The sequence below is a fragment of the Periplaneta americana genome, chromosome 4 (genome assembly GCF_040183065.1).
Source record: "Periplaneta americana isolate PAMFEO1 chromosome 4, P.americana_PAMFEO1_priV1, whole genome shotgun sequence".
Lineage (NCBI taxonomy): Eukaryota > Metazoa > Arthropoda > Insecta > Blattodea > Blattidae > Periplaneta > Periplaneta americana.
Window position 1 is genome coordinate 200,841,481 of NC_091120.1, and position 216,605 is coordinate 201,058,085.

The following is a 216,605-nucleotide window of genomic DNA, read 5'->3' on the forward strand; positions in this document are numbered from 1 at the left end:
ACCCTTATTCCGGGGGGTATTACCATTGTTCTCTATGGTTGTGAAACTTGCACTCTCACTTTGAGAGAGGAACGAATGTTAAGGGTATTTGAGAATAAGGTGCTTAGAAAAATATTTGGGGCTAATAGAGATGAAGTTACAGGAGAATGGAGAAAGTTACACAATGCAGAACTGCACGCATTATATTCTTCACCTGACATAATTAGAAACATCAAATCCGGACGTTTGAGATTGGCAGGGCATATAGCATGTACGGGCGAATCCAGAAATGCATATAGAATGTTAGTTGGGAGGTCGGAGGGAAAAAGACCTTTGGGGAGGTCGAGACGTAGATGGGAGGATAATATTAAAATGAATTTGAGGGAGGTGGGTTATGATACGAGACTGGATTAATCTTGCTCAGGATAGGGACCGATGACGGGCTTATGTGAGGGCGACAATGAACCTCCAGGTTCTCTAAAAGCCAAAAATAAGTATAATTCGCATAACTGCGGCTTCCTGGAACTTTGTTATGTTTCCTTGGCATCCTAATGTAGAAAAAAAATAGTTTTGCAAATTAACGTACCTAAGACTTATCTAAAATTAATAATACTTCCATATTACAACATGCACTATTAAGGCAAAACTCTGACTGAAAACTGTTTTTGTTACTTTTTAAATGCAAAGAAAGTGACCTGGCAGAATTGCAATTTACCCCATCAGAAACAGTAATCCATAAAATTCTAATAGAAAATGGTAATACGATATTATTCAACACAACTATAGGATAAATACCTTTGCATTCTATTTAAACCATAATTACCTTAGAAAAGCTTTCCAGGTATATTCTCAAGTATAGGATACAACAGCAGAAGTTTATTGGATTTTGATTTTTAACACTTCACAACAAACATTTTAACAAATTTCATTAAAACCAGAATTGCCGCCTAAAACAACATGCTCGAGCTAGAACACTCTGTGCTAAACAAATAACAAACAAAAAAGTTGGAGGTTGAAAATAATTAATCGAAGACGTTCTAGCCCAAATATCACATATTATGTGATCAGGGGTTGTAGTTATATAAAATTATAAAATGTTGACAAACACAAGAAATTAAAAATATATCTTCACGTTGTTGCAAGTGTCCCAGTTTTTGAAACTATATAAAACTCTTTTAATTTAATCGTGAAACTTGATGAAAAATATCGATTACAATTTGGTACAGCTAGTGTACAGCAAATAATACAGTAAGTTTTTTTTTTTTTTTTTTCTGCAGCTACATACGTATACATGCCAAGAGCATGAATAATATAAGTGAAACATAATATATTAGATAACGAATTGTGATTGACTTCTGACATACATATTTTGACCTATCAGCTAGTCCGGAAGAAAACCAAATAGCAAACTCTCTTTGAACCCAAGCGCGCTGCCGCGATAATAAGGCCGTTTCCGAAGATGGCCGAATAAAAACGAAATGATCCGAATGTTGGAAACTCTTCACAGAATGAGGTCTGTAATATTACAGATTCTTCTAGAAAAGAAAGTTGATTTTGTAGAAAAATGACAGGATGTTTATTATTCAGGAATACGTCATGTAAATGTCATAATAATTATGAAATATTTTTACAACTTAAAAAAAAAAAAGCATTTATTACTTTCGTACCACAATACAATACTGCATTGTGCTGCCATCACACAGCTGTGCCGGAAATTGTAATTTATTCAATGTTTGCCAACGTCTCTAGCTCATTGGTGTTGGCAAGTTGCAAGTTTATATATATACCCCATACTGCATTATATAATAATAATAATAATAATAATAATAATAATAATAATAATAATAATACACCAACTGGGGGAAAGGCACAAAAAATGTTAATGTTCATATTTCAGTTGCTAATAAATACATTTAATTTGTTTTCTTTCACAGATATTTCCCACCCCTCACAAGATCGCAGATATATTTTTTACTCTTGTACGGAGGAGCTATCCCCTCAGCGGAGGAGGGATTTGAAGGCTTGCATTGCAACCTGAAGCTTATTGTGCTTACCACTCCTATTCTGTGAACGATCGGGTAGCCAAACGGCCATGCTCTTGTACAAGTACAGCACACTGTACCATGAACTTAACTAGGGTTATGTATGGTGTGGCTGATAATATGTGAATTAATGATGGCGAAATGAGTCCGAGGTCCAACGTCGAAAGTTACCCGGCAATTGAAGTGCTCATAGCCATAGCGGGCCAAGCGCCATTTATTAAAAACGGAGAAAGCAAGGGTTAAAGTTGAGTAAATACCATACTTAATTTAATTAAGATTAACATATCATTTAATTTTAATGTGCATACTTTATCTTACTTGCTATATGTTTCGTTAAATTATGGTAATCACTTAATTTTAGATCTTGTTTTCTCTGTTTTTAATAAATGGCGCTTGGCCCACTATGGCTCTGAACCCTTCAATTGATAGCGGAAAACCCCTGAAAAACCGCAACCAGTAAACTTGTCCCCACCATGATTCAAACTTGATGCGCTATTACTCCACAGTGGTGAACATGGCAGCTATTTAACTTCTTGTATCATTTCAGTCTATGCGTGAGGAGGCAAACTTTTTTGGAGAAAACCCTACAGGGTGTATATTTCCTCCGAAATTAACTGTTTTCCATACCATAAATTGGGATAAAATTAGCCATAGAACAGATAAAAAAATTTAATCATGATATATCACGGCATGGCGCGTACTCAGGTTGCGGATCGAAGAGACGGCCTCCAGATATGGAGGGTAGCTGCGAATATATTGAATAAGCAGTCGCGGACAGCTGATGAGGGGTGGTCCTCCAGCTTGGGGGTTGGGCGAAGGGCTAACAACCCATCACCGTAAAAAACAGCTTGTTTCGAATCCTTCAAATAAGCCTCGGAATGGGACTGATTCTCTGGCACAACTGCAGCAACTTTTATCATCCAGTCTGCTGTCGAAAAATCTGAAAGTTAGAATTTATAAAACAGTTATATTATCGGTAGTTCTGTATGATTGTGAAACTTGAACTCTCACTTTGAGAGAGGTACAGAGATTAAGGATGTTTGAGAATAAGGTGCTTAGGAAAATATTTGGGGCTAAGAGGGATGAAGTTACAGGAGAATGGAGTTACACAACACAGAACTGCACGCATTGTATTCTTCACCTGACATAATTAGGAACATAAAATCCAGATGTTTGAGATGGGCAGGGCATGTAGCACGTATGGGCGAATCCAGAAATGCATATAGAGTGTTAGTTGGGAGGCCAGAGGGAAAAAGACTTTTAGGGAGGCCGAAGACGTAGATGGGAAGATATTAAAATGGATTTGAGGGAGGTGGGATATGATGTTAGAGAATGGATTAATCTTGCTCAGGATAGGGACCAATGGCAGGCTTATGTGAGGGCGGCAATGAACTTCTGGGTTCCTTAAAAGCCATTTGTAAGCAATACTTTCATTTTGTTGTGTGCCGATAAGCTGCTATAAGCACGGGTGGCCCAACAAAATTGTTTAGTTCATTTGTAAGTAAGTTTAATTGGTCAAGATGTATATGAGGTGTCAATATGAGACATATGGCTGGGCCACATATGCAGAAAGTATGACAATGAGCCACGTGAAAGATTAATTACTGTTACTGGAACAGTGGGGTAAGCTCCATTAAGGTAGTTGGACGAAGTGAAGAAGAATATCAGAAAGGTAGCCGGCAGGGTCACAGGATAGGAAATCAAGGCAATAGAGCGACATGGAAAAGCATTACTTGGGTGGTCAAGATTGGTATTAGGCTGTAAAACCAAAAGAATACTCCACGGTATTTGACAGGATTTCCAGCTTTCATTCAACCGTAGTTCTCTGCCCAAGGGTGTGCGCGCTCACACACGCGCGAATTGTCATGGATTGAGGAGAACAAGGTGTCGAAAGAAACACAGCGCTGTTGTATTTTACTATATTTACCATATTTTACATTGTATTATAATTACAAGAAGCATAGCATTGCTGTTGCAAATTTTTTCACTACTCTGTTCCTCCAGGCAATCAGCACACACATATCCACATGCATACACTTGACATAATTATTCAATTCAGTGTCCTGTTGTCATGAAATCCCTTTGGAGTTAAATGAAAATCACTGGCAAATTTATATAATGAACAAAATTTAAACATTTTATATACTGAAACATGGGCTCAAAAATTAAACATGTTATCTAATTTTCGAGAGAAAAAAATGCATACCAACAACTTTAATGTTTAATGTTTTAAGACATTCCTTGTTAATTGTAAATAACCATCTGTACAGTTCTATATATGAAAAATAAATTATTCATGTCGAGGATAGCTGCCCCCCAAAAATAAATTAAAATAAAATTTAAATTTAAACTAGAATATTGTTGATCTACAATTAATTTAAGTGCTGTTACCGCTCGGTACCCCTTTTTCAAGGGCAGCTAACCTTTTTGGAATCTTCTCTCGCTTTCTCTCTCACTGTGTAAGGAAGTCTTGTTTTAACTGTCTCCAAAATAAACATCATTATAGGAAAATTAATTTCTTTTTGTGGCAATAAATTTGTATTTTTGGGGTTGTGACAGAAACAGACACAAGCTGGAGACCTATTCCACTGTACTCATGTATCCATTGATTTGACATTTGTTAAGGACTTTTCACTGCAGTTAACATTTTTGGGTATCTATACTGAGCCAAGGAGGGAACTGTCTTCGATGTTTCCTAACGCCTTGCTGGTTCCATCTTCAGGGAAAGAAAGATGGCCGAACCGTCTCACACACACACTGTAATCGTCTCTTAACGATTGCAATATATTTGTGAGACAACTGTCTTTCTGTCCCTGAGAATGGAACCAGCCAGGCATTTTGAAACGTCGGAGACAGTTCCCTCCTTGACATTGTACAGATACTCAAAAAATAATAACTGACGACATGAAAATTTAAAAATTCAACGGAGATGTCACATAAAATCACATATGGAAAGGCTATGTTATACAATTAAAAACTATTATCTATGACGGAAAAATAACTAAACGGTATTCGGAGAATGCCTGTATCTCGTACATTTACATGTACGTAACAGGATTGGATATAAATGAGGTGCAGAAAATGCTATTGATGTATCAAATAAAAAAAAAAAAAGATGTCATAGTTCTCCTCTGGGAATCGTGAAACCCATTCTGTCCAGTGTCTGTCACATTGGACTTCATAGGCTATACCAGAAATTATCATGGCAATGTAATAGACACCTACTGCAAAAGTGAAAGAATGAAGTTCATAGCTTTAATCAACTCGAAGCTCCCTCCAATGTAAAAAGACAAATGCCCACTGTAATACGACGATCTATCTCAAGATCTCTACCGAGTGTCCCAAAAATAAGTGGCATACCTTCTGGAATGGGTTCCTCATATTATGTAAACACAGTAAGGCAAGGGAATAATAGTGAAAAAGGACAAGATACAAGTAATAACCAGAGAGTGATAATAAGTAAGTAGTGATACGAATATAATAACGAAAGTGGGAATGGAAAGGTAATGAAACTGTAGAAACTACTTCGTCTGAAAATATACAGACAAGATTAATGGGAATAAGTGGTTAGTGAATGTTAGTGATTCAAGTGAATAAATAAGTTGACAACAATGGAAGAGTTCAACAAATATAAACAATGTTCGGAACAATAAATAAGAGATTGAAAGAAGTCATTGTTTAGTTAAATGAGATTAAGTAAGAATAAGATAGATAACGAGGAAAGGGAAGGGTAAATATAAGAAGAAGGGAGGGAAACAGAGGTGAGGGACATGATAGAAAAGTGATCAGGGTCATTTATATGTAATAGCCGGAGGTTTAGTAAAACCGTAAGCAGAATATTATGTATCTAAGGGAGTGATGGCACTGCATACAGAAATGTGGAGGGCCATCACGACCGATGTAAGCTGGTGGAATAAATATATCATATCATATTATGTAAACAATGAAAATAATTTATATGTACAGACCCAGAAATAAAATTTGAGCCACCTGACTTTTCCAAGTTTCAGTGCTTACTGAGCATACACTGTATGTTATAACTGGAACTTGGAAAATTCAGGTGGCCCAAATTTTGTTTCTGGGTGTGTACAAAGGTCTAGAAATGCTTGGTTTCAAAGTTATGGAATTCACAACACGAGCTAAAGGATTCATCTCCCACAGGTGGGTTCCTGCAACACAATCTGGTAGTTGTCTGGTTCATGCTGAGACCATGTAAACAAATAGGAGTAAGCAGATAGTTTGGTAGATGACAATGCTGTAGACTCTAGAGGCTCATCACTTTTACCAAGAAAGGTTCCCACAATGTCCAGATAGGAAAACATTTGTGAGTATCCAGTGCCGCCTGTGAAAGTATGAGAATTTTGCACCTTGTACCATCAAAAGAAGATCAAGATCTACAACATATACGCAAAAGGAGCTTCTGAATATTATGAATGCAATTCCTGAAATCAACACACAAAGGTTAGCAATGCATGTGAATAATCCTTGTTTGACTTTCTGCAGTTGTTTATTAATAACGGAGAAAAATTCGACCTGGCGTCGGGGATCGAACCCAGGACCCCCAGTTCTACACGTTGTGTGCTCTACCACTGACTATGCCGAAGCTCAATCCACGGCATCGGATCAAACTTCTTTTCTGATTTTTCCCCCCCTTTTTTGGCCTACTCAATGTTCGACATATATTGTCATTGTGCACTCAATTGAGTGACTTGGGTGGCCGGGATCCAACAGTTATGTACTGTTAAACGGATGATGTATGTGATATTATTAATTTTTGTTCCTATAAAATTCTCTGTTGTGGTTATGGTGGTTCTGTAGGAATAATAATATCACATACATTTCTGCAGTTTTTTCAGAGAACAACTGTATCCCTAGCATCTGCAATGTGTACAGGCATTCTCACCAATAGATTACCCTGTGCAAGTAGTGTTCTGCCAATAGTTCTTGCTATAACTCCTAGCTTTTCTGCCTTAGTGATAGTCACAGATGAAGCACAGTTCACATGTGATAGAATTGTGAACTTCCACAATCAACATATATGGTCTCAACAACATGTAACACTAACCAGACAACTATTAGATTGTCTTAAACAGTATCTTGTATTGCAGAAAACCACCAGTGAGAGATGAAGGCATTAGAATATGTTGTTAAAGCCAATAACTCGGAAACTAAGCATTTCTGGATCTATGTACATATAAACTATTTTCATTATTTACATATGAGGAACACATTCCTGAAGTTATGTCATGTACTTTTGAGACATCTGTATACTGTATTCATTTATTGTACAGAGTACTAATGGTAAACACAATTTAGTAACCGAAAATAATTATTTGTCGCAGATCTAGTGTACTGGTAGCAATTATGCATTTCAAAATTTCTGAAGATTTGCATATATTAAAACTGTGTTGGCACAAAAAAAAATATATGTATATTGTTTCCAAACTTCCTATAACAGTGACACAAATTCACAATGGACCAAATACTGAACAACAATGGTTACAACCATAACTCATAGTTTACGTATAAAAAAAATTATCTCCCACACCAAACTATACTCACGCACAATCTCCATTTAGAAATACGAGTATATACTATACAGGGAGTTTCAAAAGTGATGGGTCCGCAAATCAACTGTTTATGAGATAATGCCATTTTATGCTGGTTGGAGTACTAAGTACTAATTCTAAAAAAAACATGGGTGACTATTAAATTTGTCAATTACGAGACAGTAAAATTAATAATTTTGGCTTCAACAACACAGAAATGTGATTGAACACACACACACACAAGATACTTTTTTCGTTTTAACAACAGTGAAGTTTGCGGCTAAACAAGGTACAGTACAGTACAGTATGGACATACTAACTGAATTTTACAGCAGGTGTTTAAAATGCTGACCATGCACTTGAATGCATCTGTCTAGTCCTCTCTGCAAAGAAATGCGAATGCGCTTGAGCTATCCTGGGAATTCATTTTCTGGAAGACATCTACAACACGATGCTGCAATTCTTCATGTGTAGTGATAGCCTATCTGTTTTGTAAACTATTTCTTCACAATCCCGTACACAATAATCCAAATGATTTAAATTCGATGATCTAGATGCAGGCCCTCCTCTACCTATTCACCGTTCACCATATCGTCTGTTTAGACTTCATTGCATCTCTCACTTAGAAGGAAAAGGGATGGAGGAGATACGATATATTAACAAGCATGAATGTAGCCGCTTTACCCTATCCAGGTGCTCAGTTCACCAGCAAAAAATAACATTATTTCATAAACAGTTAATTTGCGAACCCATGTTTACTGGAACTTTTGTTGCTTCTTTTTGTTTTTACTTCTCATCCCTAAATTGTTGACCATCACTTTTGAAATATCCTGTATACGTAATACCACACGTTTTCTTTTTAATTTATGTACAGTTTGCTTGTATTGTACAAGTGGCTCAGGTTAAATTACGGAACCAGTGGAACTTTAGTATTCTGAAGAAATGAAAACCTGATCAAGGACCCTATGAAAGTATATCAATATAAAAAAAATGTTTATGAGACAGATCTGAGAAAAATAGTTCCATATCATATGACAGCATAACTGCATTTTCCATACAACTTTAATATTAGCATGGAATTATCACACAGTTCACTGCAGTGTAAATACTAAATGAAGGGAAATTCAAAGACCACTAAAATATCTACATCTACACGATGTTTAGTAGCTACTTTGTCACAGATTTAAGATAGTGGTAAAGATAGTTTTTATTTCTATTGGATGTTCATATGTTAAGGTGCACTATACAATAATAGTACCAAAAGTATTATTCTTATTGTGTATTTATTCCAGACTTATTAATTTCGGTTGCTTATAATCACGAATTACTTTGTAATTGTCAATAAAAAGAAAGTCCTTGGAAAGTGAAAACAATTATTTAACATTTAAGATCTTCAAATCAGTTGGTAATGAAGTTTCCGTTATTTACGTGTTGTAAAGAAACCTGCTTTCATTATCTTGCAACTACTTATTGATTCCACCTTTAGAAAATTACAAATAATTAAGTTGTTTCACATGCTTTGCATTAGTCACCTAGGACTGCTACTTGGCTGGGACTAGTTCTCAGAACTAGCTCGATCTTCCTCAGTGACTACTGTACTCTCATCAACTAGCAGATGGAGAGAATGGAAGGGATGGTGGAAACAATGAGTGAACATTTCAATGTAGCCAAGAAAATCTCTTACTTCACAAACTTTGAAGGTAAGTACCTTTGAGATACAGTACTGTGTTAGGTTTCAGAATAGTTTCCTTTAGTTCCATTTGAGTCTTTGAGAACAAGGTACAGTGGTGAATTTATTCATGTTATACACACTTGTTTCGCACCTTTTGGTAAATTTAAACTTAAGTAATGAATAAATATGTGATGAACTCTATCAGGATTTTCGTAACGATAATACTGTTAAGGGATTATACAATATTGAAGACACTTCCTTCAAGATATTGTTCAAACAACCAAGAACTATAACACATCGATAACAATCGTCATTAAACATGTCTTTCTATGTTGATAAATGATTCACATTAAGACATATCAGTATTAAATAATAAAATATAGTATTCATTATTATACAGTCATTCTTACAAAACAAAACCCAATAAATAGTTAAAAATGCAACATATAACATGGATTCAAACCACTTATAAAATCAAGATTGCCTGATGTCACCACAGGTACAGTCTTGGACAAAAAAAATGACTGGCTGCCATATGCTAAGTCCCCTTCGGAAGACTTTAAGACTTCGGTTGATTTCCGTGAGAGCTTATGTTTACATGTGAAGGAATTTTTTATGCACGACTCCGCTCTGTTTTAACTTTGTTTTGTTTGTTTGTTGTTTTTTCTGTCTGTTTATAGGTCAACTGTTATGAATAATCTATAACGAAGGTATATTCAAGGGATAAATTGGGTGTAAAATAAACATCCTTTCCCTAGTTGTGTGAACCAGGCACTGCCTTAAGTGGACTTAGACAAATTCACACTACAGGAGAGCTGTCATTTTTTGTGTCTAAGCTGTACATCATCAGCAGATGCTTGAAACCTAACCACAGTTCAGAACGAAGTTTTGAGGATGGCAATATGAAATAAACGAATCCCAATTACATCCAGTGAAAGTGGAAGTATGGTATCTGGTTTAAGGATTATTGCATCTTTTTATTTTTTGGGGGGGGGGGGAATATAGTTAACACTAATGCATACAAGAAGATATTCAGAGTTTATGGAGCAACTTGATGATGTGGAATGCAAGATTATTTTCAGCAAGATAGGGAAACTTGCCATAAATCTAAAGAGTCAATGAGAACAATATTTTGGTAACCAAATCATTTCTGCTAGTCTGTGGCCACCATGTTCACCCGATCTCACCAGCCCTGATTTCTTCTGGGGGAGCTATCTTAAAGATAGGGTTTTCCATGACAGGCCTCAAACCTGGAAGGCAAGAGTAAATGAAAAAATGAAGTGCATCAACCTGTGCCTTGCAGAGAATAGCAGTCACTTTCAGCATCTGATGTGAAGTGCACATGTTTTACATGATACAAGGCAAGTCTCTTGCGAATTTTGCCTTCATTTGTTTGTGAATTGTAGGCACAACATTGGGTCCAGTTCTGTAAGAATCACTCTATATTTTCAATTGTGAGAAACGTCACTTAATGGTATTTTTATCATTGTTACCGTTTTTGATCCCAACTTAAATAATAGTTCCAATCTGAAACCTGTAAGCCTGCTATATAACTTGTTCACATTGCACAAAAATTAACAGCAACACTTGCTTCCTGCTATCTACATTATATCCATACCTTATTTCACTAAGGGCAGATGTCCATTCTTTGTATTTTCGAATTCTTAATAAGAAATGGCTCCTCTATCAGATCACAAAAGCTGGTAGTATAACTTTGCCAAAACCTGTGTGTACAAGGTCGGAAGACAATGTCATTCTTGGAGCGCTAAGGACGAATGTGGACTTCCAACTTCAGAATTTACAATAATGTTATTTTCACAGACAGCCACCTAGTTAACATGGGTAACCACCTTTACAGACAATAGTTTTCTTCATGTTCAAAAGGCGACAGTAGACAATTTCATTTCTTTTTTTTTTTTTCGTCTCTTCTGAAAACTTCGTAATTGAGTTTACCCTGAATGCACTTAAATCATTTTATTTTTTAGAAATGTCACTTACACTCCTTTGCTTCTAACCGCCTCAATTGTGACAACCATCCTTAGTGAAATAAGGTATGGTATTTCTTCACTTAAAAATTACAATTTAAGAACATATAATTATCTTCACAGCAGAATCCAATTTCAATCTAAAGGTGTCTTTTCTTTACGAAAAAGACAATACCAAAAAGCCAATGAAGTTACAAAAACGTAGAACTTAAAACATATCCTGGAAACAAATATTTTAGAAAGGAGAAGTTCCATTTTCTTTTTATTTGTTGATAATTTGCAGTAAGAGGTCTAAGTTGGAATTATATTAACTTAAAATCACAGCTAATGTCAGAATAAGGAAAAGAAGACTATTGCTTTACATTGTACCTCATATTAATAGCCAAAATTAACAAATATTCAAATAAGAAAAGTGTTAACACAATATATGATGCAATATAGCTTCCGTGGCCCACTTTTTCCCCACACTAATTTCGAAAGCGATAAACATTCATTATTTTTTCTTTGGGAATGCGGTGTATCACGAGTTAAAGAATTAAATTACAGGAACAAAATCAGTTCAACCTTGGTGCTGCAAAGTTCCTACGAGATAAAAAAAAAAAAAAAAAAGACTTCTAAAATTATACACAAAACTTCTTTCCTTTACATGAATTAGTTTATATTTACATATATCAGTTAAGTTTACATTCATTAAGAGTAAAATCTTCATAATTTTGTTCTGCTGTGAAATTATAATAAATGCACGAATACTATTTATCATTCCTAATGTCTTGCAGCAAAAAAAGATTAGTAGGAAAAAAGTGTGAAAAGCTTTAACTATACTTGAATATTAAATATTGAAGTTTTGCTGTGTTTTCAGGTTGTCTGGATGTTGAAAAATTTTGTCAACATCTAGACGGCCTGAAAACACAGCAAAACTCCTATAGCACATTAAAATAACTTCGGATTTTTTCTACAACAAAAATAGAGAGTACGAATAGCAGTAGGCAACAGTCAACTCTCAATAAGGAAATAAGACTAATCTGCTTCCAATAAAAAGCTTTCCTTCTTTCCCGACAAGGAAGCATTGTCCTCAAATTGAATGTGCCATCAGACTCCCAAGTAAGACTTCATGCCCAACTCTTATTTCATAAGGCGAACTAGTAATAAAGAGGTAGATCTAACTCCTCGGTTTAAGCACTATTTGAGAATGATATGTTAATCAAGTGGGCTATTTTCTATGTGCAGACTTGCATAGGAAGCAGAAGTATATGAAAGCACTCTGGAACACTTTAAGTATGTGATGTGCAATATATAGTTCCGAATTCTGAGACTCCAGAGGACTATATTTCTGTGTGGAATAAGTGATACTATGATTCTGTCAAGTTCAAATATACGCTGCCAAACAACTGCATTAGTTTACCTGGAGAAAAAAGAAGAGGAAGATAACAAATGTACTAAATAAAATATCTAATGCCATGGAAGAGTAAGATCTTCAAAATGGACAATGTCTGAGTGGAAAATCAGATACAAAGATAGTTGAGGATGTGGTATCATAAAACTAAGTATGATATATTGCTACTGGCAAAAGTAGAGCACTTTTCACGCCACAGATAACAGAATTAACTGATTTTCTAGTTCTTGTAAGAAAACACTGCAGAGAGAATATTGCAAACACGCGAAATGCTAGAAAAGAATAGGAAATTGTCATTAGCAGGCTAGGTTTCAATTAATTTTTGCAGTATTTACGTATTTATGACGAACTGAGTCTCTAAGGGTATACTTGTTACAGCATAATTGTACTTTTTTGCGATTTTTTTGTGTAATTGGTCTTATTTGTTAATTTAAGACACTTGTAACTTTAATGTATATTTATTTTTTCCCCCTTTTCAGTAAGATAAGCTTTTTTTATGTTTAGCAATTTTTTCTTAATATGAGTAACAATATACTGCTACGAACTAAATCCAAGAGACTTTCTTTTTAAATTTAGATCACTTTGATTTGAAAATTTCCGCAAGGTTTTCATTGTTCATTACATTCGGGCATACTGTTTTGACGATTGTGTAATATTCTGGTAATATTGTGGAGATTAGTAGCATTTTTGATTTGCTAATATCTCTTAGGGCTCAATTTCACGGGATATGTCTGTAAATTTCAGAATATATGCACCCATTTTAAACAGCCTTCAACATATTATGGTTTCTGAGAATTTAAAGATAACTGAACTAGTAGACTTATGCAAGTTCAAACTATACTTCTGAGCAACTTGTTTAATTCGTATGGGCGAAATCTAAATGTTTCTACGTGAAGTCACAAATATACCGGAGACACAGAACTCGAAATTGCACAGTGTTCCATTGAGTTCGAAGACATATAATTTTAGTACTGCATGACATTAGGAAGACTATCTAAATGTGTATAATTTCTAATTATATAAATGAATAAACATTCAAATAAAAATGAATTGCAATTTCTTTTAATTACAAAATAAAAGTGTTTAAATGAATTTTTACAATGATGGTGCATTGAATTCAATATAATCACAGAAATGTGGGTGCAGTCTACCTCGTAGTCTCTCAAACTCTCTGATACGACTTTGTAACTAGAGATTCTGGAATGTTACTCTCTTCAGGGAGTCAAGATTATGTTCATGAAACTTGGTAGCTTTCATGTTCACCCAGCCGTGACAGAGAATCTGAGCGCACTACAATTTGTACTTCCATCCACTCGATGCAACAACAGCAGTGCATATTAATGAACACGTGTGGAGACAGCACACACACACAAACAAACAGACTGTCTCAAAACTGGAGACATGTGTGGCAAGAAAACCACACTCCATCGCAGTTACACTTTCTATAAAAATTCCAATACAAAACATACAGGCTGATCTCCTACATATTAAATATGCACATCACGAAAACGTGCAATGTTGCCAACACTTATGAAACAGCTTCTGCCCGAAGATTTGCTGATTTTAAAGAGCTGGCGAAGTGATGTTGGTCCTGAAAGATTTATATTCAGCAATGTCCCAAGTCATGTTGGCAACACTGCAGTTTTCAGCACCACTTCAAAAAATCTATGTGCACTGCTGTTGCAAGTATTCATGAAAGAAATGCGCGAACGGTGCCTGTGAATGGTTGTCTGCATACTGCACAAATCGACAGAGAAGGCGCGCATTTCACGCAAGCTACAAGATGACCGCAAGGTAAGAACAACACTCCACGCTCCTCGGTAAAACATATCTGGCAGAGCCGTGCATCGTCTATCACTTTCTCATCAGATACATCGGACTTCTCTTTCTGCGATGATGCAACTTCCTCTTCTGTATTTGAACTGCAACACAAGATCATGTTACAATGAATTAGATTTGGAATAAAGACAATGAAATGAAAAGAGGGGGAAGTTGGGAGGAATAAATTTCTAATACTAGGCTCAATCTCACAAAGAGTCTCAGGACTGAGATCCAAGGCCACTGGCTCTATACTGTTTTCACTGTAAGAAAAATCCTAATGTAAACATAAGCACGTTCCTGTTATACCCGTGATTGGCCCCCAGGCAAAATACTCACATGATGCAGGAACATATAGTTCGTTTTTGGAAACCATAATCTTATATTATTTGAAAATAAAAAATTGAATTTTAGTTCTTAAATACAATGAAACATATAATTTCGCTCATATGTAAAACGCTATGTAAAAGAAAAGCTACTTTTATATTTTGTTATGTGCTATGAACGCGGATGAATACCAACAGTAATACCGATGTAATCGGTTCTTGTAACAAGCTGACGTCACTTGAGCTCGTAGTTGTTCACGTAAGCACGTGGTACTGAAGTATGGCTTCTGCATCCTCGGTGTGTGTGGCTATTAAACATAAGAGTGGAAACCCTCTCAAAAGCGGAGAAAAACAAATAGTCTTAAATGTATATAATAAGTTAAGTGAGTTGAATCCAACGTTCTAGCTGAAAGGGTTTATTGACACTGTTGTGGATCATCTCGTCATAAATCCTGCCCACGATAGTTCTGACAACTTGGATTGGAAGGAATAACTCCTTTGTCTGGCACGATTAACCTTACACCTAACTTTAAAATAATTTAATGACAGTAATTATAAAGCAAACGAAATTCTGACCTAAGCAAACGAATGCATAGTAGTGAGGTTAGGTCTACTTGACGAGTAACGGGAAATGTTTAACATGAAACAGAATGTACAACAGTAGGCGGGAACACGTACTGAGAATCAATGGCGCCAAACAGCGGCCAATAAAGCCTCACTTCAGTCACGTGCTACTGTTTACATTAGGATTTTTCTTACAGCGAAAAGATTATACCTCGTGTGGGCTCAACTATGTCCCAAGTAAATGAGCTTCTGCCGAAAAGAAGGCTTCATCCTCTCCCCTGTTATATTAGAGTCCCTCATCAAGTGATGTATCCAAAGTAATGCTAGATCTTCTTAAGAAATGTGACGCAGCAATGATGAGACACTAAGGGCTAATAGCATGATTTGTGCTATTAAATGCAAGGGGTTCAGATAGTTGCAGTTCCTTGTCGTCCAAAGTGATACCTATGTCCTTCACATCATGAGGGAAGGAAGAAACTTCACATTCTTATAGTGTCGTGGGGAGAGGGGACCTTTCACAATTACATCAGTTCGCAAGTTTCATAGTATAACTATGCTGGACATCAAATCCAGTCCTCTTGTGACGAACCATAATTTAATTGTGCTACATGCAGCTGGGTCTTCGAAGATTTTAAAGGATAACCTACGAAGATAACTATGACTGTTACAGATTATAAAAATACAATTCTCTCTCGTGTAAACTGAGTAATCAGTTGATACACTAACTTATATTGCACCTCTTTCCTACCAGTTACACAAAATAAAGACTTACCTTGACGACGATGATGAAGCTTTCGACTTCTGTCCTTCCTCCAGCAAATCTATGTATTCCTGCAACAAACAACACATTACAATCAGTCTAGGTTTCTTTAGGATATCAAAGAGTAGCTAAGTCAACTTCACAAATGAAGCAACAGTAACTTTTAAAAAGAGTTTTATGCAAGATTATTTGCGTTGCCATGGATACTGAAGGAAAGTGATGGCTATAATTGTCTCAAAAACCAAAGACATTTTAAAGGAGGTGTTACTCATTACTTGAGGAACGGGGCCTATTCCAAGAGCAGGTCTGCCTACTTCAATAATATTCCAAAATAAATCCTTACCACATAAAAACTTCATTCTTTAGGTTTATAACTTCGAAAAAAATTACATATTACAAGAAGTATTAACCAGTAACACAACATTATCACATTAATTCAATCCGATAATTTTTAATTGGTTATTTTACGGCATTTTTTTCAAATGCTATGTTTATATAGCGTCTGAATGAGATGACAGTGATAATGCCAGTGAAATGAGTCCAAGTCCAATGCCGAAAGTTACTTAGCATTTGTTCTTATTAGATTCAGGGAAAACCCCCGGCTAACTTGTCCGAATCAGGATTTTAAACTGGGCCTATTTGTTTCACAGTCAGGTGTGCTAACCATTACTCTACATCGGCAGACTCAATTCCATAAAAAATTATACCAATTACATGTAACTATCGTATTTGCCGACATCTAAGACGCAACCCCCCCTTTTTTTGTACATATTTTTCAAGAAAAAAAATATTTGTCACTGAATATATAAAAATAAGGAGAATATCATCGAAATGATGAATTTATAGTACTTCAAATGTAAAGTAATACATAGGTCTACCTAATCTAACTAGGAAAGAATACTTTTAATCTTCATCGTTGAAACCCAGAAAGCCATTTCCAGAGATAAATGAAGAGTCGTTTGAAACCTCTTCTAAATCAGAATCTGAGTCCTCTTACAACAAATTGTCCTCTGTACCATCCAGTGCATTACTAATACTACACATTGTAAATGGTTTAACCATCTCTCAGTTTTGACAGCATCCCATGAAGCTTTGGCCCATTCACAACCTCAGTATCGGCATATGCACCGTTTTTCAGACCCATTTTCGAAGCTTCATAAATGCTATTACATTAAAGAAACATTGAATCACATATTCTGATGGAATGTCATATCGTTATTGATATCGATAGATAAAACTGATTTGCTTATGTTATGACAGTGGATCTGCAGAATGCTGCAGATTGTCGTGATCTCACAGGAAAAAAAAAAAAAATTTATAATCAAACAAGAAGTGTTACATAATGGGGCCTGCATGCAATAATATTAATCCCCAAAGTCTAGACTTGACTCAATATTTCGAACTACCCTTGCACTGAGTGGATGCCCAAAATTGTGCGCAAATGTTAGTCATCCTGGAGATATGTACTAGTATGTGACTGTCAAGAATTACAATTTTAGAATTTCAACGATAATTTAATTTACTGGTATTAAACAGCAAATACTATAGCCTAAGGTGACGATAATCAAGATCCATCAAATTTCCGTCACCGCAACAATATTTGATTATTGACAAAAGTAGAAAGTAGTACTTTAACGACACTTTCAAGGTTATTCAGTACAGAAATTCAATGTGGACGAGAAATGGCGACAAATTGTGCCTGAAGCCCTCTATCAGGGACAGAGTTCTTTTATATGCCGTAAAACTACAGAGGCTCCCAACAATGCTAAGAATTTTGTCGCTCTTGGTCAAGTATCCACTAATCTCTGGTAGACCAATGAGAATGACTTGATGAAAGGATGTGGGTCTGTTTCATCACTATGCCCATTGACTGCACTTCCTGTAATGTGACCTACAAACAACTCTGAATGGAAATCTATACCCAAAATCAGTTCCCATTGATTAAAGAAAAGAAATATTTCTATTCGTAGTTGATCAAAGCACTGAAGCTAGTTAACATAATAATAGAAGATGACTTAATATTTCAAAAATTAAAACTTCACCATTTCATTACAGTTCAAAAAATGATATTCTCACTGTATAATGCATTAAGGTTTCAAAACATGTTCTCACCTGCACAGGAATTTTCTTTTCCTTGAGACTTTGCACTTTTTCTATGAATTCACGTCCCTTTATGAGCACTAAGTGGATGCACTTGGGGAACCACGCTGCATGCTCAACCCATGGATCATCAGTCTCCTCCCAATCTTTGAGACCTCCACCGCAGTGGAAACACACTGTCTGATCGCCTTTGCCTGCAAGAGAACAATACATTACATCACTGCATGCAGTTTACTTTAATTTTTCGAACTAAACACAAACAGGAAATAGTTCATGTCATCCACTCATGCGTCAACAGTATCTATTCAAGACAAATTAGCAGTTACTGGCAATCTTACCGAACCACGAGGTTGCAAGTTTCAAGAATGTATTTTAATTTCAGAGGCTACGCAACAGTGTATTAAACAATTTAATAATTAATAACTAGTATTAAATAAGTGACGAGAAACAGGTTCCATTCTCGATAAGAAGTATAAACACAACTCATGAATTCTTCTTCAGTAGATAAGTTTCACTGAGGAAAATACGTTACTGTACTGTATATATCTAACCATGATTGAAAATACATCTTTCTTAATACAGTTCAGACAACAATTATTTAAGATGTGCCTAATTTTCGTTCTTTCAGTCGATAATTAGGTATGCCTTACTTTTCTGGGGAAATGGTAGCAAAATTGGGAGTGTCTTGATTTTGCAAAAGAAAGCCATTAGAATTCTATGTCAATCAAACTATCTTGAACATTGTCGACCTTTTTTCAAACAATCACAGATATTAACTGTCATACATATATACATATATATATATATATATATAATATATATATATATATATATATGACCTAGTCCTTTACACTCGACAAAATATAGACAATTACTCATTAATAGCCAATATGCATGATCATGAAATTAGAAATAGTGAACAAATTAATATTCCATAAGTACTGTAGATTACATAAAACTAGTACAAATTTTTCTGTCATGGGGATGAAATTATATAATAAGCTTCCTAGTCGATGTTATAAGTTACCAACCAATAGTTTCAAAACTAGATTTTATAATTGGCTTTTAATTAATCCTTTCTACTCTGTAGATGAGTTTCTTAACATAAATTCAGACGAAATTGTTTTTTAATAAATAAAGTTATTCACATTTAGTTACAATTATTACATTATGAGTGAAGTTTTTCATTAATTTTAGTGTTTCAAAATGTTTTGTGTTTTCATTCTAATTAAACTTTACTGTTTTCAATTATATGTGTATTTTCAAATGTATGTTTTTTCCCTCCCTTCTGTATTGTGACGAAGCCTATCACTGTATGTTTAATGGCTTAATAAATTGAATTGAACTCAATAACGCATATTGACAAAGTGAAGTTTCTTAGCCCTACATGAAACCATATTGACACGCTAGGTACGAATGTGCATGATGCCAACTTACCTGTGTAATAGAAACCAGCATCACTCAGAATTTCAGGCTTCTGTTTCAGTGAACGAGGCCAACTTTCATAGGACTTCAATCGAGCCTCTTTGGTATTGTACGTCGGATGCATTGGTCCTCTAGTTTGATTAATACCATGTTTCTGCATTTCTTCAGCAGTCATCATCAGTCCATGGTGCACGCCATTGCTCATGCCTGCAACACAAGAACAACAGCATACAGACAAATGCACATTACAGACGTCCATTTTTTTTTAAATATTTCGCAAATGAACCATCTTGATGGCAACCTATTTCCCTCACCAGTTGCAATCAGCTTCTGTTATTACTAGCAAGAGTACTTCACACTTACAGATTAAATTATAGCTATTTATTTAGTAAAGTATTATTTTTACTACTTTTGCATTTATTAGCCACCCAGCACTTCGAACAGTTGCGAGGCATACAATAGTAATCCAGTCATATTTGTTATAGTGTCGTGGTTATCATCATGCAACCGTCATCAAACGTATGGGAACTTGTGTACCTTCCAACAATATTGCTCTGTACACTTCAGTGTGTTTGTATGCGCTGTGATATACTGATAATTTTATTTTGCATTAGTTTTGAGCGGACTACAATTGTATGCCACGCGACTATTCATGTGAACTTTCTTTATCAGGTAGAACTGAATTTTTTTTAACTATGTTATCTCAGGAGTGATAATGACCCGTGATACATCCACGGGTACAAATCCTGGTTGGGCCAAGTTACCTGGTTGAGGTTTTTCTGAACCAATTTAAGCAGAATTATCGGAACTTTCTGTGCTGGACCTGAGAATCATTTGACTATCATAATTACACTTCTCCCCTATCATCATCATCATCATCATCATCATCATCATCATCATCATAGTTTCTTTCCCATATTTCAGGCTTGCTTCAATGTGGGTCACCGCCGAAATTGAACCCTGTGGTATGTGGTCATTAGTTGCTGGTGGTAGTGCTATGTACCGTGGGCTCTTCCCTGAGTTCACTGAACTGGAGTTAAAAGGACCCTGGTGATGTCTACACAGAAAGGTAAATGGATTCTGTAGGCTGTAGAGAAATGTGGAGACAGTACACAGGGGAATTTGTAGTGCAATGGACCTTAGGTCATATACACCATTTCATTCCACATAGTAAGTCTACTATGGACCTACCCAAGCGGCCCATGTGCCAAGGCAGTCCCAATCCTGTGCCCTTCCCCTTAAGGGGGACTAATAGAATAAAACTGTAATATAGGTTAGCTGTCTGCTAACGTGAAATTTGGCTTTTATCATAGTAACAATAAGTCACTTCCAATTAATCAGAATTAGAGTTTTTTATTTATTTGTAATTTTATCTAAACTACGATTAATTTACTGTCCTGTATTTGTACTTCTAATTACTAATCAGAATTATAAAGTTTTATTTATTTTAAATTCTGTCTAGACTATGATTACATTATTGTCCTAAATTTCTGTGATTGCAGTTTCTTTTTCGAAATAGATACTGCTAGCAAACTAAGTAAAGAATGGCTTGATGAACACTACACTATAATACAGAAGTAGTGAAAGCGAAAATAAAAACTAAACTGATTATTAAAGTGATCAAAAATTAGTGAACATGAGTCATCGCAATCCAGACACTGAATCGAGCTGTGAAGAAACTGACAATAGAGAAGTTTCGTCATCAAAACATATCCTACGAAAAGATAACACTAAATGATAGAAGGAATCAGGGGTGCCAAATGTTAGAACACCGTCTCAAAAACATTGTGCTTCAGGTGCCGGGTATCACAATTAGTGTCCAAGTCGCAAAAACACACGATTGTTTTCATTTGTTTATATATACCGGTAAATCAACAATTTTCAACATTATTATGAGCAGCACAAATGTACATATTGAAAAAATGAAACAAAAGTATGATCCAGATAGTAGTGCCAAACTTACACAAAAAAAAAAAAGCTAGAGATCAGGGCTCTTTTTAGAATACTTTATCTTGCTGGCATTTGGAAGTTCATTACTGTAACTTGAATATAGGGAACTTATGGGATACAAAAGACACAGGAATTTAGTCTTTGAATTGAATTTCTGGAAGGTGACACTACGACCCAGCACTGCGACATTTCAGGATTTATTGTGCTAACCCTCGAACTAGGCACATTCTCAAACCCACACTGGCTGACTACACCACAGTTCACTGTGTACCCTGGTTTCAAGCAGGCAAGTACTGGTACACTCCTTCCTAGGCCAGCCCCTCCAAGCAGCGCCAGCCGACATTCGAGGAATTCTATAAAATGGTGACGGAATGGAAAGATATTGATAATGATATGTGTGCCTATCATGATAAATAAGGAGAACCCTGAGAATAACCGCAGCTGCGACCTTGTCCGTGACAAGTTTCAATGAAATATTCCAGGTGTGATCGGGACTCGAATCTGGACCACTTATAAGACACGCTTAAGTCTGACCACTCAGTCACTGTAGAGGAAGCTATACGAGGTGTGATTGAAAAGTTTTAAGACTGGGCTTGTAATTTCATAATGGCAGTACTTACAGGCTATTGTGATGGATCTCCTTCAAAGTAGTCCCTTTCTCACTGAACACACCAATGCCAACGGAGTTTCCAATTTTGGAAGCTTTCGTGAAAATTTTCTTTCTTAAGGGTGTTAAGAACCCTCTCCATATTTGTCTGAATGTTTTCAATTGAGTCAAATCGGTTCCCTTTCAGCGAAAATTTCAATTTAGGAAACAGGCAGAAGTCGGCAGGGGTTATATCAAGGGAATAGGGAGGTTGCAGAATGGACAGGGCATGTAGCATGTATGGACGGATCCAGAAATGCATGTAGTATTAGTTGGAAGATCGGTGGGAAAAAGACCTTTGGGGATGGCCGAGACGTAGATGGGAGGATAATATTAAAATGGATTTGAGGGAGTGGGATATGATGGTGGAGACTGGATTAATCTTGCTCAGGATAGGGACTGATGGCGGGCTTATGTGAGGGAGGCAATGAACCTCCGGGTTTCTTAAAAGTCGTAGGTAAGTAAGGGAGGTTGCAGAAGCACAGTAATTTGTAATTTAGCCAAAAATCCCTGATTGAGAATTTACAATGAGCCCGTGCATTGTCATGGAGGAGGACCGAATTCTTGTCTCGCCAGAGTGCAGTCCTTTTCTTCCGCAAATTTTCGCGCAAAGACTCAAGGACACTTTTATAGTAGTCCTGGTTGACTGTCTGCCCACTAGGGACATATTCGTAATGCACGATACTCTGAGAATAGAAAAATCCAGCAACAATGTCTTCACATTCGACCGACTTAGTCGCGCTATTTTCGGTTGCAGCAAACCTGGACTCTTCCAAAGAGATGACTGTGCCTTTGTTTCTGGTTCATACTCATAAACCCATGATTCGTCGCTTGTAATTACCCTATTTAACAAGTCTGGGTCATTTTTGACCCGAACAATCAGTTCTTGGGACACGCATGCTCAAATCTTCAGTTAAAATTGACTGAACCGCGTAGAAACTTAAATTCAGTTCATCAGCCATTTCCCTGATTGTCAGTCGACGGTCAGAGCGCACTAAATCGCGAACTTTCGCAATGTTTTCGTTGGTTTTTGAAGTGGAAGGCCGGTCATCTTCGACTGATTCGCGGCCTTCTTTGAATCTGTTGAACCAGACAAAAACATTTGATCGGCTCAGACATTTATCCCCGACAGCTGTTTTTAAGAGTGCATAAGTCTCCGAAGCTGATTTCCCGGTTTTAAAACAAAATTTGACACAAACTCGGTGTTCCATTTTTACATCCATTTGCGAAATCATTAAATCCGCAGATAACCAAAACACGCCTTCGCTCACCAGACTGCCACTCTCTACTGAACAAAGATCGCGGTGATATTTTCAAGACGTTTCAAGGACAAAACAAGCCTTCTCTTTCACATCTGCGGGAAAACCTACCCCCTCCCTCCATAGAACAGTGGCGGCTCTTGTCTTAAAACTTTCCAATCACATCTCATATACCATGTCATATAGCAGACTTAAAATTTTATTTTCCGTTGTTTGTTCTTAGAAAACTTTCGTAACAGGTCTGAACAGAAAGAGATTGACAAATTGGCAGCAATTCACGATGTAATTGGAATATTTGTACAAAATTTATAACGAGCATATTATTATTCAGTACTCTTTGATTTGTCTTGGGGAATACATGCAAACTACTACATGTGAGCGGAAAACAATGATAAACGACTCTAACCTTGTCAAAGTCCTCTGTCCCGTCTTTTATCTATCCCATCATCTAACCCACTCTAACCTTGTGACCATCCTCTGCCTCCTGCCACTTACCTATCCTCTCATTTAACCCATTCTAAACCTGTCACAATCCTCTGCCTCCTGTCACTTAGCTATCCTGTCATATAGCCCACTCTAAACCTCTGCCTCCCGTCACTTAGCTATCCCCTCACCGAACCTATTCCATCTTGTGACAGTCTTCGATCTGCTGTCACTTATCTATCCCCTCATATAACCAACTTTAAATTTGTCACAGTCCTTATTAAATATCCCCTCATTTGACGCACTCTAATCTCGTGACAGTTCTCGGCCTCCTGTCACTTAGCTATTCTCTCATCTAATCCACTCTAATCTTGTCACAGTCCTCCGTATCCTCCACTCTAATCTTGTCACAGTCCTCCGTATCCTATCATTTAGCTATTCCCTCACGTAACCCACTCCAACCTTGTCACATTCCTCGGCCTCGCGTGACTTAGCTACCACCTCATCTATCATAATCTAACCTTTAAGTCGTAATATTTTACGGAAATAGGCTATACGCCGGCGGAGGGTAATACATAGTGCAACACGATCCCCACGATCAGACACCGACACTAATGTACTGCCTCAATTGCAGCACAAGACAAAATGACACAACTCATTAAACGCCTCTAAAAAGGAATATCAAAAACATACAAACCTCAGTTGGTCACAGTCAACTATACCGTACAGTGCACACACAAGTCTTCCCAAACCTTCAAGTCGTACGTAGCTACTAACTGAATAAACGCTCGAGAGCGGGTTCGATCCCCGTTTGGGCAGATTACCTGGTTGAGTTTTTCCGAGGTTTTCCCCAACCGTATGTCGAATGTCATGTAATCTATGCCGAATCCTCGGCCTCATCTCGCTATCACCAAACCCACTGACACTAAATAACCTAATAACAAAGTAAAAAAAACTGTACTATAAAGAAAATTATTGCTTTCCACTCTTTTTTTTAGTAGATTCTATGTATTCTCAAATCAAATCAAATCAAAGACTTCTGAATAAGTTTTGTTGAGAAAACGAGACGGTAGCTTAAGTATAGGCCTATAATTATCCTGTTACTCAATCTGTTCACTCCAGTAAGGCATAAACCTCCCCATGTCAATTGACATGGTCTATAAAAGACGATTAAATAACTGAAAGGTTAAATTAGTTAAGTTTAGAATGGATTAGTCTATCCTTTAACTGTATAGTTATTGTAGGTCCTAGTATATACGGTAATATTCGCCAAAGCGGTAAATTATGATCATCAGAATCTTACCTCGCTCAGGGCCAGAGTTTGGTCTGAGCTCCAAATAAGGGCCACAGACGTCATAGCTACGACGTACTTCTCCTGGAGATGGCTCAGGTTGTCCCCCTTCTGCATTGATAGGTATGTTTCCAACAGGCAAGCCTCTGACAAATCCACATGACGGCGACCATCGCTGGTGGTCCCTGAAGGGATCGTCCCCTTGTTCCCAACGTCCCACCTCCACTCCACAAAAAGCACAACGCACTATATCTTCTAAGTTCTTGTAATAGAAACCAGCTGCTGACAGTCGATTAGGGTCCATAAACGCAACTGGCCATTTTTCGTAAGTTTTCCGACGGTCCATTTCTCGTTTCAAATTGAAGGTAATCTGTGGATGTGCGGAGGGCCCCACATCAGAAGTTGACGGTATGGGAGATGGTGACGTGACAGGTGTGCGTTCTTGAGGAGGACTGTCTACTGTATCCATTGACATTTGTTTGTGTAAATTGTCTGCATTCATCGTAGCCAAATGAGTCGAAGGGTTTGGTTTTATTCCATCAGGGGCCATTTCAGACGAAAATAAAATGCTACCAACTAATTTAAGTTCACTACCTTCTTTTTTCAAATTTCTTGTTATTTTACCGTCTTCTGGATCTGAAATCAAAAGAAAAAATATTATTTAACCAGGTCAGAGCATTTCGCACTAGCCTATCGTACTACCTATGTGGCAACACAGCGTCTGCTACTCATGACGCTATTGAACATATAAAAAGACAAAGAAACAAAGACGTTGTCCTTTTATTATATTACTGAAAAACACGATATTCATAACCTCATTCCATGTAACACCACATCACAACATTCATTATGGTAAATAAGTTATATATTTCTTCAACTAATTACTGCTGTTGTGACCACCATAATGAACTCCGTTATTTCACTTAAATCAGTAACACAACAAATACTGTGTAAGAAACATTCATACCACACCGAGTTTCGTGAATTCAAAACACATTAAAACAAATTATTCTTCATCCAAACGGTTTACTTTTGAATATTCCCCTACGAAGCGTACTAGAAACTCTACACGTAGGCAGCCAAGTCGGACGTTGGAGGCAGCGCTCGGCAGCACTCGTGGAGTCGTGGGAATTTGGCCGAGGCTGGTATTCGATTCAAACAGCTAGCTATGTACAGTGATGCCACGTTGCCCGACAAGCTACGAAAGTAAATCGATACCCGTAGCAGCTAGCTAACAAGGGATACCGATTTCCTCCGTAACTGGTTTCATGAAAATTAACGAGACATTTCTTTCCAGCCGATGTAAAAATAAATATAATTCATTGAATTTATTTTCACTTTAAATGCTCTGGTCATCTGTTAAAACTGTAATCAGCTCTATGTGGCAACAATGAACTACAAAATATGTCCATGTTGTCATATTGTAGGTGTGGTTCCAGAGGCAAATCCTGCAATTTTGTTTCTTTGAAAACACTTAATATTACAATAATTCTGAAGTACCTATATATTTTACTATATTTCCAGACAAAAAAAAATGATTATTTTGGTGAATATATAAAATGTATTAAATTCCAAGTACGAATAATAAATTTATATGATATTTTACTTCATTCATTCATTCATTCATTCTGTGCTATGATCACATGGATTCTTGCAATGAGAAATTTTGCAACTGTGTTCAGAGCTATTTTGTGAAGTTTAATCTACATCTACTGTATTGTAATCATTATTTACCAATTTATATTAGCCTGTAGCCTATGTGCCAATCCATTTTCATTATCCAACAACTGGCAACGAAGTCATTAATTAATTTTCATTCATTCATTCAGACAGCGATATAGGGATAGAGTTGGGCTGAACGCTGGATAACAACTCAATAATTGTTATTGTTGTAGTAAACATAAGTAATAACGAGCTGAATTGCTTTACATTATTCTACTCTACTCGTTCTGGATAAGAAACAAATTTTGTTTTGTGAACTTTATTTCGATCTGCAAAGAATTATGCCAGGAAACGGTTAGATATCATCTAAGAAAGAAGAGAATAAAGACTTACACTGCGGGGGAGAAGCTTTTTTATATCTTATGTACTGTAGATTATAATGTCGTGTTTACTACTATTCGTATTTTGCATGTGCGTTGATATCGTTGCAATATCGGAGGAAAGATAATCAGTACAGGTTGGTAAAACAAAATGTAATAGTTCGAGTTTGGGAATAAGGGGTAACAGCTGGAAAAGTGAAGCCTTTAAAATAAGAATCTAAATGTCATGTTACCCTTAAAAATTAATACCATAGGTTTTGCCTCTATAGAGATGAATAAACCCGTAGGCGCTCCTAAGGTGAACGTACATTGCTGACAAAATTCGCTATATCCTATACTGAAAACACGGCAGTTCTTTTATCGGTAAGCGTTCTAAGAAAACAGTACACATCACCAAAAAAATTTATCTCTCGACTTGTTACACATTTTAAAGGTTCAGTGCTAATGTAAGATCTATGGAATACAATAAATGAAACTAAACAACTGCACGTGATCTTTGCTAACTACACACACTACTGGCATGAGTCTTTGTTGTAACAGCAACTATCTTTACAATAGCGCTAGTCAACACCAGAGCGATGCTGCATGATGGTAGTGCGAAGTTTGCCCATGCTGCTCATAGAAATCTGTAGGTTCATCTCAAATGTATTTAAAATGTTGAAACATTTAACAACAACAACAACAATAAAAGTTTTAATCTTGGATGGTTAATAAACCATTGGGTACCCCGAAAAGAAATGACTGGTAATTACAGCATACATTTTGAACTACCTTTTCGCTATACCTGGAAAGAAGTTTAGTTCATTTTTAACATGTAATAATTGGATCAGCTACTAAAGAACAGGCATAAGTCATGATTTAATTAAAACAGTTCCGAGAGAGCATTAATTTGAGACAGTCCTTAAGTATTTTTTAGTAGGTTATTTTACGACGCTTTATCAACAGCTCAGCTTATTTAGCTGAGATGAAGGTGATAATGCCGGTGAAATGAGTCCGGAGTCCAGCACCGAAAGTTACCCAGCATTTGCTCAAATTGGGTTGAGGGAAAACCCTGGAAAAAACCTCAACCAGGTAACTTGCCCCGACCGGGAATCGAACCCGGGCCACCTAGATTCGCGGCCAGACGCGCTAGCCGTTACTCCACAGGTGTGGACCAGTCCTTAAGTAGTAGTTGTTGTTAGTCAAATGTCCGAAGACAGGTCTGAACCTCACAAGTGACACCAACAAGGCACCACTAATGAGGAAATTAGGCCAGGAAATAATGGGGTACGGTGGCCAGTTTCTTTCTCCTCCATATATCGCCGAAGTCCTTAAGAGAAAATATATATATTACTGGTGGATTCAAATAGATTTATGGTACGTAGTTAAGACAGTGTCGAAGCAAATTTTATCGGCGTACTCCCGTCTCCTCTGTCTCGCAGTGAGTTGAAATATATCTGCACAATCCACGAACTTTATCGCAAACCACATATCAATCATCATCCTCTGATTGACGTTCTGGCTGATATGTACATCTATTATCAGGCAGTACATCTCACTTGACGATATGTCAGAGGAAGGAACAATTGTATAATCTGAAGTCTGACTAGTATAATATATAACTAGTCGGCGATGTATGCAATGGAGGCGGCAAGGAACTGGCCACCCTACCCCATTATCTCCTGGCCTAGTTCTAGTTGCCTCATAAGTGGTGCCTTCTTAGTATTGCATGTGAGGTTCAGACCTGTCTTCGGACAACTGATTAAACAACAACAACAACATAGCAATCAAGTGGGACAGTAAAAGGAAGAGTTACTCACTAGAGGCCGTATTCATAGACATTCTTAGCGCGGGCTTTCGGTGGATGATCAGCGAACTAACGTTTTTCGTATTCATAAACCAGTGTCAGCGATATGATATGATATGATATGATATGATATGATATGATATGATATGATATGATATGATATGAATCCTGTTTAGCACGCTCGTAGCCCGGGCTAGCGAAATGTCTATGAATAGCACCCTAGAAGACAAAATTAGAGTTATAAAAGAAATTGAGGCAAATCCTAACAAAACAAACACTGAAACTGCAACAGATTTGTAACAAACATGTATAATGTCAAATAAATCATAATTAAGGTATCATAAAGTTTGACTTCATGATTGAAGAAAAAATTTCGTAGTAAATATATGTAATAGTGCATTTATACTGAACATCAACATTTTTTAATAGTAACTTTCTGTTGAATAAAACACATTTAGACAACTTAAAAGAATCCTTATGTAGACCTACTTCCAGCCTTCTATGCTCTGTTCAATTGGTTCCTACTTATTCGAAAATTATCTTATATTCAAGATACAACTCAGAAATCTCGTCTGTATATATTTTATCTAGACTGTGACTATAAAGTAAGATTTTATAATAAATAGTATTAAGTTTTTTGACTTCTTCCATATTCTAGCTGTAAGCAATGTATGAATACCATGGAATGTTAATAAATACAATACAATACAATACAATACAAAACATCTCGCCAAAAAATCGTAAAAAAAATGTAAAAATTGTACAAAAATTGTAAAATTGTAATTGTAATCTTGTAAAATTTTGACTTGTTCCACATCTTAAAGCTTCATTGCTAATGTAAGATTTATGAAATATAATAAATGAAATGAAATGAAAAAAAAAACGTATTTATATATAGTTCTGAGTTGTACAGTATGTACCGCAATTTAAACGATTGCCCTCTAGTTGCGTACAACCTAGGTTTTACCACAGTCTAGTATATACAGTCGCGAAGCTCAATATGTAGTAAATATGCAAATATTAGATAGTTGCTCACCACTAGGATCGCTAATATCGCATCATTACAGGCAATGCAAAATAGTAGCGTCACAGTCTATTGTTTCTAGCACCCTCAAAACTCAAGCTTCGTGACTGTATACAGTAGACTGTGGTTTTACTGTAATCATATTTCTCTACATCATTTTCAATGCAGTGCTTTCTCCGGTCCGCGCCGCACGAATCGATTCCTTGAAAATGCGGCTAGCATTCTCGGGACAGCATTCGGTGCGTGCGGCTCTAGCGACGAGTGTGCGAATCACGGGAATCAGAAGCCAATACAGTCCAGTGCACAGTCTGACATTAACATTAGGCAAGTGCAATGGTCGCAATGGAGGACGGCACACTTATTGCTCTTGTGCAGGACTATGAAGAACTGTACAATATCAAACACCCGGATTATAGCAACCACAAACGCAGAGACAATATCTGGGAAGAGATAGGGGAAATAATGAAACAACCATGTAAGTGCTTCTACATTGTTTCTTTATAGACTCCATCGAACAGGCTCTTACAACTATATAGGAGCAGTGCATAATAATTCCTTATATACTGTATGCAGTCGACCTGGTTGGCAAGTTGGTATAGCGCTGGCCTTCTATGCCCAAGGTTGCGGGTTCGATCCCGGGCCAGGTCGATGGCATTTAAGTGTGCTTAATTGCGACAGGCTTATGTCAGTAGATTTACTGGCATGTAAAAGAACTCCTGCGGGATAAAATTCCGGCGCATCCGGCGACGCTGATATAACCTCTGCAGTTGCGAGCGTCGTTAAATAAACCATAACATTTATACTGTATGCAGACATGAACAACACATTAAATGCAATATTATTATTATTATTATTATTATTATTATTATTATTATTATTATTACTCAGTGGAATCATTTAGGAAGGCAGGGTAGGGCAACTGCCCTTCTCCCGAGCTTAAGTTAAAAAAAAATAATTAAGTATACTGTTTTCGCTGTAAGAAAATCCTAATGTAAAACATAAGCACGTTGCTGTCATAGCCGTGATTGGCTCCCAGTCGAAACACTCACATGACGCAGGAAAATATAGTTCGTATTTGGGAACCACAATCTTATATTATTTGAAAATAAAACATTGGATTCTAGTTGTTAAATACGATGAAACATTTAACTTTACTCATGTAAAACGCTATGTAAAAGAAAAGCTACTTTTATATTTTGTTATGTACTATGAACGCGGATGAATACCAACAGTAATACCAAGGTAGTCTGTTCTTGTAACAAGCTGGCGTCACTTGAGCTTGTAGTTGTTCACGTAAGCACGTGGTACTGAAGTATGGCTTTTGCATCCTCAACTGTCCATTGTGAAGACATAGGACTTAAAAATAATTTAATTACAGTAATTATAAAATAAATGTTTCCTAAGCAAACGAATGCATAGTAGTGAGGTTAGACCTAATTGACGAGTAACGGGAAATTTTTAACATGAAACAGAATGTACAACAATAGGCGGGAACACGTACTGAAAATCTATGGCGCCAAACAGCAGCCAATGAAGTCTCACTTCAGTCACGTGCTATTGTTTGCATTTGGATTTTTCTTACAGCGAAATGATTATAGTATACTACTTAAGAAAAAATGTGAGAACTACTCCAATATTAAAATATTCCACTTGTATAAACATCTAAGAAATAAAAGACAAGATTTGCAAATCTGGCTATCAGGTATAGCTCCCTGTGAAGCTGACTTGAATAATTTAAAGACAAAAATTGTTCCGGGGCGGGTATCAAATCCGGGACCTTTGGCTGAGCGCGCCAACGCTCTACCGACTGAACCTGAAAACCAATATACGTCACTGTTAGCTAACAGAAAACCACAATTTAAGTCGCACAGAGTTTGTGTGCACTCAATGTTGGTTCTTTGACGTCTTATCAGCCCACCTGACATGTGTGGATATAAAGGAAAAAATTGAGCCGGTGTCTGGTACAGTTCCTCGGTAGCTCAGTCGGTAGAGCGTTGAAACGCTCAGCCAAAGATCCCCGGTTCGATACCCGACCCCGGAACAATTTTTCCCTTGTAATTCTTCAAAGAGATTTGTTGGGGATAATTTAGAAAATTGTTTATGGCGATCTCGTATCATCCGGCAACATTTTATCCCATTAGGAATGCATCAGAAAATATTTCAACCCACTGCATGATTAAATGTTAATATTTTCAGCGTATTATAAGATAAATTTATGAAGACTATAGTCACAGACGTGAATTGACTGTTTTCTTATTATTATTATTATTATTATTATTATTTGGAGTACACTATGTTCAGCCAAACCCATTCTTTCGGAATTTGTGATATTATTACTTTACTGCTTACAGATGTTAGGGTGTGTGTTCAGCTAGGCAGTGTCATCAGGCTTTCTTAATAACCGACGACCTGTTTAAAGATTCTGGAGACAGAATGTCTGAGCTATTACTGCAAACCATTTAAAAGACACGCACAGGTGCAATAAAACGTGCTGAATTACACTTAGAAGTGGATTTTACAGGTAGTGTTTCTGCATTAATTTCTAAAATTAAAATTTCGCTACTCGGCGGCGTCACCCGTGAGAAAGAAAATATTTAAGCTCCGCCTGCAATATAATTTTGGCAACTGAAATATAAAATTTTAGACAGACTCATTTTTTACAATTTAGCTGCATAATCAATCACAAGGAACAAATCTCTTGTCTTAAAGCAACAATGTCATTCGGTTTAGTTTTTTATGGTCAAGTTTACCCCAGTTTACGGTAAGGAAAATAGTTCATTTCAGAGGAAATAGGAAAAAGTACGTCACTCGATATTATTATTATTATTATTATTATTATTATTATTATTATTATTATTATTATTATTATTATTGCCATCATAGTCGTCGTTTTCGTCGTTTATTACAAGTTACTGTAGATTAGGTCCAAGTTTTACTGTGTCCGCAATGCATTAATCTCTTTTCAACTCTAATAACTCTACCAAACTGCCAATCCACTGAGTCCAGAAATAAATAAATTATTAATAATTATCACGCTGAATTCTCTAAGTGTCAAAGCATCATACGATGAATTTCGCATTCCCCCCCATTCGTAGAAAATTTTGTAAGCTTCTCACGTCAGGAATTGATACCCTTAAGTCATTTTCTATGCAATATCAATCATCGTCTCAGAAAATAATGCAGGCAGCAAGTATGACAACATTTACATGTTCATACGAAACGGATACTTTGTTAAAAAAAATTCTCAATTTTCTTATTACAATTCCAAATGTATTCTCTGAAATATTTCGAGCTCAGTTCAATCGGTAATTTTACTGAATGCTTTTTCCCCTTCATAGCTTTGGGCTTGTTCACAAGAATTTGGCTCCAATAAACAAATTCTTAAAGGAAATGGCTCATCTCGAACAACAACGATTACATGTAGCAAAACAATGTCACTTCCTATATGGTTCGGGAATGTTTAATGTAGTACAGTGTAAAGACTAATTCACAATGAAAATTAAACATAACGTAAGCGTTAACTTAAGAATATAAACGTTACCGTAAAATCAAGAAGTCATACCATCATCCACGATGGGAACATAAACATAACAGCAAACATACTTGGTAACCATGGAAACATAACAACGACGCCATTTTCTCATATTCTGTCGTATACTTCAGCGCTTCACGATTGTGTTCTGTTTGCAAATCACGTAAGGATAAGTATGAAAGTTTGGAGTTTGCAAACTTTCATGTTAACGTCTTACGGTAATGTTTATGTCAATGCTTGTGTGAATAATTTGAATGATCCCATTTGGTAGCCTGGGCGCAAACTTCTGTGTTTATGTTACGGTTATGTTTAATTTTCATTGTGAATGGGCCTTAAGACTACTCAAACTTGAATTATTGTTGAAAACACTTCCGCAAGAATTTTTATCATAACCGTCTACATCCACTGCAAAACGTTTATAATTACTATCTATGAAATAGAACAAAACTGTATAAAACATTTTACAACAAAAAGGTTGTGAACCACTATGGGGGTACTTCAATTTGGAGATGTATACCGTCAATGGCTCCAATTAGGTAAATTCCACGTATTGTAAAATTCCTTTTCAATCTACTGTATATTCTGTATCCACATTGTCAGCCCCGTATTTAGGTAGTGCTAGGCCCATGGACTCGAAAAAGAATTGCTCCCACCACCAACTAACTTTAACTTCTGCAAATTTTAAGACATTTAGCAGTCAAACTGTAAAGAAAGTGGTATGTAGCAAAAATTCAACCTAGAACAGACATTTTAAAGTAGCAAAATGTAAAAAAATTATTTTCAGCTCGATTTTTTTCTATTCTTAAAATTTTGCCGCCCTGAGCCCGGGCTCATGTGGCCCGTGCGTCAATACGAGTCTGCATATTGCATGCGTGCAGGTTGTAGTTTTCTCCAAATAGCATTACAGATAGATTACATGTACAACAGTACGGACAGCGCAGCGCAGATGATATCTGGAGACTGTAAATAAGCCGCAGGCTATTTCCTCCCTCTACGGGCCAGCCACAACGGGAGAGTATATGACCTTGCGTTACTATTTACATTTTCCAGATATCCACTGCGCCGAGTGTATACCTTATTTTATTTCATGGAGTGCAGTTTCATAGAAAAGACTTTGCCGACAGACCTTCTACTGCCCACTACTAACTGGTTGTCATAAATAAATGTCTTCCTTACTGTGACGGAAATCTTGTCTTCTCCTGTTAGTAACCAATCACAACCTTCGTTCAGAAGAACTGACAGGCTCCCGTCAAATCCACGTGGAGGCAGAGTTGTCGCATCTTTTCCGAATTCCAAGAATCCCGTCAGTTTCACTGCATAATTTCGAGGGTCACCAGGATTGTGGCAACTGTGCAATGTTGGGACGAGGGGACAGGATGGAATTGTCAGAGGTGTTTGTGTAGGAAGTCTTAAATCTGTAAGTGGGTGTTCAAAGGAGCCACCGAACTGCAATCCTTGAAATAAAATAAAGTATATGTCTGCCGTTATCCCATGCGATAGTTAAATGACAGAGACCGAAAGGAGTTCCAGGTTACAAAAATATTACATTAGGGGGTCTGATACAAGTTTGGAATTAAGTAAAATCACAAAAACTAAATACCTTGATCTGAATTTCAGATAAGCAGTGTCGACAGCGATGGGCAAGAATAAGAGAAAATTACCGTAAAGCACTGAATCTTCGAAAAACGAAAAGTGGACAGGCAGCTACAAAAATTAAGGCCCCGAAGTTCGAAAAGGAACTGAAGTTTTTAATTCCTTATTTAGCTGATGAGGACACACATCATTCAAACATTCCATCTCCCTCAACTTCTATAGTCATACAAGAAAATTCTGAATTGTTGGGGCCGTTGGAAGAAACCTATAACGATCAGGATGACGCGGCTCTTAGCAATATTTCTACACCCTCCAGTTGTAACACTTCAGGGGATGGGAACCGCCTAATCACGAGAAAAAGAGGTGCTGAACAACCGCCTGCAGCTGCTGTTCTTCGAGAATATTCGGAAACAAAGAAGTGTACCACGGAAAAAGCAGCCGAGAATCAACTTACTAACTTCTTTATTATTATGGCACACACAGTTAAGACATTCCCTTTACGGGATCAAATCGAGATAAAAAGGAAACTATTTGAAATGGTAAATTCTGTGGAAATGAGAATTGCCACTGAATTACCAGAATCAAATTCTTAATGGAACTGATACAAACAGCAACAGGAACCTCTTCTTGACTGCAGTGCCTGTTACAACAACGTCTTTGTTGCCTTTTATAACGTGTATTTACCTCCAAATTAAAGACAGTTATTTTAATTTAATTTTGTAACAATCTGTTTCCTTCCTCTTAATTCATTTTCCACGCCAATATAAAATGTACTGGACAACTAAAAATAATACATGCATTATTTTAAACAAACAGAGTGTTTTCTTTGGTCGACCTGCCTTCCTGAATGATATTTTCTCGGTTAGATCAGGCACCGGCAAATTGTGGAGAGACGTAAACTTGTTATAGGTTATTCAATACACTAATACTGGAAAAATTAAAATCATAATCATTTAAATCCGGACATAAAGTATGAAAACTTCCATAGCCAAATCTTCTGTTGTAAATATTATGCAAATGTGCCAACCTTTCAAGTGGGTTATCAGTAATCCCATAGTCCATATACACATGCGCATGCCTCTCCCAGTTCTGGAAAAGTTAAATTTAAAATCTATTATAATTATAGCGCAATTACACGTTACCTGTCACTTCTGCGAAAAAAGAAATGCTGCAGTTGCATCTGTTCTAGATCGATTTAAAATGTACGAGTATTTAGGAAGAGTATCGCATTGATAAGCTGCAAATTCCTGTTCAAGTCTGTCAAGATCCATTCAGGCGCTACATAGCCTGAGATGTTGATACAGCGTCGTAAAATAACTCACTAAAAAATAAAATGCAACTTGCACTTTAATCACACGCTACGAAGACATTAACGGAATGATCTACTTGAAAAGGATTACTTTCCGAGAACAATCATTTTTTTTTAGAAAACTGGAAAGGATTACTTTTCGAGAACGATAATTTTTTAAAGAAAACTGGAAAGGATTACTTTCCGAGAACGATCATTTTTTAAAGAAAACTGGAAAGGACTGATTACTTTCCGGGAACGATCATTTTTTAAAGAAAACTGGAAAGGATTACTTTCCGAGAACGATCATTTTTTAAAGAAAACTGGAAAGGATTACTTTCCGAGAACGATCATTTTTTAAAGAAAACTGGAAAGGATTACTTTCCGAGAACGATAATTTTTTAAAGAAAACTGGAAAGGATTACTTTCCGAGAACGATCATTTTTTAAAGAAATCTGGAAAGGATTACTTTCCGTGAACGATCATATTTTTAACAAAACTGGAAAGGATTACTTTCCGAGAACGATCACATTTTTAACAAAACTGGAAAGTTAGAAATTTAATTTTTTCAGTCGTTGACTTTACTACATTATGTAAAGTCAACGACTGAAAAAATTAAATTTCTAACATATTCACAGACTTTTCTGAAAATTATGCAAAATGAATTGCAAAAAACTGGAAAGGATTACTTTCTGAGAACGATCATATTTTAAACAAAACTGGAAATGATTACTTTCTGAGAACGATCATATTTTAAACAAAACTGGAAAGGATTACTTTCTGAGAACGATCATATTTTAAACAAGCAATTCTAGTAACAATAGTCTTAGCAGAAACATTTTATACAGTGCGCCTAGAGACAGAGTGAACAGTATCTGGCAGTAGGTGCGGCAACTCTCGCCGCGGTCCATTCTACCTCTAGACGCACTGTATAACATATGCAGGTGTTATTCAGCGTCGAAATTCAACGTGGGCGAGTAATTAACGACGAAACTGCCTAAACATACGACATGCCCCCCCCCCCAGCATTATTTCCTTCTGGAAGGAAACCATGATCACCCCTTAAAATCGATCGCTCTCAGCCGGATATGAACTCGTAGATTTTCTCCAGTAGCCTATTTCTGTTTCCCCTGCCATCATCACATTCTTTCTTAACTCACTGTAAGCCATAAAATAAAAATATGAGCAAAATGTGAGTAGCATAACACCATTCACAACACACAGCATATTCAAATTCAAGCCACACGCAATCAGCTGTAAGTATTTCACCACACACCGAGCAATGGTAATGCTCTGCAACACTTGTTTTCACTTTAATATCCTCCCTCAATCACAGTAGTTGGTAACACTGCACGGTATAAACTTACGTTCACAATCGAGAATCGTAGATCTTGTTAGATAAGATCCGTGTCTGTGGCCACCAAGAGCTTGGCAACGAACTTCACCAAGACACTTGGTAACAAACTCTGAGCACTCGTACACAACCTTTATATAGTTTAAACTAGCATTATCTGCCTATTGTTTGCGGAGTGCGAAGTACACACAATATCTTACTGCATAGCTCACATGCTAGGACATCACTTAAATGCTGATTATCTTGTCAGCTTTATCTCTGGCGCCATTATTCCTAGAAGTTGAATGTCTTGCATATACGGTATTCTAAAGAACTGAATTAGTCAACCAAAAATTCATGAAACACTGCAACTTGTTACATATTTAGAATATCTGTAACACATCATAGGGGCGTTCCAAAAAGTACATTGATAATTAATGAAGGATATACGGATTCAGCGGAAAATTGACAAAATATTACTGATGAAATCCGTATTGCAGTAACTTTTTTCTAACAAAACCTTACAATATCTGCAGGGATAATTTTCTACACCCACATATCTACTGTATATTTCGTGATACTTTTTTGTTGGAAAGTATTATACGTGGGCTCCAGAGCCTTTCTAGAAAATACTGCGAAGATAAAAGCCACTTATACTTCAATTGTATATACGCATGAAGTAATTTTTGGTGCACATGGACGCGACTTCAAAAATTATGCAGTCATTTTCCATTTTGAGTAAATCATCACCGTCAACCAGCAAGTTTGCTAGTAATCTATGGTGGACAAAGCAGTTTTCTTCGGGTACTTTGGTTTCTCCTGACAATTTGTCCCATCACTTTTAACCATCATTCAAACGTCACCGACCTAAGGGTGTGCGACAGCCTGAAAAGCCTGCACAGACATTCCCATCAGTCCATAAAAAGGACTTCACACCTCATCGGCTTCTAGTGCCGAAGACAGAACCAGCTGGCCTGCTTATCAATATTGAAACTTGACCAGACACGTGACAGCCAAGATAAGCGCGCCAACTGATTGGTCTACGTATTTTTAAAGGTCTAGAGCTAGACGAGCAAAGCAGTGTTACCAACTTCAGTGACACGTCGCTTTTTTCAAGTTGGTTATTTAACGACGCTGTATCAACTACTAGGTTATTTAGCGTCGATGAATTGGTGATAGCGAAATGGTATTTGGCGAGGATTCGCCATACATAACCTGGTATTCACCTTACGGTTGGGAAAAACCTCGGAAAAAACCCAACCAGGTAATCAGCCCGAGCGTAACTTCAGACCGGTAGGCAAGCGCCTTAACCGACTGAGCCACGCCGGTGGCTTAACATGTCGCTAGATATAGCGGTTTTGAGAGGGTGTCTAACAACAAAAATTACGAAATAGCAACCAACGACTTTCCTAGAGGTTCCTCATTGACGGATCTCGCCGAAAAAATATCCACTTAAAACAGCTTGAATCTTAAAAATGTGCCACCCATTTTTCAACAAATGCACAACATACATTATAAACCGCTACGGTTTGTTTTTGAAAGAGTTTACTTCACAGTCTGACACATTATCTAAAACATTTTTTTTTCCTTAATATCGTGTTTGTCTCTATATTAACTGTGAACTCTTAAATTGGGATTATTTTTATAGATTTCTGGCGGTACACTTTTCTTGACACACAAAATCGGAACAAACCAGATTTTTCGGGACGTATGGCAACCCTAGTCATGACCATCTGATATTCTTAGCGATACGCCAAGAGTGACGTTGGTGATTAAGTGTAAGACAAAGCAGAATCATCATGATTAGGGGATAAAGAATATTACAGCCACACTTCCCTGATAAATTAATCTTAAAGATTAGTGTTCTTAGAATACAGTAGGTGGCGGCGTCTCTACACCTACATTCAGTGTCAAAATTCAAGATGAGTACGGCTATAATAACCTACAGAATGTTTTTTCTTCCGTAGCTGAGTGGCATAAGCAAACCTTCAGCTCATCACGAAGGCGATCTGGGTTCGATCCCGGTCAGGTCTATATTTTTCATTAAAAAATCCACAGTGAAATTTGTGGACACTAGACAAGGTCACAGTTCAGGTTTTCATCGCGTTCCCTGATCTCCAGCTGGCGACGCTCGGAGGGGGCTGGTAAAGCCTTGTTTTTTTCTAAACCGATGCATGCGACGTGCGAGATGCGAAGCGCGCCCAGCACCCCGCACTTCGCATGCGTCGGTTCAAAAAAATCAGAGCTTCATAGGACGAGTAGGGTTGTCTGCTTCGAAATCTGGTTGGCTTGGCTTTACGTGGGCTAAACCCTGGACGGGTACGCACACTTAGGCACGGTTTGGCCCAATGTTCGTCCTTATATACGATCATTGTCCAAGTCCGATAGGTGGCCTGGGTGGCATTCGTGAATCCGATGCTGATAGGACGACCATCCTGTCTCAGATCCTGATACAGCCAGGTCCTGTTTCGCGGACATATAGTCTGACAACCCCAGGGGCCGGAAGCCTCAAGCCCTTTTTGATCAGCCGACGCTGACAGGTGGGTCATCCTACCTCAGCCCTGACAGAGCCAGATCCCATACCCAGGGCACAGAACCCCAAGCCCTTCCTACTGGAAACCTGTACTACCCCGAAGAATTCAACCCAGCCCATTTCTAACTATTTTAGATGATATGATGAAAAGGGGGGGAGAGTTGGAAAGTGGTGGTGCAATAACGACTGATCGGGGATCAAATCCCGTCCGCCTAAATGAAAGGTCAGATCGCTAGTGCTGAATCCATAGACGCAGCAAAAATCCGTTCTACTATCATTGAGTAATCTTTCTGTGGCTAACGATGGCACACCTTGCGCTGTAAAGAGGACATATATAACGCAAGGTTTTTAAAATAGAAATTGAGTTTTGGAATTATAAAATCTTCTCGTTTCTAGCATGCCTGTATTTATTTTAAAAGTGAAATGTAATTAAATTGTTTCATCTTTATAAAGTTTTTAATGCTCATAAGGAAGAATGTTGTTAATATTCTTCGTATAATTCAGCGAAAAAGAGGCAGGAGTGTTTACGTTTACAATATCAACCAAATATCTCATAGGCCCTACGTTTAAGCAATATTTCGTCCTATACCATGTATAATATTCCAATGAAAAGTGAAAATCGTATCTGTGGTTATTCTCAGATTTCTTCTTGCTTTCCACTTTGTATATTAACACTGCTAACACATACTACTAATATAGTCCATTTAAAATATCATACGATGAAGTAATACACGGTTTTGAAAATCGTCCAAATAATTTAACACGTTTTGCGTTATTTTCCAGGAGAGATAAATACAGGTATACCACCTATTTGAATTGTATCTTTGCCCTTTTCGAGAATACGAGATAACGTATGTACTTGTAAACTACACGCCTCCTCTGCAGTCAAACTCTTTTTTTTTTCTGAAAAAAAAAAACTGACACGCACTGCATCATAAGCTAGTCCTCTAGAAAAATTATATACAGAAAATACAATTTTTCCTTTTGGGTACAGATGAAACACCAGAGCCACTTGCAAGTTACACATCACACAAGAGAAAACAGTCCACGTCTGAATTTGAAAATAAACAGAATATATCTTCGTTTACAGAGAGGGACTTCAGAGCAAAATATGCTGTATATTGTAGGTTCGATATCTTAGTCTTAAAGCGATAACACGAGAGCCAGTTGACATATAATTGCCATTCTTGTACAGTTGAATTCAGAATTCATAGCTCTATCGAATGGCACAGCTTAAAATTCATTCCTACCCATAAATATTGTGCGTGCAAGAAAGAAACTAATAAACGACGCTTCAGCGAGACTTTGCGACGATTTAACTAGGCAACACCGCTCCACTGTTACTGGCTAGTCGAGATAGATCTGCCTGAACTAGCTCCGCCTTATATGCCTTCTTATTCTGAAAGCGCTCTAGATCAGTGCCTATAGGAAACTGCGTGTTGCTCTCGTTGAACACCTGTGAGGATTTTCTACAGACCTAACTGATGAAAGTTGACGGACCACAGAGAGCGTTTTTGGTTTCTCTAAATCAGACTAGAAGATCCCTATATTAACTATCTTCTTAAGGTCTTCGTGTCTCATCGTCCATATTTCGACCGTATGATTCTGGAAGATTTTCCTTGTAAGCAACTTTCGTGGCGGAATTAGAGTGTACCTACTCTGGTTTCCTCTGCCATTCGCTCACCACCGAGAAAACAGATGGGCCAAGTTATATCCAAGATTGCACAATAGAAGGAAGCTGCAACAATAACCCTCTCGTGATAAAGCTCATGGAGTATGTATCACAACGCTTGTGGAGTTGAGAAGTTGGCCCCTAGTGGAGCCTCCGGGCCGATTTGGTCATGCCCCGCTGCGTCATCCGTTTCCCAATTGAGCAGGCGCAAGGCCAACTCGTCAAACAAGGCGGTGTGGGTTTGAATCCCACGGGTGGGGGGAGGCCCACATCGCTATGGCAGGGTGCGCGGCTGCTCCTCGATAAGTACCAGTGGCGTAGCGTCAATGTAAGCTAAAAAGCTTAGCTTCCCCAGTTAATAATAATTTCATAATAAACCTACAGTTTATGGAGAAAATTATTTATTAATTTTAATAGAGTTTATATTTACGCGTTAAATATTGTGATGCGGCAGCTCAGAATGATTTGTGATGCAGCAGTAAACAAGAAGCCTGCACACACCAGCTTCCAAGCAGACTGGTTTCTTCTGTGTAATCCACCCCGCAGATTTTCCATCCCTTTCTAACTAAACTACCCTAGTCGCAAGACTCGCAAGAAGCTAGCTTTAACATTTAAAATAAGTAGTTTCCGAGTTATCCCTTTTCGTCAGTTGTGTTCAGTTGAAGTGTTAGTGTGCATTGTGGCTGATATAATAAATAATGAGCGAAATAACAGTTCCTGACACTAATTTACTTGACTTTTTTAGGACAATTGTATTATCAAGACTGACTTACGAACAAAAGTGTGATTTAAAAAGAAATGACCGACCCCCTTGCTGTCAATGAAGGACACAACTAAAAGACAGACGCATACTTACGTAATGATACTAATATTGTGATTTCTCTAAGTATGACAGGGAGTGAGCCAATGTTATACGTATACGTGTCTATTTGTTAAGAGATATGTGTAAACCGTGAAATCATATTTTGCTATGTATCATTTGAGGTCATGCCTTATTGGTGTTACTTACGATGTTCCAACCAATCTTCGACTGCTGACTTGACATTGACTACTATTTATTTTAAGACTGTATTTTTGTTATACGTTTTCTCATATTGCATGAAAGACAACTTGAGTTAGCTTCCCCTGCTCAAAATTTCATGCTACGCCACTGATAAGTACACCTCTAACTATACACACTCTTCTGGTAAAGGTAGGTAGCTTTTCTGAAAGTTGATCGTTCTACCCAATGGCTTTGCTGACCACAGTCTTGAGTTCCAATTGAACCCCTTATACCAGTGGCGGTTATTCAAGTGAAGTACATGAAGGCCACCTTCACCCCTTTGTTCGTGCTTTAATAAAATATATTTTATCAATAAATTAAAATAAAATGAATCCTTCACTAAACCATATTTTGCTCTATTTTTTTATATCTTGTTCGGCTTAATCCGCTCAGTTAACATTCACTGCAGCACTTCACATGAACCCCTCACCAGCCAGGCCACGTGGCTAGCAGACCAGCTGAAGGTCCGAATGAGACTTTCCTTTTGGCCTTCAGTAAACACACCCGGTTGCCATGACAACGAGTTGCTTACTATGAATTACCGGTCCCTTTTGCGAGCTATTATGAGGGTCTGTGGAGCAGGCATTCATCTCCTTTCTCTATTCTTGAAAGACAGAATCTCTCTCTCGTCCAAACATTGGATCAGGGTGGCAAACTGTAATATTTTGCAACTAAATAAGAAAACATAAAATATTCTGTAAAGAAGTTAAATATTGTTTAAATTTAGCATATAACGTATATATTTTGGTATTTTTTAACGTTAGCATCTCTTGAATATTATGTTTTGTATGGATTTTGAAATAATTTGAGTATCCTGTAATAAAGAAAGTTGGCATAACATTTGAAACTACGTTGTACAATAGACCCGCGCTGACCAACGATTTCGCTTTACGTATTCTTTGTTGTGATAAGTGCAGCGAAGTGTGAAGGTGTTACTACGTGTATTAATGCGATGAAAAAATGAATCCGTTAAACGATTAAGTGTGTAATCTTTTGGAGACACCGTTCTCTCCTTGGTGTGCAGAAGATAAGCAAGATATTTTAAAATACCGCAGAACAACAAGTCACATTAATATAACTATGAAAAAAGTGAAAAGTGGTGGTCGGTCATACAATATTCAGTCTGAAGATTCGTGGTATGCCGATTTCAACTGGTTATGTGGGAGTCACTAAAACGAGAAGTTATATTGTTGGTCTTGTCTTCTTCTGGGGAACGAGAAACCCGCTTGGAATTCAACTGGATTTTGCGATTTCAGAAATGTCAATCGCGGTCTTCACAGCCATGCAGATTCAGCTGAACACATTAAATGTATTTTGCAATTAAAGGCACTGCAGAAGAACGTGAACACCATTGCGGATGCACTAAAGGAAAGTTATAGGTTATACGTAAGTCAATTTAATGAAAACGTATGTTTAAATAGACTGGTAATGCACACCGCAATCGATACGGTATTGTTTCTAAGCAAGCAGGAGTTGGCTTTTCGCGGTCATGATGAGAGTATTTCGTCACAGAACAGGGGGAATTTCAAAGAATTATTGGCTCTCATTTCATTGGCCCTATGAAAATTAGAAATCACTATGAAAAAATTAGGCCTGTTCTTTCTGGGAAATCTAAAACGATTCAAAATGAAATAATTGATTGTATTTCTGAATGCATCAATGAACTTGTAAGAGATGAAATTACTAGTGCCCCTTTCTTTTCCATTCAAGTGTAAGTTTTCTGTTCAACAGAATACTGCTTTGATTTAATCGTAGCTACTGATTTTACTGGATAGGTAAGCTTATATCGGAAGTTGCATGTTCCGAAGTTGATTTAAAATATGAATACAGTTTACGATTATGATTGTGATTTTGAATTTTGTTATGGGTCCTATTTCTTGTGTACTCTTTTAATTTGATGTGTTGTATAAAATGTGTTAGATTTTGTCTTTTTTATGTCATGTGGACTTGTGGTTGTTTTATTATGTTGTGGTATGTATTGTGCGGAAGTTTTGCTGGGACAGTGAATTCTTCGGGATTAAGGGGACGTAGCTTCCGAAAATGTTGAAAATTTGTTTATTTTATATGATATGCTTTTCATAAAACTTAAGAAAATGGTGAATATATTACATTAATTCAATATGACCATCGTATAGGTTACAAAAGCATTCGCGACGTCACGGCTATATAACGATTCTAGGAAATTACCTAGAATTCTATTGACCTTCACCTAATTTATCCGGCACGAGCCGCCACTGCCTTATACAGAAGTCGACAGAACGTCAACGTAGGTGACGTCATATGAAATACCAGGGGTGGTAGACGAGGGTGGTAGAAAGCAATAGGCTGGGAGAAGGAGAGGACTGAACCTCACCCGTATAGTCTAGAACAGCGTTTCTCAAACTTTTCTGAAGTGGGGACCACTTTTTTAAGTCAGAACAGTTTCGCGGACCACCTTACTCTTGTTCCCTTCGAAAGCAAATTTATAATTTATGTAGCATATTTTAATATCAATATATTTATATTTTAATTTGGAAATAATTAATTAAAATTAATTTAATTCAATTAATTTTAGACTAGTATTAACTAATTAAGTTAATGTTAATAGAAGAAAATTTCTTATATCGTCATCTGCAAAAAGAGAAATAAAAAACAATTAATGCAGAAACATGAGCGATTTTGAACAAGTAAAGATGCAATTTTGCATGTTCTATTATTGGTGTACGACGTACAGTACGTGACCATTCAATGTGCAAAATATTAAGAAAGTCATAAATACATGAAAAGGTTCGGTACTTTGGTCCTGTTATAAATTCGGGTAGTCCCTAGCTGGGTTAGAGGCATGGCGCCAGAAGTGCAGGGAAAAGATAGCGAGAAACACCACGTTCATAGTGCTTTAAATCCCTCTTTCTTTGCTGAGAGTAGAGTGGGAAGCCGATAGAACGGGTAGGGTAAATAAATTTCATAAAATGTCAGTACTGGGAGAAAAAGTGAAAGGCGATTACCATGTGTCATTTACAAACTCTGAGATTTTCAGCTATAGTGTAATACGCACTTCGTTTGAATTTTATTTTTTCTTCTGTCCTTTTTGAAGGACCACAAGGGCAGACCTCGAGGACCACAGGTGGTCCGCGGAGCATAGTTTGAGAAACGCTGGTCTAGAAATAAGTAACCGAACTATATGATGTCTTGGCATCCTTCTGACGGATTTGAAATTACTCATCAGCCTATCCCGATGTTTTAATTAGTGAAGTGAAATCTGGTTCTCCATCATAAGTTGCGATTTGTAATTGCTCAAATGAATGTTGGGAGCGCGCCTTAGGCAACATTAAGTTTAATTTTTTAAAGAAATTGCTCACATACATATGTCGAGCGGAACATTGAAATAAATCTAATAAAAATTACCTAAGGAGTGGATATCTTGAATTGTAGGGAATTTTCGGGAAATTTTTAAATCTGAGAAATTTTCCCTTATTTAGGCTTATTTGCAAAGTTTAAACATTTTATAATATCAAAAAATGATACTCGGCAATGCTTTTTCCTTAATCAGTATTAATATTTTGTCAATGGAGTTTTGTATAATGTCTCTTTATGGTGGTAATATGAAACTCTTTAAGTAGTTTAGAACATAACAAACATATTACATTTTCTTCCTATGCACAACAAAAGAATTTCTCTTACCATTCTTCTACAAATATTCGTTTTGCTGCACTCTTTACGGAATGTTTCCGGACATAGGTTCCTATATGAAAGTTGTTCATACTGATGACCTCCATCATCTCTAAAATTTTGTAACATTGTCACTGAATCACCCTGTATTTATGTAAAAATTAAATTTTACATGCTGGAATTAAATATAAATTACTATTAAGAACATTCAATAATCATTTTCTTGCTTACGAGTAATTTTATAGAAGAGATAAACAGATTGGTGTTGGAGGAGAGAAACTTAGAAAAATTTTCTAAAAGCGAGAGAAATCTATAGATGTTTTCTGATAAATTCTCGTATTTGAGTTGTTTCCAAAAAATGCATAGTTTAACAGCTTTACTTTTATTTTGTTTTAAATTCTCACAGAGTTACTCGGTTTTCCACGCTTTCATTTTTTTAATTTATTGATTTTCATTTTATTACTCCTCCTCGCCCCGTTCCGTGATCACTTGATCAAATCTCAGTCCCCCTCGCGTATGTGGTACCTAAGAGGTTACGTCCAATTTCGGATTCCCCTTCAAAATTTTCTAGAGCTCCTTCAGAGGAGCAGCGTAACCCGGAGTGAGACTAGTGGCCAACAGGCTTGGAGCTCACATATTTAGTTTTGTACAGCCCCCAACCCCTTGCAAGGACGCGTTTTGCGTACCTTTTAAATTTTCCTCCCAATTCTCCTTCGATTTTTCGATTTTCGATTTTATTACTTCCAGTTATACTGACAAAAAATAGTCCACACTTGTGGAGTGCCGGTCAGCGAGTCTGGCCGCGAAACCAGGTGGCCCGGGTTCGAATCCCAGTCGGGGCAAGTTATCTGGTTGAGGTTTTTTCCGGGGTTTTCCCTCAACGCAATACGAGCAAATGCTGGGTAACTTTCGATGTTGGACCCAGGACTCATTTCACCGGCATTATCACCTTCATATCATTCAGACGCTAAATAACCTAGATGTTGATACAGCGTCGTAAAATAACCCAATAAGACAAAAAATATATTTGTTTGTTTTGTGTTCAGCTATCACAATTTTGTTTTTTTTTTTTATATTTTTCAGCCACATTTTCATGAAAACTTGTGCTCGAATTTCTTAAGCAATTGGGTCATAATATTGTTCAGATGCTCTAAAAATCTTTTCACAAGGTTAAATTAGTGAACATTTTTTTCCCCCGGGGAAGCCTCACACCACTCTGGTAGCTGAGAACTTTATCTACGAGTAGTTCTGGAAACAAGATTACCCCGATAACGACCGGGAATAATATAGCCTACACACAACAACAACCGAGATCGCTAATCGCGATTAGAAATTGTAACCTGTCACTAGCAGACGTTACCACAGAGCCAGTAGCCTAACTTAAACTTCCTTTTATATTAACAAGTAATCTGTTTTATAAAAGATAACGTGCAATTTTTTTTTTTTTTTGTGCAAAACAATAAAGAGGAGATGGTTCCGCACCCCACTATTCCGTAAATTACAAAAGAACTGAACAACCTCATTGACTCGCATCGACGAGCTAAGGGAGAGAAAGTCTCGAAGTGAGGTTTGTAGGTTGTGTGCTACATATCGATCACGCCATGTACCATGCAGCCTACTTTCCCTTAAGCACGTGAACTGAATAGTGAATACTATGCTCCCAATATTCCCAGCTTTGTTTAATGAGCATATCCTTACAGAAGTTTTCTCCAAGTCGAATTTGTATTATACAGACAATATATTATACAGTACGTAATGATTCTGGATGCCTACAGCATAGCGAGACTTCCTAACATGGAGTCAGTGCCTAAGTGTTGAAGAAGAAGAAGAAGAAGAAGAAAAGAAGAAGAAGATGATGATGGAGTCAACACGACACCAGCTTATATATAAATAGATAAGCGGCCATTGGGGGGGGGCTATGCCCTCTTCCTGTCTCTACAATATTTACTTTTTATGTCGATTTATTTAGGTAAAAAACTAAATAATGTTGAACTGCCTATAAATTACTACTAGGGACATTCAATCACTTACAATTAGTAGTTATTTTGTAGAAGAGATGAAAACAAGCATGAAAACTTAAATGCTTAAGTGTGAAAGTTCTCACGCCTTGGCCTGAGATCATTCCAGAAAATTGAACAGCACTCTGACCGTGCTCTAGAAGTTCCTCGTCAGCAGCGTTGCGAACCGAGTTTGGAAAAAAAAAATTCGTAAACAACACACCGGCGACGCTGATATAACTTCTGTAGTTGCGAGCGTCGTTAAATAAACCATAATTTAAATGTTTAATTTATATAAAATGTCTCTCTTAACCGAGTCATATGCCTTTTTAAATCTGATGTACTGTACTCTTATACTCCCATTTTTCTCCAATATCTGTCGAATAGAAAAAATCTGATCAATAGTCGATCTATTTCTTTATCTACTAGAGATGTTATTTAAAGACATATCTCAAGCAATTTGCCCGAAATTTATGTCTATCAAATTTGACGTTCATCATCTGATAACGTGAAATATCGCCACACATGCAGTATAGAAGCTCAGTCATTCCTAGGAACCATGTCATCCATCATTACTCTACGTGTTTCCTGAAATATCTCATTACCGACTGTTGAGAAATAGGGCAGGATATACTGCAGCCTACTAGTTTAATGTGCACGCCCTCACATTTTATGCATACGAACTCTTTCATAACATGTAGGATCTTCGTCAGAGGCGGATTCAGCACTTCAACTTATACTAAAATCACAGAGTAGACCGCTGGTTATTAATGTGTGCTCAGCAACATTATACTCATAGACTTCCTCACCCATTTCAAAGTTCCTAGCGTCTGTGGAATTCGTAAGTAAATTTGTTCAAAAACTTGACGGAGCATTTGAAGTATGTTCCCAGTTGGTGTTGAGTACACAGTGAATTTAAGTAAATATTAACTGCATTCAGGTTTCGAAACCAGGGTACAGCGTGGAAAGCCGACGCTCTAGCTGTGCAGAATTGGACTTCTACATAATATTATACAACTGTTAAAAATAATTTAAAGAAAAGGGCTCCGTAAAGTAACTTCACGAGAGTTGCTGTTTCGACGACCCTGCGACATAAGCACTCAAACCTAGAGTTGACATCCATCCAATGGTAAAGCAATGACTGTATGAAAATTACAGTTCAAACCGAAGTGCGTGGAGAAAACCTGACACACAAAACTCTCTCAGGATCTACCCGGGAAAGAAACCCGATCCCCTCTGGTGAAAAGCTGCTAGCCGACAGGGTAATGGCACAGTCTGTACTAAAAAAATCGAGTTAAAGCGATCGGAGCTGTAATTTTCCGCCTCCATGTCATCATAGCCTTGATGTATTGAGGATAGAATGTTGCACATACACAACATGGGCGTTGGAACGTTCGATTCCAGGAAGAGGTAAGGCAAGTTTCAGTTTATCACTTGCACAGTAATACATTCTAGGTGTGGGAATTCTTTGCATAAGCAGTAGGCTACGACAGAAAATGAATCATTCCACTTAGGCGTGTTTCCTTGTTATAACTTATTTCTTCCTCTTTACATAGGCCTACGTCTTCCACTCCTTATATTTTTATTTCTTCTCTTCTACTCCTCACGCTCATCTATTCTTTTCTTCTTCTACTATTTCTCATACTCTTCTTCTTTTTCTCTACTTCTACAGTATATGTTACGTTGAGGATGTGGAGATACCATAGGGATATAGACGAAAGTTTATAAATATAGCCTACATTGAACGACTGCATTTAGGCAGACCTGCAGAACTGTAGCTCTTGAGAGCGACTGCTATACTCCCCTTTCTTACCCCACCCACCTTTTCTACCAGTGCGGTCATACGTTCTAGTTACGCTTGGCTGCATTAACATTCATTCGCGGCGGCAGGTATACAATACGCTATCAAGAATTACAAATGAACAGATAATAAAATTTTTAGGAACATACCTTTATAAAATAAGAGCAAAATGAATGAGGGAAGTAAATCAATTAAAAGTCATGTAAAATAAATTTTAAAATGTATGTGTGCAAATAATGTAAAAAGGTCTACCTATGTATATATCGTCCTATTACTAGTAAAGCCGATTAAATCCACTTTTTGTGTAAAATAAGTTAAGTACAGTCCCCGACATGTCTTTCCGTGCTCTGTATTTTACTAAAATGACATAAGTCCGAAATGTTGCTTGCAGGTAACAAACCAATTACTTTATTTGAAGAATTTATTATGATTTTTCGTGCATTAATAAAGGTTTAATTCCTGTTTTTACAAAACTTGTATTACTGGTCTTAACTGGTTTTACTAGTAATAGGACGATAAATAAATTGTAGGTACGTTGATAAGTGAGTGATAGCTATATGACCGGATGCCAATGCTGTCATTCAACATTGTAACGCACTCCAGCCAAATGAATGAATGAATGAATGAATGAATGAATGAATGAATGAATGAATGAATGAATGAATGAATGAATAAGTAAAAAAGTACATAAGTAAGTAAATAAGTAAGTAAATAAGTAAACAAACAAACAAACGCGTACTGCAGTTTAAAGAGAACTGGAATATGGCAAAATCTAAACCCGTGAAGGAATACTACTTCCAAAGGAAATGGGAATATGATTATTTTGTTGTTGAAGACGAAAGAATTGCTTGTTTACTGTGTCCCATCCAATTTATTTTCACTCGTCATTTCAATATTAAACCACATTTCAACAACATCCATATTAAGAATTATGGAATGCACAAACTTTCGGGTAAGTTCATTATTACGAACTGTATATTCATTATTTATTTATATACTGCTGAGTTAAGGACGTCACTCGTTGTGTTCATATTCAATTGAAATTAATAGTGACTTTCAAGGTTCATTACTTAAATGCTATAAATTTAGGTTTCCGTCGGTGATGATAGGAGGAGAGTTTTCGAAAATCTAAAGGTGCAAAGAAATCTCAAAGACACTACCGACAGGAAATCTAGCATAATTGTAAACCTTGAAACGAGATAACGCATTATAAAAACAATGAATTTATTACAATCCTTTTTGAAAATTACATGCCGCCACTGATAGACCTTTGACGACAAGAGAAGGTAAATAACCCTACGCGGAAGTCGATCATCCCCAATAGAAGTGGAGTGAGGCTGACGTCATATTTCCCCTCCTTACGAGTTCTGCAGGCCTGCATTTAGGGAAGACACATGAAGGCAAAACTTACGATATCATATCGAAGCCAGCCCCCTTCTCTAACACCATGGAAATGCACTTCTGAAGATCTGTAATGAGTGGAACATTAAAATATAGCATTAGATATCGGATGCTACGAAAAATATTTAACTAATCGTCGTGCGGATCTTACAACTCTCTCACAGTAATATCTGGAATTTTTCGAAATTATATTTTCACACTATTGAAAAATCGCGTAATATATTACGTTTCACAAGTGATTGAGTATTCCAACTCGTCGCATTTGCAGTTTTTTTTTTTTTTGTAAGTCTTGTCAAAGCGGGTTTCTTTCTATGCAACCAACAGCTGTATTTCTTCGTCCCACTAAAAGCGTACTTGCGATTATCCTCTCAAACTCCATCGTGCCGACTCGGATCCAATCAGCGATGCTTGAGTGAATAGATCGCCAACCTCAGAGGACCCTCTACATTACAAAATATAATGGAAGTGTTCCAGCTTACAATGGAGACGTCCATACAGGCATACTTACGTGGACTTAAATAGAGACGTCCAACCCGGTTCGGGCTATCGCCTCGTTGTAAACCAATAACTATAATAAGTCTGAGAGATATCTCCACCTCATATATGGCATTCCTCCATGCTGCCAAGCAGAGAGATTCCAAGAAGTCCGTAACAGCTCTCCTTGAAATGAACCTTCCCTGACGTTAGCCGGATGAATGAATTCACTGGTTATTTCACCTTCTGAATGCTTTCCTTATGAATCACGCACAAGTCTGCCTTGTTCTTGCCCTCAACGCTGCAGCGATGTTGCCAGCTGACTAGAAGGAACGTCGTCGTCAATCTATCTACACGGCAGAACTTCTAACCATATGAAATTGTATTTGTATGGGACATTTCTCGTAGAAGCATTTCTGATAAAATCTATCAAATATGGGTATGGACTGGAAGTCTCCTTCACAACTGGCATTATCGTCCTATCACCATCAGTAACGCCTTCCTCCTCCTGATCCCATTTAACACCTACTTCTACACCCTCAACAATATAATGAATACAATCAATATAATGAATGGATCCCAATGGTCAGTTTTATCTTCGTTTTTGTAAGGATTTCCAACCAAAACCGGACATTCGGAAGTAGAGGGACTTCTCGGTCATGAGGCCGACATGATGCAAATCACCGCTTAAAAACAACATGAGACACAGATTTATATATATTAGAATGCTTGAATGGATGTAGTGTCAGTAGGCGGGTTTTAAAGTCTGGTTCATAAGACTCAGAAATTTAACAATAGAACTTCGTCACAAGGACTAGACAATGCATCTTCTAAACCACGCACTCATTTATAAGAGGCGTAGGAGCGTTAACACTGGCATTGATTGTGTGAATATAGACCATACTGAATAAATTAAATATGTTTTACTTAAGCACACTTAAATGCCATCGACCTGGGCTGGGATAGAACCCGCAACCTCGGGCACAGAAGACCAGCACTATACTGACTGCGTCCCCAGGGTGACCCATACTGAGTAAAAATATTAACTTTTAGTACATATAAATCAGGACTTAACGATAATGGAGCAATGGCAGAATGACAAGGGCAGATGAAATCAAAATACTAGAAGGGTAACTACAAACGTTTTTCGCAAAACAAATCTCTTTCCATTGGTTCCTTATTATCATGCCCCATGGTGTCCAGTTTTCAATTTTGTAAGGATTGACAAAGCTTATGGCTGGATCAGACTCTCTCCGTTTTGCAGCGGTCGGTTCTTACACCGCCTTGGGGTAACACATCCACATATGGCCAGTACGTCTCCACTTGGAGGAGACAGGAACGCAAACGAGAACATGACCTCACCAGTTGATACGTCACTGCGATGACATGGCCGGAACATGATATATCCTTCATATGGCTATCACTGAACTCTGTAAGACTCTATTTCAATCTAATGTTTTAAACGACTGGCTCATCACCATCTGCCATGTGTAAGCAAGTTCTCGACTAGTTAACCTTAAAATACTTAGACCAACTTTTTCTAGCAGCTCCCAAATTCGCAATCTTCCAGGCACTCCAAAATTTTGGCGAAGTGATTTTTAAATTCGTCATCTTCGACATTTTTATGTATTGTCTCTTTCCTGTGGCTCCTGAATTCAATGTCGACATTCTACCATCTCTTTTCAAGACAACTAAACTTGTCATGTCGCTCCTCCGACATCTCTTTCCAATGGTTTCCAGTTCGTCACCTTCTGTGTACTATACCGTGCCTTTCCAGAGACTCTTTCATTCGTCACCCGAGAGACATTTCATATCTTTCCACAACTTGAAAATTTGTCACCAGAAATCTGAACACTTAATTTCCTGCGGCTCCAACATTCTCCACCATTGAGGCAGTTTACCCTCTTTTCACTGCCAACCATATTCATAAACCTCGATTTTCTCATAAACCAGATTTTCCTTTATTTCAACACTAGTTTCTAAATTCATCATCCTCCAGATTTTTCCACCTCATTTCCAATAGCTTCTAAATTCGTCACCATCGAGGCACTAAAGCACCTCTTTTCAGTCCACACCTGTGGAGTAACGGTTAGCGCGTCTGGCCGCGAAACCAGGTGACCCGGGTTCGAATCCCGGTCGGGGCAAGTTGCCTGGTTGAGGTTTTTTCCGGGGTTTTCCCTCAACCCAATACGAGCAAATGCTGGGTAACTTTCGGTGCTGGACCCCGGATTCATTTCACCGGCATTATCACCTCCATACCATTCAGACGCTAAATAACCTAGATGTTGATACAGCGTCGTAAAATAACCCAATAAAACAAAAAATAAAAAACCTCTTTTCAGGGACTCCCAAATTCATGACATCTTTCACCTCTTTCTACTCGCTCAAAAATTAGCCACCGTCCAGATACTTAAACACTTCTTTATAGTGACTCTCACAGTGGCTAAACTTAAGTCACTTTATTACAAGTTTCGAATGGTTTGAAAATCTCTCATTCTTCACAATTCCCCTTCAGTGTAATATAATGTAACCCATTCAGGTTTCTTGAAATGGTTTCTTGTTTTTAAATTATTCTGTATATAATTTCTCTTTCATATGACATCTATACAATTTCACGTATTTCGATTGCAGGTATTCTAAGAATTTGGTGCATAATTTTTAACTTTATTTATTACTAGCCGTACCCGTGCGCTCCGCTGCACCCGTTAGAAATAAATATAAAGTAATTACATAATTAAAATAGGACATTTGATCCAGGGAACATTCGTGTTTGATAGAAGGATAAATCGTTTAATATGTTACTTAATTTAAATTGCATCCAAATAATTAAAATGCGATCATTTTGGTCCAGAGACACTCATTTGGTGCAATGACAATTCCTTTAACATGTTTCTTAATTTTTATTACATGCAACCATAGTTTAATGAAGATTGACATCATTTAGATTTAATGTGTATATTTTATTTTACTTGCTATAGGTTTCCATTGAATTATGGTAATAGTTCAATTTTAACCCTTGTTTTCTATGTATTCAGTAAATGGCGCTTGGCCCACTATGGTTCTGAACCCTTCAAGTAACTTAAATTATATTATATAATATTACATATTATATTATATTATATTATATTATATTATATTATATTATATTATATTATATTATATTATATCATATTATATTATATTATATCATATCAGAAGTTACTGTAATAACATTATAGCATTACTGTATGTCCATCTAGAGAAAGTACACTTTCTCATGGTGAAATAATAATTAATTATACAAATCGGTTAATTTAGCTTCCGATATTACTTCATACAAACACAGAAACATTCTCTGTAGGCTATCTTTCATAGCTTTCGATTGTTGCTGTCCAAGGCCCCTTATAGACGAAGTCATTTTTTTTTTTAAATTCATTACACGGTCTTAAATGGAAGTTATTTTAATTTTAAAACTCATTCATCTCATTAAATATCAGTCCTATCAAAATTTTTCAAGGAATAAAACTTATCGCAAATTATTTTTAAAGAAACTATTGTTATGTAAAATGTTTCACAAACATCAATAATAAGCGAGATATTTCGATTTATTTAATTCAGACCCCCTTATAACCCCCCTTTTAAATAATGTATTTTGAATGCCATATAGCCTAAAATCTAAGTTACAACGAACTTAATTTATATTCAAATTTTCATCGAAATCCGTTCAGCCATTATCGCATGAAAAGGTAACAAACATACAGACAGACAGACATACAAACAAAAATTTAAAAAAAGCGATTTTCGGTTTCAGGGTGGTTAATTATACATGTTAGGATCAATTATTTTTGTAAAATCGAAAATTACCAGAAAAATTTCGGCTACAGATTTATTATTAGTATAGATTTTAAAGGTTATTTATTGTCCACCCCGAGTTATACCATTTGTTCGAATGTACTTCCATAGTTAAACCGTTATCTTCCACACTAACCTAAAGACCGAATAAGCTTTATAAAAATATAGACCTACCAATGCATTCTGCAACATCAATAATTCGTTTACCTTATTGCAGTGACACCCACTAAGTGAAAATTCATTTTGACAAACGCTCCTGAATACAATTCGCTTATACTTTTGTTCTTTGCCCACTGCTGGACTATGTCATAATTATCGAGAACAATAGAATTCTCCGGTACTTTGTGCTCTAATTTACACGTATATATACAATAAGTGAAGTGCTTACAGAACCCAGATGCCAGAGATATAAACAAATAATCGTTATCATAAGTACAATATTATCACAATGCATTGTTTACAAGAGCTTTAACGGAAATTCCATAAATTCTTTTCAGAGACGTCCCCCACCCCTCGACTTTAATGATAATAATACAGTAACACTATTATTTGTTCGTACCTACGACATATTAATAGCAAGTAGTTCTACTCGTAAATTACGTATCGTTAAGAAACTAAAATAGGCCTGTGTGTTAAAATTATAAATGCACTGTAAAGTGGGGTAAACTTGACCTAAAAACAAAAAAACAAACATGGTAACAGATCTATTCGTGACTCACATAAAATAGTAAAATGTAGGCGTACTTAAGAAATATAGAAAGAAATAATGAACTTCAAAAATATGTTCATTGCATCCGATGTCATAGTTCAAATAATTGGTCCCTATCCTGAGCAAGATTAATCCATTCTCTATAATCATATCCAACCTCCCTCAAATTCATTTTAATATTATCTTCCCATCGACGTCTCGGCCTCCCTAAAGGTCTTTTTCCCTCCGGCCTCCCAACTAACACTCTATATGCATTTCTGGATTCGCCCATACGTGCTACATGCCCTGCCCATCTCAAACGTCTGGATTTAATGTTCTTAATTACAGTATGTCAGGTGAAGAATACAATGCGTGCAGTTCTGTGTTGTGTAACTTTCTCCATTCTCCTGTAACTTCATTCCTCTTACCCCAAATATTTTCCTAAGCACCTTATTCTCAAACACCTTTAACCTATGTTCCTCTCTCAAAGTGAGAGTCCAAGTTTCACAACCATACAGAACAACCGGTAATATAACTGTTTTATAAATTATAACTTTCAGATTTTTTGACAGTAGACTAGATGACAAAAGCTTCTCAACCGAATAATAACAGGCATTTCCCATATTTATTCTGCGTTTAATTTCCTCCAGAGTGCCATTTATATTTGTTACTGTTACTCCAAGATATTCGAATTTTTCCACCTCTTCGAAGGACAAATCTCCAATTTTTATATTTCCATTTCGTACAATATTCTGGTCACGAGAATACATTAAAATAAATAAATAAAAATAAATAAATAAAAACCTATGAGTTTTGTAATTAAGTGCATGGTTAATTAGAAAATTAGGCTGAAAGTTTGCGTAGTTTGGCAACAACGCGTCGCCGTCTCACGTACGAAAGCACACGTACCCAATCTGAACAGCAGTTTCCCTCCCTTAGTCACTCCAGTACCTAGAGTTGTCATAATGGCAGGAAATAACGGTACGTGTCAATCGTTTTATTAAATTTGCAAGAAAACCATTTTATTGAAAAACTGCAAGGGGGTAAATCATTCCTTATCAGTTTCTCTAATGATAAGAGTAAAAATCAAAATCGTACGGGCAGTGCTTATGGAATAAAACAGTGTTAATTAATTTAGGAGATTTTTTTTCTGAGAAAAATCTTCATTTGGGATTAATATGATATTAGAATTTTTGTTGTACGCTATCCAAGGAATAAAGCTGTTAAAATCTGCACAGTTATATCACTTCCACCCTGTATAGAGCAAACCCATATAGAGGGCTAACATAATTAAGGTTTTCCACCTAAAGATAACAGAATATTCAGCACCAACGGATTCAAATCTGTGCAACTTAACCGGCTTCTTAATATATTCGTATTTCAAAGATGTTTTTGCCTAAAATTGCTGTAAGATTTCACTACAGGTACGTGATAAAATACATACCACGTTTTACGTTCTAGATATAATTACCGAAAAGTCTGCTCCTTGACACTTCAGAGGTGGGTTCACCGCCGGTCCACCGCGACATGAAGCAATCCGTCGATCCGTCAAGATCACTTCCCAATGTGCGTGCGATGCGAGGAAGTGCTCGGAAGATAATGCCGGCCTGCTTATCATTCACTTTCCTTTCACAGCGACCAAATAAAATTCCCCTTCTATATTGCAAAATATGCCACAACTCTTCAATACATTCAAAATTACACACAGTTCCTTTGTGATTACAAGAATCTACTTTTATAGGTCTATGTTGCAATATTATTGATGACGACACGGCGAGAATTGTCGGATCTTAAAGCAACATCCTTAAATAATACTGAAACGGTTGTTATGGCAACAGGCCTACTGAATGTTCGCAATACTGCAATGCCTAATTTCGTATTGGGTACACAATTGCATCTTCTTTAATTAATCATGATATAAGACGGCCTCCAGATATGGAGGGTAGCTGCGAATATATTGAACAAGCAGTCGTGGACAACCGATAAGGGGTGGTCCTCCAGCTTGGGGGTTGGCAGAAAGGCTAACAACCCATCACCGTAAAAAACCGCTTGTTGCGAATCCATACAATAAATGGGCAGGGCATGTAGCACGCATGGGCGAATCCAGAAATGCATATAGAGTGTTAGTTGGGAGACCGGAGGGAAAAAGACCTTTGGGGAGGCCGAGACGTAGATGGGAGGATAATATTAAAATGGATTTGAGGGAGGTGGGATATGATGGTAGAGACTGGATTAATCTTGCAAAGGATAGGGACCGATGGCGGGCTTGTGTTAGGGCGGCAATGAACCTGCGCGTTCCTTAAAAGCCATTTGTAAATAATAATAATAATAATAATAATAATAATAATAATAATAATAATAATAATAATATAATCATGTTATTATTGTTATTATTATTATTATTATTATTATTATTATTATTATATATTATAATGTATAATTATTTATTACTTATTATTATTATTATTATTATTATATATTATAATGTATAATTATTTATTACTTATTATTATTATTATTATTATTATTATTATTATTATTATTATTATTATTATTATTATTATTATTATTATTCCTTTTGCAATAAATTTAAAAAGGAACTTAAAAGGCGTACAGTAGCAGCAGTAGTAGTAGTAGTACAGTGACATCTGTTTGTGAACCAATTTTCACTCTACTAATCATTAATCGCAACTACACTGCCGTCTGCCATCAATAAAATAATTAATTTCTAAGAAATCAATGCAATAACGTGCAACAATCAACAATATACAGCCAGACAGGGTGCAGTATTACTTTACAAGTTTTGCCTGTGGCACGCGAAGCCGGTTATAAGAGTGACTTATCCATGCATATCAACGTTTCAATTTAAGAAATCTTATTTTGTTAACCGCAGATGTTGATAATCATCTCCTCCAGCACGCACACACCCATTGTATTCAATTGATCGCAAAATTCATCGACAAAAATTTAATCTACCGCCTTTATCTCTAGAAGTACATACATAAGCTGGTGTACTGAGGTTTTCATGTGGTTTTAATTTACGCAATTTCGTGGCTTTTCGTGCTGACTCCAGTCTCTTGGACAAGACGTTTAAGTGATTCCATTCATGTTCCATTGATGATGGAGTGACGGTTAGCAGTCTGACCGTGTGACGAGCGGGCCCGGGTTCAAATCCTGGTTGGGGCAAATTACCTAGTTGAGGTTTTTTCCGAGGTTTTCCCTCAACCTATCGAAGCAGAATTGCTGGTTAACTTTCGGCATTGGACCTCGGACTCGTTTCGCCATCATAATTACACTTCCCCTCTTTCATCATCTCCGTTTCTTTCCTAGGTTTCGGGCATGCTCCGATCAGTGTTGCCAACTGGACGGAAATTCCGTCAAAACTGGCGGAATTTCAACGTAGCGGACGGGAAAAGAATGGCTTTGACGGTTGACGGATTTTCTGGCGGAATTTACTTTTGACTTTTTTAGCTGCTGTCATTTTAATTGTTTAATTTTTGGGGAATTTTACTTTTTCTTTGAACCCTTGTTGTGCCGTAGGCTACCATATTTAAAATCCCCTGTTTCAGATTTCCTCGTAATCCAGTCAAAGGTTTACGAATTACTATTTTAATCGAAATTAGTTACGTTGTGTTAAAATATAGTCTCTATTTGTTTATAGATATTTTGAGTGCATCTTTTTCTTTCTTTCTTCTTCTTCTTCTTCTTTTTTTTTTTGTTTTGACGGATTCTGACGGATTTCCAGGTGTTAAACTGACGGGGATACAATTTATGTGTTGGCAACACTGGCTCCGATGTAGAGACGGCTGCGGACTGCCGCCGGACTTGGACCCCGTGGATATGTGGTCACAGTTGTTGGTGGTAGCGCTACGCAACGTGGGCTCTCTACCGGGCTCATGGTAACGTGGAACCGCGGTGATGCCTATGCGGAATGGTAAACGTGATCAATGATCATGTAGACCAGTGATCGTCAGCACTCGCTGAAATGGGTAACGGGTAAGCAGAGCATCGTACTTAAAATGTTATGTTATATTTAACGACGCTCGCAACTGCAGAGGTTATATCAGCGTCGCCGGATGTGCCGGAATTTTGTCCCGCAGTTATTTTACATGCCAGTAAATCTACTGACATGACCCTGTCGCATTTAAATGCCATCGACCTGGCCCGGGATCGAACCCGCAACCTTGGGCATAGAAAGCCAGCGCTATACCAACTTGCCAACCAGGTCGACTCCGTACTTAATATGCCCCGTCGTGCAGCAGTAAGAGGGAGAGAACATACCAGCCAGCAGCCACGGATGCACCATAATGCAGTCTTTTATCCGCGGGTAAGGGACGCTAGACCGAGGGTACACTGTGCTGATGACCGCTGATGTAGACTGTAGTGGAGTTTGAAGGCGGCGCTCAGCGGGACATGCGCGCAGGGGGGCTTTAGAGCATGCACACCATTCCATCCCAGATAGTACAATGGGCCCACTCCAGCGGCCTGAGTGCGAGGACAGTTCCAGTCCGTGCCCTCCCCTAAAGGGTGAGTGTGTTCTATTCGTTCACCTATCTCGTTTCTGCTCTGTTAATGTCCTGAACCCATAACTTACTTGGTGGATCCCACATCTTATGAAATATCCTGTATGGGTATAGAATCCATTGAATTCATACAGCAAAATTCTTTTACGTCATACAGAATGTTATCAATAGGAAAGCCTGGAATTGATGACCCTGGCGGGAACACGTAATAGAAAGATGTGTCAATTGCCAGTGCAGTATATGCGAGAGGATGACTGTGACGTGAAATCGTTACTGGAACGATTTTAACCTCCGTGTTGCATAATAAAACGGGGAAAGCAGCGTTGTAACACAGAAGGTGGTGTCTACAGTATGTAGAGCACATTTCCACAGGATACTTACTTATTTACTGGCTTTTAAGGAACCCGGAGGTTCATTGCCGCCCTCACATAAGTCCGCCATTGGTCCCTATCCTGAGCAACATTAATCCATTCTGTATCATCATATCCCACCTCCTTCAAATCCATTTTAATATTATCTTCCCATCTACGTCTCGGCTTCCCTAAAGGTCTTTTTCCCTCCGGCCACCCAACTAACACTCTATATGCATTTCTGGATTCGCCCATATGTGCTACATGCCCTGCCCATCTCAAACGTCTGGATTTAATGTTCCTAATTATGTCAGGTGAAGAATACAATGCGTGCAGTTCTGTGTTGTATAACTTTCTCCATTCTCCTGTAACTTCATCCCTCTTAGCCCCAAATATTTTCCTAAGCACCTCATTCTCAAACACCCTTAACCTATGTTCCTCTCTCAAAGTGAGAGTCCAAGTTTCACAACCATACAGAACAACCGGTAATATAACTGTTTTATAAATTCTAACTTTCAGATTTTTTGACAGCAGACTGGATGATAAAAGCTTCTCAACCGAATAATAACAGGCATTTCCCATATTTATTCTGTTTTTTAATTTCCTCCCGAGTATCATTTATATTTGTTACTGTTGCTCCAAGATATTTGAACTTCCCCACCTCTTCAAAAGATAAATTTCCAATTTTTATATTTCCATTTCGTACAATATCCCCGTCACGAGTCATAATCACATAGGCCTACTTTGTCTTTTCTGGATTTACTTCCAAACCTATCTCTTTACTTGCTTCCAGTAAAATTCCTGTGTTTTCCCTAATCGTTTGTGCATTTTCTCCTAACATATTCACGTCATCCTTATAGACAAGCTGCTGATGTAACCCGTTCAATTCCAAACCCTCTCTGTTATCCTGGACTTTCCTAGAGCAAAGTTAAAAAGTGAAGGTGATAGTGCATTTCCACAGGATAAAGAATTAATAATTATATTTTGCGTAAGTGTGGAAATACTCAACCGTTCAATGCAATTTCCCAAAACACGAGATTCGAAACAACTTCAATCAACTGTTTGTAATCCATTCATTCAGAGCTCACTGTCTCTTTTACGTGACAGCGAAATCACTGAAACAGCTGGATTACGTAAAATTTCATTGCAACTGTATTTTAGTGTTATCTATTTTAGTTTCTATAATCACTGTAGCATACACAGAATGGGAGCAAAAAAAATGCCCAAAATATTAATACAGTACACTAACGTTAAGTGGAGTTCAAGAAACAGCACAGTGACTCGAAGGGTTACAATAGAATTGAGATCGCGAAGAGGCTGATGCACTGGGAGTGAAGACTTCCGCATTCCCGGCCTGGCTCAATGGAGCGGCCCGAGTTCACTCACTGCTGCCAACACAACAAAAGCAGCTCGTGCTAAGCTGAACGGTCATACTCATCTCCCACACCTGAGGTCAGATCTCTACATTGAAGTGTTGCAGCCTTATCCACGTCTGAATGCTATCAGTTATTCCCATATTCATAATATATGCATGCTGCGTGTTCTTGTGCCATCGCCTTTGCTTACCTGTTCTAAAAGTACATCACTAGGGAGCGGATTTTTATGTGCTAAAAATTTAAATATATTTATTTTTATGTGCTAAAAAGTACGCAAATATTTGCTAAAAATAAAAAATATATTTTTTTAATATGATAAAAATACCTTACTTAGCTTGGGGGAAAAAAAATGGGTAATTTCCTAGAAGACGGGCAAAATCCAACATGGCTGACGAAAACTACCAAAACGTTCTGCCAACTATGAAGTTCAAATGTCACCAAACATTACAAAATCAAAGATGGAAAATTAAACATATATTCATATTTTTAAGAAAGAAAAAGCCTTTCAAAAAATGAAAATATGTTTAATTTTTCATCTTTGATTTTTATGGTGTTTGGTGGCATTTGAACTTCATAGTTGGTAGTACTTTTCTGGCAGTTTTCGCCCGCACTTTACCCCCACAAATCACTAAAACACGAAACAAAACAATATTTTATCACCTAATCAAACAAAATTCAATCCTCATTGACGTCTTCAAAGACAACCACTTCACTTGCATTATGACACAGGCTTCAAGGCAATCTGAACTTAAAGCATGCAGCCAACAAAGAACTAAACCACCACTTTGTCGTACAGTTAAGTTCACATAACTAAACCATGTATTTACACAAAATGAAATTCTCTTTGAACTCTTATTACACCTTAACTTGTATGGAGAATTCAATGAACAATTCCTTGGAATCACAGGAACAGTTTTCTCGTCAACAATCGATACAATTTTTATTCACCAGCGAAAGAACTGAACCAAAATCGACATAAAATGTAATACTCTGTTCTATGTTCACACATCTTTCACAAATATCATAAAATGACAAACTTTCAATAGGTTTACCCATCAGACACAATTTAACACCACTCACGTCAAACAACCAAGAACAACTTACTGACGTCATTATCCATTCAAAATTAACGAAAATTCTAGAACACATGATGACAACTATAACCACTGAAATCGAAGGAAAATCATAAAATGACAAACTTCCAATAGCTTTAGCCAGCAAAACAGCATAACACCACTCACTTCAAACAACCAAGAACAATTAACAACGTCATTACCCATTCAAAATTAACGAAAATTCTAGAACAAATGACAACTATAACCAATCAAATTGAAACATCATCAATGCGACACCTCGTATAAAAACCTAGAACTAACATATAAAAGTCACTAAAAATCACTAACATTTAACTCTAAAGTAAAAAAGTTGGTAATACTTAGTACATCCAACCAGGTGCCCGTCTTCTATGAAATTACCAAAAAATGTTACTAGGTACTCACCAACCACACTTGAGTGCTAGTAGTTGGCCGAGAATTGCGGTGAACAACAAAGGTCATCTCCAAATGCATGCCGATTATCTCTGAACAACGACTTATACTGTGAAAACGATCTTTCCACATCACAGGACGTCAGACGTGCATATTTAAAGAGAGGGATGTCACAAACACCTACACCGTCAATTTCATCTACAGGCACATCCTCCAATATTTAAGCAACTTTACACATTTTTTTATATTCACTGTTTTTCCCAAACACATTCCGGAATTTGTCCCTAGTACTTGTACTTCTGAACCTGGTGAGTTTTTTTATGGTGTCACACAAAAAGCTTGCATTTGCTGATAGGAAATACAAATCGTTTTTTAAATAACCATCTTTCAGTATATCTTGATGGATATCGATTGACGAAGCCCGATAACAGGAAATCACAACAAGATATATTGCATTACTTGATAGACATGAGCGAGAGGCGAGAAATTTGTTTAAATTAAATAATGTTCATACCCGAGCTCTTATCTGTTGTGTTTCACAAACAAAGCGTGGAATGAAATCATCTTCAGCAACAATAAACATTCCTAATTATGTGTTGCAAGATCTCTCCTCCTTGTCCATGTTAATTTATTCTTTAATAATAACACTGATATGCTGCCTAGCAGTTCTCAGAACTTGAGGCGATACTATTACAAAAATGGATGACGGATACACCACACAGCGCTTAGAAACACGAAGCAACCAAGAATTCTTAAAAAGATAACGTACTTCTGAGTGATATAGTTGATTTAGTTTTAAAATATTTAACAGTTCTTGTAAAAAAATATTTCAGTAAAAAACTCCAAGATTCATGTGTTTATAATATATTTCCTGAAAAAAAGTATTACATATTTTTTTTGTGAAAATATGTTTTTTTATGTGAAATAAAATTCGGGTTTTAAACTTGAAACTTCATGTTCGGAATTTTTAACTTTGTTAATTGTGTTTTATCACATACAAAAAGAATATTTAATTACATAGGAATCCGCTCCTTATAGGCTATGTCACTATATCACTTCGATGTAAGATATTTTTCATCCGTATTTTACTATTTTTGTAGAATAAAAATACATATCTTGTTTATATTACTAGTATCATATTTAAGGTGAGTTTTTTCTTAATAATGTTTCAACTTCTATAGTTTTAAAATTATCATTACTACATGATTATTCATTTATCAGTAGGTACATGCAGGGTGCGAATTGAATATTTTTTCCAAGGGAGGGACATTAAAATGTTAGTTGTCCATAAAAATTTGCAATATTTTCCGGAATGTCGCCCTGAACTTAAATTAAAGAAGAAATGAAAATTGTTGTTGCGTACTGCATTAATAACGTATAAAATACGGAAACTCTAAATTAAGCAGCTGAAGGGGATAAATGTTGTCTCTGTCAGGGACAAATTAATACCATTTTAGCAGAGGTCTGAGGGTACATCATATTCTCCAGGGAGAGGGAGGGGGACGATCCCGACTTCCCCACCATTTTGTACCAAATTTCGATTATACCGTCTAATTACTATTCGATATTAAAAGGAGTCACTTGCGTAATAGTTTTAATCTGATTGACCTGAAATTTTACAGAAATACGCTTCACATGACGTGTGTAAAAAAACTGCTGTAGTTTTTAATTTCATGTGTATATTTTACTACACACTAAATTTATTATTATTATTATTATTATTATTATTATTATTATTATTATTATTATTATTACTACTATCATCATCAGCACCCAGTCTGCTTAAAAATTAGAATTTACAAAACAGTTATATTACCGGTTGTTCTGTATGGTTGTGAAACTTGGACTCACACTTTGAGAGAGGAACAGAGGTTAAGGGTGTGTGAGAATAATGTGCTTAGAAAAAATATTTGGGGCTAAGAGGGATGTAAGGTGCTTAGAAAAATATTTGTGGCTAAGAGGGATGAAGTTACAGGAGAATGGAGAAAGTTACACAATGCAGAACTACATGTATTGTATTCCTCATCGAACATAATTAGAAACATTAAATCCAGACGTTTGACATGGACAGGGCACGTAGTACCTATGGGTGAATCCAGAAATACATATAGAGTGTTAGTTGGAAGATGTGAGAGAGAAAAGACGTTTTAGAGAGACCGAGACGTAGATGGGAGGAACATATTAAAACGGATTTGAGGGAGATGGGATATGGTGCTAGGGACTGGATTGATCTTACTCAGGATAGGGACCGATGGCAGGCTTATGTGAGGGCGACAATGAACCTCCGGGTTCTCTAAAATCCATTTGTAAGTAAGGAAGTATTATTATTATTATTATTATTATTATTATTATTATTATTATTATTATTATTATTATTATTATTAAAGTTATAATTTATAATAAAATTCAATAGAAATAAGAACACAGAGCAAATTTTAAATTTTAAAAGGAAATTAAGAGGTAGATCTTAAATTGGGAGGATTCAATCCGGCATCGGAACTGGAATCCGGCGTGGCTTAGTGGATAAAGCGTCAGCACGTAGAGCTGAAAACACGGGTTCGGGTCCCGCTACCGGAGAGAATTTTTCTCCGCTCCACCCATCCTTCATCATATGATAATGTAGAATTCCTGCACGGAAATATCATACGTACTTCGGTGCATCACAATAATAAAACAAAATAAAATTTTGTAAGTAAAATTTTGTGCATATTTCCGCACAAACTCCAGGACTCAGCGCCTATCAATAACGCCTCTTTTAATCTTCTGACACAGTGACACAATGAAACCGTGCAATTCGCTGGAAATGTCTTATACTGTGTTCATCTCTCAGGATGTGGTAGGGACTCCTCAGATGAGGATGTGGCGATAATGGAGTACTTGTAGAACTAGGAAAAAGCAGAGAAAATAATCGCCTTGTTTTTCACAAACCTCACAGGACCTGTCCGACATCTGAACACGAGCATTCGGCGTGGAAAGACAACGCAAGAGCACTGTTCGGGTAAGACCAGTACAGTCTGAATGACTGTTGTCAATGGTCCCCAAGTTTATTTATATTCATGGGGATGGCAACCCCGCACTCCTCTGAGAGAAGCCTCCAGAAATAGTCTGCACCCCTTCTGATACAGCACAGGCTTCCTGCGGAGATGCAGATGAATGGATATCATCGAGTGAATGCACAGCTACAAACCGGCAGAGCAGGGGTGCACATATCACATTATAAGGGACATACATACCTATATTTTATGCGGAATCCAATGGAGTAATGTTAAGCAGAAATGAAGATAATACAAACTAAAGCCAAGTGAATTGCACGCAGAATCGAAGTGATGTACAGTATGAATGAGCAGCAGTGCGGGCGCCGGAGTAAGGACCCGGTCTCCTGATCTGAGGCTGAGCTCGGGCGTATGTTCGAGTCCCGACTGGACTGATTTGCTAATTATTGGGTTTTCTCCGAAGTTTTCCCAACTGTAAAGCAAATGTCAAGCAAACCATGGCAGATCCTAGATCTCACATCGCAAATATACCATCACAAATTCTACCAATGTTTTTTTTAGTAGGTTATTTTACGACGCTTTATCAACATCTTCGGTTATTTAGCGTCTGAATGAGGTGAAGGTGATAATGCCGGTGAAATGAATCAGGGGTCCAGCATCGAAAGTTACCCTGCATTTGCTCATATTGGGTTGAGGGAACACCCCGGAAAAAACCTCAACCAGGTAACTTGTCCCGACCAGGAGTCGAACCCGGGCCACCTGGTTTCGCGGCCAGACGCGCTGACCGTTACTCCACAGGTGTGGACTCTACCAATGTTAAATAACTTTGCAGTTGTTAGAGCGTTGTTAAATAACCCATTAAAAATAAAAAGTGATAGGATCTTCATTGAATCCCAATAATATAAATATTTACACTGTTCGTGTTTGTTATTGTAAGGATGGTTGGGATTGTAAGGATATTTGAGATTTGAAATAAAATTTTGATATTTCTTCCCACTTCTGTCTTTATTTAAATTTAACAAGGTCAAGACTCGCTCCAAATTTTAATTCCGTATATGTACATATCAAAGGTAAAACCCCTGTTTATGTATCTACTAATAATACATTTTGATTAAATTGAAATTAAGTTGAATATTTCGTTAAGCTTTCACATTTACTATACTTATGCGGCTCTTACCGCTTGTGTGCTATAGCGCGCTTGGACTACGTCACCGTATTAACAGAAATTGTGACCAGATTTCCCGAATGTCAAACACAAAGTGTAGTGTAACGTAGTTGAAGTCATATAACCACGAGCGAAGAGATGTGTGAGAGAAGTGGAAGTGAAACTGCAGTATTGCATAGTGCAGTGTAGTACAGGCTATAACTATAGTTTCAATGATATAGAGTACTACTACTAACACTAGCAGCAGTAGTAGACCATAGTTACTTACTTATTTACTTACTGGCTTTTAAGGAACCCGGAGGTTCGTTGCCTACCTCACATAAGCCCGCCATTGGTCCCTATCCTGAGCAAGATTAATCCATTCTCTATCATCATATCCCACCTCCCTCTAATCCATTTTAATATTATCTTCCCATCTACGTCTCGGCCTCCCCAAAGGTCTTTTTCCCTCCGGCCTCCCAACTAACACTCTATATGCATTTCTGGATTCGCTCATACGTGCTACATGCCCTGCCCAATGTTCCTAATTTATGCCAGGTGAAGAATAGTAGACCATAGTAGTAATATTTATTTAACGACACTTTCAAATTCAGAGTTATTCAGCGTCGAAATTCTATGTGGGAGAAAAATGGCCGACAATTTTTACCTGGACTCTCAACCAGAAACAGAATTATTTCACATGGCGTAAGCCCCTTGGCCTCTCAGCTTTCTTTCCTTCTGGGAGGAAGCCATGTTAAGGATTTTATCACCCTGTAACCGAATTTAATCTCGCGAACATTGGATACAATGTTTAGCATGATAACTTCCATACCACCGAGGACTACAGGAGCTGAAGTGATATAAATAGTAATAAAATGATCTGTGAATTATGTGAAAGTGAACAGCAATGGAGCAGTGTAAAGCACTTAGTCTAAAATTATGTCGTGCAGTGTGTAGATGAAGTGATGTAAACATAAGTGAAATGGTACGTGAATGAAATAGAAGTGAAGTATATGCCTCAGGTAGGAAATACAATGCAGGAAAATGGTATAAAGCTATGAAACAATATTGTTTTTTACAATGCAGAAGAACATGGAAGGAATGAAAGCAACTAGAAAATAGCCTATCTAAAAATCAGAAGTCTATTATGAATCCCTATTAACATAAAATATGAATGCGATCCTACTCTGACCCCTGCAGCTGTAGCTGATCGCAGTCCTAATGTCATCCGTCCCTAACGCTTTGATTAATAATAATAATAATAATAATAATAATAATAATAATAATAATAATAATAATCCGTGGCGCTACAGCCCGTGAAGGGTCTAGACCGACCAGCCGGCTGCTGGCCTCACGCTCACATGCCGAAGCAGAGGTGGACGATCATCCAACAAGAATGAGGTACCGTGTGGTTAGCACGGTGATCCGCCCAGCCGTTATAGCTGACATTCGTAACCGGATTTCGCTACTTATCATAGCTCCACAAGTGCAACGCTTTGATTAGAGGATGCAATTTCCTCTAAAACTTTCAGCCACTGATTTCGAAAGTGTTCAGTATGTGTGTGTGGGGGGGGGGGGGGGGGAACAACACCAGAATGTTAAGCAAGACTGAATCGTGGGCCCCGAATTGATTTAACTCCATACCAGAGGAAAACATACGGCCAAGTTAACAACCATTGAATCTTTCTGAATAAAAGTTTAACTGAAGTCGAGAAGAAAATGTTGGGCGCTTCGCTCCAAATAACATTAGTGTTCAACAACAAGTATGGCGAACTCTGCAGAGAAAAAAGTCTCTCACTTGCGAATCTAATAAAAAAACTTGGAGAAATTCAATTTTACTTACTCTCGAGGCGATGCACAGGGCGCTGAGGAAAAGGAGGAGGAAGAACAGAAAGCTCTTGCATGCTCGGAATTTATAAAAGAGCGCCACGTCCTCTCGGAATAATTCATTATTACTGTTAATCTCAAATCATCGTCACAGAGCTACATATCGGCTTTATCTTCAAGGAAGCAGTCAATATATAGGGTAAACTAGGTAGTTATTGACCAGTATATGGTGATTGACCGGTTCCTTTTTTCAAGTATATTGTGAATAAACCGCGATCGTGATTTCACTTTTTGCTGCATATACCTCTAGTAACAACCCCTATTTGTGGTTAGTTGTCGCTGTTTATCCCACTGAGTTAGTGTCTGTTGTCTGAGAGGACTGAAATCGATTGGAAATGCAACTGAACTTAAACAAGTGTAAGTAACTAGAGAAATTGCTAAGAATAATGCACGCAATAATTTATTTATTCTGCAAAGGATACACAAATTCTGGTGCTCGTTTTTACACTCACAGTGTGAGAAAAGGTATAAGGTTTCCGTCCACAGAATATTATTTTGTAAAAGTTTTTATATGACATAAAAATGCCCCGTGGTCAATCACTATAAAGTGTATGTCCGCAAACTACAGTGATTGGTCGTTCATAAATTATTTGTTAGAATAATGACCAATGTGCTTCAATTCTATATATGTTATCGGTTAAATGATGGGAATTTTTACAGGACTGATACTATATTATAATGCCTAAGCCAGGTAAAGTGCATTATACAGGGGAAGCTTTACGAAACGCTACAGAACCTGTCCGCAGTGGATTTGATTTAAATGAAGCTGCCAAGAAGTTTGGTGTCCTAAAAGCAACCTTAGCGTCCAGAAACAAATATCCCGTTGAAGGAAAAGTGTTCTTTGGTCCTCGTCCAGTGCTGGGTGAAGCCATTTGTAATAATATCAGAGAAATGACACACACTTGCTTCTGATAAGGCACAAAAGAGAAAAATGGAAGAAGAGGCAAGAGAAGAAAGGAAGCGAATAAGAAATGAAAGAAAAGGCAGCGAGAAGAGTTCTTTTCTTATTTTTTTTAACTTGGTTATTTAACGACACTGTATCAACTACGAGGTTATTTAGCGTCGATGGGATTGATGATAGCGAGATGGTATTTGGCGAGATGAGGCCGAGGATTCGTCATAGATTACCTGAAATTTGTCTTACGGTTGGGCAAAACCTCGGAAAAACCCAACCATGTAATCAGCCTAAGCGGGAATTGAACCCGCGCCCGAACGAAACTTCGGATCGGCAGGCAAACACCTTTGCCGACAGAGCTACGCCAGTGGCGAATAGTTCTTAATGAAAAAGATCAGAAGAAGAGAAACGAAACAGACAAGAAAAAAGTGAAAATTGTGAAAATGTGTTGTTCAATCACTAATAAATGAGTATTCAATAACTGTGCAGTAGACGGTCAATCACTAATAAGCGTGTGGTCAATAACTGTGCAGTAGACGGTCAATCACTAATAAGCGTGTGGTCAATAACTGTGCAGTAGACGGTCAATAACTGTAAAAGTGGACGTGTTGTGTTTATTTAATTTATCTTTGCATTAAAATTTTATTTTTTCTTTTGTTTATTGATTTTGATTTGTTTCTGAATCTTCACTTGACCCAATGCCTTTAAAATTCTCTCAATAAGTTACCACTGTTTTCCGCTATTTCATTGTTTTATTATTCATTAGCTTAAGTGGTCAATCACTATACAGTTTACCCTACATAGGCCCTACAGCTACATCTTCATGGCGCCTAAGAGAGATACGGATACCTGTAACTTTACAGTCTTACTAATAAACCGTGTATAATTTTTATACTAGACTTATGCAGAGTTGAGACAGAAAACGTTACTAATAAACCGTGAATAAGCTGTGGACGTATAAACAGGCTGTAACTATACAATGGGAATTGCTTTGCAGTAGTTATATACACGAAACCCCTTGTTTAAGCGTTGTGTATAGAGAAAAATGGCCGCCCCTCTAACAGCTGTTCGTATCGACTGTCATTTTATGATGATGGTTGCCTAGTAACCAAAGAAGAACAAACCAAAGAGCACAGAATAATTAGAATAACATTACTGTAGCTTGTACTCTTTGACCAAAATATAGTATGGTAATCGATTAGAGCCAGTTGTACTATCGATACTTTACACGCCACACTACACCGCTCTACCGGATGCAATAGAGAACCTCAGATATTCTATTATCTTTCGTAACGAAATAATGACGAAACTATGACGTAGCTGTGTAACAGTTATACTGTTATACACGACGTGTGTAGTGATTATTAGTAAGGAATTTACATGCAACGTATAAATGAGCTACTCATTGTATAAGTATAAGACAGTTAAACGTCTGTATATAGAGTTTTTATTAGTAAGACCGTTACTTAATAATGCACAAGAGATGTCATCATTCATATTGAAAACTAGTGGATCTATATTTTAGTACTCTGGTGGGCGGGCAAAAGGCTTAAGTCACTTTATGAAAAATTTACAGAAGAAGTTTTCAAAGGTATAAACAACTGCTGTAAATCCGAAAGGTGACATGTTTCGGATACCTACTTATTTCATTATTTTCTTTATTTGTTGATGTCACTGGTTTTAGGATCTCTTTTACGAAACGGGTTTAATGAAGGAAATCTTATAGGGTCTGGGCGAGAAAGAAAATAACAAAATCCATAGTGGCTCAGTCGGTTAAGGCGTTTGCCTGCCGGTCTGAAGTTGCGCTCGGGCGCGGGTTCGAGCTCCGCTTGGGCTGATTACCTGGTTGGGGTTTTTTCCGAGGTTTTCCCCAACCGTAAGGTGAATGCCAGGTAATCTATGGCGAATCCTCGGCCTCATCTCGCCAAATACCATCTCGCTATCACCAATCTCATCGACGCTAAATAACCTCGTAGTTGATACAGCGTCGTTAAACAACCAACTTAAAAAAAAAAGAAAATAGTTTGATACAAAGTTGAAATAATGTTGTGGTTGGAAAATATGAACAATTATGAGCTTAAATATTTCAATTTTCTTTAATATACAATGCATAGAAATAATAGTCTATTGGTATACAAGAAAATAAAACTCCCTTTTTCTGTTTCTCAATATGTGGGGAAAATAATAAGTGTGGGGAAAACGAAAACATTGCTTTTCCTGCTTATATATGACAATAATAGTTTCATAGGTCATAAATTTAAACACAAATAATGTTTCACTCTTGCTAGCAATCCTTAAAACACTCTTTCTTTGTTTCTCAATATGTGGGGGGGGGGGGGAACAATAAGAATGTTTTTCTTTGAAAATATGTAATCTTATTTGAAAATGTATACTGATGAAACAAATTAAATTATAAATGTATAGACATCTGTATAATCATGTAATCAATGAAACAGCCAAGAACTAACAGTTCATTGAACACAATACATATTATTTTTTCCCAACTTTCTGTGAGTTATTTTCTTACCCACCAAGACCCTAACAGAAAAAGTAATGATATACGTCCTTCTGCCCTCCCATCGGAGAATAAATAACACAAAATGGCGATGTATTTGAACTGGTTGTAAATTATTATGAATTTTTTCTTACATAAAGTAAAGTGATAAATGGAAAAGTAGGTCTGTAAAATGGAGGACATGACAGCTCAGCGGCAGGAGCATTTTCCAAGTCAAAGAATTGCACACTGCGCATGGTCCAATACGATGACGAGATATTCGTAATTGATTAACTACTGGACTTACTCGTGTTAATTTTGTAAGTTTGTGCGGCTTACAGCTGTTTCGGTGTTTCATCACACCATTCTCAGAGCCTACTAGATCTCGGCGTCATCTCGAACTTCTCTGCTTGTTATGTGGGTGCGTTTGATTGTTGAAAGGTGTTGAAAAGTGGAGTCAAATAGTGTGTGTACTGAAATCGATCTGTGTGTTGAGAATTTGATCGGGGTGTGTTTTAGTGTGTTTGTATATTTCGTAATGTTCTAGTGTGTTGAGTTTTTGGTTCTTGGGTTGTATGTGTAGGATTTCCATGTCCGCATTTGTGTTATTGAATGTATGGTTAGCATTGGTTATGTGATCGGCGTATGTAGATGTATTGTGTCCTGTGGTTATTGCTTTAATGTGTTCTTTGTAGCGTGTTTGGAATGATCTGCCTGTCTGTCCTATGTAGAACTTGTCGCAACTATTGCATGTGAGTTTCTATACACCTGTGTGGTTGTATTTATTTGTTTGTGTTTTTTGTGTGTTGAGATGTCTTTGCAGTGTGTTTTCTGTTCTGTTATTCACGAGATATTCACTTAGCTTTTCTGTTTTTATTGGTTATTTTACGACGCTTTATCAACTGCTAAGTTCTGAATGAGACGAAAGTGATGATGCCAGCGAAATAAGTCCGGCGGAGTCCAGCGCTTAAAGTTATTCGGCATTTGCTCTTAATGGGTTGAGGGAAAAAACCTCAACCCACAACAAAGCAAAGACTGAAATAACGCCCTTAGTCTCGATCAATCAAGATTTCTGCGTTAACTGAAGAACAAAGATCCATAGCAAAATAAGAAGATGAAAATATCCAGTATACTCTCGTGACCAGAATACTGTACGAAATGGAACTATAGAAATTGGAGATTTATCTTTCGATGAGGTGGAAAAATTCAAATATCTTGGAGCGACAGTAACAAACATAAATGACACTCGGGAAGAAATTAAAAACAGAAGAAATATGGGAAATGCCTGTTATTATTCGGTTGAAAAGCTTTTGTCATCTAGTCTTCTGTCAAAAAATCTGAAAGTTAGAATTTATAAAACAGTTATATTACCGGTTGTTCTTTATGGTTGTGAAACTTGGACTCTCACTTTGAGAGAGGAACAGAGATTAAGGGTGTTTGAGAATAAGGTTCTTAGGAAAATATTTGGGGCTAAGAGGGATGAAGTTACAGGAGAATGGAGAAAGTTACACAACGCAGAGCTGCACGCATTGTATTCTTCACCTGACATAATTAGGAACATAAAATCCAGACGTTTGAGATGGGCTGGACATGTAGCACGTATGGGCGAATCCAGAAATGCATATAGAGTGTTAATTGGGAGGCCGGAGGGAAAAAGACCTTTGGGGAGGCCGAGACGTAGGTGGGAAGATAATATTAAAATGGATTTGAGGAAGGTAGGATATGATGATAGAGACTGGATTAATCTTACTCAGGATAGGGACCGACGGCGGGCTTATGTGAGGGCGGCAATGAACCTCCGGGTTCCTTAAAAGCCAGTAAGTAAGTAAGTAAGACTCGAAATAATCTCCGTTAATAAATATACATACAATGGTAATGAATCACATCCAGCAGTCACCCGTTCTCTAGGCACAAAGAAGACGTTAACGCGATGCAGTAGACGCTCCAATTTGCATGTCTTTGTGCGGTGGCCGACCTGAGGAACAAAAGCCCGTGCCACAAAGGCCGGAACCGGAAATTAGTAAGTAGTGCGCAGTTGCAGCATATGGCTGGCCATGTGCGAAGAGAATTTCGGCGCAGTAGACAGCTAGAGAGGCTCAAGGCTGCGAGACTGCGAGCAGCACCGGGCTATGGCGTTCGGCGCCTGCCCAGGTGTTCCAGCGGTGCCTTCCTACGTTCTATTTCTGTACACTACCAATTAAAACACGAGTTCCTGGAAGCATCTAGCAGACACGTCATCTATATTCAGCCATAAAGACAACACGAATAGGATTACCGAAAATAGGAATACAGTACCTGTGTTGCTGCATTCCCAGCGCTCCAACCAAGTTAATACTGTTAGGGTGTCTGTAGTTACTGTCGATGTACTTCCACTTACTGCACATCCCACTCTTAAATTGTAAAAACTGTATATCGGTTCTATATGCTAACTACAGTATATCTATTGTACTACTGTACATCGGTTCTATACGCTATAATTATGTAGGCCTACTGTATCCGTCTGTCATACTTTCCCGTACTACCTCGCTCTGGTGTCTGGTCATCAAGCTATATAGTATTTCCTCTAACTTTACCGCGTTCCCACCTACAAGCAGCTGTCAACCTACAGTATATTACAAAACGATCAAAATACGACCGACAGAAGAAATGTAAATCTCTTACCATTGGTACTGTACTTCCCCTTACACCAAGCTATCAACATACTGTAGAATAACTAACATATGATAGAGCCTGGTCCCGTTTCGAGGACGAGTAAAGGCTCATTCACAATGAAAATTAAACATAACGTAAGCGTTAACTTAAGAATATAAATGTTACCGTAAAATCAAGAAGTCATACCATCATTCACGATGGGAACATAAACATAACAGCAAACATACTTGGTAACCATGGAAACATAACAACGACGCCATTTCCTCATATTTTTTCGTATACTTCTGCGCTCCACGATTGTGTTCTGTTTGCAAATCACGTAAGCATAAGCATGAAAGTTTGGAGTTCGCAAACTTTCATGTTAACGTCTTACGGTAATGTTAATGTCAATGCTTATGTGAATCATTGTGAATGATCCCATTTGGTAGCCTGGGCGCAAACTTCTGTGTTTATGTTACGGTTATGTTTAATTTTCATTGTGAATGGGCCTTAAGCCTGATAAGCCGCAGGAGCCCGGAGCCCCAAGCTCTTCCTGTCATCGTTTGCCTCAGCTCCTCATAGAACCAGGTCCAGTGAGCATGCAAGTAGCTTGATAAGCAGTGTTGCCAACACATAAATCCCATCAGTATAACACCTGGAAATCCGTCAGAATCCGTCAAAATTTAAAAAAATAATAATAGTCTACGCAATATATATACAAGCAATTTTAACACAACTTACTTACTAATTCTGATTAAAATAATTATTATTCGTCAACATTGACTTGATTACGAGCAAATTTTAAACAAGACATTCTTAAACATAGTACTGAACAGGCAGGGATGTTCAAATAAAAAGTAAAATCTCCCAAAAATGAAACAATTAAAAATGACAGCAGCTAAAAATGTCAAAAAACAATGTAAATCGTAATTCCCGCCAGAAAATCCGTCATCCGTCACCCGTCAAAGCCATTTTTTTCCCGTCCGCTACGTTGAAATTCCGTCAATTTCGACGGAATTACCGTCCAGTTGGCAACACTGTTGATAAGTCCCAGGGGCCCGGAACCCTAAGCCCTTCCTATATCAGCATCTCCTACTCCTGACACTTCAACGCAGCCTATTTTACTATTGCAGATGAAATATGAAACGAGGGTGAGGTGGAGAGTGCTTGTGGAATGATAGAGGGAAGCGGGAGTACACAGAGAAAAAAAAACCCTCTGTAACGTCTGCATTGTTGTTGTTATTGTTTAGTCAACTGTCCAAAGACAGGTCTGAACCTCACAACTGATACCAAGAAGATACCATTTATGAGGCAACTAGGCCAAGAGATAATGGGGTTGGGTGGCCAGTTCCTTCCCCCCTCCATTGCATACATTGCAGACTAGCTATATATTACACAAATCAGACTTCAGATGCATACAAACAATTGTTCTTCCTCTGATACATATTGTCAAGTGAGATGTACTGCCTGATAATAGATGTATTGTATACCACAAATTCCATCACGATCTGGCAAGGAATCGAACCCTGGATGGAATACGGACGTGGCTACTTCTATAACCTAGTACAAAAGTCAAATCTATTCAACTTAAAAATAAAACCGCTTGGGTGAATCACGCAGAGTCCAAATATAATTGAATCCTCCAATGTTAAAAGGAACTAAGTCAAAATAATGCATTTTTTCACTTTTCTCCTGGTTTTAAATTGTTATATAAGTTCGGAAACATTGGGGTGTTTAACAGTTAGGGTAGTCAAAAAATGTGTTTAATAGGTCCCTAATAATATAACAAAACAATAGTTTGTTTTACCAAATAAACTCAAAATGGCAATGTTTTTTCTCTCTCCTAAAAAGTTGTATTTTTTACTTAGTTCCTTTTAACATTGAAGAATTCAATTCAAACCAACTTATCAGTGGGGAAAAATCGTTGGGGCTCACGGAACGTTTACAGTCGATGAGCAGAGCTGGGCAATTTATTCATTTTCGGTCAAAGTGGCGCTTACAATACTTTGCCTTGCAGGGGACGGTATGCCTGTAAGTTGTTATAACCTACGGAAAAACTACCCAATAACTAGAAATGATTTCATAATAAAAAACGCCTTTTCCTTTCGCGACCTTCCTTTGTGAATATAGGGAAACTCTTGGTTTGTTAGGTAAGAAGGAAAACCCCGCATTACGTGGACTAATTTCAGGTCAAGAAAAAGTCCAGACATGGACTCCGACTAGACGAATACCTGGCCGCAGAGCTGACAAGCAAGAAAAGGAAGACTGTCTTCATTCACTTCAGTACAATTACTGCCGCTCGGAGCTCAGAACTACGAGTTTGCACGCATGAGACTTGAGTAATTGTTGCGCTGTCATGGGAGGTCTTCAAATTTAGGCTCAAAACTCGAGGTAACAGCAGCTGCAAACGCGGAGGTTCCTGTTTGCATGAAAAAACGATTGCCCTTCTCTCATCTACTGTAGACAACTACAGTATTCACCGTTGCTTAAGGGGGAAGAAATTACAATTTTACCGGTAATCTTCTTCCTCGCGCATGCCTGTTCTGGAGCACAAGCAAAAGGAAGGACCACTTTAAAACAATTGCATTTTATTTGCTTTACATATTATACAGAATGTAAGGTGTATAACATTTTGATATTTAAGAATAATGTATATAAAACAACGGCCATTTACCGTTTCCGCTGCGCGAATAGTTTTTCAATTAATGTGTCATATTTAACGGCCTTATGTTTTACAAATTATTGTCTAACGCCTGTCAGTTTAGACTATACGCACATCTTTCGATCACATATTCGCATGGGTTGGCTAGGCTTGCTTTGGTCCTACAGGCCTATGCGCCTTGTATACAGGCCGCCCGGGTGACATTCGTGAATCCGCTGCTGAGCCCCAAGCCCTTCCTATTTCATCATCGGAAACCGGTACCATCCCCACGACTTCACCCCAGCTTATTTTTTTAACTATTGCAGACAAGAGATAAAATGAGAGAGAGATAGAGAATTTTTTATTAGGTTATTTTACGACGCTGTATCAACATCTCAGGTTATTTAGCATCTGAATGAGATGAAGGTGATAATGCTGGTGAAATGAGTCCGGGGTCCAGCACCGAAAGTTACCCAGCATTTACTCATATTGGGTTGACGGAAAACCCCGGAAAAAACCTCAACCAGGTAGCTTGCCCCGACCAGGAATCGAACCCGGGCCACCTGGTTTCGCGGCCAGACGCGCTAGCCGTTACTTCACAGGTGTGGAGGAGATAGAGAATGTTGGTGGAATGATAGAAGGAAATGAGAGAAGTACCTCTGCAACAACTGCTTTGTACACCACAATTTCTATTACGGCCTGGCTGGTCATCGAACCCAAGCAACCTGGATGAAAAATCAAGGCGCTAGCACTTGAGCGATAGACGCGGCTTTCGATCACATATACTCCGAGATAAACATTCTGTCAGTTAAGAATTCTTAATCTTGCAGGAAGCACAATCGCGAATATTGGACATAATGGATGGAATTAACGCTGACTTTGCCTATGTTCCTTTAATGTACGGCCACAGGAGATTCTGGAAACGTGGCAAGGGAGCTTTATCACCAAATATTTCTAAATCGTCGGATTCCAAACAAACGAATGTTCGTTGCTGTGCACCAAAGACTCTGGGATACAGGATCTCTTCGTCCTGGAAGTATTAACGAAAGGTGTTTTTATGTCCAAAATTACCTCCGAGATTGAGGAATTATTTACATGATGCGGTTCAGTATATTATCTCCGATTATCTCTAAGATATTTATACAAAGCTATATTCCTTACACCCTGTACAGCTGTCAAAAGAAAAAGTGGCCGCTCTCTACAAACCAAGTTTCCTTCGGGTATCTCCGCTACAATTCCGAGACACGCGATGTTACATGTTGTTGGACCACGTTGCCTGATATCTACAGTTATAATTAAAGTGTTCTCCGTGTTACTGTGATAGCGTAATGGTAGCATTTCGGGCTTGTATTCGTGAGGTCGTGCGTTCAAACACAACCAAGTGCTTGTCATGTTTTTTTTTTTTAACAGAGAGAGAAAATATAATTCCTCCTGTCTCTTTTATAACCGTTTTAGTAATTAAGATCAGGTTCATGAATGTATTATGCCAGAACTTAAAACTGAGGGGATTCGATCCGGCATCGGGACTGGAATCCGGTGTGGCTTAGTGGATAAAGAGTCGGCACGTAGACCTGAAAGGCCGGGTTCGAATCCCGGTGCCGGAGAGAATTTTTCTCTGTTCTATCCATCCTTCATCATCAGCTTTTGCAGCCAAAAACCCTGAAAAGTTTGAGCATTAGGCTATATAATTTATCTCCACCATACTTCGTTTTGCATAATCAACTTTCATACGAAACCAAACTATCAAAATCGATGATCCCAAAAGCGTGTCCTCCCTCCATTATACGCAGTAAGGTGATAGTTGGGAATAGTGGATTAGTGGTGCAGTAAAATTGACGGAGAAAATCGAAATTCATAAAGAAAAGCTGTACCACAACATTATTTCTTTCTTTACACATCTACTAACGACAACTCGTTTTTATCAGACAATTTCAGCTACTTGGTTGATCAAAGGCTTACGAAGAGCAATGTTGTTCAGGAAGGATGAAACATTTTAGAACACATGGCCTTCATGCAATTCCATTGTGAGTCACATTCAACAGATAATTTTAACAACCTATTGCAAAGTTGGGTAATGACTTCGCTTCCTGTGGTGCAATATCTATTCACGAGACATCGCGAAGTACCAAAGCATGTATAACATGAAACAGAGAATTATTATACGGCAATACTGATTGTGGCATTTCTTATTAGGGAATAACGTCACGTAAACTATTTCATATTTTGGAGACCAACTTGTGACATTACAATATTTCACATAAACATACATATCTTGTAACTTGCAATGTAGTCTGTAACAAATTTTAAACACAAAACCTCTCCTATGTGGAAAGACCGCTTGAATAATGTGGAACAGAGTTTCATCTTTACCGAAAAGTAGTAGCAGTATTTTATTTAACGGCACTTTCAACCAGAGAGGTTATTCAGGGTCGAAATTCTCCATATGAGAGAAATGGCCAACAAATTCTGTCCGGCGTTTTCTATCAGGGACAGGGTTATTTTACATGCCGTAATATTTTGCTTTTCAAATTTTGCTTTCCTTCCGGAGGAAAACATAGTAAGGATTTTATTGCCTTTGCCGGGTCTGAACCCGCGAACTTTAGATCCAGTGGCTAACACGATTACCGCTAGACCACTGGAGAAAGACTCTTTACGATATACTGCACTCAAACCGTCGCCACAATCCCTCGAATATCTCCGGGAGGGGGGGATCCTCTTTCTCGCGACGTTTAAGCGGTTGGAGCGCGATGCTGATCACATACGGGCTATTCCATATGAAATCGATCAGTAAAAAACATCGCATTTTTTAATACTCTAATTTTTCCCTATTTATACAAGGTGCTGAGGAGAGTGCATTTGCAAAAATATACTATCGAAAGTCAAACGGTTTTCGTACTGTTGAGCGACAAATTTAGCGTATTTTATAAAAACAAGCCTCTTTCAGTGCTCAGAACTCTAGAACCATTTACTGCAGAACATTGAACGGGAGCTCATTTTGAAGCTGAATTTTGGTAGGTTACGATAAGAAGTAATCCTTATTTTTATTGTATACAGAGGGACAGATAATCTGATTTTACTTACTTTTAGGCTTTCTGCCAATTTGTAAAAATGTAAAAAATATTGAGAAAAAACCTTGCATTATTAAGAGGTATTCGGCATTATTTGCTTAGTGGCTCGGCAATAAGTTTCGAGGTATTAAATAAATTATTTTCATACGCCTAGACTTGAACGGCGCAGTACCGCACGCACTGGCCGAGAGGTCAAGATAAGCGAGCGTTGGGCGTCATTTTACTCCTGTGTTTATGAAACTTGTGATAAAGCTAGCCCAGCTATGCGCTACTAGACGAAACATCACGTGTTTGTCTCCTGGCCTTGCTTGCCTCGGCTAGCTCCCGCCTCACAGTCAGCTGGTTACTTCACGCGCGTACTATTTATTTTCTTTATTTTATATTTTAAATACTTTCTTATCAACGGTGCCCCAGTAAAAATATGTGCTTATTTATACTTTCAATGCGGAATCTAATCATATATTTTAAAAATATTTTTTCGTGGTCAAAGGCTTCTTAATGAAGAAAAATCTAAATTTTTCCATTTCCATAAAAAGTAAGAAAAACCGTTTACATGTCAATATAAACTTTAATTTCTCAGCATCAAAATAAATCATGATTTTGATCATTGGGTGAAAGGGTTTCAGAGCCACAACAGTTTAAAGTTGCTAATTTTATGAAAGTACGATAAATTTAAATATTTTTAATTTAACCACTACGAAGTTCTGATGCCTCAAACTTTGCACAAAGCATTGTATCACAGTTGTCAATGGACAGAAAAAGTTTCATTGTATTTAAAAATTGCAAGGTCAATTTTCTCTATATTTCGGTCGATTTGAGATGGAATAGCCCGTACAGTACATTTTACTTCCTTTATTATGCAGTAGTCGGCATTTCTTGACTCGCGAGTCAACACAAGCAGGGTGAAGGGGCAAGGCATAATCTCCCTCCCCTTAGCTATCACTTGTTCCTTCATTCAAAGTTACGCAGTGTTAAAGTAAACGCGACAGGATCAGTTGTAAAATAAAAAAGAAAATAGCGTACGGCAGATTAATATTTCGTTGTTAAGTTAAAATTCGCTACATGCAGCTTGACTCTTAATTTTAATGAGTTAATTAAACACTGTCGTAATGTTTAAATTATGTACAGAAAAATAAATCAAAATATACAAAAAATGAAAAAGAAATGAACAAATACACAGAGTGATTCACGAGGATTTACCGTCCCTTACAAAGCTTATTTCCGAAGATATTCTGAGCAAAACATGTCATATAAATAATTGTCCTAATCTCGATATTTTCGCGCTTTCTCACAATCTGCGTTATTGTAGGTTTCAGTCTCGGTCCACACATACTTCCGTGTATCAGGGATTCTACTGCGTTAAGTCCCAGTCTACGTTATGTAGGATGTGCCTGTCTGCCTGTATTTAGAAATCAGCGGCAATTCTCATACCTATCGAATTCTGCGTATCTTGCAATGTTTCGCAAGAAGACGCGTTATCAACTGGACATTCTGGCGCCGTTGTTTATGCCAAGCCCCCTCTATCACGGTTTTATCTTCTTATCAAGATCTTGAGGATATCAAATACTACTTGCTTGCGCTACAGCTGACCTCGTGTGTGTGGCTATGACGTTAAGAGTTATGTAAGTCATCCCTGTAAATAATAAGCGCATATCGAATTCGTAGGCTTGACCTACATTCGCGGCAATTTCGAGGCACATGACAGCCTTGAAATTAAGTTGGATTCTTTAATTCTGATTAACAAAAATATTATTTGCATTAACTTGAAAACGTACATAAAACTGAAAAAAAGGGTATTCCTGTGAGGAAACAGCTAAGTAAAATCTATCTACTTGCACATAGATGAAATGGTGGATCTGCCCCAGTGCAATGGATTCCACGTACCAATAATTTAAATTTAGCATTATATATGCCGTTGCTAGCGTCTTCATGGAGTTAAGAAAATCATGTTTGTCAGTCAAGTGAAGCGTCGCATCATAATCTACGAACGAAGCAGCCAAGGAGGCCTTCGCTGCATACATGGGCTGTAAAAAAATGTTTTGGAGTAAAAGTGGTCTCGTTAAAATGTAATGAGAAAATATGACACCTAGCATATATCACAGACGTTAAATCACTTTAGTTCCTTCAGCAGAATGGATAGACACTTTTGGACCACTCTATAGACCTATTAGATCCCTTTTAGAATGTAAATTTCCCCTCAATTTTATATTCGTCAAGAACAACAAGCTAGCTACCGGCGTGGCTCAGTCGGTTAAGGCGCTTGCCTGCCGGTCTGAAGTTGCGCTCGGGCGCGGGTTCGATTCCCGCTTGGACTGATTACCTGGTTGAATATTTTCCGAGGTTTTCCCCAACCGTAAGGTGAATGCCAGGTAATCTATGGCGAATCCTCGGCCTCATCTCGCCAAATACCATCTCGCTATCACCAATCTCATCGACGCTGAATAATCTCGTAGTTGATACAGCGTCGTTAAATAACCAACTAAAAAAAAAACCTAGACAGCCAAGATTGATAACAATGAATCCAAGATACAGGCATCCCTTTCCCTGCCATTCTGATGATGAAGCAGACATGTCGCCCCTGAACGTTGGATATTTTTCCTTCTGTGACACGGTGCAACCCAAAAATCTCTTATCAGCGTTTTATAAACATTTGCACATTTTTACCGGAATTTAGTAGATGATTTCTTTTCACTATCACTCAACTTCTTTAACAGCTCCTGACACTCAAATCTCAAGAAACTCTACTTGGTACTTTAATGTAATTGTCACAGTTTATCATACGGCCTATTCCATATGAAATCGATCAGTAAAAAACCTCGCATTTTTTTAATACTCTAATTTTTTCCCTATTTATACAAAGAGCTGAGGACAGTGCATTTTCAAAAATATATTACCGAAAGTCAAACGGTTTTCGTATTATTGAGCGACAAATTTAGCGTATTTTATAAAAGCAAGCCTCTTTCAGCGCTCAGAACTCTGGAACCATTTACTGCAGAACACTGAACGGGAGCTCATTTTGAAGCTGACATTTGGTAGGTTATGTTAAGAAGTAATCCTTATTTTTATTGTACACAGAGAGACAGATAATCTGATTTTACTTACTTTTAGGCTTTTTGCCAATTTGTACAAATGTAAAAAATATTGAGAAAAAATCTTGAATTATTAAGAGGGATTCGGCATTGTTTGCTTAGTGGCTCGGCAATAAGTTTCGAGAATATTAAATAAATTATTTTCACACGCCTAGACTTGAACGGCGCAGTACCGCACGCACTGGCCGAGAGGTCAAGATAAGCGAGCGTTGGGCGTCATTTTACTCCTGTGTTTATGAAACTTGTGATAAAGCTAGCCCAGCTATGCGCTACTAGACGAAACATCACTGTTTGTCTCCTGACCTTGCTTGTCTCGGCTAGCTCCCGCCTCACAGTCAGCTGGTTACTTCACGCGCGTACTATTTATTTTCTTTATTTGATATTTTCAATACTTTCTTATCAACTGTGCACCAGTAAAAAAATATGTGTTTATTTGTACTTTCAATGCGGAATCTAACTATATATTTGAAACATATTTTTTCGTGGGCAAAGGCGTCTTAATGAAGAAAGATCTAAATTTCTCCATTTCCATAAAAAGTAAGAAAAACTATTTACATGTCAATATAAACTTTAACTTCTCAGCATCAAAATAAATCATGATTTTGATCATTGGGTGAAAGGGTTTCGGAGCCACAACAGTTTAAAGTTGCTAATTTTATGAAAATACGATAAATTAAAATATTTTTAATTTAAACACTATGAAGTTCTGATGCCTCAAACTTCGCACAAAGCATTGTATCACAGTTGTCAACGGACACAAAAAGTTTCATTGTATTTAAACATTTTAAGGTCAATTTTCTCTATATTTCGGTCGATGTGAGATGGAATAGCCCGTACAATTGGATGAGTAAGATTTTCATACAATATTAAGATATCTATTGTAGTACTTAATAATTACTCGTTTTATTTTGTCAGGTATGTCTTGTTAATGTTATACACTTTTTGCTTTCTTCTGAACTCGTAAGTATCTCCGAATTTCGAGCATTATGATAAACAGTTCGCATTTCCTCGTTCTTTTAAAATCGACAACTCAATTTCACGAAACGGAAAACATTCCTCGGCTTATCATCACTGGTCAACACCTACATGGAGACAGGACCAATAAGTAGATTCAAAAAGTTGCAAAATTGTGTTTTAAAACACGAAAGCTACTAAAGACCACACAACACAACCCTAAGCGCATTCCTCCCGACATGATATCACTTGAATGGGCGGCACTGGGAGACACTCACCCTAGTCTTGCGTCTCGTATCCGATTTCGAACAGTCCCTTCCTGTGTTGCAGCTGCCTCTGAGTCACTGTGATATGATACACTTGATACAAGATCAGCACTTCCGTAGCGATGAGCGACAAACGCCCTCAAGTTCCATTTGCAACATGTGGTCCGCAAATCGCGGCGTAACTCTCAGACATGTTCTGTCCTCATTTACATAATATGAAATGATCACGTCCAGAATTGAGAGACCACTTGGTCATGTACTCGGGTGGATAGGGTGGATAGGTGAGAGCGTGTTCGCTTCCGTGGTTCTTCTTATACTGTGATCTGGAGACGTTAGGTTTACGTCAACGGATATTGAAAGAGAGACGATCTGGAGCAAGTCTTTATTATACGCAACTACCTCATGTTTGTAGGCGAGGTTAGTCGAATGTGATGAACAATCGGCAGGGCTGGGTATTTATGGAGATCGCGAAAATCACGACATAATAGATATACAATAGATGTTTTACTAATATTTACGAATTAAGTGATTCTGATTAATAATATGCGGATAAAACAAATGTTAAATGTTATGTTTTATTTAACGACGCTCGCAACTGCAGAGGTTATATCAGCGTCGCCGAATGTGCCGGAATTTTGTCCCGCAGGAGTTCTTATACATGCCAGTAAATCTACTGAGCCTGTCGCATTTAAGCACACTTAAATGCCATCGACCTGGCCCGGGATCGAACCCGCAACCTTGGGCATAGAAGGCCAGCGCTATACCAACTCGCCAACCAGGTCGACCGGATAAAACAATTGCGACAAATCGCGAAATACAGTTTAATAGCGAATTATGAACACATTCGCGAATTATTACTATTGCGTCGTTTTATAGCGAATTTGATATTCTGAGTATAAGTTATATATCCAAGTAGGCGTCGACCTGGTTGGCGAGTTGGTATAGCGCTGGCCTTCTATGCCCAAGATTGCGGGTTCGATCCCGGGCCAGGTCGATGGCATTTAAGTGTGCTTAAATACGACAGGCTCATTTCAGTAGATTTACTGGCATGTAAAAGAACTCCTCCGGGACAAAATTCCGGCACATCCGGCGACGCTGATATAACCTCTGCAGTTGCGAGCGTCGTTAAATAAACCATAACATTAAAATCCAAGTAGGATACATTACATGGTATTCCAGGTGTTCTGATTACATTAGTGAACTCAAAAGACTGCGAATTCAACATTTCACTGATAATTTGAAAGTGTTGATTTGAGGGCTGCAAGTTTTTTTTCGTTTATAATGAATGTGTGTTAACTATAGTCTCAATCCAACAAATACTGTCTATTGGCCATAAGACACTTTTACCAGAATCCAACAAACCTTTCATGTTAATTATTTGGAAAGTAATATTCATACTGAGTTAGCCTAATACTCCAATTCAAAAATACTGTAATTGTATTTTCCAAAATTTCCATTAATCTCCGCCAAAAGTACAAATCAATCTCTAACAATCTCCGCCGATACCAATATTAAAAACACAAATGATAAAATTAATCTCCATAAATACCTGCCCCTGTTCTCGAGAAATTTCCTCTCTATACCGTGTCTTTCCGTTCTCTTCCTCCACTTCTCGCACCATCTGCCACTTGAGCAAATTATTCCAAAGCTACTTGTTCACGATTCGAGATATATCTCGAGAACTTACAGGAATCGAATAACTCTTATTTTTTATTCGAATACTCCCATCACTACGTGGAAATGACTAGCTACCCCACATACATCACTTGTTATAATAATAACAATAAAAAACCTTCTGGCTCCGTAGATTTTGTCTTTTTCCTATGTTTATTACAAGCATTTCACTTGTTTTTGTGAATACTACGCAAAGTTAAAGCTTCTAACCTACGACTCCAGATCACATAAGTATATAACAGATTGCTCAGCCTTCTAGGTTTTGACGGTAATCAATTTTATCAATTTCACTATGCTGCCATCTAGCTACTGCATAAGAAGTCACGTTATAACTCTCATTTGAATTGCATAGAGCAACTGTACTTCCATCTAGCGGTCGTTCTCAACAGACAGTGGCGATCCTGGAATGGCCAATCTGTTACATATATGTAGAGTAGAGCTTAAACGATATTTTCAAGTATCTGTGACAACTGTGACTGTGACAATTAAATATCTGTGACTTTTACCTGTGATTTTGTCACACCGATATTTTATATCGATAAGTAAGCACAATATGCATGAATTACACCGATATTTTGTCACACCGATAAAAATTAACAGGAAATATTGAAGAGCAGTGCAATATGAATACGATTTTTCTATACACGCCACACATAAGTGGTTTATATGGGAAAATCCAACAAATAACTTATGTACATGTACTATTAACAAATAAATACTAATCTAACTGAACAGTAACATGTAAAAAGTTAACCTCATATACCAAGACGTTATATCGTAATTGATTGTAGATATAGAATCAATTGATAATTTTTTAATGTAGGTGGGTATGGAGAAATTGAGGTTATGTGATTATTCTAATCGTTTTAAAAATTGATCCTTTTTATTGTATATAATATAATGGATAAATTATTCTAAGTCGTGCATTAACATCATAATACTGAGTCATAATAAAAATTAACGAAACATAAGTATTCGGAAAAACAATGGAAAATAATTACAAAACAAAACGGTTGTTCAGACAGAATTTTACACAAGATAAAGTATTGGTAACCAATGGTATTATTATTTAATCGTGTAATCACTATATCATTCATAATAAGATGGTGAAACTAGCGTTGAAGTAGTTTCGGCGATTTCGGATGTGAAAATCGTTGCATTTGTAAGGATTTTTTTTTTTTTTTTTTTTTTTTTTTTTTTTTGTGGAGGGACAGTTGCTTGGGTTAAACTAGCGCTGAGGTAGTTTCGGTGATTTCTGAAGTGAAAGTCGTCGACTTTGATTTTTTGAGGAGATGCAGTTGATCGTATATCCAAGGCATAACAAATACTAAACTAACCAAAGCTAACCTGTCACAGATTCGTATATGCAAGGTGTATATGCGTAGTACGAAGGGAACTACCTCAACGCTAGTTTAGTCGTTGATCGTATATGTCTAGGCATAATAAAAGCTTAAACCAACCAAACCTGACCTGTCACAGATTCGTATATGCAAGGTGCATAAGGGGAATACGAAGGAAACTATCTCAAAGTTAGTTTAGCCAAATAAGTTGCCCATCATTGTTGTCGGCTTGTGAGAAATGCTTCGAAAGTTCGGAAGAACATAACGTTCAGGGACACGGAGTGAATTAACATGATTTACGTTTGATGCCCCTTATTTTCAAATGTAATTAATTATCCCATTTATGTGTAAGTGTAGGTCTATTTTAAAAGTGTGCAAGGGCAATGAGAACGATTTGATGACGCAGTGTCTGCTAGATGTCAATCTTTTTGGAATTTATAAAATTGACAATTTTTGCTAACTACCCCATAGCATTATATTTAAAAGTTGAAAATTACTTGCAAGTTGATTATTATAACAATATCAAGATAAAAATCACTAAATATCAAGTTTAGAGCATTGATTAGGCCTATTAATTGGGGTGAAATAACACCCTACACAAGTACCAATGTTAGGATGCACTGTGCGATTTCATAAGAGTTAATAACCATAAACAACATACCGGTAAAGAACTTATTACAAAAATAATTTTATTTTAAGTTTAATTATTTTAATTAATACTACCCTGCACGGTTCGTGTTGGAGCTATACATTAAAACTGGATCATACATAAATGAGAGAAGTACAGGACGGTAAAGTAATTAAAATAATGTAGGCTCCTGTGACTAGCCTATTCTGTTTGTAATTAATAGTATAACTAAAAAAAAATATTGTTACTGCGTAAAAATTGGGTGGAAAATACTTACACATTAATATAAATTCACAGTAATATGAAAATGTGAAGATCTCGGGGAATACATAAAATATTTATAAAGCATATATACAGACTAAATATGAAAACAAAATGTTAAGATTCATGATTATATTACTATAATGCCGCTAATTACTTTGCAACACATCGTCACTTTGAAAAAAATAATATTGAACAAAATGCTGTTATTGTATCATGCGCATGCGCAAACTCACGACGTAGAGGAGAAAATATCAGTCACAGACGTTGCAACGGTCATAAAGTACTGAATACGGAGCAGATTTCGATAGCGATATTTTGTCACAGATATTTCGCGTCATCAGTCACAGGTTCATCTGTGACAAAAAAATACCTGTGACAAAATATCGGTTTGTGAAATATCGGCCATCTCTACATATATGACCTAGTTTTAATTCCCAGTACATTCACTTAACGACGGTTATACAGATACACGCAGAGTTTGAATTTGTGCTGCCAGAGTAGACAGACCGCGGAGAGAAACGAATTATTTCAACGAAAAGTGGGGCAATGATGAAACATCGCAAGCCACGTCGTCACTTCCCGTTGCACAACGCGGGGCTTCACGGGGATTCCCGACAGCCCCGTTCAATAGAGACAGCTGATTGATTGCGCTGTGCATCTCCCCCCCCCCTCTTTTTCCGGTGTGTGTACTTTTTGATAGAAGTCATCGAGCAATGTGGGACATCACTCCTTTCTACAATACACGATATTGATAAGTATGTGATGGACAAAGCAACTAAGTGCAGGGCTTTTCAAACTACTTAGTGTTTTCATTTCACCAGTGCTCCATTACTGTAATTTCTCATCGTCTCTGCTGAATAATCACTAGTGGCTTGAGCCGCGAATGTCGTATTCATTTTCTTGCACTGGTTACGATGTTCAAGTTCTTTGTTTTATGATTTTCATCAAGCGGTGACCTGCGATTATTTCGAATCACACAACCACTTAAACGTACCACGCAATTATAGGGATTCTGCGAATATCCTACCATATTTTTTTCAGAGCTCAACTGCAGGAGAGACAGACCTAATCTGTTAGAAACGTATGATAATATTGATTTATGTCGTTTTAAGTCTTTCAGGATTTCGAAGAATACGTCATGAACATGCTGTATTTAATTGGACATTTATGGTAATGCCATCTCTCATGAAAGTTGCATAAATCACTATATCCGGCCACGGTGGCTAGATTGAAATACAAAGTAAAATAGCTAATGGAACTATAACCAACAGTCCGTTAAAGTAATTTAAAGTCATTTAAGCAATACTTTATAATTTAGTTGTCCAAAATTTTTCTTTTATTAATGTTTAATAATATTAATCATGACTATTTTTGAGCACAATATTTATAATCAGGGAACGGATTTATATGGACTAAAAATATATGAAATATGTAAATATATATGTAGTTATTTTTACCAAAATATGGAATTAAATATGGATTTTTACCAAAATATGGAATTAAATATGGACTTAAAATTATAAAAAAATGACTATGTACGTTAAATATTGGTACATTTTAATCAAACTAAACAAAAAATATAATGGACGTACCTTATCTTCCAATGTAGTTTCAACAAAACACAATTTTTATTGTCTGTTACCATAACAATAGGTTACAAACATTTCTTTCAAGTGCTGAAAAGTGAATCTTCTTCTATTGTCTCTGAGGATAGATTTATACTGACTAAAAGAGCGTTCGACGTCACAAGAAGTAACTGGTACATAATTCAATTTCACAATGTCTGCTGGGGATAAGTCCAAGTTAATCTTCACTGTTGATTCACCACTCATCACAGCAACAACCTTTTGTAGTTCTTCATAGCCAGGGTTTTTTGAAAGTACAGTGTCCACCTTAGCTCTTACTGCATCTGCAACTTTACCTCTACCACGATTCAGTTGTTCCACAGTACTATTTATAATTTCAAAACTTTCAGATAGTGAAAGGTGCCTATTTTGGAGACTTTTGAGCGTTTTTATGATGCATGAAAATGTATGCTGAATGTGAGCTAAGTCATTCTTCACACTTATGTCACAGGTAACTGTTTTCGCAGTATCAATTGAGACTGCATCTTCAGAGTCCAATGCAAGGAGAACATTGTTAATAGAGTCTATATGTTCGGCATAATATTCAACTGCTTCTAGCCATGTACCCCATCTAGTTAAAATTGGCTTTGGTGGCAATGGAATTTCAGGGTACATTTCTTTCAACACGTTAACTCTACTGGGAGCTTTGAGAAATACTTTTTTCACTGATGAAATCAACAAATCTACTTTAGGGAAATTGTCTCTGACCACTTCTGCCACACGATGAAATGCATGCGCCACACAAGTAAAATGAGTCAATTTAGGATATACAACAGATAATGCTTGTCCAGCTTTGACCATATAAGGGGCAGCATCGCTAATAAAGAATAACACATTATCGTACATAATACCCTTTGGCCACAGGATACCCATAGCTTCGTTGAACAGTTTAACTATAGTTTTGTTATTGCACTTTTCTAGAACATCACAATGTAAAAGAATTCGTTCAGAATATTGTTCACTTAACAAACCGATAACTACATTACCAACAAGTCTACCTTCTTTGTCGGGAGTCTCATCAATGGAAACCCAAATTGAACTATCTTTAATTTCATCTCTTATCTTCTGTATTGTCTCATCGTAGATGGATGGAGCATACGTCTTCCTAAGTGTTGACTCATCCGGGATTGTATGTTGAGTATATTTTTCAAGGAATTCCCTGAAGACCTTATTCTTTAGTTTGTAGAGAGGAATATCAGCAGAGATGAGAGAACGGCACAGGTCGATGTTAAACTCAGATCTTACATTCGATGTTGTTGGTTGTGTTAAAAACAATTGTCTCTGCTTGGAATTTAGTTGTTTGTTGGCCTGATGTTTACTAGTTGTAATGTGTTGTTGCACCAGGAACTTTTGTGTAGATGATACTGCACACTGACACAAATTACAAAATAATATTTTATTGTCAGTTGATAAACCATCTTCTTTAAATTCTGAAATGTAACTTGTTAGTTTTGATTTTAAATTGACTGAATGACGTACTTTTGGCATATTTACCGTCTTTATAGTATGATTTACAAAACTGAACCTATGTGTACTCTGACTGGCATTTAACTGTTGAGCTGCACAACTGAAGTCTGTTAAAAATTTTAAATTAAATTAATACAGTTTTGTAACTTACTTTCCCATTGTTGATAGGACTGCTAATTTTCAAATAACTCTGATGTTAAAGGGATTACTGAACATGTGTTTAAATCTCTATTGTTGAAATGTATTTTTAAAAGTTAATGGAATTTTGTTTTGTTTTATTGTTAAACCTAATATAATATGGACTGTTTTATATGAAATATGGAAAATATATGGAAATTAACGAAAATATGTACTAAACTCTAAAATATGGAAAAATATGGAAAATAAAAGTAGGATTTTTCAACCCTACACATTGTGAAACATAAAGATAATGCAAAATATAAATTATATTAGCTTTATAAGTAAATATGTATTTACATATAAATCCTTTCCCTGTTTATAATATTAAATTTATAAGTACGAGTACGACAGGGATGCCCTGTTCAACATCTACCTCGAGGATTTAGAACTGTTTTCAGAACATGGGAATGGTGACAGTAGGAGGAGGAAGAATGAAGTCCATAAGATTTACTGATGATATTGCGATGTTAGTAGAAGAGATGATACTAAGGGATATGCTACTGAAGTTGAATGACAGCTATGAGCAGTATGGGATGAAGATAAATGCAAACAAGACGGATACCAGGATTATTAGAAGAAAAATAAAGTTAAACTTGCGTATTCAAAACGAGGCAGTATAACAAGTCGACAGCTTCAAATACTGCGGGTGTACTATAAGCAGTAACATGAGCTGCTGCCAGGAAGTCAAAAGGAGCATACCAATGGCCAAGGAAGCTTTTAACAAAAAAAAAGGACCATATTCTTCAGACATCTGAAGAAAGAACTAAGGAAGAGACTAGTGAAGTGCTTTGTGTGGAGTGTGGCATTGTATGGAGAAGAAACATGGGCATTACGACAAAGTGAAGAGAACCGACTAGAAACATTTGAAATGTGGATATGGCGAAGAATGGAACGTGTGAAATCGACAGACAGGATAAGAAATGAAGCTGTGTTGGAAAGAGTGGGTGAAGAAAGAATGATTCCGAAAATAATCAGGAAGAGGAAAAGGAATTGGTTGGGTCCTGGCTGAGAAGAAACTATCTGCTGAAGGATGCACTGGAAGGAATGGTGAACGGGACAGAAGATATCAGATGATAGATGACAATAAGATATATGGATCATATGAGGAGATAAAGAGGAAGGCATAAAATAGGAAAGATTGAAGTAGGCTCTGTTTGCAGTGAAAGACCTGCCCTTGGGCAGAAAACTATGAATTAATGAAATTTCTAAGTCTTTAAATTTGCAGGCATTGCAAATTATTACGAACGTTAATGTCCCAACTGTGAACCGACAATGTTGTTCCACATAGACTACTTTAAAGAATTTTTATTTTCGTAAGGTGATCTCCAATTAGAAACTCAAAACCGAAAAGACATTTCAAGTTTCCTTGTTCTGTGCTAACAAAGTACTGTTATTTCGATTCCTCTTTAAAAAATAATGTTTGTACGGGGTTTTAATACATTTTGATATGTTCCTCAGCAATACCCAGTGCGTCACGAACTAATATTCACTGAACGCTGTAAGGAGTCAGAGGGTGGAGATGAACCTTGATCGGAGTAGTCTGCTTAGTTTTTATTTCAGGGGTTGCGTTAGAACACGCAAAATGCCGACGTCTATCCTGTAACACATCGTAGAGAAGCTCTGGAACGGCTCAGAGAAAGAAGGAAAGGTTATCTCGATCATGATGGTTGTATTGGGTTATTTTACGACGCTGAGGGAAAACCCCGGAAAAACCTCAACTAGGTAACTTGCCCCGACCAGGATTCGAACCCGAGCCACCTGGTTTCGCGGCCAGACACGCTAACCGTTACTCCACAGGTGTGGACCATTATGATGGTGATGGTGGTGATGATGATGATGATGATGATGATTATAATAATAATAATAATAATAATAATAATTATTATTATTATTATTATTATTATTATTATTATTATTATTATTATTATTATTATTATTATTATTATTATTCGTACTACTTGGCCATGATTCTCTGGATTTCTGACGATCGCTGCATATTCCTGTCACGGCGGAAGGCCTCACCGTTCATGAGAGAGATACAAACGATTTTCAAAGATGTCCGCAACTTCAACAGACTGAATGGAACACTATAGTGGGAGTCGTGATGTCTATTAAAAGCTGACTTCCGGTTTGCGGGCTCCCGTCGAGAACGGATGTCTAATTAAGGAGTCTCATCAGACCAAAACTAAGAGACTGAATCCTTCCGTCGCGCAGTCTGAGCATGGGTCCAAAGACGCTACATGCGAGTCGTCTACAAGAGACATACTGTAAGACAAGGATTAGTCTCCCTGCATTTTATCTACTGTATGCTAAGTTGTTGTAACCAGTATTTCCAACACATGAATTGTATCCCCGTCAGTCTAACACCTGGAAATCCGTCAGAATCCGTCAAAATTAAAAAAAAGAAAAGAAAAGATCCACTCAAAATATCTATATACGAATAAAAGCAAACCTTTCTTACCAATCTTGATTAAAATAATAATTCATCCACATCATCTGCCTCTAGTTCTGCAGTTGATGTGCTTTGTTGGTCTACGCTCCCCCAAAAATTAAGCAATTAAAAATGACAGCAGCTAAAAAAAAAAAAAAAAAAAAAAAAAACGATGTAAATCGTAATTCCCGCCAAAAAGTCCGTCATCATCAAAACCATTCTTTTCCCGTCCGCTACTACATTGAAATTCCGTCACTTTTGACGGAATTTCCGTCCAGTTGGCAACACTGGTTGTCACTGTCTGTCGGTTCTTCGCCACTTTATAATTACATCCACAATTGCTGGAAAGCAACTTATGGCACTTATTATCGCATCTGGCCACCTTTCTCCCGAAATAGTTCCGACGGTTCCGGAGAAATACCATGTTCAAAAAACAACTGCAAACATGTTATACACAATTTCCATGCTAATAATTATAATTAAAGATGAGATTCTTATATTATAAAAATATTTTGAGACAACATATATTGTAGATTTTTAGGATAACAGTATTTCAGCAAAAACGCTTTCAGAATATAAAATTTCATGGAGAATATACATGATGCATATTTCAGAGTGTGAGGAATATTTGGTATGTTAGAAAATATAAGTCCGTATTTCAAAGTATTTCGTCTGTGTGTTTATGAATTTATTTATTTATCAATTCTCGTTAGGTTGCACATTTGGTAATTTCAGCGATGGAATTAATTTCATAATACACAGGTGTAAAGATAAATTGATTTAGTTACACTCTGTAGGGTAAAGTTGCCTATTTCCGTGATACCCCTAATCCCGTGATACTTTTTTAAAATTGAATGTCAGTCAAATCTTTGCCGTTCGACCATAGCACCAGACATCTTTCTCGAAAGAGTGCATCTTTCGCCTACTTTTGAGACATCGGTGAACTTCATAGCAAGATACCAAATCCCGTGACATTCAGTGAAAAAAAAGTATCACTGAATTAGGCAACTTTACCCTATATGGGGAAGTTCATGCAAAGGATTTTTAATCTACATACAGTATAGTCTACGTGACGTGAATGTTAAACTATATTAGATTTTTATTTTGGATGTGTTACGCTTAATTAAATGGGTTTGTGTACATATTCTGTAATGAAGTAAAATGGAAAAAACAAAATCAGAACGAAGAGGGGAGAAATGAGATAGAGAAAGAAATGGAGAGGCTAGAAGTATAATAAGACAGGCGTTCTCAACCTGGTGCTCGCGACCACCACGGTGCTCTTTTAATGACATTTGGTGCTCTCATCATGCGAGTAAAAAAGTGCTCGCGAGCATGAACGCTCCTGAGGTCCTTTTTTAATTCAAACTTTGTTGTATGGGCCGAAACAAATAGTGTTCCCACCCATCATTTGTAATATCTTGGAGAACTGACAGGCCTTTCCGTGTTTCATGGTGTGTAATTTTCTTTTAAATGCCATGTTTTATTTAACAACGCTCGCAACTGCAGAGATTATATCAGCGTCGCCGGATGTGCCGGAATTTTGTCCCGCAGGAGTTCTTTTACATGCCAGTAAATCTACTGACATGAGCCTGTCGCATTTAAGCACACTTAAATGCCATCGACCTGGCCCGGGATCGAACTCGCAACCTTGGGCATAGAAGGCCAGCGCTATACCAACTCGCCAACCAGGTCAACAATTTCCTTTTAATTCAGTGTGGAGTTAATAAAAAATCAATATTATTCAAGAGAATAATTTATGGCTTCAATTATTGATAGATCTCCAAGCCCTCCTTAGCTCTGAAATATTTGTTTTAAAAGGAGAAATTCATAGCCTTTGGAGAGCAGAAGATACAGAAAGACTCCGAATACTGCAGGGAGCATCACTGAAATTTTGAGTAACATTCAAGTTCAAGGAAATCATTATCCTGGTAAAGTGTTTTGAAATTTTATTTAATTGTTTATTTATTTTATTTATATATTACATGTGGTCGGTCCTCACTATCTTCAAAAGGTTGAAAACCCCCGACGTAGAAGATAATGAAGGAAAGTACGAAGGCACATTATCAAATTGACAACTCCAAATACCATTCTGGTACAATGTACTCAATATTTACGCAAATCTTTCTTCTCAACAACTTGGAAAAGCAATGCGATCAAGTTATCACACAGTATTACATTCTGTATTCTGACGCACAGTAGTCTGTATTTAAATGATACATAAACAGAGATAACGAGTGACCTACGATATACGGGCCACAGGTCGCAAACTAAAGACTTCTTGCACAAAACAGCCTTTGCTCGCCTGACAGAGAGAGGCTTTGCGTGGGAGGCGACATTTGACACGCTGCGAAGGCCACGTGCTGCAAGATTGCCAAATAACACATGGCGGCGGCGTGACTTGCTCACTTTGGAGAAAATGTGCCGTGTCGTCATTCTGGGAAGCGTTACAACTCAAATTTCAATATCAGCAAGCTGATGTTTCACCATTGCCAACCCCATTTAAAGGGAGAGGATGGTATTTTTTAAACTTTTTTTCCTATTTGGTGTAAAATATTAATTTTTTGTATGTAGAGAGGTCATAACTGTAGCAACTCAACCAAATATAAATAATTTGAAAAAAAAATTGGGGGCCCAGATTTGAAAAAAATATACCCAATGCAGGATTTTACTAAAACCGATATATCTTAACCATTTTTAAAGATAGATTCAAACAGTTTTTTGCAATGTACTTGCAAAGACATGCTCTACAATCTGTCTGTGACAGAATTTTGATATTAGTTCCTACGTTTGTAAAATAAACAATTAAAATTTAATAACACATTTTTGATTTCCATATTTTAAAAATGAAATCAATTAACAAAATTCTGTTACAGGGGAAAGTTTCCTAATAGTCTAATGTCCACACCTGTGGAGTAACGGTCAGCGCGTCTGGCCGCGAAACCAGGTGGCCCGGGTTCGAATCCCGGTCGGGGCAAGTTACCTGGTTGAGGTTTTTTCCGGGGTTTTCCCTCAACCAAATACGAGCAAATGCTGGGTAACTTTCGGTGCTGGACCCCGGACTCATTTCACCGGCATTATCACCTTCATTTCATTCAGACGCTAACTAACCTAGATGTTGATACAGCGTCGTAAAATAACCCAATAAAATAAAAAATAAATAAAATAGTCTAATGAATGTGTGTTCAAAAATTTCATGCACGTATCTTTAATAGTTCAGAAATTATATCAATTTTTGTCTGGCGTCTCAGCATCCGATAAGGGCACAAATACCCACAAAATGTTATGCAATGCATTCCACACATATCGAAGTGTATTTTAAAGAATTTTTTTTAAATTTAATTTAAAGGAATCAACAATAAAAGTGGACGTGTGATTTAAAAACCTATAGCGCAGAAAGTTTAAAAATAGCGTCTCAACATCCGCTAAGGACACAAATACCCACAAAATGTTATGCAATGCATTCCACACATATCACAGAGTATTCTAAAGAAAAAAATAGTTTTGAAAATTTACTCATTTTTCACCAAAAAATATCGTCCTCTCCCCTTAACGTGATTTTCTTCTGAATCTGGACGAACTTTATGAGTTTTAAGAAGGAAGAAATTCGTCCTGAGCTACCACATGTGAGTACGCCTACATAAAACAGTTGGTCGCATCTAAGTAGATTTACTGCATGAAAAAATTTTAATTTTGAAATAAATATGACTGAAACATCAATTTGAAAACATTATTCATGTCAGTTCACAAGTCTTGGTCGAAGTCCTACTGGTGTGGGAACTGTTAATGAGCTCATGTCAAAACCTTCCCTGAAACTGTGCATATTGTTACATCTCCACAGACAAATATCAAACATTAGCTGCTCAAACTAGTTGTAAGCTTGTAAAATTAAAACTTGGATAACAAATCTTTAAAAAACGAGTAACACCCGACCTTGAGCAGCTAGTACCTACACAGATGCCGCAGCGTGCTGGGTGCACATCCAACCTTAAGGCTGGTTCACAATAAACCGGGAATGAAAACGGTAACGAGAACGAGAACGGAAATATGGTTAAAATAAATGTATTTAAATATGAGCATTCACAATTAACTATTGTGAACGCTCACATTTAAATACACGTATTTTAACATTATTTCTGTTCTCGTTGTCGTTGTCGTTTCAGTTCCCGGTTTATTGTGTACCGGCCTTTACTCGCATGCCACGTGACGGCGTAAGCATATAGTCCGGGTCAGCTTACTTCATACCCCAAGGGTGAAACCTAACCATTTTTCTCCCATTACTACATATGCTAGGGGATTGTGGTGATTTTCTAATTTGCAGGTTGAATTTTCTTTTGCAAACTTCCTTTCGAATTTCGATACTGACCAATACTACAAATGGTAGTGATTTTGTAACTAGTATGTTGGCAACAGAGACGAATATCGATACTATTCGTCGGTACTGGAGTTCCATGAAATTAAAATTGTATTAGATTTATGAGCCTGTTACTGGAAACTAGTGAAATTTGAACATACTAATAATTAATTAATATCAGTATTAATATTAATACATAATAGTTATTTTATGTGTTGCGTTGTGGTTATAATTCAAGACTATAATCAGGTAAATTTTCGGAGTTAATACTAATAATTTCATGTGATTAAACAAAATACATTTTTAGGTTAAGTCTCGTGAGTCAATTGTTTAGTAAAACCAATGAATTTCGTATTGCCAGGCAAAATACTTGACATGTTGATCCCTTTCTCGCATAGTTTGCCTAGGAAGATGTGTTACAAACTATTGAATTATTTAAAATAACCTTCAAACGGTAAGTAAATAAGTCATTTAGTACGAAGGATCGTGTGATATCTGGTAACCGTTGGCAACACTGACAAGGCGGCAATATTTGCTGTTTAGGACAGTGTTGCCAACTGGACGGAAATTCCGTCAAAAGTGACGGAATTTCAATGTAGCGGACGGGAAAAGAATGGCTTTGACGGGTGACGGATTTTCTGGCGGGAATTACGATTTACATATTTTTTTTTTTTTTACTTTTTAGCTGCTGTCATTTTTAACTGCTTAATTTTTGGGGCATCAACTGCAGAACTAGAGGCAGATGGTGTGGATGAATTATTATTTTAATCAAGACTGGTAAGAAGGGTTTGCTTTTATTCGTATATAGATATTTTGAGTGGATCTTTTCTTTTTTTAATTTTTAGGGATTCTGACGGATTTCCAGCTGTTAGACTGACGGGGATACAATTCATGTGTTGGCAACACTGGTTTAGGAACTGTTCTTATGTGACCCTCACTATACACGGAGGAAGGCACTAACTACTCTCTCCAAGTATGCGCCGTTGTTTCTTAATGTAACATCCCAAATAAGTTTCCACAGCCTTAAAGTTTGTACGTAATTGTTAGCTAGATTTTCTCACGCAAACTGGTTATGTATTATGGCAGCTACGAAATCGACTGAGGTGCCTATGTGTCACATTGTAACAATTTCGCCTAACTTCCGTTACATTCACACGAGCCTACACGAGTTTTCCATTACTTCTCACTGCCAAATTCTCTTACTAGCCTAATGGTGGCTACAGTGCAATAGCCTATTAACTCCGGATATAATTACATTCACGTAATAATCATACAAGTCGATTTTGCAGCAGGTATAGTAAGTAACCGGTTTGTATGAGATTACCAGCAGCTATTTTTTTCCCGTATTTGTCTGCCTGCATTGAAGATCGAATTTGTATGTGCACTATGAGGGGAGGTTTCCACATACTGTAAGCTCATTAACAGTTCCCTTGTCGAATGAAGGTATGACATTTTCTTGTCCATATATTGTACTAGGATTCAGCCTATTACTCTGCAAAAATTTGCCCACTATAATATATAAAGTAAACTAACACTGATGTTACCTGAACTAACATAACGCAAAGTGTGGCACCCGGTATGTCGGCCTGAGGAAAAGAACGTAATGTATGTACTGTACATATATAGATTTATGAATATGAACTACGTGATTATCAGAAGAAGCACATTTATGGCTACCATTTACCAACAATAATGAAGGCTGGCCATAAAACAAAGCCCTACTACTATATCCTGTGCGTCATACATAAACTTTCTTAGATAGTTTATGATTTTGTCATTTAAGCTAGCAGTTTCGGTAGGCTACTGAAAGTAAAACTGATGGCTGACTACACCTTTAAAACTACAGCAGCTAGAGTACTGTAACAAAAAAATTTACTTACATAAGAAAGAGAAAACTCCACATTGCACTTTTTCTAAAAAAGAAACTTTCTACTTAATAATGACCCAGAAACTCACAACTTATCACCAATGAAATCATTGTAATTCTGTTTTACGCCATTTAATTATCATATTCATAATGTGTATGTTCGTTTCTAAGCGATCTTGAGACTGAACCTAGATCAGGAAAAATAAAATGCCTGTAATATTGACAATATATCACTCAAATACTGAATCTCACGCATTTCTGTGCATTCGTAGTATTACATATTTATTCTACTGTGGGGATGGCTCCCGAACAACGAAATTTTTGACATGTAACGGGAAAAATGTCATTATATTCTATATCCGGGAATTTTTCTTCTTTATAACAAAAATCGTAAATAATATCAAACACGAAGTTACGATTACAAATAAATACATAAAGAGACAACGAAAATTGTCAGAGTAAACAATCACTTTTTGTAGGGCTAGTTGGAATTTAAACAGTCAACTGTCTCTCCTAATATTCAGAAAATTGTGCTTTAAATTACAATTTAGTAAACATATATGAATAATTAATAATACTTAAAATTTAATGAATTTTCACTTGCTGCCTTTAAAAAAAACTCTACATTCACTGTAGGTTTTAAATATACATACGTATACAATACAAATTTCAAAATGTAATCACTCTTATCAAAATATCTAAGCATTTCTCAGAGTTTTATAAATATACCAAATAAAATCCATAAAAAAACCACCACACTCTAATACCCAACCATTGCAAATAATAGTTTTCTCAGCGTGATACCGAAGTGATATTAGCCAGCGCATGCGCAAAAACCGGCGTGCTCATGACATGCGAAACAGGTTTTAAATGCCCTATCCTGTACTCACGTTTACAACCACGATGAGTGGCGATGATGAAATATTCCACTGGCAGGCAGCCACTAAACCGCTCCCCTAGAACGGTCTACACACACTGCAAAGGCTGCGACAGTCGCAGGAAGAACTCCACCATTCACACAGTAAACACGATGAGTCACCGCCCAGGAAAAAGGGGGGGGGGCAGAATACTGCAGGCTTCGCATGACGTCAATAAATTACATATAATAATGTAATATATTATATAATATCAATAATTAAATTTTTGACTACATACAGAGTATTTTTTACTAATGCAAAATTGCAATTAAAATTGAGATTTTAGACAAACAGCTCACACACCGCAAAACCCCTTATACAGGAAAGAATATTTTTATGGAAAACAAAATATTTTTTCGATTTTATTGTGCGAGTTATGACGTCATTGAACACATTTTAAATGACGCTCTATAGTTTTTAATATCTGAAAGATCATATTTTATGTAGTACCGTAGTGGTAGTAAATGGGAATAGTAGTGACGCGCGTCCGTGGCCCAATGACTAGCGCGTTGGTCTTCTATTCAGGCGGCCCAGGTTCGATTTCCGGCCAGGTTATGATGGAATTTGTGGTGGACTAAGCGGACGTTGCAGAGGGTTTTTCTTGGTGTACAATACTCCCGTTTTCCTCTATCGTTCTACCAACACACTCCACCTTCCCCTCATTTTATCTGATGCCGATTAGGAAGGACTTGGGGCTTATCAGGCTACTCCTGCCAGAAACGGAACCTGGTTATTTAAGGGTATGGCAGGATGGCCCACCTGTCAGCGTCGTATTCACGAATGCCATTCAGGACACCTGTAGTACTCGAACAATAATCGCATAGGCATATAGTGCACACAATGGGTCGAAGGGTGTTTAAGTTAAAGGACTCATCGCCAGTAGTAGTAGTAGCAGTAGTAGTAGTAGTAGTAGTAGTAGTAGTAGTCCAGGCATGTCAATTGATGCCCACAGGAGCAAGCGCGCGCTTTAGAGCCCAGGAGAGCCTGAGCGCTTTACAGCGGAAAGGAAAGAGACAGTCGAAAGAGGTGGAATATGCAGCTTGGTCGAGCTATATTCAGGGATGGCCAGCACTGATTCAATAGATAAAGGGAAGAGAACGTATTTAAACTGTATCCATGGTAATTTTAAGATTTGCCTGAGAAGTATAAGTGCATTATAAGAATGTAAGTTTTAATTTTAATGCTCATTTTTCACAAGTTTGATTTTTTTATTCGAAAGAAATATTTTTTCAGCTTTTCGTATAGAAAAGTGGAATTGTCAGGTATAGGCCTATTTATTTAGTAGCCTTACAGAATGTTTTCGTAAATCTAATATACCGTATATACGTATTACTGAAGATAGTGTATTGAAAATTTTGAAAATATTCGCATGGAAATTGTTTGTAAGGAAATTAATTAACAAAGCAACTACTGTTACATCATAAGCAAAAGATACGTGCCCATGTGTTGTAAAAATGTCAGCTCTATAGCTTCAGAACATTTCGAGAAAATAATTTAATATTCTGATGGTAGGAAGTTGCTCACAAATATCACGTTAAAAGCATAATGCGATAAGAGTTTTGTCATGTAATATTAGTTACATTTAAAACAGATACAGTACCTAGGTAACTTTGCTTTGTACTGTAATATTGTTTTGATTAGTTTATTGATTACTTTTGTAAGGCTAAAGATACCATCAATATAAATTCCAACGTATCGTGTAATACTCAATCTCTTTCTTTGGAATATCACTTTCTTTATGAATGATGTGTTTCATCCACTTAATACAGCATAATATTATACTACTATGGAATTTAAGTGAATATCCCTTCTTAACTCTCTATTATGTTATTAAGATTTAAAACACAAGTGGAATATTAAGAAATCAGTGTTAGTACTTTTGTTTTACAGACAATATAGATAATATTAAACAGAAAGAAGCCATATAAAAATAGCGACATAAAATTTCACGTTCCATTTAAAGTTTGTGCACCACAGTTTTCTTAATCCAACAGGTTGCTTATTCATATAGACAACCCTTCCTCTTTCCATACTTAGCGCTTGCTGCCAGCGCACGACGTCAAGATCAGAAAAATGTGCTTGCTCTGACATCACTGTAGTAGTCTACCAGCAGCCAGCTGGTCGGTCTTGGCCCTTCGTGGGCTGTAGCGCCACGGATTATTATTATTATTATTATTATTATTATTATTATTATTATTATTATTATCGTCCCGCGCCGTGGCGTCGCGGTCTAAGGCATCCCGCCTAGGATCGCGTTACGGAATGCGCTCTGTTCGACTCCTCATGGGGGAAGAAATTTTCTCATAAAATTTCGGCCAGTGTATGGGACCGGTGCCCACCCAGCATCGTGATGCACTTGGGGAGCTACGATAGGTAGCGAAATCCGGTTGCGAATACCAGCTTTAACGGCTGGGGGGATCATCGTGCTAGCCACACAATACCTCCATTCTGTTGGATGATCGTCCACCTCTGCTTCGGCATGTGGGCGTGAGGCCAGCAGCCGGCTGGTCGGTCTAGGCCCTTCACGGGCTGTAGCGCCACGGATTATTATTATTATTATTATTATTATTATTATTATTATTATTATCATCATATCATCATCATCATCACCATCATCAAGTACAAGGTTTGACATGTCCGAGTTTTTCGTTCAAAATACCCTCATTCAATTTAGTAGCGTTACTTTTGAAAAATCCTGTACACACCGATGTATTAAATACCGTTGATTAGCTATTGTTGTCTACTGCGTGATAATAAGTTCATATAAATCTGAGATTGAAGAAACAGAAAACACATGAATTACGTGTGTGTTGTCAGGTCACGATTTCTCATCCCTTCATAGACAAACACAATGAGCCAAGCGACCATCGTCTTTAAGAAATCACGATTGTTCGTTTCTCTGATTGTTGATAAAAGTGTATGGCACGTTTCAAGTAGTGTTTGTTTTTACTGGACAAAACTCTGGTGCCACACGATTATGAATATCGATAAGCCTGTAACTGTTATTATTATTATTATTATTATTATTATTATTATTATTATTATTAGTAGTAGTAGTAGTAGTAATAGTAGTAGTAGTAGTAGTAGTAGCAGTAGTTAAGGGGGTCCCGCGCCGTAGCGTGGTGATCTAATGTCATCATGCCTGGATTCGCGTTACGAAATGAGCGCTGGTTCGAGTCCTCATAGAGAAGGAATTTTCTCATGAAATTTCGACCAGTGTATAGGACTGGTGTCCACCCAGCATCGTGATGCATTTGGGGAACTACACTAGGTAGCGAAATCCAGTTACGACAACCAGCTACAACGACTGGGGGGATCATCGTGTTAACCACACGATACCTTCGTTCCGGTTGGATGATCGTTCACCACTTCGATCGCATGTGAATGTGAGGCCAGCAGCCGGTTAGTTAACCCTGGCTGTTGCGCCGCGGTTATAATATAGTAGTATTGGTGGTAGTAAACTGTGGATAGAGTTTTCGTTTTCCAACCAAGCGGTTCGTGTTTCGATTCCCGTCGCCAGCAATGGAAGAGATTTATCTTCCGTTCATGGGACTAGTTTGTCTCTTGTCGTGTGTTGCCCTGTGTCGTCTCATCTGTGGAGTTCTGGGTCGTGCTGACCACAAGACCAAGGAAACCAGACAATGTGTCAAGTGTTGATCTATACCCTCCCCTACACTACACTGTCTGTATTGTGAGTAAACTGTACATTATATTTTATTTAACGACGCTCGCAACTGCCGAGGTTATATCAGCGTCACCGGTGTGCCGGAAGTCCCGCAGGAGTTCTTTTACATACCAATAAATCTACTGACATGAGCCTGTCGCATTTCAGCGCCATCGACCTGCGCCGGGATCGAACTCGCAACCTCGGGCACAGAAGGTCAGCACTCTACCGACTGTACCACCCAGGTCGACTATTGTAAGTCGGCAGGAAAGGAAGGAAGAAAGAAATTAGTACAGTAGTAGTAGTAGTACTGGTAAAAAGGCCTAATATATTTAGCAGTATTACGTCTATTTCGAGAGCACGTCCTCTACCCAACCCTAATAAAATCGTGACGGTTCTACAATCCCACGTTAATTTACTGTAAACCACAAACGTGACGCATAGTGAAAATAATTAATAGACATTACGATCAATGCTCTTTAGCACTGAGGCAACTGACGCTGCGGCGAGTTGGCGAAACGTGGGCGTGACAATCGCTGCGTCCACCGCAAATAATTTAAGTAATATAAACATTTGTGCGAGATCGTGCGTATTTGCTTGGTTTCCGCACAAAAACAATCCGCGGAAAGTCTAAAATTCCACATTCAGTATTCCCAACCTAACACACATAACAATTTCCCTCTTCTTACCGCTTAAGTGACATATTGATTTTACTGCTTTAGGCTTTTAACATATTATTTTTAGAGACGTTCAATATAGTAATAATTATAAATTGGAAACTTACCACTGCAATTTCACCTAAATTGCACTGTTAATTATTGTTTTTAAATATTTGCAAAAATTAAATAAATTCTACAACTCCACTAAAGTTACTGCATTCGTGATGCAAGTAACGTTAAGGAAGCCGTGAAAAAATCAACAAGATTCCAGACTCGTCATAGACTGAGGGAAAAAAAAGACAGACGTATATCACGGCCTGCTGGAGTATAGTAAACACAGAAAACATTTTAAAGCAACAATGTTGAAGATAGATATTTTTATTTTGCAAATTTTCCGTCATTGAACAGAAACCAAGATGGAGATTTCATTGCAACTAATTAGAAATTCCTCTTCGCACAAAATAATGGTACGATACACGGGCGGTATGCTTTCTTTCAATTCGCGGAAATTAAAAAAGCTCAACTACGTTTCGCTTTTTCAAACTTTTCCTCGAAAATGAAAACTTCAACATACCGCTCTTGTAACGCATATTACTATAATATACTATATTACATAATGTGTGAAAATAATATATATAATATTTATTCAGTACAGTTTATATTAAAAAAAGAAACAAATATTATTTAAACCATTGTTGTTGTTTAGTCAACTGTCCGAAGACAGTTGATACCAACAAGGCACCGCTTATGAGGCAACTAGGCCAGGAGATAATGGGGTAGAGTGGCTAGTTCCTTTCCCCCTTCTTGCTTACATTACCGATTAGCTACATATTACACTATTCATTAATTATTAAGTTATATTTCATCCCACTGTACACAATGGCACGGTGCTGCTTAAGATCGTCCTAAAGCAAATAACTTTATAACTAGTAAATTACTATTTAAAACATAAGAGAAAAAGAATGAGGGGGATGACAAATGAACCCGCCTCCACTTTACCGAAACAGACCGACGAATGAACTATTTATTAATTTAATTCGTTCAGAAGGCAGTGATTGTGACTGCTAACATTAGAAAAAGATCATCAAATCTCGACTTAACAAAGTATCGGAAGTATTGCCTGTGAATAGGATTTTCAACAAACTTAAACTTTGCTACGAAAGTCGACTTTGGAAAATCATCCACAGCCTCGTTTATATGAATAAGACCCTTGGTGCTATTCATAGACATTTCGTTAGCCCGCACTACGAGCGTGCTAAACTAGCCCGGGCTACCGATTGGTTACTTGTACAGGATTCATATAATATCTTATCGATAACACTGGTTTATGAATACGAAAAACGTTAGTTCCCTGATCATCCACCGGAAGCCCGCGCTAATAATGTCTATGAATACGGCCCTAGATTTGGTTTTATTAGTTTCTGTTTATATGCTGAAAATTCCGTCGCTGATGACCACGTGCGCGCGGCGGGCAGCAGCTGTCTTGTTGGCCCGTGCGGCAGGTGACGTGCCCCGGACCATCTGCCGCGCCAGCTGCTGTCTCGCTAGCTATGGTTTGATTTTTTTTTTGTATACTAACTGATGTTTGACCCTTCAAGTTTCAGAGCAAGGACTTCTTTGTTTACATTCCTGTATTATATTTTACAGTTCCTGTAGATCTATTTCAATTTGAGCATGATAAAACTTTATTATTATTATTATTATTATTATTATTATTATTATTATTATTATTATTATTATTATTATTATTATTACTTACTTACAAATGGCTTTTAAGGAACCCGGAGATTCATTGCCGCCCTCACATACGCCCGCCATCGGTCCCTATCCTGTGCAAGATTAATCCAGTCCCTACCATCATATTCCACCTCCCTCAAATCCATTTTCATATTATCCTCCCATCTACGTCTCGGCCTCCCCAAAGGTCTTTTCCCCTACGGCCTCCCAACTAACACTCTATATGCATTTCTGGATTATCCCATACGTGCTACATATCCTGCCCATCTTAAACGTCTGGATTTAATATTCCTAATTATGTCATGGATGCATGAATAAAACGCGGCACTGTGACTGTTCTCAGAGGCTTGCATCAGCTTTCAGCGTTGCATTCCGACTTCTCGGAACGAATTGCAGCAACTGCAGCAACTTGTGCCAAATTTAGACGAAACCGGTCACTGGGTTAACTTCCAAGCAAACATAACGGTGCTGTACTGAAAGAAACGAGAGCAAAGCCGTGTTTGTGACCGTGAAATAAAACCAACCTCTTATTATAGAGAATAAATTGACTTCAATTTATTTGTGTATTTTTTTAAATTTATTTTACGATGCTTTATCAATGAGTCCACGGTTCAGCGCCGAATGTTGGCCGGAATTTGCTCTTATTGAGTTCAGAGAAAACTTGACAAAACCTCAACCAGGTAACTGCCCAACTGCTCGCAGTTTTGCAGTCTGACATGCAGACCACTACTCCACGCGGTGGACAATAATTTAGTCGTGATAACCTGACTTGGAATCCGAGTATTTCTTCTATTAATTGCTTCATTGCTTCTCATTTTATTATGGGACAAATATACTTGAAAACTAAATTTCGCATCCTGTTCACAGGACAGTAGTGAATTTTCTTCCATTACCTCACCATTTTTCTACATTAATAAGATTTCGTATATTTTATTGAAGAATAACATGTAATGCAATGTCATGGCAACCTCGGGAGGCTTAAGGAGTATCAATAATTGAGGCGTTCAAAGCTAAAGTAGATCAAGTCCATGAGACGTAGTTTTGAGATAATAGGACTTAATGTTAACTTGCTCTAGTGGATTATCTAATTTCACTAGCAATAATTTTATTGCTCCATTCTCAAATTATAAATTTATAAAATATAAACAATTGTGACGTTAATTGATGCAACACTTTGGTGACTTGATCCACTATGACTCAGAACATCGTGAACAAATAATATGAGACAAGAGTGACTGGTGTCACCTACCGGCGAATGCTTGGAATTAAGACTTGATCCTTCTTATAGATATATTAATTCTGCAGTGCTTGAGAAAAGTGACATAAGTCAGTTTCCACAAACCTTTTTTGATCATTTATTGACAACTTACACTGGTTTATGTCGATTTGATTTTTTTCTGTATGAATTATTGTTTTATTTTTTATTTTTTTTAGTTGGTTATTTAAGACGCTGTATCAACTACGAGGTTATTTAGCGTCGATGAGATTGGTGGTAGCGAGATGGTATTTGGCGAGATGAGATCAAGGATTCGTCATAGATTACCTGGCATTCACCTTACAGTTGGGGAAAACCTCAGAAAAAACCCAACCAGGTAATCAGCCCAAGCGGGAATCGAACCTGCGCCCGAGCGCAACTTCAGGCCGGCAGACAAGCGCCTTAACCGACTGAACCACGCCGGTGGCTATGATGAATTATTGTAATGGGAGAAATACTTATGTATTTTTTTCCAAGCGAGCAGATGTTCCGTAAGTTGTCAATAAATTATCAAACAAGGTTTGTGGAAACTGACTTGTGTCACTTTTCCCAAGCACTGCAGAATTTGTCCTTCGGAATTTATCTGTAATATTGACACTTAATATTTGAGGAGAAAAATTCGCTCCGAATCCTTATTGCTCGGGAAAGATCCAACTTCAGATAATCAGAAAATGAATTAAACTCATCATCATCAATAGCTATCAGGGTTTAGGCCATTTGGCCTGTTCCGTCTCAGGTGAAAAGCTGGTCTCTCCATCGCTTCTTCGGGCGTCCACGATCTCTGTATCCAAGGGGTCTGTAATTTAATAATCTCCTGGGTAGTCTATCATTTGGCATCCGCAGAACATGCTCATGCCAGTTGCTCCGATACTTGTGGATTGTCTCTGTAATGGCTGCGATAGTTAGTTCTTGTCGGATGTCTTCATTATATTTATGGTCATAGAGAGTGTAGCCTGCTAGCGGTCTTAGTAATCTCATCTCAGCTGCTTCTATTCTTTTCAGTTGACTAGTTGTTAGAGTCCAAGTTTCTGATCCATATAGCAAAGTTGGAATGGCCATTGTTTTGTAGAATTTCAAAATTGTGTCTTGCCGGACCTTCTTAAACAGAGTATTTCTAATTGTTCTTAGGAGCTGTTGAAATTTGGCTAATTTATTATCTATATCTCGAGAATGAATATAGAAGAGATTACAGCCAAGGTAAGTAAAGGCATTTACTTGCTCTACTCCAGAGTTATTGATAAGTATTTTAGTTCTTATAGAATTTTTACCAATAAAGGCCATGGTTTTTATTTTGTGTATAGAAATTTCTAAATTGTACTCTTTTGCTTTTTGATATAACCTATGAATTGCCATTTGTAAGTTGTCTTCGGTGTTAGCTAATATAATTACATCATCTGCGTAGAGCAGAGTGTTAAGGGGTTTATTATCGATCATAAAATGTGTGGCCAAATCAATTTCCCAGTCCTTAATAAGTGCATTAATATATATATTAAATAAACAAGGAGACAGCGGACAACCTTGTTTTAAGCCTTGATTTGTTATCCTAGTTGTTAAACTAATCTTGTTATTAATTTTAATTTTAATCTTTGTGTTTCTGTACATGCTTTGAATGGCATAAATTAAATTTTGAGGTATCCCTTCTTTCTTTAAAATGTTCCAAAGTGTTGATCTATTTACAGTATCAAATGCTTTTTGGAAATCAATAAATGTTACGTAATTTATGAAAATCTGTGACTTGATCCACTTTAGCTCTGAACGCCTCATTATTACAGACAATGAGTTCTGCAATTAAGTTTCCGGAGTATAAGAACTTGCCTTTTAACACCTATCCTCTATAACAAACAAATTCACGAAAAGAAATTGGAGCAGATTTTGAACAAATCGCCACTCTGTGTTATTTTTAAATGAGACTTAATTGTTTTAACTATAAGTGATATTTCTTCCCCTCGGTGAAAATTATACTGTCGCGCTCATTTCATTTACAGATAAAGTTAGCGACTCGCTGCGAAGGTGAGGAAGCCAAAATATATTATGTGAGAGGCAGAAGAGCAGAGAGAAAATACAATGACAAGAACGAAACAGAAGTCATTGTCCAGCTGGAACCTACTTCCGGTCTCTTGTCAATTGCGTGGGTTTTTCAGACAGATTCATGTACAGTGTAAACAAATGGTGGATATATCCACAACCAGCTGACAGTTCAAAGTTCCCTAGATAAGTTAATTTCACTGCAACTTTTCATCAGATTTCCTCAAGAGGCAGGTTAGGTCTAGTCACACAGTCCAGGGTTCAGACGAATTCATTGTGACACATAGGCCCTACTTCAAGTGCGTGTTGCACCTTTGATCTTTCTTTGTCTGCATAGGCTATTAGGTCCATGTGTAACAATGATACACAACCTACGGTGCTCGGGGGTAGTATTTGTAATATATGTCTTTAAGCTTACATCGGATGTCCGTATGTTCAAGTCCGACCAGAGGTGCAAGCCTCTTAACTAAGACATAACGTATGTACAATTATATCTTAAAATTACAGATTTACGCCCAAAATTATCGCACATTTTAATAAGGAACTTATAAACGAAATAAAAACTGGTATCTATATTGTATGTACCAGTCTAGCAATATTAAGACACTAAGACATAATCTAATCACTACTAACTAATCAGTCATGATCCTGATATTACTGATAATCATTCATCGCCGTCGTTACTGATCTAGTGCAGTGACGGGCAGTTTCCTGCACTGTGCAAGACTGAAACGGCGTAGCTACATCTGACGAACCGGTTCTTAGCTGAAGCGGTATAGTAACACGTGAGGATGGGTTAAGGATGAGCGAGTTGTTTTGATGGTGCAAAACAAAGTGATATACTTGACGTATAAACTGTCAATAAGTAGCTTTAATATTTAAACAATTAAATTATTTTAGACATTTTATTTCATTTTAAATATCTAACGAGGGAAGGAGGCGTCATTGGGCGTAGTCACAAAAGTTACATTGGTTCGAGCCTAACTACTAACATTAGCAATCGGCTATGGCTCATAGTCTTGTTATGGTAAGCATTTTAAATTCTAACTGCCTCCATGGTCTATTGGTCAGCATGCTGGCTTCTAGATCAGGAGGTCCTGGGTCCGATTCCCGGGCTCGGCGCTCAGTGAGTTTTTCTTCAAGAAGAAGAATTCCCTGGGTGTCAAGAGTCTGGAAATTTGTGTCATTGTGAGTGTGCCGGGTTCATATTAATTAACCAATCATCACAAATATAAAAATACATCAGGACACACGTTTTAGCGTCACATTGTTGACAAGTAACTACATCTATTAGTACAACCATAAAGCATCTATTAGATGTTAGAGTTACCAACAACGGGGAAAAAAATTAAATTCTGTAATTTTTTGTTTCTCCACGGAAAGACTTATTCTACGTAAAAAATCGTGTTATTCTTTGGGGATATCTTTCCTTTTCACTACACGAATTACGAAATTTAAAGAAAAAGAAATGTAATGATGCAAAAACCCGATTTCCATATTTTCATGGTAATACACATTTTGAGCATCTCTGACATCAAAAAGGAATTTTGACGTGCAGTCTGTTTGTATGCAACAATAATTATGTTATTATTATTATTATTATTATTATTATTATTATTATTATTATTATTATTATTATTATTATTTCAACTTGTTCAATAATGTCTTTCATGATCTGATGATTTAAGTTACCCTTTTGTGATACCTTAAGGTTTTGCTGATTGCCTGCTTTCAGTATTTCAAGGGCCTAAATACACGGATTTTAAAGACTATGATGATGATGTGAAACAGTTCCTGCCAATAACACATACAGTAAAACTCCGCTAATTCGAAATTCGCAATAATTCGGGCAACTTTTTGTTCCCCCTCCACAAGACACATGGAGATTAATATTCTACACATTAAAGCTAGAAGTGAGTGCAAAGTGCAAAGAGTGAAATGTGTGACCATAAATTCATGTTATTCAACTTAAGATTCGTTTAGATACATTAATAATTACTGAATTTGTGGACTGTAATCCGAACTATCACAAATTTTATTTTGTCTTAAAAGAAATGTCTTATGATGTACATAAACAGTTTGTATAATAAAATGATTAGGCCTAAATACTAATTTATGCTCGACCATGCCGAAATGTAGTAATTATACACCTGGTAGCAGTCCTTTAATGCATGTCATTAAAGTACACCTATTCATTAAAGTTCAGGTTTTCGATTATTCTCGGATATGCAATCGAAAGACAACGAGGGAAACGTCACTGAGGCTGAAAATTCAATACTGTCGCAGAAGGTTATGTTCTGTTACTATAATAATTAGCATTAATTGTAAATAATATTCAAATAAATTCAATTTGTCATCTCGTTTTTCAATTCTAAATCAATTTCCAGGTTATATCAAAATTAGTTCATGTTACATTACATCAAGGTCAATGACATTATTGTTCCTCGGAAAAAATCAATACTTTCGCGTCTGCGCACATCTCACAATTCACGAGCTATGAACAAGGTCACTTCCGATCTTCTGTCAGATACAAATAAAATGAATACTTCTGAATAATTTCAAGTTAGAAATATGGTCGAGCATAAAAAGTCGTATGAAACTTGCCTATAATGGTAATTAAGACGCTCGTATGAAAATTATGAAACTCGCTTGCGCTCGTTTCATAAACAAACATACTCGCGTCTTAATTACTATCATTAGAGGCTCGTTGCATAATGTACTATTAGTAAACAACTATTATTTTTTCAATGTATTGTTGAAATAATCCTGTTTTAGTAAATCCTTTATAATTCGGACTTGATTTTCCCCCAGTTAGTCTACTGTAATATATTGAAGATCCATCATGTACTTAATTCTGGCACATCCTGTCGATTGATAATAATAAACTTCAATATTTGCATGCACCCGCCAGCCTATGTAAATGTAGGAGAGACATGAACGTTCATGAAGGAAGCAAACGCTTCCCTCCCGCCCGCATCCCTCTCTCGTCGTGAAAGCTGGCGTGTCTGCGCACTCTCAGGCAGACGGAATTCTGAACTCACGCGTCCACGATCGAACCTATGAAACCCTCTGGAATAGTCTACATGTTATTCCACAAGGGAATCGGTAGCTGTCGGACAGTGAAGCTAATAATCTCATAAATCGAACTTCGCAATATAATTACACAATCCAGGGATGCTTCAAAATACGTAGATTGCAAAAAACGTCTCGAAAATGTATCAACCTCAAAAATATTTCGTAAATACCCTTTCTTAGAATCGGTATTATAAACTCACGTTTTTCGTTATGTTTGGCATTATAAACCTTAACGCCAGTTAACTTAAGTTTAACAGTTAGGCTCAATAGTGCAAGATTGCTGTTCCCGCTATAGAACTATACACACTGTATGGGTATTGCAGATGATTTTGAAGAACTTATGACTGAGTGATGATGAAGAAGTGATCAATATTATCGAACGACCACGGCGGCCAAGAATTTTTCGAAATAGAGTGCACCACTTTGAAATATGCAAATAACATGAGTTTTAAGAAATATTTAGGCTTTCGAATTTCGAGGAAGACAGTCTTAACCAAGTTTCGAAAAATTTTAACTCGGGTACAATTAATTACATACTTACAAATGGCTTTTAGACAACCCGGAGGTTCAGTGCCGCCCTCACATAAGCCCGCCATCGGTTCCTATCCTGAGCAAGATTAATCCAGTCCCTACCATCATATCCCACCTTTCTCAAATCCATTTTAATATTATCCTCCCAGTTACTCACATTTTGGCGTCCCCAAAGGTCTTTTTCCCTCCGGCCTTCCAACTAACACTCTGTATGCATTTCTGGATTCGCCATACGTGCTACATGCCCTGCCCATCTCAAACGTCTGGATTTAATGTTTCTAATTATGTCAGGTGAAGAATACAATGCGTGCACTTCTGCATTGTGTAACTTTCTCCATTCTCCTGTAACTTCATCCCTCTTAGCCCCAAATATTTTCCTAAGAACCTTATTCTCAAACACCCTTAGCCTCTGTTCCTCTCTCAAAGTCAGAGTCAAAGTTTCACAACCATAAAGAACAACCAGTAATATAGGTTAACTGTTTTATAAATTCTAACTTTCAGCGTTTTTTGAGAGCAGACTGGATGACAAAAGCTTCTCAACCGAATAATAACAGGCATTTCCCATATTCATTCTGCGTTTAATTTCCTCCTGAGTGTAATTTATATTTGTTACTGTTGCTCCAAGATATTTAAATTTTTCCACCATTTCAAACGACAAATTTCCAATGTTTATATTTCCATTTCGCACTATGTTCTGGTTACTTACTTACAAATGGCTTTTAAGGAACCCGAAGGTTCATTGCCGCCCTCACATAAGCCCGCCATCGGTCCCTATCCTGTGTAAGATTAATCCAGTCTCTATCATCACACCCCACCTCCCTCAAATCCATTTTAATATTATCTTCCCATCTACATCTCGGCCTCCCTAAAGGTCTTTTTCCCTCTGGTCTCCCACCTAACACTCTATATGCATTTCTGGATTCGCCCATACGTGCTACATGCCCTGCTCATCTCAAACTTCTGGATTTTAAGTTCCTAATTATGTTAGGTGAAGAATACAATGCGTGCAGTTCTGTGTTGTGTAACTTTCTCCATTCTCCTGTAACTTCATCCCGCTTAGCCCCAAATATTTTCCTAAGCACCTTATTCTCAAACACCCTTAGCCTCTATTCCTCTCTCAAAGTGAGAGTTCAAGTTTCACAACCATACAGAACAACCGGTAATATAACTGTTTTATAAATTCTAACTTTCAGCGTTTTTTAAGAGCAGACTGGATGACAAAAGCTTCTCAACCGAATAATGACAGGCATTTCCCATATTCATTCTGCGTTTAATTTCCTCCTGAGCGTAATTTATATTTGTTACTGTTGCTCCAAGATATTTAAATTTTTCCACCATTTCAAACGACAAATTTCCAATGTTTATATTTCCATTTCGCACTATGTTCTGGTTACTTACTTACTTACAAATGGCTTTTAAGGAACCCGAAGGTTCATTGCCGCCGTCACATAAGCCCGCCATCGGTCCCTATCCTGTGTAAGATTAATCCAGTCTCTATCATCACACCCCACCTCCCTCAAATCCATTTTAATATTGTCTTTCCATCTACGTCTCGGCCTCCCTAAAGGTCTTTTCCCCTCTGGTCTCCCAACTAACACTCTATATGCATTTCTGGATTCGCCCATACGTGCTACATGCCCTGCCCATCTCAAACGTCTGGATTTAATGTTCCTAATTATGTCAGGTGAAGAATACAATGCGTGCACTTCTGCATTGTGTAACTTTCTCCATTCTCCTGTAACTTCATCCCTCTTAGCCCCAGATATTTTCCTAAGAACCTTATTCTCAAACACCCTTAACCTATGTTCCTCTCTCAAAGTGAGAGTCCAAGTTTCACAACCATAAAGAACAACCGGTAATATAGGCTAACTGTTTTATAAATTCTAACTTTCAGCTTTTTTTGAGAGCAGACTGGATGACAAAAGCTTCTCAACCGAATAATGACAGGAATTTCCCATATTCATTCTGCGTTTAATTTCCTCCTGTGTCATTTATATCTGTTACTCTTGCTCCAAGATATTTAAATTTTTCCACCATTTCAAACGACAAATTTCCAAGTTTTATATTTCCATTTCGCACTATGTTCTGGTCACGAGACACAATCATATACTTTGTCGGGATTTACTTCCAAACCTATCTCTTTACTTGCTTCAAGTAAAATTCCCGTATTTTCCTTAATAGTTTGTGGATTTTCTCCTAACATATTCACGTCATCCGCTGATGTAACCCGTTCAATTCCAAACCCTCTCTGTTATCCTGGACTTTTCTAATGAATAAGCAGTCGCGGACAGCCGTTAAGAGCTGGTCCTCCAGTTTGGGGGTTGGGCTAAACGCTAACAAACACCACTGTAAAGACAGCTTGTTACGAAACTCCAACTAGCCTACTATATAATACAGTAACATATCAAAATGCAGTGTGCAAAATACATACCCTAGTGTTATTGGCAGGCCTATAATTCGATGCAACTTTAACTACAGCTACATTCTCCTTCTGCACAAACATCAGACGACTTGCCTCTGTCTTTATCAATCGGAGAAGTTAGTGATTGTTTATCATCGATAATGCCCAAAATATGAAAGCTGCTTGGAGAATAATAAAATACAATTATTACAAACACATAACCTATGCATTATCAGTTATAATAATATGAATCGGAAACAAGCAAGAACTCAGCCAATTAAAAAACATTTATAGGTTTAGCAATGACAAGGTGTATAGATAATGTGCGGCCCGCGAGCGGTTTGGTAATATACGAAACGGCTCGCGATGCAAATGAGTTTGACACACCTACTGTACTGTACAGAGTGGTCCATTTAACTCTTTCACCTCCGATAGCGTGTGAAATATTTCAGATATACACAAACCGAGAATTACAAGTTAAATTACATTGAAGGGGACAGGGGACATCTGATACAAGTAATGTGTTTTTTGTACTTGAAGTAATTTTCAAGATTTTAGAGTCAACTTTCCTTTTTTAAATGGGAACCAACTATGTTTTGTATTGCAAATGTTGCGTTAGCTCTGTCTAATAACAACTGGCTACTTTACTGACTGTTTGAATGCCACTGGTAAGAGTAAATGTAAATGTGATATGCAAACCGAGAGCGGAAGAATGTAGACGTTATTCTTAAGGCTGGTTCACAACAAACCGAGAACGGAAACGACAACGAAAACGAGAACGTAAATATTGTTAAAATAAATGTATTTAAATGCGAGCATTTACAATAGTTAATTGTGAATGTTCACATTTAAATACATTTTTAACATTATTTCCGCTCTCGTTCTCGTTGTCGTTTCCGTTCCCGGTTTATTGTGAACCAGCCTTTACGCGACGGGGATGAGTGGTTGTATGATAAACTCCTTCCAAAAATTGAGCTAAGTTTTCAGAATTTTCTGCAGACATGTGAAAATTCTTCCAGAACAGATTTATTGCTACGTCACAAAAATGAATTAGTGAAAATTCTAACATGAAGGTATAAGATAGTAAGAACTTGGAGAAATACAAAACACAATATAGTTACGTCACAGGAAATGGTAATTTTGTGTAATTCATTTTATTTGTTCTAGGAAATGAACGAACATACTTCGGCTTTTCTGCAGATATCAGTCTCCCACAAGCGAGTATTGTTACGTCACATGAATGAGGTAATCTTATATCATAAATTAGTATTAGAAAATTAGTAAAGATCAAGAATTTTATTATATGCAGATATGAGACAGTCTTCAACAAGAGGTTACTGTTACGTCAGAGAAATGACTAGGCCTATACTAACAAGATAAATTGTATTCGTCCTATAAAACAAGCAAAAAAGCTTAAATGATATGCAGGCATGACCAAATCTTCCAGAAAGGATTATTGTTTAGTTATAAGAATAAATGAGCATATAAGATAAGATCGTTCTAGAAAATAATAAGTGATATTCCAGCATTATCTATTGATACGAGATATTAAGAATCTGATTAAACACTTTGTTGTCACATTGCAGAAAATCTTCCACAAAGTTAATATTACATCACAGGAATGATTAAGCTTTTATGATAAATTTGTCCTAGAACATGATGTTATCTACAGACGTGACAGAATACTTCAGAAGATGTTATTGCGACGTTACAGGAATGAGCGAGCATGCAATAAACGCGTCTCAGAAAATAAACGAAGATTCTAGTATTACTTGAAAGCCAGAGATTAAATCTTCCAGAAAACAGCTTATTGCAGTATAACTTCATACAAATGAGCGAGCGTATACGATTAACTCGCTCCAGAAATTGTAGAAGATGTATCACATCTGTAGGCGTGAAGTAGGTCTTCCAGAATATATTATTTTTGTTTCGCAGTAATAAACGGTCACATAAGATGAACTTGTCCTAAAATTTAGCTAATATTCCAGCACTATCTGCAATTTCGAGGTAGTGAAAATCTGTCGGAAGAAGCTATTGTTACGTCATAATACAACTCCAAGTTCCACGGTCGCATTTGAAGAGTCAATGTTTTTGTACGGTTTAAAGAGTAAGACGATCAAAGAGGCGGCCTTTGGAAGATATTTCAGGATGGCCGTATGTAAACAGCAGACCTCCTACTCTTAGAAAGAGAGATTAGAGCAAATCTGCAGACATGCGGAATAATAGGTTCGTTCCAACAAGCGGTTCATGGATCAGTTCATGTACGGTTCCTACTCCTGTACCATCTTATGCGCATCCGCTAGTTGAGCATCTGCTATGGGATTGAAACTGGACTGGACGCTGTTGGAACGCTTCCGCGGATCGTTATGTACTAAATCCAGAGATGCTATAACTGTGATAATCTTTGCTAAGAATGTGATGCTTAATTATGATCGTTTCGCAGCTAATTTTAATTGCAGAAAATAGAATTTCGATGATTTTCTATGAAAATATATAAAAAAAATTTGGAAGGCAAGAATTCCGCTAATTCAATGTCGTGTTCTTTTTTAATTATTAATTTATTTACGTTATTTATTATACTTTTAATCAAAGCTGCATGTTGAAATTGTAATTAACTATTTCAATACCCGAATAGTTTCCATTCCCAATTTGGCGAAAATTTAAATTAAATCTCTAGTTTTATTATTCGTCTGTACTGTCACTTTTCATCTTTAACCTCACTGATGTGAACAGTCGATCATGTCTTTCTTCAGTATCCAGGAGACGTTGGTGAGCTTATGCGCATGCGCGTCTCGCGTACTCTTCCGTACATGCCTCAATCCGCGGACTATTTCTGACCGTTCCGAACCCGTGTCAAAAGCTTGTTGGAACGCCCGACTGCAGTACATGTTTCCGGTTCAGGACTGGTTCGGATTGTGTTGGAACGCTTTTTCTGTACTGCGCATGCTCACGATAGTTACGGACGGTTCCTGACTTGTTGGAACGAACCTAATAAAGAAGCAATGGGAAAATAACGATGCTGTTACATGCATAATAGTTTTTACTAATGACTACTAATGATTCATTATTAGCACAAGGATTCTAAAAATGATCTTGAAGAAAGACGCAGTTCTGAATTTCGTTAGTAGAATATGCAAGGCTACAATACACTGTATTCCTTGTATTATTAGAATAGTAAGAAATGAAACCAAGCAGTTATTGTATACGATGACCCTTCCTCGAAAATGAGCAAAGATTCTAATAACATATATGCATAACGATATTGCGATAATATACAGTATATCACAGGAAGAAGCAACAGAATATCATAAATTCGTTGTAGGAAATATGTATTAGTTTTAGCATTGTCTGTAGGCGTGAGATAGTGAGGCTATGTTGTAACAACCTATAGTTAACCACGCAAATACCAATGGTTTCCGGGAAAGGGTGAAAGGAAGTGGCCATTCATTCATTGACTGCATTCCTTCTTGTTTTTACCTGCAAATTATGGAACAGAAAGCACGAAACACTCACATACCCAGTGTCTCGTGTCTGTAGTCACCGTCGACCTCCAGGAATAATATTCACGCCTATTTACTGACCACAAATTAAGGGCGGTGGTCCCTCATTACACACTGTCGCCTTGCCTCTCACTATTTTTCATGCCGGACGTAATGCAGTAGAGAGAAGTTGTGTAGTGCGTGTTCGTCAATATACCATACACTACATTTGGGCTAGAATTAATATAAATCATATAGGAATTAAATTGTATTTATTATACTGGTTTAAATAAGATTGATGCCTATATTACGTTGCTGTGATGTCTTAAAACGATTATGTAATATTTAATTGAACATACTCGTAAACGAAAATAAAATTTGAAATTAAAAAGTAATGCAAAATGAATTCGGAGAATGTTAATATAATATCTTTAACATAACTTACAAACTATTAAAATAAACAATACGAAATGTAAACTTGCAAAACAATAAACATAAACATTAATAGAATGTAACCTTGCAAAATATTAATAGCTTAAAAACTGAGGAAAAATATTATTATCGGAATACATACTTGCAAAACGGTGAAATAAAAAACATCGCAATAAAATGTGAAATATGTCTAAATGAATGACATTAAACATACCGGTACATATACTTCTAAAGCTATAAAACAGTGAATCATTGTAAAATAAATAAAATGAATGATATTTCAAAATCATCATCATGATCTTCTACATCGTCATCATCATTATCCTTAATGAAATTTACACCTTTTCCAGTTGTAATTCAGAAAAGATCAACGGTCATTCAGAAAGTGTCAATTGTATTTCAGATTAATCAAGTTAATTTCAGAACAGGTAACTTATAATTCAGACTGTGCAACTGAAGTTCATAAAATATCAATTACGTTTCAGAAAACAAAAACTGTGTGCAGTTATGCAGTAAGAGACCAACCGCCAGAAACCTGTTTTCGAGATACTGATCATTGAAATAAATCTGGTTTTTAATAAATATTTTATGCGAGAAGTATTGTAACATTCATAGACTACTAATACAAAAAATAGCAAAAGAAAAGGCTAACCGATTTTAATAACAGATCAGTAGTTTATCTAATATTGCAAAGCAAAATAAATCGATCAATGTTATGCAATAAACGAATTTTGCTTATAAATAGCAAAAAAATGCAGATATCACTTTTTTTTCCGAGTTAAACAATCCAGCCAACAACAGATTTGTGCAGATATTTCAACTTTTTCAAATTGTTGCTTAGTCTACTGTTGCGTAACTCCATCCAACTGTAATTCAGAAAGCGTCAGATGTAATTCACAGAACATCAATTAACTGTAATTGAGATTAATCAATTAATTCAGATTGTGCAATTAAATTCTGAAAAGATAACTCGTCTGGTAGTCATGAGAACCGGGTGCGTCATATGACTTAAATGCGAATTAAGGTTGATGCTGTTTGCATTACATCTAACGCTTCTGGATTGCAATTGATATTTTCTGATTTAGTTCTATACCTGACGCTTTCTGTACTACAGTTCATCAACCTGAATATATCTGATCCATCCGATTTGCATTAAAAATTTGAATTACATCTTACCTTTTCTAAAATTCACTTGATTAGTGTGAGATAAAATTGATATTTTCTGAATTACAGCTGGGAAAATAATGTGCAGTGGATGATGTGGTCTGTTTCGGCTAGCAAATGAAAGTCGTCTGCAAAACGTTTTAATGGTCTTCCCAGTCATTTTATCTCTCTCGCCTGACAATTGAAATGTTGAATATGTTTTTCTTTCATTCATTCTTAATATAGGCATACATTATATTGTATATAATTATTTATGTACTTATTAATTCTGTTAAGAAGGGTGTAATGTCTAACTTCTGTAAAATATCTTCACTTCTTTTATGATCAAATGAAGTGTAACCAACAGTTCTGAGAAATTTCATATCTTCTGTTTAATCTTGATAGGTCCTGTATGGGCGAATCCAGAAATGCATATAGAGTGTTAGTTGGAAGGCCGGAGGGAAAAAGACATTTGGGGAGGCCGAGACGTAGATGGGAAGATAATATTAAAATGGGTTTGAGGGAGGTGGGATATGATGATAGAGACTGGATTGATCTTGCTCAGGATAGGGACCTATGGCGGGCTTATGTGAAGGCGGCAATGAACCTCCGGGTTCCTTAAAAACCAGTAAGTAAGTAAGTAAGTAAGTAAGTAAGTAAGTAAGTAAGTAAGTAAGTAAGTAAGTAAGTAAGTAAGTAAGTAAGTAAGTAAGTAAGTAAGTAAGTAAGTAAGTAAGTAAGTAAGTAAGTAAGGTCCTGTTTTCGGAGGGTCAGGTTTCGCTGCTCTAGAGCAGTGTTAAAACTGCTGAAGTTTTATATAGGCTGCTTTGATTCATGTGTTTTTTTTTAACTTAATTTGGTTTGAAATTTGGTTCAACATTCTTTACATTTGTTGAAATTTTATAATTCTGCTCCGAAAATCTTTTTCATCTTCATATTATAACTGACCTATATAATCAAACACATTCATCTGTTGTAATATTTTGTCTTCTACTACAAGCTTGCTTCTTATGAGATTTTGTCCTAAAAAGTATGTCCAAGCTTCAACGTGGCAGCCCTACCATTGAACTATCCATCGACAGGATAGAAACTTGTCATTGAGGATACAAAAATTTTTAATGCCACAAATTAATTATATTTATACTTGGAAAATATTACAATACAAAACATTACGGAAATGTGTTAAAAATAGCATTAACAGAATAATGTAGGCTTTAACTTTGAAAGGTATATACATAAATATAGAACTAAAAATATGAATTCTCTGCGTTTGCCTGAACCAAAATGTAAAACCAATGCAGCTTTTTACCATAGCATGAGTCAAGATCCCAGATTATTAAACAAATTTTATTGCAATAATATTTCAACCACGAATCCTCTCCAAATTAATAAAAAATTAAAAAATTTCTATTGGATTTATAGTTTGGTTTTAAACATATTAAACACTATATAATCTGTATTCACTCTCAATTTTAATTTTATTTTTGTCTGTATTGGAATCCCTCCTGAGCACGAGTCTTACTCATTCAGGAGTGGGCTAGTTTATATTTCATTATATTTATTAATTTGTATTCATTTCAAACTTACTAGCAATAAAAAAATAAAATAAAATAAAATAAATATGCTTGCAAAACATTAAATTAATTAATTAATTTAATTTCTTCCTGTAACCACTACAGGTTGCCGTCGACAAAGAGTACCATGATACAATAGAGTAAAAGCCTTGAGGCTTAGCGATAAATTGTTGTTAGAGTGAAGAATAAACAATTTGAATTATATTGAAACACATGATGTTAAACGAAGTAACGTCAAGGAGATGCGAATTAGTCATGGTCCATATGTATGATGCCTGAAAATAGCTATTGAGCCTTTGAGTGCTGCAATTGTTAGATCTCTTAAAATACTTTTATGCAGGCCAAAAGATTTACAGAAGTCGACTAGGAACCGGGGTATGGTCCCACGGGCTCCTATCATTAGTCCCGTAATGACGATGGATTCCAGATGGTATTTGTCCTTATAAAAACTGATGGAAGGTTCATATATATTCCTTTTTTCCTCGTGTACTTCTTCTGGCTGGTGTTCGTGCGATTCGAATCTCACAGTAGGGTCTATGATTTAACCTTCAAGAGAGGGAGGTTTAAATGCAATTATGTCAATTCTTCGATTACTGCCCTCACTGGATATGCCGTGTACTTCTTCATATACTGAATAACCTTTGTTCCTTAAGGCAGTTGCTAGTATAGATCTTACTGTATGATGCCGCGTATTTCGTAGAAGTCATTAACGAAATAAAACGTGAATATATTAAAATAAATAAAATTAATGGAATGTATAAGTCGACAATATAAAAATACGAAACAATAATTCACCAATTAATAGCTAAAACACAATAAATAAGAGATTTAACAGATAACATTAAAGAGACGTAAACTTGCAAAATATTATCTGTGAATTAATGGATAAATAGCGTTAATGAAAGATAAACATAAGTAACGATAGCACTACGTTAAATAATGAACGAAGCATTCAGATATTGCAATATTAGTGCAAGATAAATTCAGGTAAGAAAATCATGAATGATTAGCTGGAAAACATCATTACATTAGCTTCCGATTTCTTTGAGAAAGCTACAACTATGCATTTTCTCAATGAAACATTTCATAACAAATTGCCGCAGATTACAATACAAACTTTCCATGACAACATTACGTCAGAGACTATTATCTATTGGTTCCTGGTAACCACTGACGTCTGCTTTACAGTATGCTGGAATATCAGACACTGTTTGACGTGTTTCGCTTGTTTGATTAAACTTCCTACACTGTGATTTAATCAGGGATTTTAATGGAAGTGATGACCTCACATTCTACTCAAGAGCGAAGTGAAGTCGCTAATTGTTATGGAAGAAGAGTAGGTAAGTAAGAACGTAGCTTGGAAGTTATTTATTTATCCTTCTGTTTTCGACATTTTACCCTTATGAGAATATTATTAGTACAGTACTGTATTTCTTGTTTTTCATTGATAAAGTTGAGTTACTGACATTTCAGCATATTAGTATCGCGGAGCAGTTTGATATTCCGTCAGCAAAGGAACGCCAACGTTGCGTTATTGAACGTAGTATTTTGCTTGAGAACAATGGTTAAGAAACTCTTCTTATTAATCAAGACTACTGTGAAAATGTAATGAAAACATCTGCGAAAACAGTACAACGGTGGCAAAACGAATGTAAAGCATGATCCTCGTACCGGTAGACCAGTTAAAAAGTTGTCGTTTCATCCAAAAAGATGTGAATCAACCCTCCTAATGATAATACGATGCTGATTGTCTTGTCTTCAGAGATCATCATGCTACTTTGAGCAATTCGGAGACACAATGAAATATTATGTTATCGTTTCTGGAAAATTTCCTCGACCGAGCATAGTGGCTCAGTAGGTAAAGCACTAGACTCGCATTCGCGAAGTTCTGACTTCAAACCTCGTGGTCAGTCAATCTCACTAGGTTTTTCATGATTTGCCTCAGTCTCAAAAGTAAATACCACATTGAAAATTTACATACCATGATTCAATACATTAAGTTAGGACTAATAATTGAAAATATTACTGATATAACAAATATGTATAACAACTAATATAATAAACTGATTCATGTAATAATAAATAGTTGAATTTCATGAAAATAGGAGTAAAGCACAAACAGATACTATAAACTGGATTGGCGAAACAAAAAATGAATTAAAATTTGCAGGAATTACACAAGAAGACATCTTAAGCAGAGAGATCTTTGGAATCAAAGTTCATAAATGGAAGGTGATAAAAAGAGGAAAAAGCGAAGAAAAAGAATGGAACAACATGGACTGGAAAGAGAAAAGAAGCCCGCAGCCAAAGAATGAGAGCACTATGGGCAAAAAGAAAGGCAAAGAAACGGCTCTACAGTAAGTACTTTGCATTGTTCTAAATGGGCTTATTCGCAACTAAATAACAATAATAATAATAATAATAATAACGTACTAAACATTCTTTTTCTTTAGAGAAATGATATATTTGTTTCTAGACAAACAAGGTCATGTAACGTTTGGAGTAACGTTTGAAAATATGCATCATATTGCTCAGACTTCGGACTTTGTGATTTTTGGGTATTTTCAACTATAAAAGAGTGGCAAGAGGTTTCAATGTTATCAAGAAGTGAAAACTGTCTGCCCCAAAATTATGATGCAGCTGTAAAAATAGATTACAGTTTGGGTTTTAATAGTGAATAGAGCGCTGCAATTACAGCATCACTGCACAAGGAATGTACTGAAATTATTCCGAGAGAAAAAGAAAAGTTCGTCATGGGGATTCTGAAGAATAATGTGAATCCGTGAAATTCTAAAACAGAGAGGTTTGGAAACAGTGTTTTCATACTTTAGGAGAAAATATGAGATAGGCTAGGCCTGTATGTCCTGGATAAAGTAACAAAGTAACATACGTATGCCACAGGATGTACAGTCACTGGCTTTGACACTGCGAATAAAGGAGATCATCACTGATAATGAAAATATGAAGAACGTGAAATCAATCAGCAGTATCATTTTTCACCCTTGGTATTATTATTTTGTCATGCTTTCTTCAATAAATGACACTTCCAAGAATTTTACTATTAGGCCTACTCTCGCTGAAATAATCGAATACCCGTAAAAATTGTGTAACAGTAAATGAAGAGGATTTGTTATACTTTTGTTTGCAAAGTAAAATTCGTTCTCAAATATTGCTACGTAGCAAGTTTCATGTTTACATTCCGCAACCAATGACTATGACTGGAAATAAAAATAACACATTTGTCAATAGTGAAACTTCTTTTATTTGTTACATGAGAAGTTGGCAAATTGCTACAAACAGCGTTCTTACAGGCAGGTATTTGTCATTCACATGCTTATTCATTTAGATCTCAGGCACTAAACAATATGACATTGAATGAACACTAACTAACGCACGCCTGCAGAACTGTAGCTCTTGAAAGCGACTGCTTCCCTCCCATCTTTTACGCCACCCACCTTTTCTACCTGTGCGGTCACGGCGTTCTAGTTAAGGCTGGTTCACAATAAACCGGGAACGAGAACCAGAATGAAAACGAGAAGCGGAGGACGTGAATATAAACATTTTTGATTCACAATAACCCGAGAACGTAGATGACTATGCATATCAATATGCATGTCAATAACGATATGCAAAGTCGATATTACGCAATCTGATGTTATTTGTGTATAATTGACCAATGGCGTTCCCTCATGAGTACAAGGCAGCCATCATAAACACAGGTTAACCAACTTCGAAATTTCAAATGAAACATTTCATTAGGTACGGTACTATAAATATGCCCAGGCATCTTTATTATCACAACCTATTTTAAGTCTACCAATTAAAATAATTAGAGAAGAAACATTTGTAATAGAACAACAATGAACACAACAGTTGTTATTGAATTGAAGCATGAATATGTAGTGTGTAATACAACCAATACAGTAGTAAAATATGATTCACTTACGATCGGTGTTCAAAGATGCAGCTATTGAAAGACACGTCATCATCTTTATACGAGGCGCGCCGCTTATCGTAAACGTGAGGATTTTCCTCAACACTCAATATTAGAATCTCATCAAATAAAACTTGTTCCATGATGCACAGCACAGAACAAAATAATGCATAGGTTATGTCACGGTCTTCTTGCTACAAAATATACGGCGACAAAATAGCTTTTAGATGGCAATAGAATGAATCTAGTGGGCTGTGATCGGAAACGTGAACGCAAAAGTTGAAACTTGGCCAACTCTCCGTTCCCGATCCCGGGCTCCGGCAAGCTTTTCGTTAATTGTGAATGCTCACATTTAAATGTACACATTTTAACAATTTTACCGTTTTCGTTTCCGGTTTATTGTGAACCAACCTTTACGCTCGGCTGCATCAACATTCATTCTCGGGGCGGAAGTCGATCATCCCCAATAGAAGTGGAGTGAGGCTGACGTCATAGTTCCCCTAGTTTGCGAGTTCTGCAGGCGTGAACTAACGTTTCAGACGCTCATTTTATGTTCTCTGAGGTATACGAACTCAAACACAAAATATTAATGCAATAGGAATTCTTAGTCTTGAGCTTGATATTTGGAGGGTCGTACGCAGGATTATTAAAAGAGGAAAAACATTATTTTTCACAAAATATATTATAAGAAACGTTTTAATAAAATGTTTATTAATTACAATAAGACGATTTAAAATAGTGTGTACACCGCTGGTATTGTACAGGGACATCATTTTATTTTTACTAACATTTTTAATATTAACCTGGCTATACCTTTGGAGAACCGGAAACACAGTTTGCTACCCCCTTCCACGACTGGAGTTCGATGATACTGGCCTAAAACACAAACAAATCACTCTACTAGGTATAGGAGGGAAGAAAAGTAGTTCATCCATTTACGTAAACTAGGAAATATCGCGATTTTGAGTTCGATAATTTTCATTTGGTTTTTGTTTAATCAAAATACAGTACTGTATTAAGAATAAGTGTTTTTACTCACGAACTGAGGTATCCATGCGAACGTATTCATTATGCAGTGTATTTATATTATACTGTCTACAGCACATTAGCGTACAATATAGAGAAAGAAGTTAAATTAAAAAGTAATCATAATATGAACATTTAAACACATTTTTTAAAATGGTGGCCGTTCATTTCGATACAGGCTTCAGTTCTTTTGTGCATATTATCGCACTATAGACTATTGCATCTAATTCCAATTGCCAGTTTCGTCCTTCGTACTAGTAACTCATATTGAAATAATTCTGTAGCTACTCCATAAAAGAGTACCTTACGTACTGTAAATTCAATCTTCACTTCTGCCCGACCCGCACAGATAAAATTGTGACAGTTAATTTCTTAACGAGGCTCTTTTATTTAAGTTATTTTACACAGCTGTATGATATTACGTAAACGTCCAATTCCTAACAGAAATTAATGTTTTTTTGAAAAGAGTTAACACAGCCTAGCGTTTACAGAGGGGGGAGCAGAAGCCAGTGGGGAAAATCGGGATGCGACGTAGGAAAACGGACAGTACCTGTGCGAAAATATGATTCAATATTCAAAACTCTTTCGTCACTGGAAAACGCGAACATATTTCTGGAACGAACTATACTCACTAACTCAGTGCTGTTTACTATATGCGGCCTTGATTCTGTGTGGAGACGGTTGAACTTCATTAGTAGAAGGGGTGGGAGTGAAGTACATTAAAAAATTCAGGTACAATAAAAATTGCAGTAAAAATAAAATGATGTCCCTGTATATAAGATTGAAATATTTGACTATTTCACTTTCTGACGCACTGATTTTTTCCAAAAATATGGACAGGTTAAGCCCCCAAAATTCCTCTCTTGTGCACAATCTTGGTCATGATCTTTACTTTACACCTACGATATTGCACAAATTTCCACGCAGTTCAAATAACCCCATTCGCGTCTTTCCTCTTCCATCTTGCCCATTTTTTGACCATGGTAAAATAAATCCTCTGTACCACACGATCCACTTGAACAGAAAAAAAAGATGAAGAGAGAAAGAGAAACTTTGTACTGCAAGTGATAATCTGACGGAGAAAGCGGGCACGACTAACAATGAAGACACTTTTACTTGCTGATAAAACAGGTGGAGAGAGGGACAGATTCATAGAGAAAGTGCCGGTGTTGCCATCACGTTGTCTGGACTGGATTGCATTAACCGACAAAGGACGCAGTCCTCTTCCTCGGCACTTCCACTCCAGTCTCTGAACGCAAGGAGCGCACGTTGCACTTCGAGGCGGCGCGGCATTGCAAGGCTGTAGTGAGCGAGTCGTGCTGGAATGTACAGTCTATGCAGCGATGCACCAAATCTGATTGCTCTAGAAATCAAGCGAGTCCTCTTTTGTGAGGATATTCAACGAAGAGAAAGTCTTTAATACAATATATTAAAATGTAAAAAGTCACCATTATCTTCACCATAGACGCAGACGGAACGATTTCCTTGAGGTGGGGGCCACGCGAATGCGCCCACACACATAAAAATGACAAATACGTCATACATACCTATACATTCACAATGAAAAAAATAAACATTCATTAAGCCCTCTGAAAATGTACATTTCTTAGCTACTGTCATCCTCTGAGAAGTTTAGTGCTGAGAGGAATGCGGTTCCGACTAGCCTAGCGCGGTACTGGAGTGGGAGGGAACAGTGACAGCGGCAGTCTGGAAGGAAGTACAATCATACTGAAAACATTCGCCCAATTTACGAGAGCAGTATGCCTATTAGTTTTCTAACGTATTTTTGGCGAGATAGAGATACAACCATTCGTACTTACGTGTTCAGAGAAGGAAAGTATTGTAGAAAAGTTTATTTATTTATTTTTTATTTATTTATTATTTATTTATTTATTCTTATGAAGTTAAGGCCATCACACCACCAGAAATACAAATACAATAAAATAAATAAAAAGAAAAATCATAATACAACTACAATAATTTAAATGAAAAGAATAATTATACTATACAATTTAGTGATTAGTAGAATTGAATTAAATTTGTAAAGTAATCAATTTAAATATACTGTACTGCTGAACTCACTTGAGAAGTAAAACTACTTGATTTGTATTTTAAGATATCACCAACAAATGATTTTCGCATGACATTATAGGAACCTGTTTTTCACGATACCAATCACACATATTCTAAAATTCCAATAGAATAAAACCAAAAACTTTTCCACAGCATGTTTCCTTAAAAATGACTTGTAACGGTGAAATATTTAATATGAGTAATTCATATAATATTAACATAGCTAACATCAGGGAGATGTTTGAGCAAAAATTGCAACAATATATTTAATAACAAAACCATATAGGCCTAGGTAAACAATATGTATATGAAATATTCACACACTACTACAAACTGAAGACTGCATATTTTTGGACGATTAGTACTTCCCACTCCGCTCGGCTCGGCTTGGCTGTAGCAACAAAAGAATCTACCTGCATCCCTCCCGCACCGATGGCAAGAATACCTCAGGTCCCAGCGCTAAACTCGTCGGAGGAAGACAGTAATTATAGTAAAATGTCAGTTACGAGTAGCCTATATCAAATAGAAATATTCTCCATTTTTGTTAACAAGATTCTAAGATCCTTGTGTGGACTAAAGAGCTGTGCCATTAGGGTGTTTCACATTTGTCCACTTCGCCATTTACTTGTGTGGTCACTATTAGGTTGAACGTCATCACCCGCAGTAGGTAGCAGATACACCGACACTTACAAGGTTATCCGTAGTATTAGCAGGTTCTTCATTATTACTTATACTTTATTTCCATTTTGTTACACACTTTTAAAAATAGAACAGATATCTCGCGAACTCAATGCCACATGAAGTGAACTGAATAAACTCTCTCTACAAACGTTCCAGGCTTGTCCTAATAAATTCTTTCTTATCCCTGCAATGCTATAAAAAGCAGTGGCGAAGCTAAGGTGTAAATACTGGGTAGGCTTTCTTCATACCTAATGCTAGAGAGAGATAGTAGCCTATATCACTTTGACCTGGGGGTGCAATGGTCTTCACCACAGTTGCTACCACCTAATTTTTTTCTGTTTCTTCCTCTTCTTCATGTTCTCTTAAGTGGTAACTTCCAACCAAAGGTGATCAGATTTAGATTGTGGGAAATTCCTCTGATATTTGTGATGAATGCAAGTTTTCTGCGAGTCATTCCACCATTGTTTCGTTATCGTCATATCGTATCATTGAAGAGCCGCTGTATTTCACTATTTGACAATTCATATAATTATCACCATCGTTATCGCCATCTTCAGTCATCGGGTTAGGGAGTTGCCATCTCTTTCCTGGTCACTCTATGTACTTTTCACTTCCTCATTACAGAAATAAATATGATACTGCAAAAATAGACTTTGAGACTTTCGCGGAAGTATATGTTTTCAGCATCTCTGATACGGAAGAATTGATGTCCGTCTGTGTATGCGATTTCTCCTTAACTACCCAGCGGATTTTGTTCATAGCCTATTCCGTATTTACGAGATAATTTATCTGGGAGTGAAAACAATGCAGCTATGCATCTGATTACTCAAGCTTGATCATAAGCTAAGTAATAAAATTAGGAAAGAACTGAATGTCCAGAGTATCACGGATATAATAGGGATTTTTGGATTGAACACTTGCAATGTACGCCAGATTTCAGGATGGTCAAAAGAGCACTACAAAACAAATCTACATGACGAAAGGAAGGATGCCTCTGAAAAAGATGTCGTCGTCGTCTTCCTAACAAAGTATTAGGCCAAGTGGCCTGTTACGGTCTCAAACTAGAATTTTCAATCCATCTCTTCTTTGGACGGCCTAGAGATCTTTTGCCATGCGGATGGTAATGAAACTGTGCTTTTGGAATTCTGCATCGATTCATTCGTTCGAGATGACCCTTCCACTGAAGTTGATATTTGCTGATGAACTGCATAATGGGTTCTATTTGAAGTTCTTGCATTATGTCCTCAATTTTTTTTATGATCCCAGCGAGTATATCCAGCTGTTGCTCTCATGAACCTCATCTCACTTGCTGTTATTCTACTGACATCTTTATTCTTCACAGTCCACGCTTCGCTACCATAGCTTAATACTGGCTGTGCTAAGGTTTTATACAAGCCTATTCTTGTGTGTCTTTGTACTAGTGAAGGTTTCATGATTTTATTAATGATCCCCGTGGTTTTATTATATTTACATATTTTTTCAGCAATATCTACTTCATCATAAGGTGATAGTGTATAGCCAAGGTAAGTGAAGGTATTTACTCTTTCTATTATTTTATTAATCAAACAGATTTTACTTGGTTGCTCTCATGAACCTCATCTCACTTGCTGTTATTCTACTGACATCTTTATTCTTCACAGTCCACGCTTCACTACCATAGCTTAATACTGGCTGTGCTAAGGTTTTATATAAGCCTATTCTTGTGTGTCTTTGTACTAGTGAAGGTTTCATGATTTTATTAATGATCCCCATTGTTTTATTATATTTACATATTTTTTCAGCAATATCTACTTCATCGTAAGGTGATAGTGTATAGCCAAGGTAAGTGAAGGTATTTACTCTTTCTATTATTTTATTATTCAAACAGATTTTACTTGGTACAGGCAATTTCCCACAAAATGACATGATTTTCGTTTTTTCAATATTAATTTCTATGTTATATTTTTCACTGACCTTATTCAAATTGTGTACTGAATATTGTAAATCATCTTCAGTTGATGCCATGAGAACTAAATCATCAGCGAAAAGTAAAGCATCAAGCTGCAAATTTCGATTAAAGAAAAAAATGTATATAGTAAAATTAAGAGTTGGTGACCAGAATGAAGTTCACAACAGGTAAGCAGCTACAATAGCGGGAACTGTATCCATTTTTTTTTTCCATTTGACCTCAGGGAGGCCCTCCCTAAGCGGCGGTATATAAAACTTGGTGATTCACTATGTATAGGGCGCACAAAGGGCCGATGTGCACGGATCCATCACGAATCCGGGCCTCGAAAAGCCAGCGAGCCACCAACCAAAGAAAATCGAATGAATTGAGACGCAAAAATATGGGCAGAGTGACATATGGGTAGCTACAGTGACTCAGTGCTATACGTCTGGCTGAGAATACCAGCTGATCTAATACACATGGGAGGATGAAACTTCGTCACATGATGTAATGGTACACAAAGTCCAAAGAGATGGTACACCGATCAGATGCGCGTTCGTAAACATGCAATGTATACTTAAGGCAGTGTCGCAGAGTGAAATGTAAACTGAACGGCGTAACAAAATACACATGGGCTCGCCCACAAGAAAGTAATAGGCCCTTTTACAATAACCTGAGAAAAATGTTATATAGTAAATCTTTCACTGCCTCCCGAAGTTCGCGCCACTGTGTAAATTTGTCACACACATACGCAAAACATTTTTGTGCGAGATCGTGCGTATTTGCTTGTTTTCCGCAACAGAACCAATACGCGGTAAGTGTGAAATACCACATTCAGTATTCCCAACGTAACACACACAACAATTTCCCTCTTCTTACCGCTTAAGCGCGACATTCATTGTACTGCTTTAGGCTTTTAACATATTATTTTTAGAGACGTTTAACATAGTAATAATTATAAATTGGAAACTTACCACTACAATTTCACCTAAATTGCACTGTTAATTATTGTTTTTAAATATTTGCAAAAATTAAGTAACGTCTACTACTCCACGAAATCTATTGTATTCTTGATACAAGTAACATTAAGGAAGCCGTGAAAAAATCAACAACACTCCAGATGCCGATGTTATTACTGCAATATGTTATATAAATAATATTGTTAAAATATTAAAATGAAAAATAAATCATTACATAACCTTACCGTTTGTTTTAAGTTCGCATTTATAGACTGGGGGGGAAAAAAAAGACAGACGTATATCACGGCCTGCTGGAGTATAGATATTTTTGTTTTATAAAGTTGCCGTCATTAAACAGAAACCAAGATGGAGATTTCATTGCAACTAATTAGAAATTCGTCTTTCAGGTATGTAATAAACGATCTTCGCACAAAATAATGTACGATACACGAGTGGTATGTTTGTTTTCATGTTCTCGGAAATTAAAAAAGCTCAACTACGTTTCGCTTTTTCAATTTTTTCCTCGAACATGAAAACGTCAACATACCGCTCTTGTAACGTATATTACTATTATTTTTAATGTGTTTTTGTTCCTGCTCATCTGCCCATGAAGTCCAAATGTGACAGAAAACAGGAGTGAAGAGATTTGTTTATACTGCTAACAGTTCTGAGTTTTATCGTAATTCTGCCATATTTTTCTGACAAATTTTACTTCGAGTCATTTTATATTTCAATGCTAATTTATGTCGTGAGTTAAGGAAAACATTAAAGGAAACAATATAAATAACGGAAGCTGAAGTGTTACTATCCGCATCAAAATCAATTAAGTATACTAAGCTTAATTAGATCAATACAGGCTATGACAGTGTTTTAATTAAACTAGTAAAGTTTTAAAAACAAAATGATAACACAATTTATCCTCACCTAACACAACGTAAGTAATGATGGAAAGTAAAATGTTCATTCTACTGCAAAGTTTGCAATAAATTCTATAAATAACAAGGAAGAGTGAGTGCCGAGGAAGTTCCACATGCATTTTATACGCTTAAAAACACTTTTGGCGAATATTTCAGAGGAAAGAGGTACAACGGTCATTTCCTTATGTCATAACTCGAAGGCTTTGATAAGAGTTTTTCATGAAGAAAGCTGACGTTATATAAGAAAAGAATACCTCTCAATTAATTACTGTATTTTCATATATTTTTCTACAGTATTTACTTGTAGTTCTATTATTAGAAATGATAAATAGGTACTATTATTCGACGCAACACCGTTACACATATTGCAGATCTTACATACAGTAAAAGTCAGATATACCGCGGATTGGAATATCCTAACATTGTGGAAAGTATATCCCCAGGAAAAAGAAAATAAAAAAAGTATTTTTCAACAAATAAAAATTCTGTAAAGTTCTTTCGCTTCCGTGGTGAGAATTTTTTCTCGTAGATAGTGGGCTTGCCTATTCGAAACCTGGGTACGCAGCGAACCTTAGTGCAGTCTGCCGATGCAGGATCGTAGTGCCCCCTCTCGAAATTCAATTCAATTCAATTGCCATCTTCATCTGATATCATCGAGGCAACAAATTTGTTGATGAGATTAAATGTTTTGAAAGGGCGGGCGGAGAGAATAGGGAATATTTGTAGGACGAAATTTGTAAAGTTGAAGCAAACGAAAAACCCCCCAAAACTCTTCACTTATCCATAAGACATACGGGCTATTCCATATGAAATCGATCAGTAAAAATCCTCGCATTTTTTTTATACTCTAATTTTTCCCCTATTTATACAAGGTGCTGAGGAGAGTACATTTTCAAAAATATACTATCGAAAGTCAAACGGTTTTCGTATTATTGAGCGACAAATTTGGCGCATTTTATAAAAAGAAGCCTCTTTCAGCGCTCAGAACTCTGGAACCATTTACTGCAGAACATTGAACGAGAGCTTATTTTGAAGCTGACATTTGGTAGGTTATGATAAGAAGTAATCCTTATTTTTATTGTAAACAGAGAGACAGATAATCTCATTTTAGTTGCTTTTAGGCTTTTTGCCAATTTGTAAAATTGTAAAAAAATATTGAGAAAAAACCTTGCATTATTAAGAGGGACTTCGGCATTGTTTGCTTAGTGTCACGGCAATAAGTTTCAAGGGTATTAAATAAATTATATTCACACGGCTAGACTTGAATGGCGCAGTACCGCACGCATTGGCCGAGAGCTGAAAATAAGCCAGCGTTGGGCGTCATTTTACTACTGTGTTTATGAAAACTTGTGATAAAGCTAGCCCAGCTATGCGCTACTAGACGAAACATTACGTGTTTATGTCCCTGGCCTTGCTTGTTTCGGCTACCTTCCATCTCACAGTCAGCTGGTTACTTCACGCGCGTACTATTTATTTTCTTTATTTGATATTTTCAATACTTTCTTATCAACGGTACACCAGTAAAAAATATGTGTTTATTTGTACTTTCAATGCGGAATCTAACCATATATTTTAAAAATATTTTTTTCGTGGTCAAAGGCGTCTTAATTAAGAAAAATCTAAATTTCTCCATTTCCATAAAAAGTAAGAAAGACTGTTTACATGTCAATATAAACTTTAATTTCTCAGCATCAAAATAAACCATGATTTTGATCATTGGGTGAAAGAGTTTCGGAGCCACAACAGTTTAAAGTTGCTAATTTCATGAAAATACGATAAATTTAAATATTTTAAATTTAAACACTATGAAGTTCTGATGCCTCAAACTTTGTACAAAGCATTGTATCACAGTTCTCTACGTACAAAAAAAGTTTCATTGTATTTAAAAATTGCAAGGTCAATTTTCTCTATATTTCGGTCGATTTGAGATGGAATAGCCCGTACGTATCTTGCAGTCAACGCCGCGTCGTCGGGGAGCGGAATGATAAAACTCGCGCTTCGTTGCGTGCGGGAGGAGGGATGCCTCTGAGGAATTATTATTAGTATAGAAGAATTCCTACTGAGTCACTGATAACTTAATCTAGACGACCTTCCTTCCAGTCGACGACCGTCATGGCCAGATGTTCATCACATGACAAATAACTTATTCAATATCCGGTATTACTCGTAATGCAAATATTATGACTCCTCCCAGCAATAAACATCTGACAGCATGGAGACGAATTCCGTTCAGAGCTTGGATTCTGCATGAGTGTTCTCTTTTCTGTGACTGGTGCCGATTTCGCGTCATAGAACTCCTGTCGAGTTGTTTATATCTGGGGGATATTGCAGGACCCTCTGTTAGGGAGGCTTGTTGCGAGCATTCTTGTGTCTCATTTTTTGTTTTTAAATTCATATGTGAATTTCCTCAGCAGATTTGAGAAGTTGCTGTTCCTAGGGAGTACGAATAATTCCACATCCAAGAACGGATATTTCAGAGACTTAAAGTGAACAATGAAAAATATTTCAGAGGTGTTGTTGCTTCTCTGGCTATTTCTGTTATTTCTCGTCATATTAGTTTCGGAAATCACTTTTGTAAAGCCGAAGTAATGCCTTCTCAACATCATCGTAAGAAGTCATGTAATTTCTTTTAGTCCTATATCACCTTCAATTTTAAATCCGATACGGCTTTTGTTTTAAATTTCACAACGGTAAGGGTTGGCTCCTCTAGACGTATTGACATCATAACGTATTCCCAGACTACCAAGAAAGGATATATAATTGATCCCACCATAAGGATTGAAACGGGGAGTAGCCAGCCGGAGGATGTCAATAAAGAAAAGATCAACATTTATCTGCCAACAGTTGATTACTTCAAAGCAAAATACCAACTTGACATTGAGGTGATTGGTCTTCTTATTGGAGCTCGTGGTGTGATTCCCAAGTTCTTTGAAAGCTTCAGGAAGACTTTTGAACTACCACAGACACTTACTGCTGACATCATAACTTCAGTTTTGAAACGCTCTTGCCAAATTCTGAGTAATCATATTCACTATGTTTAATGTTTTTTTCTTCACTTTATAATTCATATATGTTTATTTTAATTTTCTTTCTACAAAATTTATGTAAACATATGGGAGGCAGTTATTATTATTATTATTATTATTATTATTATTATTATTATTATTATTATTATTATTATTATTATTATTATTATTATATTGTCTCAATTTACTAAACCCGGAAAACTTGCCCGTAATTCTTGAATATGTCGCGTATTTTCGATATTCAAATAAATCTTTATTTCATTAGTATATTTTTTTCGCCAATTAATGCTTTCTGTACCTTGACACAGATGTCAGAAACCATACTTCAGGTACATCCAAACATTTAAAACTATATTTCCATAGAGCCCACATTTTACAGTATTAGCCTATATAAATGATCTTCACAGGAGAATCTTAGTATGAGTAGGCCTACACAGAATGTTCATAATTGTTCGAAACAATACACAGAGCCTACAGGTAGGCTATTCTGTGGTTAGAAACAAACCAGAAATGTTATATAAACATATCTACAATCGCATGATTATGAAGATATGGCAAAGAAATAACCTAGGACTCGCGTTACGGAATGCGCGCTGGTTCGAATCCTCATGGGGGAAGAAATTTTCTCATGAAATTTCGGCTAGTGTATGGGACCGGTGCCCACCCAGCATCGTGATGCACTTGGGGAGCTACGATAGGTAGCGAAATCCGGTTGCGAATGCCAGCTATAACGGCTGGGGGGATCATCGTGCTAACCACACGATACCTCTATTCTGGTTGGATGATCGTCCACCTCTGCTTCGGCATGTGGGCGTGAAGCCAGCAGCCGGCTGGTCGGTCTAGGTCCTTCACGGGCTGTAGCGCTACGGATTATTATTATTATTATTATTATTATTATTATTATTATTATTATTATTATTATTATTATAACTTATTAGAAAACAAGATATGATAGTTATTAAGCCGAAATTTTAAACGAAATTTAATGCTATAAAATGTTACATTAGATGTTTACAAAAGCGTGCTGAATTATCCTCCATTACATGCAGTAATTCACCGGTATTTAAACCACAAGCTGTTCAATGTTTTTTTTTTTCTTTTTCTTCTTTGTCTTCGAAAGAATAAGGCAACGCTAAAATTAATTCCATTGCCTTCTATACATCTCGATTACACAACTTTCAACACAGTATCATTTCGGAATATGCATGATAAGACTTTCTTGTTTAAATTCTAACGTACCTTGTTTACATGTTTCGACCTTTTATGGGTCATCTTCAGAACTGGTCGTTGCTGGTCTTGGCGCCTCCCTCACAGGAAACAAAACAAGTGGCGCCAAGACCAGCAACGACCAGTTCTGAAGATGACCCATAAAAGGTCGAAACATGTAAACAAGGTAAGTTAGAATTTAACACAGGAAAGTCTTATCATACATATTTCTCATTTGTCTTCGTTTCAGTTTAGGGAAAAACCCTTAATCTGGTTTGTACCGCCTAAGAATTTGCGATAAATGTACACCTAAACATTTATAAGCGTGTCAACTGCTCTCTGCTCATATATGCTCCAGTTCCACGGCCCTGTGACATAGAAGGTGAAGCATGATCCCTCAACCTCAGGGCTTGAGCCATCGTGCCCCGAATGCGAAGGTACCTACTAGTGCAAACTTAATAACGTTTTACTGAAACTATTAGTATAAGTCATGCGCATAATTTGCGCATAAATGACTCTGGCCAATAAGAGAAATCACTATACAGAGACAAGAATGTCCAAAACTATTTCCATGTACAGTAAAGGCTGGTTCACAATAAACCGGGAACGAGAACCAGAATGAAAACGAGAAGCAGAGGACGTGAATATGAAAATTTTTGATTCACAATAAAACAAGAACGTAGACGACTATGCATATCGATATGTATGTCAATAACGATATGTAAAGTCGATATTACGCATTCTGATGTTATTTGTGTATAATTGACCAATGGCGTTCTCTCATGAGTACAAGGCAGCCAACATAAACACAGGTTAACCAACTTCGAAATTTCAACTGAAACATTTCATTAGGTACGGTACTATAAATATGCCCATGCATCTTTATTATCACAACCTATTTTAAGTCTACCATAACGTAAAATAATTAGAGAAGAAACATTTGTAATAGAACAAAAATGAACACAACAGTAGTTATTGAATTGAAGCATGAATTTGTAGTGTGTAATACAACCAATACAGTAATAAAATATGATTCGCTTCCGATCGGTGTTGAAAGATGCAGCTATTGAAAGACACGTCATCATCTTTATACGAGGCGCGCCGCTTATCGTAAACGTGAGGATTTTCCTCAACACTCAATATTAGAATCTCATCAAATAAAACTTGCTCCATGATGCACAGCACAGAACAAAATAATGCATAGGTTATGTCACGGTCTTCTTGCTACAAAATATACGACGACAAAATAGCTTTTAGATGGCAATAGAATGAATCTAGTGGGCTGTGATCAGAAACGTGAACGCCAAAGTTGAAACTTGGCCAACTCTCCGGTCCCGGTCCCGGGCTCCGGCAAGCTTTTCGTTAATTGTGAATGCTCACATTTAAATGTACACATTTTAACAATTTTACCGTTTTCGTTTTCGTTTTCGTTTTCGTTCCGATTCTCGTTTCCGGTTTATTGTGAACCAGCCTTAAGCGATGCTGAAAATATGTTCTTCCGCGAAAATCAATTTTTACGGCATCCCAATACGATCTTTAATAGAAGTAAACGAATACTGTATTAAAAGAGAATAGATGGACAAGTTCACAAAAATATAGGCTAATACCGGTACATAATATATTATGTTACTTCATAAGTAGGGAACAGAAAAATATATTTCAGCAATTCTAGAAAGCGATATATTTATCAATAATTACAGAATAATATTGGGAAATGAACAAGTCAAAAGTTGGCACCATGAAACTGATGATGATCCAACGACGAAGACGATATCAGTATATTACGGCCAATCAAGGTTGCCATATGTACGACTATTTTGATTAATTGTACGAAGTACGACCGCACTGTATGTCGTACGCAATTTTGTACGACTATTTCACTGAAGGGAAAAATAATTGAGAACTTATAATGTTTCTTAATAATTAAAATAAAATTGATGGTTAATTCGTCCCTTTTAGACAAGTTTTCTTCATTTGTTATGTCCTAGAGGCTGGACTAATATGAAAGAAACATGTTTTTAAGGGGGGGGGGGATACTTTGAAAATCGATCTGGTAACTATGCTTGCCATGCAAGTCATAATTTTTCATCTTAAGCTCTAGGTATCACGTATACGGCGCGGTTATACCAAAGTAATACGAGTTTAATTTTATTAACGTCCTTGTTTGTTTGACAAATAGGTTATAATATATATATTTACTTACTTACAAATGGCTTTTAAGAAACCCGAAGGTTCATTGCCGCCCTCACATAAGCCCGCCATCGGTCCCTATCCTATGCAAGTTAATCCAGTCTCTATCATCATATCCCACCTCCCTCAAATCCATTTTAATATTATCCTCCCATCTACGTCTCGGCCTCCCCAAAGGTCTTTTTCCCTCCGGTCTCCCAACTAACACTCTATATGCATTTCTGGATTCGCCCATACGTGCTACATGCCCTGCCCATCTCAAACGTCTGGATTTTATGTTCCTAATTATGTCAGGTGAAGAATACAATGCGTGCAGTTCTGTGTTGTGTAACTTTCTCCATTCTCCTGTAACTTCATCCCGCTTAGCCCCAAATATTTTCCTAAGCACCTTATTCTCAAACACCCTTAACCTATGTTCCTCTCTCAGAGTGAGAGTCCAAGTTTCACAACCATACAGAACAACCGGTAATATAATTGTTTTATAAATTCTAACTTATAGGTTTATTTTGCGATTATTTATCAAATGCGTAATAACATGAAGGTGATAGGGCCAGCGAAATGACTCCAGCGCCGAAAGTTCCCAGGATTTGCTCTTAATGGGTTGAAGGAAAACCTGGAAACAACCTCAACCAGATAACTCGTCTCATTCAGGATTTGAACGCCGGCCCGCTCGTTCCACAGTCAGACATGCTAACCATTACTACACAGCTGTGGACTAGAAATACATTACGAAGTTGAGAAACGTACGACAATTTTATACAGAAGTATGGCAATTTTCATAAGTTAGTACGACGGTTTCGATTCCTTTATCTGGCAATCCTGCGGCCAGTTAATGCTGAGTTCCGCCTGCAAAATTCAGTCGCTCATTTCTGCCTTTGTTTTCTAGCAATGCTTGACGGGGACACCTTGAGCCTCCCACATACGGTATGTACGCTCTCAGTCTCTCCGTATTAGGCGCCGTGTAACAAGCGTTGCACGTGGAGGCTTGGGGTCGATTCTCACGCAGTTCTCTTTCCCACGCGCAAATCCTGCACTCTTTTTCCACCAGCACAATCGCTTCCGCTGTAGCGTATAAAGACAATAGCGACAACTGCACATCACTGCCAACGTAACACGCTGTGAGAGCTTACTGCTACTACTGACGTCGGTCTGTGAAACTGCGAGTTCTCACGGCAGCAAAGCAACAGCGTTTTATATCCAAATGTCTTACTATGGAACTGGAAGCCTTTCACAAAATATTCTCTACATACAGTGAATAGAATAACACGTGGAAGTTTCGAGAATAAAAATGTTCTGTCTTCAGAATAAGTTCTATATTCAAAGAACTTTTATCAATACACATAGGTATAGTCGGACCATCGGATCTGTGCCCCCGTAAGATATGCGAACTGAACCCTAATTCCTTCTCAGCCTCGGTAATTCATTTCTTTCCCTGCATTCCCATCTCTCTCTTTTCTATCTCTCGCCCTTTCTGTCCCCCACTACTCACAATTTTGGCCTTCTTGCGGGACAGTTTACAATATTTGCACTTGCAGTCCATTGTTGTCAACTCAACATGAATACTGTAGCACGGAGTGGCGAAAGAAATATTATTAAGCAAGTACGTAATAGCATTTTGCGATGAAGAGAAACAAACAGGTCAACATCTGTTTCCTATCAATTAGGCAACGAAAAGAGCAGCTGCTATCACAGGTGAGGCTTATTTTATCTCAATTGATTATGTATTAAAATTACTTAACTAATACTAATAATACAACATTTTATGTAATTTATATAGACAGGTCAGAACTCCTAATAAAGAAAATCAGGAGAGAGGGAGTCTGTGCAGAAGATGAAAAGCTAGAATCACCAGGGAAGAACAGACCAAGGGAACTTTTAATTATTGTAGATGATATGAACCGATGTATTTTAAAAGAAAGATATAAGAATTTTATACCGTTCAGAAAGAAGTTTCAACATTGAAGAAATTACAGAAGCTTGCGAGAGAAGCAATAATTTCCAAGGTTGGAGAGAAAAACTACGGAAAGTGATTCGAGACATGGGATTTAGGTTTAAAAAATGTAGAAATACAAGATGTATTTCGATTGAAAGAAATAGTATTGTAGCATGGAGAACCAGTTATTTATGACACCATTTGACGGAAGTTTGGCAACATCCCTATTCGGCAAGGTTCGTGGCCTGCTATTTAACGTGGTGGGAGGAAATCGGGTGGAATGGAGTGAGTACAGGCGTTAACTTTTCCAAGAACGACGACAGCGCTGAAGGGGCACAGATCCGATGGTCCGACAATACACGCACACTCGCAACCATCCCACAGTCTGTTCACCTACCAACCTAGCTACCTTTTCACCCAACATACTTGACTACCTACCTACCAACCATCCTGAATATCCACAAACCTATCCACTTAACAAGCCATTCATCAATTCACCTACCGAGTCCACTGGCATCTACAATCTATTCATCTAACCATCTCTCCACTTGCCCTTCCATCCACACATCCACCCACCCATCTATCGTCGTCTATTCATCCATTCATCCATCCACCCATCCATCCATTAGTCTATCTGTCCATCTACCTGTCTGCCTGGCCTTCTGACTATCTTTTTACTGTCTTTCCATTTCCATCCATCCATGCAATTTATCTAATCTACCTATTTATCTATCTTTTTTCTTTCTTCCCTTCGTGTCTTTCCTTTTCAATTCATTTTTCATTCCTTCATTTTACGTTTATTTCTTTCTTTCAATAATTCTTTTTCACTCATGAACTGCTGTTCTTAAATATTTTTAAACAATATCCAGCATACATAAATATGAATAAATATAGCCTACTAATGTAAAACAAATCTGCGAAAGTTAACCCTTTATATCACATTTCTTAATGTATGTAAATGCCTAATAATAGCAACTGCACTTGCCGATATATACAGTATAATATATGTACCAATTTTGTCGCTAAAATTCTAGTAAACCATGTCGCACATGCCTGTTTGACACAGACAACAGTTAATGTGCCGGTCGAGTAAACAGGCGACCAAGAAAGAAGAGTGATGAGACACCTCGGGGTGAAATACATTTATGGTAGCTAATTGGTGATGTACTGTGGTTAGAAATGAGGCATCCAGGCAACATATTTAATTGGTATATAGCATGTGGGATGTTTTATGGTAGCTGATTCAGCGCACAGCAGAGTTTTGTAACCGCACGTACAAGTCTCATTAAGGAATATTGCAATTGCAAAAGTTCCGAGTTGGCAGTTCGCTGAAGGTCGCTGCTTTCAGCCACGATCCGAAAATGTTACGAGGTGAACTCTCTACTAGTTGTGCGTGCTGCATGTCTTTCTCTGACTTTCTGTGCTTATTTCTTAGTTAATTCCAACTTACAAGTTAGCGTTACTTTATCACTAAAATTAACAGATTTATAGAATCCTGACGACTGCCTGAATATGTCTTTGTTTTATTGCTTTGTAAGAGATCCGTCCAGAAAGTAAGTTTCCCTGGCACCGTTTACAGAAAGAAAACACAATTTAATGGAAAGATTTGTTGGAACAAATATAGCTAGAAAGTTAGATTTGTATAATATATACGTTACTGTAGGTACGTTAACAGAAAACCACAATTTCAAGTTACACAGAGTTTGTGTGCACTCGATGTGGGTTTCTGACGTCTTGTCAGCCCACTCGAGTTATGAAGACATTAAGGGAAAAGTTGAGACGGTGTCGGATGAAGATCCTGGGTAGCTAAGTTGGTAAAAGCGTTGGTGCATTCAGCCAAAGGTGCCGGGATCGATACCCGGCCCCGGAACAATTTTTACCTTGAAATTATTCAAGTCTGCTTCACAGAGAGCTTTACCTGAAAGCCAGATTTATATAAGAAGTTCTGTTCATATTTAAATGGCCAAGTCAATTGACACAGTCTCACGTTTTAGGACACAACTCGAATCATATTAGAGATATTTAAACATTTTTTTCGCCATACTATTGAGGAAAGTCCATTCAACAAAAAGGAAATAAAATATTTTTTTTGACTTCCGAAGGTGTTATATGCCCCCTTAAAAAAAGAGGAATATACGAAATGTAAAACTAATAAATAAATGAACTGTATTATTTATTAATATTATTTATTAATTAAGTTCACACTTTAAATAACACTCGCTAGTAACTTTCGTTCCATGAATAGCCTACTACAGCGGTGGCGAAAATGTAATCGTGCGCCGAGCCACTGTGTAACCTGCAACGTGCATAGCACCTATGGAGGGACGCGGACACCCGAAGGGGAAGTGAAGCAACTGTCTGACTTATTAACGGATTTTCATTTTCCTTACGTCAAGCACTTAAATATAATTTTATACAGTACAAGGCTACAAACTAATGTTTAGTACGTGTAACGAAGAAAGAAATGAACAGTAAATGAACAATATCACAACCTAAAATTAACTGTCTTCAGAATGTCTCTGCGACAGAGTTTCAAAATCAGGAATTATGTCACTGCCAGTTGTAGTTGATCACGGAGGTATTTGTCTGTCAGTCGTGGTCTAAATTTGGTTTTTACTATTTTAATTGTTGAAAATAATTTTTCACAAACGTAAGTTGTAGCGAACATGGCTTCAACAGAGCAAGCGAAAGAACGAAGCTTCGGATATTTATTTTTTGGGAAAGATTTGAAACTTCAACATTTGTCAAGTCCTTACATCTAGCTTTCATTTGACATCACATTGTAAATCTGTGAGTTTAAATTGAAGATCTAACCGCATTGTTCGTACATCTGCTGAAAAAGGGTCGACGTACAGAGATGAAGATGAAGATGATGATGATGATGATGATGATGATGATGGTGATGATGATGATGATGATGATAACAATAATAACACTTAACCTTTCAATGTTTCATCAGTAACATGTCGTATAATGCCGTTTTATGTTATACAACCGTTTTCCTCGTAATACTTGTGAACAAATCATACATTTAATATTCTCATCATATTGACAGCAAAAAAATGCGTCCTCCCATCCTACTTGGAATTTTCGTACGTGGTTTCGAGAGAGACATATGCCACTCGCAGGTCAGAGACAAATACAAATGGAACGGAGTTTGACTCCAGTGAGTGAGAGGGTGGGGGTTGGCGGAGGTTAGAAGCAAGCGAAATGCACAGCTATCACTGCGAGCCACAATGTCTCGCCAGTCACTTTCTCTCCACGGCTGGGCCCTACTATCAACAGAACAGTTAGAAAGTAACTGCCAGTTTTAGTATGTGTCAGTATCGGAATTAGAAACGAAGTTGACAAAAGAAAATTCAACCTGACAGCTATAAAAGCACTATAATTCACTAGCATATGTAGTAACCAGGGAAAATGGTTAGGTGTCATTCTTAGCCCGGGTATGGAGAAGGAGATCCGGACTATACTACGGGGAAATTCGCGCCCCCTCCGGAGAAGAAACTACAGGAAAATATAAAGTTGGTGCCGCCTAATGAATCATGGGGGAATTACTCGTATTATCAGTCACTTCCTCCGATAACACCTAGAAGACGGTTCTTGTTCAGGCGTCCTACACAGACCGGAATTCGATTCCTGGCAGAGAACTCCAGGTTCCTCTTCTTTCAATAGGAACTGGTCCGTATTTTGTCTTTCCTTGCCTTAGGCCACACCAGGGTTGCCAGATTTTAGATCTACCAAAGAGGGACATTCTTTTTTCATCATAATATACAGAACTTACGTTTTATTTTAAAGAACGAATGGTATAAATATGGGCAGAGTTGACATTTTCATCACTACAAAAAAAAAAAATAAATAAATAAAAAACGAGATAAAAAATATGCCTTTACATACAGTTGAAGAAACTAATATGAATATGAAAACTGAAATTTTAATTTAAAAAAACATATTGTAGATACATGTTTCCATTACAAAATAATATTTATCTGGCTGCAAATTACATCACGTTTCTCTGGCGTCTTTCTGAAGGCCTTGTGGCAATAATATATTATGCCAAATTATTAACTTAATGACTTAATAGTAGTTCTGTCTCATACATTTCCCCAGCTGTGACAAAATATTTAAATTTCAACGTTTATTAATTGATAACAATAACATAAAATTGACTGAAACCTGAATTCATATTTATTTTATGAGCTATTACTGCTCGAAACCCATAATTTAACATACCGTGCAGTATACATTTTCAGAGCTTCCTACATATTTATTACTGAACTTTAGCATTTACAACAAGCTTTTTTCCATTCTCTTTGCCATGCATTTGGGATGAACGTTTCTTTTTAAATGTTTAGAAATATCATATTCACCACTGAATTAGCTGTTACAAACCTTACACTTGCCAAAATATTCGTTTTTTCCAATATAAAAACCCACATTGTTAAGAAAATTAATTTAAATTTGTTGTTATTATCTAGGCCTAGGACAAATTAGTTATACAAGTGACGTTAATTTTCTAAAGGAGGGACTTCTTGCGTCCCGCCTCGAATCGAAGCGGGACTCGGGACTTTTATATGAAAATTGGGACATCTGGCAACCCTGGGCCACACAGATGACGGATGAACGTTTCTTTTTAAATGTTTATGTAGAAATATCATATTCACCACTGAATTAGCTGTTACAAACCTTACACTTGCCAAAATATTCGTTTTTTCCAATATAAAAACCCACATTGTTAAGAAAATTAATTTAAATTTGTTGTAATTATCTAGGCCTAGGACAAATTAGTTATACAAGTGACGTTAATTTTCTAAAGGAGGGACTTCTTGCGTCCCGCCTCGAATCGAAGCGGGACTCGGGACTTTTATATGAAAATTGGGACATCTGGCAACCCTGGGCCACACAGATGACGGATGAACGTTTCTTTTTAAATGTTTATGTAGAAATATCATATTCACCACTGAATTAGCTGTTACAAACCTTACACTTGCCAAAATATTCGTTTTTTCCAATATAAAAACCTACATTGTTAAGAAAATTAATTTAAATTTGTTGTAATTATCTAGGCCTAGGACAAATTAGTTAGTAGGTAACGATACAATTATACAAGTGACGTTAATTTTCTAAAGGAGGGACAATTTTATATGAAAATCGGGACATCTGGCAACCCTGGGCCACACAGATGACGTGATCAACTCCTGATTCTTGTACACATATATGTTAGGTCGTAATTCTTACACCAGTAGGAACAGAACAAGGTCAAATAACCCGATCCATAACAGTAAAGATGATGGCTGCATAGAAGGCAAACAAAATTCCATTAATATCATTTAGTCATTCTCGTTTTATGTCTCTATTACTTAAGAAAATATTGAATTTATAATATTGAATAATCAAAGTCGTTTATATAATGACTTTGACGTCACTACCTATTTATTGGAGGTAATAATGAGAAAAATGTCACATTTTATATGTAACAGGAAAGTGACGTCATGCAGTGATTGCGAACCGTCGAGAGACCACCATCTTACAGTGCCAGAGAAGAGTATAATCAAAAACAAATGAAAGCATGGGAGTTCAGCTCGTAGGGAGTTTCGTAACAATGGAAGAGGTATCGGCCAGTGCGTCGCAGTCAAGCGTTGCATGGGATTTAAAATTTCCCAGTCACTGTTTCTCTCAACCGGAAGATGCTACGCTCTTTCTCGATCGATCTCGATCCTTACATGCAGTCGGGGAACTCTAGGGTATGGGTATCCTCCTTTTTCTGAAAATAATTGAAGGCGCTTCTTTGCTTATTCAGACTACGGTAATTTCATTACTTGAATTGAAATAACTTTACGTATTGGACAAGTACGACCCTAGATCATATAATCTGGATATTATCGCCGCGCTCTCATGGTTAACATTCGGCAGGTCTTTGAGCGACCTCGTGCATAACATTCGGCAGGTCTTTGAAATTTAATTGCATTATTGTTTTCAATTTCTTATGTCGCTGCTCCAATCACTCGCCTCAATTTCAATATTGTAACCAATAAACTGCTTCCATTATTAAATGACACCTACTTGTCTAATCCATGTGGACTAAAATCGAGGTTGCAATGTCTTGTGCTGAGGACGAACATTAAGGTATGTGATTAAAAATTATTATTAAAGAGTTATTATTAAGAGTTAAGAATGTCAACGTACTCGTATATGAAATAATAATAATAATAATAATAATAATAATAATAATAATAATAATAATAATAATAATAATATAACAAACTAGTCATTCTTATCGAGGAAGTAGACGTGACAACGTGACGCTTAGAGTGAAACCTACAGAGCAACAATCGGTCGGAAAAATTATATTTTAAAAGCACACCGCACGTTATTGTATGATGCCGACATGTTAAGCATGAGGCCGCGGCGATAATACCCAGGTTGCTCGGCGTTATAGGCTTTGACGGTAACAACATTAGTCAGGTTTACTATGCTGCCATCTAGGAGTCATGACATAACTCCCATTTGAATTGCATTAGCGACTGTACTGCCATCTCGTGTTCGTTTACGGCGGACGGGTGGCGATCCTGGCGGTTGTTCTCTTCGAAGTGCAACCGATTTTAACATAGGAATGAGCAATCTATATGTGATCTGGGGTACGACCTAGTGCGGACATGATGTAGCTACTCAGCTGCGCTGTTAAGCTCGGCACCAAGTGAGCCGTTCAGAGCAAAAGTGGTGTAAGTCAAAAATGGGTAATGAGGTTTTAAGAAAAAATTCTGTAAAATACAGCGTAAAGTAGCAATTAGTATGACCTTCTTGCTATCCAATGTCTACTAATAGTTTAAATAGATTGAATATTAATTGCTACTTTGCGCTGTATTTTGCAGAATGCTTACTTTAACTCTCATTACCCATTTTTGACTTACACCACTTCTGCTCTGAACGGCTCAAATAATCTACCACTCTCGAGGATGTGGAGAGTCCAATTATATTTATTATACAGAGTAGGCTAAGGAATATACGTGCAAATATTTTGACATTTGTTTAAGAAAAATGCATTTCAAAACAACGCCTTATTTACTTTGCCCCTCTCCTTATAGTTTTCTCATAAATACATAGGCCTACGTCACGTTTTATCTGATGTTTTATTAAAGATTGTGCTATGAAGCGCCTGCCAGTTTAGACTACATGCACGTCTTTCGATCACATGTTTTGGCTTGGCGTGCTTGTGTCCTTGCGCTCAGGCATAGAGATGAGCTTAAACGATATTTTCAAGGATCTGTGACAACTGTGACTGTGACAATTAAATATCTGTGACTTTTATCGGTGATTTTGTCACACCGATATTTTATATCGGTAAGTAAGCACAATATGCATGAATTACACCGATATTTTGTCACACCGATCAAAATTAACAGGAAATATTGAAGAGCAGTGAAATGTGAATACGATTTCTCTATACCCGCCACACAGCAACGATTTATATGGGAAAATCCAACAAATAAATTATGTGCATGTACCATTAACAAATAAATACTTCTAACTGAACAGTAACATATCAAAAGTTAACCTAACGTACCAAGAGGTTATATTGTAGATATTGATATTTTTTAAATGTAGTTCGGTATGGAGAAATTGAGGTTATGTGATTATCGTAATCGTTTTAAAAATTGATCCTTTTTATTGCATATAATATAATGGATAAATTATTTTAAGTCGTGCATTAACATTATAAAATAAAAATTAATGAAACATTGGAAAATAATTACAAAACAAAACAGTTGTTCAGACAGGATTTTACACAAAATTAAATACCGGTAACCAATGGTAACTACATCATTTATAATAAGATGGAGAAACTACCGCCAGATTGCTGTTATTGTACCATGCGCACGCGCAAACCTACGACGTAGAGGAGAAAATATCAGTCACAGAGTACTGAATACGGAGCAGATTTCGATAGCGATATTTTGTCACAGATATTTCGCGTCATCAGTCACAGATTTATCTGTGACAAAAAAATATCTGTGACAAAATATCGGTTTGTGAAATATCGGCCATCTCTACTCAGGCATGCTTAGATCCATTGTGCGTCCTGTATGGTCATTGTCGAGGTTTGACAGAGGAATCTCACATAAGCAAATTTAGAAATCTTGTTTGTTGTTAACTGTGTAAAAAAATGAAGTGAAATAAGAAATTTGGAACAAAAATGAAAGTGCATATTTTAATGTATTATTCGCTTGATCGTGCATGTTTCATAGTTTGATAGTGCATCAATACATGCATATTTTGGTATTTTATAGTGCATGAAATTCTCGTCTCTTTATTATTACTAATTCGAGAGCATTTAAAATGCATTGTTGGCCTTCTAACTGCAAGAATGACAAAGAGATGACTATCACTTTTCTTCTATATAGTTAATGGTAGATATTATTAAATTCGAAGTTTACGCACAGATAGGAGCTCGCATTTACGGGAGCTACGTTATATGAGCAGTGATCTCTCCAAAAACTCTATTCACAACATAATAACCTCTACAAAAATTGTTTGCTGTTAAGGAATCTATGTAGGGAGTGTCCAATAGCTCAGAAAGGCTGTGCTGCAAAAGTTCATTTATTGACTTTCTTGAACAATAATCTACAGTAATCCAACCTTTTCCTTCCCTTACTTTAATATTTTTATATAGCATTTTAAATACTGTATTAAATTTGCCGATTGGTAACATTGCATCCTGTATCCTGCATGAGACCTGTACCACAAAATATTACTTTTGTGCGAGATCGTGCGTATTTGCTTGGTTTCCGCACTAAACCAATCCGCGGAAAGTCTAAAATTCCACATTCAGTATTCCCAACCTAGCACACATAACAATTTTCCTCTTCTTACCGCTTAAGTGACATATTGATTTTACTGCTTTAGGCTTTTAACATATTATTTTTAGAGACGTTCAATATAGTAATAATTATAAATTGGAAACTTACCACTGCAATTTCACCTAAATTGCACTGTTAATTATTGTTTTTAAATATTTGCAAAAATTAAGTAAACTCTACAACTCCACTAAAGTTACTACATTCGTGATGCAAGTAACATTAAGAAAGCCGTGAAAAAATCAACAAGATTCCAGACTCATCATAGACGGGGGGAAAAAAAGACAGACGTAGGCCTATATCACGGTCTGCTGGAGTATAGTAAACACAGAAAACATTTTAAAGCAACAATGTTGAAGATAGATATTTTTGTTTTGCAAATTTGCCGTCATTGAACAGAAACCAAGATGGAGATTTCATTGCAACTAATTATAAATTCCTCTTTCAGGTATGTAATAAACGATCTTCGCACAAAATAATGTACGATACACGATATATTAATAATTATAAATTGGAAACTTACCACTGCAATTTCACCTAAATTGCACTGTTAATTATTGTTTTTAAATATTTGCAAAAATTAAGTAAACTCTACAACTCCACTAAAGTTATTGCATTCGTGATGCAAGTAACATTAAGGAAGCCGTGAAAAAATCAACAAGATTCCAGACTCATCATAGACTGGGGGAAAAAAAAGACAGGCGTATATCACGGCCTGCTGGAGTATAGTAAACACAGAAAACATTTTAAAGGAACAATGTTGAAGATAGAATATATTTTTGTTTTGCAAATTTGCCGTCATTGAACAGAAACCAAGATGGAGATTTCATTGCAACTAATTAGAAATTCCTCTTTCAGGTATGTAATAAACGATCTTCGCGCAAAATAATGTACTATACACGAGCGGGATGTTTTCTTTCAATTCTCGGAAATTAAAAAAGCTCAACTGCGTTTCCCTTTTTCAAACTTTTCCTCGAACATGAAAACTTCAACTTACCGCTCTTGAAACGCATATTACTATTTATTTCATCTCGTGTTATGTTCCCTTACTATGCACAGTGCATGGACCGACTCTTTTCAGCAATTTATTAATGGGGAAACTGGAGCAGACTTGAGTATTGACGGGCTTGGCGTTGTTTTCTCTGCGTCATCGCTTGTCATAAGTTGAGCACCACTCGGAGGGGCGAAGACGTGGGCGGGCGTAACCATCGTAACTATTAACAACGTACAGTCCCAGAAACAAAATTTGACTGATACCTATAGGCTCAAACAGCATGTCCACAAGCTCTCTTATAAAATTCAGCTAAATACCATGTATTTTCAATTTAATAAGTCTGAATAAAATGCCAATAAATTGTTGAAATTTGACTTTCACTTGCATGATAGTGACATAAAAGTAAATATTTTTATTATTGGTTACTGATATCTCAGTCACATTTTCACTTCATTTTCATGCACGAACAAGAAAGAAAGAAATTGCCAGAATTTTGGTATCTTTCATGAAAAAATGCAAAATTAAAGAAAAAAAACATAAAAATTATTATATTTCAAGAATGTATGCAGTTACATAGTTAAGTCACCCCCTCAAAATACTTCTATCCAAGCTCCCAGAACGTTACTTGGGCAACTCAAATTTAAAATAATAATAACACAAAAATATTGTTTTTAATAGGGGTGCCTGAAACTTTTGAGAAGCACTGTATGACACGGTTTAATATTATATTTAGCAATGTCCCTCATTCATTGTCTCTCTCATTCATTGGGGACATATACCAGTGTCCATAAATTATTTTTACAGCTTCAACTTTAAATAACAAAATAATTAAGCTAGGTATCACAGTTTTTTTTATTATTATTTAAAAGAGAATCTCTCCAAGTTTGGTTTACGTTTATTTTCGGGTGTGTTGAGTGATTAGTGGAGAAGTAAGATCACATTTCCGCGGGGAATTATTACATGAAATCTAATTCAGTGCTAGTCTGTCTGTGTATACATCGATTTACATTAAACTAGTTCTTGAATTTTGATAAATTCAGTGTTTACGAGTCAATTTATCCGGGAATTATGCACAAGAAACAAAACTTCATTAGTCTGTGAACGTATTTTCTTCATAATAGCATCTACAACTCAATTTATTAAGGCATTATGTACAGTAGTGGCAAAAAAAAAAAAACGGGCCGACCCTTGCAGCTGATTTCAGAGCAGTGTTCACAGTGACAGCACGATAGACTGGTAACTAAGACTTTCGTGGTTCGAATTCTGCCTGGGAATGAAACATTTTTGTTCCTTATTCAAATTTATTCCCAATACTTTTCGATTGCAGCGATATTTTACTACTTAATTAACTTATTATTCCCAGAACATGAATTTTACCAGCTTATTTTCTAATGGCTTTCGAAATGGGCTACGTCAGCAGTCAAAACTACAACAATTTCAATAGATTACTCGCTATCTTGTGAATGCGGGGGTGGCATGCGCAGTGGCTCATTTCGGGGACTTTGATTATTCAGTCGGTCCGGTTTTTTTGCCACTACTGTACATGACATATAATAATTTTAGTCTGTCCGTGTACAGCGATTTCTACTAAAATATTGGACGGATTTATTCATATTCAGTAGGCCTATCTACGAGTCAATTTATCAGGGAATGATGTACTGTACATGAAATATAATAATTTTAGTATTAGTCTGTCTGTGTACAGCGATTTCTACTAAACTATTGGACGGATTTTGTTCATATTCAGTATCTACGAGTTAATTTATCAGGGAATGATGTACATGAAATATAATAATTTTAGTACTAGTCTGTCTGTGTACAGCGATTTCTACTAAACTATTGGACGGATTTTGTTCATATTCAGTATCTACGAGTTAATTTATCAGGGAATGATGTACATGAAATATAATAATTTTAGTACTAGTCTGTCTGTGTACAGCGATTTCTACTAAACTATTGGACGGATTTTGTTCATATTCAGTATCTACGAGTCAATTTATCAGGGAATGATGTACTGTACATGAAATATAACAATTTTAGTATTAGTCTGTCTGTGTACAGCGATTTCTACTAAACTATTGGACGGATTTTGTTCATATTCAGTATCTACGAGTCAATTTATCAGGGAATGATGTACATGAAATATAACAATTTTAGTATTAGTCTGTCTGTGTACAGCGATTTCTACTAAACTATTGGACGGATTTTGTTCATATTCAGTATCTACGGGGAAATTTATCAGGGAATGATGTAGGCTACATGAAATATAATAATTTTAGTATTACTAAGTGTGTGTATAGCGTTTTATACTAAACTATTTCTCGAATTTCGTTTATATTCAGTATTTGCTTATTCATTTATCAGGGAATGATGCGCATGAGATATAGAAATTTTAGTAAAAAATTAATGGAGCTTTATTTGAAATCAGAAACACACATTGCGCTCAACTTCAAGAATCATAAGATTTTCATAGTCATTTTTGTATTGGGATCAACTGATAAATGAGATGGCCTATTTAGTATTGACAGAAAAACATTTGGTCAGGAGAAATTAATTATTGCATACAGAATTAAGTTCATAATTTTCGTTGCGAATGTTCTGTGTTTTAGAAGCCTAAGACTATACAGCTATAACAGATTTGCTAGCTATTCTTTTTCACACATGATTGGAGCAAAATCTTAAAGATTCTGAATTAAATGGATGGAGTCTCAGCATACTGTACCACTATATATAAAAGATGTAAAGTTTCCCTATGATTTTAGAGTGAGTTGAGTTGAAGATGAGCAGGAAAACCGCTACATGCTGCTGCTGGCAATACCCACCAAACAGCGAAGTGAGGGGTGAGCCTTTGGAATGCGGCTCTCTGGAGGAAGTGATTCTCTCATCTGCCGCGAGGCTTTGAACGATTACAGATGAATGACATGCCACAAGGGTGTCCAGCAATGTTTCACCAAACGCATGCGAAGACAAAATGTGCAACACTGGTCTTAAATACCGGTACTAGAAATTGTGCCTGGAAGTTGGGAAATTAACATAATTTAGGCCTGGGTATAAGCATGTGACTGGTGGTTTTCATTGTAAAATAAAACTTTCATGAGCTTTGCTCTTATTAGAGGGTTCAATTCTAATTCTGAGAAGGGAGTCCTGATGTACATGAAATAAATTAAAGATCATGTTGTATTATTAAGATTTATTTTATTTGTATCTTTTATGCTATGTTACGGGTTGCATTGACCCGCTGCAGTTAAGGAGCAATGATGTGTTGCGGGTTGCATCGGCGCGCTACCGCTAAGAAGCAAGTTGCCCGTAGAGTATTACAGAAATGATGCGGACATTTTACCCGAAAGGTGCCCATTTAAACGTTCCACGTTAAAAATTCACTGGAATTCCTAATGAAGGCCAGTGTACTTCGTTTTTTGTAACGTTTCATTCAAGTTTTAATTTCGCAACATGTCAGTAGACAGCTACTTTTTATTGAAAGGAAAGAATGCTTGGAATTCCTTTATGACCGTTATGCTAAGTGTACAGAGATAAAAATTGATAATATTGGATATACAAATATGTTTTGCGACACTGTAACTATATTCATGTTCGGCTAAAACTTATCAATACCGTCTCGTAATAGTAGATTGCGATACTACAGTAGGTTGGCAAGTACTCTATACCAAAGGCGAGGAAAAGTTTGAAAAAAAAAAAAAAACGAGACGCTTGCGCCGAGTTTTCTTAATTCCCGAGACTCTGTTATGCACTTAACGATCGTGTATTGCGTATTATTTTTTGCACAATCATAATATATCATGATTTTATTTATTATGTATTTTAGTTATGTATTAATTTTGAACTGAACGTTTGTCATTTTGTTAATAGCAACGTGCAATTTTCTAGGTGACCGTGTTTTTACATTCTTTTGTTTTATTTGTTGGATACAACTGTCTTTTATGTGTATGCATTGTTCAAATAAATAAAAGCTATGGCAATATACGAAATTAAAGTGTCTGAATCTTTTTCTGTAAATAAAGAGAGTGACAGTCTTCATCCCATAACATTTACTAGTATAATTGTTCAAACTTCACGTTCAATTTTAATGTTCATAAATAAAGGTACAGCTTGTTCTGTCAGAGTTTTTTCTTTTTTAATTTACAAGTGACTGTATGTCAAGTTTGTAGAGAATTTACTTACTGCACTGTTATTTTCAGCGTTTCCATAGTAACCATTGAACGTGTTGTTATCTTCAAGTTACATGTCATGCAACAATGATAGTAAGTATGCAAAAAGAGCATGTTTGTGCAAAAAATATAGCCTACATAGCCTAACAAAATAACAAAGAACAAGCACGATATATTTTTCAACATTAAGTGATAGTCGAGTTACATACTAGACAAAAATGCGTGATTGTGTTTGTTGGTGTGGCCTTCTCATTTACTTTCAGAATCAGCAGTTTTATTACGTGATAACCACGTTCACTCAGCAGAGGCAAACTGTGACAATGCTGTTTCTTGTAGTATGTGATCTTGAGGGGCGGATGCAAGGGGGGGGGGGACTAAGGGGATATATCCCCTCCCGAAATTTTGAGAAAAATACAAAACAAGAAACAAAAATAATATTAATTTTAATTCGTGAATGTACAAAGGAATTAGAGAGTTTTCCACGTAAATTCTCTTTGCTACAATGTTAAATTCCAAGAACTGCAGGAAGACAAACACAGCGTTCTTACTTCAAGACAGATATTCATGAAGAGTATTTTAGGCTTTCAATTTTCCTTCCCTTCTTGGACTATTTCATTAGTTAGCTAAAGAACAGGTTTTTAAATCATAAGGGAATCCTAAAGTCCATACAAACTTTTCTGCCTAAAAACATAGTGCGAGCATCAGATGAAGATTTAGAAACTGCTGTTGAGGCTATAGTAAATCAGTGGCACAATGATGTTGATGCATCACCAGAGTCTTTCTTCAATGAATTGAAGATGTGGAGAATAAATTTCCTTGATCAGAAAAATCTTCACCTAATACCTACTGATTTTATATCATCTTTGAACAGGTGCAATGAAATTACTTTTCCCTGCACTTGCAAGGCGCTGAAACTTCTCTGCACGTTGCCTGTAACTACAGCAACACCAGAACGGTCGTTCTCAACATTGCGGTACTTGAAGACTTACTTGAGGAGCACGATGGGAGCAGACAGATTAAATGGACTGGCCTTGATGTATATACATAAAAATGTAGAAGTAAAAGCTCATGAAGTACAGGATGAAATGTCTAAGAAGCCTCATCGCCTTCTTCTGTAAATGTCATTCTGTCATTGTTTTTGTATTGCAGTCATTGTAAATGTTAAAATTAAAAAAGATATGTTTTATTTAACAACGCTCGCAATTGCCGAGGTTATATCAGCGTCGCCGATGTGCTGGAATTTTTTTCCCTCAGGACTTCTTTTACGTGCCAGTAAATCGACTGATATGAGGCCTTTCGCATTTAAACACACTTAAATCCCATCGAGCTGGGTTGGGGTAGAACCCGCAACTTCGAGCACAGAAGGCTATACCGACTACGCTACTCAGGCCAACTTGTAAATGTTTGTGACTCGGAAACAAATTGTGAGTATATGAACTTATTTCTCATTACTCCATTTTTACTATCTCCTTAAATCCCTCCCCGAAAAAAAAAATCCTGCATCCGCCCCTGGTGATCTTAACCACATCTATCCGTGATCCAACTTAAGAAGAAGACGGATTCGAACAATGCATTTTACATTAGTTACACAGAATCTCCCTTCGTTATACGTTACAGTTGCTGCTACTAAACCGGCTTCTCTCGAACAATAGCGTTTGTATTGTACAATGAAAAAAATGCGTTCTGTGAAGATATGACGTAGTGTGTTCTTTCACGAACGCTCCCAATGAGGGAATGGCACGCTATAAAAAGCACGATTGTCGCGTCGCATCGCATGTAGGGGTAGAGTGTCCCTGACCGGCCTATAAACATCGAGCTATTGCACAACTTGGACCGCCCTGCCTGTTCCTGGAAGCGCTATAATGGTCACGGCACGGAGGATTCATGTCGCTGCATGTTCAGACATGTTCGCTGCCGCCATATTTAACACAACCTCCTTCTACGGTACATTCCTCTGCCCTGGTTCAATGGTCGGTTTATAATTCTAAAGCCTTCTGGATAATATCCTTCATTCATTGTCGTTATAGAACATCCCCTAAACCATTTGCTTTTGTATCTCAAGGGTTCTCACACTCACAACATTCAGAGCAAACCGGTTCACGCCCTTACAGTCTTATATAATTTACTGAACAGACTAACAGACATTTTTTTTCAACGGCGGCTACTTCGATTCTCGATCACTTCACCTCATGTCTTCTTCATGAGTAGGGACCGGATTTTTATGTAATATCAAGGTGTGAAATATGTACATATTTATGTAAGAAAAATAAGCTGAATATGTACCAAAATATGTAAAATCATGAAAATATTTAATATCAATATCTGGCAGGTATAGGATAGATAAGACTCTCCAGTTGTGATTTCATAGAGCACCCGACTTTTTTACCGCACACTTGACACATTACTTTTTTTCATCTGTAGTGAAAGCTTCGTCCATCGCAATACTGTAAGTGCTAAAACTAGAGAACTGAGTGAAATCAATGACATAACAGAACTGCAAGCACTGTTTCGCTTTACTAGATTAGGAGATGTAGGAGAAAATAGGAGATGTGGGACACGTGCATTTTAGCTGCTCCCTGTAAGAAACAAAGTATCTACTAAAACCTCAAACTATAAACATTTACAAACTTGTTTGAAAAGTGACATTCCTGTCTCATTCAGAAGGGTAGTATTATCCCAGCCGAGAACTATACTTTCTAATTTCTCGGAAAATTCCATTTCCGTATAGGTCTACTAAATTTAAAGTAAAGAGGTCAAGCAATAACCTGAAAAGCTATTTATTTTAATCTTTCAACATCTTTCCAGTTTGTTCCTTTACTCCATCTTCTTTTTAGAAGTCGGCTACTTTATGCGACTCATGCCAGACTTGACACGGGTTTTCCCTGGAAGGATTAGGAAGAGAGTGGGTAAGGTTGCAAATTGCATGGGAAAGGCTTGTTAAGATGTGTGCAGAACAACTATAGTTCGAGACAAATCATGTCATCCTCTTCCCATTCCACCGTATGAAGGCAACGCTACTTTCTGAGTAATTTTTACAATACAAGGTAGTTGTATGAGAAAGACTGTATTTTGTTCACTCATATTTACAAAGGGCGGTTTGGGGTGAGTGCCTCTATTACTTTCTGGAACTAAGGACGTTAAGTTTCGTCCCGAAATATATCCTTTCTGGGGTAGGTAAAAAGGCTTTTTAAACTGGTGTATTTCAAATTGTAAACTTCCCCAGCAGAAGTTTTTTTTTATTAATTTTAGAGAAGTAAAAATGAATAAAACCCCTAAATATGTAGATTTATGTAATACCAAGCCATAATATGTAATGTGGGGTAAATATGTAAAAATATGTAGTATCAAATTTTAATATATTAATGGTAATTACAAGATTCGCAAAGATTTGTTCTTCATATACGGTTAGGTTGAAAGGAATATAATATGTAATTACATAAAAATCCGGTCCCTATTCATGAGTAAACCTGCAATGAATGTCCCATGAAAATACGGGACACCTTTACTATCGACGTTTTAGTAAAGAAACTGAAGTTAGAAGTTACTGAAAAATGTATTATTAAGTAAGACAAATAAAACAAGTCCAGTGCTGTGGAGTAATGGTCAGCATGTCTAACTGTGGAGCGATCGGACCCCGGCTCAAAACCTCATTTGAACCAGAATTGCTGGGCAACTTTCGGCGTTGGACCTCGTATTTATTTCGTCATAATATCTTCACATGTCACATTACCATAGCCCGAGTTAAGTTCACGGTGCAGCGTGCTGTATTGGTACAAAAGCGCGGCCTTTCGGCGACAAATATAATCCACAGAACAGGAGTGGTAAGCACAATAAGCCTCAGACTGAAGTGCCAGCTAGCCTTCGGGCTCCTCCTCAGCAAAGAAAAAAAAATCAGAAACAAAGGAGGTAACAAAAGAAATAAATACTATTGTCTTTAAACAGGACCGAGCGGGCTAGCGGCGTGGTAGAGGGCTGGCCCCACATTCGGGAGGTCCGGGGTTCGATCCCAGGGGCCGGTAATCCTCACTGAGGTTTTCCATGGTTTCCTCAGTTATTTCCAGGCAAATTCCGGGATTGTACCTCTTGAAAGTCCGGTCATGGACGGCGATCCTTCTCTTAATCCTTTCATATGTGTGTGAGTGAATGATGTGTAATGTCTTAAATGTTTGTGTTGTATCGGAGGTGGCCCTGGCATTGAGCTCATCCCTCATCCGGGGAGGCCCTCCATGTCCTTGTGTGGTCAAAAAGTATGTATGTGATCCACAGATTAATTCCTCTCCCGACAGGTCGCGGCCCTGTAAGGCCCGAGTGGCGTGGGTCGTGTAAATGCACCTAGAAGGGAGAGGTTAAACTAAGAGAAAGAAGAAGAAGAAGTCTTTAAACAGTCTAATATATCTTCTTCTTTCAATGGTCCTCCTATTGGGGTCTTCTAGCCCATCAGGAAACAGTCTAAAATATACAGAATATCTCAGAAGCCCTGCATTAAATTTAAGGGACGGTAAAAGAGGCCAAAACATTTTTTGTCAGACAACTTAGGATCAGCGTAGCGCTCTTAGGCCGCTAGACGGTGTTAAAATCGAGAGTGTTGTTTATTCACCTGGTACGCTAGTTGGTTCCATTTTACTTCCAGTCCGTACCTACCTGTACTTCCTCCAAGAAATCCCTTCCCCTTTACTGCGTTAAGGCAACGCATGTGGTTGCAGCATGATGATCATACAGCACATTTCACACATACTGTTAGTGCGTTCCCGGACAATGTGTCCCCAAAAGATAGATTGGCCGTAGTGGATCTGTTGCTTGGCCACCAAGATCTCCTGACATCACTAGCCTGAAGATCTTATAGGGTAAAATGATTATGTTAGCGTACACCACTCTTGTAAACGATGAGGAGGACCTATGAAACAGGATTCTGGCTGCAACGGACTTGATAGTACTATCCCTGGGATCGTTGAAAGAGTCCTACAGGCAATGGTTCGTCGTTGTGAGCTATGTTCAGAGTTCAAAGGTGCTCACTTAGAGCACATTGTCTGTGCACAGGGTGAGCAGGCAAAAACTCTATCCAACAGAATGACATGCTTTATGTGACGCAGAGCTCTTCGCCGTATAGCGGGGGCGCGGCGCCGACCCTAAGTTGTCTGATAAAAAATGTTTGTTTTAATCTCTTCTACCATCCCATAAATTAACGCACGGACTTCTGGAACACTCTGTAAATACATTTTCTATGAATGAAAAATAGGACTAATGGCGAAATGGTGAATTGTTGACAGAAGGAACGAGAATACCCCTCCGAAGTTTTCCCAGCCGTGGGGAGGGTGCCGGGTAGTCCATGGCGAGTTCTCGGTCTCACCTCACTTCATCTCGCCAAAAACTTGTAATCTTGTAAAATTTTGACTTGTTCCATATCTTAAATCTTCAATGCTAACGTATGATCTATGGAATACAATAAATGAAATGAAAAATCTCTTCCAAACACCATATTTGTCCACCACAAATTCAAGGTCAAGTCGTGTGAATTTGAACTCGGGTCCCTCGGCTTAATAAATTGTTCAGCTATCGGTGCTCTCGAATAAAAAGTAAAACAGTGCTATTCTAAGGACGTAGGCTGCACCTCTTACTATACGCTACTTGTATGATACAAGGGCGTCGCTTAAGTTAATACAAGATAATACTGGGCCAGTGATAATATCAACAGTAATAATAATAATAATAATAATAATAATAATAATAATAATAATAATAATAATAATTCCTTTGTCATCGAGACGAATGAACGATAATCCGTGAGATTAAGAAAAAACAAAGCTAAAAACACGATCTGTATAGGAGATTTAATACACAGATCTTTATTAATCTTTTAAAGATCCTATATTTTTCGCTAATTGTTGTTATTATCAGCTTTTATCTCGTACAAGATAATCACAAGGCTTTGATAATTATTGCATGTCCTTGGAAATTGCAAGCTGCAATGTTGTAAATAATATTTTTGTTACATCGCATTCGTTTAAAGAGATCAGAAGAGCGAAGTTGACAGATAAGATGCATGTTCAACTTCAAGATGATTTCATACACGTGGAAGCTATAGGCTACGAAAAATGACATCTGCGAATGAAGAAGCTGGATAACGTGACAGTCCGCTTTTATATCAATAATTTCCTCATTTCACTTGTACTGAAACATGATCTTGTAAAAAATTGAAGTCCTACAAAATAACAGAATTTCGGCTGGGTGGTCCTGTATATAGGGAGAAATAGACCCAGATTTAACCCCTAACTGGTGTTGTGGGTCCGTATCAAATTTTTGAAAGCTTGTTTACACCACTATAAGCAGCGCAGTGCCATGCGCATTTCATTGCCTTGCTCTAGTCGCCTCAGGCACGCGCAGGGGGCTGTTTCTCAAAACTCATGAACTAGTAATACTAGTCTGTACAGTAGTAACATTAGTTTATTTTACAAGTATGTGTTTCTAGAAACTACAAGGGTAAAGTACTAGTTACCAGTTTACAGACTAGTAATATTGGTAGATTTCACCAGTTCATAAGTGACTCTGTTTCTCAAAATGCTAATCTAGTTGATTATACTAGTATTCAACAGGAATATTCCTACAAGACTCTAAAGACTGGCGATTTCTATATTATCAGTTACTGGTGACAACCTTTCTCAGATAATTAATCAAAACAAAATATTGTATTTATTTTTTTAATACATGTGGTTTAGTGATTCCGACTGAAGTGATGAAGTTTTGTGAGAAGAGCTAAAACTACAGTATATCGAGAAGGAACAATTTTTATTCCTTTACGGGAACATTTATTTAAATATAATGAACAGTTTAGGTAAAGTGCTGAAAAGCTTGGAGACAGCCTCGGTAGCATACTCGGTATAGCGTTGGCCTTCTATACTCGAGGTTGTGGGTTCGATCCCGAGCTAGGTCGATGGCATTTAAGTGTGTTTAAATGCGACAGGCTCATGTCAGTAGATTTACTGGCATGTAAAAGAACTTCTGCGGGACAAAATTCCGGCACACCGGCGATACTGATATAACCTCTGCAGTTGCGAGGTTCGTTAAATAAACATAATTTAAGTTTTGAAAAGCTTGGAGAGTTTTTAAATATAGTGGAACCTGCCATAACAAGTCATGCATTATCAGCAAAGCTTCAAATACTCTACAAATTGGGATGTTGATTATTTTCCAATGTCATCAGGTCTTTCTGTCCTAGACCAGCAACACATGCAGAATATTTTCCTGATAATCTAACACCAATTCATCAACTGCAGTGAATTTTGCTGGCTCTCCTCCTCCACTGCCAGTTCCTATGGCATGTCAACTTTAGCCTACAAATTAAATATAAAACGACACTAATTTGTGAATAGATCAAATGTAAAACTGAAAAAAAAATTAGCGAATTTTTCATTAAGTTATAAGTGGCATTCATATCGGCAGTAGACCCACTAACTACATAATATGTTTATATTATGATACCACAGTCTAGTATATACAGTCACGAGCCACCGGCGTGGCTCAGTCGGTTAAGGCGCTTGCCTGCCGGTCTGAAGTTGCGTTCGGGCGCGGGTTCGATCCCCGCTTGGGCTGATTACCTGGTTGGGTTTTTTCCGAGGTTTTCCCCAACCGTAATGTGAATGCAAGGTAATCTATGGCGAATCCTCGGCCTCATCTCGCCAAATATCATCTCGCTATCACCAATCTCATCGACGCTAAATAACCTAGTAGTTGATACAGCGTCGTTAAATAACCAACTAATATATATATATATATATATATATATATATATATATATATATATACAGTCACGAAGCTCAATACGTAGTAAATATGCATCCATAGATAGTTGCTAACCACTAGGATCGCTAATATCGCCTCATTGCATACAATGCGAAATAGTACCGGGTCAGTCTATTGTTCATAGCACCCTCACAACTCAAGCTTCGTGACTATATATACTAGACTGTGATGATACTGTGAACTTGAATTGATACTCATCAAAGTTGCTTTCTTAATGTTGGGCCAGTAAGTGTCCCTAACGTATGCATAATCTTTACAATATTTTTTGTCCATTCGTTTACTTTATAATTTTTTCTTATTGTGCTTGAAAAAGTACCGAATTGTAGCCTATATCCTTTGATTCATTAATCATATTGAGTATAGTTAATTTGCTTTCAATTGATGGAATTTTAACCGAAAAGAGAAAGCAAAACCAAAACACAAAAAACTGAGCTGTCTAACCTCAACAATACCTGCCAATGACTATAAACAAATGAACTCAATCAGCTGACTAGTGAAAGAGATCATGTGACTAGTGAAAAATTGTCACAAGTTACTAGACTGGTAAAATAGTTTGAGAAACAGAATCCACTAGAGCTGGTGAAATATATTCTGGTAACTAGTCACTGGTGAACTACTAAACTAGTATTTTTGAGAAACAGGCCCCAGGAGGTGGAACGTATTTTACAAGACTAACCTGGGTCCACTGGACCCACGACACTAGGGCCCGGTTTCTTCAACCTTTGTTAAAATGCACCTAACATAGCGTTAATTAACTGTAAGTTAAAAGTATGAATTGCTGTTAAAAATATTGCTTTTCTTCAACTTTGCATTTCACATTTTAACATTCTGTTTGTAAACTCTCTGTTAGGACCAGAGATTCTAGAGTTTAACCATAACCTATAATCAAGTATTGGCTCACTTCTTTTTTCTGAACTCTGACAATTGCGATTCTTGCTTGTTTCCGTTGTTTGATTCAGAGAGGATAAAAGTCTTTCTATTCTGTCAGGTTTGATTTCTGCTTCTTTCCTCATCTGTATCACAATAGCATGGAGCGGTGTATTGGTATTGCTGTTATGAAATGGAAAACACTGGAACAAAAAGAAATCTTGGGACTAATTTCTCTTCGTTCGAAAGAAACCTTCTGCTGGAAATTATTTCGCAATATAAGCCAATTAATGAGAATAAACAAACAAACGGATCTAAGTTGAAAGCGAAAAGTGAAGCTTGGCAGAAAATAGCCTATACCTTTGTATGAACTTCTGGTCTGTCAAATCACTGAAATCAACCCCTCTGTTTATGTATTCATGGATATTATTTTCTAAATAATATAGATATATAAGTTCAGCATCTAACGCACCAGCCATATTGGATACTTCTATGCTAACAGAGAGTTAAATGATTTAACTGCATGAAATTGGGCAGTTGAATTAACATAGGTTTTAACAGCCTGTTAGTACTAACAGTAGTTGAAGAAATGCTTCAACTGTTAAGTTTACAGTTAAAATGGAATAACACACTGTTATGATTTAACAAAGGTTGAAGAAACTGGGCCTATACTGTTTTCGCTGTAAGAACAATCCTAATGTAAACATAAGCACGTTGCTGTCACACCCGTGATTGGCTCCCAGTCGAAACACTCACATGACGCAGGAAAATATAGTTCGTATTTGGAAACCACAATCTTGTATTATTTGAAAATAAAAAATTGAATTCCAGTTGTTAAATACGATGAAACATTTAACTTCACTCATGTGTAAAACGCTATATAAAAGAAAAGCTACTTTTATATTTTGTTATGTAGGTACTATGAACGCGGATGAATACCAACAGTAATACCGAGGTAGTCTGTTCTTGTAACAAGCTGGCGTCACTTGAGCTCGTAGTTTGTTGTTCACGTAAGCAAGTATTGAAGTAGGGCTTCTGTATCCTCAAATATCCATTGTGAAGACATAAGACTTAAAAATAATTTAATTGTAGTAATTATAAAGTAAATGTTTCCTAAACAAATGAATGCATAGTAGTGAGGTTAGGCCTACTTGACGAGTAACGGGAAATGTTTAACATGAAACAGAATGTACAACAGTAGGCGGGAACACGTACTGAGAATCTATGGCGCCAAACAGCGGCCAATGAAGCCTCACTTCAGTCACGTGCTATTATTTACATTAGGATTTTTCTTACAGCGAAAAGATTATAGTAGTGTTATTTTTTCATTAATATTTTAATAACTGCGGCTTGTTTATTTCAAGAATGACTTTCCTAAAAGAATTAGCAAAACTCCTCTGTAATCCTTACATAAGAGAGCGGTCACAGAATCAAACACTTCCTACACAACTTCACATGACTATTGCAGCAACATTGAAGTTGCCATTACCAGGTGAAGAAGCTGGTGACAATCTGAAGCTGGATAGAAGCAGAAAAAAGAGATATTCGTTTCTGTCCTCCAGGAAAAAGAGCAAAGATTGTCCATCTATGTGCAAAATGCAAATTGCCAATATGTATGACTTGCTCAAATCAAGAGTATGCAATGTGTGTAATATGAACATTTCATATCGTTGACATGTACCACTTTTGCATTAACACAGTAGACTTTATTTTTTCCTGAACTTTGGACTTAATTGTTTTGTGTGTTCAAAAATGTCATGTTTTGTTTCTAGATACTTGTTTATGATCTTTTCTATGCAAGATTATTAGCATCATGACTGATTGTAACTTCCCAATAATAATAATAATAATAATAATAATAATAATAATAATAATAATAATAATAATAATAATAATAATAATAATTTCATTAAAATCAAGTAAATGATGATTAAGCACTAAGACGATATATTAAAATTCTAATCAAGAACAGTGAGTTACATTTTATGAGCCTTTGAAAAATTGTATGCTGTATTTGTAATATTTATGTTTACTAAATTGAACGTATGTCATTTTTTTTAATAAAAGAGAGTAGAATTTCTTTTGTTTTCAAAATTTCACAGTTCAATGATTTAACTTAAAAAAAAAGTTTGTGTTTTGTTTCTATAAACTTGTTTACATATACATATATTTACAAGGGTTCATAAACATGTTATTTAGATGAAAGATTTTTAACATCGTTTAATTAAGGATCAATGTAACACTGATTGTAAGTTCCTAATACTCTTTTTAATTAAAATTAAGTAAATGAGAGTCCAAAAATTGAAAGGAAATATTAAAATTATATTAAAGAAGCCTCCTTCATATGAATAATTAAATATTAGGTAATTAATCATGATTCAGTTTAATATTGTTCGTCACAAATAGGCTAACCTCGCTGATAATATGTAACTATAGGTGAATGTAAACGTGTACGAAAACTATTTGTAAACACTAATAATTAATAATATTAGTTTCAATTATGCAACAAGAGCTTGTAAAATTCACTAATAATATTTGTATTTTTACTTGTATTTTTTTATTTTAGTAGGTTATTTTACGACGCTTTATCAACATCTAAGGCTATTTAGCGTCTGAATGAGATGAAGGTGATAATGCCGGTGAAATGAGTCCGGGGTCCAACACCGAAAGTTACCCAGCATTTGCTCATATTGGGTTGAGGGAAAACCCCGGAAAAAAACCTCAACCAGGTAACTTGCCCCGACCGGGAATCGAACCCGGGCCACCTGGTTTCGCAGTCAGACGCGCTGACCGTTACTCCACAGGTGTGGACTTTTTACTTGTAATTTGTAAGTTTTCTTGCTGGCATTATGCAACAGAATTATTCTACAAATTACAAATCACAAGTAAATTTATAATATTATTAATTTATAAATTATTATACATTAGGGCCCTGATCTTGCTAACATAAAAAATATTTGATAATTCTAGACACAGGATCACGAGCTTTATCTTCCGTTACAGAGGGCTGATGTTTTCGTCTAAAAAATCCGTCGTCTTGGCCAGACGATACCTGGGTCTAGAGGTAAGTGCAAACCACCCAGAATTAATAATATAAAAACTCTTATGACGACGGTCAAGTTCCGCGAGTAGCTACACGTGACCATTCAAGTGTATGAAGTGTAGATGCTGCAGATGATGAATTTGGATGACATATTTTGATAAAGTTAATAATATACATACCAACATCAATCTTACAGTAATCTATTGATTACGTTGTCATGATTTTCTCTTAGATTTTGTAGAAGACCTGTGTTTAGTAATAGGAGTCCTTGAAAAGAGAATGCAGTGTTAAAAATACTGTCATTTGTCTTGTTTTATCTATCTGTTTTGCGTATTATACTATAATGGGCGATAAGGACAAATCTCGTTAACATGAAAAAATAGCAAATTTTTCTGTTTCGTTCTATTCTTCTGCGTCCCTTTATTTTCAGCGTTACACGTGATTGTTCTGTTATCCAAAATCACTCTGCTTGTTCGTTCCGGCGAGCCGTGGGACAGATCTCTGCCGTCGAACAACGGGCAATATTTTTTATGCAATGCTCTGAGATCGCAGCTACAAGAGTTCTGCATTACAGGTCATCTGGAACGTGAGAAACCGTCCAGAGAAAGAAAGGGAACATGGATGGACGAGATCATATTTATGTGTGATAGTGAGTCGATGGTCTAACCCAGTGATTCTCAACCTTCTCTGTAAACGTACCCCCCCTTTAGGTTTCGAATATTTTAAAGTAAATATCATAGTGAATCTTCGATCCCACTACGCACAACACACGGAGAGAACACACGGGAGAAAAAAACTTACTTGAACGTTGAGGGACTTTTGGAATAGACACCGACCCACTTACGTTAATTTCAATTAAGAAACACGCCAAACGAATTATCTTTGCACCAAAAACGGATGCTCCCTGGACCAAATTATCGTATTTTATAATTATTTGAATGCAACATAAGTCAGAAGTCTTGCTAAAATCGGCGGAAGTCCCTCAACGCTCGTTTCATCGAAAATAATCTCGAAATTGCAGCACACCACTCTAAAGACAAGATAGGATTAGTGCGAAATCTATAAAACCACCCAACTCGTCCAAACACATTATCTTCGTTTTTTAGATAACCGATAGATGATTTTCTCATTTACACACGAAATTATCACGTAACCGAGTAGTATCACTATTATACTGCACTATACGGGAAAGCAGTCCTGTCTTTGGTCAAGGGTAAATCTATCTGTGTACCATCTACTAGAAAGCTTATATAAGGCATACCAAAAGCCTGAATAAACCAAACCTAACCTGTCACTGATTCTCGACGTTAAGAAAACTAGTTTTTTTTTATTTTTCCAGATATAAGTACGTATATTTATAAAGTTATACTCGTACAATCTCTCAGTTTCATTTCATCATGAAGTAACTCAACACAAATCAGACATCAGTCTCGTGTGTGATGCGCAGAGAGATCGAAGATTCAATAATATCATTGATAGGCCTATAACAAGCTACTTTTAATGTGCAACAAATACCTATGAAACGTATATAATAATATAATTGTTATATTATTAACGTATTCATGTTATGTCAGTGGTAATGCAGGAATCAATGCAATGGAAACTAACATATAGAACGCAAAATTCCAAAAATAATTATTTTATTATTAAAATACAAGGAAAGTGCTTCAGTAATAATTATTTATTACTCTTAATTAGAAACTACACAAAGTTTAGTTCACAGCCTTGTTGAAACACCGTACACTCGTACAGTGTTAAACATTAATATTGAGGTTTAAATAAACTGCGTTCACCATCTTGGCTCTGTGGATAGCACAGATCACACGTGGATAGCGTATGCGCTTACCGTTCAAGCGGTCAATGACGAGGGCAATGGAAGAGATTTAACTTCCGTTCATAGGATTGGGTGTTTGTCATGTGCTGTTCTGTGTTGTCTTAGCAGTGGACCTGTTCCATGCTGACCACACGACCAGGGATGTCTATAATATCTATTTAATATTAATCCGCAGATACATACTCTGTCCTACATCACAGTGGGCTATATGCCGGTATGAAAGGAGGTGTCAGGAGGTGAAACATGAAGAAGAAAGAAGTTATGAAAAAAGTTTACTTAATGAGAAACCTCAACTTCTTTTCCTGAAATAGTGTGGTAAATTCTTGACTTAACTTTATTTATAGCTACAATTAAATCATTTTCTGCGTTTAAATGATTTCGTGCCTTACTTTTCATTTCAGTCAGATGTGGGAAGTTGGATTCATAGCTATATCACGGGAAAAATAATTGTCCTCCTTTAGTCGTAACTCCAAAGTACCCTGAGGCACGCGTACCACTAGTTGAGGAACAATGATCTAACCTACAACGCAGTAGTCAGCACACATTGTAAGCGGACGAGCAGTGGGCCCGTTCACCCACACAGTGTTGATGACAGGTACCCTTTTTTCGAGCTATGATACAAACATTACATGCTCGTTTCTCACCGCTTTAAAATGTCGGATGAAGTCACTATGACACATTCATTTCACAGCAACTTTATAAACACCTAAATAGCTCCTCTTTTGCATGGCTACAGTGAAACTGTTACAATCACAGATATGGTGGTCTACTTATTATCATGCTACGGTTAACAACATACCATTTTAGTAAAGATTACCAGGTTAGAACTCGGCATAGTATTAGGAACCAAAAACTGATGTACCTACTAAAATATTAAATAAAATATCTCATAGATAATTAATCAGAAACTTTAGTAAAATAAATTAGCCTACCTTCCCTGCTATATTATGTATTTCAAATCAAAGCAACATTTACTACAATATTCTAACGACATATCAGTAAGTATTAAACTTACAGCTGTTATAATTTGGGTCTGTGATAATAAATGCACACTTTCCAACATAACAATTTTCAATTCAAAGTGACTATTAATAACATGTATTAATTTTCTTCTGCTGAACTGCAGTTAGACCCTAACCACGTGGGTTCAGAGTACAAAAGAATTGTGGAACAATTTTATTATACAGTTCAATAATGAATTTAAGAATTATAATAATAAATTCAGGTATATAAAACTTTCAATTTTTAAAGAAAAAAAAACATAAACAACGTGGAATAATATCAAATATAGTATCCTTATGGTCACCCTCATTGAGGGCAGATTATTTTGTTTAAAAAACATTTATATATAGTGTAACATATTAATTAATTAGAAATATAGAAATTGTGGTGAAGAATACCTAAGGAATCTTTTAAATATTATATTAATAATTATTTCATGCAAGGAATTTACGTGAAACCTAATACTAATCAAGATTTTATATACATACCCTAGGCCTATTGTAAAGCTTCATAAAGAATTTATGTACTCACATTATATTTACTGTATTTCTTCGGTCCGTGTCAGAGACGAAGATTCATTAACCCAAACGAATATACGCAACAGCAAAAAGACAAATAGTGAAACACACCAAACTTTAGAAACAACAGAAAAATTGGTTGATTTACGAAGAAATTAAACTTACAAACCGAACATTCTTAATGTTAAAAGTTTAAAATAAAAATAAATGAAAAACGAAACATATTCGCGGCGAATGTTGCTAAATTCCCATGATTCATAGACGAAAAGCAAATGAATAAAGCAAAGACTATAAAATGAAAGATATCACACTTCAATAGCTATAAGATAACAGCAGTACCAACACAGATCAGATACAGAGTACCAATTTCGGTGAGATTTATAAATTTATATTCTCTGTATCTGATAAAAAGATGCTTTCCAAATTCGAGTCTTTGCCACTCTGCCGCATCCAAAGTATACGTCTAGTCTGCCGCATCACATTACGAAATTAAGAGAATTTCTTTAATATACGCTAATAAAATAATAATAATATACTCCAGTGTTAATAATGATAATTTTTGGAGGTCATAAAAAGATAGTTATTATTCTGAACAGAACTTGTGATTACGATTGTGATTGTTCGTTTGAGGGCAATTTATGAGATGATACTTTTACATTGTCTGTTAATATTTATGCTGTATACATGAACAGTGCTTTTCTCCTCGAGAGAAAAGTAGTAGAACTCGGTGTATAATACCATAGACAAATAACAAAATAATACAGTCTGATCCGTTTGGGTATGAATAATATTAATTTATTATTATAAAGCTATTATGATAGTAGGAAAGATTTCTTACTATTTACTATGTTATGATTAAAAGCTGGGAGTTTCCATATATGACAATCAACAATGCATAATCTGAAAGGACAAATGAAAATCGTAGATGATTAAAATGGCTACTATAAATTAACAGCGGACACAATATGTTCTTTGGTATGCTAAATTTGAGAGTGTTAAAAGAGTTCAAAGGGAATTTCTACGTGAGTATGGTTTGCGTAATGTACCTACATACGATTCTATAATGTTGTGATAACGAACATTTGTAGAAACAGGTTCTGTGTGTGTGTGTGGGGGGGGGGGGGGAATGCAGGAGGTTGCAGGCGAAACCCAGTACGAGAAGCACTTATCTCTTGGCTTGGCCCCCAAACTCGCCAGTTCTAACCCCTCCTGACTTTTTCGTGTGGGGTTTTGTTAAAGACATTGTCCACTCGCAGAAACTCAGGAACATTGATGATCTGAGAGTAAAAATTACTCCAGCTTTTCAACAAATCACCCCTCTTATGTTACAACGGACATGGACTGAATTGCATCACCGTTATGAGTTGTGCAGGGTGCGCAATGAGGGTCATGTTGAGCTCTGAGGAATCTCTCATCTTTCAGTGTTGTATGCACAAAGTTCCAACAAATAAAGTTCAGTAGTAAATGTTTTACGGTGTTTATATTTTATCCATACCCAAACGGATCACCCTGTAGCTGATTACTGACCAGTGTACGGAAATTTTGTCGTTTTTAACCTTCTTTTCGTCCAACTTTAAGACTTTCAACGCCTAAGTAGAGTTAAAATAAAAATCATGTTAAAACATAATTATTAACAAATTTCTCGGTTTCATGATGAAACGCCGTTTCAGCGCGTTCCGCCAGAAAAAAAAATACTGTACATAAACATTTATTATTATTTGGTTCGTGAAAAGTCTTCGTGACGGTTATCATATCATGTTTATTGATCTTTCTCCCTGGTTACCAGCTTTAGTTTATTAATGCTAAATGATTAATGATTTGTCTAAAAAATTCTTGGAGAATTTAGGTGAAAAAAGTGAGGGGCGATATACATTATAAATGTCCTTAAAGACATTTCAGATTTTTTTTTATTATTCACGAGTTTTCTACAGTACAGCAGTTCTCCTCCAGCCCATTAGCAAGTCTGTTTCTCCTTAAGTTTCTATCCTCCGTGTCTTCTATGGTCAACTATTTTAATCTTCTTGCTATCACCTCTAGAGTGCATCTACACGGTTCAACTGAGCAAGTGGATACTGTATTATTATTATTATTATTATTATTATTATTATTATTATTATTATTATTATTATTATTATTATTATTATTATTATTATTATTACTTACTAGCTTTTAAGGAACCCGGAGGTTCATTGCCGCCCTCACATAAGCCCGCCATTGGTCCCTATCCCGAGCAAGATTAATCCAGTCTCTACCATCATATCCCACCTCCCTCAAATCCATTTTAATATTATCTTCCCATCTACATCTGGCCTCCTCAATGGTCTTTTCTCCTCTGGCCTCCCAACTAACACTCTATATGCATGTCTGGATTCGCCCATACGTGCTACATGCCCTGCCCATCTCAAACGTCTGGATTTAATGTTCCTAATTATGTCAGGTGAAGAATACAATGCGTGCAGCTCTGCGTTGTGTAACTTTCTCCGTTCTCCTGCAACTTCATCCCTCTTAGCCCCAAATATTTTCCTAAGAACCTTATTCTCAAAAACCCTCAATCTCTGTTCTTCTCTCAAAGTGAGAGTCCAAGTTTCACAGCCATACAGAACAACCGGTAATATAACTGTTTTATAAATTCTAACTTTCAGATTTTTTGACAGCAGACTAGATGACAAAAGCTTCTCAACCAAATAATAACAGGTACTTCCCATATTTAATCCGCGTTCCATTTCCTCCCGAGTGTCATTTATATTATTATTATTATTATTATTATTATTATTATTATTATTATTAGTAGTAGTAGTAGTAGTAGTAGTAGTAGTAGTAGTAGTAGTAGCAATGCCGCTGCTATTGTTCATACTACTAATATATACCCTAGATCATATATATCCAGATAGCTCGGCCTTATAGGCTTTGACGTTAACAACTTTTGTCAGGTTTACTATACTGCCATCTAGTTGTTACATAAGGAGTCACGTCATAATTCCCATTTGAATTGCATTAGCGACTGTACAGCCATCTCGTGTTCGTTTACGGCGGACGAGTGGCGATCCTGGCGGTTGTTCTCTTCAAAGTGCTGCTGATTTTAACATAGGGATGAGCTATCTGTTACATATATGATCTAGGTCTATACTTACAAAATACAGAGATGAGTAAGAAGCAAGTAAGAAAATTACTCCCATTATTATTTTAAAAAGTAAAATTAAAGGAGCAAAATGCTCCCAGATTACAGAAAAAAGTACCAGGGCGGCGCCTGGCCTGCCCTAGTACAATTACAGTACACCCCTGCTCTAACACTGATCCCAAATACTTGAATTTACTATCTTAATACCCTCGTTTTCGGTCTTCAGTTTTCCATCAACATTGATCTTCAATGATAAATACTGTGTTTCACTTAAATTAACATTTAGTCTCCAAATGTTGCATTCCTCAATTTTCTCACCTGTATGTAGCACCTTTCGTCTTGCGTTATTGTTACCAAGTCCAGCGGAAAACCCTGTTTTATCAAATAAAATGTCCTGCTTTTCATCTGTAAACATATTCCAACTAAAAATATTGATATAAAGTCACATTGTTCTTCCAAATTATGGTATTGACTTCCTATTCGTTATAACTATATAAAAGGTTTTCATACTAGGATTTATTACAAAATATTCCACGAAAAATCTGACAAGACCTTCTGTCTCCCTTCTTGATGGAAATAATGCATCATAATTTCATATCCTGCGGCATTTCTTCCCCTTGTAATACCTATTAAAATAATATATTAAGTAATTGCTAAATGGATCCCGATTTAATCACAATAATAAAATAGTTTATCTATACTAATAATAAATCTGTAGCCGAAATTTTTCTGGTAATTTTCGATTTTCCAAAAATAATTGGTGTTAACATGTATAATTAACCATCCTGAAACCGAAAATCGCTTTTTTGAAATTTTTGTTTGTATGTCTGTCTGTCTGTCTGGATGTTTGTTACCTTTTCACGCGATAATGGCTGAACGGATTTCGATGAAAATTGGAATATAAATTAAGTTCGTTGTAACTTAGATTTTGGGCTATATGGCATTCAAAATACGTTATTTAAAAGGGGGGTTATAAGGGGGCTTGAATTAAATAAATCGAAATATATCGCTTATTATTGATTTTTGTGAAAAATGTCACATAATAAAAGCTTCTTTAAAAATGATTTCCGATAAGTTTTATTGTATGGAAAAGTTTGATAGGACTGATATTTAAGGATATACAAGACTTTTAAAATAACAATATAATACATTTTCGCCGCCGCCTCAGATTATAGCGTTGTTATTCCAGAAGTAACTCCTATGTGCAAAATATAAAATTGTTGAGTAGGAAGAAAAAACACATTTATTCATTCCATGGCAATGGTACATAGGATATCATGAATTCTTACATTTTCGAAAGAAAGAAATATAATTAAATACCACTATATATGTTGTATCACTATTTAAGTTATTTGAAGGGTTCAGAACCATAGTGGGCCAAGCGCCATTTACTGAAGACGTAGAAAACAAGGGTTAAAATTAAGCTATTACCATAATTCAATGAGAACATATAGCAAGTAATATAAAGTATACACTTTAAAACTAAATGATATGTCAATATTCATTAAACTATGGTTGCATGTAATAACAAATAGGAAACATGTTAAAGGAATTGTCATTGCACCAAATGAGTGCTCTCTGGACCAAAATGATCGCATTTTAATTATTTAAATACATCAGTCATACAGAATAGCTGTACGTAACGATCCCAACAATAGGTTTTTTTCTCTCTTTTTTTTTCTCTTCTCTCCTTCCTTCCACCTGAAGACGAAGGGAGAACCACCCTTCGAAACGTTGTGTCTTAATTTTTTGATTGTGACAACCAGTAATGGAAAAAGTCCAAACCCCTCACCTAAACATTAATATTTAAATTCAATTTAAATTAAGTAACATAATAAACGATTTATCCTTCTATCAAACACGAATGTTCCCTGGATCAAACGTCCTATTTTAATTGTGTAATTACTTTATATTTATTTCTAACAGTTGCAGCGGAGCGCACGGGTACGGCTAGTAATAAAATAAAATGGAAGTTCTTGTGGAGAGTAGAAGGCACTGAACTAAACTAAAGATTCGTATGTGTATTGTATTCTCGTCATTTAAAGTTACCTTACGGTTTACATTTACTAACAATAGGGCGAATAATACGGTATTGATTCGATTGTGTAAATAAAAAAAGGAACGTGACCATTGCGCGGAAAAAATTAGGCTCTTTCGAAAATGTTCAAAATTGCTTACGGTACACTGTATTCAATGATGCACGCCGATCCTAACTTTGACTGTTAAACATATATTTTAAAGCGTTTAATTGTTCTATCATAATAATAGATATAAGCTGAATAATGCACTACACAAAAGCTACACAAAATGCGAAGGTTATTCAAAAGCTAGAATGTTCGAAAATCGCTGTACTTTGTTGAAAATAAAAAAGAACGATATTTCATTCATAAAAAGGGATTTATTTGCAAACAAAGAGATTAAATTAAATTCTTATATACCCAACATTTTGTTCTTCACTCATTAATAGCCAAAAACATTACAGAGGCCACATCTGGAATTATTTGATGTATAATGCAGCAAAATGAGTACGATGGGAGAAATACGAGAGAGTTGGCAACTCTGAATGCTAAGTACTGTAATTGTCATATTAAAAGTAACTTCTGAAACAGAAGTGAGACGTAAAAATATTATCTGTGTACAAATTCCTTCAGTTACAATGGGATAGAAGTGACAGTTGACAACGGTACAGATTGTATCTGGGTTCCCTGACTGATAGCTTTCATTAACGATCTTTATGGCGGCTGTTAGCTCAACTGTCAAAAGGATTTCCTTTTCTTTTCTCTTATTTCATATCCTGCCTTTGTGCTATATCACATGCAATTCACAGAACAAAGAAACTGTTGAGAGGGTTCAAAGTCCAAGAGTACATCGAGCACTTATCGGTCACAAGTTAAATATCTGTGCTATCCCGTGGCTGTCTGGTGCATTAACCGAAGAGAAGTAACTGGCCGATATCTGGATGTAACTTAATACTAAGGTTGTGTATTGTTTCAGTTTAAAATCTTACAGGTGAAGCATGACCATACAGTATTTTTATCAGTGAGAGAACTAATTACATACCTACAATACCCTTTGCACGGAAGTTTCGTAAAGATTACAGACATAAACAATAAAGACACAAAGCGCCGTAACTGCAAATAATGTATCACAGTCCCCTTTTCTGATCTAGATGACCGGCATTCCCCTAACATTTACCGGGACGCTCTAAAGACCCGTATTTTAACCTAACTTTAATTCATAATGTAGAAATAAATAATTTCTCTAATAATTGTTGTTTCCATGTATTGTGGGTCCCTATCACCACGTCATGGCGCGTCCTCAGGTTGCGGATCGAGGAGATGGCCTCCAGATATGGAGGGTAGCTGTGAATATATTGAATAAGCAGTCGCGGACAGCCGATGAGGGGTGGTCCTCCAGCTTGGGGGTTGGGCGAAGGGTTAACAACCCATCATCGTAAAAAACAGCTTGTTACGAATCCTTCAAATAAGCCTCGGAATGGTTAAGGGTGTTTGAGAATAAGGTTCTTAAGAAAATATTTGGGGCTAAAAGGGATGAAGTTACAGGAGAATTGAGAAAGTTACAAAACACAGAACTGCACGCATTGTATTCTTCACCTGACATAATTAGGAACATGAAATCCAGACGTTTGAGATGGGCAGTGCATGTAGCACGTATGGGCGAATCCAGAAATGCATATAGAGTGTTAGTTGGGAGGCCGGAGGGAGAAAGACCTTTAGGGAGGCCGAGACGTAGAAGGAAAGATAATATTAAAATGGATTTGAGGGAGGTGGGATATGATGATGGAGACTGGATTGATCTTGCTCAGGATAGGGACCAATGGCGGGCTTATGTGAGGGCGGCAATGAACCTCCGGGTTCCTTAAAAGCCAGTAAGTAAGTAATTGTTGTTTAGTGAACTGTCCGAAGACAGGTCTGAACCTCACAAGCGATACCAACAAAGCAGCACTTATGAGACTAGGCCAGGAGGTAATGGGGTACGGTGACCAGTTCCTTTCCCCAGTGGTGATATTCAAGACCCGTTCTCTCACATGTACCTATGTTAAACATATACGGTATATGTCCACGGTAATTGCAAATATTACCTAGAAATAATCTGACAAACGGTTCGTCCGAACCGGGCAAATATCACCGCTGCCTTTACCCCTCCAATGCATACATCGCCCACTATTTCTAGCTACATATTACACTAATCAGACTTCAGATGCATACAAACAATTGTTCTTCCTCTGAGACATATCAAGTGAGATGTATCGCCTGATAATAGATGTACATATCAGCCAAAACCTTAATCAGAAGTATAATATAATATAATATAATATAATATAATATAATATAATATAATATAATATAATATAATATAATATAATATAATATAATATAATATCTATACTAATAATAAATCTGTAGCCAAATTTTTTCTGGTAATTTTCGATTTTCCAAAAATAATTGGTGTTAACATGTATAATTAACCATCCTGAAACCGAAAATCGCTTTTTTGAAATCTTTGTTTGTGTGTCTGTCTGTCTGGATGTTTGTTACCTTTTCACGCAATAATGGCTGAACGGATTTCGATGAAAATTGGAATATAAATTAAGTTCGTTGTAACTTAGATTATAGGCTATATGCCATTCAAAATACATTATTTAAAACGGGGGTTATAAGGGGGCCTGAATTAAATAAATCAAAATATCTCGCTTATTATTGATTTTTGTGAAATATGTTACATAACAAAAGTATCTTTAAAAATGATTTCCGATAAGTTTTATTCTATGCAAAATTTTGATAGGACTGATATTTAAGGATATACAAGACTTTTAAAATAACAATACAATACATTTTCACCACCGCCTCAGATTATAGCGTTGTTCCTGCAGTAACTCCTATGTGCAAAATATAAAATTTTTGAGTAGGAAGAAAAACACACATTTATTCATTCCATGGCAATGGTACATAGGAGATCGTGAATTCTTACTTTTTCGAAAGAAAGAAATATAATTACATATCACTATATATGCTGTATCACTATTTAAGTTATTTGAAGAGTTCTGAACCATAGTGGGCCAAGCGCCATTTACTGAAGACGTAGAAAACTAGGGTTAAATTATTACCATAATTCAATGGAAACATATATCAAGTAATATAAAGTTTACACAATAAAACTAAATTATGTCAATCTTCATTAAACTATGGTTGCATGTAATAACAATTAAGAAACATGTTAAAGGAATTGTCATTGCACCAAATGAGTGGTCTCTGGGCCAAAATGATCGCATTTTAATTATTTAAATACAATTTAAATTAAGTAACATATTAAACGATTTATCCTTCTATCAAACACGAATGTTCCTTGGATCAAACGTCCTATTTTAATTATGTAATTACATTATATTTATTTTTAACGGGTGCAGCGAAGCGCACGGGTACGGCTAGTAATATAATATAACATATATGGAGCCAGAACTCATTTCACCGGCATTATCACCTTCATTTCATTCAGACGCTAAATAACCTAGATGTTGATACAGAGTCGTAAAATAACCCAAAAAAATTATATGATGGTATGATATGATATATGGTATGATATGATGTATGGTATGATATGATGTATGGTATGATATGATATACGGTATGATATGATATATGGTATGATATGATGTATGGTATGATATGATGTATGGTATGATATGATATGATATATGGTATGATATGATGTATGGTATGATATGATGTATGATATGATATGATATATGGTATGATATGATATATGGTATGATATGATGTATGGTATGATATGATGTATGGTATGATATGATATGATATATGGTATGATATGATATATGGTATGATATGATGTATGGTATGATATGATGTATGGTATGATATGATATGATATATGGTATGATATGATATATGGTATGATATGTATGGTATGATATGATGTATGGTATGATATGATATATGGTATGGTATGATATATGGTATGATATAATATATGGTATGATATGATATATGGTCTGGTATGATGTATGGTATGATATGATATATGGTATGATATGATATATGGTATGATATGATATATGGTATCGTATGATATATGGTCTGGTATGATATGATATATGGTATGATATGATATGATATATGGTATGATATGATATATGGTATGATATGATGTATGGTATGATATGATGTATGGTATGATATGATATATGGTATGATATGATATATGGTATGATATGATGTATGGTATGATATGATATATGGTATGGTATGATATATGGTATGATATAATATATGGTATGATATGATATATGGTCTGGTATGATTTATGGTATGATATGATATATGGTATGATATGATATATGGTATGATATGATATATGGTATGGTATGATATATGGTCTGGTATGATATATGGTATGATATGATATATGGTATGATATGATATATGGTATGATATGATATATGGTATGATATGATATATGGTATGGTATGATATGATATATCTGTCACGTAGCGCGCGCGTACATAATTATTTATCTTCAAAATCCAACAGTGCTTTAAAAATAAGCATTTTGATTGGTTTCATTTACTTAAAGGTCAGACTAAAATGTTTAATCAGTTGTCTTCAGTCTTTTCAATTGGATTTTTGTAACAAAAATATAAGTAAGAACAATATTTTGTAGTGCTAATGTATTAGACAGTGAAACTGACAGAATAATTTCGTTAGAAGTTTAAGTGATAGCAGTGATGCATCAGATGTCTTGTCAATCAGTGCGACAATAGTTCAGATTAATGGAAGAAGACTCCGCCTCCAGAGCAGCGGTAAGGTTTAGTAACCTCCTACAGCGGAGTTTTGGCACTTCTTAACCTATAGTTCCGGGAAGAACGTTCGCGACATTTGCTAATGTGAAATTTTCACTAACCTCGCGAGAATCACTACGTGACTTTTTGATAAAAAAAATTGTAAAATTGAGCTTTGCGGTCGCTTAGATATATTGAAGAACCCGGAACGATAATGTAAAGTTTATATAAAAAATATGAACTGTCAAATGCACGAAACGTTAAACGAACGTTTCACAATGACGTCAGAACTCTAACGAAGGACTTAATACCGCTCTTAAAATGAGTTTAAAATCGACAATGCACAATATTTAACATGTGCACCGCAGAACTGTCAAAACAACCTTTTCAATATGTTTCATAACAAGTTAAATTTCATATTGTGTAAGCTTCATTTAATTACAAGGTCGGTACGTCTCTCTAATAAAGATAGCATTGTTATAATTCGAAAGTGTCGCAGCTCTAAGCACAGGGATTATATCGGATGGATAGTAATACTATTCCTTATGTCGATGTAGATTTTGTTACTTTGACAATGAAGAATTAGAGAATGGATAACGATTATAGACAAAAAAAAAAAATACTCAAATCTAAATATTATGTATAATTTTTTCAAAAAGTTAAAACCCGTTAACACCTTGCATACGCCTCTGTTAACGATAAAGATGTTTTTTTTCCTGGTCTCTGTACTCAGCGCTCAGAACACAAAACCGCAAGACAAAGGTTCCTGAGGGAGGCAAACAAATCTCTCTTTTCCTATCGGGAATCGAACCCGGCTCCTGTAGATGTCGCCACTTGAGCAAGGTACTGTATGTGGCATGGGTTTGGTTAACTTGTTTATCGCTGTAGGCTTACCACAATCTTATCATGTAAAATATTTCGTTATAAATGCCACATATCACGTCCTCACAACGTTTTTTCCGCTTCGTGTTGCGTCATTCATTCCCATTAGCTAGAGGAAACAGCAAACAATGTGACTGCGTTGCCAAGTCTCCGTTTTCAGAGTTTTTCTTCGCAAGCAGTGAAAATTCTAGGAAGTGGTCCAAATAAAAGACGAGAAGCCCTTCTTCCTCCCTTGTGAAACAGGAGATACATGTTTTTGGTTCCTCCAAATGAATCATCGGTGGATCTTGGCTTGTTTCATTCCCATTTTAAATTTCTACACCACATACCTACATGTACTTCGGTGGATATCGTTACACATAGAACGCTGTAAATGTCGTATTTTTCTTTGAATCAATATTTCCGCCTGATGACTTTTACCTCCAAAGTCTGTATAAACCCACATCCACACTCTCGTGTATGGAGGATAAGTATTAAGACCTTCGGCCTGAAGGTAAGTCTCCAGAGTTCTGCGGATGCTTGATTTCTTCGACGGTAGCGCTCTCCAAATTAAGCGAGAGAGAGAGAAAAAAAAAAAAACAGAACATTGAAATAAACGATCCTCCAAACATGTGGTCGAGATTTCATTATTGTTTCGTTTTAAGCAGTTCTCTATAGCGAAATGGCGGCAAGCTATGAAAGTATAGATATGAGAAACTGCTCTCACCTCAGTGAGGTAAGTTTGTAGGCCTACACATTAAACTCCGATAAGTCTTTGCGTGTATGGCAGTGACGGTTCCTCGGGGGAGGGAAGGGAGGAACGTCCTCCTCATATTTTTCTTCTTTTGAAAGTAAATACCAAATAAAATATATGCCTTGAAATTCAAGGAAGATTCGATAATTTTTAAGTTCACAGCTATAAGATAATCTCGGTTGATCGAGTTTTAAACGATGCGCGCTCATTTGCTGCTAGAAAACTGTGAGAAAGATGCGAGATTGTTTGTGTGGAGGAAAGTCAATCCATTCCTCCTTTACTGCAGTTAACACACATAGACAACAGCGCGCTAGCGGCCAGAGAAAGAAGCAGAGTTTTAAAGCGAGTAAATGAACGGAGAGGGAGGAGATCCTCCTCTGAATCAGCGCATGGGCGGGAAATAGAAACCGACTGGTCGTGCAGCAAGCTCGCTACCGCTGCCATCTAACTATCCTGCATTTAACCAGACTATAACACATCTAGGAGGAGGCACAATAAAACAACTTTAACGCAACGCTGTGAAAGACACCATATAAACTTTTTTTTTTTAATTATAAATCAAAAATATTATTAATTGCACTTTATATAGGCTACTATTCATGGTTTGAAACTTTCAATGATATTTGAAAGTTAAAGTCGGGTTTATATAAAACAAAGAGGAAGTAGTTCTACTTTAGTATCGCAGATCTTTTTGGGCCCTGAAATTCACTTCCATTCATTGTGTACTAGACAGGGCAACAGCCAAGTTGTCAGTTTTGTACAAATATATTTGAAATTGAAAGTAGGCACTCCAAACTAAATTATTTTTAACATAAAAACTTTGAACAATAATGGTAGTATGACTTTACAAGAACTGATATTCTTCAAAAGCATGTGATACAGAACTTGTAAAATGTACATGTAGCAACACAGACCACGTGGGTGGGTGCAGTGTTCTCGCTTTCCTCAGATTATTTCCCATTCCCATTTCCGTGGTTCCAATTATTATGTGTTAATAGCTATAGTCTCTTCCAAGACGTGTGATGCTGTAGTGTGCTCGAAAAATGCTGCGACGTGAATTTCCTTGTAATTGTTAATTTGTGCAATTATTCAACAATGAATGCAAGTGAAAACATTATATATTATGGAAAATTGAGGAAACTCAGTTTACAAGAACAAATTATTGCTATACAGAAGGGAAGGCCAACCCCAATACTACCTGGTCTTACATATGTGTATGTTGGCTAATTTGTAGCATGTTTCATTCAAGAAGGTGCCATTTCGTCCTGTTACCTTCTTTTCTCCTCTTAAGAAATACGCAGGAGCCGCCACTGGTATGGGGTTTATAGTGACGACATTCATTACCAAGAATTGATAATATAACTACAGAACATCGAATTTTTCTTTATGGATAAACAGGCCTTTAAAATACCATGCTAGCTGCTGAGTTCGAGGTTCGCGGGTTGAAACCAGGCAGAGGTCGATGGATTTCAAAGGGCGATAAAATCCTTAGCAGGCTTCCTCTGGGAGGGAAGTAAAGCTGCGGGTCGCATGTCGTAGATTTACCGGTATGTATAAAAAAAGACCCTGTCTCTAACAGAAGGCTACATTCTGAATACAAATGCAGGATCGTTATGCCATAGATAATAATAATACAGTAATAATGATATTAATAATATAATAACAATAATAATCAATATCATAAATAAACATTTCCTATCGGAGGCACTTAAACTAGTTGCATCTGGCCTCAACGAGGATTTCAATCACCGGCCGCTACTGCCACCAGGATCACTACTGTCGATTGGGAATGATCGCTAGATGGAGGGTAGAGTTGCTCCATGCAATTTAAATGAGAGTTACAACGTGATTTCTTATGCAGTGGCTAGATAGCAGCATAGTGAAATTGATAAAAGTTTCCGTCAAAGCTTATAAGGCTGAGCAATCTGTTATATTATGTGATCTAGGTTGCTAGCATCAGGGACTGTCGAAATAAAATTGAATTCAAACACAGACTTACTAGACACTTGGTCAGTAATTGAGACTCGTTCAGACATGGTTTCTTGTAAATAGTTCTCTTATTGTATCACAAAATATTTCAATATCCGGTAATTTCAGCACTACGTAATTTTATTATTCTAGGTTTAATTTGTACTTCAATACAAAAAATCTTTCTTTGTTCTTAACTTCTACAATAAATTGTCTAACCTTTATTAATCAAGTAATTTTTCGTACTTTGACTGCTATTGTAATTGTAATTGTAAATTTAATATTAATTGTAATTATAATTGTATTCTATTCTTATTATTGTTGTTGTAATCCCCTGGTAGAGGGGAAGAGAAGGCCTGATGGCCTTATCTCTACCAGGTTAAATAAATAAATACTCACTACTAATATTGAAGCCAGTAGTTTAAAAAAATAACATCAATTATGTAAATAAACAAAATAAAAATTATAGATATGCTACTGGGTTTCTGAAATACATATTTGATTGAGTTCATAAAGCTTTATGAGACTTCAAAAATAATAGTTTGTTGAAAATATCCACCTCATACAATGGTTCTGTCTTTCCATTAGCATAATGTGGGTTAGTGTCCTTTAATGTTCGTACATGAGAGAGGCAACCAGGACATTACAAACTTCGTCATATTTCATATGGAAAACTAATCACAAGATCTGTGCTAAAATCCGTAAGCGGCTACAATGTGAAGGGGTGGAAATGGAGGATGGCGAATATTTTTATAACAAGGTGGAACAAACACGACAGCCCTCTTTCCGCAGAGGGAACATCGGCGAATATCGAATTTCGCCATATTCGACAAATTTGAACCGAACATAGTGCCTGTACTACACGGTACTAGCGTGGGTTAATCTTAAACTTTTAATATCAGAGTATAACGATTGAAAAATTGAAGAGTTGATGACATACTGGTACGTTATCTTATCACACTTATACACCTTCACAGTTGTTATAACCCTTTTTATCGAACAGTCTGATATGAAAACTCATTCAACGCCTTGTATCGTTTCATAGATATCTGGCGCCTACTCCACGAAAGTATGGAACTAATGCTTCACAAATAAAACATGCTTGTAACCAATACACTTAAATAAAATTGTGTTCCACAAAAGTTTCTTGTACGCTTGTGTTTTATTACTACATACCAGCACTTGTTGTTGTTCTTCTTCTTCCGCCCCATTTTGCCATTAGGCACTGGGTTCACCTCGCTCCGTCCAGACTCTTCAGGATTCCCGATTCCTGCTCATTTTCTTTATTTCTGCCAATGTCTTGCTTCTCTTTCTTCCTATTCTTACCACTATATTTTCCTAATTTATCCTTGGCCGTCCCCTACCACTTCTTCCCTCCACTCTCATTTCCATTACTTGCTTAATGTTCCTTTTTTCCGTCATCCTGTTTGCATGTCCAAACTATTTTAGTTGTTTTTCTTCTATTTTATTTATTAATGGTTTGTCCTGTTTTGCCTCTTATTTGTTCGTTCCTGATCCTATCTTTCTTAGTCTTTCCCATCATTCTTCTTAAATATTTCATTTCGGCTGCCATTATTCTAGTTCGATTTTTATCCTGTAAAGGTAAGCTTTCTGTTCCATATTGTAATATTGGAACTATTATTGATTGAAATACTTGAAATTTTGTCTTGTTATTAATCTCCTTCTTTCCCACTATTGTATTATTTATTCTGTAATATGCATTTACTGCTTTCTTAGTTTGGTTTAGTATTTCTTGATCTATTACCAGCACTTGTTACTGACCGTACAAATGATGTTTGCATTGCTCTGTATACATGAACATTAATAGTATTAGTATATTATATTGATTTTCCAAATAGCGAAAGGAAGGTGACAATTTTAAATTTTCTTCTTCTTCTATGGCGCTACAGCCCAAGTTGAGCCTAGGCCTCCCTGATGCTTCACCTTCAGAAATCTCTGTCCTTTGCTTTGATTTTCCATTCCCTAACTTTTAGTAGGCTTCCAGCATCCTCTCTCATTGTGTCTTCACATCTTGGCTTTTGGTTTTCCTATTCTCTTTTTATTATACATTGTTTGCTAAAATACCTTCTTTGGTAGTAGACTATACGGTTCTTGTCCATTCTAATCACATGATCAGCCCATTGGCAACCTTTGAATCTTAATAAATGTTATAACTTTCATTCATTTATACATGGGTTGTAAATAAAGTAGTGGCAACACTGTCGGGAAAGGGTCATGCACATTCGCATGCAATATAAGACAACTGGTGATAGTAGTTGGAGATATTGTCAATGTATTGAATGATAAAACCAGTTGCTATGACAACAGATAGTGTTTCTGTGAATCGTTAAATGTAAGCACTATTTTTAACTGCTCTAAAGCATGTTTACTAAAATAATTATCCATCGCTAATGGCGTTCAACGGTTACCACGAATTTGGCAAAAGATACAGGAACATGCTGGTTCAGTCCAATGATGGTCAACAGCAAGGAGATCTCGCCTAAACTCCACTTATTCGTCACAAATGATGGGCGACCTGTGTGAGTCACAGGTGCCATTCATCCCAACCCATACGAAATGCAGAGACCCATCTTGCAACCGTCCAATACGGTAGTGCATCATTGTCACAAGCTTCAAGTAACTCTTGATGACATTGGCGTGCATTTTTACCACGGACTACCTCGATTTTTACCCATGATTGCTGCTCAAGTTTAGAAAACAGGCTTTATAGCAGTTAAAAATAGTGCTCTACATCTAACCATGCACAATACCGGTAACAACAACTGCTGTCATAGCAACCAGTTTTATCATTCAATACATCGACAATATCACCAACTACGATCACCAGTTGTCTGGTATCGCATGCAAATGCTCATGGCCCATTCCCGGCAGTGGTGCCACTACTTTATTTACAATCCATTTATATTATACATTTCTTTATTATATATTTTTTTTCATCTACCCCTATCTAATTATGGCCCAAAAATCCTTAACATCTTTCTTTCAAACTCATCCAGCATATGTATTTCTTTCTTTGTCAGTTTCCATGTTTCTGAATGATAACAAAAATTGTTCTCACAATTGTTTTATAAATCTAATCTTATTTATCTTATGAATGGATCTGATTTTAAATATATGTATCATGGAGTAATATGCTCTCTTAGCTAACAATATTATTCTTTTGATCTCCACCATTTCATGGTCGTATTTATTTAATGTGGATCCAAAATATATAAAATGATCTATCTTCTCAATATCTGTATCACTGAATTGGAAAGTTTGTTCTTTGGTTTGTCCGTTAATCTGAAACAAAACTTTTGTTTTATCTATATTAAATTCTAACCCGACCTCCATTGCTGCTAAACAATAACCAAGTCTATTATAAAACTCTCGTCTGACATTTGCTAGCTGCATGTTTGATATCTTGTTGCATTCTCTACGTGCACTGTTTCCAGTATAATACCATTTAATAATTTGAACTTTTTCTTTCATGGAATACAAACATTTTCTCAGATTAACAAATGAACCATAAACAACAATATCTTTGCATTCAATTGCCTTTACTAATTCATGGCCAACTATGATTAGTATGCATTAAAAATTAGTGCGGTTTCTATGGCGCGAGTATCTTGTATTATCTTAATATATAAAAGTGAATGTGGGTATGTATGTATGTTCTCTATACAAATCTATATGCTTTGACCGATATGTGCCAAAGTTTGCACATTTAACCTTCATAACCAGGAGAAAAACATAGGCTATATTAAAATTGTGCAAATGGACGTTAAATTAATTAAAATGTAAAAAATAAAAATAAATGCGATCAAACATTCGTGTGTAATACTAAAATGCAATCTTCTATATTCAATTGTTTTTATTATTGTCTGTTGTATTCAACATTGACTTTCACGAGGGCATGGAAATTGTAACACGAAATTAAATAACATTGCTGATACACATCATGAAGGCTAAAACTCGATAATTCGTGCAATAAGTAAGCCCTACATATTGATTCGATGCTGAAACTGATCAGAAAGAGGAAAAGGAATCATATTTTCTTTGGGTTTTACTTTGTTCATAGTTTGATTTTTCTCTTATTTTATTTGTATTTCTGGCTGTGTGGAAGAGAAGGCCTAATGGCCTTAACTACACAAAAATAAATAAATAAAAAGAAATAAATATATAAATAAAAAAAAAACCCGTTGAACGTCAGGTACATGAGACATGTTTTCTTTTCAGTGCCTGATTAGAACTGTTTTATATTTTGTTAACACTGGCAGGCATTTCGCTAAGAAGTTCATCAATTCATGTAAGTGACGTTAAGTAAAGATTCATCTTATCTTAGTAAAGACAATTCGTTTTGGTTGTCTATAGTTAGGTTACCAAGATTTACGAAAATGTAATAACCAGTTTAATTAAAAATAGAAGCAGAAAGGAAAACCTGTGAAACACCGGGTGCTTTCAGCTAATTTATTTTTTTTTTTTTTTAGATTTTTTATCCCCAGCCAAAAATTATATTTCTTTCTTTACAAAAAATTTGAATGACATTTTCTTCTATAATAATTAGGGTAGCTAGCTATGAATGCACTTTCTATAATTTATTGCCCATCTATGCTTTTGTAACTGAAAACTCTGAAGACACCTGACTACTTGACTGATTAAAAACAATACAATCAACGCAGCACATGTTTTGCAAGAAGTTTCATCAGTGTCTGTACACAGAAATCTTTACAGGAATCTAATCATTTAGCGGAATATGAAGACATGAAAGCACTTATAATTTTTACAACTACTTCCTCTCCTTACACATTGAGAAATTTGATATCATATCTTTTGACAAGTCTTAAGATATGACGAGTAATGAGGTGGGGAGCACGACACGTGAAAAAGACTCACCACCATGCTGGCAGGTCTGCTCGCCAGATGCTGTGATGAAGGCTACCTTCACATTGGCACCAAGCCGGAGGCACAGTCAAGCTTCCTCTGCTTTGAAGTACTGAGATAAGATAAAAAGCTGTTTCCGAGGTTCATTACGTTTTTGTATGGGGTACTCTGTCTTTATATAAAGTTCAGTATTTTAAGTACTTAGAAATGTTTTTAACGAACAGAACTAGACTCTTGTGGAAGTTTCTAAATAGTCTTAAATGACCAAGTTGTTATTTTTTTTCTCCTTTCGCTTCTTCTTTTTTTATTATCTTGATATATTACTTAATCATTTGCATTTGTATGCCATTTAGTACGACTTTGCTAATCAACATTTTATGTCTTGTAACCCACATGTATTCTCCTATTAGTATATTAACTGTATAATATATCTCAAGTGAATTAATCGTCGAATTTATCTCGAGCATTTTAGGTCTTATAAATTGTGTGTGCGTGTGTGGGTGTGTATATTCTCCTTATGTTATGTAACTGATTTTGATTACGTGTAATTTTCTACTTTATTTTATATATTATGTAACGAACTTGACTATTTGTAATTTTATATTATGTTACTGATCTTGACTATTGTAATTTTCTACTATATTTTATGTAATTTCTAAGGTATTTTCTTTTGTGTTGTTTTGTAATCTAATTTTGTATTTCATGTATATTATTGAAACCTGGTTGAATGGAAGAGAAGGCCTCATGGCCAGGCAAAATAAACCTACTACTACTACCGGTACTACTATTTTCTAACGTTTCAAGTTCCAGTATATTTTTAAATTCTCCAGACTATAACAGAAAATAGTTTATGAAGACATCGTTACGTAGATCCGCAGTACAGTAACTAAAACCTTGCATAACTTCTAATACCATACTTTATAACAAGGGCATCCAAACTTTTTTATTTGGAGGGCCAATAACTAGAAATTTAGGAATATGTACTGTATTTCTTTCATGTGTTAAAAGTTGTGTAATCAAGATGTATAGCCTATACAAATTTAGATCGGTCATGGGAGATGTGACTAAAGATAATTTCTCGAAATACTTGCTTACTTACAAATGGCTTTTAAAGAATCCGCAGGTTCATTGCCACCCTCACATAAGCCCGCCATCGGTCCCTACCCTGTGCAAGATTAATCCAGTCTCTATCATCATATCCCACCTCCCTCAAATCTATTTTAATATTATCCTCCCATCTAGGTCTCGGCCTCCCGAAAGGTTTTTTTCCCTCCGGTTTCCCAACTAATACTCTATATGCACTTCTGGGTTGACCCATACCTGCTACATGCCCTGCCCATCTCAAACGTCTGCATTGTGTAACTTTCTCCATTCTCCTGTAACTTCATCCCTCTTAGACCCAAATATTTTCCTAAGAATCTTATTCTCACACACCTGTAATCTCTGTTCCTCTCTCAAATTCAGAGTCCAAGTTTCACAATCATACAGAACAACCGGTATAACTGTTTTATAAATTCTAACTTTCAGATTATTTGACAGCAGACTACACAAAAGCTTCTCAACCGAATAATAACAGGCATTTCCCATATTTATTCTGAATTTAATTTCCTCTCGAAATGCAAATACATTTATACAATAATTTTCAGTAAGCAGGAGAAAGTCAAAGATATTGATTTGAATATGTCTACTTTATCAGGACACAATGTATCGACAGCAGCAACAATATATTATTTTCTTAACAAACTTGCTCTTAGTAAACGATTTTCTTTGCTCAGCATTTTCGTACAGTTTTTTTATTTTTGCTTCAATTTTCTACCTTCAATTAAAAAAAATTGCGTTGTGTAGTGACTTTTGAACATAATCATTTTCTCTTCACGTGTACATGCCCCCTGTATTTATGGGATTGACGAGAATGTTTTGTATGGTAGTGTCTTGTATCGTTGCAAGTAACACAAATTACTTAATTTCATGCCCTTTCACAAAATTGTTATGAGCCAGGATTCAATCAACTCCCTACACTCACTGTCAACTTTGCAACATTTCGAAAGTATTTTGAACTTTTTTATTACTAAGGAGCGGATTTCTATGTAATTAAATATTATTTTTGCGTGTGATAAAACACAATTAACAAAGTTACAAATTCCGAACATGAAGTTTCAAGTTTAAAACCCGAATTTTATTTCACATAAAAACACATATTTTCACAAAAAAATTATGTAAATACATATTTTCAGGAAATCTATTATAAACACATAAATCTTGGAGTTTTTTACTTAAATAATTTTTTACAAGAACTTTTAAACATTTTAAAACTAAATCAATTATGTCACTCAGAAATACGTTAGCCTATCATTTTAAGAATTCTTAGTTGCTTTGTGTTTCTAAGAGCTGTGTGGTGTATCTGTGATCCATTTTTGTAATAGTATCACCACAAGTTCTGAGAACTGCTAGGCAGCATATCAATGTTATTATTAGAGAATAAATTAACATAGACAAGGAGGAGAGATCTTGTAACACATAATTAGGAATGTTTATTGTTGCTGAAGATGATTTCATTCCACGCTTTGTTTGTGAAACACACCAGATAAGAGCTGGGGTATGAACATTATTTAATTTAAACAAATCTCTCGCCTCTCGCTCATGTCCATCAAGTAAGGCAATACGTCTTGTTGTGATTTCCTGTTATCGGGCTTTGTCAATCGATATCCTTCAAGATATACTGAAAGATGGTTATTTAAAAAACGATTTGGCTTTCCTATTAGCAAATCTAAGCTTTTTGTGAGACACCATAAAAAAAAAACTCGAAACATCCGAAAACCTGTTGTCTGAAACAGGGAGGTGCGTGCCGTGGAAATTAAACTAGTCTCGCTACCAGGTTCAGAAGTACAAGTACTGAGGGACAAATTCCAGAATGTGTTTGGGAAAAACAGTGGATATAAAAAAATGTGTAAAGTTGCTCAAGTATTGGAGAGTGTGCCTGTAGGTGAAACTGACGGTGTTTGTGTTTATGACATTCCTCTCTTTAAATATGCACGTTTGACGTCCTGTGATGTGGAAAGATCGTTTTCACAGTATAAGTCGTTGTTCAGAGATAATTGGCATGCATTTGTGATGGAGAATTTGGAAATGAACTTCGTTGTTCACTGCAATTCTCGGCCAACTACTAGCACTCAAGTGTGGTTGGTGAGTACCTCGTAACATTTTTTTTTTCCAAGCTAAGTAAGGTATTTTAGTAATATTTAAAAAATATATATATTTTTTTTTATTTTTAGCAAATATTTTTGTACTTTTTAGCATATAAAAAATAAATATATTTAAATTTTTAGCACATAAAAATCCGCTCCTTATCTCCCTATTTATTACACATACGACTGAGCTGTACTGTAACAGATGGGCAACTGATTGAGTAAAAAGGGAATATTGTGTTCTGTTAATGGCAAGATAACTGTGTCTGTATGTAAGGGAGGACGTCCTTGACTGACATGCCTGATTAGGAGTGGACAACAGGCATTTGTTAAACATATTGAAGTGCAATCCCAAGCAACGTCCTTCCACAGTCCTAACAGTAAGTACCAAAAATAGTTTCGAGCAACATGATAAAAAGAATGAACTAATTGATCGAAATGCAGCCAAGCCAGGTTATACTGTTGAGACACAATGGAACAGTAATAAGAAATAAACTTCTAAAATTGCTAGTAATTTAACACATACGAGTACACAATTTTCAGTTTTCACAGGAGAAAGACGGGCCAAATAAAAAGCCATGATGAGCCGGGTATGACCTAGGATTCCCAACTGTCCAGGATTCGGTGGGATTGATCAGGAATGTTATGCGATGTCCCGGATGGATAATGAAGACAGAAAGAAGTTTGAGTCAAATACATCTTTTCTTTCAAACTGATATTTTTGAATTGTCAATTTCCTTTTTCTAATATGTTTTTAATAATAATAATAATAATAATAATAATAATAATAATAATAATAATAATAATAATTCTTTATTTATACTGGCAGAATTAAGGCCATAGGGCCTTCTCTTACACTCTACCAGGTCACAAAGTCTACAAGCAGTTAAAATTTAACAAAAAGTTAAAGAACAGACTACTAACATATTACAAAAAAATATATATATAATAGCATAATAAAATCGACACTAAACAACATGAAAATAATACCATAATAGAAAAAAAAGAAAGTAAAATACATTGGAATATAGTGAAAGCAACTCATTTAGTACAAATGGTTAATATGGAAAAACGTAAGGAAGAATATATCAAAATGGAATGTAATAAAATAATAATAAAAAAAGAAAAAATACGAAAATTAAATAAAATTCACGATAATAAGGCTATGATAATAAATTCATCGGGTGATAAAGAGAACAAAAAGGGGGAAGGACTGTTTTGCCTTTGAAAACTCTACCCAGATGGAGTGACTTAGAAATCTTGATTAATGGTGTTCAGCTTAATATTCATGTAGATGAGTTGTATAAAGATATATGCAGTCTTAAAATTTCACTCATTACTCTCAATGTAGAAAAAAAAACTGTCTTTTCTTTTTAAAAAGAAGCTCCAGAATATAAGGAACTTTTAAAACTAGTTTCTTTTGTTTATCAGTGCCTGTTTTGTATGCTTATGTCTAATATGAGAGGATTTTTAGTTTTAGTCCACAGATACCATAAAAAAGACTAACGTAAGTGATAATCAATTGAAAGCAGAAATCCAGGTGGAACTACTGTATTTATCCCATAATGGAGGCACCCCAATTTTTCGCATTAAAATTTAAAAAAGAAAAAAGAAAATTCCCCACATGATAGATGCATAGAGGATTGTGAATCCGTGATAAATTATAGCAGTGATTCTGAACCTGATGGTGAATGAGGTAAGGCTAGTGTTAATATTAACAATAAAGTGTCTTATCTTATTGTCACTGTTATTCATTGTTACAAGTTATCATCTGTTTATAGGAAGCACAGAAGGTGGGTCTTCAAATCAATATTAATAAAACCAAAGAATTGCGCATAGGTGCCAAGCAACCTGCTCTTCTAACTCTAAGCAGCGGCGTAATTGAAAATGTGAAGGAATTCTCATATCTAGGCAGTATAGTCTCCCAGAATGGTGGTACAGATAGTGATGTGACAGTAAGAATAAAGAAGGCAAGATATGCCTTTGGGCTGCTAAAGCCTATATGGAAGAGCGCTGCCTATACAATAAATACTAAACTGAGAATTTTTAACACAAATGTCAAATCCGTGCTTTTATATGGCTGTGAAACCTGGAAAATAACTAAAACTATTATCAATCATCTACAAGTTTTTATTAATTGATGTTTGAGAAACATATTAAAAATATTCTGGCCGGTCCAGATATCCAACGAAAACCTATGGTTAAAAACTAAACAAAAACCAGTTGAACTTGAAATTCGGCATAGGAAGTGGGGATGGCTGGGACATACACTTCACCGACCTCCAGATGACCCCGCCAGGAAGGCACTGGATTGGAATCCGCAGGGCAGCAGAGGAATTGGCAGACCCAAGATAATATGTTCTCACAGAAGCAAAAACGATGGGGAAGACATGGAGTGAGATCAAGTTGGCCAGGAATAGAGTCAGATGGAGAAGCTTTCTGAGAGCCCTATGTTCCGTGCAGGAATGATGGAAATATTGATTGATTGATCATCTGTTTATGCCACTGCTGCTAACTATCGATCATCTGAAGTGTAACACAATCAATATATAAATTAGTCGCAGTCCACATATCGTTACGTCTCCTATAAATTATTTCAGCATTCGAGCTGGCGCACCTTTAATACATGTTTTTTTTCACTAAAATTGTTTTCTCGCATAAAGGACGCACCCTAGTCTTTTGTTATAAAAATCGAAAAAAAGTGCGTCTATTACACGGGTAAATTAGTAAATTTCAATATGTCATATCCTGAGTTCTATGACTATGTTAAGAGTAGGCCACATTTGATAAAGAGCCAAATCTCAAGATAAATATTCTTCTTCTTCTTCTTTTATATAGGTCGTAACCTGTTTTTCTTCACGCTTTATCCTGGAGATTCACTAGATGTTGATTGCAGACCATCTTTCCATCTTTGTTGCGGCCTTCCTATACCTCTTCTTCCTAGGGGTTTCATGTCCCTGGCTATTTTTGCTATTCTATCATCCCTCATTCTTGTAACATGATTATTCCATTCCTTTTTTCCTCCTTTCACAAATTTATTAATGTCTATTATTTCACACTGGTCTCTTACTTCCTTATTCCTCACCCTATCTCTTCTCGTCTTCCCTGTTATCGATCTTAATGTATTCATTTCTATTGTTGTATATAGCTGATTTATTATTTTTTTTGTGGTGGCTCGTGTTTCGGCTCCTTAAGTCAATATCGGTCTTACCATTGTTTTATATATTTTAACTTTTCCTTCTATACTTAGATACTTATTTTTCCATGTTACATCCCTTAAGTAACCTGATACTCCAGCTCCTTTCATGACTTGCTCTCTAGCCTCTTTATGTTTGGCGATCACTTGATATATTAACTCCTAAGTATTGAAACTCCGTTACTTGTTCAATAATCGTCCCTTCTATTTCGAGCTTACATCTTAACGGCTCCTTAGATATAATCACAGGTATCTTTGGCCCGGAGAGTAGTACCTGTTAAGGGCCCCTTGCATGGGGAAACGTGCACTTGTTGCCTTACTGAGCTTTGGAATCAAATCTACCCCCCGTAGATTTGATTCCAAAGCTCAGTAAGGCAACAAATCTAGGGAAAGGAAAATCCCAAAACTGCACCCACTTGAGACCGGCTTAGCAAGTCATCGAAAGTGTAACAACCATTGCTCAGAGAACTACGCGAAGATAAATATATGTTTAAAAATTCAACTGAGACGTCTGCCAGCACTACAACATTGTAAAAAAGCTATCAAAAACAAAATGTTGATGTTCATGTGTCAGTACATTACCTCTTAATTTGATGTCTACCGATTGTGACAAGTAGGTACCGGTAAGTAAATAAATTAGTTTGATTTCAAATTTGAAATGTGATCAGCATGTAGACTAGATAATCAACATATCAAATTAAATGGTCATACCAGCTAACTGTGATAGGCTGTACTTTATTGAAATAGATTATTTCCTTTAAATGTAAATTAGAAAAACATCTTATGATAAGTTGCCAGACCTAATGCGTTGCAAATATTTAATGGAATGTGTTCCACTGTATTTATTTTTATTTTTCTTTTGTTTCTTATTTTTATTGTGTAATCATGTAAATCGTGTTTATTTATCACTTAACGCCAATATGTATCCCACTGTGTTGTTTTTTTATTATTAATCTATTTTTTGTGTACATTTTATTCAATTGTCGGTTTCTGGTTTAATTATGTGAATCCTACTTAATTGTAATCTAATACTAATATGTATACTAATGTGTTTATTTTTATTTCTACTGTGTACATTTTTTATTGAATTATCAGCTTCCGTTTTTATGTGATTTGTATTTGATTCTAACAACATTAATATGTATTCCACTATGTTTATTAAGTGTGCTTAAATGCGACAGGCTCATGTCAGTAGATTTACTGGCATGTAAAAGAACTCCTGCGGGACAAAATTCTGGCACATCCGGCGACGCTGATATAACCTCTGCAGTTGCGAGCGTCGTTAAATAAAACATAATATATTTACTATGTTTATTTTTATTTTATGAGGTAAATTTTTATGTAACTACCTCTTTTGATCTCATTATGTACCTAAATTGTATCAACTATGTATTATATTGTATTGTATTGTTTATGTTCAACTATGTAAGCAAGTTTTAATCCTGGTTAAGTGTAAGAGAAGGCCTTACGGCCTTAACTCTGCCAGGTTAAATAAAGTCATTATTATTATTATTATTATTATTATTATTATTATTATTATTATTTCCAGGCAAAAACTGTGCAAATTGTTCTTACATTGCAGTTTTTGGTTCAAGAACTTTTTTTTCTGTGCCTCGTTTGTCCTAGAATTTACCAAATTAAAGTTGAGAATTATATGTGGCCTGCAGACCATAGTTTGGGCGGCCCTGCTTTATAATAAATTCATGTAATAAGAAGCGATGGGAGTCTCTATGAAGATAATGGAAGGTAAAAATGAGAGTGAGACAGAAAAGAGAGACTGAAGAAAAGAAGAAGAATCTTATATTCATTCGTTATTTGAATGTTTACATAATTCATTTCAGTTGTTTTTTAACCAGAGACACAATATCTTAAAGTAAGGTACCTTAAACATAATTCCAATACATATTGTTCTAGAAAAAGGGAGAGCAATGGAAGTTAATACTGAACTCTTCCGACACTTGGATGCAGCGAATGGTGTTATAATGTAGGGAATAAAGTGGGAGTGGCCATACTGAAGCTCGTTATCTCATGTTTACACGTGTTATCTGATAGAAATATAAGTATTTATCCAGTAAGCAGTGACAGTTGAAACAGATGAACGTCCATAAAAATACAGCGTTGATTACTTCGCCTGTACAGAGCATTCATTCTTCTCTTTCCTCTTGTTCAGATGATTACTAAACCACATATTCCTTGTTTGAGTAAGAGTTTAAAGTTTTTTTTTTGTATGGAAAAATTATAAAACTAATTTATCTATCAGATACCATTTTATCACCTTATTACTGATATTGAGAGACTTAAATACCTTGGTAATGCAGATTGAAGTTAGCTAAGCTGGTGGATGCAAAAAATTCTTCTACAAGATGACCTTGTGTTACCAAGCGTATAAAGGCTGCAAAGACACAAAAAGTATTCTGAGTTTTATATTTGTTTAATAGCAAATACTTTCTTACAGCAGGAGTATAAAAATATACAAATATCTATGTCATAAATTAAAACACTAAGTACGGTAACCATTTCTCCTGCAGATAAAAGCAGCATTTATTTACTTAATGACTCTTTTGAACTCAGGAGAATATTTGCAGTTAGTAAACTTATTTTTCAACGTCGCATAGCAACAAACAGAGAGGGAATATCATCGAAATGATAGCCGTCCGAATCTTGGATTTAAAATATCGGCATCCTAATCAATTCAAATGAATAAAAAAGAAAATGTAAATATGTTAAAAAATACACAATGAAATTTTAAAAAAGAATATTCTGCGACAAGATTTGGTAGCTATCAAAACGATAAAAATTGATTAAAAATAAATAATATACATTAAATATTATAAAGATGAATACAGATGGTGATTGATGATGTTCAATGAAGATTTTAAAATGGTTGATGCAATTGTCTGAAGAGTCTTATCAGGAACCTTTAATTTTCTGAGGATCTCCAATGTAAATTTGGGAATTGTTCCTCGCGCACCAAACATAAGTCCAATGACATTCCAATCTTGAATATTATATTTATGACTGAGATCATCACAGCATGGAAGGTAAATAGCGCGTTTCTCTTCATGTACCTGCTTTGGTTGATCTTCATTAATTTCGAACCTTACAGTGGGGTCAAGAATGAGACCAGTTTTTTTATCTCGGCCAATTATTATGATGTCAGCATGCCGTGTAAATCCTTCCGTAGAAAGACATTGAACTTCCTCATATACTTGGTATTCACCATGTTCCCTTAATCTGTTAGCAATTATTGAGCGGACTGTGTTATGTCTGTCAATTCACAGTAATTCGCCCTGAGGGCAGAAACCTAGCACTCAAACATCAACGATCCTCCCAACAGTTCTAGTATTAAAATAATGTACAATGAAGAAATATATTTTTATTATGTAAAATGTGAAAGTGGAAAAAAAAAAAAATTATAGACAATTCGTGAGTTAAGTAAAATGTACTAGTCTCAGACTAGCCTACTTAATTGCAAACTCGACCTCGACTAATAAAAACTACTTACCTCCCTTAATACATAAGTAACTATTAATTCACAAGGGAATTAAAAACTTTTAATTCACTGCTATGAATAAAGCCATTGTTTAGGTTGCTAAGGACGATGAAATAAAGACCAGTTTAGATAAAAATTATTGTGTTTTAGCATAACTTTAAAAACACCGAGGGGAAAAAAATGAATGTGTTAGTTGCTATCAAACAAAATTAGTAAATTAGTTATGAATAAGCAACAATAATTTATTTTAAAAAATATCAAACTTAAGTTAAGCTTCTATTGCTTGACTGCTTATTTGAAATAAAATCAAATGAAATGGCGAATAAGGACGAGGGAGGCTTTGGAAATTCCTCTGAAGATGAATTAACCAAGGTAATGGATTTTATTTTACGTAAGTTTATTGCTACAAACTTCCCTTTTAGTAAGGTTCACGGTAAGGTTTTAATAAGGTTGCCACAAGGACAAAGTGTTATAAACAATTAAATTTAGTGAGTGCAAAATGTTTCCTTTATTGCCGCACTCACATAAGCCCGCCATTGGTCCCTATCCTGAGCAAAATTAATCCAGTCCCTACCATCATATCCCACCTCCCTCAAATCCATTTTAATATTATCCTTCCAACTGGCATTTCTGGATTCGCCCATAAGTGCTACATGCAAAATGTTTCCTTCACAAACTAAAATATGAAGTTTACAATTTTTTAAAAATTATTTGTACATATGATCACAATCTTCAATTAATTCTTAAATAAAGCACATTAATTATTAAATCCATGAAGATGATTTCTCAAAATTAAAATAGATCTCTTAATAGCGACAATGGCCAATCTAAGGAGGAGTGCTTTATCTAACCTCATTGATGTCCAGAAATTAGCAAGAAATTTTGGAATAGTTTCCTATGCTCCAACAATTAACCTCATTACTGTCAACTTGTCTAGATTATATTTTAGTTTGTAATGATCGATTATGAGATCATAAATAGATTTTTTCTCAAAATTAACCTCTTCTGGTTGGTCACTATGAGACTCATAAGGATTAATACTTGCCAGGGCGGTCAGCGCGTCTGGCCGCGAAACCAGGTGGCCTGGGTTTGAATCCCGGTAGGGGCAAGTTACCCGGTTGATGTTTTTTCCGGGGTTTTCCCTCAACCCAATACGAACAAATGCTGGGTAACTTTCGGTGCTGGACCCCGGACTCATTTCACCGGGATTATCACCTTCATTTCATTCAGACGCTAAATAACCTAGATGTTGATACAGCGTAGTAAAATAATCCAATAAAATAAAAATAAATACTTGCCAGGAAGAAGATATTTACACACAGTGCATACATTTTATCTTTCCCAACTCATGGAAGTAGTACGGATGCAGTTGTACACATGCGAGTGAGGGAAGATAAAATGTATGCACTGTATTTCTCATTGTTCTATATTTTGTCGATTGTCTTTATAACTACGAAGGGTTTAAGTCATATTTTGATTTACCTAGTTCGCAAATTGGGGCCTCCCATAGAGTTCAGCATTAGTAGACGAGCTTTTAACTTCTAACGTGATGTTTGTGTTGCAGAAAATCGAGATGTAAAGAGGGCATAGTTACCGTTACAATGTTGATAACTACAACTGGAAAAATTAAAAATTTTTCGTAATTTCGGAACCGCACGTACAGTAAGTTGCGGCCATGTTGCACAGCCTTCATAGCCTAGGTTGGCACTACTTACATTGCATTGTATTTTCTGAAGGAAATGAACTACATTGCTGATGATCACAATTACAACTGTGGTTTCCTGTTGATTTGAACTGACAAGGATATGGGACAGCTGTCGTGTTTTCCCTATCTTTAATATAAATAACCTTATCTCATACAACAGTTACTGTGATAAATACAGCCCGGACTTATATGCATTTATAAAGTTTCAAATATACATGCAGATATGCTATATAGAATATTAAAATATGCACTAAATATGCAATATAAATTTCGAAAAAATAACACCTCGTAAATGTTTTTACTTTAGATGACCCTTTTCTAAACCTTAATGCATACATAAGTTGTTAAAAGCGTGTAAAACATTGTACATTGCAATAAAGCACTGTTTGAGTTTCACTACTAATATTACTAATATAAAATTTATATGCAGGGCTTTCATTTCAGAATTTCCCTGTCTAAATAACTATATAATTTAAACTGAATTTAATTAAAAAAAAAAAACACGTCAATTTAGACATTGAGGGGAAGTTTAAAATCAGTCTTAATTGCACCTCCACTTTGAAAATTCAAATGGCACCCCTATCTTGTGATATTTAAATTTGAAGTAGTATTCAATTGTTTATACATCCCAATCATTTGTTTTCTATCATCGCCTGGCAAGCTGGATTGTTGTTATTGTTGATCAGAGCTGAAGAGAATAAAGCTAAAAAGACTTATTGAGCATTTCATATAATAGTTGTGTTTGTGTATTAAATTATTTTAAAATGGTGCATACTCTTCAAAAGAGAACATAAATCATCCTTATTTATTACATTTATAAAATTACACGAAATAAACTGTTTTTTCATCCTACAATCAACTGACAATAACAGTAATCCAGGTTGCCAGGCGATAGAAAACAAAAGATGCAAAAACAAATGAATTGGATGTATAAACAATTGAATACTCTTTCAAATTTAATATATCATCACAAGATAGAGGTGTCATTTGAAATTTCAAAGTGGAGGTGGATGGAGGTAAGGGGATGAAACCTAATATGCAATTAAGAGACGTGCTTTTTGTTTAATTAAATTCAATTTAAATTATTAATTATTTAGACTGGGAAAGTCTTGAAACGAAAGCCTTGTAAATTATCCATACCAAAGCTGAGAATGCAGAAAACGCAGGAATGTCATTTTCATGTTTTCCATGGTGAAGCTCCTATGCCTATCAGGAAACAAATTTTTATACCTTGAGAAGAAACTCTCCACATCACAAGTCAAAGGTGCATGGGACAAACTCCATATTTCTTCCTGTGTCAACTCCTCTTCTAATTCTGCTGCTATCTTACAAAGAGAATGAATCCAGAATTTTTTTGCAAGCGCTGATTGAAGTTTCTGAGAAACGTTTTTTGCAATTCCATGGTGTGTTTCAGGAGTCGAAGTTTAAATAACATTTTGAACCAAGGACAAAGACTCTTGCAGTGGAGAACATTGTGCTTCCATTTTTGTTATTGTTTCAGGTATACTGACTCACGTGGTACCACACTTCTCTTATCACAGATCCATACTCTTCATTTGTAAACCGAAACAAAGATAAAACATTCAAACTAAAATAACTGTATATTATAGATTTATTAATTTGTCCTATAGAATAATATCTGTGTTATTGACAATTAATATTTGAGGAGACAAATTCTGTAGGACAAATTAATAAATCTATAATATTCTCATAGCTGCAGTGCATATATTTGTACACATTACTGTACACGTAACTGCGGAATCCCGGCCAAACAAGTCATTCAGCTGAGTGCGCTCCTAGTATAATGGCAGTTGACATTGGACATATACCTCAACATGTATGCCTAACTTGGAGTCAGGCCACAAAGGGAAACAATGAAGGAGAGGGATTTGGTCCAGTGCTGTGGATTGAATTCGGCGTAGCTCACTGGTTAGAGCGCTTGGTACGTAGAACCAAGGACCTGGGTTCAATCCCCGGCGCCGGAGCGAATTTTTCTCCTCAAATATTAATTAAAATAACTGTAGTTTCATTTCCAAAACTGAGTGATGTATTCTATGTGTAGAAGTATCCTTGATGCAGAGCAGAATTTTTTGACAAAGGATGTGAGTTGAAGTATTCTCATTGAAAATATTTTGTGGAATTGCAGGGAGTCTGTGAAGAGGAGGAGGAAGTCTGAATGGCATAATGTGTAGTTCTGAGACAAAATAAAATGCATTTTGAATCTTGCGTACACTACTTTTAACACTTGAATATAAGTAATTGATTAACTAGCGTGCTTACTCATGTTAATTATGTAAGTTTGTGCGGCTTATGGCTGTTTCGGTGTTTCATCACACCATCTTCAGAGCCTACTAGATCTCGGCGTCATCTCGAACTTCTCTGCCTGTTATGTGGGTGTGTTTGATTGTTGAAAGGTGTTGAAAAGTGGAGTCAAATAGTGTGTGTGTACTGAAATTGATCTTTGTGTTGAGAATTTGATCGGGGTGTGTTTTAGTGTGTTTGTATATTTCGTATTGTTCTAGTGTGTTGAGTTTTTGGTTCTTGGCTTGTATGTGTAGGATTTCCATGTCCGCATTTATGTTATTGTATGTATGGTTAGCATTACACCGATCACATAACCAATGCTAACCATACATACAATAACATAAATGCGGACATGGAAATCCTACACATACAACCCAAGAACCAAAAACTTAACATACTAGAACAATACGAAATATACAAACACACTAAAACACACCCCGATCAAATTCTCAACACACACACTATTTGACTCCACTCTTCAACACCTTTCAACAATCAAACACACCCACATAACAGGCAGAGAAGTTCGAGATGACGCCGAGATCTAGTAGGCTCTGAGGATAGTGTGATGAAACACCGAAACAGCTGTAAGCCGCACAAACTTACATAATTAACACGAGTAAGTCCGCTAGTTAATCAATTACTTAAAATAAAATGGCTGGAAGATTCGGATATCAGTAAACAAGTCTTGACTCTGAAAGAAACCAACGTGAAGATAGTGATGGACTCATGACTATTCCTGTACCTTTTGAAAACATGCACAGGATGGGACACTGTGATGGATGATGGTGTAGGTTTATGGACTAGAACAAGAGACTGCATGGTATGAAATGTATGACTAATTCACTAATCCTCAGAAGGTACCAACTGCAGACAGACGTCCCTGTAAAACAATGCTCCATTAAGATGTTAGAGGTCAACCATAGATAGAGTACGGAACTTAAGGAGAATATAAAGGATCACACATTTTCGTGGACTGAAGAGGTTCCATTCCTTCCACTCATCTCCCAAAATTAGACATCTATACTTTGAATAAACCGAAGCAAAAATAATTTCATGTTTGTTATTCGACAAATTACATTCATATTCATGTTACAGGCTACTACAGGTACAAAAAACAGTATAATCTATCATACAATATTACATATTGCACAATACACATGTAGATACATGTCCTGAGTATTGTATAGATACCATCATAAGGTCATGGATGCCAACTTAACTTACTAAGTAAACAATACCAGTTTTACTAATAACTGTTTAGACATTTGCATCAACAGAAATTTTATTTGAAATAGATCTTTATTACTCACTTAGAACATAAAATACAGTTACTTGCATTTCAAGAGATTCTAGTGCTGTACAGTCCAGAGGTGTATTTACTCATGAATATTCTCTGATATGATACAGCTATGGGGTAGGCATAGATATCTTCCAGTTTACTTTCCGTACACTCAATTTGTATCTGCAGAAAGACTCAGTTGCAGTAGTAGGCCTAGCCCATGCTCTGACCTATCGCAATTACCATTTTACATCGCAATATTTCTTTAGACAGCATCACTGTTCAGGTTGAATTCCTCTTAGGCAAGGAGGGGACAAACCACTGGGAGAATTGACTAAGAGCCATACAGTAAATGGGTATAATGAAAAATAAAGTAATAAACTAAAAACAACAGAACCTTCTCAAGTGTTTGCAGGCAAGTTATTATTTTCAAATGAGGAATTAAATAATTTAATGACTGCACTCTCCAATTTGGATTGAAAAGTATATTATGTCTTGAAAACATTTAGTTAACATATTTCTTCATAACTTCTATCATGATACAGTATATATATTCTTATTAGAGAACCTCGCCATCCTCTATTAAATATTATGTAATCAATGACTTTATATAGTCATCATGTAGATATTTATTAATGGAGAAAAATTCGTTTCGGCACTGGAAATTGAACTCAGAATCCTCTGCTTGGAATGCTCAGTGCTCTTACCATCTGGGATCCGATCCACAGCACTGACCGAACTCTCCTCCTTTGTATTGTTATATGGTAAGAGCACTCAGTGCGCCAAGCTGGGGATCCTGGGTTCGATTCCCGGTGCCGGAATGAATTATTCTCCATTAATAAGTTCCATTAAAATGTAAACACTCATTACATTAAACAAGAAAATAGGCCTATATAATGAAACATGTTACAACAATTAAAGTACAGATATATAGATCTGCTTTTTCATTTATTTTACACATGTCATTTTCGTGTTGTTTTTTGTATGTACATTATTTAAGATAGTGTTTTTACACAGTTCTAAAATAAAAATAAGTATGCAGCAAAATATTATAAACAGTTCAACAATTTACTATAAAGATGGTGCAGTGTATATTGAGCTCTACAAATATGAGTACATTTTGTAGCTGTGAGGGGATATTTGACGGTTGTTGACTAAAATTAAGCTAGGGGAATTAATTTGCTGTATGTCCAAAGGGGAGTACAGTAATTCATCTGTCACTGACTCCTACTGCATTACAAGTGCTAGTATAGTATGTTCCTTTGGTTCGTTATAGAACATACAATTTAGAGACATTTTAATTCTCATACGATACTCTGTCCAGTGAAAGAATAATAAAGTGAAATAAACCATAGAACATCAATATCAATAGATCTGTCCACATAGCAACAAACAAAAGAGTAAATTCAGAAATCTCAAGACCACGTACTTGTATTTACATCACTTTATAGACTTCATTACCAATAAAGTTACTATAGAAACGGAACATCTGCATTTGAGCTCCATGAGCTATTGACAACTGACTTCACAATTACGCAAGTTTATTCAGAAATTATTCTGATCTGGGTTTCTGTTTGGTTTCAGTATATAAAAAGCAATATTTTTTTTCTATATTCATATGAATTTGTAAAAAATATAATTACCTCAAGAGTAAGCTCGCAAGTTTGTAAACTACCCTGTAATTTGTAAGTAACCGAAGTTCTTTCCAAATCAACACTCATAAAACCTTCAAAAGGAGCTTTTGTACAGCCAGCCGGAGGATGTCAATAAAGAAAAGATCAACATTTATCTGCCAACGGTTGATTACTTCAAAGCAAAATACTAGCTTGAAGATATTGAGGTGATTAGTCTTCTTATTGGAGCTCGTGGTGTGATTCCCAAGTTCTTTGAAAGCTTCAGGAAGACTTTTGAACTACCACAGACACTTACTGCTGACATCATAACTTCAGTTTTGAAACGCTCTTGCCAAATTCTGAGTCATCATATTCACTTTGTTTAATTTTTTTTTCTTCACTTTATAATTCATATATGTTTATTTTAATTTTCTTTCTACAAATTTATGTAAACATTTAATATTGTAAAATTCATGTAGGAGAGTATACTGAGTCCTTCTGGACTACCTCCGATGGGAGGCATTATTATTATTATTATTATTATTATTATTATTATTGTGCAGCATGTCTTTAAGTTTTATAATAGCTTCAAGAACTTGTTTTATTTTAACAATAATTTGACACTGCCTGAAGTAGTGGTAAGGAGAAAGAAAATGTCTTATCCCTTCAAAGTACTATCCTGCAATCCATCTACAGAGTGGGCCAAAAGTCACCATACCCATGGACATTACTTACCTAATCTAGTGGATCTATGTGAGCTCCATCATTGTCTATACAGAGTTGGATACGTTTCCAGGACCTTCGTGACATTTTACGTAACTGCTGTGGTGTTATGTCTGCAAAGGCAGTTGCCACAGCATCTTTCAGTTCGTCGTTTGTTTGATACCATCTCGCAGCCACTTTTTCTTTTACATACTCCCACAGGCTGTTGTCAAGTCGGGACTTTGTGGAGTCCATGGTAATGGTGCTGGTAATCTTGCATATTCACGGCCAATCCATCTTCCTGGGATTTTGTCGTTAAGGAAATTACGAACTTCTACCGCCTAATGGGCTGGTGCATCATCCTGTTGCAGCCACACTTGATCCATAACATCTCTAGCAGTTAGTTGGGGTACCAACCACTCAAGAAGTATCCTCAGATACGTTTTTCCGTTAACAGACTCATTAACATCAAAAAGTATGGTGCAACCACATAATTAGCAGTAACGGGTCGACCACTTTGGGGACTGTCTTTGATGCTGCTAGTAATGAACACTCATTTTCTCCACTGTTGCTTTTCTTGGAGGGGATGGCCTTGCAAATCTCCTTTCAAACTGTGTCATAATTTGTTGCATTGTCTGCCCCGTGTGCTGTCTTTCATGGACCTAAACACTTGCAACCAACTGCTCTTCAAGTGAATATTTACTTATATCTGCCATCTTGCTCAAAATTCCACTATTGTTATTCAACTGATATTGTCACTGCTACCAAATGTTTTGGTCATTGTTTAGTAATTCTACAGTACATTACATTCTATATATTTAAGGGTACAATGACTTCTGGCCCGCCCTGTAGGAGCCAAGTGCTCTTACCAAGTCATTATGTAATAAAGGATGCGGCAAAACATCCTCCCTAATTTAAAGTTTAAATAAAAAACAGATGGATCAAAATAAGGAAACTTTATTAATATGAATGGTATCTTAACAGTGGGAATTTTTCATTTTTTGAATAACGTGTCTCTCAAGTGGTATCCTTCACTATCAATGCATTGTTGAATACGACTTCGGAAATTCTGCATCACTCTAACTAGCATTTCTTGAGGAATAAGATAAATTTCTCCCTGTATTGCATTTCTTAGGTCTGGCAAAGTCCTCGGCTGATGTTTGAACACCTCAGCCTTAAGATGCCCCCATAGAAAAAAATCGCAGGGTACAAGGTCTGGTGATCGTGTGGGCCAGGGGACGTCGCCACGTGAAGAAATTAAGCGTCCGGGAAACATCTGAGCAGCCACAACGGAATTACCACTTACCAGAAACGATACCACAGCGTAAGCACGTTCTTCACCCGTCCACGGCATAGTTGGAATTCGTTACAGATTACAATTTGCACTAATTGAATGTCAATTCCGTGTATTCAATGTCCTATTCAATTGTTGTTTTGCACATGTCATTTGATATCGCTATGACAACGCATGTAAACCTAAATTTCCCACCGTTTATATACAATTCATATTAATACAGTTTCCTTATTTTGATCCATCTGTTTTTTATTTAAACTTTAAATTAGGGAGGATGTTTTGCCGCACCCTTTATTTTCAAAATGAGTACTGTCTAATGTTAGGTCTACTGTGTTTATGCTGTGCTATTTTGATAAGAAAAATTAAAATATTGGGTTTTCGTGAAAATAAGAATAACAACAGTAATGTTTTCTAATTTGTATCTAGTCGGACACACCCATAAACATTGTGACTCGATAAATACAATATTACAGTATTTACATTATGGTGTATGGAAATATCACCATGGTGGTTCAGTCATAGTGCATTGGGTTTATAAGCTATGGGGACTGGGTTCAAATCCTGCTCTACCCTGCATTCATAACTTTATTGGGCTAATATGTGGTCCAGGCAAAACAGGAGTTTTCTCTAGGTATTCTGGATCCCCTCTTAACAATTCTCCATAATCATCATTATCCATTACGAGTGTAATGTAGATTCACTGCCTGTGGTGCACTCTGGATAATCTCTGATGAATTAAGTGGTTCACATTTCTCAGCACTAGCAACATCTATGAACCCACTTGTAGGGTTGGGGCAAATAATGGCAAGTTAAGGGCCCTGCCATTGAGGAAGAAAAAAAAAAGTGTATGAAAATGTGAAAGTACACTGACTGACACAAAAAGTGAAACACTTCGATTTTTATTTTACTTTTTTATTATAAGATCTAAGTTAATGCTATTGGTATATCTACCAAAAATGTTATACAGACATTTTACCAACATTGTGTTTAATTAGCGATCCAATTGTTTTCTACTCGCAAACACATAGTCATTTACAGTGGTGATATATTAGGCCAGTTCGAACGAACCGTTTGTCAAATTATTTCTAGGTAATATTTGCAATTACCATGGACATATATAGTATATGTTTAACATAGATACACGTGAGAGAACTGGTTGTTAAACTTCTTGAATATCACTACTGATAATTTGTATGAATACCTTAAATTTAAGTGTTTTGCTTTTTGTACCGGTGAGTATATAAGAACTCTCAATATCTTTTTAAAGCAGAGCAAGATACCTATCCTGCTCGTATTGTAAGTTAAAGTTACCTTTTCTTTTAAAGAAATATTCCATATGCATGGATTTGAGGCACTGATACAAGAAATGTGTATGCAACTGTTATTTTGCCACAAAATTCTACGATATTCAACCTACCACTTCTTCGTCATATAAATACATTTTACACTCTTTGTTTTATTGATGCTGTCACGACAATTCGCTTGTGCACTGTGGTTCTTCTTTTATAACTTGAATCATTTTGAAACAATCTCACACTAGATAAATCACAAATGAAATGAATATGTGTGCATTAGGGTGGCCCTTAGCTATAGGTAATTTTTCGAAAGTTAAAATTGTGTTGCTCCCACCCCCTTATCTTGTTCCAATCAACAAAAAAATGATCTGTGCAAATTTATAGCTCAATCGGACAACTGCTTGGTGACCCTCAAATGCTTTGAAGTTAGAACATAGTATACGTAATGATTAATTCCATACAAAAGTGGTATACTCTTCCCTATCTCGATCATTTATTTTTTTCTTCTTAGAGAAATTTATGTAGACATTCTGGCAACCCCAGCAATTGTTTAAAAATATTCTGAACGAAATTTCCCAAAATTTAATTCCAAAAATTCCTGAAATAAAATGAAAAATTTAAGAAATATCAGGTTTTCTTAGAAACGCACACAACTTCTATAGGAGAAACACATTTTTATTTAGAACAATAATTTCTAAAGAATCAAAACATTATATAAACGAACGAACATTGAACATTACTTTTTCCTAATGGAGGATTTAGTAGCAGTTGGGTATTTTTTACAATCTCTTGCAACAATCTGTAAAACAAATTGTTTCTCAGTTTCAACTTTTATGAGAATATTAATCCTGAATGAGTTTGACTTCTCTTTCTGCAACGTCATTCACAACAACTATCTTCTAAAGTTTTTCAATTCCACTTTTGTAAACAGGATCATCCTTCCAAGTTGAAGGGTCTTTGTCAAGGACATCGGTGCTGATAGAAAATCTCGTGAAGAAAATTTTAGTACTAGGAGTTACAAATGACGAAAGCTCAATATTTGTAAAGGAAGAAAAATCATTTTGGTGCAGAATGCAGCTCTTCAGTTTATTTTCTTCTTCTTTTCCTTCTTCACCTTCGTCTGCTTCCAGTATAACTTGAGACATATTTGCTTTAACCACTGTTGGAACATAGTCATCAAATAAGGATAGAGCCACAGTTTCGTGAAAATATTTTTTTCTAATATTATTAGATAAACCTATATTATTATTATTATTATTATTATTATTATTATTGTTGTATTTCCTTTATTGACTTATGTTGTAACTAAACATGATCTTGTCTTTGATGAATAATTTTTCACTTATTGATTCAGAACTGTCTGTGCTGACCTGCTGACTGCTTGTGTAAAGTGACTTTCAAGACGTTTTTTTCCTAGAGTTGTAAAATGGCATCAACCTCTTCAGGTAGTTCGTCACACCAGTTAAGACAATACTTTTATCTCTCTCTTGTTGGCTACATCTTCAATCAAATCATTGGAGCCAAAGTACCTTGAAACCGGCAAGTTTTAAGCATTTTCTTCTACAATGTACAAGTTGTAAATCTTACAACAAAGGAAAGTGTAGCATTGGTGATTCAAGAAGTTTTCATTTTTTGGCAAAAAGCACGAATCCCTACTAGAAAAAGTGACCACTGTGTTCATAAGTTATTCAAACTCTGTGATGAATTAAAGGGTTTTTTAGAAATATTTGAATAGAACTGCAGGCAAGGAAAATGAAAAAAGAGATATTTTTGTGAAAATTGTGGACGATCTCTCTGACATAGCTCATTCAGATGCTTTGGGACAGATGAAAAATGAAGAGGATATGAATTTTAAACGATGATTTTTCTTGGCAGCATTCCAAAGAACGGGATATCGTTTCATATACTAAGAGCTGGAAGTCATGCTAGGTGAATGGCAAGTACCAGAGATGGTTGGAAAACTTACTTGCAACAGCCTTTACTGATTTATGGATCAATATCCTGATAATTTATCAGTTCACGCATGAATAAGAAATCATGATAAGGTGCTTTAATTGCTTATGACAAAAACCAGGCTCGAACATAGCCTACACTCGACCAAGAAAAATACATATTCTTCTTAAAGAGTTCTTCTCCTTATGAGGTAACTGAAATTGATCTTGAAACGAGTATATCTTGAATGCAAAAAATTGCTTTTGCCATTCACCTAGCATGACTTCCAGCTCTTAGTATATGAAACGATATCCCGTTCTTTGGAATGCTGCCAAGAAAAATCATCGTTTAAAATTCATATCCTCTTCATTTTTCATCTGTCCCAAAGCATCTGAATGAGCTATGTCAGAGAGATCATCCACAATTTTCACAAAAATATCTCTTTTTTCATTTTCCTTGCCTGCAGTTCTATTCAAATATTTCTAAAAAACCCTTTAATTCATCATAGAGTTTGAATAACTTATGAAACCAGTGGTCACTTTTTCTAGTAGGGATTCGTGCTTTTTGCCAAAAAATGAAAACTTCTTGAATCACCAATGCTACACTTTCCTTTGTTGTAAGATTTACAACTTGTACATTGTAGAAGAAAATGCTTAAAACTTGCCGGTTTCAAGGTACTTTGGCTCCAATGATTTGATTGAAGATGTAGCCAACAAGAGAGAGATAAAAGTATTGTCTTAACTGGTGTGACGAACTACCTGAAGAGGTTGATGCCATTTTACAAGTCTAGGAAAAAAACGTCTTGAAAGTCACTTTACACAAGCAGTCAGCAGGTCAGCAAAGACAGTTCTGAATCAATAAGTGAAAAATTATTCATCAAAGACAAGATCATGTTTAGTTATAAAATAAGTCAATAAAGGAAATATAGGTTTATCTAATAATATTAGAAAAGAATATTTTCCGGGCTAAAATTTCAAAACTTCATGGTCGATGAGGGTTGCCTTGCGGTTGTCCGACTGAGCTGAAAATTTGCACAGATCATTTTTTTGTTGATTGGAACAAGACAGAGGGGTGGGAGCTAAACTTTTAGAAAGTTGAAAAATGTTGTTGTTGTTTTCTAATGCCAGGCGTTTAACAATAAAGTCATTTGACCTCTTGCACTCCAATATTTTTCAAAGATATTATCATGACTAGCCACTGAAGCACAGATTTAACTCCAATATGAAAGTTGAAAAATAAGGGCCACCCTAGTGTGCATTCTCAGCAAGAGGGTGAGCATGTTACATGATTGTTAATTCAGTACGCACACAGAACAAATGCCTTAGGTTAATTTATTATCAGGTTTATTTATTTTATATAATGAGGAGAATTTATTGTGATCTGGAGATAGATGATGCCAGTCCCCACCCAACTATGGCTTGGTTACTGCGAGGTGCGTGCCTGTATCCCCAGCAAGAGTTGTAAGATCTGTGCTTACCTAGCTCAAATTCGTTGCTCAAAATGTCCCTTATTCACTGCAATATATTGTTCACATATTTTAATGAAACTGTTACTGACTTCCACAAAGATCCTCACTTTTCTATCCATAACTGGTTCAGATGCCACAACAGTAGATGTGATTAATGTGCCAGTGTGTGCACATTCACACCTCACACTATGCCTAGCCACTCCTCAGTTAGATAACAGCTGCTACCTCATATCTCAATAAATGCTTTTCTTTGTTATATAACTTTTTGGTATGGGAACTGAAAGTTATTAAAATTAGTTGTATTGTTTTTCAATTGAATTAATTTTATCATTTTACTGAGGTGTACACATTTATTAGGCAGATTTATATATGTGTGAAACTAAGTAAATATACTTTTTATAA

General features: G+C 36.4%; 1 protein-coding gene and 1 long non-coding RNA gene across 6 annotated transcripts; one reads left to right on the plus strand and one right to left on the minus strand.

The window, feature by feature from the left end:
• Window positions 1-3,926: 3,926 nt before the first annotated feature.
• Diap1 (Death-associated inhibitor of apoptosis 1) lies at window positions 3,927-204,345 on the minus strand. 5 transcript variants are annotated; one of them, XM_069824659.1, is made up of 7 exons: window positions 204,324-204,345; window positions 201,421-201,507; window positions 25,195-25,818; window positions 19,626-19,820; window positions 18,201-18,382; window positions 16,101-16,159; window positions 3,927-14,542 (listed from the first exon to the last, which is right to left on the minus strand). In XM_069824659.1, exons 1-7 carry the CDS (start codon window positions 204,328-204,330, stop codon window positions 14,311-14,313), a joined length of 1,386 nt encoding a protein of 461 aa, XP_069680760.1. In that variant the 5' UTR covers window positions 204,331-204,345; the 3' UTR covers window positions 3,927-14,310. The 5 variants fall into 5 exon arrangements, with proteins under 5 accessions (XP_069680760.1, XP_069680762.1, XP_069680761.1 ...); XM_069824661.1 differs by lacking the exons at window positions 201,421-201,507; window positions 204,324-204,345 and adding an exon at window positions 103,383-103,504; XM_069824660.1 differs by lacking the exons at window positions 201,421-201,507; window positions 204,324-204,345 and adding an exon at window positions 58,339-58,442.
• Window positions 126,570-159,222, plus strand: LOC138698599 (uncharacterized). The gene is made up of 3 exons (XR_011331904.1): window positions 126,570-126,724; window positions 127,555-127,741; window positions 157,865-159,222. It is a non-coding gene; the product is annotated as an uncharacterized lncRNA (long non-coding RNA).
• Window positions 204,346-216,605: the final 12,260 nt, after the last annotated feature.

Coding starts and splice junctions, on each gene's coding strand:
- Diap1 (XM_069824659.1), bottom strand. Junction 19,821..25,194: donor AAACTCTGGCCCTGAGCGAG/GTAAGATTCTGA, acceptor CTTGTGTTGCAG/GCATGAGCAATGGCGTGCAC. Junction 14,543..16,100: donor GCTTCATCATCGTCGTCAAG/GTAAGTCTTTAT, acceptor CTTGTGTTGCAG/TTCAAATACAGAAGAGGAAG.